The sequence below is a fragment of the Caenorhabditis remanei genome, chromosome II, assembly GCF_010183535.1.
Source record: "Caenorhabditis remanei strain PX506 chromosome II, whole genome shotgun sequence".
Taxonomy (NCBI): Eukaryota; Metazoa; Nematoda; class Chromadorea; order Rhabditida; family Rhabditidae; genus Caenorhabditis; species Caenorhabditis remanei.
In genome coordinates, this window is record NC_071329.1 from 1797480 (window position 1) to 2082156 (window position 284677).

Consider the following 284677-nt stretch of genomic DNA (forward strand, 5'->3'; position numbering starts at 1 on the left):
CCAAGGCATACTATATCTATCTACAATGATGTCGAAGGCACAAGATAGTCTGACTGCGAGTTCTGTAAAATCTAATTGTATTAGTAAACCTGTTGTTTTCACTGATACGGTATGCTTCAAAGATTCTGCTGCTGCGTTGGATACGGTAGCTTAGACGTAATAAACGCTGAGCCACCAATACTGTATACGCTCCTCAGTACTGTAGCTGTCTCGAATACGGTAACTTCCACGGATACTGTAGGAGCGACGGATACTATAGGAGATAGTGTATCTACTACGTGGAGTTTTGCAGCTAATACTGTAGCTTACACGTCTTGTCTTGAAATTCTAGCCACCGATACTGCATGCGCTCCTCAGTACTGTATCTGTCACCGATACTTTGGTTATGAGCCAATGATACAGTAGGACCTCCCCCCATTACAGTATCCCTGACTGCTCCTGAAATTTTTTTTTCGATCTTTTGGTCCAATCATCACCACCACCACCAGCTGACTGATTCCCTTTCTTAGCTCCCCCAAATTTTCCGCACCTCCCCCCCCCCTATTCATTCCATCATCAATTCGGTCACTTTCTATTGGCACAATATTTATCGGAGATTGTTGTGTTGGCTACTTTAGAGGCTCACTGTCCCCCCTTCTCCGCCGCAAAAAAGAAAAACTGTGCGCGCGCGCACAAAAGACACAAAAGCTCATAATCGTCGGTAAACAGGTGATGGCAGGGGGGAGAACTATGATGCTCTCTCTCTCACTGAGTATTACGTCGTTCCGGAAGGCGCCGAAATGCGGAAAAGGGAATAATAGGAGAGACACTTTTTGGAGCAAAAAAAAGTTGGCACGTATTACGTTGAGTGCTCTCCCCCCCCGAGCTGCGAGAGTGACCACGTGCCGGAGAACTGACAGTTCTAGTCTTAAGCACTCTTTTCAATTGCCACCGTTCACTTTTTCGTTATGCCACGTTTTTATTGAGTTTTATTGAATTGAATTGAGCTGGATTTTATGGAATTAGCTGATTAGTCTTAGCAATTATATACTAACCAATGTGATCTAGGGAATTATATTCTAGTTTCAATTGTTCTGGTTGATGGGAGAATGTTTGGGTTTACCTGAAATACTGTTTGTTTTTAAGTTTGCTATCTTCTTATCTGTTTCTGACTTTATGCATGATTTTGAATTCTTGGTTTCTATCGTTATTTTCTGTTAGTATGTCTGTCTGTCTTTCTGCCTGTATGTCAGTATATCCAGATTCTTGAACACTCAGTTCTAAAGGTTCCATCTGTCTGTATATATGTATGTATATCCTGATGTCCACTCTTGTGTTTTGGTTTGACAGGATGTCCAAATTTGCTGAAATACCAGTAAATCCAGAGTGTCGAGACTCAACTTTACAAGCTAGCCTATCGAGTTCTGTCTGTGTTTCAGTTTGTCTAGATGTCTCATTTCATTCTTCCCATTGTGTTAATGAGCTTGCCTTAAAATTATCTCAATTTTTCTAAAATCGGAAACAGTGACGTCTAAGTGTCTAAAAAGGTGTTTTTTCATGATATTTGGTTTTGATTAGTTGAAAAATACCTGTAAATTAGGAATTTCAAAACGGAAAAAATGCTATAAAGAAGCTAATGAGTAGAGAATTCTAAATTCGGCTTTAAATTACAAAACAAATGAAAATAGACCTTGATACATCAACAACTAGCCATCCGGTCCATAGTAGGTCACAGAGATAGAACTCGTCAATATCTACATTTTGGTACTGTAGACCGGCCAAAAAGGTGTCATATTTTGCATTTTTTGGTTTAAAATGCCCAGAGTGTGTCATGGTAAATTAACTGCCCCACAAAATAATTTTTTATGAATGAGAACAGACCAAGAATGGAACTCCATTTTTGTAGTTGACAACTTTTCCGCACGGACACTTCCTAGAGATTTATAGTGGACTGCTCAAAAAATCGCACTATTTTGCACTGAAATGGGTCGATTTGAGGGAGAAATTACTTTGTCGATATGTAACTTGCTAGGCAGTGCTCGTACAAAAAAGTTGTCAACTACAAAAGTGGAGTTTTATTCTTGGCCTGTTCGATTCCATAAAATGTTATTATGTGGGACAGTTAGTTTTATCATCACGTACTCTCATTGTTGGACATTTTCAACTGAAAAAGGCAGAACTTAATACAGTTTGAGCGGTACTGAATGTAATTTAAAGTGCCGATCTTCCACCTACCGTATCTCCCTAGAGACCGCTCTTACAAAAAAGTTGTCAACTACGAAAATGAAGATTTAGAGGTGTTTCACATGGTAAATAGAAAAAATACAATATTGGGCCACATGGGACACCGTAAGAGGCCCGTAAAGTTAGCTAGTTTCCCTCTAGGTAGTTAGCACCGTCTGTTTTCGCATTTTTTGAAAACTATGAAAACCGCAAAACATTTTTAATCTAAGGTTTGATTTTAGTACCCTGAAAACAACAACTTCGTTCCAAGAATCAGGTTCCAGGTTTCTACAGTATCCATACAGTATCCTAGACGCTTCAAAACCCTCAGAATCCAATTTTCTGGGATATTTTTTTATTGAACACCCCTAAACTCACGAGATCTCGACGCGTATTCTGAAAAAGCCTTGTTCAATTGCTCCTCTAGTTGTCGGTACATTGAAGAGCGACGGTCATCTGGAAAAGTTCAATTAAGTTGGACATTTTCAACTGAAAAAGGCGAAATATGATATCAAATTGGCCGATACTGTATATTTTTCAGCTCATACGCGCCGTGCCAGGTTTGAACCCTCAAAAACCGAAAAGCGCTCTGTCTAGAATGTACTAACCAGCCAGCACTTTCCTTCGAATCGCACTTATGAGACCTTTTCCAATTCTGAGGACTCTCCGCTGTCAACTACAATCATCTTAGATCCCCTAGATCCTCATCCCCTCTTTTCAACCACCCGTTACATCAAATCTGCATCTAACTATGCTAACCAACCCTTCCCAACCTAGGCAACCAATTTCCTTCCTGCCACCTCTTACTCCATTTCACTAATCCCCCTCCCCCCTCATTTCAAAACCCACAAATACATAAATGCATGTGTTCATTGTTTATGTCATATATATATATATTCACACCCTTTCCCCTTTTCTTCCTTCTCAGATCCGATTAATCAAATGATACCAGAAAAGACGGGCGGTGCATAGAGAGGGAGACGGACTGCTCCTCATTTTTCCAATTAACCCCAAATCCTTCATTATCCCGCTCACTTCAATCATCACATTTTCCTCTTGAGATGTATTCCTGTTATTCTTTCTCTTTATCCGGGATGGCTGGCGTGTCGTTGGCGCGTTTTTCTGAAGATGGAAAGGATTTTTTCCTAGAACTCATCAAAGCCCCAATTCGTCTTTTAAATTCTGAATACTACGACATGCTGGCGCTCTTTGGACGCGTTTTTCGGCTCTGGGCCTAGATGCTGTTTTGTGATGTGACTGGGGTGTCGTTGACGCGTTTTTCGAAAGGACATTTCTCCTCGAATAGGTTCATTCGATACTTCAAATTCTGAGTATTATATTAGCTGGCGCTCCTTTGACGCGTTTTTTATACAAAGCGTTTTGGTTTCCAATAGATTTATGAAGGAAATTCATGAATAATTGAATTTCGACTACTGGAATATGGAATATGAGCCCTCCTCCCAAAAAAATAACTAATATATATTCGTACACACACATATTGGCCATATAATAATATATTGGTCACTCGGGGACTCGTGTGCTCCATATTTTTCAATTAGTTTTCCTTTTGGTGGTGCATGTATGAAGAGGAGTGAGCAAGTTTTTTGAAAAATTTTTTGGTTTCTGGTTATGCTCTAAATGTGAAACAGTTCAAGGCTAGAGATGTTCAGATTTATTATTTTTCATTGATACCACCTTATTTAAGTTTTAAGCACTGACTTTTTCAGTTCCAGGAGTGTATCTTGGTCAGTTTTGTTCATCCACTATGTTCAAAACCAGATTCAGAATCCTCACAATTTCAGCTTTCCACGCATATTAATTTCCCCATCAGTATTGAAAAAGCCTTCGAAAAAACCCTTTTTTTTTAGAATTTCAAAGTATTTCTCAGTATATTAACAAAGTTTCAAAGGATTCGTTCAAAATAATGCAATGTTCTGCATAACTTCCAAGACCTCTATTTCTAAATGATCAACTACAGAAATGAGTAGCTAAGCCTAATATGTAACATAGCAAAAAATCAGCTTTCTAGTCATATAAATTATGGTAAGAAAATGTAAAAACCAAATCAAAATTAGCTCATTTTCCATATACCGTAAAACTGTATTAGAGCGACATGTCGCTCTATTTATTAACTGTTTCTCAGAAAAATTTTGTGGTTTTAGAAACTCCTTGTTAAACAAACATTTTTTTAAAAAAGTTCTATTTGTTGATCTAGAGGTTACTATTCACGCTGCTTCTAATCAGAACCAAAAAGATACACTGGGAGAATCATATTCATGAATCCTGAGTATAGATGGGTCTCGTTCTATTAAAGGTGTCGCTCTAATACAGTTTTTACGGTATATAGGTGTCCTGGTTTGAATATTATATCATTAGAACGGTAAAAACATGCTCATTTTGAAAATGCCATCTATTTTTTGATATGAATGTTCACATTTTTGTATTTACTTAAATTCTGCTCACCCACTGCTCCTCAACCACAAAACTAGTCAAACCTAGTACCCAAATGCTCAAAACCCGAAAGGGGGGAAATTGGTCGAGAAAGAAGCACTTTCTCCATTCCCCCTTTTCTTCAGTAGCGTTCATTCAATTACACTTCTTCTCTATAACTGTCTGTGTCTCTTTCTGCGCAATCTCTCTCTCACTCTTCATTCATTAAAAGTGCCCCCCTTCTTTACTCCCGGGCGGTCCCTTCAACATCTCCAGAAGTGTCTGCGTGCTCCGCGAGCCCCCGTACTCTCTATGGGGAATAAAAACGGGGGAGGCGAAGGAACATGATGTCCGGGACACCCATTTGTGGGTGGACGACGGACATGAGGGACCTTGGCTGGGACTCATGTCCACGGCGGGCACGTCTTCTTCGTTTTCTTTAGTTTTCCCTTTTACTTTTCTTGCCAAGAATAAGAATTCTGTGATGATACATGATGAGGGGTTTGACCATCGAGAAACTGGTTTCCATTTCTCATCAATTTCGGTTTTTTTTCAAAGTTTCGCAATTTTTTCTTTTGGCTGGTAGTGTCTTGTGATTAGTACATGTTGTTTTCTTTCAATGAGACTTTTTGGACTATTGATGATGATTTGGGAGGACAAATGAACTTTTTTTGCAAGTTTTCACCATGATTTTTGATAGAAACTAACATTTAGGCTTTATAATTGAGAAAGTTATAGGGAATTCAGAAAAATCTGGTTTTATATGAGTTTCATCAATTTTAAATCAATATTTAGTCTAAAACTGCAAAAAATGTTCAAATTTTGACTAAAATTTAAAAATCTCCCAAAAAAATTGGTTTTGAAACTATCATGTAATATTAAGGAACCCACAAAATTGTATTTAAGAAAGAAGGGTTTTTTAGCAGGTCTCGTCTCTATTCTAAATACCCTAAACACTTTTTTTTCAAATATTTATTTCCCATCTTCAAAATTAATTTTTCAAATTTTCGAACCTATTCAGAATCCCTTGAACTTCAGCTTTTTATTTATGTCAATGTTTTTGTCAGTGTCTTAAAGGAGCTTTTAAAAAACTTAATTTTTTATTTTCCCCATGTTTTCCTTGTTATTCCGCTAAAATTTTCAAGAATTCGGTCTAAAAATTAAAAAAAAATTTATTTTTGACAAGAAAATGCAAACTTTCGCACTTAAGCATCGGTCTAAATTTCAAATATATTTTATACCTTTTAGCATTATTGGATAGCTTAAATCAAGATCTTTATTTTGGTAGTTGGAAACTTTTTTGTACAGACCGTCCCTAGGGAGATACGGTGGTTTGAAGTAGAGACACATTTTTGACCACGCGTTGCGGTCGAATCGCGGGCTAGTCTTCTTAGGAGCCATAACTCTTTAGGGATTGCCCGTACAAAAAAGTGGTCAACTACAAAAATAAAGCTCTAGACTTGTTCTATAATATGTAAAAAAAATTGGGCACAATTGTTTATATATAAAGGAGATATGAGCTTTTGAAGTTGAGCAAACCTCACTTTTACCCTGACGCGCGTTGTGTGCTTCCAGGGGTCATATCTCCCTAGGGGCCGTCCATACAAAAAAGTGGTCAATTACAAAAGTAGAGATCTAGACTTGGACTATAACATATCAAAAATTCTAAACAATACGGTTAATCCCCTTTTCTAGACGCTATCTCAAACTTTCTCATTTTCAACCTTAATTTCCATTCCCCGCTCTGTATAACCAAATGTCAACACCCCATTACCCATTTCTTCTCCCTCTCAATTTTTTTGTTCTTCATCCCTTCATCTCATCCATTTTAAAATGGGCTCTTTCTTCTTGCTCCCGTTTGCCGATGACCGCTCTCTCTCTCTCTCTCCCTCTCTTTACACACATACAAATAACCAATTGATATTTAATAGTGCGAGAGCGAAGGGGGCAAATTACACTTTTGTGTGACACAGAAAATACTACGGGAGCTGCAGATTGAATAGGTAGATAACAAAAAGGGGTTGATTTGATATAGAATAATTGGAAATCTGGATGTGAGGATGTACAGATGGACAGAAACTTTGGAATCTAGAAATTTAGAACGGGTGTCCTGTGGCACCTAACGATATCGGTGTTCTAAGTTTTGGGTATGTTATAGTCCAAGTCAAAATCTCTAGTTATGTAGTTGACCACTTTTTTGTAGAGTCCCTATTTTGAATTTTTCAGAAATTTTTTTAAAGTGAAAATTATGTCGCCAAGAATGCGTGCCATTATAAAGTTTTGAAATGTTGAAATTTTGATATATTATAGATTAAACTTTGATCTTTATTTTTGTAGTTGACTACTTTGTTGTATGGACGGCCCCTAGGGAGATATGACCCCTGGAAGCACACAACACGCGTTAGGGTAAAAGAGAGGTTTGCTCAACTTCAAAAGCTCAAATCTCCTTTATCTATAAACCAATGTGTTTGGTTTTATGATATGTGATAGTCCAAGTCTGGATCTCCATTTTTGTAGTTGACCACTTTTTTGTACGGGCGGTCCCTATCGAGTTATGGCTCCTAAAAGGACTCGCCCGCGATTCGACCGCAACGCGAGGCTGCCACTTCAAGCCACCGTATCTCCCTAGGGACGGTCTGTACAAAAAAGTTTTCAACTATAAAAATGGAGATCACGATTTAAGGTATCCTATAGTGTTAAAAGTTATAGAATGTATTTAAAATTTAGACCGATGACTGAGTGCGAAAGTTGGCATTTTTTTTGTATGGCTCCTAGCGCACCTAGCAATCCCTCCGACCTCTTTACGCACAGCTTCCAAATCCTAGCGGAAAAGTTTTTTTAAACGATTTCCGCTTCCTTAACTCTCACCCATTCCTATATAATCCGTTAAAACACGCGGAAACCAAAATGACCATCATGTCTTCCGCCTAACTGAGCACACCTTCACACCTACATAACTGTACAACACAATTGTTATACACATGCATATGTACCGAATAAAAAGAAGTGGTACACATACATACATATTGTGTCTCTCTCTCACTGTCTAAATCTCTCCGCCCCCTCTCCCTCTCTCTCTATTCAGAATCGCTAACTAAATCCCTCGGGGGTAGTAGAACATTCCACTATTTTGTTTACTTTTCATTGGCGGTGGGTTCTTTAGTTATGCAAGTGCGCTTTAATGACTATTTTTAATTTGGCTTAAGCAGTGTTACGTTACGTAAGTTATGTATGTGCGCTCTACTGAGATTACACCTTACTTCATGAAACTTTACAAAAACGTTCGGAATCTTCTAAGAATGTGGCTTCCTCTGGGGTAAACACGGGTTACGGTTGGTTGCCCTAAAACCAAATATTTGTGTTTGTAGGAGGGTGGTCACAAAGTTCAACTTGTTTTTGTTTTAGTCTAGGTATAAAAGGTGGCCTAACTTTCCCTTAGCTTTCTAAACCTAGGCCATGATTTCTAAACTATGAAACTCTAGAGTGCAGTAGTGTCTCATCTCATAACTCATAAAATTTGATTGATGTACTGCTTTCTGTGTCTGTCTATTCTTGTCGAGAGTAATATTGTTCCGAGAGGGAGACTTGTGACATATTGGTTATTATGCTGGTAGGGGAAGAGAAGGGAACTTTTTTGTTGGAATTCGGTTTTGAATTGATTGATTTGGGTCTCTATGTCCGATATTTTCAGTATTAGCAAAAAAAAAAATTTTAATTTACCAATTCTGAAAGGTTGCCACAGTCTCATTTTAGGCCCAACTATTTCAAATTTATATTCATTCTGTAGATCACATTTAAATATCTATTTTTGTAGTTGATAACTTTTTAGTACGAGCTGTCCCTAGTAAGATACGGTCCTGAGAAGATTGTTGACTTTATTCCCAAGTTAAAGCGGGATAATTTCAAAAGCTTGCCACTTGTTCATTTTTCATCCAATATTTTTAACTTCATAGCCATTTTCTAAGTAACACCCAGATTTCCATTTTTGTAGTTGACCACTTTTTTGTACGTACGCTTGCTAGCGAGGTATGGCTCCTATAAGGCTTCACCCGTTATTCGACCGGGTCAATAATGTGCCTCAACTTCAAGCCACCGTATCTCCCTAGGGACCGCCCGTACAAAAAAGTGGTCAACTACAAAAATGGAGACCTTAATTAGGGGTATACAATGATATTAAAAATAGTAAAATGTTTTTAAAATTTAAGGCAATGGCTAAGTGTCAAAAAAAACAAATTTTCAGAAATTTTTGCTTTTGAGCTGCCCCCTAGCATAATAACTCGGCCGTGGATCCTAAAAGGTTATACATTTAATAGTGTCCCATACCAAAATAATAGTCAACTGACACAGGACCTAAATGTTTATCATTTTTAACATAAGTTAGGCATTCCTCCATTTCCAGTAGGTTTCACTTGTCTAACCATAGCTACATTCATAACCAGCACCTGCACATTATTAAATTGAATACACATGTAGGTATAATACAAAAAAGTGACAGAGAGTGCTCTTCAAAAACACTCCAGACATATTGCTCCCCCCCCTTCAAAATGTCATTCACTCCACGTCTCTCGAGTAAATGCAAATTGCTCACCCAACCTATCCATCCCCTCCATCCATCTCCCATCCTCCTTTTTTTCGCACATTTTCTCTTTTCGTCTTGACCAGACCTTCAAATTGAGTGACCCCCCTCCCCCTTTGCTCCAGTAGGCTAGACTGGTTATAAGAAAACAGTGCCCCCCACATAACATATGGGGGCTCTAGTCACTAAACACAACAATAAGAATGATGTGTTATGGTGTTGTGCTCAGTTAGGTGGGTAGGTGGAAGAAATTGCGGCGCTTTTTTTTGGTGATGACAGAGGGGTTTACCGACAATTGTGACTTTTAAAGAGCACGGGGAATGTGAACTTTTTTTAGGAGAAGATAGTGAGAATGGGTTTTTTGAACTTTAAGAGTATTAAGTCGGTATTTTAATAGTTTGTGGTAGTTTTTGGTACTTTAGACAATTTTTCCGCGCTTTTGAACAATCATGACAGGACTCGACATATTATATAACTTTTTTGTAAGGTTAAGGTAATTTTAGTACTTTTGAAATGACCATGTTTCATTAGTTATAACTAGTCATTATGATATTTTTAGTGGGTTTTGATTGTTTTAGAACTGTTTTAGGCAATTTTTCAGCGTTTCTTCTAATTTTGAATATATTTATGACAGTATTAGACTAGTTATAACAAGATTTTGCAAGGTTGCTGTCATTTTTCATTTTTCAAGAATATGCAAAGTAGTGTTCATAGTAATAGGTAAGTTTTAGAAAATTTAAAGATTTTTGAAAATTTTTCTATTTTCAGTAAGATTTTAATAATTATGAGGTTTGAGTGTCTTTTATTCCTGGGCTCTGTAGATTTTCAAAGATTTAGAACCAATTTTTGCGATTTTAAGTTTTTTCTACACTTTTAACGTTTCAAGTCAATTGACCCTGACCTAGCAATAGTTAGGCCATCTTCTATCAATTCTGAACTGCCCGTGTTATTCACGCTTTTGGTTTAATTTTTAACACTTTCCGATCCGAATGTTCTAGAGCTGGCCTGGAAAATACTCGGCCATTGAATTATAAGTGATTCCCCATAACTCTTAGTTCTTATAGTTTTCATCACATTTTCAGATGAAAACGTGCAATTTTACAGATTAGAGGACCCTAAAACCGCATTCTTGTATTTCAGTTGTTTGAGACCTATAAATTTTCACATTTTACCGTTCAAAATGGCCTAGAAAATAGCATAGTACAGCCATTTCAAGTTTGTTACGTGGCCTTGCTTTTCCTCTAGGCCACCCTCTTCTCACTTTTTTCAGTAATTGACCGTGTGGTTCAAGGCTATTCCGTTTTTTTCCCCACACCTTCTCTCAATCATCCCCCCCCCATAAGCACCTTGCGCTTTTCTATTTTACTTTGTTATATTCAAGTACTTTATAAGGTATATGTTACAAGTATATACCACTACTAGTACTACGACTATAAGAATACTGAAAGTGGAAAAGAACAAGTTTTTCGATGAAATGAATGATATGGGAAAGGCGATTGCCTGCTTCCGATGGTCATTTCGTGGATTTCTATGGTGTTTGTTGGGTTTTTTTGGGTGTGTAACTAGATCAGGATATGGAAATTGTAGGAGACATCTTTATTGTACAAAAAACTGAGTAGTGGTAATCACAAGTGAATAAAAATGTTTAAATCTTGAAAACGGGTAGGATCTTGAAGCTCAAAATTGTTCTACTCGTGAGTTTGTAGAAAATTTTCAATTGTTTCTTACTGTAGTTGACCGAATTCATTGTAACGCAGAGTGGCCAATTGTTAACGTTAGTCAGTCAGTGTCTGTGTGTCCGGATGTCCAGATGTCTGTCTGTCCGTCTGTCTGTCCCGATGTCTAGTTTTTCAATAAAATCGCTTTCAAAGTTCCAGAAAAAGAGAGTTTCAGAAAATTTTGTTCTAGATTTCTGTCTGTCTGTCGGTCTAGATGTCCGGATTTTCAAACATCCAAACTACCGACCTTTCCAATATTTCCTCTAGCTTAACTCTCCGTTTTTCCTTTTTCTAATCTTTCTGTGTGTCTGTTTGTCTGTATGTCTATGTGTCTAGACAACCGGATATTCAAAAAGTTTAATATCCAGATTTTTGTCTCCCTCTGTCTGTCCGAATGTCCGGATGTCTCCCTCCCACTTTTCTCGACTCAAAACCTCTCGAAAGATGTTTTTTCTTTTTTCCTTCCATTCCCCAATAAGAAAAATCTATCGGGGGGATAATAAATAAACAGTCCTCCCCAAAATCATCATCAATATTATTCCTCTCTTTCCGTACCGCCCGTCGTCGCCACCACAATCCTCTTCACACATTTTTTGTTGAATCAAGCGATTAACCCATCGAGAGACACCAAGAGTTGTGTTGCATGCATGAATATCGTATTTGAAATATATTTCCTTCTCTTCTCTTCCACCTATTTTTAGCCGTAAATCAAAAAATATTTACAAATTGCAGTTCTATCTGGGTAGGCCTAAGCCATATACATGTCCAATGTACCATCAACAGACGCCCAGATGCCACAGACTACAACGACGACGACGACGACGAAAATGCGATTGCCCAATGTTAAGGAGCTTGCCAAGAGGTTCGTTTTGTTTTGAAAGAAAAAACAATTAAATTGACGAAATTTGAGATAGAAACTTGCAGCTCATTTAGGGAGATTCTTAGACGCTTTAAAAGCGCTCTAATCACAAAAATTTTAAATTGGAATTTGTATGACTGAAAAGCTGATATTATGAGGACTCTGTATCTATTTCCAGATTTCCAAAATCTTCATAATCCACTCATTTCAGTACCCTTGCTGAAAGAACGCTAACTTCAACATGATGCATCTCGGTTCATTTTGAAGATAGTCAAAAACTGAAAACAGATTCAAGATCATCATAATTTGAACTTTTTAGCCATATAAAATTCAACTGTAGTTTAGCCGTAACCCGTCGGTCAAATCTGTTGACCACCAGAAATTTCATTTGGTTTTTTTTATACCAGATTCATTAGGTACATGGAGAGCGCGGTCACTTTAAAATTTCTAGTTTTAAGATTTTTTGATGTTTGATAAACACGAAACTTCTAAAATGTGTTGTGAACGGTATCATAACCTGAAATATAGTTCCCCAATAAAACCAGTTTCAGAAAAAAGGTTTTTTTTCGAAATTTTGTACACTTTTACCCCAGCCATCTGCATAAGTTTTAAGTACATTTAAAATGTTTTAATGCCACTGTATAGCTGGAATCAAGATCTCCATTTTTGCAGTTGACCACTTTTTTGTACGGGCGGTCCTTAGGGAGATACGGCGGCTAGAAATAGAAGCACATTTTCAACGACTCTTATAGAAGCCATATCTCTCTAGGGACCGCATGTACAAAAACGTTGTCAACTACAAAAATGGAGATTTAAACCTGTTTTACAATATACCCAAAAATCAGTAAGCTGGGGTAACGTGGGATCATGTAGTGCAGTTTCAATTTTCACCGAAAACGTTTTCTAAAAAACCTACCGTATCTCCCTGGGGATCTTATGAGATTCAGTTGTGTACTGCAGCATATGAAACCAAAAAATGCTGGGATCTGATTTGACAACGTGGTGCCCTGAAAAAAAGAAAAATGTTTACTTTGGCACTTTTTTCACAGGTTCTTTATTTATTTTAATGAGTCATCAATAGAGCGCACTTCTATCATTCTAATTTCCACAATTAATGTCAATCATAACTTTCCAATAATACCTGACCGTTCAAATCACCTATACCTACTAGTTGTTCTTTTCTTCCTCCTCTTCATACTCTCAATCAAACAAACACCGTCTGTCTTCTAAACGAACAAAACAACAATGGCATCCACCATTACCCTCCGATTGATTGACACAATATGATTCCAATATATTGAAACCGGACAAGAGGAAGAGAGAGAGAAGACGTGGAAAGGGCGTTGTCGCCGACATTCTTCTCCCCTTCAGCTTCTTCTTCCAGAAAGAAAAGAATTTTGTTTATTTTTGGGAGAGAATTCTGCTTTCTTATCAGTATGTATATATGTAAATGACCACCCCTCCCTTTTTATCGAAGTGGGAAAGAGGAAGAAACTGAAACTAAACAATTTTGTATAGTAGGAGGAGATGGGGTAGATTTTTTTCAATTTGGAAAATTTTTTTGACCTTTGTCATTGGTAGAACGCGCTTAGAACGGAAGGATATCTAGCTATGATTTTTTCACCTAAATTATAAAAATAACAGACTTTAAGATCCCGTCACTGTATCGTATAATGCCAAACTTTAATATATGTTGTAGAACAAGTCTAGATCTCCATTTTTGTAGTTGACCACTTTTTTGTACGGGCAGTCCCTTGAGAGATACGGTGGTTTCAAGTAGAAGCATTGACCGCGCGTTGCTATCGAATGGTCTTGTTGGAGCCATATCTCTCTAGGGACCGCCCGTACAAAAAAGTGGTCAACTACAAAAATGAAGATCTAGGCCAGTACTATAACGTACATGTTCTTAAATTGTTTCAAAATGCGTCGCAGATGCGTAGCGGACCATACAACTTTAACTATTGAGTTTTTACCATTTTCTAAAAAAAACGTTTTTGGATATTTTTTTGAAGCCTGGCCACAGGGTTCCTTAATAATCAATTAACACAATTTAAATTTACTATGTATATTAAACCAAGGGCTTCATTTTTGTAGTTAACCACTTTTTTGTACGGGCGGTCCCTAGTGATATATGGCTCTTGGAAGTGGCGCCGCTTGTTTTAATCCGATTCTAGTACAGTTTTGTTAAAACACTGATTAAAACATGGGGAATTCAAAAAAAATTTTGTTCTGTCAATGAATTTTCTGAAAATTTTGATAGTGACCGCCCATACAAAAAGTGGTCCACTACAAAAATGGAGCTTGCTCTATTATTGTCGCAACAAAAAAGTTCCGACATTTTTTCCCCCTCGGTGTTTGCAGACTCAAGCCAAAATTTGATAATTTTGGCTTGAGTCTGCAAACACCGAGGGGGAAAAAATGTCGGAACTTTTTTGTTGCGACAATACATATATCAAAATTTGGCACATTAGGATTACATATGGTACAGTGACGAAATCTTAAAATCTAACATTTTTTAATTTTCATGAAAAATACCTGTTCCCTAAGTTTAGCAAAGCTTTCAGGTACCTAGAATGTTTCAATTTTCCCCTTTTAGACTTTTTCTACCTACCGTAATCCCCCAAAATTTCCTATTCTCCAGATTCGAGACTGGAGCCCGAATCGAGCACAAACCGGTGACCGCAAAACGGATTGGCAAGTTCCGAGTGGTTGAAAACATTCAACAGTAAGTGTCTTCTAATTATTCGATAATTATTTGATAATTGATTGTTGTTTTTCAGGCCGTGTACCTCCTCCTCCTCCTCCCCATCCTGCCGAGTAATTCGTGGCAGCGCTATTCCGCGACGAAAAAGTTCGTTGAAACGACGAACGCGGAGCAATAGCGAGTTGGCAGCAGCAGTGCTCGTCGTCACATCTTCTGACTTTCGGAAGAGCAAATCGACGGACGACTTCTCGCCCTCTGGAGGAGGAGCAACGACTTCTGTTTCTTCACAGGAGGCTCCGCCCAGTGATAACAAGTATACAGAGAGTGCGGAATCATCGCCAAGGCCTGCTCCTAGGTTACGGTAAGTACATACTTCAAAGTAGTAAAGAAAAATGTTGGAAATGCGCTCTAATGCATTAAAAATGGGTGCAAAAGTTTAGCGTCTTGTAAGTCGGGTTCTAAGAGTTGGAGAGGAATAAAATTTTGTCAGAGTACAAAAAAAAAGATCCATTCTAGTTTGTATCAAAAAATCAAACCTTTAGTTCCAAATACCGCTGAGTTATGATGGTTCAAAGTTGTGACCTACGCGATGCGGTCGACGTCGCGGTCAGGTCTCAATCTTGGAATTGTTGTATCTCGGCTTCCAGGAGTCGGAGAGGAACCAAATATTGTCAGATTAAAAAAAAAGCGTCTGTTCTAGGTTGTATCAAAAAATCAGACCTCTAGAACCAAAACCCGCTGAGTTATGACGGCTCAAAGTTTTGACTTACGCAATGTGGTTGCGTCGTGAGCGATAAGGTCATAATCTTGGAACTGGTGTAACTCGGCTCCCAAAAGTCGTAGGGGCACCAAATTTCGTCAGATTACAGAAATGGGTCCATTCTAGGTCGTGACTCAAAATCAGACCTCTAGAATCAATTCCCACAGAGTTAAGACAGCTCAAAGTTTTGATCTACGCGATGCGGTCGACGTCGCGGTCAGATCTTAACCTTGGAACTGTTGTGTCTTGGCTCCCAGGAGTCGTCGTGGTCCCAAATTTTGTCAGATTACGAAAACTGGACCATACTACGCTGTCTCTAAAAAAGCTCTAAAAACCTAGCTAAGCTCTAAAACCAAAACCTGCTGAATTATGAAGGCTCAAAATTTTGAATCGTTGCATTTCGGCTCCCAGGAGTCGTATTGGTCCCAAACTTGGTCAGATTTACAAAAAAGGGTCTATTCTAGGTCGTGTCCAAGAATCAGACCTCTAGAACCGAAACCCGCTGAGTTATGACGGCTCAAAGTTTTGATCTACGCGATGCGGCTGCGGTATCTCGACTCAAAACCTCTCACATGCTCTGAAATTTGTGCAGAACATGTTTTGAGTGGTCTGGTTTCAGAAAATTGCAAAATTCGAGGCGTTTTCAATTGTCAAAACACCAAAAACCATCGTTCTATCTATTCTTAGAAAGTTTTTATGAGTCACACCCTCCAAAAGTCAACACCATGAGACATTTTGTCCTTTTCCACCTTTTCCACATTGAAAACTCCCAATATTTCTATTTTCAGTCTCCAAACAACAAGCATGATTGTTGAATCCACAAAGAAGGACACCATCCCAGTCTACGAGGAGCGTTGTCGGGTCTCCCTAACCATTCCGAGTCAGGAACCGTCCTCCTCCTCAGCGGTATCCCCTCCGCCACCAATACCCAGTGCGCCACCGTCCAGGGAACGTATCAAACGGATACCTTCTTATTTGAAGCCGACACCAGCGCCAAGGTCGAGTACGCTACCGAGACCGCGGCCGCCACCACCGCCGACTGCTCCACCGGTTAACTTCAGGAGCTCCACGCTGAATTCTAATTCTGGAGCCCTGCCTAGAATCCCCAACATCCCGGTGCCAGATGTTCCGTCGTCCGCAACAGCTACAGTAGCTACAGTAACCGACGACGACGACTGCTACGAAGAAATTATGCTGGTCACCTCCCAAGAATGTATCCCTACTCATATCAAGTCCAATTCGGAATACTCTTACGAGTCGACAGACTTCACACGCTCAGATCCGTTTGCTACAGTACCCCGAAGGTCACAGCTACAGTATCCTAGAGTCTCCCAGGACGAAGAAATTTTCGATGAGGCCGAGGAGGAGTTTGAGGTTCCTACTACGGTAGTAAAAGAGAGATTCCAGTCTGCCACAATGCAACGGGCGCCGAAGAGCTCGAAGAGGATGAGCTCGATGGAGTTGGAGAAGTTGTTCAGGTTTAAGAGCGAGTTGCAGTTGAATTTGTCGAAAAAGGTAGGTTTTTGGAATTTCGAAAACATATGCACGTTATAGACCAAGTCTAAATCTCTATTTTTGTAGTTGACCACTTTTTTGTACGGGCGGTCCCTAGGGAGTTACTGTAGGAAGAAATTCGTCATTTTTCAAAAATATCAGTGAAAATTACAACTTTTGAAACTTTGCTACAGTATCCCCTGTTATCCCAGCTTTCTGATTTTTGGGTATGCTATAGAACACATCTAGAGCTTCATTTTTGTAATTGGTAACTTTTTTGTACGAGCGGTCCCTATAGAGATAGGGCTTCTACAACACCTCGCTCGCGTTTCGACCGCAACGCACCGTCACGCCTCCGTATCTTCCTAGGTGCCGCCCGTAAAAAAAGTTGTCAACTACAAAAATGAAGATCTTGATTATTGCTATACAACAATATAACAATTTTGAAATGTTCTTAAAATCTAAGCCTTTCCGAAATGTATGTAAGTCGGAATTAGAAAATCAAAAAACTCCCCATAAGCTTCTGGTCCCTGCAAAAAAGGAACACCCAACCCATTACCCAATTATCCCTAATTAACTTCCGCTAATTGAAGGTTGGCCAATTACGACAAAAAGTCGGCGACAAACAAGCGAAACGACGATCTAAGTGCCACGTTAGTGTCGACTTGCTCGACACGGATTTTAGTGCTACGGTAGGTTCCTTTTTCCTGAGTTTCCCAACAAAAAACTTTAAATTTTTCATTTCCAGATGTCCAAATCGTCTTGCGTTGATAAACCGTTCCAGGATGACGACCATATTTATGGAGATGATTGGAGCAGTGATGATGATGATGTTTATCATGGTAAGTAATGTTCCTTGATCCCGTTGGCAATTTTCTAAACCCTGCCATGGTGTCTCACTTTGCCCAAATGTTTTAAAGTTTATATTCATTGTGTAGATCAAATCTAGATCTCCATTTTTGTAGTTGACCACTTTTTTGTACCGGCGGTCCCTGGGGAGATACGGATCTTAGAAGGTGCGTAATATTTTGGTAGCACTTCTAACTTTGAATTTTGATATCTTGGCTGTAAGTTGGCGTGAAATTGTGAAATTTTTAACAGGAAATGAGTTTAAAACTTAAAAATTTAGGTATTTCATAATAACTTTTAAGCCACTGTTCTGAATTTTGTGAATATCGGGTTATTAGTTTTCTTTTTTTTCATAGTACTACTGCTCTGCTCTCTAGGCCCCCAGACACGTGTTAGCCTATTTTTCATCGAAATTTTGGATATTTTTTAGTTTTTTAAAATTTCCTTTGTTTTTATTAATATTCTGTCAAAGTTTTATACCATTTAGTCTAGAATCAGCAAAGTTACAAACACTCAAAGTTAAGCTATGACCGCTACGCAGCCGCATAAGATTCCAAGAGCCATAACTCTATAGAGACCGCCCGCACAAAAAAGTGGTCAACTACAAAATAGAGATTAGAATCTGTTCTACAACATACCCAAAAACCAGCAAACTGGAGTACCAGGGGATACTGTAGCAATGTTTCAAAAATTAGCATTTTCTCTGAAAATTTGAAACAATCAAAACCTCCTTTAAGCCTACCGTATCTCCCCAGGGACCGCCCGTACAAAAAAGTGGTCAACTACAAAAATAGAGATCTAGATTTGGGCTATACAATGGTATTAAAATTTTTCATGATGTGCTTAAAACCTAAGTCAATGGTTTGGTGTGAAAGTTGACAAAAATTCAATTTTTTTCAAAAATTGGCTTTTTTGGGAACTGTATTTTAGGCTATGGTACTATAGCAACACAGTTTCGTAGCGGATTTTAGGCTTTTGGTTTATTGGTGTACTATAGCATACTGTAGCATATAAAAACCTGGAAACTCTGGGTCCCCATTTGATAGTAAGATGGTGCCTCGTAGTCATGTTCCCAAAAAAATTATTTTTTTTTCAAAAAACAAAAAAAAAGGGTTTACTTTCTATTTTGCACTTTTTTCTATTGTTAGCAACACCTATTCTTTGTTATCATGTTTTACTTTTTATAAGAGTGTCATAACCTTTTGTTAGTTTTATGAAGAAAACATTTTTTCGCAAATTTTTTTTTTCCAAATTTTTTTCCAATTCTCCATACAACATCACAATAAAAACTATAAAGAATAAAACTATGCTAAACCCTTCTTGGGTTTCTTTCTAAGGCCATTGTCACACCGATCCCCCCGTCCTAAGCCTACTGTAGTAGTAGTACACAAAAAAAAGTCAGTGCGGCGGAACACAACTTTTTTAATATCAATTCTTCTCTCTCACCTTTTCCATATTTTTCTTCTTCTTCAAAAAACAATTCGCTTCTTCTTCTTCTTCCTCTTCGGATGACGAATTGCTCGTCCTTTTCTTCTTCTTGTTCTCCACAACTCTCTGTATACATTACGGCGCAGGGGAAGGGGGACAAGGCTTGTACTTTTTCTTTTTATTTTCACACTTTTATTATTACATATTATCAGACTTTTTGAAATTTCTCCATTTTTTGTCATTATAATTGAAATTTTCCAGATGACCGTCGCTCTTCAATGTACCGACAACTAGAGGAACAACTCAACAAAGCTTTTCCCGAATACGCGTCGAGATCTCGTAAGTTTTAGGGGTTTTCAATGAAAAATGACCCAGAAAATTGGATTTTGAGGATTTGGGATACTGTAGGGGTACTGTGACGGTGCTGACTACCTAAGTGGAAACTAGCCGACTTTACGGGCTTCCCATGGTCTCGAATGTGGCCAAATATTGTACTTTTTTTATTTACCATGTAGAACACCTCTAAATCTTCATTTTTATAGTTGACAACTTTTTTGTAAGAGGATCGGCCCCTAGGGAGATACGGTAGGTTAAAAAATTCTTTATTTTTCAAAGTTTTCAGTGAAAATGACAACTTTTGGAACTTTACTACAGTATCCCATGTTACCCCAGCTTACTGATTTTTAAATATGTTATAGAACAGGTTTAGATCTTCATTTTTGTAGTTGACTACTTTTTTGTACGGGTGGTCCCTAGGGAGATACGGTATGTGGAAGCTCGGGAACTTTTAATTTCGCACCTAGCGTGTGCCAACTTCGCTCTACCGTATCTCTCTAGGGACCGCCTGTACAAAAAAGTAGTCAACTACAAAAACGAACAGCATAAATTGAATTTTTTGAACAAAACCTTGTTTTCAGTTATGAGAACTGTAAATCAAAATCTGACTTAAAAAAACTCGAAACTTTTAATTCTCTAATTAGTTTTAAATGAAGGACTATAAAATTAATTGTCTGGACATCCGGACAAACGTACAGACATACAGACAGACATCCGGAGACTATGTAATTTTCACATATCGCTCGAAACCATAGCAGAAACCAACAATTTCCCAAAATCGTGAGTTTCCTCAGTTTTGAGGAAATTGACGGTAACGTAACCAGAATATGTTTAAATATTTTACTATGTGGACATCCGGACAAACAGACAGACATACATACAGACAGCCAGATTTTGAACAAGCAGTTGACGGATATTTGGACAGACGGACAGACAGACAGATAGACATTCGGACAATAGGAAACACAGACAGATTTTCTGGAACGTTTTTCTGGAACTTATTTTAAAGAAAATCTAGACACCTCAAAATTCGGACAGATACCCGTCCAATAAACACAAAAATCAGTTGATTTCTATGTTTTCTGACCTATAAGTATTTTTATTATCAGTATCATTTTCTTCTCCTAATTTTCTAAAAACCGGTTCCCCTCCATTTACCTGATCCCTCTCTATCTCTCTAATATGATTGTTGTCATCAGGTGGAAAAAAAAAAACGTTCGATATCGTCATTAGTTTCGAAATTAACCTATGTCTATTGATTTCCGATCTCTATAGCTAATTACTTTCTAATTGTGTAATCGCGCCAGCGGCACCCCAGCTCTTCAACTAATTACTATCATAAATCAAAATGATGAGAGAGAGAGAGAAACGAGTGGTCATTTTCCCGCCGACTAAACTATTTTTTCGAAAAATTCTTTAGTATAGTTTTGAACCTTTATACATTTTGTGTGGGGGTACTTGTCCTTAGTACGAGCCGCCCTATTAGGTGTCTGGCACCAATTCCATGTGCTCCTCAACAGCTGGGGCTATTTTTATTACTCAGTCTTTATTTTTATTCGTATTTTTTGTGGTGAGCCCGATTGTGAAGGTTTTGAGTAGGAAGATGAAGTTTCCGGGTAGGTGTCCAAAAATCGTTTTTTTCATTACAGAATAGTCTCCGTTGACTCTAGGTTATTGGCGTTTTTATCAATCTGTTGCAGTATCAAACAACTTTTAAACTATCAATTTTTGAAAAAAAGTTAAACCTTTGTCACAGCCTCCTTTTTAGTACCAGCCTCTCAATTTCACCTTTTTTATATAAACCACAACTAGATGTTCATTTTTGTAGTTGACCACTTTTTTGTACGTGCGGTGCCTAGAGAGATACGGTAGGTAGAAGCTCGGCACTTCAGCTCCATGAGCCGTGAGAGTGTGCCAACTTCGCTTTACCGTATCTCCATAGGGACCGCCCGTACAAAAAAGTAGTCAACTACAAAAATGAAGCTCTAAACCTGGTCTATAATATATCAAAAAACAAAAATTATTGAACTAAAACTCATGTAGTGACGCACTTGTGTCAATTTTCACATTTTTGGAGAGATTAACCTACCGTATCTCCCTAGGAACCGTCCTTACAAAAAAGTGTTCAACTACAAAAATAAAGATCTAGACTTGTTCTATAACATGTCTAAAAATCAGTAAACTGGGGTAACAGGGTTTACTGTAGCAAAGTTTCGAAAGTTGCAAATTTTCACTGAAATTTTCGGAAAATATTGAATTTTTTCATTCTGGGACCGCTCGGAACCTTAACTTAACAAATTATAAAAACTAAAGACACTCTGCCTCAAGTTATCGTTCATACCGTTTTAAAACTATGACGTTTTGCAACTACCCAGAAAAAAAGATAAAAGAGCAGATCTTAAGTGGCTCAGCTACAAAAGCTTCCAGTTTCAAAACGTACCAGTTACAAAACAACCCTTATCTTACAAAACCATAAAAAAATCTTCCAGAACTCTCATCCTCTGACTACGAATCCGCCGACATCCTTCTCTCCGACCCCCCATTGATTCCCCAACGTCCCATCTCCTCGACAATCATGCCGGACACTGAAAAGTACGTGGCTCGTCCCGCGGTCGGTCACCTGCCATTAGATGACTCATGGTCCGCCACCTCCACATCTGTCCCCGATGAGCCATCACCCGCAGAAGAGGAATACAAGAGACAGTACACGTGTCGAATGGTTCCCAACGAGCAGCCGTTGTATCAACATTATATGATGGAGGCTGTAGTGGTTGCAAATGAAAATGAAGAGAAAGTTGTGATGGAGGAGATTAAGGAGGAGCCAGTGGAGATGCCTATTATTCCAGAAGTCGTCGCGTTGAAACCAGCGGTAAGTGAGAAAAAACCATACGTGCAAACCGGGCCAAAACGGGCCGGCTCGTAACTCGCTTCAAACTGAGTTCTGTGAGCTGAAAAGTATATCAAAATGTAGATCACAACGAGTTCTATATTCGTGACCTACTACGGGCCGGATAGCGGATTGTTAATGTGCCGCGGGCCGGGCTAAATTGGCTTTTTTGGCCATTTTCGCGTTTTTTGGCATTTTTGCCGGCCCGCGGCACAATTACAATCCGCCATCCGGCCCTTAGTAGGTCACGAATATAGAACTCGTCGAGACATTTTGGTATATTTTTCAGTTCATAATATTGAGTTTGAAGCGAATTACGCGGTGGCCCGGTTTGCAAGTATGGAAAAAACGGTAGAAATTGGAAATTCCGAGCTTACCATGAGATTCCCAAGCGCATTTTACATATATTTTGATAATTTCAACTAGTTTACTTTAAGTCTCGTAAAATCTGATGCATTAGTGGCAATTAGTCTGAAAAGTGTTTGCGTATACATACAATACACCAGATCTTACGACACTTTGAGCCAGCATGCTGAAAATTTCAGAAACTATGTAAACACGCATGGAGAATCTAGTGGAAACGTCAGACATCCCATTTCATCAAAGCGTCGTAAGATCTGATGCATTGTACGCAATTGGTCTGAAAGTGTTTGCGTACAATACACCAGATCATACGACACCTTGAGCGATTAAGCTGAAAATTTAGGAAGCGCCGTAAACGGACGCGAGGCTTCTATAGCTTAAAGTGTCGTAAGATCTGATGCATTGTGCACATGTCCTTTAAACGTGTTTGCGTACAATGCATCAGATCTTACGACACGTTGAAATATCGCGCTGAAATTCGCGGTACCTGTGTAAAGTGTCTTGCGGAATTCAGTGGAAACGTCAAACTCTAGTTTTAGGCGTTTAAAATTCTGGATTTTGACACTTTTCAAGATTTTAAGATGATTGGGACCTGAAAACTGAAAATCAGACAGAAAAAGAGACACTTGGAATCTGGAAATGTATATCAAGTGAACTTTTTTCCAGACCCGCCGCGAGTCGTCCATCTCCTCTGACTCTGGCCGTGGCGCCGACTGCTCTACGACCTCCGCCTCCGCCCTCACATCCAACACATCCATGAGACGTGACCGTCTCGTCGGAACATCGAACTTCGGCTCCCAACGAAGTCTCTGGTGTGAGCTACCGGAAGTCCGTGCCGCCGGACTACTCGAGAAGCTCGACGACGCGTGTAAACTGAGACAGGAGGCCTACTTCGAGGTGATCACGTCGGAAGCGAGTTATTTGAGATCACTGAATGTTCTGATCACTCATTTTATGGCGAGCCCGCAGATGCTGGGGTCGAAGTCAACGTTGTCAGTGTTGTCGGATTCTGATAGGAAGCATCTGTTCAGTAATATATTCGCTGTGAGGGATTGTTCCGAGAGGTGAGTGGAGGGGACATCCGGATAGACAGATAGACAGAGAGACAGACTTTTTAAAAACTTAGCTGGACTGACTGACAAACCGATTTTCAAAAACCGTAAGAATCTGAGTATCGGGACATTTGGAAATCCGGACAGACAGACAGACAAGAGTTTTTCAAATTTAAATGTTCTGTTTTCCAAAGTTTTTTCCCGCAAAACGGATTTCTTACGCGTTCTCAGTTTTTTCGGATATCCGGTTAATCTGAGACACAGACAGACAACCGGACACCAGGACACACAGACAAACAGACAGACCAAAACATCAAAATTCAGGGTTTTACAAGAATTGGTCTTTTCTGAAATTTTTTGAGTTTTCAAACATCCGGACATCTGGAGAGACAGACAGACACCCGGTCCCAAAGACACACTTACAGAAACCCTTAAATTTATCGTTTTTTTTTAAATTGAACTGGACATCCAGACATCCGGACACACAGATAGACAGACAGACCGAACTTTGGAATTGTAGAATCTCAATTTCAAAACCTTCGAGGTTTTTTATTAAGCTTTTGACATCCGGATTTACAGACACACAGATAGATTATGCTGAAATTGGCTTATTTGGCTGAAGAAAATCAGTAAAAACTGCAAAATTGAAAAAGTAGGATCAGCTACAGTAACCCGATCCAGGATCCAAGATAAAAATCAAAAATTTAAGGACTACCGTAACCCGATTCAAACCTTTTTTTCTAAAACTTTACCATGATGCACAGTAATCCACTTAGCTACAGTAATCAAGACTAAACAACACATTGAGAAAAATGGGTTACTGTAGCATACTGTAGCCACAGATCCAGGGTATCGTAACCCAAAATTTCCATTTCCAGACTCCTCTGCGACCTGGAAACCCGTCTCGAGGAGAATCTGATCCTCGACGACATCTGCGACATACTCTCGGAACATTTCGAGAAATACTTCGAGGTCTACATCAAATACTGCTCCAATCAAGTCTACCAAGACCGCACATTGCGTCGCCTGAAATCCGACAACGCCGGTTTCCTGTCAGCAGTGCAGAGACTAGAAGAGAATAAGCAATGCCAGGGACTAGACATGAGAAGTTTTTTGATGCTTCCAATGCAACGAATCACCCGGTACCCCCTCCTACTGTACGCTATCCTGGATAGAATCCCAACTAGTGATGAGAGATATAAAACTGCCACCGACGCTCTAACATCTTCGAATCGGGTGGTACGGGATTGCAACGAGGGCGCCAGAAGGATGGAGAGAACGGAGCAGTTGCTAGATATAGATCGCCGATTAATCTACAAAGACGCGGATCTCAAGAGGATCCCCCTGGTGTCCAATAGCAGGTACCTGGTCAAAAAAGGAGTTCTGACCCAGCTAGTGGAACGGAGATCCTCAAACATCCTGCAAAGTCGGCAGAAAGCACGGACCCTTCATGTCTTCCTGTTCTCCGATATGATCATGATTACGAAAAAGAAGTTAAACGGAACATTTGTGTGTAAGGACTACGCGTCGAGAAGATTCGTTGATATGCAACCGATTGAGCCGGATAACCCGAAAATTCCCATTGGAGCTGTTAGTAACCTGGTCGGACGGCCCCATTTGTTCTTGTGTACCCTTATGAGGAATGCCAGGGAGAAGCAGACAGAGTTGTTGCTATCTGCGGATAGTGAGACGGATCGGGAGCGGTGGTTGAGTGCAGTCAGACCTCCTACAGTAAGTTTTGGGTGTTCAATAGAGCGTAGATGCTTAATAACAAGAAAATTTTGTCGCCGAGATTGTGTATGAGCCTTTCAAGCTGAGATACTGTACTACTCAAATCCACACATTACAAAAGGAGCCTTTAAAATTTGTGAAACTGTGTAACTTCATACATTTTGAGTCAAAATCAATAAAACCTGAACCATTGGATTCAGCGTGACAAAAGCTTTCAGAAAAGTATAGACACGCCCCGGTTTGGATAAGATTAGGTCCCACCACGAAAGCTAACAAATTTTGGGTTACTGTAGTTTTCGCGTCGAGACCCAACATACCCTATACCATGGCTTGTGGGTACTTATCTGAAAGCTCTTGTCACGCTGAATCCAAACGTATAGATTTCATTGATTTTAATATAAAAATAACAAAATTACTCCGTTTTAAACATTTTCAAGCCTCTAAAACAGTCCGATTTGGTTTTTGACAGTTTAGACCTACAATATTGGATTCAGCGTGACGAGAGCTTTCAGAAAAGTATAATCATGACTATAGTTGGAAAAACTCAAAATTCAGGTCTGTGCCTTTAAAACGGGTTACTGTAGTTTTCGTGGCGGGACCCAATTTGCTCCAAACCTAGTCGTGTTTATACTTTTCTAAAAGCTCTCGACACGCTAAATCCATTGGTATAGATTTCGTTGATTTTGACTCAAAACTGACAAAGTTACACAGTTTTAAACATTTTCTCACGTGTTGCGTCGCGGCTCTTTGATCTGACTAACCTTACAACAGAGCGCACTTCTAAAATGATATATTTCAAAATTTGTCGTTTTAGAAAAGTTTACACTGCGTTGCGTGTTGCGTCGCGGTCGCCAGTTACAATAAGAGAGTACAGACAACTAGACGCTCTAGTCGTCTGCGCCTCTTCTACCGATGGTGTTTTGGAGTAAAGCGGTGCGGTCGCGTCGCGGCTTTTCAGCTGTGCATGGCCTAGCTTTTTCTAGTCCCCCTCACTACCTACCATTAACTTTTTGGACCTTGGGACCCCTTCTTCTCCATTTCCTCTTCTCTAATCCAACGATTTCAGTCTACTAACCCGGAAGAGCGAATCTACGCCGAGTGGGATTGTCCACAGGCGGTCGTCATGCATGCCTACCAGCCATCTCAGGCCGATGAACTACTTCTCAATGTTGGCGACTCGTTGAACATTCTAAGGAAGATGCCAGATGGTTTGCATTACTTTTTTGTGATCTACTGGGCCTTTAACCCTTGGAAAATTTGAAAAATTTTGATCTACGGGGACTTAACTTTCGATTGACCTGACCTACTTACCGTAATCCTGGGAAATTTGAACAATTCTGACTTTTTGAGCTACAGTACTTCTACTCCTACCTACAGTAACCCTCATTCCAGGATGGCTGTACGGAGAACGAGCTGGCGACGGGATGGGCGGATGGTTTCCGTCATCGTACGTCCAACCGATCATCAACGATCACACACGAGCGAATAACTATCGACAACGGCTACGTATCATACAGGTTAGTAGGGTGGGAGGCGTCGCGTGTCGCGTCGCGGTCCGTGGGAAAACAAGTTTTGATCTACCGGGTCTTAGGTTGCTTGGAAGATCAATTTTTGACTGTGCGTCGCGTGTTGCGTAAGGTCTTTCGAAATTGATTGGGATCACAAAATCGATGGTAGATCAAAATTTTGAACTTTTTGATCTTCCGGGTTCTAGGTCGCGAGAAATTGGTCTGGTAGATCAAATTTTTGATCCTGTGCGTCGCGTGTTGCGTCGCGGTCTGATCTAACTCCAAATCATTCCAACTCTGATTTTTGACCGTGCGCCGCGTGTTGCGTTGCGGTTAGTTCGAGAAATCTCAAATTTTGATAAAAATTCAAAAAAATGTTTTGATCTACGCGTCGCGGGTTGCGTCGCGGTCAGTGATGACAATTATGCGGATTGATATCCTAGCGTTTCAAAGTATCCGAATTATGGTCAAATTTCAAAAATTGAAATTTTTGACCTCGCGTGCCGCGTCGCGGCTAACCTCCCTTAACTTCAATCGATCATATCTCCCTCCCCAAGCAACCTACGGCTCCCAAACCTGGCCAGTTCGATAGAGCGCGTTTTCATCCTTATGAAAATTTGAAAGTTTCCAAATTTCCTTTGCAGGCAGCGGCGGGTTGGCACGGAAACGCTTCTCCTTCGACAACTCGGAGTGGGGGGATGCCCCTGATGGATCGTCTCCGCCGGATGTCCAATCCGAAGTCATATTTCACTCAGTCTGGCACTGTCGGACTGTAATAATCTTTTTTTTTTTTGCTGTTGTGACGAGTTTTCCCCCATATAGTATTGTGATTATTATACCGTATTCTTCATTTTTCCAAAAAAAAAAGTATTTTCCATCCCAATTTTCTAGAAAAATCCCTGTTCCCCCCTCCAAAAAAGTGGTCTTTCATCCGTAACCATGTCAATTGTACACTAGTGAGTTTTTTTTTTACCATAGAGATTTATTTTACCTCCTTTCCACTTATTTATGCTCAATTTGAAGTCTTAATAAATTTATTTTCAAAAAAAATGTAATGCGTCGCGTGTTGCGTAGCGGTTGAATCTCAAAATCGATAGTAGATCAAAATGTTTGACGTGCGCGTTGCGGTTGCTGTTTGATCTACCTTCGAAATCAAATTTTTAACGCATGCGTTGCGTATTGCGTTGCGGTCGGCGGGAAAAGTTCTGATCTACCGTGTGTTAGGTGGTAAAAACATGGTAGATCAAATTTTCCACACGTGCGTTGCGTACTGCGTCGCGGCTCTTTCTTAGGCTACCTAGAGCTTCCAAACTTGTTTAGTTCGATAGAGCGCGGTTTCCTCTTTCTGAAAAACAAAATAAAAACAAATTTTTTGAAATTTTATGTATAAAAACTCATTTTATGGAAAATAACAAGTTAAAGCTATCATGATGTAGAAAAGAAAGGAAAGACCTGGATTCGGGGAACGACAAAATAAGAAATATATAATTTCAGAGTTTCAGACATGCTACAACTCTGAAATTTTTACAAAACACGAAAAAATATCGATTAATCATTATTCCGATGACTGAAAATCTTTTTCAACAAATCCGTGAGCCTCTCCGGGTCCGCGACAAACATCGAGGCGACCTGATGGGGTCTCGAAGGAATCAGGGGTACTGTATTATTGCTTTTTTCGATTTCAAAAGACAGGCGGCCTTCTGTAGTCTCAGGAGGCGTTGGGGTGGTCGTTAGCTTCACCCAAAGGGAGTCATCCGTGACGGTGGTGGTGATAAGGGGTACGGTAGTTGTCGGGGGTACTGTAGTCATCGTGGTGGTGGTTGGGGGTACGGTAGTCGTGGTAGTAGGTACTGTAGTAGTGGAAGTGGTCGTTGGTACTGTAGTTGTGATTACTGTAGTCGTGGTAGTCAAGGGTTCTGAAGTTGTCGAAGTTTCTTCTGGCGCCTCCTCAGTTGTCGAAGCCATTGTGGTGGTACGGAATAGAGGGATTCGGTCGTCTGGAAATCCGACAAAAAATGATTTTAATTAATTTTGATTAATTTAATTGGATTCAACGTGACGAGAGCTTTCAGAAAAGTATAATCATGACAGGATTTGGAGCAAGTTGGGTCCCGACACGAAAACTTGAAAATTTTGGGTTACTGTAGTTTTCGTGGTGGGACTCAATTTGGTTCAAACCAGGGCGTGTTTATACTTTTCTGAAAGCTCTCGTCACGCTTAATCCAATGGTATAGGTTTAATTGATTTCGACTCAAAACTGACAAAGTTACAGCGTTCTGAACATTTTCATGGGTCAAAAACAGTCCAATTTGGTTTTTGAGAGTTTTGGCATACATATTGGGATTCAGCGAGACGAGAGCTTTTAGAAAAGTATAATCATGGCTAGATTTGCAACAACTTGAAATTTGAGGCTGCGCCTTTAAAACGGGTTACTGTAGTTATCGTGGTGGGACCCAATTTTTTTCAAACCAAGGCTTGTGGGTACTTTTCTGAAAGCTCTCGTCATGCTGAATTCATTGGTATAGGTTTCGTTGATTTTAACTAAAAACTGACAAAGTTACACCGTTCTGAACATTTTCATGGGCCAAAAACAGTCCGCTTTGGTTTTTGAGAGTTTTGACATACATAGTTAGATTCAGCGTGACGAGAGCTTTCAGAAAAGTTTAATCATGACTAGGTTTGCAAAAACTTAAATTTTGAGTCTGCGCCTTTGAAACCAGGTTACTGTAGTTTTCGTGCCGAGACCCAACATGCACGATTTCATGGCTTGTGTGTACTTTTCTGAAAGCTCTCGTCATGCTGAATCCAATGGTATAAGTTTCGTTGATTTTGACTCAAAACTGACGAAGTTACACCGTTCTGAACATTTTCATGGGTCTAAAATTGTAAGATAGTTTTCGTGGTAGGAGCCTATCTGAGGCTATGCTGATCCAATTAAGTTTTCAGTAGATCAAAAAACAACTCACCAACAGAACACGCCAACTGAATCTCCTCGGCATCCAGGTCGCTAGCCTCATAGATACTTCCACGTGGACATTTTGTTCTAAAAATTCCAAAATTTTTTTGTATCAGAGACTACAGTAACCCATGCCTGTACAATCCCGCCAATTCTTTCTTTGCTGTCTCGGAGAGGTTACTGTAGACGTCTTGCTTCAGAAGTCTCAAGGATTCCAGGCGGTCGTGAGCGATTCTTGCTTCTGATGAGAGTTTTTCGACCTGAAAACTCAGATTATCGATTTTTTTAAAATTTGATCTACAAACTTTTTGCTTGAAACTCTTATTCTTCCTTTGCTGGAAAGTGATGAATTGCTCGACTTGATTGATGGCGTCTAAATCCAAATTTTCGGAAGCCCAGTTTCGAAGTAGATCATAACGCATGTCATGGGTTATGGAGCGGTTCGACATTATCTGGAAGATGGTTTTGAAACTGGGGGACGTTTTGAAACCGGGACACTTGGAAACTGAAAAAGTTTGAAGCCGAAAAGCATAGTTGGTTTGGAAACAAATGAGACTGGGACGTTATGAAACCAGAAATTTTAAAACCGGGACGTTTTGCAACTATGAAAATTTAGTTACAAAACGTCCCTGGCTTAGGATCTGTCGGTTTCAGAACAATTGCCACTGGTAATTTTATAACCAGTACCTCTAAAAACGGGACGTTTCAGAATTGTGAAATTTCAAGATCATTTTACCAACAAAATGTAATTGTTGTACGATTTCAAAACTGGGACGTTTTGAAATGCCACATTTTCCGAAAAATCCAGCCATTTTGAAACCGGGACGTTTCGAAACTATGGCATTTCAGAACCTAATGTCGGAGCACTAAAAAGCCTGGTTTCGAAATTTCTCGGTTTCAAAACGTCCGAGTTTTGGAATGTCAAAATGTTTGATTTTAAAGCAACAACCGAAAAATTGAGGAGCTATAAAACCAATCGGGACGTTTTGAAACGATGAAATTTTGAGAACCAAATTTCACAGCTTTTCCCGGTTTCAAAATGTCCCAGTTTCGTCTTTTAACATTGGAAGACGTTTTGAAACCAGCAAGACGTTTTGGAACTATTTTAAATTAACCTCATTTCAAAACGTCCCAATTTCAAAGCGTTGCTCTTCTGTCCCTCTGTCTGTCTGTCTATCCGAATGTCCCACACTCACCCCAGAATAAACTTTTGTCTGCTCCTCCGACAATCCTGCCAGAAAATTGGTCCCTCTTCGTTCGTCAGTCGGACTAACAGTCGGACGGTCCCAATCCAATATTTTCAATTTCATATCCTCGGCGAGCCCGGCGATGAGCTCTTTCGTTTGAGCCAGTTGCCTGGAAACCCGTTAGAAATTTTAATAGTCAAATTTTATTTTCCGAAATTTGTCATCGAAAAACATACCGCTCACACTTTCTAGCTGACGTTGTCGAATGAAATCCGGCCCATATTTTGCGAAGTTCTCGTCTCGAATTCAGTGGTAACAGGTTGGTGAATGGGGGTAGTTGACAGGGCGGGGCACGACCATCTGATACTGTAGACTCGGTGGATAGGGGGATGATGGTGAGGAGAAGGAGGAGGGGGATTCTGTGTTTCATGGTGTCAGGGGGGAGATGAAAAGTCTGAAATAGTTTTAAAAATAAATAAAAGTTGAAATCGTATTATAGATTGAAAATCGAGGTACCATGTCCAACACTAGTCTAGAGACTTTCTGGAATATGGGGGGTTATAGATTACGGTAATTAGAAGAAGCTTGGAAACAGTTATAAAGGTCTGAAAGCTGATGAAAGATTAAAACTGAGTAGTTTTTCACAAAAATTTAAAAATGACAGATTTCAAGATCTTGTACTTTAGTGCGCCAAATTTTTTATTTTTTCAAAGTTTTCAGTGAAAATGATAATTTTTGAAACTGCGCTACAGTATCCCCAGTTATCCCTGTTTGCTGATTTTTGAGTATGTTGTAGAACAGGGTTAAATCTCCATTTTTGTAGTTAACCACTTTTTTGTACGGGCGGTCCGGAGGGAGATACGGTAGAGCAAAGTTAGCACACTCAAGGTGCGAAACTTAAAGTGCCAAGCTTCCACCCACCATATCTCACTGAAAGACCGACCGCACAAAAAAGTGGTCAATTACAAAAATGGAGATCTAGATGTGTTCTACACAAAAACATTAAAACTTTTTGAAAATGGGACAACATGAGACAACGTGACACACTTTCAAATAGTGGCTAGGTTCCGAATGGTGAAAAAATGCATTTATTGTAGTAACTAAAATTAATGCCTAAAAACCATTAAAACTATGTAAACTTTAAGTCGTTCCCAAATGTAAGGTATGATTGGTAACAAATTCCAGATTCCAGTTTACTACAGTATCCCTACAGTACCCTAGCGACTTAAATTGCGTTGTTTTGATATTCTTAAAACTGATGTGGTTAGCAATGTTTGAAAACGACGAACTTTACAGAATGATTGGAATCAGTGGAGCCTAACTTTTAAGAATACAAAAATTGTCTTTTTTAATTTGCTTTAAGGCAGTTAGAAAAACTAATACTTGGACAAAAAAAAAGTTAGGTATCAAAAAATTTTGCACAAGCTTCCTAGGCGAAAAAAAAGAAGCAAAAAAAGTGATAATGCTCTCCAGAGCTCAACAAAAACCCCAAAAATGCTTCTCCCCCCCCCACCGTCCACCAAGTTTCGTGATCCTCATCCCTCCACTTGACACCGACCCTCCAACTTTTTTCCCCTCTCTAACTCTCTGCGTCTCCACCGATCGGAAATCTCTCGTTTTCAATGGTTTGGGGGTTATTAGGTGTTTAGCCAGAAGCTGGGTGGCTTATCGGGGAGAAGAGCGAGAGAGTGTGGAATCTTGAGAGACGCAGTGAAAAAAATAGAATGGTCATGGAAAAAGAAAATAATGGATGATGCATGACCCCTTTATAATAATGGTGATGAAAATAAGACCTCCTCTTGAAAAAAAGGAAGAGGGGACGGTGCGGTCAGTTTAGGTAAACAATACGTTTTTCTCTTTGCACTTTCATCATCCCGCCGACAGATTTACTAGAGACATTTTTATTTATTTCTTTTCCATTTCATTCACGAATTAAAGTTGACACATCACACACACACATCCTTAACAAACAGTTTAATAGGGAACCCAGGTGGGCAGCGGGGAGACGTCGATAGCGTCGATGGAGTCGATGGAGTAGGAGTCGAGTGGTGGATAGAGCCATTGCCACTCGCGAGCACGGTTTGACTCGAGTTCCAGGTAGAGACCGTCGTTGCGCAGGAACCTGGAATTGAAAGGAAATATAGTAGTAGGGGGTTGAGAGTTGAGGGACTGGGCCGACACGGGACGGGGCGTAACCCATTTCAAAACGAATGTTATGAGCTGAAAAATATACCAAAATGTAGATCTCGACGAGTTCTATATCCATGATCTACTACGGGCCGGAAAAATGTACCGCGGGCCAGACTTTTTTGTCCATCTTGACACTTTTTACCTCCCCGAGGCTCATTATTGACAAGCTATCCAACCCGCAACAGGTCAAGATACCTTGAAAACCATAAACCTTCAGGAATTGGGCTTGGGACTCTTAGTAGCCGAGCCATTTCGAAACTGAGGCACCTCTTAACATCATAGTTCAGAAGTCAAGACGTTTTCGAACGTACAAAAGATGGGATGCGCGATTTCATGCAAGATTTTGCGTGGTTTCGTTACGTCTCGGTTTTAGAAAATCCCGTTTCTGAACCGTCTTCAAATTTTGGGTTTTTGAGGTTTTGGGGTTTTTGGACGTTCAAAAAGTTTAAAAAAAACTTTATTTTTGGCGGAATAAAAAAAGAAAGCGGAATGAACATTTTTTGGGCGGAAAGCGGAAGGCGGAAGGCGGAATTGAAAAAATATCGGCGGAAGCGAAAATTTTTTGGCGGAAAGCGGAAGGCGGAAAGCGGAATGGAAAAAATGCCCAAAGGCGGAAGGCGGAACACAATGTCGCTTTCAAAAATACGATTTTGGCCTTATTTTGTAGTAAAAACACTAAAATGGTTAAATTTGTGTTAAATTTTGTTTTTTCGGTAAACACTGATAGCTTTGCTGCAAAAAACCTCAAAAATATCAGAAAATTGGAATAGGTGATCAAATTTTTCAAGCTGAGTAAAAAATCTTTAAACAGCGGAAGGCAGAAGGCGGAAAGCGGAAATAGGAAAATTTTTGGCCGAAAGCGGAAGGCGGAAGGCGGAAGGCGGAATTCCGCTCAACTCTGTTCCAGAAACTTAATTTTCCGAAAAACTGCAAATTCGCGCGAACAAAAATTACCGGAAGCTTAAAAGATAGTTGAAATCCAAAAATATAAGAATTTCAGCCAAGTTTCTCACAAATATCTGTAATTTCTCTATTTCTCATAATCTAGTCTGTCTATCCGTTAGTTCCTAAAACAACTCTACCTGAAATTCTCCCAAATTCATTTTCAAAGTCTCCCAGCTTTTCGTCAAAAACACCAACTTCTTCTCTTTTTACCCCACCTTAATAAGCTTCCAGGAAACTTCCAAAAATAGCTTCTCTCCTCACCTATGTGTGTACCTTTACATCCGGTTTTCCAACTTTTTACCAAAAAAAAGAGAAGCGGGTGGGACCAATATACACCTCTCAAAAACTCAAAAATCTCTGCGTCAAGAAAACATGTTTTTGCTTCCTCCTTACCATGTTTGGTTTTTTCTGCTCGGTGCACTTCGGCCGAAGACGTCAAACGATTCGGAGAATCCGAAGAGCCCGTACGCATCACACCAGAAGTGAGAGTCTCCTGAAATTAAGTGGTAATTATTAATTAGTGGTGGCCTAGAAATTTTTGGGTGGCCGAAGTTTGTTTTTTCTATCAAAGGTGTCCTTAAAGGTGTCCTTAAGGCCTTGAGTCATTGTTTTACCAATTTTCAGTCTGTCTGTGTGTCCGTGTGTTTGGATGGTTATGGTCCTGGGGCCTAGAAATCTGGGGTGGCCTAAATTTTTTCTTCAAAAAGTTTCAGGGTGTGCCTCAATCCTCTTTGTATGCTTAAAGTGGATTCAATTTGCAGTCTGTCTGTGCATCTGTGTATCCGGATGTCTTAGCTCACCTGGGTAAATATGTAAAAGTTGAGACTCTGGGGCGTTTTGTAACCATGGACGTGTGATTTTCCTATTTTTCGAAAAATGTTCCGTTCGGAAACGTCTCGGTCGGTTTTAAACCGTCTCAAGTTTCAAAACGCTCCACCCTTTTCTTAAGCCACGCCCTTTTAAGAAACTCATGTGAACACACGAATGATGTCACTTGAAAAAGTAAAAAAGAAGCTCCGCCCACTTTTCACGGCCACGTCATTTTCTATTTTGGAGCAATGTACTTGAAGCGCATTCCAATTTTATGAATGTAAACATTTTTGGGGCACGGCCCCTGGAAGTGGGCGGAGTCTGAACTTTTTGGGAAGTAGCGTTTTCAGTTTTTAAAAATTTTAGCCTGAAAATCGGTGGAGTCCGATAAAAATTATTTTTCTTCAAATTTGAGCTCTTAGTATATGAAAACCGTCACTAGAAATTCAAAAGTGGGCGTGGCCTAGAAAGTGGGCGGAGTCTGTTCTAGTCTAGATTGCACTCTTATAATGCTGAGTAACGAGGGTTTTAGACTCCAGGACGTTTTGAAACCAAAAAATTTTCAGTTATGAAACGTCCCGGTTTCAAAACGTACCAGTTCCCAAACTGTTGGTTTCAAACTGTCCCAAAGCCTTTTTTTTTCATTTTTCATTTTTTTTATAAAAAAGAAGAACCAAAGATTCCAGATGACGTGACGACAAGAATCTCCGCGCGACGAACTTCAAACTTTAATTTTGGAATTTTTTGTTCAAGTGGGCTCTAGATTTTCTTATTTTTCTTATTTTTCTCCTTCTACGTCTTCTTCTCCCACGACGACGACTACATTTCGGTGAGAAATTACTTCCGTTCAGTAGTGTCTCCCTTACCACTGAAATTTCTTCTTAATGGTCCATTGAGCATTTTATTTTTTTTCTTTTCGGTGGGGGGAGAAGAGAAGATCAAATGTAAATATGTTATTCTGCGCGCCTCTCGTTTTGCAACTTTTTTTTCCTTTCATGACGTGAGAACACCTTTGAAATGGTTAGTTTTTGCATTTTTGAGCAGGGTGGGTCGCAAAAGTTGAAAAGTCAAAATATGAGGTCATTTTTTTGAGAGGGGTTGGTTTTTGGACTAACTAGGGAAGGATCCCGAGTCGAGATGGAGTTACATGTCAAGATATATATCACTAGAATCGAAATTTTGCGCTGATTTCAAATCTGTATTCCAATTTTGCTAAACGATCTGGTGAAAAAAAGTTATTTGCGATTTTGTGGCTTCCCAGTGCAAAAATTACCATTTTCAAGACACCCAAAATTAACGTTTTGCTCATTTTTTTCAATTTTTTTTGTGTTGTACGTGCAGTTCCAATCATGTAAATTGTATTGTTCGTGTTGGAACTTCAGAAAATTTTCAGACAAATTTTTTGTAGATGGGTCATTTTTGAAAATTTAAGAAACGTCACAAAAATTTTTCTGAAAATAAATTCTGAAATCAAACTATGCCAAAACCATCTTTACATCCGTGGTCATACGTACAAAACAAAAAAAATTGAAAAAAATGAGCAAAACGTTAATTTTGGGTGTCTTGAAAATGGTAATTTTTGCACTGGGAAGCCACAAAATCGCAAATAACTTTTTTTCACCAGATCGTTTAGCAAAATTGGAATACAGATTTGAAATCAGCGCAAAATTTCGATTCTAGTGATATATATCTTGACATGTAACTCCATCTTGACTTGGGATCCTTCCCTAGTAAGTTTTGATGTTAGAAAAGAGGGTATTGCATTTTCTGTTGATAATGAGCTACGTTGTCCCTGTACTAGGAATTGCTCGTACAAAAAGTGGTCAACTACAAAAATGAAGATTTAGACTAGCTCTATGACATGAATTAAAATTTTGGCACAGTAAGACTACACATGGTATAGCGACGGGTCTGTCATTTTCCAATTTTCATTACAAAACTGAAATCATCATTGTTACCTGAGTTTCCAAGTTCAAAATCTAGAATTTCTCAATTTTCAGCTTACAAACCTTATTACTGTATCCAGACTTTCTCTAGCTACCGTAATTACATGAAATACCGTAAAAACTGTATTAGAGCGACACCTTTAATAGAACGACACCCATCTATACTCAGGATTCATGAATATGATTATCCCAGTGTATTTTCTTGGTTCTGATTAGAAGCATCGTGAATAGTAACCTCTAGATCAACGAATAGAACTTTCACAAAAGTTTTTTTCCGTTTAACTTTAATGAGCTTCTGAAACCACAAAATTTTTCTGAGAGGCGGTTGAAAAATAGAGCGACATGTCGCTCTAATACAGTTTTTACGGTAGTTATAGTTTGGCAAAGCTTTAAAATTTCGTGAAAAGCTTGAATTGGTGTACAGTTGGTAGTGCTCCAGATTAAAACCGTCCAAATCAAAACCTATTAGAAAATGGCTAGTAAGCGTCATATTGTAAAAAAAAAAACGGCTCTATTCCCGTTTAGATGTCCTTTTAAAACTGGAACGTCCCAAAAAACACTTAAACGTCCCATAAAATGTTTAGACGTTCCATAAAACTCCAAAATATAGTTGTGAATGTTTGAACGTCCCAAAAAATATTTAGACGTCCCTTGAACACTTTCAAATTTTGGGATTTCAAGGGACATCTATATATTTTTGGGACGTTTAAATGTTTTTTGGGACGTTTAAAGGTTTCATTGGACGTCTAAAAATTTTTGAGCATGTTTGAAACCTCAAAGGACGTTTAAGTGTTTTAAGGGACGCCTAAGTGTTTTTTGGGACGTTCAAGTTCTCAAAGGACCTCTAAACTGGAATAGAGCCACAAAAACTATATTAATAGTTTTTCCCCGTCTCTCATCAGTTTTTAGTGCCCCAAAACCAGATTCACGCAAGATCTTCTTTTTCAACCATGATTCACGATCCACCCTCACCTCTACCTATCTCCATCATAAATTCCAGACAAATTTATTATTTCTCCATAACCTATTCGTTAATATATTCGAGTACCTTGTTATTTTTTCCAGTTATCTGTCAGGTAACCTAAAAAAACACTTATTCCAAAAATACTAAAAATTTATGCTATCCTATGTATGTACATACATAACCCCTCCTAGTCATACTTGTTTTCTCAAATTTTTCGAGTTTTAAGTTGCTTTTTTGAGGTCAAAGCTTAAACAAGGTAGAGATCAGAAGGAAATTTTTCTCACGGTTCCCGTAGCTTCCTTGTCTACAGACTAATAAAATATGTATGCATGTGAGAAAAAAGAAATGAGATGTTAGAAAATTTGAAATCGTAAAAGTTTAAAATGTTCTTGTTTCTGAATGTCTAGGACGTTTTAAAACTATGACGCTTGGAAACCAGATCATCTCTAAAGCAGGATATTTTGAAACTAGTTCTGAAACGTCCTGGATTCAAATTTTTTGGTTTCTGGTTATCTGGAACATTTCTTCTCTTTAAAACCGGGACATTTCGAAACCAAGAACTACCGTGTGTAAAACGACTAATGATTTATGCATGGTTTCCATTGGAAACTTTCAAATCGTACCGGTTATGAAACTTTTTGGTTTTAAATTGTCGAGCTAGGACATCCTAAAACCAGGACGTTTGAAAACCGAGAGATTTTGTAGGTTGTGGTTTTGAATCTCGGTTCTAAAACGTCTCGGTTTCAAATCGTCTTGGTTCTAAACTGTTCCAATTTTCAATCTCCTAGTTTCGTGTCACCTGACATCTATGTATCTCAAGCATTTTTTATGTATGTATTCTGACACAAGACAACTTTATTTTTCAAAAATCACAAGATTTCCTCTGCAAGTTTATGTGTGTGTGTGTGTGTGACATTTGCACCGGATTCAGAGTGGCCTAGGTTTCCGGTATTATGCAACCACCCACACCTCCCTTAGAAGAAATAACAAAACAATTTCCTTTCGCAGGTTGGTTTTCATGAAATTTGGGCTTTTTCAAAAAGATTCAATTCTTTATAGTTTTTTTGTTGCATTTTTATCAAAATGTTTATGAATCATCCAATTTTCAAAGCTATTGACCATTGTGTCGCGCCTAAGCACCTTCAAGAAGCCCTAAGATTTGCCTTAAAGAAAAATTTCGCCGGCCTGGTCAGTCCCGATTCAAAAAATATACCGCTCTTTTTCAAAACTTAAAATGTTTCACTTTTCTTTGAAGATATTGGTGTAAGAATTTTTCCGGGCGGTCGTGTAGTCCTCTCGGACAATATTCTTGCTGAATTCCTCGTTTCCTCACGTATTTTGACGAAGAACAAGTGAGGAAACGAGAAATTTAGCAAAAATCTTGTCCGTGAGGACTACACGGCAGCGTGGAAAAACTCTTCCAAAAAAAGCTCATTTTGGGTCAAGAGAACGGTCAATTATAAAAGCTTCTTGGAATTTTCAGAAGTGTCGGAATCTGCAATATGCAATTTTTTCAATGTTTTCTCAATAAAAACGATTTTTTTCAATCAAAGACGCAAAATAGAGAAAGAGTAGAGTCCCCTGCCCTGCTCGTTAACACATCCCTCCTCCCGGATGCTCTTTTTCCTTCCCCTTTCAACATCATTTGTTCTCCGTTTTTCTTTCTAATTAACTTCTTTTCCCTCCCCCCGTTTTCTTCTTTTTTCACACAGCTTTTAATCCTTCTTTTTCTATTTCCTATTAGTTTGTGTGCTACTCGGGTTTACAACACATATACATACATACACCTCCTCATTTTTTTCCATTATTTTTTATTTTCTTTTTGAGCATATATGTGTATCACAAGTACGTTCTACCTAAGAGTATATAATGATGTGTCGGTACTGGTATACTGTAAGATATCATAAGTCCGGTAAGAATACTGTAAGCCTATTGGCATACTGTACTCTTAGTAGCATACAGTAAGCCTTGACAATTGACATACTGTATGCCTGGAAGGGATACAGTAAGCCCTGTCTACGGGCATACTGTATCCCTGCTAAGCATACCGTATGCCTAGCCTGATAGCGCATACTGTACCCCTGGTAACATACAGTAAGCCTTGCCTACTGTACGCCTGCAATTGATACCATGAGCTTAGCCTGTTGGTACACCGTAAGCCTGGTAAGGATACAGTAAGCCTCACCAGTGAAGCATAATGTATGTCTACTAAGACACCCCATGTCTACCCTGGTGGTATACTGTACGCCTGCTAAGCATACTGTAAGTCTGACCCGCTAAGGATACCGTAAGCCTGGTAACATACAGTAGTCCACATCAGCTGGCATACTGTATGCCCCCTGAGGATATCTCAAGTCTAATCTGCTAAGCATACCGTAAGTCTGGTAAAGATACAGTAAGTAAGCCTCACCAGTTAGCCATACCGTAACCTTAGTGAGCTTACCGTAACCCTTACCTTGCATGCTGTATCTTTGGTAACGTACAGTAAGCCTTGCCTACTGTATGCCTTCTAATAAATCTAGCCTATTCTTACACCGTAAAGTCTGAAGTCTACTGTACCCTACTGTCTCCCCGTAAAAGTCCCCGCCCCCAATTCACCTCTATCAATATCGTAAAATTCGAACGACACCTCATCCATCGGTCCCATATATGTATCCTTGAAGTCTGTCTTGATGGATTGACATCGGATACGAACGTTCGCTTCCGCATGGTTGTGGATAGTAATCTGCAAAAAAATGGGTGATGAAAAGTCTGGATGTCCCCTTGGCTCCGCCCATTTTTTATCGTTATTTTGGAAAGAAAAGGGACTGTGGTCGAATACATGATGTCACTTATCAAGTTAAAAAAATTGAAGTCTCTAGGCTCCGCCCACTTGTTCACATGTTCCGCTTGTCCATATGTAGAAAAGTCAAACAAAAGCTTGACGTCTCTGAGAATAAATTCTAGTGTTAAAAGTGGGCGGAGCCTGATTTGGCCGAAAACTCAAAAATTGCAGATGTACATAACCATAGGCTTAAGCTTACGAATTTAGCCTTTTTCAACTTTTTCATCTTAAAGGGGCGGGGCTTAACATAAGCTAACAGTTTTCAAATGTCCCCGGTTTCCAGTCGTCCCTCAGTATCTCCATTGGCTCTCTGCCAGCTTTTTCTGCTTTTATGTTCCCAGAAACGCACTTTTCCTATTTTTTGGTTGAAATTTTCCAATTATCTTCTTCTCTTCATCTTTTCTTTTTCCCCACTAACAACTGTGTCCCCCCGTTTTCCCCTCACACGTTGAAAAAAGCATTTCCAACCAGCACTCCATCCCCTGCCTTCCCCTTGAGCTAATTGGTTCTTAGGCGCCTCCCCACTAACTTAACCACAGGGATGACTATTTTCTATTCCTGACATCATCATCACCGTCAACACCTTCTGGAGGCGACGTGACGGCTCTTCTGAATCAGAAGACTCCTATTAGGAGCCGTAAATTGGTGGTTTTTGGCTTTTGTGTAGTTTGCTTGTTAGTTGGAAGACTGGAAAATGGCTAGGGTCTAGGGTCTAGGGTCTAGGGTCTAGGGTCTAGGGTCTAGGGTCTAGGGTCTAGGGTCTAGGGTCTAGGGTCTAGGGTCTAGGGTCTAGGGCGGGGGTTTATTTTTCGTCGAAAAATCCACTATTTTGCTCCTCCTTCTGCACACAGCATACACCCACTACATTTAAATCAAATTCATGTTTCCCCGTCCCCCATTCTTGACGTCTTCTAAATAAGAAGACGTCGAAGGGCCCACGCCTTCAGAAGAAGAAGAAGAACAAAAAAGAAGTGCATCAAACCTCATTCATCCGCCGATACTTCCGCGAATCGACGATGATGATGGAGAGGAGGAGAAGGAGGAGCGAGTAGATCAGAAGACGTCGCATTTCTGGAAATTTCGAGATTCTTTTTTGTCTTTTTTGTTAGATCAGGTGACACGCAGAGATTCTTTCAAAAAGATAACGGGGTCCCTTGGGATGAGATGAGAAGATGCTAGGTTTTCCATTTAAATTCATTTTTAGATTCTGATTCTAAGCGGGGTACTAGGAATAGAAAACATAAAGGGGAAGAAAAACAGTTAGAATAAGAATCTGAGCGGGTTCTCAGTTATCTAGTCAGCTTGGTTTGCCTGGAATTACTATTTTGTCACGGTGTCTTAGTAGGAGCTATCTTATAAATAGTCCTGAACCACCTTAGAATATACCAGCCATTTCAATTTGTTCAAAGATCCCTACGTTTTTTGCTTGGCACAGTTCCTACAACTGCGCTCCACCGAAATCCCCCAGTAAAATATATCTTTTTCTCCAAGTCTCTCAATTTCGTACAAAATTTTCTTCAGTTTCGGTAGAGCGCGGTTGTAAGAATACTGGCGTGCTAATAAGACACCGTAAGACTAATGGCTTACTGTAATCCTAGTGCCTAGTAGCATACCGTAAGCCTAGCCTGTTAGCATACGGTAAGTTTGGTGAAATGTTGTTAAAGGAAGACTGAAATCAGTCTTATTACAGATTCCGATATTTCAGACAATTTCAAGAAACTTTTATAATTGATGCATATGTTAAGAACAGGTTTTCCGCGCGTGTAGCCCTCTCGGACAAGATTTTCGCTCAATTCCTCCTTTAAGGCTGAAGACATACTGTACGACTAGCCTATTAAAATACCGTAAGCTTAGTTAGGTTCCTTGCGTCCTGACCTACTGTAGGTGTGGTCGGACACCGTAATCCTGGTGAGAATATTGAAAATTCTAACTTGCCAAACTATTGTAAACTTGATAAGTATACAGTAGGTCTGATGGGACACCGTAAGCCTCTTAGAACACGGTTAGCTTGGTTGGCTACTCTACGCCTTCCAGCATACCGTAAGCTTATCCTGGTATCTTACCGATATTTCTAACTCGAGAGAGTTCAATTTGAATCAGTTCTTACTTGACATAGTTCTAAACTAGAAAAACGTTTACCTTACTAATAGGATTTGAATAAAAATGAATCAATCCTAGGTCTTTATTTTTGTAGTTTTACAACTTTTTGTATAATACAACAAGGTCGTTTTCCACTAAAAACATTTTTTGCTATTACGATACGTTCCTATTGTCAAATTCTATAAAACCACCAACTAGAGCTTCAAAACCTAGGACACGTCATTTTCTTACTTGTCACCACCTCCTGCGAGCTATGTTCTTCGATGTCAAAAATCTTAGTTATCTTTTTTACTCATCGAAATTTAAAACCCGCTTACTCAGAAATACTATCAAAAGATGTATCTGTCTAATATTAATCCTTTCATGAAAAAAAATATAATTGAAATTCATCATTTTTCGCTTTGAAACCAGCGAACCAATGTGACAGAGCGTGAGGTTTGCTGGTGGCTTAGCTTCTGATTTCTTTGGTTTTCTAGGCCACTAGGGGACTAGCTTCTTAAATTTTCTAGGCCATCATGACCTAAAATTCCCAATATGAGTGTCCTAGGCCATCCCAGTTATTGTTGTTCAAATCCTATTATTATTATATTTTCTACTCCCTCCCATTATTTCTTTTTGGTTCTGGGTGCGGTTTCTATTCATATAATTCTTCTTCTTCCTCCCCCTATTCATTTAGTTGGAGGACATCTCAAATCTCTTTTTTTTTCCTCTTTTAACTAGTAAACTGACCCTCTAGGGAGACCATCCCATCAGAACACACATAAAAATATGTTTTGTCAGATATGGATATATTTGGAATTCAATTTTTTTTTGCTTCAAAATGTTTTTTTTGGGGAAAGTGTAACTCATTTTAAGCTGGGTTTGTGGGGGGAGGGATGAGTTCCTGGTCGCCGAAAAATTTATAAATTCGTGGCCTAGAAATCCAAGTGTTGTGGAACTAGGCCATGTCCCATCCTTCCACATAGTCATTAAACAAAAACGGTGGCCTAGGAATCCGACTCCATGTCTGTCTGCCTGTCTGCATGTCTGTCCGAATGTCTGTTCATGTCTGTCTGTCTGTCTGTTTGGCCGGATGTCCGTATGTCGAAATATGCCTTCTTAAGTACGGATGTTACCCTGGATGATTGGTAATGTCTGTCCGGATGTCCAAAAGATGCTTAAAAACAAGAAATCTCAGGATAAGAAAAAAAACGTAAAATTCTGAGCCTTCAAAAAAAAGTGTAAACGGACTCCCTCCCTTCCCTCAGTCGATTATGATTTGAATCTTTTGTTTATTTCTTTTCCTCCAAACTTTTCTTTTCGTTTACTCATCCCCTTCTCCCCTTTTTCTTGTGGCTCTGCTTGGCATTTCCCCTTTTTTCTAAATAGAAGAAGTGAGAGGAGACTCGTCGTCTTTTTCAAATTCAATAAACATCATATACACAAACGAGCCTTCTTCCAGAGATCCTGGAGGGAAGGAGGCTGGGTGCAGGATGAGAATTGGAATTGAAACAAAAAAAGAAGTGGGAAAACTTCAAAAATGTGTTGGGTTACAACTAATTTTTTTGGGAAAATTCTAGAGATAAACCGAAACAGGCGCGTAACTTGCTTGACACGTAATATTATGAGCTGAAAAATATACCAAAATGTAGATCTCATCGAGTTCTATGTCTGTGACCTACTACGGGCCGGATGGCTAGTCATTAATGTACAGCGGGCCGGACTAGAACGATTTTTTGCCCATATTTTGCGTTTTTCGGCACTTTATAGTAAGGATGCGAGGTAGTAGTTTCAGGATTCTCACAGCTATCATTTAGACTTTTTGTCTAAATCTTTGAACACCCTAAAGTTAAGGCATAACATATTTAAAACATACTTGAATGGCTTTTTTGGTCATTTTGGCGTTTTTGGCACTTCTTCCCGGCCCGCGGCACATTGACAAATAGCCATCCGGCCCGTATTATATCAGTGACATAGAACTCGTCGAGATCTACATTTTGGTATATTTTTCAGCTCACAATATTGCGTTTGAGGAGAGTTACGCGCCGGCCCATGTCGGCCCGTCTCGGCCCGGTTTACAAGTATGTATTTTAAAGACGCTTTGATGTTGTGTCGGCCAAACTTGTCAAAAATCGGGCCGGGCCGAGATTTTTCTAGAGTTCGGCCCGGCCGGGCCAAAATTTTTCCTGATTTCAAAAAGTGGAAACCCGTTTTTACCAAATTTTATTTGAAATTTTTCGAAAAAATAGAGTAAAAATGCTTAAATTATCATACATATTCACATTTTTCCTAAAATTTCAAAAAATTTCCAAAAAAAATCAAAAACTCAAAATGTTTCAAAAGAGCCGGGCAGGGCCGGGCCGAGATTTTTCCTGAGTTCGGCCCGGCCCGTGACAAGTCTGGTGTCGACCGCTGCCAAGGTGCTCCTTCAAACGAGTAAAATGATTGTCCAAGACGTTTTCTTACCTTCCTCTGGTAAAAAACCAAAAGTACTGAATTTCCTATCCATCCCGAACACATACACACGTATTATCCTCATAACCTCTTCCTCCCCCTTTTCTTATTCATTTTTTTCCTTTTTCGGTTCTGTCACACAATGAAATAAGTAAAGTTATAAATTATATATTAACCACCTCCTCCCTCTCTCCTATTACTTTAAGGAACACGACTACTATTTTTACTTTTTTTGAGTTCCATGTCCCCGGCTGGTCATTTTTCGATATAATTCTCTGAAAATCATAGAGATTCTAGGCCATTGGTTTTCTGGGCCACCAGATCTGCGATTTTGCTGGTGGCCTAACTAACGCCTATGGTGGCCTAGGAACCTATTTTTAGAAGCCCTTTTGTACTTACGTCACATTTTCGGAATTCTCTGTATCCTCATGAGCAATAAAAAAGTTTGTCCCCCCACTCTCTCAACACCACCATCTAATCAAATTACACCAGATATCCTTTTAGGGATTTTTTTGGGTTGCTTTTCACACTTTTGGAATTGTGCTCTCTTTGGACTTTCGGGAAAAAAGCGTCCTGGAGGTTTTTTGAGAGAAAAAAGTTCGGTGGTTGCTTATGTCTTTGTCGGTCTGTGTGTCTGATTGTCCAGATGTCCGGATGTCTGTCTTGCCAGATTCTTTGAAATTTTTTTGAAAAAAATTAGAAATTAGTAGCGTGCCACTTATGTAAGTCCAAATGCCCGTCCAGGTGCTTATATGTTCTCCTTACTTGGTTGCTTATCTCTTTGTCGGTCTGTGTGGCTGATTGTCCAGATTTCCTTATGTCCAGATGTCCGGATGTCTGTCTTGCCGGATTACTTGAAAACTTCTCGACAAAAATCAGAAATTTAGGACTCTCGACTTGAGTCCTTAAGCCCAAATATCTTTCCAAGTGTCCATATGTCCATCTGTGTGTTTTTTTGTCCGGATGTCCGCATGTTTGTCCAAATGCCTGTATGTGTTGTTCAGATGTCTTTCTGAAGCAGCTTTTCTCGAAAAATCGAAAGTTTTGAAAAGAATTTTTGCAAAAAAGTGTAATTTTTCTTGTTCTGTTAGGATGTCTGTCTGTCCGTCAGTATGTCCAGATGTCTGTTTATAAAAACTCGAAAAAAAACAGAAAAACGTTATTTTCTAATTGTCAGCTCTCATGTCTGCCTGTCTCTCTTTCTGTCTATTTTTCCAGATGTCTATTTGAATTTCTTATGGTCCAGACTCCTGTCTTTATGTCCAGATGTCTTTTTTTCCCATTTTTTCTCGATTTTATCTCTTCTTCTATCCGTATCTTTTTTTTCAACTTTCAAACCCCATTCATTTTCCAAAAATTCCGAAATTTCGCAGAGTATGGGTAACAACACAAAAGTGCTGACAGCGTCGTTACTATCCCTGTTGCTTTCCCTCGTGCTCGCACAATTCGAGCCGCCCGTCGGTGGCGGTCCGCCGACCGCCGGCAAACCGTGCTCCTCGTCGTTCCACTGCTGGAGGGCCGAACCGATCAACGTATTTGGAGAGCCTGTTGGGTTGTTGCAAGGTATGTGTTGGGGTGTTGAGGGGACACGGACCGATGCACTTGGTTAGGCTCTTAGATGATGTCAGACGAATAGGGAAAAGGGATGGAAATAGAACTTTCAATTAATTAGTTTTCTTATTTTGTACTGTTTTTGTCTAAGAGGTCAAAGGTTAGTAGGGAAGATGGCTGATACAGATTTGAGTTATGCGTCGCGGTTGCGTAGCGTTTCACTAAGTTTTTGGTATCACTTGAAAGCTGAACTTGTGAAGATTCTGAATCTGGTTTTAAATTTGTTCTGGAATTGCAGAAAACAGAGATGCAGAGCATTCAAAGTTATGGACAAAATTAATTTTGAAAACAGATTTTTTTTTCAAGTTCAGCTCTCAGGGGGTTGTAAAAAGCGGTATGAATGGAAAGTTAAAGTCATGGAGATTCTGAATCAAGTTGAAATTTTTTAATGGAGTTAAAATTGTCTAAGATACGAAGCCTTCAAAGGTTGACGAGTTGAAACCCTAGATGAAATTTTGAAAATAGATTTTGAATCCTTATGATTTCAGTTTTTAGTGAAACAAAAAGCTAAAGTCGGAAGAATTCTGAATCTGGTTTTTTCTTCAAATGTACGCTCTTGTATCTCGGTTTATTTCAGGACTACACAGGCTCAGAATCCTTATAATTTCAGCTTTTCGGGCTCCAAATTTTCTTTTGTGAACAGTATTGTGGAGGTGTAGCAGGTAAAATAGAGCCAGGCACAGTAAAAATTTGTCACCTTCCCTTATTTTTATCATTTGACGGGCTGTAAGACCCCAAAAATGATTTTCAATTACTTTTTGTCACTAAATTCACTGTAAAACTACTGTAATCTGTCAGGTCCGTGACAAGTAGGAATTCACCGAACAATCATAACTTGTAGACATCGGAATGTGCTTTAAGTTTGCTCATGGCTAGAATTCTAGCGTTATGGAGCTACCTACCCCTATTCAAAACTGATCCAAACTTTTAGAAATTAAAACCAAAGGTGAAACAATATTTGCTAATCCGAACGGTTTTAATTCGTAAGCTGCACTATATCGTAACTCCTTTGTTAGTGACAGTATTAAAACGTGACATACTTTTGTCATGTTAAACTGGAAAATTCATAGACACTTTAATTTTCAGCTGGTACTGTACCTGTGAAGTCATTCGGTCCCTTATAACTCTTTCACCCTTCTTCTTTTTCTAATTTCCTCAAAAATTTCAAAAGTTCTCAGAAAGTATCAAACCGGAAGAATCACTGGGGGCAGACATGATTCATCATGTCTCCAAAAAATTCAAATTTAGCAACAGTTGACGCAATCACTCATGAAAAAGTGTCAGCTCAACTGTTCATTTTTTAGAGATTTTTTGTAGTCTATCAAACTTTTTCCAAAAAAGTCATTCTTTAAGACACCTCCCTCATTTTCAGACCCCCAAACCGATTCTCACCAATTTTTTTCAAATTCCCAAAATATGTATGATATCACCCATCCCTTGACGTCTTCTTCTCCAAATTTTTACGCTTCACCAAAACGAAAATCTTGTTCCAGACAGAAAAAAGGTAGTAACGTGTGCAAAAGATGAGATCAAATCGGAAATTCCCTATTTCCAGAATATGAACATAGTAGTTAAAGCGTAGGAGTAGTCTGGCGTGCCATCGGCGCGTTTTTCAAAATTTAAAGAGTGCTGGTATAACTGGCGTACCATCGGCTCGTTTAAAATCGCCAGAAATTCATGTAAAGCTGGCGTGCCTTGGGCGCGTTTTCTGAGAATAAAGACATGCTGATTAACTAGCAATGTTCTAAAACACATAGTCAGCAAATTTTGTTAAATCTGGCGCGCCTGGGGCGCGTTTTTTAAAGCTTGTGAATTTAGATGCATAAACAACGTGAGAAAACTTTCAATTTGGGCTGGCGCACCTTGGGCGCGTTTTCTGAGAACGTAGGCGTTGCAACGTCGTGTCGCAAAACGGTTTTTGTTAAGACTGGCGCGCCTTGAGCGCGACACGTTTCTGGACATCCGGACTTCCATCCACACAGACAGACAAACGCCTAACCTCCAATTCTTGCAGGAAACCGTCGAAAACGTCTAGAAGTGGGCTCATCATTCTCGAAAGGCGGCCGATGTCGATGCATTGAGGGCACATGTGCACAATTCCAGCAACGGTCGCAGTCATTCTTACCGTGCGAAGAGTTTTGATCTACAATAATAATAATTCTGATCTACGTTTTGATCTCGCACCCCCATTTCTCTCATCTCGTCTCGCAAAGAATATGAATTGTGTGTTCCCGTGTTGTTCGGTTTTAATTTTAATGGTTTTTGGTTGGAAGGGTGTCATTAAGGTGGGAAAAAGTATAATTTTTTATGTTCGCTCTGAAAATTATCATCGTCGGAAGTTGTGGACGTCAGTGGAGCAATCAGAAGATACAGAAACTACGATTTTAAATTATATGTTAGAAGTTTGACCTGAGCGGTGCGGTTGCGTAGCTGTGCGACCTTAGAAAAAATAATATGACTAGAAAGCTGAAGTCGTCAGGATTCTAAATCTGCTTTTTAGTTTTTTGTAGGATTATAAAAAGCAGAGATACGGAGCTTTGAAGGTTGGCGAAGAGAAAATTTGAAAACAGATACGCCCCAGTCCGGTCCGTAACTCGCTTAGAACGCCATATTATGAGCTGAAAAATATACCAAAATGTAGATCTCAACAAGATCTACGTCTCTGATATAATACGGGCCGGATGGCTATTTGTTAATGTGCCGCGAGACGTGAAAAAGTGCCAAAAAAAGTAAAAATTGTCAAAAAAACATTCTAGCTTGCCCAGTGACACATTAATAAATAGTCATCCTGTCTGTATTATATCAGAAACATAGAACTCGCTGAGATCTACATTTTGTGACATTTTTCAGCTCATAACTTTTCGTTTTACGCAAATTACACGTCGGCCCGGATTGAAATTATGCTCTCATGTCTTTAGATTTTTTCCAATAAGATGGCAAAATTTCTAAATACAAAATGTACCGTACTGATCCAAAGAGGAGCACACAAATTTCTGTATAAAACAGATAAAGATGTTCAGACTACAATACCTTACTTGTTGTTATGATGGTCGAGTTAGACAAGTTATAGAGTTTGACCAGCGCGGTGCGGCTTGCTTAACTGTTTGAGAGGCTCTGTACTAATATACTGAATACTTATGGGGTTAGGGTTCTTTTTGAAAAAAGTAAAATAAACCGAAATCGGGAAATATGTTTTCCTTAGGCGGAACGACCGAGTAGGGTCTCATGGAGAAGTTGAAGTTATGAGGAAGCGGAAACACAGATTACATGAAGAACATCAAGTAAAAGAGACATGGAAAGATCACAGTGTCGTGTCAATTTACGCTGAGAGATGTTGTAACGTTAACCCACATTGATTTCTTATTCCTAAAGTTGAAATTCTTATATTTGTGACCAAATTTCATTGGAAACCAGTCAGAACCGCATCTCTGCAACCCCAAGGCACATTTCTGATCACTTTTCCTTTGCAAGAAATTATGCAATGTATCAACTACACCCTAGTCGTCACAACTCCCTCCACACCTTTGATCTTTCATTGTGAGGTAAGCAATGTCATTCTGAAGTATAACTCCCTCAACAGGTTGTTCTGACCGACCGGAACTTTTAATCCCAATAGTAATCTGATCAATTGTGCTCCGAGAGATTAGATTACTATCATGATTTGGGACATGTGGAACGAAGCAGAATGAAGAAAAAAAGAATGAGATTGGTTTGTTGAACTGGTGGAAAATGTAAAGTTTAGAGGTCATTCATTGGAAGGATAATTCTGAATTTTTGTTAAAATTTTCAAGAAGTATATATATATATATATACATCAGCTCGGCACAGTTTCTTACAACCGAAACGCCCTTGGAAAACATATTTATTTTCTGAGTCTCTCAAGTCCGCACACAATTTTCTTCGGTTTCGGTAGAGCGCGGTTGTATTTTTTTGAACTCAATTTCTGAACTCAAAATCCGCTCTCTAGAAGGTTTCATTCAATTCTAATTGAAAAAATATAATTTTCATAGACGGATAGTATGTTCGATAGCTGAATTCAATTTCCAGACCTTATTGAGTTCAAGTTTGAGCCAGATGTATGTACAAGTTTCACAGCTGTGTAACTCGGCTCAATTTCATCGTAGAAAATGTTCGATTACAGATTCAGAATCCTTGTAATTTTAGCTTTCCGTTGCTATTATTGCAGAATAGATTTAACATCTTTTATCAAAGTTAACAGTCAGAGTAAGGGAAAAGAGCGATGCTACAATGGTGTTGACCAAAAGCCGTGTAATTTAACTCGATCCCATTCTAGGAAAAATTTGAGTAGTAATTCAGAATCCTCCCGACTTCCGCATTCGAACAATAGCACTATCGCAAAAAAAAAACTCAAACCGTATCCGTATACACATTATAGTTTCAAATAAACTCTCAGAGCTCACTCATCAACATAGTTGAGCGGAATACGGTTTTTGAAACGGCAGAAGGCGGAAGGCGGAAGAAAATGCTTTCTTTTTAAAAAAGATTTTGGCCTTATTTTGTTGTAAAAGGCCCCAAAAAATGATTTAAGTTGTGTTAAATTCCGTGTTTTGGTATAAAAAGATTGCTTTGCTGCCAAAAATCTACTGAGGAAAGCGAAAATGGAATTCCGCTCAACCCTACAGATCAACTACTATAACGATACAATTTTAACCAGTTTGCACATTTGAAGGTACCGGTTTATTTAAGTCAATACAGTATGCTGGTTCTCTCCATTTCCAGAAGTTTTTGGATTTCCTATGGATTACCCATAAAAGATTTAGACACCCCCATTCTTATTCTCCTTTTCAATTTTGATCTACCAAGTCGTTTTTTGAAGACTAATCCAATAATGAATTGGATATTACCTGCTTTTTTGCATTGGTTTTTGATAGATCAAATATGAAAAAAATAATCAACTGACCCCTCTTGAGCCGGTTCTCCTGGAGAAGCTTATCCTCCTAGGTGGTGTGTGTTTTTGGTTTAGGAAAACAGGAACATTTTTTGAACTGGAGACACATCTAAAAAGAACACATTTTTTGGGAAGGACTCTCACAATGTTTAGATATGTTTTTTTGCAAAAACTAGAAAAAAATAAAAAAACCCACTAAGATCCGATTAGGAAGTGTTGTGGTATTCAGTATTTATATCGGAAATCAAATAAATCATTTTTACTACGAAATAGTAAAAAATATAAAAATTTATATCATTTTGCATGTTCCAAGAAAATATCCGGTCTGTGATCTGTGGTCATTAATTGCATTATCTTCTCTGTTGGTTTGTCCATATGTCCAAATGTCAAAAAACTTCAAAGCTTCAATATTGGAGTCCGGCATGCAGATTTTCATGTTTTCAGATAGTCATTTTGCAAAACCGCGTCAAAGGCGCGCCAGATGCAGCAGGAATTGTTGTAAAGCATTATGAACATGCTTGAACAACACCTAACTGTCAAAAACGCGTCAAAGGCGCGCCAGCAGGAATTGTAACTTTTTAGAAGCGTTCAAACAAACGGTGAGGACTCCCTATTTTTCATTATAGATAAATATTTCGAAATCGCGTCAAAGGCGCGCCAGCCTGAAACACTAAAGCAACTAAAACTTTAATACTAGATGTTAGACTTTTAAAATTTATAAATTTATTATAGGCTCCGCCCCCAAAACAGACAAAAACTTGTAGAGAACTGTACAAACTTTTTGAGGTAAAAAACGCGCCACAGGCGCGCCAGAGCCCTCAAATCTTTCTTATGTTCATCTTGCCGTAAAATGTGTTTATTTTGGTCATTCTTTTTAAGAAAATCTTGTGAAAAAACAACAAAAAAAGGAATAATTATTAATTAGAATAGCCAGAGATCAGGATTCATCGACACCAATATGTATAAATAAATATAACTACGGGAGTATGTATCAATAATAAATAATTCTGAAAAAAGATTGGGGTGAGAGGAGAAAGTGAAGGAAAAAATAGAATAGAATAAGAATTGAGCAAAAAACATATATATTTTTATTTCTTTAATTTTGGCCGGCCACACGTCTTCTGAACAAAGAGATTCTAGGAATCCTAGACACGATAACGTCCGAAATTGAGAAGAAGACGTCGGGAGCGAAGATTCGGAAGGCGAGTCACCGGTTCCACCTCTTCTGCGTCACGTCTAGACGGTCCTCGTCGTTTTTCTGTGGTCCGTGAGTCGAAGACTGTCTTGAGCACGTTCACCATCTTCCAGAATGTGTAGTCGGGTCGGAGAGCGACAATGTGCGAAGAGAAACTGGAAAAAAAGTTTTTATTTTTAAAAATGAGGCCTATTATTTGTAAAACAGGGAATTTTTTGTAAGTTCTGAAAATTTCAAGACGCTGGGACCGGTAGCCGCTGAGTTATAAGGGTTCAAAGTTTTGGAGTAGCCGCGACGCGACCGCGACGCGCGGTCGGAACTTTGAACGCGTGTAGCTCGGTGGCTATTGGCTTTAAAGCTTTGAAATTTTTTTGAGAGAGACCTTAAGAGGCATGTGAAATCTTAAAAGATGCAAAAAAATTTTTTTGAAAATTTTGGAAAAAATTTTGTTTTGAAAAAAAAAATTCTGAAAAACTGACTTTTATTAGGAAATTTGTTTAGAGCGATGCGGTTGCGTCGCGGCTCATTAAAATTTGAAAATTTCGAAAAACCTAAAGTTTTTGCACCCAATTTTTGTTTCAGACCGTATTTTGACTAGGCTTCCCTTTAAAATCGTCAGGAACGTTTTTGAGCCACGCGTTGCGGTCGCGTCGCGGACGAATTCCTCAAAACTTAATACGCTTGGAAAGCTGAATTCCTGAGGATTCTGAATCTGTTTTCAGATTTTTACAAAAATCAAAATGAGCTGAGATACAAGGTTTTGATTGGCGTCAGGGCGTCAGGGCCAGCGTCCCAAACTAAAACCTGCGCATCTTTGTCAGTTTTGACGTACCGCAAAATGTAATAACATATTCAGGATCCTCATAACCTCAGCTTTCCAATCAGATACCTTTGGTAAGAATAGAGCCGCAACGCAACCGCGACGCTCAGGTAAAACATTTCAAGCTTAGGGCCCTTCTCAAAAAATTTTCAAAAAAAAGTTTTTTTTTGAGTTTTTTTGCAATTTCCTTTCCAAAACAAAAAAAAGCATTACTCACCCTCCCTGTTGCTCATCTGGAGACGTCGGGTGATCCAGTATAAACACCTCTTCTTGACATTTGACATAGCAGAAGACGACGGTGAGAAGCAGGAGCAGGAATTTCATTTTGTGTTTGTGAAAAAAGGGGGAGAAGAGATCTGAAAACTGGGAGCATTGCTCTGGAGAAGGCGGGTGTCTTTAGGCTCCGCCCATTTGAGCTGGAGCAGGAAAGGAGGGGAATGAGCAAAGATTGAGAGTCGAATGAATTTTAAAAGTTCGGACACAGAGGATTTAGAGGGATTAGAAATGGATCAGAGAAGTATAACTAGGAGTTGGAAATGTAGTTGTATCTATAAGAAAGGTGTGGAGGAGGAGACAAAAATTAGATTGGATTATTAATCAGATATGGGATTTAGAGTATAAATATAAAAGTCTGGATAATCTAGGATGGCTACAATGGTGTCAAAGTTCTAACAAGGGAAGTCTTTGGAGACGCTGTTTTCAAACGACCTATAAATTTGGTTATAAGACCTTTCGACCACGGGGAGTCCATTTCTGCAGTCAAAACCTGATAAATGCCTATGAGAGCCGAGTTATGAACTCTCAAACTTTTCATATGGTTAAGTTTTTTTTACGTGGAATTTCAAATCGACAAGTAGCAAACGCAAGATATTCTCATTTTTGCGACGTATGAGCACAGGTAAACCGAGTGGTGGCGTATATACCGCCGATTTGGAATTCCACGTGAAAAAGCGTATCCACATGAAAAGTTTGAGAGCCGATAACTTGGCTCGCAGAGATATTTAGCAGGTTTTGACTGCAGAAATGGACTCCCCGTAGTCGAAAATACCTATGACCAAATTTATAGGTCGTTTGAAAGCGGCGTCTCCAAAGACTTCCCTTGTAAGGAAGTTGAATTGAACTCGAAAGAGCTCAGCTACAGAAATTTGCCCAGCAAAAACAGTGTAACAACCAAAAAAAGAGTTTGGCAATATTGTCACAAAGTTTCAGTTCTCTCGAGCATCAGGATCTTGGGATACGGTAGTTTGAAGATTTACGTGAAAAAGTGACATAACTAGGATTTTTACGGGTATTATATAATTTTGACAAAATTGTTTAAAAATCTAACTCCCTGCTGTTCGTCCACGTTATAAAACGGGTATTGGGTGAGCGGCGACTCAACTGGCAGTCTGCCAAGCGATGTGCAAACGCGCTTGGTTAAAGTTCCGGTTTCGAGGTGAAATCAATATAAAATCGGTGGTACACAATACGCCGTTATAGAATTCCGCATTTCAGAGTTTACAAAAATTAAAATTCTGAGAATTTTGGCAAATTTTCAGTTCACTGCAAGGTCTATTAAGAAACATAAAAAATTTTACAAATTTTTCAACTCCAAATCAGAACCAAGTCAGAATTGAAACAAACTTTAAGTTTTTCTGATGTGAAATGTACCAGCAACAACAAAATATTCTTAATTTCATAATATTATTCCAAAAATTTTCAACACCACAAAAAATATGAAAAAAATGTTTTCTGCTAAAAAACACAAACAAAATCTTGTGACCTTTTCCCCTCATTTCCAATTCAACAAACCACTAATCAAAGCTCAAGACCACACCTTTTGTAACACACCCCCTCCTCCACTCATCCATTATTTTGGTCCCTACAAACTCGGTGGCCTAATTTTCCATCCGCTTGAGTTCCTAGGCCACAATTTACAGCTCGATCAAGAATTACATATATGTATTTCCTCAAAATCCAATGCGGTCAGTGTAAAAAATGAAATTATATTTAATAAATACCAAATCCGATTTGAGAGATTAGCACGAAGTTGCATAAGAGACATGATTCATGTTAGGAAATGTAAATGTTGGTATGGAATTTCAAAATCTTGACAACACGTCGCGGATTGCGTCGCTGCAAGGTCAACAACCCTAAAGTGAAAATCTAGTAAAAAAACCGTGCTCTATAGAGTTAGACCGCGACGCAACCGCAACGCATGGTCGAAATTTTTTTAAACTTGAAACGCATTTAAGGCTCAAAAATGTGGCCCCTAATACTTTCGAATACGTAGATTCCGAATCTGAACTAAAATGTTGCTAAATCCTTCAGTAAGCCAAGTTATGATTCCTCAAAAGTTGGAAAAAAGGAGGAAAACTTTGAAGGGCCACAAATCGGCTCACAGAAGGATTTAGCAGAATTTTATATCAGATTCGGAATCTAGAGACTCAAAAGTATCCGGGACCAAATTCTTGAGTTGTTTGAAAAAGGATACTTCGAGGAATTCGACGATATTGTGAAACAGCTTTTCTATGGGTAAGGCGCACTTCAATAAGAAAAAAAGTCTAAAAAAGTCGGTAAGGTAAAGGGTGCAAATTCTGAGTCCAAAAATTTGTAAAAAACTTTTTCAGGTCGAATAAGCTAGACAAAAATCGGAATTTTAAAAAATGTTCGAGTTCTCTCTTCTGACTAGACCAAAAAACCAACAGAAATAACCCATTTATCGGGCGGGGGATATCAGTCCGGAACAAGAAATAGGACGTCATCAGAAAAATAAGGAGAGGGGGGACTAGACAGGGAGATGGGGAAAAGTTTATGTCTTATAAACAATATATACCTCACATATGAGAAAGAAATATAAGTTTTTCTGACGAATTTATGGGGATTACCTAAATACGTGACGTACCGGATAAGGGGGTTTACTCAGAATATTTATATTGTTAGGGTTCATTTTATATACATACCAGTCGGTTTACGTCGCCTAACGGCGACTAAACCTCCTTCCCTACACCACCCTTCTCAGTTTCACAGCGCCTGCGGCGCTTCTTATTATGAATTCAATTTTTTCTGTGCATGAGAAGACCGCGCCGCACGCACGCGGCGGCCACGCCCATTTTTTGTGACAGTGTTCAAAAATGGAACGCAGCGTTAAAATGGGAGTGAGCGTGGTCGCCGCGTGTGTGCGGCGCGGTCTTCTCATGCACAGAAAAAATTGAAATCATAATAGCTGAGCAGTCCGTTCCGACAAAGCACAATTGTAAAATCTCTCCTTTTCAGACTCAAATTCTACAAAGTTTCTCGATGACTTTTTCTATTCTGATAGAATATGGAACTTAGAATGGGATGTTTTCGAATTTACGAATTTGAACTTTCTTTCTATGTTTTCCTCATTTCAAAACAATCTCACAGAAGAACGTGAACTTGATAACTCTTATTTCATCCCTCCCCAAAAGGCGAGTGATCATAAATACCGATATGAGTTTTTTTTTGATCGGCGGCGATGCCGCCTCCCTCCTCGGGATATGGCAAACTAAGACCATATGTTTTTACTGAAGTTCAAGAACTTGAAGACTTTTCTATTCACATATTCAAAAAATGGATTCGAAGTATTCTACCTAAAGTTTTTGACTGATCGGCGGCGATGCCGCCTCCCTCCTCGGAATAGACAGACTGAGACGGTGTTTGAACAAACCCTCATCCTAGAATTCATTTTTAGGTAGCCGAGCTACGACAAATTTGCTTATTCACAAACCACCATCACTACTTGAGTAGCATTCTTCCATTTATTCCCTTTTTTGTAGACTTAGGATTATGGTATTCTTTTGGGCTATTGCCAACAGGAATTTCGCGACCTCTTGACCAAATTTACATTTTCTCACAAATGCAAGATCGGGTGCACAGGTACCGGTCTGCGGGTGTCATCACTGTCAATTTGACAACATCTCCGACGATAACAGAACAATTGAGAAATTTTTCATCAAAATCACTGCTAATCCCTCCATTTAAATCAAATAGCTCCTCAATAAATTACTTTCCCATAGCAAAAAAGCAAAAAAGCATATCCGATCAGGAGGGAACGAACTCAGCAGCCCATGCGTAAGAGTCATCTGTGTAGACCACTACACCACACACACGCGGGCGGGGCGCTCTCGAGAGTGCATTCAAGAAACACCGAGTCAGTAGTGTTAGGTTGATATTTTGGGCTTTCTACCACCCTGTCGGGACACATCTTTTCTCCTTCTCTCAAAGCAATTTATCACTAAAAACGTCATCATCTCCAGAAGACGTCAAATTGGGTGTTTTCGAAAAAAAAAAGTTCGGGCATCAACTAAGCCTAATTTCCAATCTATCTATCTAGGTTTCATAGAAATCGGCCCACTACGGAGGGAGTTATGATCGGCGACAAACAAACAGACAAACGGAATCTGTTGAATATTATTAGTCAGTAGGTTTGAGCTTTCTACCACCCTGTCGGGACACACCTTTTCTCAACGCTTTTTACCGTTGAAATCGTCATCGTCTCCAGAAGACGTCAAATGTTATATTTTTGAAAAAAGAAAAGTTTTGGCATCAACTAAGGGAAATTTCCAATCAATCTGTCTAGGTTTCATAGAAATCGGTCCACTACAGAGGGAGTTATGGCTTGCAACACATAAACGGACAGACGGAATCTGTTGAATATTATTAGTAAAGATAAAGATGTATGCAACACATAAACGGACAGACGGAATCTGTTGAATATTATTAGTAAAGATAAAGATGTATAACATATAACAAAATATTATCAGTGTCATAAACTTGTTATTTAGGTAAATACTTAGTATGGGTACATAACAGGTGTTTTCAGAGTGTACCTAGATTAGGCAATAGCTCCAGGATGTTCGGAAACCAGACTTTAGAAACCGAGATATTTCGAGACTATGACATTTCGAAGTCTTATGTTGGAAAACTGGAGGAAAATGAGGAATTTTCCATATTTTTTACGTTTAGTATCGAAATGACACAGTTTCAAAATGTCCTGGTTTCGAAACGTCCCGCGACCGTTTAGACGACTCAAAACCGTTTGATCTTCACATATCTAACATAAGTTTTTATAAGAACCCGAAACCATTCAGATGGCTTAAAGGAGCAAATCTATGGCTTAGAACCTCTTGATCTTAAGAATTCGTAATTTATAAAAAAAGATTTTTAGCCATGCTTCACTGAACACATAAGCAGTACATGACCTAGATGAATGTGGGAAGAACAGAAAAGATGGTGGATACATCATTATTAGGAATTCAGATTTCTGAGGAATTGAAAAATATAAAATAGGGAATAAGGAATGAAGAAGAGTACTTTGAAATAGAGAAAAAAGAGAGAAGAAGAACTTTTTGGAAATATGAAAAGTTAATGATTTGACTGAAAATAGCATTTTGAGGATTCAAGGAGACTAGAATTTCAGGAAAATGACTTTAGGGATGTTTTGAAACCAAGAATTTGGCAGCTCAGACATTTTCATACCAGTTATTTCAAAACTGTGTCATTTTATAACCGAAAAATTAATACATAGCAAAAACGGAGAGCTTGAAAACTCAGACGGTTTAGAACCAAGATCTGAGGACATTTCAAAACCGGACGTTTTAAACTGATACAGTTAGAACGGTTCAGAATTGGGACACTTTGAAACCAAAACATTTCAAAACAGAGGTGTTGAAAAACCTTACATATTTTCCAAGTTAGTGGCCTAGAAACACAAAAAATTGAAAATCTAGGCCACAGAACCAAAAAAACGGTATTTTTTGAGAAATGCTGAAAATTCCGATTTCTTGAAACCGGGAGCTTCGGAGATATCAATCTACATGCCTGTTTGTGTGTCCAGATATCCGGATGTCCATTAAAACATTCGAATATCTGGACATACAGACAGGCCGACAGACCGACCGGTATCAGTTTTTTGAAAATCTGGACATCCGGACATCCGGACATAGAGACACTGAAAAAATGCACCAAATTAAAATTTTCATGGCTTCGATATGACGATTCTTATATACCCAACTCCAACCAGCATGACCAAATCCGTCGTCACACTAATTCCTTATAAATCGAAATTTCACGAAACCCTAAAACACCACCACGACGTCAAAGACACCAGACCACTTCCGAGTTTTTTCTGAAGTTCAAAAAGATGTCTTATTTCTAAAAATGGAGGATGGTGGCTTAGCTGATAAGCGTGACTAAGCTCTGACACTTTTTGATTGCACGTTTCGGAATGGTTTTCATGGCAAAAGTTTTGTCTATATGGTTTTTCTCTGAAAGTTTTCTCTGGAATGACGAGTTTCAAAGGATTGTGAAGGTTTTAAAGATCACAAAGTATCAGAATTGGTGAGGAAGCAAAAAAAGTTGATCTTGGTGGTTTTAGGAGGAAGTTGAACCAAGATACAGGTAGTTTTAGGGTCGACAGGGTGGTTACGTAACGTATTTGGAAAATTTTTGTTAAAATTGAAAACTGATAGGCTTTTTTACATTCCTGTTAAGTTTAAGACTTTCAGAACACGTTTAAGTCGAAATACTGCGATTTTAAGTCGCGGTTTCAAAATATGTTCGAAAATTGTATAGCTTCTGAGCTAACTTACGTTCTAGATGAGTTTAAAAGTTCTAGAACACGTTTAAGTCATAATACAGCGATTTGAAATTTAGACAGTGCAATGCGGTCGCAAAACGGTCGAACCGTACCCTGACCTAATTTCAGACTGCTAGAACACGATCGCGTCACTCTTTTAAAAAAATTTTTAGACATCAACTTAAAGTTGAGCAACTGTTTTATGTTCCAGCCCAGTTTCAGACTGCTAAAACACGTTTAAGCTAAGATACAGCAATTTAAAACATTGGAGCGATGTAACTCCTTCCGAAGTAAGCCAAGAACCTCACTATTTTGAAAAAAGATTTAAAAACACGTCCTATGGTATCGTGTAGGTCTTACTGTCTAGAAAACCATAAACTTTCAGAATTAACCAGATTCTCAGTCCTTATATAGCAGTTGGGTGGGTGCATGTAACCTTTGGTGTCTTCCTGATTTGCAGAAAATGTTAATTTCATGATATCAACACCGGATATGAACTTTTTCTTATTAATTTTTGTTTTCAAAACATGAGGACACCCCCCTTTGTGTCTTCCTGTCTTCCAAGGATTCAGATGATGTCAGGGTTTTTGAAAAATACAAAATCCGAAATTCTAGAATCATTTTCTAGAATTTTCTAAAAACAGATGCGCCGCATCTTCAGATGGCTGAGAAATAATTCATGCTAATTTTCCAATGGGTGCCCCTGGTACCCCTTGGTACCACTGCTGAAATGGAAATAAGCTAGAATAATAGAATAATGACAATGGAGAAAGAGAAAAAAGCACAAAAATGGGATCAAAGAAGAGTGAAAATAAAAATATTGTTGAGGAAGGGAAGGAGAACCTAGATTTGCATGTCTGGGTGGTAGTGATGGTGAGGGTGGACTGGCGTACACATTAAAGGGATTAGCAAAGCGGATGGCAGATGAAGAGTCAGCTATAATTGGATAGGTCAGGAAGTGGGTCGTCGGTGGTGTTCTTGGGAAATTATTTTGTTTAAAAACTGATAATCTAGCTGGGGAACAATGAGACACGTGACCTTTTTTAGGACACTACAGTACTGACTAATAGTAAGAATATACCATGATTACCTTTTTACCGATAAAAACGAAAAATGGGTAGCATAATTTTCTTTGTCGGGTATCTAGACCAACCATAGCATTCCATTTTTGCAGTTGGCTACTTTTTTGCGCCGGCTGTTACTAAAGAACTACAAAAAACTTTTTAAGCAACAGAACATATAAATTGTCCTAGGTTAGTGGATACTGGAAACAGTCTTGAATTAAGTTATTTCACAAATCCTTGCATTGGCTCTGGGACATTTTAGAACCAGTCGTTTGGAAACCGCGAAACTCATACGAGGGAAACTAGATCCGAAAAGCAGTTTTTGTCAAAAAACAGAGAGAAGAACTTTTGGGAAATGTGTAAATTTATTGTTTATGAGGCTAAGAATAGAATTTTAGGGATTCGCGATAATTCTTTGAGCTTAAAGATAGGCTGACGGATCTTTAAAGAATATTCTCAAAACTATGGGCATCCGGTCAAACAGATCCTACGGAATCTGGCTTGTAATACGTCAGGACGCCGTGACTTAATCAACTTTAAAGGTCAGCAAATTCAAAAAACAATTTACAAACTCTCTCCTGCAAAAAGTGTGTAAACGTAAACATCATCTTGCAGAAAACTCATAGTACAGCCAATTTCATTTATTTAAAATCTCAGCTTTTTCTGAAAATAATGACCTGACACCCTCCTCACACCAATCCCTTTCGTACAACTCATTAAAACGCGGGGGAGTAGGAGTACATAAGGGAAAAAGAAAGATGGCTAATAGTAGTAGTACACAGACGTTTTGGTTCCCAAATGGATAAAAATGGAGGATGTAGTAGACATGATGTGTTTAAGTGGGTGGAGGAGGAGAAACACTTTTTGAAGTTTTTTGAGAGAATCTTCAAGTGGGAGTTGTGATAGAACAGTGATGAGTAATTTGGAACCATGTCCTGTTAGAAAAGCAAAAAATAAAGAAAGTTCCAGAACGATAGCTTTACTTGGTGTCTAACCTATGTGCTGCGGTCAGCAACGCGGTTTGGCTTATTGGCAAACTTACTATTAGGTTACATAGAAAGCTGAAGTCATACGGATACCTAAATCTGGTTTTGAATTTCAGAAATGATCAAAATGATATAGGGGTTTCAAATATTCAACATAAAGTAACTGATGTACCTGGATTGGTTTTAATGCTAACTAAAATTTGAAAACATATTCAGAATCCTCACGGCTTTAGCTTTCTGGTCATGTAGGTAGTCTCCTGATAAATTAATCGAATGGCCTAGAAATCTAAACACTAGAAAAATTAGTCCCTCAGCATCTATGGTGGCTAAATTACGTTGGTAACGAGACATTCCTAGACTTATCGTTCTGAAACTGAGACACATCGTAACCAAGGTGTTTCTCAACCAAGAATAGGAAATTCCGCAACCGAGACATCCTCTAACCATATTCCTTTAAGCTAAAACATCTAACATGCTTAGCTAATAATTTTAATGACCAGTGGCCAGCGGTTCCGAAAAATAGGAAAAATGAAGATTCAAGTCTTTGTGAGTACTCGTCCCTCTCTAGGTGCTTGAACTTGAATATCTCAAAAACCGCTTGGGACCATAATCCAAAGCTTAAGTACCTCCAGGACACAGAAAAACTTAAGTGCTGTTTAACAGGGCTCGAGGACCAAAAAATTCCTAGACTTTTCGAAAAATTGAAGGTGCTCGAATAAAAGTGCAAGTTGAAGAGTATTGTTTGGTCTGACTCATACACTTTAAACGAATTGCATAGTAGCACAAGCTCACTAATTGTCATACGTTGATAACAAACGGTAACAGTCTATGAAAAGTCAGGAAAGTTGTCAAATATAAAAATGGAGCTTTAAACTTGAATCTTAAATTTCTTTAGATAAAACAAGACACCGCACCAAGACGCAGTGTTAGAGTTTGCAGATTCTCTCGGAACCATGGAATTTGGCAGGTACCGTATGTTACTGCATTTTAAATGGCACTATGCAAAAGTTGGTACGTGAATCACTAAGAATAAAAAAAGTTATCCCAGACAATTCTTATCGAGCCTTCCATTACCTATTTACAAAAAAATCCTAACCTAGTCAGACCAGACAGCCATATTATTTATACTATACGATTTCCAGCTCATATTTATATATACTGGTATCATCTGAATCCTCGGGAGAGTAATGAACACCGCCTTCCTCCTCCCATTTCTCCAATAGAAAATAATTAGGTCCTCCCTCTCTAAAGACCGCCCGTGTCTATCTGTCACCGGCTTACTCTGAAAAACTTAGTGTCGGGAGGTGTTCCGAATTAAAATAAAGAGAGAGAGAGAGAGAGAGGAAGTGACAATTTAAGGATGTGTTTTTTTATTTAGTGAGCTACCCGGATAGATATGTCAATGAGTCAGACGACGTCATTTGTTTTTATTTTGTATACATTTATGTATGTATACATTTATGTACATATGTATACAAAGAGTGATACATATGAATGACACATATTGGTTACATTTTGAACGAAAGACATGAAGGCGTCATAAAGAGAAAGAAATTGTACCTATTCTTTAGGTTTTTTGAAAATCAAAAAATCAGAATATTGGTTTTGACCTTGTTGGTTTTTTGTGGAAACCCTAACTATTGGTAGCAGAATTTTTCATTTTTGGCGGCCTAGAAAACTCATGTCCTAGGAAAATATTCACCTTATATTTACAAATTAGCAATTTAGGCATTGCGTGAAAAACTGATACATTTGGCAGCCCTTCAAAATTTCAAGGTTGCCAAATGTCTCAGTTTTGAAATACTTTGTTTTGAAACGTCCCGGAAACAAGATTCCTGGTCGAGAGCCGCACAGGGTCCTATTTAGTCCATACGAATTCAAATTATGTTCCCGCGAAGCCAAAAGCCTTTGCACACCACTTGGCAGGCTGCCATTGAGTCGCCACTCAGCCAAATCGATTGTTTATAACAGGGACAAACAATAAGGAGTTAGATTTTACAAATAAAGTATGTTTTCAATCAAATTTTGCAAAAAAATTCATAATAAAACAAAAAAATACAATTGATCAGCTCAGACAATGTTTATCAGATAAACATTTTTGGATTTCGCGCTAATTTCACTGGAGCTGAACGATTAAAACTTTGAACCGAAAACCATGTCTGGCGCGCCTTTGACGCGTAGTATTTGACGAAAAACTCGAAAATTTGAGTCTAAACACTTTGTAACACGCTGGATTCAAAAATCACTGTAGTTTTCAATGGAAATTCTTGGAAATTAACAGAAACATCGCAATTTCCAAGAATTTCCGTTAAAAATCAGTGTGGGCTTTGAATCCAGCGTGTTACAAAGGGTTTAGACTCAAATTTTCGAGTTTTCCGTCAAATTTTACGCGTCAAACGCGCGCCAGACAATTTTCGTCTCTAAGCATCTATACTAGTTCCTAAATTTTCAATAGTCCATTAACAAACAAAACACAAGCCTATTATTCCTTCTGACTTGAAATCCAAGACTCCTATTTGGTTCCTTCCTTCCACTAATTGCTATGTATATTTTGAAAATAAAAATAATAGCTATCAACTTCAATTTTCCAAGTTTTTGTTATTCCAAAATTTTCATTCTGATTTGGAAAATACATTTTTAGGAAATTTTTAGGGAAAAAAATTTCATTCTGACTTATGCAGGGATAAATATTTGTGAGTTACGGGAATTATTATTATTATTGTCTGGTTACTGACACGGGTCCTGGGAGAGTATCTATAAAATAGGGGGAGGGGGATTGATAAACTAGATACAGGACATCCGGACAAACAGTCACATTGAAATATCAGAGGTCTTTAGGTATATATAACCAAAACTTGAAAACTTTACTGAAATTTATGGGTGGAACTGGACATCTGTCCTTACAGGCACACGTTAAGACAGGAACTTGTCAAACCAGGCAAACAGAGTGATGTCTAAGCTAGAAGTTATTCTTACTGAAATTTTTAGGTCAAAAGTTTAAAATGTTTTCACCATGTTCTAAAATAGATATTCCACCAGGGACCACCTACCTTATCAATTTTTCATATGTCGCAGATTGACGTCGGATTTTACTAAATGTATATGTATATTGGTCTCAGTCTCAAAATAAACACCCTCAAAGGAAGAAATCAGTTTTTGATCTCTTCCCACTTTAATATTATGATGATAATAAAGTTTTATATGTTGATCGATTACTTGACATTAAATTGGAAATGGAAAGAGTATTTTCAAAGAATCAAAATGTGAAACTTTAAAGATTGGGAGCCTTGCAAGATTGATGGAGAAACCGAAACATTATAGAACTAGAGAAAAATGAAAACCCTGTGGTTCAAAATTTTGGGACCCCAAAGAATTGGGAAGAGCCGTTCAGTCCCTTCCCCCGATTTTCGTGGGGTTTCAAAATTTTGGCATGACGGCATTGAAAATTTTGTACCTTCGATTTTCTGTAACATAACTTATATTACGGAATGTTGTAGTATCTAGCTGAAATGATAAAAAACGCTTCAAATGTATCAGGTCTGTTGAATGGAATGTCGAGCTTATCTACATCTTGCAACCGTAACTCTTTAGGGAGTTCCAGTAATGAGAAGTTTTCAACTAGAAAAATTAAGCTCTAGGTTTGATTTATGCACATATCGTACAAAGATTGACAACATGGAACAGTCGGTAGATCATGGCATACTTTTGAAGATCTGTGGAATTGAATCCTTATCTTGTTAGAACTACATATAAGGGAAGAGTTTTACAAGAGAAAAAATGCAGTGGCTGGAATTTGAGACCGGGAAATATGTATACCTGTAGTTAGTTACTGATGCGCCTGTTGAGAAACGCTGAGTGTCGCAGTGAAAACCGAGAAATTCAAAAACTGAAAATATTGAATATTGACCAATTTTAAGCCATACCAATACCGGTTAGTCATAGTAAAAAGCATACTTGCAAACCGGGCCGAAACGGGCCGACCCAGGCCGGCTCGTAACTCGCTTCAAACTCAATATTATGAGCTGAAAAATATACCAAAATGTAGATCTCAGCGAGTTCTATATCCATGACCTACTACGGGCCGGATGGCTATCTGTTAACGTGCCGCGGGCCGGGAAAAAGTGCCAAAAAACGCAAAAATGGCCAAAAAAGCCTTTCTAGCCCGGCCCGCGGCACATTAAAGAATAGCCATCGGGCCCGTATTATATCAGTGACCTAGAACTCGTCGAGATCTACATTTTGGTATATATTTCAGCTTATAATATTGCGCTTGAAGCGAGTTTCGAGCCGGCCCGGTTTGCAAGTACGGTAAAAAGTGTAGGTCTCTTCTTATAGCCTAACTTTCCATTAAATCCAAAATGCCTAAAATCTATTGAAAATTATGACCTATGGCCAGTAACACAAGCTCAGAGAATTTTCAAAAAAAGTACTAAAAGTACTTCTCGCATAGACACATACTACTCATGTGTACTTGTCCTTGTGACCAGCGGTCAAAAAGTTCTCCTCCTTCTCAGTCTTCCCCCTTTCTCCTCATATCGGATCCAATTCACAACATCAGGCGTCATCTCAGGTTCTATTCCCCCCCCCCCCTCCCATCTCCAATCTTCTCAAATTTTTCACAAAATTTCTTCTCCTGTGCTCCTGGAGCACAAGAAGAAGACGGATAGGAAATCTTTTTCTTTTCCCTGCAGCTGCCGGTGCCTTACACTAGACATATGTTCAATATCAACACACACACGGCTATAGGGATTCTGATGATTTTTTGGAGAATCTAGAGAAAAAAAATCAGGACTGACCCCGGAGCCGCCGCCCTTTTTTCCCTCGGGCTCCACGCTCCTCACTTCTCACACCACGGGTACCCCGTGTGTGGACACCTCACCCCCCCCTTCTACCTCACCGCCACGGATTCTGAATCCGCGGGATTCTGAATTCAGGATTCTGAAGTAGAAGTCAAGATGACGGTCTCAGTTTTGGTCCTGATCATTGGATTTGTAGTTCAGGTTAGTGTCGGGGGTGCCAGGAGCCGCCAGTGGGTCATTAGAAGAGTTTTATGCTATGGGGACCAAGATATAGGGGATCAGAGATCATAGGATTAGGATCTCCGGGGGAAAAGATGCAAACGCGCTCTAGAGATAACCGACTGTTCTAATGATTCATAGGGCTCTAGCTATATAGAGTTTGACCCATGCGGAGCGGTTGCGTAGCGGACTAACATTATTAGTATGTTATATGACTGGAAAGCTGAGATTATGAGGATTTGGAATCTGGTTTTAGATTTTGAAAAAAAGAAGATTGAGCTGAGTTTCACCGATTTTAAAATCGGTTCCTAAAACTCTTGTGATACCTAGACGTGGCGGTTGCGTAGCGGATTAACCTTGTAAGTATGTTATATGACTGGAAAGCTGAGACTATGAGGATTTTGAATATATTGTCAAATTGATGAAAAACTAAGGTTGGGTGAAGTTACAGCGATTTCAAAATCGACCGGTCACTTTCTATTCATTTTGAGTCAATCGAAAACTTTAAAACAATTTAGAATCCCCATGACTTTCGTTGTCGAAATTTTTACAATTAAAAAGCTAGAATTCTAAGGATTTTGAATATGTAATCAGATTTTTCAAAAAGTCGCCACAAATCGAGATACGACTGTTTAAGTCTGACAAGTTGAAATTTGTGAATCTTGGTTTATTTTGCACCGAATCAAATGTTGCAATTTGTTCCGGAATTCCCAGGATTTCAGTTTTTGAAATTTATATCATTGAAAAGCTAGAGTTCTAAGGATTCTAAAAATGTAAACAGATTTTCCAGAAAGTCACTACAAACCAAGATACAACCTTTTAAGTTTGATAAGTTGAAATCCATCTGTATCTCGGTTCATATTTGGTCTAGCCTAAATTTGAAAACTGATTCAGAATCCTCAGGTCTTCAGCTTTCTAGTCATGTACAAAGATCCAAAAAATCTATAAATTATATGTGGCCTAGAAATTCAAACACTTGGAAAACTAGTCCCCTAAGGCAAATGATACTTTCAAAGCTTTTGTCACGGGTCCTGTATATTTGTCTGTCTATCCATCTGTCCATCCTGATGTCCAGTTTCCCTTTTCTCACTTCTTCCCAGCTTCCTATCAAATAAAAACTAAGACCCATTTCCTCTCTCTCTCAAAAGTTTAAAAAACGGAAGGTCACCTACACTTATTGTTTAAAAAACTCTACTAAAATTCTGACTTTTTCACTTTTTTCTCTCAGTGTAATATGTGACGAGAAGTGAGATTGCAAAAAGTGAGGGAGAGTGAGTAGTTGTGTGCACACGTGTTTTGCTTCCTGTCGGTCAGTGTAGTGGTGGATATCCGGATTGACAGATGTACAGATAGATTTCGCCTATTACAGTTGAAAATGACCAATTTTGAGAGTGTGCCATGGTATCCCTAATTGTCCCACCAAGAAAAGTTTTTATGGGTCGTAAAGATCAAGAATACAACTTAATTTTTTTAGTTGACAACTTTTTTGTACGGACACTCCCTAGAGAGTTATAGTCATTTTAAGGGGACAGCTTGAAATTGGTCGATTTCAGAGAGAAATTACTTTGTCGATATATAACTCTCTAGGGAGTGTCCGTGCAAAAAAGTTGTCAACTACAAAAATGAAGGTCTATCCTTGTTCTGTATGATCCATTAAAAATTTACTTTATGGGACAACCCGAGATACCGTAATACCCTTTCAAAATTGGTCATTTTCAACGGAAAACGGTCATGTTGTATATCTTACTGTAGGGTACTGTATGTACCCATTTTTATCTATCTATGCGTTTGTTAATCCCAAAATGTGTACATAATTGTCAAAAAACCACCACCTAAAAGCCTGAAACTCTTAGAAACACCTGAAGCGCCTTAGTACCGTCTAAAATATGAAAAAAATGAAAATTCTCGTCTAAAACTACTTGAAACGCCTTAAACCAAGTTTTGATAATAATGTGCAGCTGATTTGACACGCCTAACAAACCTTAAAAACCTAAACAAAAAAAACTAGGTCTCAGAATACCTAAATTCTGCTTTAAACATGCCTAGAGCCAGGCTAGTCAGCCTAAAACTGGGCCTAACTCCTTTTTACCTTTTTCAAATCCCTGGAAGCCTTAAAACTCCCCGAAACCTCCCAAACTCCGCCATTTCCAGATCTCCGAATCGCAATACCGTCAACACCAGCCGTCTTATCCCCAAAACTACCATAACCACCACCACAATGCCCACCAACATCACTACCATCAGCAACAACTCGCCCAGCAACAAAAAAACGCGGCAGCGGCGGCCCAGCAGCAGCAACAGTACCCCTATAACAACTATCCGAGTCCAAGTCGGTTTTTTGGTTTTCTAGGCCACCGTTTCACATTTCTAGGCCACCAATTTCCAGATTCCATCAAAGCCTACCAAACCGCCTACCCTACAGTACCCCACGCATCTGTACTCAACCAACCGACCCATCAAATTTGTGATATTCCGCCGGATTTGTGGTAATTTTTTTTGACTTTTTAGGCCTATAAGCCTGAAATGCCTAAAATTTTCAGGTGTGATAGTCCGCAGTCCGCCCAACAATGTGGTGTCCAACGACAGTGTGACTCGCTTCGTCACCGACGAGCACCCATCAAAATCACGTTGATTTACGAGGCATTGTGTCCGTATTGTCAGAAGTGAGTTGAACCTGAAAATGAGCCTGAGAGGCCTGAAATGCCTAAAAATTGACAAATTTTTTTAGAAAATCGGAAAATTTTTGAAAAATAGGTCTGTAATTTTGATAAGCCTGAAATGCCTGAAATATCTCAAAAAAAAGAAGAAATTTTTGAAAAAATAGGTCTGTAATTTTGATGAGCCTGAAACGCCTAAATTACTCTTTGGATGCCTAACAAGCCTAAAACTGCCTGAAAACTCTAAAAATGTTCAAAAATGCCTGAATAGCAAGCCTACATGCCTGAAATACCTAAAGCTGAATCTGATCGGAATGAAATGCCTAAAACTGCCTAAAATTCATTAAAATTATATGCCTGAAAAGCCTGAAACGCCTAAATTTTTGCATGACCAGCCTGAAATGCCTAAAATTTTGCCTGACCAGCCTGAAATGCCTGAAACGCCTGAAAAACCTGAATACGGTCCGAAACGCCTAACGTTACCTACAAGCCTAACTTTAAGCCTGAAAGCCTAAAACGGGCCTACAAGCCTATAACGGGCCTACAAGCCTAACTACATGCCTACAGACCTAAAAACCGTGCCTACAAGCCTAACTACAGGCCTAAATTCCCAGATTCATCGCCAACCAACTCGGCAGCGTTTTCAACCAATTCCAAGGTCAACTAATTCTCGAGTTGGTCCCATGGGGCAACTCTCGGATACTCAGGGTAAGCTCCGCCCCCTTTTCTCAAAAAAAAGCCCCGCCCCTTTTTTTCCAGGACGGCTCATTCTCATGTAATCACGGACAGAAAGAGTGCGACGCGAATCGTCTTCAGTCGTGTGTCATTGATATTTTGAAGGTAGATCAAAAAAAAAATTTTTTTGATCTACTGATTTAATTTTGTAGGTCAAGGGGGCGTTACCGTTCATCGTCTGCTTCGAACGGAATATTCAACATTATGGGGTGGAGAATGCGATGCAAACGTGCTCCGCGTTCATTCGGAGCCAATATCGACAGATCAGGTGAGTGGGGGCGGGGTTTAGCGCAAAAATTTTTTTGATGCGTTGCGGTTGCGTCGCTTGTTCTACCGCAACGCCTCATTGTTTAAATTCCAGACAATGCTACGACGGTCCACGTGGTATCCAACTGCAACGAGAGGCCGCCCATCTCACGATGAGCACCCGACCGAATCCGATTGTCGAGGTACCGTACCTACTGATCAACGACTACACACCATCAGTCGATATGAACAATTTGAATGTGATGTTGTTGCCGCAGTTGTTGAGCAAATGGACTAAATTGACGCATAAACAGTGAATTGGGAATGAATGATTTTGAATTTTTTTGTTTGAATTTCTTCTAAATCTGTGACCTAGAAGTCTGACAAGGGAAGTCTTTGGATACGTCACTTTCAAACGACCTATAAATTTGGCTATCGGTATTTTCGACCACGAGGATTCCATTTCTGCAATCAAAACCTGCTAAATGTTAATGAGAGCCGAGTTATGAGCTCTCAAACTTTTCATGAGATAGAGCTTTTTCACGTGGAATTCTAAATCGTATACGCAAGATATTCTCATTTTTGCGACTTACGAGCCCAGGTGAACCGTTACCGCCGATTCGGAATTCCATGTGAACAGGCTTAACCATATGAAAAGTTTGAGTGCTCATAACTCGGCTCGCAGACACATTTAGCAGGTTTTGACTACAGAAATGGACTCCTCGTGGTCGAAAATACATATAACCAAATTTATAGGTCATTTGAAAGTGGCGTCTCCAAAGACTTCCCTTGTGAAAGTACCTGAAATGCCATCTGAAAAAATAGACAAAATGAAAAATTGGGAAAAGAAAATAAATCAATAAAAAGGGAGTAACAAACTCGCTCCACTGGGCAAAGACGTTTTCCCGCTTGTTTTTGAATCGAGATGGCTCGGTCTGAGGGCCGTGACGCATTTCTCAGCCCACAGGGACATTGGACAATTTTAATTCACATATTCGTTCATGGCATAGTCTCAGCTTTCGAATGATATAGGTCTCATAGCGGAAGCCCGCGTTTGAAGAGTTATTGCGTAAAATTAGCGCAAAATGCAAAAAAAAAATTATCTAAAAATGGTTTTTTGTGTGTTAAAAATTTGTATTTTTCTCTCTTTTGATGAATTCGATATCTTTGTGCGTAGTTTTATCGAAAATAGCGAGAAAAATAGAAGAAAAGTGAGCTTTATTCGAAAAATTTAACTCCCTATCGTTCGTCCACTTTATAAGTCCCGCATTATGCTGAGCGGCGACTCACTTGGCAGCCTGCCAAGTCATGTGCAAACGCGCTTCACTAGACTTCCGGTTTCGCGGGAAAATAATTTGACTTCATATAGACAAAATATGACATTGTGTTATTACCCATCCGCCGGTGGCTGACAACTCACTCAAAGTTCGGCCCGGGGACGCGGAGTGGGTCTCGTTGCGGAATTTCGATTTACGGCGGCTCTTGACCGTACTTTCGCCATAAAAAGTTTTATACTACGGTAGTCGCGTCGAGACCCACTCCGCGTCCACGGGCCGAACTTTGAGCGAGTGGTCAGCCACCGGCGGATGGGTAATATTGACCCATTGTTCCCAGAGCATTCTCGGAAATTCGACGATTTCCCAGAGCACTCCATTGGAAAGAGCCTGTTAGACCGCATCACAAAAAAACGTTTGCTATCGATTCTCTATTCTTCTCGTCCCTGTTTATTGATTTTTGCATCATTTTCAGGCTAAACATGTGCTTCACAAAAATCGGATCCCCTATACCAAGTTATCCATGCACACTCTGCGTAAGTTTACGCTCATTGAGTTATTGATTTTTTCAAATGTTTCAGGAGCTCAAATCTCTATGCATCTCGGTTTCTGAAAGAATCCGATACGTGGAAAAATCACCATTTCCCATTCTGAAACTTCCGAATGTTCCACTGGAATTGGTAACGAAAATGATGAATTCTAATGAGATGTATGCCAGTTTCAATGAGAATAAGCTAATAATTTTTTATAAATTCCAGAATCAAACTCTCCGTTTGCTCCTATCGATTGGAGTTGTTTCTGAGGACTCATAGATACAGAATCAAAGGATTCCATGTCCATTTGAGTGACCGATTGATTCAATTCGATATGAACGAGTCGACAGAAATCAACAGTACCTATTTCGAAAATGGGTTCTTTTTGAGGCGGCCGATCAAGGAGGTTGTCAAGATGGAACAGTTTTGTAAAAGGTAAACGTTTAGTCGGAAATGACAAATGTTGTCACTTCTTGCCCAAAATCCCAATTTTTGAAGATACCAAAGTTAGGGATTTGTATTTGACAACCTTTTGTACGAAACTTCTCTGGACTCACTTCTCCCTATCACTCCAAAATCTACTTTTAATGCGTCAGCGAGACGGGAAAAGCGTCAGAAGCCTACTGTGCGCATAACGCAATAAAAATGTTTTGATAAAGTTATTTTTTCAGTCAAACTACGGAGCATAACAATTATTTCAACATCCAATCATTTTCACCTGAGGCCAGTTTCAAGCTTTACCATCATATTAGTTCACTTTTCGTTAGTCATCCGATAAGCTGTGAGGGGCGTATCAGCTCAGTGCTCTCAACTCCTTGCGTCCATTGGGTATTTTTTAATGATGAACTAAAAATCGAGACTATTAAACGTTATTTGGATACTACGTTGTCTCAGAAATGTTGCAAATTCACATTCCGGAAGGGTCAAATGAGTAAAGAGTTGCTAACAGAAATAATGGATAAAGTCCCTGTGACAATGGCATTGAACATCGATTCGGGTATTCCATTGGATTTCAAACATTCTAATGTAAGTGTTTCCTTTTTTTACTGTAAAGAGGTCGTAACCTTTATCAGATCTATTAGACATTTGAGTAGTGAAAATTATTAAAGATAAGGTGTCAACTTCCAGAATCAAGATCTTAAAGTATAACTGTAGAAAAAGGTCCTCTCCCCGGGGGGTTAAGAGGACTAGTCTCTCTCCTCTTGGTGTCCCGCCCTCCTGCGGCAGCCACGCCTATTTCTTGCGTCAGTGTTAAAAAATTGAACGCAGCGCTGAAGCAGGAATGGGCGTGGTCGGCGTGTGAAAACGGGGCGAGCTTTTTCTTGCATAGAAAAATGTGAACTCATAATAAGAGAGCCTAGAGGAGAGGGCTATTAGTACTACTGCTATTAGTACTGAGTGCTCATAAAAACGTGAACAACTTTTTCCATAGACTGATTCGACAAAACCAAAACACAGATTAGGGATCAGTGCAACATTTGCTATAAATCAACATTTGTCTGCACTCGAAACCCCATTCTATATGTAAACCATTCCCCAATCAAGCCATCACAATACCATATTTTCAGGCTTTCAAATACCCCGTAATTCAGTATACCGAGGCTCGCTGGGCTACACTAGACGACTTGAAATCTGTCAGAAATTCCCGTTACATTGAGTTGAAGACTACTAATTTCGACTACGAAGACCTTAGCCAATTCTTAAAATATTGTGTCAATTGCGATGATGATATGTTAGAGCTGCTGACAGTGGGCATACGAGAAGGTCTGGAATACGACGGAGAGAGACTCACCGATGGACTGGTCACGCTGCAAGTCCATGGCTATTTTGAATATTACACGTAAGTTTGAGTTTAATAGCTTAGAATACGCAACACTAAAAATTGAAATTGAAAAACTGAAGACGCATTTAGAGTGTCCTGGTCTCTCACTTTTATGTAAACTCTCGCATATTTAGCAAGAACGCCCCGCTTTCTCCAGTGTTGATGATCAACTTAGTATTTTTTTTTCTTTTAGATATCTTGATAATCCAGCTGAAGAACTCTTTAGGGAAAAAACAGTCAAACACAAAAATGAAGTGATATTTATGCTCTGTAGTGATAGCAACACACACTTGCAGATGTTTAATAGCATACTTGCGAACCGGGCCGACACGGGCCGGCTCGTAACTCGCGTCAAACTCAAAATTATGAGCTGAGAAATATACCAAAATGTAGATCTCGGCGAGTTCTATGTCCGTGACCTACTACGGGACGGATGTCTATTCGTTAATGTGCCGCGGTCCGGGCTAGAATGGTTTTTTCGGCCATTTTCGCGTTTTTGGCACTTTTTCCCGGTCCGCGGCACATTAACGAACAGCCATCCGGCCCCTAGCGGGTCACGGACATAGAACTCGCTGAGATCTACATTTTGGTATATTTTTCAGCTCATAAATTTCAGTTTGAAGCAAGTTACGCGCCGGCCCGTTTCGGCCCGGTTTGCAAATATGTTTAATAGAATTGCAGAAAAGTGAAAAACACGAAGAATCGACAGTTTGTGATAGCCCGGTTTTTTCTGGATTCGCTTCATAGATTTGTTCTCCATATGACTACTGCCGATAAAAATCCTATCGAGTTTGCACTTCTTGAAATGCTTGAAAAGAAGAAGGGACTGGAAGAGGAATTGATGGAGATACAGGAGGCGGAAGATATCGGTGAAATCGGCGGAGGGCATTTCCAAGAAAGGAACAGAAGAAAAAGAGAAATTGAGATGGAAGTGGAAAAGTTGAGAGAGGAAATAGTTCAGAGAGATACTGTTGGATATGTTTATGGAATGTAATAAGCATACTTGTCAACCGGGCCGAACCGGTGGACGGTTTTTCTTGAATGACTTTAAAAAATGAATTGTACCTGATTGATAGATAGCTCAAAAGATGGGTATTTTGAATTGTCATTCATTAACAATAAAATTTTCAAGCAGGGCCGAAGGCTGTATCTCTCCTGATTCTTTTTTTTGGGAAATGTATTGTATTTTTCATACTTGTCATCCGGGCCGAAACGGGCCGGCGCGTAACTTGCTTCAAAATGAATGTTATGAGCTGAAAAATATACCAAAATGTAGATCTCGACGAGTTCTATCTCCGTGATCTACTCCGGACCGGATGGCTATTCGTTAATAAGTCGCGGGCCGGGCTAGAATGGTTTTATCGGCCATTTTCGGGTTTTTTGGCACTTTTTTCCGACCCACTGCACATTAACGAACAGCCATCCGGCCCCTAGTTGGTCACGGACATAGAACTCGCTGAGATCTACATTTTGGTATATTTTTCAGCTCATAACGTTGCGTTTTAAGCAAGTTACGCGTCGGCCCGTGTCGGCCCGTTTCGGCCCGGATACCTATCTTTGGAACTATTAATCAAAAAGGTACGATTTTTTAAACAGTTATTCAATAAAAGCCGTTGTCCCGACATGTCCCGGTTGACACGCATGGCAATAAGTAACGTGTAGAGGTATACGAGTTTCATCTACATTTTTATGCACTTTTCCTTTTTCAATATCCGACAGTTTCAATCCTGTTTTTTTTGTCTTACATTTTCTGCATTTTTAAAAGCGTTCGTTTGCTATTTTTTTCATGCTAAAGTGCTCTGAATCATAACGGAATAATTGTTTTCATGTTCGTCTTGATGATTTTATCGAAAAAATCACAGAAAAACCTCCCACATTTCACTTTGTCTTCTTTTTTTCCTCTCTACCTCCTATAACACTATCAAAGCAGTACTGAAAGTAAATACGCTCCGGTGAGATCAGCGAAAATTTTAGCTCGAAATTCAAAATAAAATTTTTATTTAAAATTTTTTATTTATTTTATGAATAGTATTGATCTCGAAAAGACGCGCGACGGCTCAAAAAGTGGTCGATTAAGCTGCGTATCAAAGTGCAACAATGAAACAGCGAATTGAAAAAATTGAAAAATTAAAATTTGAATTTGCCGCCAATGTCTAGTGGAGCGCGTTCGATTTCAGTACTCACCCCTAGACCATAGTTGTACGGAATGCCATTTTCCGAAAAACCGGAATCCGGAATCCGGAACCGGAATGGCGAAAAAACACGGAATTTCGGAATTTCTCGGAATCCGGAATCCGGAATGATTCGATAAATTTGCAAGGCCAAGTCACTTTTTCGAGTGTTTCTAATGATAAATAAAGTTTAAAACTACTTTTGAGAATCAAAACCGAAAAATAAGTAATGCAGTTGTCTTTAAAACTCAAAAATTTTTTAAAATTTAAACTTCAGGATTCCGGAAAAAAATTCAAAAAACCGGAATCCGGAACCGGAATGTCAAAAAAACCCGGAATTCCGGAATCCGGATTCCGAACAACTATGCCCTAGACCCTGTGGTGAGAGAGTGGAGAAGGGCTGACAGCGTGACAAAATCGCCTGTTACTGTCGAAAAAATAAAGTTTCGACAAGGATTTTCAAAAAAAAATCGCGCGCTGAAACACGCAAGCGCATAAAATTGTGGGCGGAGCTTAAACTGCAAGCGGCGCGGTTCTTAATTTGGAAAAAACAACTGGAATTAGAACCGCGCCGCTTAATTAAGATTGCAGTTTAAGCTCCGCCCACAAGTTTATGCGCTTGCGTGTTTCAGCGCGCGAATTTTTTTTTTGAAAATCCTTGTCGAAACTTTATTTTTTCGACAGTATTTCGCTGGGCCTCTCATGTTTCGAAAAAAGGGTAATCCTTGAAAAAATCGAAAAAAAAACATTTCAAATTAGTATTTTTCGAAGATGCTCACCTCAAAATTTTTTTAAATATTGCCAAAACGTTCAGAGGAAAGTTCGCTACAATATTTCATGGTAAAATTAGGAATTAATGAATTCAATTTTGATATAATGTTAAAAAAAAAACTAACCATTTTGAATGGTCTCGTGACGGATTCTCGCCCCTTACATTGATAATTTTTATCTGAATTAATAAAATACAAAGACGAAAGTAGTGCTTTTACTTCTCTTTTCCTCGAAAAACGCCTCAAAAAACAAGCCAGTGGATGCCTGAAACGCCTAAAAATCATCTACAATACCTCAAAAAGAAAGAAAATTTCAAAATTAGGCCCGCCATTTTAGGCCGACCAGTGAAGGCCTGAAATACCTGAAAAGGCCTATAAAGTTTCGAATATCTTATGTGAGATCTGTCAGTTAGGCAATTCGAGAAGGGCCTGAAATGCCTTACAGACCATTTATTTAAAAAGCCTCAAATAGTTTGTCGTCTGAGTCCCCGACTCTCTAAGCCATCAAAGAAGTGTCTTCCTTCGATCGAACACTTTGAACTTCTGGACACGTCATCATATGAATCTGAATCTGAAAAGACGCTTTAATTGTTAAGAAAAAAAGAATCCGATATCAGTGTGGTGTTTATATAGGGAACAGCGAAGAGAACGAGAGGGGGATAAAAGTGAGGACAAATAAATTAGGGAATTGAGTGATGGGGTCAAAAAATACACAAAATGAAAAATTGGGAAATGAATTATTGGAGAGAAGTGGTGGCCATCATTCCAGCGAGGCTCTGCACAATATTATCGTTGAGCATCTTGCTCACTTCATCAGCGATATGTCGCTTTGGATCCATTTTTCCGACGTTCTTGATCGCGAGCTCCTGATCCGTCATGTTCTTCTCGTCCTCCAACGCCTTCTTATAGTTCTTCGCCAGTTTCAACATCGCCTTCAGATGCTCCTTGTTCGCCTCGCCACACTTTGTGTAGTTCTCCACACTCACTGCGTCCATCCACGACAATTTGTTGAGATTCAGAAGCATCTTTTGTTCGAGATCGTGTGTTCGGTAGGCGATCGGAATCGAGTAGTAGTGACGATTGAGACCATGAATCAGCGCCTGAAATTAAAGAAAAATTAGAGGGTTTTAAGGGAATTTCAGCTAAAATATTGATTTTCTGGCGGAAAACTTGGAAATTTGATGAAAACTATGGATGTTGAAGGTGTTTTCAAAATTTTAGACAATTGAGCCGTTGCAGGCCGTTTTCAGGCATTTCAGGGTGGTCAGGCATATCATTTAGGTGAATTTTAGGCAGTTTTAGGCATGTCAGACCGCTTTCAGCCATATTTAGGCGTTTCAGTGATTTTTAGACATTTCTGTCAGAAAAGGATAGATTTTGAGACGAAATTAGAAGGTTTGAAGGGAATTTCAGCTAAAATATTGATTTTTGGGCCGAAAATTTATGAATTTATTAGAAATTAGGAATTTTGAAGGCGTTTTCGAGCTTGTCAGTAATTTTTAGACATTTCTAACCAAAAATGATGGATTTTGAGACAAAATTAGAAGGTTTGGAGTGAATTTCAGCTAAAATATTGATTTTCTGACGGAGAACTTGGATATTTGACGGAAACTAATGATTTCGGAGGTCTTCTCAGGTGAAAATGAGTATATTTTCGAGCAGTCAACGCATTTTCAGAAATTTCTAACCAAAAGCGATGGATTTTGAGCGAAATCGAAGCGCGAAATCAATGAAATTACAATCTGGAGCCTAAAAATACTATTTTTTGCCATTTTCAAGCACAGATTCGATAAAATTGAGCACCAGCAGCAGAAAAAAATGCTCAAAAATACAAAAATGTAGTCAAAACTGACAGATTACTCTCTTGAAAAGCTCTAAACACCAATCTTTAGCATCAGAATAGGGGAACCATTATTTCAGACATGAAACTATGAAAGTTATGCGGAAAAACGTCACCAACGCAACAAATAGTCGCCAAATGACTAGTTTTACTTGTTTTAAAGCAAAAATTTGTGAATTTTAGTGTTAGAAATCCAAAATAAGCTCGAAACTGGTCATTTTTTAGCAATCGAACAGTAAAAATAGGTTTCGGCTCAACAATTTGACATTTTAATTGCGACTGAAATACTAAAAAGCTGAAATCTGGGCAAAACTCGATGAATCGACGAAATTGGAGCGAAAAAACTACTTTTAAACGTTAGTTCTAGCATTTCAAAACGGAGAAAGCTAAATTTGAGTCACTATGGTAGAAAATCCTCTAGTAATCTCTAATTTTGGCATCAGAAAACCGGAAAATAGCTACCGCTCTGAATTATTACAAGTTTTAAGTAGTTATGAGGAGTAACAGACTGAAAATTACAAAATCTATGTGAAAATTTGCTACAAAACGGTATTTTTCTAGCGCTTCGAGTGATCTTAGGCGAAAAATAGCTCAAAACTGCTGAAAGTCGGCTTCAGAATAGCAAAATAACTTTCTAACTTGAATCATCTCGATTTCGGACCTTCTTACTGAAATTTTAGTGAAAATCAGATGAAATTTAGGATTTGTCAACGGAAAATGACAAATTGAGCCAGAAAATTGGAGAAAAAACCAAATTTTGGCTGTTAAACAGCAAAAAATAGAGCATTTTTCCAATTTTCGGTATAATCTTCAGCGAATTTCGCGGAAAATCCCGAAATTTGAATTAAAATTCAGGTTTTCGGCGAGAAAATTCTTGAAAAACGCAAATTTTCCGACTTTTTGAACCGAAAATTGACAAATTCAAGCGATTCGAACGAAAATTGTGCTCGAAATACTAGAATTTTGTGTCCGAAAAGCAGAAAATCAATTCCGAATTGAAATTTGCGTGGAAACTATGGTGTTTGAGACAGAAAGTCAGCCTAATATGCTTTAAATTGGATCCCGATTGCGAAATTCGACCGAAAAGACACAACTTTCGATACAAATTGCCAAAATTGATAGATTTGCAGCTCAAAATCTCGATTTCAAGGCTTGAAACCAGCGAATTTTCCAAGTTTTCCAATTTTCCTGCTGAAAAACACGATTATAGTACAAACCTGTATGCTTGGCTTCTGCAAGTGTCCCAAATTACTCGTCGTCTGACGTGGCTCCTGATTGAGTGCCATCGACTGTGGATTGATGGTCCTGAACGCGTCGATGACCACTTTTCCCTTCACCGACTGAATCGGGTCCACAACGACGGCGACTGCACGATCGGAGAGCGCTTCGAACGACTGCTGGGTGTTGATATCGACTCCAGACAGCCAGCAACCGAATCCAGGATGGGAATGGTACCATCCGACGACCATTTCGGGGCGACCCGTCTGCTTGAGCATATCGAGCATCTTCGCTTGGAATACTGGATCGACGGCTTCAACGGACACTCCCTGAAATCAAAAAAATCATTAAAATCACCCATTTTTTCGCGAAAATCTTGAAATTTTTGCTGAAAACTGAAAAACTCACCGTTCCGGACTGTGGCATTGCGAAAACGTCGATGACGTTGACAGTGTAGTCGTCGACGAATTCTCCAAGCATCAGACCCATCACCTCCATCGGTACTCCGGCTCTTCCGTGTTTGAGCATCTTCAGGAGTGCCAGTGACGAGATATATACCGTCTCGGAGGTGTCCACTTGATTCGAATCCTGTGGATTCGCGCCGAATTGTCCGAGTCCGCCGCCGAGACCACCGAGTCGCAAGAATCGTTCCATTCCTCTCTGCAAAATTGGGAAAATTTCATTTTTGAAGTTTTCACTCAAAAAAAAACGATAAAATCACGATTCCAATCACATTACGACATGAAAAAACGATAAAATTACCATTTTTTAGATGAATTTAGTGTTTTTTTCGATGAAAATAGTGGAAAAACTCAAAAAATAGATGAGAAATAGCGGAAAATCGGAGGATGACAATTGGGGGGTACGCAAACACCGCGACGCAAACTCTGCGTACTTTGCATTTTATTTGACGCGCAAAAATTTTCGCTCATTTTCAGATGATGATTTCAGCAGGTTTGATATAGTTTTCGCATATTTTCAGATGAAAAAGTGTTGAAAATAGATTCTAAAATGTTTAAAGTATTGAGGGAACTGTGAAAAATCAATAATTACGGTCGGAAATCAGTGAAACTAGAAATCAAAGAAATAAAATGATTTTACCGCTAAAAACTTGGCTAAACTGATGATAAATGAATAAATCGAATGATTTTTACTAAAATACGCTGAAATACTCTGAGATTTTCAGCAAAAACACCGAATTTACGAAATTCCAGTTTTATTTAATTTTCTCAGCCTGGTGTCACAAAAAATCTTTTTTTTTACTTGTTATATTATAATTTTTACAAGCAAATATATAGTTTCGGGAGGTAGTGCGCCCTAATGATGAAAGTAGAGAGACAGCTTTCTCTGCGTCTCCTGATTTCCAGGGCTCACTCTCATATCATCATTGGGGCGCACTTGACTCCTTATTAAATGAAAAATACAATGCGAGATACAGAGAAAAAGAGAATCAGAATTGTATATCGTGCCACACGAAGAAATCAATCTGGTCAGAATGATGCATGACTGTCCCAATCATTCCATCACTCTTTCTCTCGAAATCTAGACCATTCTTGCAGTCAATTTCTTCAATACTGTAGATATAGTGGTTTCTGAAAATTAATAGGAATGAGGTTTGGGAATTGAAATCTTACTTGAAATTTCTTGGTCTTTTCTTTCTCATCCCAAACTCTATATTCAATCCCTTCCAGAATGTGCTCCCAATTCGGCGTCAAATTGAACCCCATTAGTCTGAGATGCATCAGTTTCGGATTACTCCCAGCCATCCAGTGGTTTATAAACTTTTTGACGTCTTCCTCTGTGAATGAATGATTTTGTAAAAATATCATCTTACATTCCATATTCAGTAGATCATCGAAAGTGACCCATCGAGCATTGATAATACAGAGCCGTGGGAGACTCAGAATCTGTAGGAAAATAGAAAAATACTATTCAAAAGAAGCAGTATAAACTCACGTTTCTCGGACCAAAGTTTTCCTCGACACTACATTTTATTGTAATCCCAATAGTTGGCTTCCAAACTTCCAGTAGTCGTGTCATATCCTCGTTCGATAAAATAAGAGGATCGTCCTCGAGAATTTTTAAAAGTTGGCAACTTTCAAACTGGAGATTCGAAAATAAGACATGAGAAGTTTCAACTAGAGATGGTCGAATCCAGACAGTGACAGTCTTATTATTGAAAAGATCCGATAGATAATTGAAGAGATGCACTAATTGAGAATCAATGTCTTCCTCTGTTGAGTCTCTGTGGAGATAGCAACTCAATTGTTTTTCATCATCCAACCTGAAATCTTGTATCTCTTATCAAAAAGAGCTTAGCTTTCTGAAACTTTTCGAAAAAATCAATAATGAATTTTCAAGAATATTTATATTCTGTAAAGTTATAGTCTCGATTTTTGAAACCATTTGGACCAAATTCTCATATTTTCGTTTTGGCATTTCTCAAAGCGTTTCTTCAGTCATCTAAGATCTAAGAAATCATCCATTTGACAAATCTTTGTCACAATTATAATGGAATAATTTGAAAAGAACTGGAAAAAGTTTTCCGAGAAAAAGTGTTACTTTAAAATGAACTGAAAACTCGATTCTCAAAATGATCTTATTAATATTGCAAACGCTGTAGGTTGTTTTCTCTAAATCGTTCGACCTACCGAAAATCTAAAACTGTGTCTTTCAATCTCAACTGTCTCATCACATCCTTTTCCATTTCCTCCCTTTTCAAATAAATAGTACATTTGGGATTCTCGTCATTCTTCTCAAATACACTTATCGACCGACGCTGGTCCCCTTTAAACAGTTGAATTGGCTGGATTTGACGTCTCGAAAATTTGATGAAACCGAACATTCTTTTCGATGTTTGAGACATTTCCAACCTGAATTTTTCAATTATTTTATTAAAAACCATTCAAAAACTACTACTCAGCACGAATTCGATTACCCCCGTGAGAAGAAAGTTTGCGCCCATGACTGATAACTTACGCCTCAATAATTTCCATTTGTTTTATAATCTTTTGGAATACCAGGAACGGAGTGTCCATCAATTTGAACGGCTCCATTTGGAAGGGAAGAACAATAAATATATCGATTTGACTACTGGTGAGGGGACCCCTCTGCGCGGCTGGTCTGTATGAGGGAATCCTCTGTTGGTTTAAGGTGTGATGTGGCGACACCCTTCGATTCGAATGTAACAATTGCGCTCTACAGAAAGGACGAGGTTTAGCAAATGTAGCATCCACAGCTAAGAATAAAAACATTTTCAAAGCAGCTCCATAATTATGTCAACCTGATGTAAAAAAAGTTATTTATTATTACTTACCAGTCTGGCTGCCGCGCATTCGGAGCTTCATCCGGCTGGCTTCTCCTTATTTTTTTAAGAAATGTGTCCGCGTGGCCGAATGGTCCAAGGCGGCGGTCTCTGCGCAAAGAGCGCAAGTTCGATTTTGGGCCCGGCCGTCTTTCTTTCTCATTTCTCAAAATTTGCGGACATTGGGACAGATGGACAGACTCCCCATGCGTTTTATATATAAGAATGATTTTATTTTATTTTCACAAGCAAATATATTGTTCCGAGAGATAGACGCCAAGTGTGCCCTAATCATGGAAATAGAGAGACAACGACAATTTGAGTGATATTCTCATGTCATCATTGGGGCGCACTTGAATTTTTATTAGAGTACAAAGATATTTTTACATGCGAGATACAGAGAAAAAGAGAATCAGAATTGTATATCGTGCCACACAAAGAAATCAATCCAGTCAGATTGATGCATGACTGTCCCAATCATTCCATCACTCTTTCTCTCGAAATCCAGACCGTTCTTACAGTCGATTTCTTCAATACTGTAGATGTAATGGTCTCTGAAAATAAAAATGAATGAGGTTTAAGAATTGAAGACTTACTTGAAATTCCTCGGTCTCTTCTTATTTTCTTGCTCATCCCATACTCTATATTCAATCCCTTCCAAAATGTGCTCCCAATTTGGCACCAATTTAAAACCCATTAGTCTGAGATGCATCAGTTTTGGATTACTCCCAGCCATCCAATGGTTTATGAACTTTTTGACGTCTTCCTCTGTGAATGAATGATATCTCAAATTTGCCGTTTCACAATCCATATTCAGTAAATCCTCAAAAGTGAGCCACTGAGCATTAGTTATTAAAAGTCGTGGCAGGCTCAAGAGCTGTAAAAAAAACAAAGTTAAAGGTCAGAGGTAAAAACTCACATTTCGCGAACCAAAACCTTTCTCGACAAAGCATTTCAAAGTAATCCCAACTGTCGGATTCAAAGCTTTCAGTAGTTGAGACGTATCTTTATTTGATAAAATGTCCGTCTCTCTACCGAGAATTTTAAAAAATGTACAACTTTCAAACTGAAGATTCGAAAATAGAAAATGAGAAGTTGCAATTCGGAATGGTCGAATCCAGACAGTTATAGTCTTATTATTGAAAAGATCCGATAGATAATTGAAGAGGCGTATCATTTGTAAATCGACATCTTCCTCTTTAGAGTCACAGTTGAGATAGCAACTCAAGGTTTTCTCGTTTTTTTCTCTGAAATTCAAAAAATATATCTATTCATCCTCATTTCCAAGCGGAAGTCACATTCTAGATCATGCTACAGTATCGGTCATAAGTTTATCATTCGTATGAAACATTTTGTGATCCCAAACCCTTTTCGACCTACCCAACATCTAAAACTGTGTTTTTAATTCTCATTCGTCTCATCACATCGTTTCTCTCTTTCTCCGTTTTCAACCAAATAACTAATTTGGGATTTCCGTCCGTCTTCTCATACACACTTATCGTTCGACGGTGTTCTGCTTTGAACAGCTGAATCGGTTGGATTGGGCGTCTTGAAAATTTGATGAAACCGAACATTCTTTTTGATGTTTGAGACATTTCCAACCTGAATTCTTCAATTTATCCTAAGAAAAATCATTCAAAAACTACTACTCAGCACGAATTCGATTACCCCCGTGGGAAGAGAGATTCTCAATGGAATTGATAACTTACACCTCAATAATTTCCATCAGTTTTATAATCTTCTGGAATACCAGGAACGGAGTGTCCATTAATTTGAACGGCTCCATTTGGAAGGGAAGAACAATAAATATATCGATTTGACTACTGGTGAGGGGACCCCTCTGCGAGGTTGGTCTGTGTGAAGGACTCCTCTGTTGGTAGGACCGTAAACCGTAGACCAACAGAGGAGGTCTCTTAAACACACCAACGTCTCAGAGGGCGTCATCTCAGCAGTGGTCAAATCAATACATTTATTCTTCTTCATCTCTTCCAAATGGAGCCGTTCAAATTAATGGACACTCCGTTTCTAGTATTCCAAAAAATTATAAAACTGATGGATATTATAGAGGTGTAAGTTATCAGTCATGGGCACAAAATGATATTTCTTAGGATAAATTGAAAAATTCAGATTCGAAATGTCTCAAACATCAAAGAGAATGTTTGCCAGCATCAAATTTTCGAGACGCCGAATCCAACCAATTCAACTGTTCAAAGGGGACCAGCGTCGGTTGATCAGAGTGTATGAGAAGAATGACGGGGATCAAAGATGTACTATTCGTTTGAAAACGGAGGAAATGGAAGAGGATGTGCTGAGACAGTTGAGATTGAAAGACACAATCTTAGATTATCGGTAGGTTGAACGATTTGGGGACGGAGCAGTCTTAATAACACTGTATTCTGAGGCATCTGTGAAACGAAAGAGTTTCAGGTTGGATGATGAAAAACAATTGAGTTGCTATCTCCACAGAGACTCAACAGAGGAAGATATCGATTCTCAATTAGTGCATCTCTTCAATTATCTATCGGATCTTTTCAATAATAAGACTATCACTGTCAGGCTTCGACCATCTCAGATCGCAACGTCTCCTTTTCTTTTTTCGAATCTCCAGTTTGAAAGTTGTCAATTTTTAAAAATTATTGAGGACGATCCTGTTATTTTATCAAACGAGGACATGACACGAATACTGGAAATTTTGAAACCAACGATTGCGATCACTTTAAAATGCCCTATCGAAGAAAACTTTGGTCCGAAAAATGTGAGTTTATACTTTCACTTTTTCATAGAATTTTTCTTTTTTTCATACAGATTCTGAGTCTCCCACGGCTCTATATTCTCAATGCTCGATGGCTCACTTTCGATGATCTACTAAACATGGAATGTGAGGTTGCATTTTTAAGATACCATTCATTCGCAGTGGAAGACGTCAAACAGTTTATAAATCATTGGATGGCTGGGAGTAATCCAAAACTGATGCATCTCAGACTGCACGGTTTTGAATTGGAACCAAATTGGGGGCACATTCTCGAAGGGATTGAATATGGAGTATGGGATAAGAAAACGAATAAGAGACCGAGAAACTTTCAGTAAGTCTCTGAATCTTAAGCTTAGCTCATATTAATTTTCAGAGACCATTACATCTACAGTATTGAAGAAATCGACTGCAAGAATGGTCTGGATTTCGAGAGAAAGAGTGATGGAATGATTGGGACAGTCATGCATCAATCTGACCAGATTGATTTCCTCGTGTGGCACGATACACAATTCTGATTCTCTTTTTCTCTGTATCTTTGCCTTTTAATAAGAAGTCAAGTGCGCCCCAATGATGACATGAGAATAGCACTCAAATTGTCGTTGTCTCTCTATTTTCATGATTAGGGCACACTTGTCGAAAATATAATATAATGAGTAATAATGAATAATAATAAACTTTTTTTACATCAGGTTGACATAATTATGGAGCTGCTTTGAAAATTTTTTATTCTTAGCTGTGGATGCTACATTTTCTAAACCTCGTCCTTTCTGTAGAGCGCAATTGTTACATTCGAATCGAAGGGTGTCACCACATCACACCTTAAACCAACAGAGGAGTCCCTCATAGAGACCAGCCGCGCAGAGGGGTCCTCTCACCAGTTGTCAAATCAATACATTTATTCTTCTTCATCTCTTCCAAATGGAGCTGTTCAAATTAATGGACACTCCGTTTCTGGTATTTCAAAAGGTTATAAAACTGATGGAAATTATTGAAGTGTAAGTTATCAATTCCGTTGAGAATCTCTCTTCCCACACGGGGAATTAAATTCGTGTTGCCTCGTAGTTTCTAAATGAATTTTCGTAGGATAAATTGAAAAATTTAGGTTGGAAATGTCTCAAACATCAAAAAGAATGTTCGGTTGCATCAAATATTCAAAACGACGAATCCAGCCGATTCAACTGTTCAAAGCAGAAAAACGTCGGACGATAAGTGTGTATGAGAAGACGGACGAAAATGCTAAATTAGTTATTTGGCTGAAAACGGAGAACGAGGGAAATGATGTGATGAGACAGCTGAAAATGAAAGACTCAGTTTTAGATGTTGGGTAGGTTGAAAATAGTTTGTGGTCAGAAGAAGTTTCCTACAAATGATAAACTTATGACAGATACTGTAGTAGGATCTAGAATGTGATTCTCGCTTGGAAATGAGGATGAATCAATATATTTTTCAAAAAAAAATTCCAGAGAAAAAAAATTCCAGAGAAAAAAACGAGAAAAACTTGAGTTGCTATCTCAACTGTGACTCTAAAGAGGAAGATGTCGACTTGCAAATGATACACCTCTTCAACTATCTATCTGACCTTTTCAATAATAGGACTGTCGCTGTCTGGATTCGACCATTTCGAATCGCAACTTCTTATTTCCTATTTTCGAATCTCCAGTTCGAAAGTTGTCTATTTTTAAAAATTGTCGGTAGTGAGTCTGAAATTTTATCGAATAAAGATACGTCACAACTATTGAATATGTTGAAGCCAACGGTTGGAGTCACTTTGAAATGCCGTGTCGAGAAAGGATTTAACCAGAGAAATGTGAGTTCATATCGTTTTCTTGTTCTGATTTTTTTCTTGATGAATTTTTGCAGATTTTCAATCTAAAACGTATCATTGTAACTAATGCTAAATGGGTCTCATTCGATGATCTTCTGAATATGGATTGTGAGAGAGCATTCTTCAAAAAACATTCGTTCACAGAGGAAGACGTCAAAAAGTTTATAAACCACTGGATGACTGGGAGTAATCCAAAACTGATGCATCTCAGGCTGAACTGTTTTAAATTGGAGCCAAATTGGGAGCACATTCTGGAAGGGATAGAATATGGAGTATGGGATGAGCAAGAAAAAAAGAAGAGACCGAGGAATTTCAAGTAAGTCTTCAATTCCTAAACCTCATTCATTTTTATTTTCAGAGACCATTACATCTACAGTATTGAAGAAATCGACTGCAAGAATGGTCTGGATTTCGAGAGAAAGAGTGATGGAATGATTGGGACAGTCATGCATCAATCTGACTGGATTGATTTCTTCGTGTGGCACGATATGCAATTCTGATTCTCTTTTTCTCTGTATCTTTGCCTTTTAATAAGAAGTCAAGTGCGCCCCAATGATGACATGAGAGTGAGCACTGGAAATCAGGAGACGCAGAGAAAGTTGTCTCTCTATTTTCATTATTAGGGCGCACTACTTCCCGAAACGATAAATTTGCTTGTAAAAATTATAATATAATAATTTATTAATAAGTAATAAATGACTTTTGAGGAAAATCTCCGAGAAATGTTGTTATATCACACGAAACTCGCACTTTTCAAGTGAAACTGACGAATTTTCTGCCATGTCGAGAGTTAATGTTCTGACTATGTCTGTTTGTGAAGTTGGTGTGTTCAAGGGACCTCCTCTGTTGGTTTACAGTGTGATGCGGTGTGCTCCGTAGACTTGAATGTAGCAATTGCGCTCTACAGAAAAGGAGAATTTTCGAAAATGTAACTTGCTGGTAACAATTAAGAATTAAAAACAATTTCAAAGTGGCTCCATAATTATGACAACTTGGTGTAAAAAACGTGCTTTATTATTACTTTTTATATTATATTTTCACAAGCCAATATATTGTTCCGAGAGATAGACGACAAGTTTGCTATTCTCATATCATTATTGGGGCGCACTTGACTCCTTATTGAAGGATAAAGATATTTGAATTGAGAGAAAAAGAGAATCCGAGAATCAAAATTGTATATCATGCCACACGACGAAATCAATCTGGTCAGATTGATGAATGACTGTCCCAATCATTCCATCACTCTTTCTCTCGAAATCAAGACCATTCTGACAGTCGATTTCTTCCGTACTGTAGATATAGCGGTTTCTGAAAATCAACATGAATGAGGTTTGGGAATTGAAATCTTACTTGAAATTCCTCGGTCTCTTCTTCTTTTCTTTCTCCTCCCATACTCCATATTCTATCCCTTCCAAAATGTGATCCCAATTCGGCGTTAAATTGAAACCCCTCAGTCTAAGATGCATCAGTTTCGGATTGCTCCCAGCCATCCAATGGTTTATGAACTTTTTGACGTCTTCCTCTGTGAATGAATGGTATCTGAAAAATGCCGTCTCACATTCCATATTCAGTAGATCATCGAAATGGAGCCATCGAGCGTGGAAAATATAGAGCCGTGGGAGATTCAGAATCTGTAGAGAAATAGGGAAACAATATGGAAAAGTAAAAGGTTGAACTCACACTTCTCGGACCGAAGTTTTCCTCCACTCGACATTTTATTGTAATCCCAATCGTTGGCTTCCAAACTTCCAGTAGTCGTGTTATTTCCTCGTTCGATAAAATGAACGAATCATCGCCAACGAGGATTTTTAAAAGTTGGCAACTCTCAAACTGGAGATTCGAGAAGAGCATATGAGAATTTTCAACTAGAGATGGTCGAATCCAGACAGTGACAGTCTTATTATTGAAAAGATCCGATAGATAATTGAAGAGATGCACTAATTGAGAATCGAAATCTTCTTCTTTAGCGTCGCTGTTGAGATAGCAATTAAGGGTTCTCATTTTTTTTCCACTGAAATATTTTTCTTTAAATTTTTTTCTGTTTATGACTGATTAGGAAAGGCCTCCAGGTGACCGTGGAGTTATGGAATGTGTTACATATTTTTCGAAGTCTGAAAACCCGCTGATTCCAAATATATATATATATATATATATATATTCAGTTTTTGCCCTCGAGGCCTGGTATTCGAGAAAAACATTGTCAAAGTTAGTAAAAATGACAACACGCAAAAATTGCCAAAATTTTCAAAAACTTTTTGCGTGTCAGAAAGGCAATAATTTGTCATTTTTACTAACTGTGACCTTGTTTTTCTCGAATACCAGGCCTCGAGGGCAAAAACTGAATATACAGTACTCCACATAATCTTACCTTACCTGATGAAAGTTCAAAAACTGAAATTTTTGAAATTTTCGGGAATGCATTCAAAATGTAAAATATAGCTAATTGGGTCACAAATGCGTGTACAAATGTAAATTTGATAAAAAAATTGAAGAAAATTTTTTAGGTCGAATTTTACGAAAAATGAGTTTTTATTCAGTTCCACAAAATCTTAGCCTCACCCCTCTTATTTTAACTTATTCAAAGAATTTTTTGAACTTTTTTAAAAACTTGATGTTAAAAAAAAACGTTATTATTCATAAAATGGGTAAAGGATAGTTCCGAATGGATACATTTCAAAAATCATCATTACTAATAATATTCAACAGATTCCGTTTGTCTGTTTGTTTGTCGCCGATCATAACTCCCTCCGTAGTGGGCCGATTTCTATGAAACCTAGATAGATAGATTGGAAATTAGGCTTAGTTGATGCCCGAACTTTTCTTTTTTCGAAAACACCCAATTTGACGTCTTCTGGAGATGATGACGTTTTTAGTGATAAATTGCTTAGAGAGAATTAGAAAAGGTGTGTCCCGACAGGGTGGTAGAAATCCCAAAATATCAGCCTAACACTATTGACTCGGTGTTTCTTTACTGCATTCTCGAGAGCGCCCGGCCGCGCATATTTGGTGTAGCGGTCTACGCAAATGACTCTTAAGCATGGGGTTGTGAGTTCGTTCCTCCCCGTGGTAAATGTTTTTTTTTCCTTTTTGGCCATAGGAAAGTAATTTATTGAGGAACTTTTGGATTCAAATGGAATGAATAGAAGTGACTATGATGAAAAATTGGTCAATAATTTTGTTATCGTTGGAGATGTTGCAAAATTAACCTTTATTATAGGGTCGGCGGATATGCCATCGATTTGAAATTGTTTTTCGGAGGAGGACTCGAAAGTTTGATGTGAATTTTGAACCCATCTCACATTCATAATGGGAGAGAGGGAAACCGAGGAAATATGTTTTTTTTTGTTAGCGAAGCCAACTAGGAAACTAAATAAATGGAAGAACACTACTCAGGAAGAGATGGTGATTTGTGAATAAGGAACTTCGTCGTAGCTCGGTTAAACACTAAAAAAGAAATTAATTCTAGGATGCGGGTTTGTTAAAGCATGGTCTAAGTCTGGCATACTGCTTTTTGGGGGAGGGAGGCGGCGGCGCCGCCGATCAGTAAAAAACTTTCTAAAAAAAATTTAAGTGAATTTTTTGTAGATGTGACCTGGAAAGTCTCCAGATTTCTAATCTTCAGTTTTGTGAAACGGTTTCTGATACAAAAGTGAACGATTGAAATGAAAAAAAAACTGAATAACGGTTGTGTTGAACTTTCAAGCCGAGAAATGTATAAACTATGTAGTTCTGAAGTAGCTCAGAGAAGAGAGGCTGCATCGCCGCCGATCTGTAAAAAACTTAAAAATAATACTCTAATCCTATGCGTATAATGAATAAAAGAATGCTACTCACATAGTGATGGTTATTTTTGAATAAGGAACTTTGTCGCATCTCGATTGTCTTCAAAAAAGTAATAAATTCTAGGATTAGGATCTGTTAGAACATCGTCTTAATTTGCCATTCTTATTTACCTTGAAGAGGGAGGGGCATCGCCGCCGATCAGTAGGGAAAAAAGAAAGAGTATAAGGAAAAACAAGAGTTATTATGCTCCAGTTCTTTGGCAAGATTATTTTTAAATAAGGAAAACATAGGAAAGTTCAGATTTGTAAAAAGAAAAACCACTCATTCTAAAAGACATATTCCATCGGAATAGAAAAAATCATTGAGTGAATTCCTATCAAGCGCCGCGCTGTAAAACAGAGAAGGGTGGTGTAGAGAAGGAGGTTGAGCAGCCGTAGGCTGCGTCAACCGACTGGTTTTCAAATATTGCAGTTTTTGAACTTTCATCAGGTGAGCCTAAGATTATACAGTACTGACAATAAAGAATGCGATACTTGCAGTTTTTAGTTAAAAATGGTCAACTTTGTGAGTGTGAGACGGCCTCCCTGATAGTCTCACAATATTGATTGTCTATTGAGTGTATAGATCACAAATAGAGCTCCATTTTTGTAGTTGACAACTTTTTTGTAAGGGCACATCCTAAAAAGTTACAGGCAGTCTATGTATACAGCTCAAAATTGCTCCTTCTAAATAGCACGGCCAAAATTGCGAAAAATTTCTTTGACAATTGATAACTTCCTAAAGTGTGCCCGTACAAAAAAGTTGTCACAATCCACTAACAACAAATATTGTGAGACTATCAGGGAGGCCGTCTCACAGTCACAAAATTGAACATTTTCAACTAAAAACTTCAATTTTTCTTTATGACCAGTACTGTATGGAGCACTGTATAATGCACACCGGTTTTCGATGATTTCCTTTGCAGAAAACAATTAGTGACCTTAAACGTTTCAAATTTTCAACATACCCAATATCTAAAACTGTGTCTTTCACCCTCAATTGTCTCATCATATCCTCCTCTCCCATATTCTCCGTTTTTAGATAAATACCGAATTGAGGTCTCTCTTCTTGTTTCTCAAACACATTAATGAAACGGAGCTTGGGCCCTTTAAAAAAATAAATCGGCTGTATTCGGCGTCTCGAAAATTTGATGCATGCGAACATTCGGTTCGAAGTTTGAGACATTTCGAATCTGAATGAAATTATTATTTTTTATCAAAGAGTCGTTGAAAATCTTCTTTTCGTCGGAATAAACTATCCTAAATTCATTTTTTCTTATGCAAAAAGAGTTTCTAAACAAGACTGATAACTTACACCTCAATAATTTCCATCATTTCAATAATCTTCTGGAATACCAGGAACGGAGTGTCCATTAATTTGAACGGCTCCATTTGGAAGGGAAGAACAATAAATATATCGATTTGACTACGGGTGAGGGGACCCCTCTGCGAGGTTGGTCTGTGTGAAGGACTCCTCTGTTGGTATGAAGCGGAGGCCCCCCATCACACCGTAGACCAACAGAGGAGGTCTCTTGAACACACCAACCTCGCTGAGGGGTCCCCTCACCAGTAGTCAAATCAATACATTTATTCTTCTTCCCTTCCAAATGGAGCCGTTCAAATTAATGGAGACTCCGTTTCTAGTATTCCAAAAGATTATAAAACTGATGAGAATTATTGAGGTGTAAGTTATCAATTCCATTGAGAATCTCTCTTCCCGTGCGGATAATTATATTCGTGCTGATTAGCAGTTTTTGAATGATTTTTTCTAGAATAAATTGAATAATTCAGGTTTGAAATGTCTCAAACATCAAAACGAATGTTCGTTCGTATCAAAAATTCAAGACGCCGAGTCCAACCGATCTTTCTGTTCAAACAAGAAAATGGTCGATCGATTGGTGTGTATGAGAAAAATGATGTGAATTCGGAGTTCACTATTCATCTGACATTGGAGAAGTGGGAAGAGGATGTGCAGAGACAGTTGACAGTGGATGGGACAATCTTTCATGTTTGGTAGGGCAATGGTTTCGGTAGAGCACAGAACTTTGTGTTGTTGACTTTCAGTAGTTGCTTATATTCGTTTTTCATTTGAGACCTATTAACTTCACTCTCGACATGACAGTAAATTCTAGTGTTCCGACAACCGATCAGCAATGCTCGCCGAGAGAGAGAAATCTCGCATTTCTCGCGGTCATTTGTGTCGCATAATTATTTTATTCTCGCGTGAATGCGAGAACATTCTCGTTCTCGCAAATGCTCGCATTTTATCGTTCTCGCATTTCTCGTTCTCGCACGTGATCGCATTTTTTAAGTTCTCGCGTGATGATCGCAAAAAATTGCGAGACTCGCGAGACTCGCAATTGAAAATAGCATTTAATCTCACTAGGGTAGGTCCCGATTGGAGATGGATTAATGGGTCGAGACATATATCATTAGAACGGAAATTTTGCACTGATTTTGAATTTGCATTCCAATTTTGCAAAACGATTTCATGAAACAAGTTATTCAAGGTTTTGTGAGCCCCTAGGTGGAAACTTTGAAGCCCTCGTAAATTGCCCAGAAAACGAAATTAATCAGTATGTTTCAAACGTCAGGGAACCTTTTTAGTAGAGTGACGTGTTGACACGGATTTCGGAAATTTTTGTCCCGGAAATCGGAAAAAAAAATATCAATGCGTGTCACGAAAACCGAAAAAGTTGCAAATTATTTCCGAAAAAACCGGCATGACATGACTTTCATTTCATTTCGAAAACCGAAAAAAAAATTTTTTCGGTTTTCGAAAAAAAATTTTTTCGAAAACCGAAAATTTTTCGGTTTTCGGTTTTTCGAAAATCGTGTCATTCCGACGTTTCGGTTTCCGACACGTTTCGGAAAAAAGTCAACGGTTTTTCCGACACGAGGCCGTGGCCTAGTGGCCGAGAAAACTCCGCGCGTGTACTTCACGAGAAAAAGTTGTTTGTTGTGAATTTTTCATTAATTATTCACAAATTTACATTTTTTTTCTGAAAATTAGTCTTTTTTCAGTAAAAAATTAATTTTCAAAAAGTGTTGTAAATGCAACTTTTAAAACCGCAGAATTCATTAATTGTTGAATTAAACAAAAAACAAAGATGACAAGATGATGTTTGGAAGAACGTGGAAAACAGAAAAGTAACAAGTCAATCGGATCAAAAAACAAAGAGCTTAAAACATAATGATTATAAAATTGTAAATCTTATTTGAAAAATGAAGAATCGTCGTATTCTTAATTGGTGGCATCAATAATTGTGACAGTGCTGCCGGCTTGTCCATTGGAATCAGATGGCGGTGCGGTTTGTCCATTGGAATCATCCGCCGAAGAATCAGACTCCTCTTCTGAATCATCGCCACTCTCACTAACACTAGAATCTTCATCTTCTTTTTTCTCTTGGAGGCTGCAAATCAATATGTTTTTTTAAAAGAAACGTTTCGTTATAGTAACCTCATTTGTCCAAGAGCTGCATTCAGCAGCATATCATTTACAGTAATCGATTTCAAACGATTACGGCGACTCGATGACATAAGTTCTCCACACCGACTGCAAACCGGTTGTTTCTAATTGTAGATATTGATTTTATTACCTAAACAACCTTTCCACTTGCGCCGAAGAAAGAGGAATCGATAGAAAATGAGACGCTAGAATGCTCAACTTGGGGAAACGTGTGGAATGGGTGAGCCAGAAGTTGAGCGGGCAAGATTGGATTGGTGGACGAGCCGATTGAATTAATGACTCATACTCGACAATTTCTTTCTGCAATTGAATTAATAATGATTTCTATTCATGAAAAAGTACCTTAGTTGAACCGGAATTCACTGATTCTGTCTGTGCCTCGACAAATCTAAGGAAATTCGATTCTGCAAGTTTCATTTTTTTTGGTGGTGGAGGTGTAGTAGCTGGCTGGCAAGACGGCGCTCTGAAGCTTTCTGCAATAAGCGTGTAATCATTTCAGGCTTCTTTCATAAGATGTACCACAATACAGCTCGACCATTTCTTCAACAGCTTCCCATTTCAATGTATTCAAAACATTAGTCATATAAGCATATCTCGGATCTGCATACGTGGCGAATAAACATACGTCGTTTTCCAGATATTTTGTGTATCTGAATAGAATATCTTTTGTTAAAATTGCTCACGGATCATACCTTTCCAGAGTTTCAATCGAAAGACAATGGACGAGATGGTTTCGCTGGTCTTGCGCAGAAATGAAATGGTGAAGACTAGCGTATTGAACCAACAAAGATGACGCGAATGAAGAATCACTTTCAGCCTGAAAAAATCGTAATAATACTTTTTGGCTGAATGAAAAGGAGCCTGTGCAATCGATTCAATATATGGATTAGTGTATTCCACAAAGTTCTCAAGAGTTTTTTTTTCCGACGCATCGAGCAAATAACATTGAAAATTCGACAATGAACTGATACTTTGATACTGAAAAAAAACAACTAAATCATCAGAGCACAAGTTCACATGTCACATACATGTGCGAGGTAAGACTTTGCCAACAGACAACATCCACCCCATCGAGTTACACAAAATGGAAGTGGAATGCGACCTTCGAGTTTCAATGCTATGGATCTTCTAAAAAAAAACAATGAACATGCATTTAGAAAATTGCGATTACTCTCTGAAAGTTGTCCTGTCCGATTTTGAACGAGAAAGATGCGAGGCGAGTCGATTAACTTTCGTAAGAACTCTTGCAATTGATGGCATCTCTGAGGCATTCTTCAGAATCAATGCAAGAGAATGTGCGAGACAGTGCACACTGGAAATTAGATGGTTACATACTTTCTAAACGTTTCTTCTTACTGGAATAAATCATTTTTTTCTAAAAAACTCTTGATATTTGAACCGGCATCAGTCAGACCTCCAATAACTTTTGAAATATCAACATCGTATTCTTTCAACATTTCCAGCGTAAGGTCGCCAATATTGTTGGCTGTGCCTTTTTTCTCCAGTTGCCGCAAACCAAGAAGCTAAAACAATTTATTATAAAGACGAAAAAAGTGAATATATACTTACAATCTTTTTCCTTTCAAAATTTGAATCTAAGAAATATAAATAGACGGCATAAATCGAGGTATTTTCGTTTTTGCCGTCCCAACCATCGAGCGAAATGAAACATTTCTGAAAACATTGTAATTTACATAATGTCTCAAGGCAACGCTTACAATCATATCGCGAAGCTCTACTTTGATTTTTCTTTTGTAATCGCCCACATTTTCGATCAGTTTCCTACGAATAGCATCAGGAGAGATTAGCTTATAATTGGGATCCAAAATGCGAACGAATTTCTTGAAGAATTCATTTTTCACAAATCGGAAAGACACATTGGACGTGCAGATAGATCTGAAATGAATTCATCACAAAATGAGAAGAAATTCTTCACTAACAAAATGAAAGCATCATTTGCAGCTGAATACGACGACGCCGGTTTACTTGATGAGCTTTTACGCGAAGCTCGCTGAAATAGTTTCATTGTTTTACTGAAAAATTCAATACACTACATACCGACATTATCTTATCGCTGAGTTCTTTCGAGTGAGCGGAGCGTATATGTGCTATCATTCCGGACGTCGAATTACAAAATTTATAAGATTTGCCGCATTTGGAGCATTCCACGTCTTTTTCTTGATTAATTTTATTGAAAAAAGCCCAGACGATCGAATTGTCGTTTTTCGCTGACATTTTCAATCACGATAGAAGAGCAGAGTTTAGAATTTCTGAAAATCATATAATTCTACCAAAAAATCAACAAAAAAATCAGAAAACAAAGAATAAACTTGCGAAAAATGAGTTTAATTTCAGAAAAAAAACAACTTTTTCTCGTGAAGTACACGCGCGGAGTTTTCTCGGCCACTAGGCCACGGCCTCGTGTCGGAAAAACCGTTGACTTTTTTCCGAAACGTGTCGGAAACCGAAACGTCGGAATGACACGATTTTCGAAAAACCGAAAACCGAAAAATTTTCGGTTTTCGAAAAAATTTTTTTTCGAAAACCGAAAAAATTTTTTTTTCGGTTTTCGAAATGAAATGAAAGTCATGTCATGCCGGTTTTTTCGGAAATAATTTGCAACTTTTTCGGTTTTCGTGATTTTTGTTCGAAATTTTCGGGATCAAAAATTTAGGTTTTCATCGAAAATTTCGGTCAACACCCTTTTCGACACGTCACTCTACTTTTTAGCCGTTTATTGGACTAAAACATTTTTGGACATATTTTGGAGTTTTTGGTAAATTAGGCCAAAATTTTTTTTCGGATTTCTAAAAGTTTACAACAGTTCATTGGTCAGGTTTTTGCTTAAGTGGCCTGAAAACGTAATTTAGAAATTAGATGAATGGAGCATCATATTGTATTCCTCATGATTAGAGACGGCAGCATTTTTTCAAGATCAAGGTTTCATTACAATTTTTATCCTGACCTGTTCTTCAGTTAAATAGATAACGTGTTCATAGAATTCTACGTACTCGTTCACATAAAAAGTTGTCATTCTGTTTTAGCGTTTCGGGTTCTCATGACAGCCGACAAATATTGCAATAACCTTCCCATTACGGCCCAAGAGAAGGAAATGAACAGCTCTGACCACGTTCCCTTTATTTTTATGATTCTCATTATTAAAAACAGAGGAAAACAGTGAAATGTACTGTAGTTCACGTATGACTGCGAGACTCGCGAGTCTCGCAATATTTCTTGCGATCATCACGCGAGCATTAGAATATGCGATCATGTGCGAGAACGAGAAATGAAAGAACGAGAAAATGCGAGCATTTGCGAGAACGAGAATGTTCTCGCATTCACGCAGAACTAAAATATGAAATGCGAGTAATGCGAGTGCGAGAAGGAGCGAGAATTGCGAGAATCGTCTCGCAAATCGGAACACTAGTAAATTCGTCAGTTTCACTTGAAAAGTGCGAGTTTCTCGTGATATAACAGCATTTCTTGAGGCGTCTCTGAGAAAAAGTATTTCAGTGAGGAAAACGAGAAAAGCTTGAGTTGCTATCTCCACAACGAATTGACAGAGGAAGACATTGATTCTCAATTAGTGCATCTCTTCAATTATCTATCGGATCTTTTCAATAATAAGACTGTCGCCGTATGGATTCTACCATCCCAGATCGCAACGTCTCCTTTTCTTATTTCGAATCTCCAGTTTGAAAGTTGCCAACTTTTAAAAATTATTTATGGCGGTTCGTTCATTTTATCAAACGAGGATGTGTCACGACTACTGGAAATTTGGAAGCCAACGATTGCGATCACAATAAAATGTCGAGTTAAGGAAAACTTTGGTCCGAGAAGTGTGAGTTTATTGTACTTTTACTTTTTCATATTGTTTCCCTACTTCCCTTCAGATTCTGAATCTCCCGCAGCTCTATATCTTCGATGCTCGATGGCTCACTTTCGATGATCTACTGAATATGGAATGTGAGACGGCCTTTTTAAGATACCATTCATTCACAGAGGAAGACGTCAAAAAGTTTATAAACCATTGGATGGCTGGGAGTAATCCAAAACTGATGCATCTTAGGCTGAGAGGTTTTAAATTGGAGCCGAATTGGGAGTACATTCTGGAAGGGATAGAATATGGAGTATGGGATGAGAAAGAAAAGAAGAAACGACCGAGGAAGTTCAAGTAAGATTTCAATTCTTAAACCTCACTCATAATCATTTTCAGAGACCATCATATATACGATATTGAAGAAATCGACTGCAAGAATGGTCTGGATTTCGAGAGAAAGAGTGATGGAATGATTGGGACAGTCATGCATCAATCTGACCAGATCGATTTCTTTGTGTGGCACGATATTCAATTCTGATTCTCTTTTTCTCTGTAACTCGCATTTTAAAGACGTATTGTGGTCTGTTGTGATGTTTTCATCTCATAATACATGAGTTTTGCCGAGTTCATTTTCATACTTCAAGAATTTTTCAATTCGGTCCACAACTCGCTGAGAGCGAGCGCCGGAAAGTTTGGTCATTGAAAGGGTCGCAGAAAATTGGGGGCCGTGGCCTAGAAATTCTACTAGAAATAGGTGATTTTTTAATTTTTGACGGTATTTTAGATAGTTTTTGTTGTATTTCTTCAGTAAATTCGACAGAATACGGCAAATATTGATAGGAAAACACTAAAAACTATCGAAAATAACGCCAGAAATAGCAGAATACTGAAAAAACAACTTCACCGAAGTGAAATTTCTGGAACAGTCTCGCTGACCAAACTCTCCGTTGGTTTTTTCAGTATTCTGCTATTTCTGGCGTTATTTCTGTTAGTTTTTAGTGTTTTCCTATCAATATTTGCCGTATTCTGTCGAATTTACTGAAGAAATACAACAAAAACTATCTAAAATACCGTCAAAAATTAAAAAATCAACGATTTCTAGTAAAATTTCTAGGCCACGGCCCCCAATTTTCTGCGACCCTTTCAATGACCAAACTTTCCGGCGCTCGCTCTCAGCGGGTTGTGGACCGAATAAAAAATTCTTGAACTATGAAAATGAACTCACCGAAACTCATGCATTATGAGATGAAAACATCACAACAGACCACAATACGCCTTTAAATGTATTTTTCCTTTAATAAGAAGTCAAGTGCGCCCCAATGATGATAAGAGAGTGAGCACTGGGAATCAGGAGAAGCAGAGAGAGTTTTCTCCACTTTATTTTTATGATTGGGGCGCACTACTTCCCGAAACTATATATTTCCTTGTTAAAAGTTAATATAATAAGTAATAATAAAAAATAAATGATTCGACAGCTGGTTAACAAAATTATGGAGCTCCTTAAAAACAGACTTGCTACGGGCCGGCCGAAATCGAAACTTCTCCGACCCGGTCCGGTCGGCCCGGAATTTCAGTACTGAAAAAATTCAAAAAAAAATTTCGAAAATGTTCCGATTTTTTTTTTCAAAAAATTCTAAAATCGATTTTTTAAAGATTTCAAAGGTTTTTGAGGAACATGCTTGAGAAAATATACAGAAAATTTGTAGAAAATATATTTTTTGCAAAAAAAATTGTGGTGAAAAAGGTTTAAAAATGCAGATCCGGGCGGACCCGGAATCTTGCAAGTCTGCTATAAAATGTTACTATCACATTTACCTACTTTCAAGAGTGAGTTCGTTCCATCGCTCTGAACTCTAGAAAAATAATTAATTTGATCTCTTTGAAAGCTAATTTGGGTAAAATCGTTGAGTATTCCATTTTTCGGTGAAAATCTCAGATATTTTAGAATATTTTAATAAATATCATTCGACTTTACGTGTCTTCTATCGAAGTAATTATACTTTAGCAAGCTTTCCGCGGTTAAATCACTTTATTTTCTCAATCTCCGGTTATACCGACTTTCGGGTGAAACTATAGTATAGATTAACCTTAGATTTTTTCGAGTTCTCCTTATAATTTAAACATTTTTAAACTGATTTCTGGTTTCACTGATTTTTGACCGAAATTATTAATTTTTCAGAGTTCCCCCAATAATTCAAACATTTTAGAATTAATTTTAAGCGTTTTTTCATATGAAAATCTGCAAAAACTACCTCAATCCAGCTGAAATCATCATCTGAAAATGAGCGAAAAGTTTTGCGCGTCAAATAAAATGCAAAGTACGCAGTGATTGCGTCGCGGTGTTTGCGTACCCCCAATTGCCAATTCGAACGCCATCCGCTATTTTTATATATTTTTTGAGTTTTTCCACTATTTTCAGCAGAAAAAACACTAAATTCATCTAAAAAATGGTAATTTTCATTGTTTTTCATGTCGTAATGTGATTGGAATCGTGATTTTATCGTTCTTTTGAGTGAAAACTTCAAAAATGAATTTTTCCCAATTTGCAGAGAGGAATGGAACGATTTTTGCGACTCGGTGGTCTCGGCGGTGGACTCGGACAATTCGGCGCGAATCCACAGGATTCGAATCAAGTGGACACCTCCGAGACGGTATATATCTCGTCACTGGCACTCCTAAGGATGCTCAAACACGGAAGAGCCGGAGTTCCGATGGAGGTGATGGGTCTGATGCTTGGAGAATTCGTCGACGACTACACTGTCAACGTCATCGACGTTTTCGCAATGCCACAGTCCGGAACGGTGAGTTTTTGCGTTAGTTTTCGCTGGAAAATGACAATTTTTAAGTGATTTTAATGAATTTTTTGCTTCCAGGGAGTCTCCGTTGAAGCCGTGGATCCAGTTTTCCAAGCAAAGATGCTCGACATGCTCGAACAGACTGGACGTCCCGAAATGGTCACTCAGTAGGAGCCACGCCAGACGACGAGTAATTTGGGACACTTGCAGAAGCCCAGCATACAGGTTTGTAATCTAATCATGTTTTCAGCTGGGAATACGGAAAAATTTATGGTGGAAGCTGGTTGGCCTTGAAAGCCTTGAAAGAGGAATAGCATTCGGCATATAAAAGTTTCGCAATTTCGAGTCAGGAGCTTTTTTCCCAAATCAGAAATCAGATGTGTTCTTTTTAGGATGCTTTTCTGTCTGAAACACTAGAATTCCGTTTGTGACGGTGGTAGTCGCGTAGTTCTCGAAAAACTGCTCAGATATCGGCAAAATCCCATTTGGAATAGGTTTTCTGCTTCTCGGAAACTAAATTCTCGTTATGTCCAAATAGTTAAGTTTTGCCGATTTTCGTTGCGTTTTTCAAACATTTCTCTGCTAAAAAACGCAATTCTGCATAAAACTAGAGATTATATTAATTTCCATCCGAAAACGACCTAGAAATTCATAATTTATATCAAATTTTTAAGTTTTCCGCCGAAAAATCGATATTTAGCCGAAATTCACTTCAAACTCTCTAATTTTCTCTTCATTTCAGGCGATGAACTACACAAAGTGTGGCGAGGCGAACAAGGAGCATCTGAAGGCGATGCTGAAACTGGCGAAGAACTATAAGAAGGCATTGGAAGACGAGAAGAACATGACGGATCAGGAGCTCGCGATCAAGAACGTCGGAAAAATGGATCCAAAACGGCATATCGCTGATGAAGTGAGCAAGATGCTCAACGATAATATTGTGCAAAGTCTCGCTGGAATGATGGCCACCACTTCCTTCCAATAATTAATTGATTTTTTTTCCCAATTTTTCATTTTGTGTATTTTTGATCCCCGCCCCTCCCGACAAACAAATTTTTTTGAATAATATTTCATTCAACATTCAAAAAATTTCAAAATCCCAAAATTCAGAGTAAACAAGGATAGAAGAAATAGAAGAGAAACTTTCAGAACATAAGTTGATTAAGCCAACTGCCTGGATCAGAAAGAGGAAAAGGTGAGAATTTCGGGAAATTTCGGGTAAAAATGATGAAAATTTTGGAGTGATGAGAGCTGAATGAGGGATTTGACAATAATGCGACGAGGGTGATGAGGAAAGTGACGAGGAAATTGACAAGGAAATGACGAGGGAAGTATGACGACTTGTATTACTCGTTCCGACGCACATGATCAACTGGAACCCATTCGATACCTCCCAGTTCAGATTCGAAATGTCTCAAACATCAAAAAGAATGTTCGGTTGCATCAAATATTCGAGACGTCAAATCCAACCGATTCGGGTGACAAGAAAGGAGAAAAGTCGGATGATCCGCGTGGTTGAGAATCAGGATGTGAACTCGAAATTCAGTGTTTACTTTCACTTTTTCATATAATTTTTCTTTTTTCATACAGATTCTGAGTCTCCCACGGCTCTATATTGTCAATGCTCGATGGCTCACTTTTGATGATCTACTAAACATGGAATGTGAGGTTGCAGTTTTTAGACACCACTCATTCGCAGCGGAAGACGTCAAACAGTTTATAAATCATTGGATGGCTGGGAGTAATCCAAAACTGATGCATCTCAGACTGCACGGTTTTGAATTGGAACCAAATTGGGAGCGCATTCTGGAAGGAATTGAATATGGAGTATGGGATAAGAAAACGAATAAGAGGCCAAGAAATTTTCAGTAAGACTCAGATTCTTCAGCTTAGCTCATATTAATTTTCAGAAACCGCTATATCTACAGTATTGAAGAAATCGACTGCAAGAATGGTCTGGATTTCGAGAGAAAGAGTGATGGAATGATTGGGACAGTCATGCATCAATCTGACTGGATTGATTTCTTTGTGTGGCACGATATTTAATTCTGATTCTCTTTTTCTCTGTATTTCGCATGTTAAATTTCCTTGTCCTTGAGAATATCACTGGAAATCAAGAGACGCAGACAAAGTCGTCGTTGTCTCTCCATTTTCAGGATATATTTGCTTGTAAAAATTAAAAACTAAAAATAATAATAAGTAATAATAAATAATAAATGTTTTTGCGGCTTTTTTTTCAATTTGGCTAAAAATCTCAGCCATTTCAGAATAGTTCTGTAAAAATTATTCGATTTATTCACATTTGCACTGCACCCTATCACTCCAAAATCTACTTTTGAGGCGTCAGCGCGACAGGAAATGCGTCAGAAGTCTACTGTGCGCATAACGCGATAAAAATGTTTTTTTTAATTGAAAATAAGTTTAGGAGAAATTTCGACATTTTATTGCTATAAAAAACCTAAACTTTACTGAATTCGGTAGAAAACGGCTGATTTAGTAATTTTTGTATATTGTAGGAAAACTTTTTTGCTATGCGCCTTTAAAGCTACAGTAAGAATTTGCACTGCTAAAGCGTCAGCAATGCCTTGGGTCATTTGGGTGCGTAAGGACCTGTGATTCGACCTATTTTCTATTGAAATTTCATCATTTCAGCAAGTTATCGATTTGACAACTGGTGAGAAGACCCCTCTGCGCTGCTGGACTTTATGAGGGAATCCTCTGTTGGTTTACAGTGTGATGCGGTGTGCTCCGTAGACTTGAATGTAGCAATTGCGCTCTACAGAAAAGGAGAATTTTCGAAAATGAAACTTGCTGGTAAAAATTTAAAAATGTAAAAAAAGTGTCAAAGTGGCTTCATAATTATGTCAACCTGGTGTCACAAAAGCATTTATTATTCATAATTACTTATTATATTATAAATTTTACAAGCAAATATATAAAGTTTCGGAAAGTAGTGCGCCATAATGATGAAAACAGAAAGAAAGTGCCATTTTCATTTCATCATTGGAGCACACTTGACTTCGTATTAAAGGAAAAATACATTTAAAATGCGAAATACAGAGAAAAAGAGAATCAGAATTGTATATCGTGCCACACGAGGAAATCGATCTGGTCAGATTGATGCATGACTGTCCCAATCATTCCATCACTCTTTCTCTCGAAATCCAGACCGTTCTTACAGTCGATTTCTTCCACTCTGTAGATGTAATGGTCTCTGAAAATGATTATGAGTGGGGGTTTAAGAATTGAAGACTTACTTGAAATTCCTCGGTCTCTTCTTCTTTTCTTTCTCCTCCCATACTCCATATTCAATCCCTTCCAGAATGTGCTCCCAATTCGGCTCCAATTTAAAACAGTTCAGTCTGAGATGCATCAGTTTTGGATTACTCCCAGCCATCCAATGGTTTATGAACTTTTTGACGTCTTCCTCTGTGAATGAATGGTATCTTAAAAATGCCGTCTCACATTTCATATTCAGTAGATCATCAAAAGTGAGCCATCGAGCGTGGAAAATATAGAGCCGTGGGAGACTAAGAATCTGTAGAAAAATAGGAAAACAATATAGAAAAGTAAAAGGTTGAACTCACATTTCTGGGACTAAAATCTTCCTCAATAGGACACTTCAAAGAGATCCCAATCGTAGGTTTAAAAATTTCCTGTATTCGTGACATACTGTCATTTGACAATATATCAGATTTTGCTACAATTTTAATCAATTGACAACTTTCGAATTGGAGATTTGAAAAAAGAAAAGAAGATGTTGCAATATGAGATGGTCGAAGCCAGACAGTGACAGTCTTATTATTAAAAAGATCCGATAGATAATTAAAGAGATCCACTAATTGAGAATCAATGTCTTCCTCTTTCAATTCGTTGTGGAGATAGCACGTCATGCTTTTCTCATTTTTCTCACTGAAATACTTTTTTCTTTTCGAATGTTCTGTCATGTCGATTGTAATTAGTGTTCTCATTATGTTTATTTTGAAGTTAATAGGTCCCAAGTGAAAAAAGAAACTAACTAGGAAAAGATCCAGTCATACTTTGGAGATCTGGTCAAATTATATATCGATGAAAAGCTGAGATCATACTCTTTTCGAATATGCGTTCAAATTTACAGAACGATTTTATTTAAAAAAGTTGTACATGTTTTTGTGGTATTTCAGTACTAAAAACTCAAACTTTGAAGTTACGTAAATCAACCAAAAAGTGATTTATGTTTTCTAATTTGTGAAGTTTTTGGTGGCCAACCCATGGGCGAAAATTCGACCAAAATTTTTTTCGAATTTTTTTCCAAAAATAGTTGTTGTGAAGTTATCGAAAATGGCTTGAAAACGTGATTAGAATTGAAGTGAATTGATCACAGGATTGCACCTTTTACGCTTCTTATTACCGATGAACTGAAAAATTCAGTTGAAATGTCAGATTCTGGATACAGTACCGAACAAAAAGGTATCAATTTTTGTAGTTGACAACTTTTTTGTATTCCTATCTAGTTACATATCGACAAAGTAATTTCTCCCTCAAATCGACCAATTCCAGTGCAAAATAGTGCGATTTTTGAGCTGTCTCCTTAAAATGACCATAACTCTCTAGGGAGTGTTTGTACAAAAAAGTTGTCAACTACAAAAATGAAGCTCTACCCTTGATCTGCATAAATCATTAAAAATCTATTTAATGGGACAATCAGTATTACCATGACAAACTCTCAAAGTTGGACATTTTCAACTGAAAAGGGTTAAAGTTGATACTTTTTTGTCCGGTACTGTACTTTCCACTTGAGTCTATCTTGTTCGAAAATAGAAACTGAATTTTTTGAACGATTGTTGACCTATGTACCATTTTGTAGATTGCAGACGAAAATTTTTCATATAATTTTTCAAAAATAATTTTGCAAACAATTATGTAGTTCGACTTCAACGATTATAAAAACTTCAAAATCATGATGGAACGTGTTTGACGAACCAGAAACCGAGACGTTTTATTCTCTCAAAAGTTAAACAAAAGTGGGACTTTCACGTTACCTATGGTAATGAAATAGAAATCGGTGCTCAATACAAAGTTCTTTGATCTACGCCCCCACTCGTTCAACCTACCAAATGTCTAAAACTGTGTCTTTCACTCTCAACTGTCTCAGCACATCCTTTTCCAAGTACTCCGGTTTCAGAAAAATAGCAAATTCCGAGCTCACATCCTGATTCTCAACCACGCGAATCGTTAGACCCTTTTCCCTTTTGAACAAATATATCGGTTGAATTCGGCGTTTTGAATATTTGATGCAAGCGAATATTCGATTCGAAGTTTGAGACATTTCGAACCTGAATTCTTCAATTTATCCTACGAAAAATCATTCAAAACCTGGTACTCACAAGGGAACCTTTTTCATACACCGGTTGGGAATTGGTTGAAACTTTGCACTTATATACTTTCGCACAGGGGTGCGAGACGTAAGGTCCGCAACGAAAAGTTTTGAATTATCCGGCCGAGACGCGTTGCGTGCGCGTCTCGTTTTTCATTGAAAGGTAACACACGCTAAACTTGAACTTGGCACTCAGTCAAGTCTTTTTTAGCATACTTTTCAAGGGCCGGGTCGGGCTTTTTTTTTCAAAACTTCCAGCCCGGCCCGGCACGGAGCGGGCCCTTATTCCCTTTTTTTGGTGGGATTTTTTTCAAAATTTTTTGACTAAGTTCAACTCTGATTTTTTTCATAGAATAATGTATGTGTGTCAGAGTTCATTTTCATATCGAAAGAAAATTTTCAAATAATTTCTTTTCAAGTTTTATAATATAATTACTTTCGCCATTTATTTATTGTTTTCTTCCACGGCTACAGAAATGTCCAAACTGTTTTGCCGCTCACGAAAACACTTAGATTATTCTGGGAAAAAAAACAGATTTGACTTTAGTCACCTTCAAGTTCTTTATTGCTGGAGGCGTCTCGCTGAAAAATTCAATCAATCTTTCGAAAAATATACTAAATCATCATGAAAAAAGTATAAAAAACGGCTCGTTGGCGAGAAAATTGGGTCTGAAAATTTCTGAAAAATAAGCGGGACGTTCCTTTCAATTTTTGTTGATATATATGTGTTTTTGAAGTATGTTCCACTATTTTTTCTGAGATTTTGAATGATAATCGGTAAAGTTACGAGAGCTCAAAGTTTTTCAGTCGAAAAAATGGAGGTGGCTGTAACTCATTGAAACATGACGAGAAATGCCTGAAAAGTTGTATTAATATTAGTCTAACTCCAAAAAACTCAAATCGAAAATATTGTTAATTTTCGTCACCTAGCCATTTTTTTACCATGGAGGGGGGTACGTTGAAATGCATAACATTTCGTCTATTTTTTAATCATAGCTCGGCTAGCCACCTAAATCTGGGGAAGGTATTTATATTTCCAAATAGCCAACACAAATATGTGGTTTATCATTATAAATTTACTTCGGTCCGCAGTACTTCTACTAGCTGAAAAATCTAAAAAACATGAAAAAATTGACAAATTTTTCGAAAAAGTTAATTCTTCTATATGATGCAGGAGAGCTAGAAATTAGTTGTTATCTTATAAAATGCACAAAATAATGCTGGTAATTCATTACTGAAGAGATTTTGTTCGTATCTTTCGAAAGAAAAATGTTCATTTTCGACTACAATCGATCGCTTCGGTAGGTCAAAGGGGGCGGAGCCTAATGGGGTATAGTATGAAATTCTTAGAATTCCCATGGGGGGGGGGCTAACATATTAAAAATAAACCAAAACGGATCAACTTGGTGCATGTGTAACATGGCCTGGTGGCTATACATTGTCTCTTAATACTACACAGCGATTTCCTGAAGTTTTCAGACCCAGTTTCTTCGCCAACGAGCCGAATTGCGCCGCTTTTGAAAACGCCATGTGATAGAGCAGGGCCGAAAATTTATGTGTGCAAAGTTTCAGCCAATTACCAACCGGTGTATGAAAAATGTTCCCTTGTCAGCCCGAATTTGATTATCCGCACGGGAAGAGACATTCTGAATGGAAAAAAAAATTCTGAAATGGAATAACTTACACGTCAATAATTTCCATTAGTTTTATAATCTTTTGGAATACTAGAAACGGAGTGTCCATTAATTTGAACGGCTCCATTTGGAAGAGATGAAGAATATTTAGATTTGCCTACTGATGAGGGAACCCCTCTGCGAGGTTGGTGTGTTCAACAGACCTCGTCTGTTGGTAGGGGGGCGGGCACTCCATCACACCGTAAACCTTCTTACTAGGGAAAGATCCCGAGTCAAGATGGAGTTACCCGTCGAGATAGATATCACTAGAACCGAAATTTTGCTCTGATTTTAAATCTGCATTCCAATTTTGCTAAACGATCTCGTAAAAAAAGTTATTGCCGTTTTTGTGGCTTCTCAGTGCAAAAATGAGCATTTTCAAGACTCCCAAAATTAACGTTTTTCTTATTTTTTTCAAATTTTTTTGTTTTGTACGTATGACTACGGATGTAAAGATGGTTTTGGCATAGTTTGATTTCGGAATTTATTTTCAGAAAAATTTTTGTTGAGTTTCTTAAATTTTCAAAAATGACGCATCTACAAAAAATTTGTCTGAAAATTTTCTGAAGTTCCAACTCAAACAATACAATTTAAATAATTGGAACTGCACGTACAACACAAAAAAATTTGAAAAAAATCAGAAAATCGTTAATTTTGGGAGTCTTGAAAATGCTCATTTTTGCACTGAGAAGCGACAAAAACACGAATAACTTGTTTCACTAGATCGTTTAGCAAAATTGAAATACAGATTTAAAATCAGCGCAAAATTTCGGTTCTAGTGATATATATCTCGACATGTAAATCCATCTTGACTCGGGATCTTTCCCTAGTTAGAAAAATAAATATATCGATTTGACTACTGGTGAGGGAACCCCTCAGCGAGGTTGGTGTGTTCAAAAGACCTCCTCTGTTGGTTTAGTGTGTGATGGAGTGCCCCGCCCCCCTACCAACAGTGTAGTCCCTCATACATACCAGCCGCGCAGAGAGGTCCCCTCACCAGTAGTCAAATCGATATATTTATTCTTCTTCCCTTCCAAATGGAGCCGTTCAAATTAATGGACATTCCGTTTCTAGTATTCCAAAAGATTATAAAACTGATGAAAATTATTGAGGTGTAAGTTATCAGTCAGAAACTTTCTCCCCACGCGGATAACTAAATTCGTGCTGAGTAGTAGTTTCTGAATGATTTTTCCTAGAATAAATTGCAGAATTCAGATTCGAAATGTCTCAAACATCAAAAAGAATGTTCGGTTGCATCAAATATTCAAGACGTCGAATCCAACCGATTCGGGTGACAAGAAAGGAGAAAAGTCGGATGATCCGCGTGGTTGAGAATCAGGATGTGAACTCGAAATTCAGTGTTTATCTGACGTCGGAGAACGTGGAGGATGTGCTGAGACAGTTGAAAGTGAAAGAGACAATCTTTGATGTTTGGTAGGTCGATGATTTCGGTAGAGCAAAGAACTTGTTAGTGTTATTGACTCACAGTAGTGACTTAGTTTCTTTTTTCGTTTGGGACCTATTAACTTCACAAACAGACTTATTGAGAACATTAATTACACTCTCAACATGGCAGAAAATTCGTCAGTTTCACTTGAAAAGTGCGAGTTTCTCGTGATATAACAACATTTCTCGTCTCTAATAAAATATTTCAGTGAGAAAAACGAGAATAGCTTGAGTTGCTATCTCCACAGAGACTCAACAGAGGAAGATATCGATTCTCAATTAGTGCATCTCTTTAATTATCTATCGGATCTTTTCAATAATAAGATTGTCACCGTCTGGATTCGACCATCTCAGATTGGAACGTCTCCTTTTCTTTTTTCGAATCTCCAGTTTGGAAGTTGTCAATTAATTAAAATTCTCAGTGGCAAATCTGATATACTGTCAAATGAAGGTGTGTCACGAATACTGGAAATTTTGAAGCCCACGATCGGTCTCACTTTGAAGTGTCCTATCGAGGAAAACTTTGGTCCGAGAAGTGTGAGTTCAACCTTTTACTTTTCCATATTGTTTCTGCCACCTTCTCTTCTTAAACCCACTAGGTATGGGGGGTGAATGTTTTGTAATTTGAAAAACGTTACAATTTTTCATTTCTCACTAGCAAAAATGTCACGCTTTGTTGACCGTTAATAACTTTGTCCGTTTTTCACATTTTCACCTAATTTTTATTTGACTATTAGGAATAGGCTGTCCCGTCATTCCTGGAAAATTTGGTGTTGATACCATCATTGGTGACCGAGCTATGGGCCATAGAGTGAAAGTCACTTTTTTTAGCTTGAAAAGTTTGTATTTTTAAGTGTTTTTCAGTGAAAATACATTCGTGACCTTTCAATGACCAAGGCCTAGAACAGTGACAATAACAAATTTATTTCCATTCATTTCAATTAGGAGTAAGTAGGCGGCTATAATTAAAGGCCCGGGAAGAACGTCACCCGCCTAATAAAAAAAAAATAAAGGTGGCAGACAGGGCCGAAGGCCCGGTTTTACTCTGGCTCAGGGCCGCAGGCCCTGGAACTCATGAAGACCCGGGAAGCATAGCGGACCCCGCCGGCAGGCGGGTGACGCTAGTCCCTATTTCTCTACAGATTCTGAATCTCCCACGGCTCTATATTTTCCACGCTCGATGGGTCACTTTCGATGATCTACTGAATATGGAATGTGAGACGGCCTTTTTAAAATATCATTCATTCACAGAGGAAGACGTCAAAAAGTTCATAAACCATTGGATGGCTGGGAGCAATCCGAAACTGATGCATCTCAGACTAATGGGTTTCAAATGGGTGCCGAATTGGGAGAACATTTTGGAAGGGATAGACTATGGAGTATGGGATGAGAAAATGGAGAAGAAGAGACCGAGAAACTTTCAGTAAGTCTCTGAATCTTAAGCTTAGCTTATATTAATTTTCAGAAACCGCTATATCTACAGTACGGAAGAAATCGACTGCAAGAATGGTCTGGATTTCGAGAGAAAGAGTGATGGAATGATTGGGACAGTCATGCATCATTCTGATCAGATTGATTTCTTCGTGTGGCACGATATACAATTCTGATTCTATTTTTCTCTGTATTTCGCATGTTAAATTTCCTTGTCCTTGAGAATAGCACTGGAAATCAAGAGACGCAGACAAAGTCGTCGTTGTCTTTCCATTTTTTCACGATATATTTGCTTGTAAAATTTAAAAATAATAATATAATCAGTAATAATAAATAATAAATGCTTTTGTGGTTTTTTTAAAATTTCGCTGAAAAGTTTCAGAATATTTCAGTGAAAATCATTCGATTCATTCACTTTTTCCTACTTTCTATTGAAATATCATTATTTTAGCCAATTGTTTAGCGGTAAAACCACTTTATCTCCTCAATTTCTGTTTTCGCTGTAACCTGGAATTTCGTAAAACCGTTGTTTTTGCCCAAAATCTCAGAGTATTTCAGCGTATTCAGCATATTTTTATAAAAATCATTCGATTTATTCACTTTTCACCTGTTTTCTATCAAAATATCATCATTTTAGCCAAGTTTTTAGCGGTAAAATCACTTTATTTATTTGATTTCTGGTTTCACTGATTTTTGACCGAAATTATTGATTTTTCAGAGTTCCCCAATAATTCAAACATTTTAGAATTTATTTTCAATACTTTTTCATCTAAAAACTGCAAAAACTACATCAATCCAGCTGAAATCATAATCTGAAAATACGCGAAAAGTTTTGCGCGTAAAATAAAATGCAAAGTACGCAGAGTTTGCGTCGCGGTGTTTGCGTACCCACCAATAGTCAAGTTCTGATTTTCCGCTATTTCTCATTTATTCTCTAAGTTTTTCGTCTATTTTCAGCGAAAAAAACACAAAATTTATCTAAAAAATGGTAATTTTCATTGTTTTTCATGTCGTAGTGTGATTGGAATCGTGATTTTATCGTTTTTTTCAAGGGAAAACTTCAAAAATGAAACTTTCCCAATTTGCAGAGATGCTCAAACACGGAAGAGCCGGAGTTCTGATGGAGGTGATGGGTCTGATGCTTGGAGAATTCGTCGACGACTACACTGTCAACGTCATCGACGTTTTCGCAATGCCACAGTCCGGAACGGTGAGTTTTTCAGTTTTCAGCGAGAAATTTCTAGTTTTTCGCTGAAAAATTTACTAATTTTGGGCGACTTGGGCGACTTTCACAATGTTTTCCTTTCAGGGAGTCTCTGTCGAAGCCGTGGATCATCAATCCACAATCGATGGCACTTAATCAGGAGCCATGCTAGACGACGAGTAATTTGGGACACCAAGCATACAGGTTTGTACTATAATCGTGTTTTTCAGCGGGAAAATTGGAAAATTTCTGGTGGAAGCTGGTTTACACTCCTTGATCGATATTTTGAGCTAGGAATATTTCAATTTCGCCAATTAGTGTCGAAAATAGCGTCCTCTCGAGTGAATTTCGCATTGAGAAGACAAATTGAAGCATTTTGTGCTGATTTTTTGTCTCAAACACTTAAATCCAATTTGTGGCGGTGTGAATTACAAAGATTCCGCGAAAAACTGCTCAGACATTAGCAAAAAGAGATCGATGTCAGCATTTTTTCTATGAAGAGACTAGAAACCGCATTTTTTCGCTTTTGATGATTCAATCGTTGTATTGCAGATTCGAAATGTATCATTTTTACCGAAAAATCGCCATAAATTCACTCAAAATCCATCATATTCTGTCAGAAATGTCTGAAAATCAGTGAAATGTTTTTCTAGCTCAAAATCTGCTCATTTCCACCTGAGAAATCCCCCGAAATCATCAATTTCTGTCCAATTTCTAAGTTTTCCGCCAAAAATCGATATTTTGCTGAAATTCACTCCAAACCTTCAAATCTGCTCATTTCCATCCGAAAACGCCTTTAAAATCCTTAATTTCTATCAAATTTCCAAGTTCTCTGTCAGAAAATCGATATTTTAGCTGAAATTCACTCCAAACCTTCCAATTTTGTCTCAAAATCTATCCTTTTCTGTCAGAAATGTCTAAAAATCACTGAAAAGCTCGAAAACGCCGTCAAAATCCATAGTTTTCATCAAATTTTCAAGTTTTTCACTCAAAAATCAATATTTTAGCTGAAATTCCCTTCAAACCTTCTAATTTCGTCTCAAAATCTATCCTTTTCTGTCAGAAATGTCTGAAAATCACTGAAACGCCTAAATATAGCTGAAAGCGGTCTGAAATGCCTAAAACTGCCTAAAATTCACCTAGTTGATATGCCTGAAACGCCTGAAACGCCTAAAGTTTTTACCTGACCAGCCTGAAATGCCTAAATTTCGAAAACGCCTTCAATATCCATAATTTCTATCAATTTTCCGAGTTTTCCGCTCAAAATCGATATTTTAGCTGAAATTCCCTTCAAACCCTCTAATTTTCTATTCATTTCAGGCGCTGATTCATGGTCTCAATCGTCACTACTACTCGATTCCCATCGCCTACCGAACACACGATCTCGAACAAAAGATGCTTCTGAATCTCAACAAATTGTCATGGATGGACGCAGTGAGTGTGGAGAACTACACAAAGTGTGGCGAGGCAAACAAGGATCATCTGAAGGCGATGCTGAAGCTGGCGAAGAACTATAAGAAGGCGTTAGAGGACGAGAAGAACATGACGGATCAGGAGCTCGCGATCAAGAATGTCGGAAAAATGGATCCAAAACGGCATATCGCTGATGAAGTGAGCAAGATGCTCAACGATAATATTGTGCAAAGTCTCGCTGGAATGATGGCCACCACTTCCCTCCAATAATTCCCTTTTTCATTGATTTTTTTTCCCAATTTTTCATTTTGTGTATTTTTTGACCCCATCACTCAATTCCCTAATTTATTTGTCTCGATTTTATCCCCCTCTCGTTCTCTTCGATGTTCCCTATATAAACACCACACTGATATTTGATTTTTTTTTTCTTAACAATTAAAGCGTCTTTTCAGATTCATATGATGACGTGTCCAGAAGTTCAAAGTGTTCGATCGATGGAAGACACTTTTCTGATGGCTTAGAGAGTCGGAGACTCAGACGACAGGCAGTTCGAGGCTTTTTAAATAAATGGTCTGTAAGGCATTTCAGGCCCTTCTCGAATTGCCTAAATCTTTTTGTTCCCTAAAAATGTCTTTTTGCACAAATTGAATTTCCCTCTATACATCCTTTTCTTGTCAGCCATCTATTTTATTTTTGGTATGGAACAGCGATCGAAAAAGAATAAGTAAAATGACGGAACATGGGGAGTTTGGTTTGGAAAATTGGCGGGAAATTTGTGTTTTTTGAGTTGATAGACAGAGATAATATAGAGAGATAGAGAGTCATGAAGTCAGAAGGAGATCGTTTGGTTCATTCTATAGTCCTTCGACTTCGGAATCTTCGGAATTGTCTTCTTCCTGTTCAAGTCCATTCTCTTCAGTATCTGTTTCATTTTCATCCAACTCAACGTGAACATCTTCATCCAACTCAACGTGAACATTTTCATCCATTCCAACGTGAACATTTTCATCCATTCCAACGTGAACATCTTCATCCATTGCAACATGGTTATTTTCAATACGATCGTTACCGTTTCCGATCTGCACTACACGCTCGAGACGATGAATCATCTCGTCCAAATCAACACCAATCGTCTCGTCCAAATCCCCATCATCCAACAGCTCCCGATCAATCACTTCCATCTCATTCATCTCATTGATCCTGACTACCAAGTCGTTTTCAATCATCACATGCCGGAGATGTTCACGAAGAGCCAGAATTGGGCCTTCTTCACGACGTGTGGCCTGAATGATCTTCAATAGCAATAGGAGTTTTTCATCTCCGGCGAGGTGGGGGACGGTCAGGCGAGCAACAGAGTAGACGTCATCGGCATTCATATCTGAAAGAACAGAAGAATTGAATGAGATGTAGAAAAGAATTAGTGTGGTGCGTGGAAGGGTCGGAACGAATTCGGAGAGGGATTCTGAGACTTCAGAATCCTTCGAGAATCTAGAAAATGTCGAAAATTCAAGAAAATTCCTAACTTTTGCGCCGATAATAGAGAAAAACAAGGGAAGACGGTGAGGAGAGCCTACAGAACATACCCACGGCCCCTCGTCAGATTCTGATGAAGATTCTGATGACGTCACGTCATCAGAAGTATTTGGTGAGTACTGTCAGAAAAAGGCGCCAGAATGTCAAGAAATCTGAGTTTCGAGACGGAACGATTAAGAAGGGTCACAGAAAAAAAGAATCGGGGAATCTGAATTAGGCGAGGATTCAGAATCAGATGACGTGACGTCGTCAAAACTAAAATTTCGGGAAAAAACGCCAGAGAGACACCGAAATTGTCTAATTCGACTGGAAACAAGAGAAATCAGCGCCAAAACAAAAACTGTGGTATTTGCGAAGTGCTCGGGGTTGCTGGAGGGGATTCTGAAGGCCAGACGACGTCAGGAGGGAATTTTTCGGAAAAAATACTAAAAATTTCAGTTTTACGAAAGAAAAGATGGAAAAGAGCGGGAAGATGACCTGGAGCATCTACAGCGGGATCTCGCCGTTTCTCACAGATTCTGACAAAGAATCTGATGAGGATTCTGATGACGTGACGTCATCAGAAGTGAATTTTTTTGGAAAATGGGTGGAATCGTATGAATAGCGGGATTTCAGAAAGGAACAAAAATTAATGAGCTCAAAAAGAGGAGAATCGAAGAATCAGAATCATGAAAGGATTCAGATGATGTAACGTCGTCAAAACTAAAATTTTGGGAAAAAACGCCAGAGAGACACCAAAATCGTCCAATTTGACTAGAACTAGGGGAAATCAGCGCGAAAATTGAAAATTATGGTAACTCCGATGAACTCCAGGCTATTACCTAGAATTCAGAAGACCTAAGACGACGTCAAAGACGGAATTTTTCGGAAAAAGTACAAAAATTTCCAGTTTTGCAAAATAGAGATGGAAAAGAGCGGGAAGACAATTTGGAGGATCTACACCAATCTCTCACAGTCTCTCGACGGATTCTAACGAAGAATCTGATGAGGATTCTGATGACGTGACGTCATCAGAAGATAATTTTTTTGGAAAATGGGTGGAATCGCATGGATAACGGGATTTTAGAAAGGAACAAAGTGCAATGAGCTCAAAATGAGGAGAATCGAAGCATCAAAATCGAGAAAGGATTCTGATGACGTGACGTCGTCAAAACTAAAATTTCGGGAAAAAACGCCAGAGAGACACCAAAATCGTCTAATTCGACTGGAACTAAGAGAAATCAGCGCCAAAACAAAAACTGAGTCAATTTTGAAGAGCTCCGGCCTAATGGAGGGATTCTGAGGTCCAGAAGACGTCAGGTGGGAATTTTTAGGAAAAAATACTAAAATTTTCAGTTTTACGAAAGAAAAGGTGAAAAAAGGATGAGAAGATGACCAGAAGAATCTACACCACGTTCTCGCCGTTTCTCGACAGATTCTAACGAAGAATCTGATGAGGATTCTGATGACGTGACGTCATCAAAATTAGAAATTCGGGAAAAAAGGCAGAGAGTCACGAAAATCGTCTAATTTGACTAGAACTAGGGGGAATCAGCGCGAAAATTAAAAATTATGGTAACTCCGATAAACATGCTGATACCTAGAATTCAGAAGACCTAAGGCGACGTCAAAGACGGAATTTTTCGGAAAAAGTACAAAAATTTCCAGTTTTGCAAGAAAAAGAAAGAAAAAGAGTCGAAAGATGATTTGTAGGATCTACATTACGCTCTCGCAGCCTCTCGACAGATTCAGAAGTGAATTTTGGCAGGGAAAATAGGGGAAATACGGTGGCTAGGGAAACTACGGGACATAATAACCCTTACCTGATACAGTGGACGGAGAAGTGGTAGAAGATGATTGAATTGAGAGCTTCGATTGGGATGATGACGAGTCGAGTGATGAGTCGAGTTTTCGAGACGAGCACAAGATTCCGAGTCGATGTTCGATCAGACGATTCGACGATTCCTGAAATTAAGAGAATATAATAAAAAGAAATTTGAGATAAAAAATGTGTCTCAAAAACGCGCCATAATCTCTAGGAGTCAGAGTTTTAAGAAGGAACGGTTCAGATAAGGCGCAGGAGGAGAAGAATTAGAGGAATCTGAATTTGACGAGGATTCAGATGACCTGACGACGTCAACAGCGGAAAAGTCGGAAAAAAGGACAAAAAGACACGAAATAAGCGGTAGTTAATTCGCGATAGATTCTTGGGGCGATGTTTCATTATGTCAGGATTCTGAAGACTCAGAATCCTTCGAAAACGATGAAAAATTCCAAATTTTGCCAAAAAGAGAAAAAAGAAGGGGGATATGGCCAGGAGAGTTTCCACACCTCCTCGCCGCTTCCCACCTGATTCCGACGCGGATTCAGATGACGTGACGTCATCTGAATCATCTGAATCAGCGGAAAGTTCAAAAATGAGACTAAAACATTGAACGGCTCAGAATTCGGGTGGATCAGAGGGGGATGGGGAAGATTTTTTCAGAATCATAAAAGGATTCAGATGACTTGACGTCGTCAAAATTTGAAATTCGGGAAAAAAGGCGGAGAGTCACGAAAATCGTCTAAATCGACTAGAACTAAGAGAAATCAGCACGGAAACAGAACATTACGCTAACTCCGATTTGCTTCAGGCTACTATCTAGGATTCAGAAGTCAAGGGGAACGTCAAGATTGAAATTTTTTGGAAAAATTAGAGACAAATAGCTTGAAAGCCCAGAGAATCTAGAAAATGACTAAAAACTCGAAAACTCCCAATTTTTATCGTGAAAAAAGAGGAAAATAAGAGGAATTTGGCGGGAATGCAGAAAATGAGAGACGGGGCCTATGTTCCTAGAAAACGGGAACCTGGGTGGGGAATAGGAAGGATTTTCATTAAGGGTTTGAAATACGTTATATAACTCACCTTCTGAACTCAACGACAATCGAACCTTGACTCCCCACCACAGAAGACCTATCGGATTGACGTCTCCGATCGTTTCCGATTGGTAGTCGCTGAAATTAAGAAAAAATAAATACAAAGATTAATAGAATACGGAGAGAGTTATCAGAGAGACAAACGAGAGAAAAAAGAAAGAATTGAGATGAAAATTTTGTCATGCAGATCAATAATAGGTCAATAACGCGCCATAATCTCTAGGAATCAGAATTTTAAGAAGAAACGGTTCGGATAAGACGCATGAGAAGAAGAATAGAGGAATCTGAATTTGACGAGGATTCAGATGACCTGACGACGTCACCAGTAGAAAAGTCGGAATAAAAGAGAGAAAGACACGAAATAGGCGGTTTTGAATAGATCTGAGTGAAATTATTGTCTCCTAGAATTCAGAAGGCCAGGGAAAACATATAGAATGGATTTTTTTGGAAAAGTTGGAGAAAAATAGAATTTTGGTGCAATTAAATGGAGAATCGTTTCAGAGAAAGGGTCAATGCGGTGTTTTGAAAGTTGGAGTAAATTTGAGACGGATGCTGAGACTTCAAGATCCCTGAGAATCTAGAAATTTGCTAAAAACTTCACGAGCCCCAATTTCTGTGGTGGATTCTGAAGCATCAGAATATCTACAAAGTCTAGAAAGCGATTAATAGACCCCAATTTCTGAGCAAAATAATAAAATGAGCGGGGAAAACGGCCAGGAGAGGTTCCACACCATTCCCGTCGTCTATCGACAAATTCAGACAAAGATTCAGATGACGTGACGTCATCTGAACCGTAAAAAAGGAAAACAAGGGAGAAAACTGTGGAAACTTCTATAAATCGGGAGAATAGTTGGGAACGGAGGAGGCGCTCTATTCTGACCCAAGTAATCTGGTTTTTAGGCTTCGGCAAACCACTCAAACGACGTAAAATAAGAAAAATCAATAAATTATGTCAAAAAGTTGCGAAAGGTGCTGAAAACGTTCAAATGTGGCCCAGGTGTGTAAAAAAGGCGGAAATTAGAAGAATCGGAGTTGTTGCAGAGGAAAAAGAGTCATTATTCTATTTTTGAGCGACTAGAGCAAATACTGCAAGAATTTTCAGAATCCACGTGATTCTGAAGCTCCAGAATGTCTCCAGAATCCTGAAAATCAGAGGAATCGCCGAAAATTAAGAAATTTGCAAAAAAAACGAGGAATCAGGGAAAAAGGCGACGAGGAGAGGTTCCCCGCCGCCTCTCGTCCAATTCCATCAAATCGTGGAGGATTCTGAAGCCGTCGTGAAGTGGGGTGACATTTTTTCGGAAAAAAGTTAAAAATAAGCAATTTTCAGTGTTTAGGACAGAAGCGGAAGACAATTCTTTTAGAAAAAGAGCCTATGTGATGGATGAGTGGGCTGTAACAATTCTAACGTAAGAAAATTGGTTAAGACAGGATTCTGAAGCATCTGAATCGCTCCAAAGCCTAAACAACGACAGAGAGCCCTAATTTTCGCAAAAATGAGGGAGAATAGTTGGGAACGGAGGAGGCGCTCTATTCTGACCCAAGTAATCTGGTTTTTAGGCTGCGGCAAACCACTCAAACGACGTAAAATAAGAAAAATCAATAAATTATGTCAAAAAGTTGCGAAAGGTGCTGAAAACGTTCAACTGTGGCCTAGGTGTGTAAAAAAGACGGAAATTAGAAGAATCGGAGTTTTTGTAGAGGAAAAAGAGTAATTATTCTATTTTTGAGCGACTAGAGGAAATTGTGCAAGCATTTTCAGATTCCACGTGATTCTGAAGCTCCAGAATGTCTCCAGAATCCTGAAAACCGGAGGAATCATCAAAAATTGTGAAATTCGCGCAAAAAAACGAGGAATCCGGGAAAAAGGCGACGAGGAGAGGGTTCCCTCCTATCCTAGCCGTCTCTCGTCCAATTCCATCAAATCGTGGAGGATTCTGAAGCTTTCGTGACGTCGAAACTGAGATAAAGCTGCTAAAATCGATAAAAACGCGGAAAAGAACGATTTTTGGCTAAAAAACTCACTTTTTGCTGGAAAACAGGATAAAAACGAGAGAAAACTGGCTGGAAAGTTTGCCCTTAACCTATACCTTACTCATCTACATTCAGAGCTTCAGCCGAGACGTGGCGTCGTCAAGAATGAACAATGGCTTCTAAAATCAAAAAAGTGTCCTAATTTGACAAAGTCTCACTAAAAATACGATCGGAGAGAGTTTATTGACGCTTTCAATAATTCTGATTACGCGCCGATGTAGGGAATCTATCAAAAACTAGGTGCAAATTGAGAATTTTCAAGGAAATTTGATGAAAATCAAATAAAAAATGGAATTTTTTGAAAAATTCTCACTAAAATCAATAAAACTCACGCTTTTCGAGTAGAAAACCAACCTGAAATGAGTGTTTGTTGTTTTAGAAACGAAAAATTCCCGCCACCTCCGCCTACGCGCTTTCGCGCCAAAAGCGCGCCTTCAAATATTCAGAGAGGTCAAATTAAACTTTGTGAAATGTACGCCTAGAAAAAAAATAAAAATGAAAAAAAATGAAAAAGAAAAATAATTATGAGTAGCTGAATAGATTTTTTGAAAGAATTTCTGCTAATTTATTTTTTCAAATTAAAAAAAAATTATTTTAGTGAGAAAAAAGAAAAATTGAAGCATGCGTGATTCTGTAACGACTTTAAAAAATACTATTGGGCAGTTAATAAAGAAAAAATGATGGGAAGTCTGAGAAATGATACAGTCTTGGTCTTTTCAGTTGAAAAACCTGAAGTTTGTGAGTTTGATATAGTATCATTGTGTTTCCACAAAGTGAATTTTTAATGGATCATACAGAACAAAGACAGAACTTCATTTTTGTAGTTGACAACTTTTTTGTACGGGCGGTCCCTAGATAGTTATGGTCATTTGAAGTGAGCATATTGAAAATCCCACTTGGAGTGAGAGATCACTTTGTCGATATGTAACTTTCTAGGGACCGCCCGTACAAAAAAGTTGTCAACTACAAAAATGAAGCTCTACCTTTGTTCTGTATGATACATTAAAAATTTATTTTGTGGGACACTCAGTGATACCATGACAAACTCTTAAAGCTGGACATTTTCAATTGGATTGACCAAGATTATATATTCGCTCAGCTTAGTTTTTATAACTGCGCTCCACCGAAATCTTATTGAAAAATGTCTATTGTTCTCTGCGTCTCTCAATTTCGTACGCAGTTTTCTTTGGTTTCAATAGAGCGCGGTTGTAAGGCGTGTGTCCTGCTATTATGATACTGTAACTGTGAATTGATCAAATTCATAATTGGAATTAAAGTACGGTACAGTACTTTAAAGGGGAAAGTGATTTTGAAAACTACCTCTATTGAGGTGTGCGAGCGGTGGCCTAAAATTCCAAACTGAAAAGTTCGGCCGGGTTATTTTCAGTTGCGATCACAGGGTTTGTGTGAATGTCTTTAAGTTGACGTTTTGAAACCAAGACGTTTCGGAACTGCACCTGAAACCCACGCGACACTGTCCATGTTCCAGATGACCATTCTATCCAGAACTTTCTCATTCCATAACTGTTCTGTTTCTAGAACCGTCCCTTTTGAGAACTGTCTCTTTCTAAAACTGTCCCTCAAGGAACTCTTCCCAGAGGGGTCAGGTGAGGGGCGGGGTGCAAACTCACGTTCCATAGCGAACGATGTAGTGGGAAATGAACAAGAAAATGGATGACACGGGGCAAAAATAAAACTATGCCTGAAACGGTGTTCTGGTTTCTAATTACACGTAAAATAAATTTTTAAAATTGAAAATTTACTACAGTAACCCACACATTTTACAGGATTCGGGAGAGAAATGTACAAATTCAATATATCTTTTGCCACGTATTGGAAAAGTAAAATTATTGTTACAAGAATCCATAGAATAGAAAAAATCCATTTTATTAGAAACCATTTTGTTTTGGGTGTTGTCTTGTCATCCTATAATAACTGTAATAACTGATAAATTTTCTTGTATCAGAGATTCTTGTAACAGAAACTCGAAATTAGGGATTCTAGACCCCAGAATCCCGAGAAGAGGTTTTCCAGGCCTCCACTAAGACACATCTGGTGGCTTCTGGAGACGGTGGCCTAGAATTCGCAAAATTTGGTTTTCTAGGCCATCACCGGTTTTTCTCACTTTTTGAGGGTATTTCAAATGGCATAATATATCAAAACCCTGGAAAGCTAGTCCTTCACCTTTTCTCTCAGTTTTGAACCAATTGTGTCACAAGTCTGAACATTGGCTCACGTACTAGTTCTAACACGCCGATTTCAAAAATTATAATTTCTGACTTGGAAACCAGCATTAAAACTCATCAATCTGACTTTTTGTTATTTTAAGACACGACATTTTTTTCAACTGCCCTTTCTCTTTCGTTTTCTCAGTTACAAATTGTCTCGGTTTTAAATCAACCCAGTTTTAAATCGTCCCGGTTCCAAACACCATATGTACCATGAATCTGTTCTTGTGTTTCCGACTTGAAAGGTTTTCTTGTAAGATCCAAATCAGAATCACCAGGTTTACGTCTTCTAAATAATGCTGAGATTTTCACAGAATGCTTTAAACTTCTCAAAATCTTATTTTTCATTCCATCCTTTGTAACAGGGTTAAAATTAAAAAACTATACATCACATGTTCCTCAGTTACCTCTTCTCTCACAATCTTCACAAAAGTTTCCGGATCCTTTTCCAATTCTCTCTTCTCCCCCTGGATACCTAAAAGTGCATATTGGATTTGGATATCTGTCAGGAGGAAGGACTCGAAACTCAATGAACCGGGCTACCATTTAATTCTGCAAGTACGCTCTACTGCTCTACAGTGTCTGCCAGAACTTTATAAATTTTACCTGTTTTCAGTTGAAAATTACCAACTTTGAAAGAATGTCTCGGTATCCCTGATTGTCCCACAACAAAATTTTTGCATGGACCATACAGAACAAAAATAGAGCTTCATTTTTGTAGTTGACAACTTTTTTGTACGGACACTCCCTAAAGAGTTATGGTCATTTTAAGGGAACATCTCAAAAATCCCTCTATATTGCACTGAAATTGGTAGAAACTTTGTCGATACGCAGCTCTCTAGGGAGTGTCCGTACAAAAAAGTTGTCAACTACAAAAATGGAGCTTTACTTTTGATCTATTTGATCCAATAAAACTTTATTTTACGGGGGTCATCAGTGCTACCGTAACACAGTCTCAAAGTTGGTCATTTATGTATACATATCTTACTGCACGGTACTGTAAGTGTCGATTGCTCATGACATACTTGAATTTGTCACTGCTTCCAGTGGAGCGCAATTGTAGTCACCTGAAATCAATTCTGCACTAACATAAGCTTGATCAATTTCTCATTCCACTTCCCCTAGAGTTTGCCCAATTTTTGTCCATCAAACCTTCCTCTTCCTCAAATAAAACCTGTCACATTTGATTCACAAAATCTTGTGACATGATAATGAACACTGAAAGTCTAGAAACGCAGAGAAAGTTGTCTCTCTATTGACATCATCAGGGCGCACTCCTTCCCGAAAACACACTTGTCAAGGCCCGGTCCGAAGGCCTGGGTTAATTGGCGTCAAAGTTCAAATATCTTTTTTTTTCAATTTTTAAAGAGCCAAATTTTCGACTATCATTCAGAACTAGAAGAAATTTTGAAAAATCATCAAAAATAGTCACATCTTTGAAGAAAAATTGAAAAAAATTCAAAAAAAGGTTTTAAAAAAATTCAAAAAAGACAAGTATGCCCAAAACTATATATTTGCTTGTAAAAAATATAAAATAATAAGTAATAATAAATAATTCTCAGTTCGTTGTCCTGTCGAGAGTGTAACTAATGTTCTCACTATGTCTGTTTGTGAAGTTAATAGGTACCAAATGAAAAAAGAAAGTAAGCCACTACTGTAAGTCAACAATACCAAGTTCATTGCTCTACCGAAACCATTGCCCTACCAAACATGAAAGATTGTCTCTTCCACTCTAAACTGTCTCTGCACATCCTCTTCCCACTTCTCCATTGTCAGATGAATAGCGAATTCCGAGTTCACATCATTTTCCTCAACCACACAAATCGTTCGACCTTTTTCCTGTTTGAACAGAAAGATCGGTTGGATTCGGCATCTTGAATATTTGATGCAACCAAACATTCTCTTTGATGTTTGAGACATTTCGAACCTGAATTCGTCAATTTCTCCTACGAAAAATCTTTCTAAAACTACTACTCAGCACGAATTTGATTACCCCCGTGAGAAGAAAGTTTGTGCCCATGACTGATAACTTACGCCTCAATCATTTCCATCGTACTTATAATCTTTTGAAATACTAGAAATGGAGTCTCCATTAATTTGATGGGCTCCATTTGGAAGGGAAGAACAATAAATATATCGATTTGACTACTGGTGAGCGGACCCCTCTGCGAGGTTGGTCTGTGTGAAGGACTCCTCTGTTGGTAGGGGCGGAGGCACCCCATCACACCGTAAACCAACAGAGGAGGTCTCTTGAACACACCAACGTCTCAGAGGGCGTCCTCTCAGCAGTGGTCAAATCAATACATTTATTCTTCTTCATCTCTTCCAAATAGAGCCCTTCAAATTAATGGACATTCCGTTTCTAGTATTCCAAAAAGTTATAAAACTGATGGATATTATAGAGGTGTAAGTTATCAGTCATGGGCACAAAATGATTTTTCTTAGGATAAATTGACGAATTCAGGTTCGAAATGTCTCAAACATCAAATCGAATGTTCGATTCTCAATTGATGAATCTCTTCAATTATCTTTCTGACCTTTTCAATAATAAGACTGTCACTGTCTGGATTCGACCATCTCTAGTTGAAACTTCTCATGTTCTTTTTTCGAATCTCCATTTTGAAAGTTGTCAACTTTTAAAAATTCTCGATGACGATCCTGTTATTTTATCAAACGAGGACATAACACGACTACTGGAAGTTTGGAAGCCAACTATTGGGATTACAATAAAGTGTCGTGTCGAGGAAGGTTTTGGTCCGAGAAACGTGAGGTTATACTTCTACTTTTTCATGTTGTTTCCCTGTATTTCTACAGATTTTGAGTCTTCCACGGGTCGGTATTGTCAATGCTCGATGGGTTTCCTTTGATGATCTACTGAACATGGACTGTGAGAGAGCATTCTTCAGAAAACATTCGTTCAGAGAGGAAGACGTCAAAAAGTTCATAAACCTTTGGATGGCTGGGAATAATCCAAAACTGATGCATCTTAGACTGAGGGGTTTTAAGATGACACCAAATTGGGAGCACATTCTGGAAGGAATTGAATATGGAGTATGGGATGAGAAAGAAAAAAAGAAAAGACCGAGGAATTTTCAGTAAGACTCTGGTTCTTTAGCTTAGCACATATTAACTTTCAGAGACCATTACATCTGCAGTATTGAAGAAATCGACTGCAAGAATGGTCTGGATTTCGAGAGAAAGAGTGATGGAATGATTGGGACAGTCATTCATCAATCTGACCAGATCGATTTCTTTGTGTGGTACGATATACAATTCTGATTCTCTTTTTCTCTGCATCTCGCATGTTAAAATATCTTTGTTCTTTCATAAGGAGTCAAGTGCGCCCCAATGATGAAATGAGAATAGCACTCAGATTGTCTCTATTTTCATGATTAGGGCACACTTGTCGAAAATATAATGAGTAAAATATAATGAATATAATGAGTAATAATAAATAATAAAAAGCTTTTTTTTACATCAGGTTGGCATAATTATGGATCTGCTTTGAAAATGTTTCTATTCTTCTGTGGATGCTACATTTTTTAAACCTCGTCATTTCTGTAGAGCGCAATTGCTACATTCAAATCGAATATCACACCTTAAACCAACAGAGGATTCCCTCATACAGCCGCGCAGAGGCGTCCTCTCACCAGTTGTCAAATCAATACATTTATTCTTCTTCCTTTCCAAATGGGGCCGTTCAAGTTAATGGAGACTCCGTTTCTGGTATTCCAGAAGATTATAAAACTGATGGATATTATAGAGGTGTAAGTTATCAATTCCATTGAGAATCTCTCTTCCCACACCACACGGGGAATTAAATTCGTGTTGCCTCGTAGTTTTTGAATGATTTTTCGTAGGAGAAATTGAAAAATTTAGGTTCGAAATGTCTCAAACATCAAAGAAAATGTTCGGTTGCATCAAATATTCAAAACGCCGAATCCAGCCGATGCAACTGTTCAAAGCAGAAAAACGTCGGACGATAAGTGTGTATGAGAAGACGGACGAAAATGCTAAATTAGTTATTTGGCTGAAAACGGAGAACGAGGGAAATGATGTGATGAGACAGCTGAAAATGAAAGACTCAGTTTTAGATGTTGGGTAGGTTGAAAATAGTTTGTGGTCAGAAGAAGTTTCCTACAAATGATAAACTTATGAAAGATACTGTAGTAGGATCTAGAATGTGATTCTCGCTTGGAAATGAGGATGAATCGATATATTTTTCAAAAAAAAAATTCCAGAGAAAAAAACGAGAAAACCTTGAGTTTTTATCTCAACAGCGAATCTAAAGAGGAAGATGTCGATTTGCAAATGATACGTCTCTTCAATTATCTATCGGATCTTTTCAATAATAAGACTATAACTGTCTGGATTCGACCATTCCGAATAGCAACTTCTCATTTCCTATTTTCGAATCTCCAGTTCGAAAGTTGTCTATTTTTTAAAATTCTCGGTGATGAGTCTGAAATTTTATCGAATAAAGATGCGTCACAACTATTGGATATGTTGAAGCCAACGGTTGGAGTCACTTTGAAATGCCGTGTCGAGAAAGGATTCAACCAGAGAAATGTGAGTTCATATCGTTTTCTTGTTCTGATTTTTTCTTGCTGAATTTTTGCAGATTTTCAATCTAAAACGTATTATTGTAACTAATGCTGAATGGGTCTCTTTCGATGATCTACTGAACATGGATTGTGAGAGAGCATTCTTCAAAAAACATTCGTTCACAGAAGAAGACATCAAAAAGTTTATAAACCACTGGATGACTGGGAGTAATCCAAAACTGATGCATCTTAGGCTGAACTGTTTTAAATTGGAGCCGAATTGGGAGCACATTCTGGAAGGGATTGCATATAGAGTATGGGATGAGCAAGAAAAAAAGAAGAGACCGAGAAATTTCAAGTAGTCTTCAATTCTTAAACCCCACTCATAATCATTTTCAGAGACCATTACATCTACAGTATTGAAGAAATCGACTGTCAGAATGGTTTGGATTTTGAGAGAAAGAGTGATGGAATGATTGGGACAGTCATTCATCAATCTGACTGGATTGATTTCTTCGTGTGGCACGATATACAATTCTGATTCTCTTTTTCTCTGTATCTCGCATGTTAAATTTCCTTGTCCTTGAGAATAGCACTGGAAATCAAGAGACGCAGACAAAGTCGTCGTTGTCTCTCCATTTTTTCACGATATATTTGCTTGTTAAATTTGAAAATAATGATATAACCAGTAATGATAAATAATAAATGTTTTTGCGGCTTTTTTTTTCAATTTCGCTAAAAAATCTCAGCCATTTCAGAATAGTTCTGTAAAAATTATTCGATTTATTCACATTTGACCTATTTTCTATTGAAATTTCATCATTTTAGCAAGTTATCGACTTGACAACTGGTGAGAGGACCCCTCTGCGCTGCTGGACTTTATGAGGGAATCCTCTTTTGGTTTACAGTGTGATGCGGTGTGCTCCGTAGACTTGAATGTAGCAATTGCGCTCTACAGAAAAGGAGAATTTTCGAAAATGAAACTTGCTGGTAAAAATTTAAAAATGTAAAAAAAGTGTCAAAGTGGCTTCATAATTATGTCAACCTGGTGTCACAACAGCATTTATTATTCATAATTACTTATTATATTATAAATTTTACAAGCAAATATATAGTTTCGGGAAGTAGTGCGCCCTAATGATGAAAACAGAAAGAAAGTGCTATTCTCATATCATTATTTAGGCCCACTTGACTCCTTATTAAAGGACAAAGATATTTAAATTGAGAGATACTGAGAAAAAGAGAAAAAGAGAATCAGAATTGTATATCATGCCACACAAAGAAATCGATCTGGTCAGACTGATGCATGACTGTCCCAATCATTCCATCACTCTTTCTCTCGAAATCAAGACCATTCTGACAGTCGATTTCTTCCACTCTGTAGATGTAATGGTCTCTGAAAATGATTATGAGTGGGGGTTTAGGAATTGAAGACTTACTTGAAATTCCTCGGTCTCTTCTTCTTTTCTTTCTCCTCCCATACTCCATATTCTATCCCTTCCAAAATGTGCTCCCAATTTGGCTCCAATTTAAAACAGTTCAGTCTGAGATGCATCAGTTTTGGATTACTCCCTGCCATCCAATGGTTTATGAACTTTTTGACGTCTTCCTCTGTGAATGAATGATATCTTAAATGTGCCGTTTCACATTTCATATTCAGTAGATCATCAAAAGTGAGCCATCGAGCGTGGAAAATACAGTAGCGAGCATAGGTGAGGGCATATTCATACTTTCATGTGTATCTCTGCTGAATCGTGTCCGTTTTGCATAATCTTTTTTTTGACAGATAGCTGAACGATCCAGTAACAAAAAAATTAGTTTTTTGTAAAAGTTTCTGTTTTGATTTTTTTCAATAATTGATTTTTCTTGTTCGTGATTTGAAAATTCGAAAAAAAACTTTTTATTTTTCTCTTGGAGTTATTGAGTTTTTGATGTCAAAATGATGGAACATGTTCAAATAAACAAAAAATTATGTTGAATTAGTTTCTTAGTTCCTGTGCATCGTGCTATAGCTCCAGAAGTCAAAAGTGGCATCCTCGGGAAAACCTTCATACCTCTTCAAAAAATTATCCAAATTAGCCAAAACATGTACCAAAAGACGTGTTTTGAGTTCTTCTACAAACCAACATTAAAAAATCAAGATTTTAGAGAAAATAATTTTTTAAAATTTTTTTCACTCAAAATTTTTTCATTCCAATTTTTTCCTGAATTTCCGATATTTTCTGGCTATAAAACGAACATATGTTTCAAATACTGCATGCAAAGTGCTTTATCACAAATAATAAAACACATGTTTGTATTTTTTGTTCGTTTTATAGCCACAAAATATCGGAAATCCAGGAAAAAATTGGAATGAAAAATTTTGAGTGAAAAAAATTTGAAAAAATTATTTTTTCTAAAATCTTGATTTTTTAATGTTGGTTTGTAGAAGAACTCAAAACACGTCTTTTGGTACATGTTTTGGCTAATTTGGATAATTTTTTGATGAGTTATGAAGGTTTTCCCGAGGACGCCACTTTTGACTTCTGGAGCTATAGCACGATGCTCTGGAACTAAGAAACTAATTCAACATAATTTTTTGTTTATTTGAACATGTTCCATCATTTTGACATCAAAAACTCAATAACTCCAAGAGAAAAATAAAAAGTTTTTTTTCGAATTTTCAAATCACGAACAAGAAAAATCAATTATTGAAAAAAATCAAAACAGAAACTTTTACAAAAAACTTATTTTTTGTTACTGGATCGTTCAGCTATCTGTCAAAAAAAAGATTATGCAAAACGGACACGATTCAGCAGAGATACATATGAAAGTATGAATCTGCCCTCACCTATGCTCGCTACTGTATAGAGCCGTGGGAGACTAAGAATCTGTAGAAAAATAGGAAAACAATATGGAAAAGTAAAAGGTTGAACTCACATTTCTGGGACTAAAATCTTCCTCAATAGGACACTTCAAAGAGATCCCAATCGTAGGTTTAAAAATTTCCTGTATTCGTGACATACTGTCATTTGACAATATATCAGATTTTGCTACAATTTTAATCAATTGACAACTTTCGAATTTGAGATTTGAAAAAAGAAAAGAAGACGTTGCAATATGAGATGGTCGAAGCCAGACAGTGACAGTCTTATTATTGAAAAGATCCGATAGATAATTGAAGAGATCCACTAATTGAGAATCAATGTCTTCCTCTTTCAATTCGTTGTGGAGATAGCACGTCATGCTTTTCTCATTTTTCTCACTGAAATACTTTTTCTTTTCGAATGTTCTGTCATGTCGATTGTAATTACTAATTAGTGTTCTCAATATGTATGTTTGTGAAGTTAATAGGTCCCAAGTGAAAAAAGAAACTAACTAGGAAATGATCCAGACATACTTTGGAGATCTGGTCAAATTATATATCGATGAAAAGCTGAGATCATGCTCTTTTCGAATATGTGTTCAAATTTACAGAACGATTTTATTTTAAAAAGTTTTACATGTTTTTGTGGTATTTCAGTACTAAAAACTCAAACTTTGAAGTTATGTAAATCAACCAAAAAGTGATTTATGTTTTCTAATTTTTGCAGTTTTTGGTGGCCAACCCATGGGCGAAAATTCGACCAAAATTTTTTTCGAATTTTTTTCCAAAAATAGTTGTTGTGAAGTTGTAAAAGTTTTAAATGTTTACAGTTTACAATGACCCAAAAACCGAGGCGTTTTATTCTCTCAAATATGAAACAAAAACAAAACCCTGGAGAGGAACCGAACCATCATCTTTTGATTACTAGTCCTCCCTGTTAACCACTCGGCTGTATCACCGGCAAAAACTAGGGGAACACGAGGGACAAAAAAGAGAAATGAATTTCCAAGTGGAACTTTCACGTTACCTATGGTAATGAAATAGAAATCAGTGCTCAATACAAAGTTCTTTGATCTACGCCCCCCCACTCGTTCAACCTACCAAATGTCTAAAACTGTGTCTTTCACTCTCAACTCTCTCAGCACATCCTTTTCCAAGTAATCCGGTTTCAGAAAAATAGCGAATTCCGAGCTCACATCATGATTCTCAACCACGCGAATCGTTAGACCCTTTTCCCTTTTGAACAAATATATCGGTTGAATTCGGCGTTTTGAATATTTGATGCAAGCGAATATTCGATTCGAAGTTTGAGACATTTCGAACCTGAATTCTTCAATTTATCCTACGAAAAATCATTCAAAAACTGGTACTCAGCACGAATATAATTATCCGCGTGGGAAGAGAGATTCTTGATGGAGTTGATAACTTACACCTCAATAATTTCCATCAGTTTTATAATTTTTTGAAATACTAGAAACGGAGTGTCCATCAATTTGAACGGCTCCATTTGGAAGGGAAGAACAATAAATATATCGATTTGACTACTGGTGAGCGGACCCCTCTGCGAGGTTGGTCTGTGTGAAGGACTCCTCTGTTGGTAGGGGCGGAGGCACCCCATCACACCGTAAACCAACAGAGGAGGTCTCTTGAACACACCAACGTCTCAGAGGGCGTCCTCTCAGCAGTGGTCAAATCAATACATTTATTCTTCTTCATCTCTTACAAATGGAGCCGTTCAAATTAATGGAGACTCCGTTTCTAGTATTCCAAAAGATTATAAAACTGATGAAAATTATTGAAGTGTAAGTTATCAGTCTTGTTTAGAAACTTTCTTCACACACGGGTAATTATATTCGTGTTGAGTAGTAGTTTTTGAATGGTTTTCAATAAAATAATTGAAAAATTCAGGTTGGAAATGTCTCAAACATCAAAAAGAATGTTTGGTTGCATCAAATTTTCGAGACGCCGAATCCAACCAATTCAACTGTTTAAAGGGGACCAGCGTCGGTCGATAAGTGTATTTGAGAAGAATGACGAGAATTCCAAATGTACTATTTATTTGAAAAGGGAGGAAATGGAAAAGGATGTGATGAGACAGTTGAGATTGAAAGACACAGTCTTAGATTTTCGGTAGGTTGAACGATTTAGAGAAAACAACCTACAGCGTTTGCAATATTAATAAGATCATTTTGAGAATCGAGTTTTCAGTTCATTTTAAAGAAACACTTTTTCTCGGAAAACTTTTTCCAGTTCTTTTCAAATTATTCCATTATAATTGTGACAAAGATTTGTCAAATGGATGATTTCTTAGATCTTAGATGACTGAAGAAACGCTTTGAGAAATGCCAAAACGAAAATAGGAGAATTTGGTCCAAATGGTTTCAAAAATCGAGACTATAACTTTACAGAATATAAATATTCTTGAAAATTCATTATTGATTTTCATGAAGGCCTTGATTTACTTTATCGAAAAGTTTCAGAAAGCTAAGCTCTTTTTGATAAGAGATACAAGATTTCAGATTGGATGATGAAAAAAAATTGAGTTGCTATCTCCACAGAGACTCAACAGAGGAAGATATCGATTCTCAATTGGTGCATCTCTTCAATTATCTATCGGATCTTTTTAATAATAAGACTATCACTGTCTGGCTTCGACCATCTCTAGTTGAAATTTCTCATATGCTTTTTTCGAATCTCCAGTTTGAAAGTTGCCAACTTTTAAAAATTCTCGAGGACGATCCTCTTATTTTATCAAACGAGGACATGACACGAATACTGGAAATTTGGAAGCCAACTATTGGGATTACAATAAAATGTAGCGTCGAGGAAGGTTTTGGTCCGAGAAGTGTGAGTTTATACTGCTTCTTTTGAATAGTATTTTTCTATTTTCCTACAGATTCTGAGTCTCCCACGGCTCTGTATTATCAATGCTCGATGGGTCACTTTCGATGATCTACTGAACATGGAATGTAAGATGATATTTTTACAAAATCATTCATTCACAGAGGAAGACGTCAAACAGTTCATAAACCATTGGATGGCTGGGAGCAATCCGAAACTGATGCATCTCAGATTGAACTGTTTTAAATTGGAGCCGAATTGGGCGCACATTCTCGAAGGGATAGAATATAGAGTATGGGATGAAAAAACGAAGAAAAGACCAAGAAATTTCAAGTAAGATTTCAATTCCCAAACCTCATTCCTATTAATTTTCAGAGACCATTATATATACGATTTTGAAGAAATCGACTGCCAGAATGGTTTGGATTTCGAGAGAAAGAGTGATGGAATGATTGGTACAGTAATGCATCAATCTGACCAGATCGATTTCTTTGTGTGGCACGATATACAATTCTGATTCTCTTTTTCTCTGTATCTATACCCTTTAATAAGAAGTCAAGTGCGCTCTAATGATGATATGAGAGTGAGCACTGAAAATCAGGAGACGCAGAGAAAGTTGTCTCTCTTTTTTCATCATTAGGGCGCACTACCTCCCGAAACTATATATTTGCTTGTATTAGCGGCCCACCCCCTCTTACAACTGCGCCCCACCGCAAACGAAAGAGTATCGGTGAGAGACGCAGAATTTTTTCTCGCACGAACAAATATTTTTACCATTTTTGACCTATTTTCGCTGTTTTTAAGAACAAATTACGAAAACTAGTGAAAATAGGTCAAAAACTGTGAAAATAATTGTTGGCGCGAGAAAAAAATCTGCGTCTCTCGCCGATACTCTCTCGTTTGCGGCGGGGCGCAGTTGTAACGAATTTGCTCGGCTAATAAAAATTAATAATAAATAATTGTTTTTTTTGTTTTATCAGGTTAAAATTAAATAAAACTGGAATTTTGTAAAATCGTTGTTTTTGCCCAAAATCTCAGACATTTTGAAGTATTTCAGCGTATTTTAGTAAAAATCATTCTATTCATTCACTTTTGTTGTATTTTCTATCAAAATATCATCAGTTTTAGTCTGTGCCGTATATATCCGATTCTTTTCGATTAAATCCAGCGGAGCGCGTTTGCATATCTACTTTTCGCGCCACGATTAAATAAAAAATTCTTGCTCACTCTTGTTTACGCTTTCAATTTCACTTGTTTCGATAGATTTTTGGTAAAAAAAACGTTTTTACTAGAAAAATAAACAAATTATTCAAACAAAAAAAACTAGAAATGTGAACCGAATCATAAAAAACGGGGAAAAACAACTTACCGTAAAAACTGTAATAGAAGCACCCCTAAGGGGTGTGCGGACAGGAAAATTTCGGAATTTCGGACACTAAAAAATGTCCGAGTTTCAAAATTTCGGAATTTCGAAATCTCGGAATTGTCCGAATTTCAAATTTTCGGACTTTCGGAATCTCGGACTATTCCGAATTTCGGATTTTCGGAATTTCGGGATTTCGGAATTGTCCGAATTTCGGATTTTCGGACTTTCGGAATGTCGGAATATTCCGAATTTCGGACTTTTTTTCGTTCCGTCGGAATTTTTTTTCAACAGACTGTCCCATTTACCCATATCGAATGCTGAAATCCGTTTTTTTGTTTTAAAAAACACTGCGAAAAGACGAAAATTAAAAAAAACCGTCTGAAAACTGCGGAAAAAAATTTGTTCGAGACCCGTCATGAAAAGTGCGCATGCGCCTTTAATACAGTACTTTCCCGAATTTTTTTCGGAACGTTCCGATCGGAATTTCATTCCGAAATTTTTTTTTCGGAATATTCCGATCGGAATTTCGTTCCGAATTTTATTTTTCGGAATATTCCGATCGGAATTCCGTTCCGAAAATGAGCCGATTTTCGGAATTTTTCGGAATTCCGAATTCCGTTCCGCACACCCCTGCACCCCTTTATTTGAGGCGCCCCTCTAATAGAGGCGCACCTTAAAAAGCGGTTTGAATAATAGTGGCGCACCCTCTAATAGAGGCGCTCCCTTAATACGTTTCGAATATTTTTTCTGGTTTTCAGTCATTCTTTTTCAAAGTTCGTGAAAAAACACAACTAAAACCCAACTTTTTCGTTCAAAGTACTGCAAATTTGGGGATTTTCGTGTAATTTTGTCCGAGAAAGTGTTAGTTTGGTTGAAAAGAATTTCCGGCAGAATTTCTGTTCCAAAGCTTATTCCATGTGGACTGGCAGACCACATCCACTACACTTCTTCCACTCCGTTATTTGAGCCAACTCCTCGATCGGATTCGTGCCTTCGGGAAGCAGAGGATCAGCCTTAATATAAGAAAGCCGGAATTTGGAAATTTTTAATTTGTCACTCACAAATCAAAGTTTTCAAAATTTTCTTGGGGGCACCCAGAAAAATTACGAAATCGCTTTTTCTCAATAATTATGGGAAATTTCGGGAGTTTTATCAGAGATAACACATTTTTGCCTTTCATTTTTGGAAGCCTTTTTCTCCCTGTTTAGTTCACGTGTTTTTATATTTTTCCTTCAATTAATTTTTTTTCACAGAGTTGGCGATATTGCCTATTCTGTGTTTCTGATATTTAAATAAAGTTCACGTATTTATTTTATCAATGGTGTCAAGTTTCAGAAAGCGTAAGCTTAATCTTAGTTAAAACTGGAAACAACGCATAGTTGCTATTTTACTGGAACTCCCCAACAGAACTATCTACATTTGGTCTGATTGCAACTTTTTCTGTCAAAAAACGTTGAATTTTCAGGTATAATGCAATTTTTTGCAAAAAAAGAAGTTTTCCTGTGAGCAATCACAGGAATTTTTAAGTTTTTCGTATTTTGTTAATCAAAATTAAAAATTTCCAAATTCCGGCTTTCTTATATGGTAACAATTTTGTTTGGTTTTTCAAATCTTTAATAATACTTCCAGGCAGATGTCGCAGATTGAGATCTCACGTGGGTGTAGAAGACTGGAGCTGGAACACTCGTGAGACTTTGGTGGAGCTAATGAGCGGTGCTGAAGATCAGAGTGGTAAAATTTGTTTAAGGTGTGATTTGTTTACTTTCAATTTCATGTTTTGATTCATAAAGTAGAGGTTTTCGTGGTTTTAGATAGGTTTATTAGGGTAAGAATAAGGATGGGAAGAAGAAGCCATGAATGATAACAAGAACGGTATTTATACTGGATCTTCGATGGGCGGAGTCAGCGGCTTCAAGGCAGGCAGAGCGACGGGCGCTTCAGGAATGTGCATCATGGGACTGTGGGTGATAGAGCATTTGAGGTTTGGAGTCGGTTATGGAGAATGACGTTGATGGGGCATGAAGGGACGGTTTGGGTCTTGTGGGCAGATGGGTGAGATAGTGTTGGAGATTGGAGACGGTTCCAGAATGTGATGTGGATGGGATATGGAGTGGCGCCTTTGACAGTGTGGGTTGATGGCGAGAGAGTGCTTGAGTTGGTGAGACGTTGACGGGAGATTTGGAAGAATCGTGTTAGGCTTAATAATGGAAATGGGACGTGGGAGCGGGCTCGCCTGTCCTGGACAGAGACCCGGAAGTATCCGGATGGGATGACAATGATGCGTCACCGGGTACAAAGTCCGGTGGGATCTTGGAATACCTAAGGGATTACGATATCCCTTACAATAACTTGTCTTGCAGTGAGCGAATGAGCCTCATTAAATTTTTCAGGTCTTCCGCGGCGTGCTTCGCTTTAATGTGAGTCCGGATATTCGATGGAAGTCCCCTCGCGTCACATTTCGGGCATTGAACCTTTTGTTCCGACAGTCGAATCATCTCCTTCAATTTTTATTCAGATAAAACCAAAAAACTCGCTAGAAAAAAAACGAATGACGATTGGAAATTCCAGTCTGACCGCTTCTCAGTGTAGCACGTTTGCTATCAGTTTCAATAATTTATTTCCGGACTGTGCGAAGAAATTCTACAATATCACCGATTCTAAGAACAAAAAAATTATCACATCGTCATTACTTTCGAAGTAGGAGAGGGGCATCACTGATGAGACCATCCCTTCTCTGAATTGTTCAATTATTAAGTCTCGTCTGATGATAATGGTCGAAACGAGCAGTTTTCCTTCCCTTGCTCCTCGAGAAGCTTCTCTTCTTCCGTTCTCTCTTCTTTTCCCTTCTTTTTCTTTTTTTCTCTTTTTATTTATTTTTCTTCTCCCCACGAATAAATATTTTCATGAAATTCAATTTTTCTTTTTCTGTTACTCGTTTCTTACGAAAAAAATATACTTGTGAAAGTTTAAATTAATTTTTATTATTTAAACGTGGCGCCAAAAGAAGATATGCAAACGCGCTCCGCTGGATTTAATCGAAAATAATCGGATATATACGGCACAGTTTTCGAATGAGTTTAAAACTAGATTTTTGGCTTAAAACTCTCTAAATCCATATTTTCAGATGTTTTTAGCCTAATTTGAACTCAGAATCTGGAAAAATTGCATTTGAAACGTCAAAATTTTGAGATTTTTATTTTTTGATTTAAAAAATTGTGCTTTTTCGGAAAAAAATGCCAATTTTCACCTACGAAATCATAATTTTTGTGATTTTTTCATCCGAAATCATCAATTTCTACCCAGAAAGCTGTCCGAAAAGCTATTTTTCACATGTTTCAGCATTTCTATCGATTTTTGTCTATTAGCTCGGCACAGTTCTTACAACTGCGCTCTACCGAAATCCCCTTGAAAAATGTCTCTTTTTCTCTGATAGTGAGTCTCTCAATTTCGCACACAATTTTCATCGGTTTCAGTTTAGAGCGCGGGTGAAATACGCGTGCCGTGCCAATATCTCCATTTTTCACTTTTCTCTTCAATTTTTCGCCATTTTCCGTCCCGTTTCCCTTCAGATCCCTCCCCAAATTCCCTATTTTCCAGATGACGTCAAAACCAGAAGGCGCGTCCCGAAACAATTTCAACTTTTTTTAAAATCATAATTTTTGAGATTTTTAATCATCAATTTCCACCCAAAAACTGTCTGAAATGCTTTTTTTTCCGGATTTTTTACGATTTTTGTGCTCATTTTTTCTCATTTCCAGGCTAATTTCCTTAAGTTTTCTCAATATTCCGCTCATTTATCTCATTTTTGTTGTGTTTTTAGCTAAAATGTTCATTTTTCGATTAAAAAATCGCTATTTCTTCCCGAAATACCCTAAATTGCTCATTTCCAGCTCATTTTCTCTCAATTTTCCGTCAATCTTCCTCCATTTTTCTCAATTTTCCGTCAAATTTTCCCAATTTTCCAGATGACGTCAAAACCAGAAGACGCGTCTCGAAACGATTTCAACGTGCGTGTCGCCAAGAGCAATGACAATGTCCGTTACTCAGTAATGATGTTCAACTGAATGGACAAAGTGGACACATCGAAATGGACGTTAGAGAGTGCGGTGACGATGGAGAGAGAAGACAATCAGAGAGTGATTCTATCGACTCAGACGGTTCAAGAGTACGGTGAAGGATCGGAATACGGTAAGGCGGCACGTGAGGAGGCGAGACGAAAGAAGTACGGACGGCAGTCGAAAAGCTACAAACTCGACAATCAACCGTGGAAACTCACGTTCACCGAACCAGAAGGACGACAGCGACAGATGCGGGGAATCAGAGAGGGCGGAGCCAATGAGCACGCAGACTACTGGGTTTTTTTGAAACCACCAGGCTCTAGCGAGTTTAAGGTAGGAAATCGACCTAAAATCCTCTTTTTTTCACTGAAAATTGATGAAAATCGGCTCAAAACCATCAATACCAGAAATTGGACCAAAATTGGCTGAAATCGGCTTAAAATCGTTAAAATCCTTGATTTTGGCCGAAAAAACAAGGGAAATCTGCTGAAAATTGGCTGAAATCGGCTCAAAAACTATAAAATTCTTAATTTTTCCCTAAAAATCATAGTTGTCAAGGCCCGGCCCGGGCCGGGCCGGGCCGGGCCTTGTCGGCGAAATCAGGGCCCGGCCCGGGCAAATTGGCGCGAAAGTCAAATTTTCAAATTTTTTCAAATTTTTTCGCGAAAAAGTCAAATTTTCGACTATCAGTCAGAATTAGAAGAAATTCTGAAAAATAGTCAAAAATGGACACATTTCCGATGAAAAATTGAAAAAAATTCGAAAAAAAAATTGGGAAAAAAAGGGTCATTTTTTGAAGCCGGGCCTTCGGGCCTTGCCGGGCCGGGCCGGGCCTTGACAACTATGCTAAAAATCGATTAAAAATCGTTCAAAATTTGTAGAAATCGGCACAAAAACTATAAAATTCTCTATTTTCACTGAAAATCGATGAAAATCGGCTCAAAACCGCCTCAAAACTGGCTCACTGACCTTTTTTTTGAAACCGCCCGGGTCTAGCGTGTTTGAGGTAGGAGATTTGACCAACATTGGCTGAAATCGACTCTGAATTGTGAAAATCCATTAAAAATAATCAATTTTTGACCGAAAAAACGACAAAAATCTGCTGAAAATTGGTTCAAAATCGTCCGAAAGCTATTTTTGGACGTTTTGAAATCGGGTCATTTCGAAACTGGTAGATTTGGGAACTCATTTTGACCGGTTCTAAAATGTCGAGGATTACAAAACATTTCGAAACCAAAATTGGTTGAAATCGAATTAAAATTGGTAAAATTCTCAATTTTGGGCTGAAAAACGACGAAAATCTGCTGAAAATTGGTTGAAAGCTATGGACGTTTTGAAACCGGGTCATTTCGAAACCAGGACATTTTGAAACCTCTGACGCTAGAAACTAAAAATCCGCTTAAAACAAAAGACATTATAATAATAATGTCATTATTTTATTTTTTCTGGATTGTCGGATCCTAGGCCATGAGAGTAGAGATTGCCATATAAGACTGTTTTAAGAAGTGGGCGGAGCTTCCAAAGCTATAAATGTTCGGAAAAAATACGAAATGGTTTGATTATAGGCCATAAACTATTGTTTGCTGAGAAAAAGTGAGAAATGGGGTCTATAAATTTTCATTTTCAACTTTTTTCTCCCGAAAGTCGGCGATTTTTACAGCTTTAGACTCGAAAAGGCTCAAAATTTGGCTAAAAATCTACTTTTTTCAACTGAAAACTCGTTTTTAACCCCCTAAATCTGAAAACGAAGAAAAAAAGCTCAAAATCGGCTCAAGGACATTCTGAAACCGAGTCATTCCGAAACTGGGACGTTTGTGAACTCATTTTGACCGGTTTTGAAATTTCCAGAGTTTCAGGACTTTCTGAAATCGTGACACCTCGAAAACGGACATTTCGAAGTCTTGAAAACGAAGAATCCGCTGAAAACTTTTAAAATTTTTCATTTTTCATAGAAAAAATTGGCTCCAAGACGTTTTAGAATTCTTTTTGGTCTAAATTTATTGTTTTTAACACCGTTAAACCTTTATTTTCGAATTTCTCCCGAAAGCCGACTATTTCTACAGTTTTAACCCTCGAAATGGCTCAAAATTTGACTAAAAATCTACATTTTTCATCTGAAAACTCGTTTTTAACCCCCATACTTCTGAAAACGAAGAAAAAAAGCTCAAAATCAGCTCAAAAGCACCGAAATCAGGTCATTTCGAAATCCTCAACAGGCTAGAAACTGAATTTCTGTTGAAAACTGACGGAAATTCACATTTTTCACGAGAAAAGTAAGAAAAATACCAAAAGTGACCGGTTTTTTTTTTCAATTTTTGACTCCAAAAATTCACTTTTCTCAACTGAAAAAACCCCCTCATCACCCCTTCCCTTCTTATTTTCTAGGAAATTCATGAGGAAATTGAAATTCAGGCGTACAAAGTGGACGAATGGCACAAATTTCTGCCAGCGATCACGCATAAAACGCTAGATATCGATCAGGCGGAAGAGCAATTCTCTCAACGAAACAAAGTGATGAATCAGTTCGCACTGAAAGCGGCGATTCAGAATCAGCTGAATGCGACGGACGATTCGGAAATGACGGAGCAACAGAAACGACTTTTGAAGATTAAAGACGAAGGGAGTTCTGATGATTCAGATGATGGGGACGATGACGGAGAAGGCGGAGATGAGAAGAAGGCGAAGAATAAGAAGAAGAAGAAGAAGAAGAATTTGAAGCCGGCGAAAGAGAAGAGACAGAGAGTCGAGAATAGTGATGAGGTTGCCAGTGAGTGAGACTCTTTTCAGAGCGGGTTTCAGACAAAAATCCGGAGATTTTGACGAATTTTTTGCATTTTTGAGGCGTTTTTTGATAAAAAAACGCGTAAAACCCGTTAGAAACCGAAAATAGGCTCTGAAGCTCCGCCCACTTCTAAGCCACGCTCACTTTCAGCGGTTCTTCGATTAGAAATAGGCAAAAACGCGTTAGAAATCGAAAATAGTCTATGAAGCTCCGCCCACTTCTAGGCCACGCCCAGTTTAGCGTTTTTCGTTTTTCAGCGAGAGTGAAGCGAAAATCTAGGAAATTGGATTAAAATTCAGCCAAATTTTTGATGAATTTGGGCTATATAAGGGTGATTTTGAGCATAAAATATTGATTTTTTGTGATGTTCTGACTAAAAATCACTAACTTTTCCCATTTTCAGTCCCAAAAATGAGTTTTTTGGTTATTTTTCAACCGGAAGTGTCATGTTTTCACAATTTCTGACTGAAATTCTCATTTTTCCCCATTTTCAGCCCCAAAAATGTTGCGCCTTGTGTCTCGACAAGCGTCCGCAATGCTCCGCCCATCCAGCTTCTTGACGGCGGCAGGCGGTGGACTCAGTGACGATGTCCGTCAACGAATCGCCGGAATCGTGAAGAAGGACGACGTCGTCGTGTTCATGAAGGGAACACAACAGGAACCGGCTGCGGAAATGTCAAATTGGTGAGAAATTTGACGAAAAACATGAAAAAAATCCGTTGAAAATTGAAAAAATTGGCTGAAAATGACTGAAAATAGTGGAAATCGGGACATCTGGACACACAGAAAGACACCAGTTGAGATTGTGGACATCCGGACCGACAGACACATCGATAAACTTATTATATCACTTCCAGCCGTTTTTTTTAATTAGTTAATTTATTTGGACATCCGGACACACAGACACACAGACAGCCAAAATTTCGAGAAAAAATGCGAAAAATCGATTAAAAATGATGGAAATGTGGACATCCGGACAGATAGATTTTCAGCATATTGACAGAAAACTGTAGTCTCGGGCATCTGGTGAGACAGATCTACAGACAGAGAGATGAATGGAACACCTGGATTCACACTTTTTCTTCATTTCAGGCGAACAAGGAGCATCTGAAGGCGATGTTGAAACTGGCGAAGAACTATAAGAAGGCGTTGGAAGACGAGAAGAACATGACGGATCAGGAGCTCGCGATCAAGAACGTCGGAAAAATGGATCCAAAGCGACATATCGCTGATGAAGTGAGCAAGATGCTCAACGATAATATTGTGCAAAGTCTCGCTGGAATGATGGCCACCACTTCCCTCCAATAATTCCATTTTTATCGATTTTTTTCCCCAATTTTTCATTTTATGTATTTTTTGACCCAATAATCTAATTTATTTGTCTTTAATCCCCCACTTTCAATAATCTCTCCAACCCTTTATGAATAACTTTCTGAATGTTTTGTGTCTCAAATATCGATCTCATTTCAGATTTCTAAATCTCGACCATCTGCGGCGCTTCAAGAAGTTGCTCAGTCAATTGAAAAGGACTACAAAATGCTTCGGTGACTCAAAGAGTTTATAGCACACTGGTAAGGTAAAAAGAGAATTGCGTCGGGTTTGTATGGTCGAATGAGACTTACATGAAGAAGGGAAAATGGTGAGAGACGGGAAAATGATAGTGATTGGTAGGCGGAGAGGAAATGAATAGTTGAGCGTGGGTCGGACATGGAAGAGTGGATTTCTACGCGTATTCTCCCTCGTCCTCATCACGTCGCTCGATTGTAGCAGATGTCGTCACGTTGTCAGCTTTCGACTTCTCATTTGTCGTCACGTCGCCAGATTTCGACTTCTCATTTGTCGTCACGTCGCCAGATTTCGACTTCTCATTTGTCGTCACGTCGCCAGATTTCGACTTCTCATTAGGCTTGACCGAAACTTTTTGCGATAACACCTCGTAATCTTCTTCTTCTGAGTCAGCATGAATATGGTGACTACTGTCAGAGAAAGGCGCCAGAATGTCTAGAAATTTGGGTTTTGAGAGAAAACGGCTAAGAAGGGGTACAGGAAGATAAGAATGAGGGGAATCTGAATTAGGCGAGGATTCAGAATCAGATGACGTGACGTCGTCAAAACTAAAATTTCGGGAAAAAACGCCAGAGACACACCAAAATCGTCTAATTCGACTGGAACTAAGAGAAATCAGCACGGAAACAGAAACTGAGATAATTCTGACGAGCTACCGGCTACTGGATGGATTCTGAGGGCCAGAAGACGTCACGGAAGAGATTTTTCGGAAAAAACACTAAAAATTTCAGTTTTACGAAAGAAAAGGTGAAAAAGAATGAGGAGATGACTTGGAGCATCTACACCAGGATCTCGCCGTTTTTCGACAGATTCTAACGAAGAATCTGATGAGAATTCTGATGACGTGACGTCGTCAAAATTAGAAATTCGGGAAAAAAGGCGGAGAGTCACGAAAATCGTTTAATTTGACTAGAACTAGGAGAAATCAGCGTGAAAATTGAAAATTATGCTAACTCCAATAAGCTCCATGCTGATACCTAGACTTCAGAAGACCTAAGGCGACGTCACGGAAGAGATTTTTCGGAAAAAATACTAAAATTTCCAGTTTTGCAAAAAAAGAAAGAAAAAGAGTCGGAAGATGATTTGGAGGATCTAGACCAAGCTCTCACAGTCTCTCGACAGATTCTGACAAAGAATCTGATGAGGATTCTGATGTGACGTGACGTCATCAGAAGTGAATTTTTTGGGAGCAAAGTGCTGAACCGCATAGATAGCCGACTTTAGGGAGGGGACAAAAATTAATGAGCTCAAAATGAGGAGAATCGAAGCATCAGAATCGTGAAATATTCTGATGACGTGACGTCGTCAAAACTAAAATTTCGGGAAAAAACGCCAGAGAGACACCAAAATCGTCTAATTCGACTGGAACTAAGAGAAATCAGCGCCAAAACAAAAACTGAGTCAATTTTGAAGAGCTCCGGCCTAATGGAGGGATTCTGAGGTTCAGAAGACGTCAGGTGGGAATTTTTAGGAAAAAACACTAAAATTTCCAGTTTTACAAAAAAAAAGACAGAAAAGAGCGGGAAGATGATCTGGAGCATCTACACCACGTTCTCGCCGTTTCTCGACAGATTCTGACAAAGAATCTGATGAGGATTCTGATGTGACGTGACGTCATCAGAAGTGAATTTTTTGGGAGCAAAGTGCTGAACCGCATAGATAGCCGACTTTAGGGAGGGGACAAAAATTAATGAGCTCAAAATGAGGAGAATCGAAGCATCAGAATCGTGAAATATTCTGATGACGTGACGTCGTCAAAACTAAAATTTCGGGAAAAAACGCCAGAGAGACACCAAAATCGTCTAATTCGACTGGAACTAAGAGAAATCAGCGCCAAAACAAAAACTGAGTCAATTTTGAAGAGCTCCGGCCTAATGGAGGGATTCTGAGGTTCAGAAGACGTCAGGTGGGAATTTTTAGGAAAAAACACTAAAATTTCCAGTTTTACAAAAAAAAAGACAGAAAAGAGCGGGAAGATGATCTGGAGCATCTACACCACGTTCTCGCCGTTTCTCGACAGTTTCTGACGGAGAATCTGATGAGGATTCTGATGACGTGACGTCGTCAAAATTAGAAATTCGGGAAAAAAGGCGGAGAGTCACGAAAATCGTCTAATTTGACTAGAACTAGGGGAAATCAGCGCGAAAATTGAAAATTATGGTAACTCCGATGAACTCCACGCTGATACCTAGAATTCAGAAGACCTAAGGCGACGTCAAAGACGGAATTTTTCGGAAAATGTACAAACGTTTCCAGTTTTGCAAAATCAAATGAACAAGAGTCGAAAGATGATTTGTAGGATCTACACTACGCTCTCGCAGCCTCTCAACAGATTCAGATAAGGATTCTGATAACGTGACGTGACGTCATCAGAAGAAAACAAAATTTTCAGTGTTTACGATGGAAACGGAAAACAATTCTTTCAGAAAAAGAGGCTACGGGATGAATGAAGGGACTGGAGCACATCCAACGGGATAAATTCGATCGTGACACAATTCTCAAACATCAGAATTCCTCAAAAGCCTAAAAAACGACTAACATTCCTAATTTTTGCAAAAAATGAGAGAATGAATGGTGAAACGATCAAGAGAGGTTCCACTTTTATTCGCCGCCTCCCATCTAATTCTGATGCGGATTCAGAGGACGTGACGTCATCTGAATCGGAGAATAAAGCGAAATGTGAGGAAAAAGTATTGAATTAAAATCCTCAAGTTCTCAGATAACGGGGACCTGAGTGGGAAATGAGAAGGATTTCTAGTAAATGAGGGGAGGGGGTTCGAGTACACGATATCACTTACCAATCCAGAACTCTTCACGTAGAATATGAGCTGTTTATCTTCGAGAACGGTCGACGAAGAATGTCAGATGTCGATCTTCGAGAACGGTCGACGAAGAATGTCAGATGTCGATCTTCGAGAACGGTCGACGAAGAATGTCAGATGTCGATCTTCGAGAACGGTCGACGAAGAATGTCAGATGTCGATCTTCGAGAACGGTCGACGAAGAATGTCAGATGTCGATCTTCGAGAACGGTCGACGAAGAATGTCAGATGTCGATCTTCGAGAACGGTCGACGAAGAAGTCCAATAGTCCAATACGCGTTCTTCCGAACTGAAATGGAAAGAATATAAATACAAAGATTAATAGAATGCAAAGAGAGTTATCAGAGAGACATACGAGTAAAAAAAGGAAAAATTGAGATTAAAAGGTTTCATGCAGATCAGTAATATGTCAAAAACGCGCCATAATGTCTGAGAAGCTGAGATTTGAGGTAGAACGACTAAGAACGAGTGCAGGAGGAGAAAAACAGAGGAATCTGAATTTGACGAGGATTCAGATGACCTGACGAAGTCACCAGTGGAAAAGTTGGGAAAAAAAAAGAGAAAGACACGAACTAGGCGGTTTTGAATAGATCTAAGTGAAATTATCGTCTCCCAGAATTCAGAGGGCCAGGGAAAACATATAAAATGGATTTTTTTGGAAAAATTGGGGAAAAATAGCTGTGAGAGGAATTCAGAATCCCTGAGAATCTAGAAAAAGGATGAAATCTTCAAAAACCAAAATTTTTGTCTTGAAAAGAGTTCCTAAATTAGTAAGGCTAACACCATTATAACCCTCCCCGGCAGAGGACGAACGAACGGAAAAGATGAAAATGAAAAAAAAAACGAAAAAAAATCGACAAATCGTGAAAAACTCACGCATTTCGAGTGAAAAACCAACCTGAAATGAGTGTTTGTTGTTTTAGAAACGAAAAATTCCCGCCATCCCGCCTTCGTGGTCCCTTGCAGAAATGATGACTATAAATTTTTTGACCTATAGATCAAATTTTATTTAATTTGGTCCCTGTACTGCGAAAATAGACCACGCGCCCTTCTTTTTTCAATGCCCTTCTTGGATCCTGATTTCGTACCTCCGTGGCGCAGTGGTAGAGGGCGGGGGTGGCAATCGGTGAGGTGGTGGATCGAATCCATCTGTTTTGTTTTCGTTTTTTTCTTTTTTGTTCCAATTTTCTAAAACGTTTTTGAAAGATTCATTGCCAATTTTTTTCAAATTGAAAAAAAAATTAGTAGTAAAAAGGAAAAAGGAAATTGTCCTACAAAGTGGATTTTTAATGGATCATACAGAACAAAGGTAGAGCTTCATTTTTGTAGTTGACAACTTTTTTGTACGGGCGGTCCCTAGACAGTTATAGCCATTTGAAGTGAGCAGCTTGAAAATCCGACTTGAAGGGAGAGATCACTTTGTCGATATGTAACTTGCTAGGGACAGTCCGTACAAAAAAGTTGTCAACTACAAAAATGGAGATCTAGATTTGATCTGTCTGATCCATTAAAAACATATTTTGTGGGACACTCAGTGATACCATGACACACTCTTAAAATAGGACTTTTCAATTGGATTGACCAAGATTATATATTCGCTCAGCGCAGTTTTTATAACTGAGCTTTACCGAAATCTTATTGAAAAATGTCTATTGTTCTCTGAGTCTCTCAATTTCGTACGCAGTTTTCTTTGGTTTCGATAGAGCACGGTTGTAAGACGTCTGTCGGGCTATTATGATACTGTAACTGTGAATTCTAATATTGATCGAATGCATAGTTGGAATTAAAGTACGGTAGTGAAGAGGGCAAAGTGATTTTGAAAACTACCTCTGTTGATGTGTGCGAGCGGTGGCCTAGATTTCCAAATTGAAAAGTTCGGCCGGGTATTTTCAGTTTCGATCACAGGGTTTGTGTGAATGTCTTTAAGTTGACGTTTTGAAACCAAGACGTTTCGGAACTGCACCTGAAACCCACGCGAGACAGTCCATGTCCCAGATGACCATTCTATCCAGAACTTTCTCATTCCAGAGCTGCACTGTTCTAGAACCGTCTCTTTTGAAAACTGTCTCTTTCTAAAACTGTCCCTCAAGGAACTCAGTTTTCCCAGAGGGGTCAGGTGAGGGGCGGGGCGAGATAAAGCTTTTTTTCATTTGATTCGTGTAAACTCACGATCCATAGCGAACGATGTAGTGGGAAATGAACAGGAAAATGGATGACACGGGGCAAAAAAAAACTATGCCTGAAACGATGTTCTGGTTTCTAATTACACGTAAAATTCATTTTTGAAATTGAAATTTACTACAGTAACCCACACATTTTACAGGATTCGGGAGAGAAATGTACAAATTCAATATATCTTTTGCCACGTATTGGAAAAGTAAAATTATTTTTCAGATTTCTGAGCGTGTTACTGTAATAAGAAGTTTCGAGATTAATGTTTGATCATTTTTTATCCATAGAAGGTCCTCGGTCTCCCTTCCTTTTTAAACTTTCGAATCGTCTCCTCTTTATAAATTCCCGGATTCGCAGCGTGAGATGTGTTCGATTGGCGCAGTCGGTAGCCGCCTCTCTTTTGGAAAATTTTCACTCAAGTTCGATTCCCCCTTCCGCTTTTTTCTTTTTTCTTCTTTTTTTTGTTTGTCTTTATCACTTTTTTGTTACAAGAATCCATAGAATAGAATAAATCCAGGTTATTAGAAACCATTTTGTTTTGGGTGTTGTCTTGTCATCCTATAATAACTGTAATAACTGATAAATTTTCTTGTATCAGAGATTCTTGTAACAGAAACTCGAAATTAGGGATTCTAGGCCCCAGAATCCCGAGAAGAGGTTTTCCAGGCCTCCACTAAGACACATCTGGTGGCTTCTGGAGACGGTGGCCTAGAATTCGCAAAATTTGGTTTTCTAGGCCATCACCGGTTTTTCTCACTTTTTGAGGGTATTTCAAATGGCATAATATATCAAAACCCTGGAAAGCTAGTCCTTCACCTTTTCTCTCAGTTTTGAACCAATTGTGTCACAAGTCTGAACATTGGCTCACGTACTAGTTCTAACACGCCGATTTCAAAAATTATAATTTCTGACTTGGAAACCTGCATTAAAACTCATCAATCTGACTTTTTGTTATTTTAAGACACGGCATTTTTTTCAACTGCCATTTCTTTTACGTTTTCTCAGTTACAAATTGTCTCGGTTTTAAATCAACCCAGTTTTAAATCGTCCCGGTTCCAAACACCATATGTACCATGAGACTGTTCTTGTGTTTCCGACTTGAAAGGTTTTCTTTCAAGCCCCGAATCAGAACAACCAGGTTTACGTCATCTAAATAATGCTGAGATTTTCACAGAATGCTTTAAACTTCTCACTTTTATTCCATCTTATGTAACAGGGTCAAAATTTAAAAACTATACATCACATGTTCTTCAGTTACCTCTTCCCTCACAAGCCGCATCATTTTCTCCAAAGTTTCCTGCTCGTTTACGAATTTTCTTTTCTCCCCCTGGAAACCTCAAAGTGCATATTGGAATTGGATATCTGTCAGGAGTAAGGACTCGAAACTCAATGAACGCCCGGTTACCATTTAATTCTGCAAGTACGCTCTACTGCTCTACAGTGTCTGCCAGAACTTTATAAATTTTACCTGTTTTCAGTTGAAAATTACCAACTTTGAGAGGATGTCTCGGTATCCCTGATTGTCCCACAACAAAATTTTTGTATGGACTATACAGAACAAACCTAGAACTTCATTTTTGTAGTTTACAACTTTTTTGTACGGACACTCCCTAGAGAGTTAGGGTCATTTTAAGGGAGCATCTCAAAAATCCTTCTATATTGCAATAAAATCGGTCGATACTTTATCAATATGTAACTCTCTAGGTGGTGTCCGTACAAAAAAGTTGTCAACTACAAAAATAAAGCTCTACTTTTGATCTATTTGATCCATAAAAACTTTATTTTACGGTGGCCATCAGGGCTACCGTAACACAGTCTCAAAGTTGGTCATTTTTGTATATATCTTACTGCACGGTACTGTACGTGTCGATTGCTTGAATTTTCCACTGATTCCAGGGGCGTAATTGCAGTCACCTGAAATTATTTCTGCACTAACATAAGTTCGATAATTTTCTCATTCCCCAAAGTTCCTCCAATTTTTGTCCATCAAACCTTCCTCTTCCTCAAATAAAACCTGTCACATTTGATTCACAAAATCTTGTGATCCTACCAGTTTTCTTAATCCCTGCTAGGCAGGGGTTTCAGAGAGATGCCTTCTGTCGTCCGTCATGTGTGACCGTTCAGAATTTTGGATGGAGAAGAGATCATCCGATAATATGACCCCTTTCTTTTCTTTTTTCGGAAAAGGAGGAGGAGAAGGATGGCAAGTATTAGGAGAATAGTTTTTTTCGTGTGTCGGAGTATCGGGGTGTCCAGATGTCCCCTTTATTTGGTAAAATCGCTCTAAACGCCACTTCTCCTAACCTAGGTGGAAGAGTTTTTCACCTCGACCGTGTAGTCCTCTCGGACAAGATTTTTCTGTTCAATTTCCTGTTTTTCAGTCTTTCTACAAATGTTTGACGGTTTTATTGTAGTGGCGATCCCATTTCGATTTGAAACACTTTCCATCTCTCTTTCATCCATTTTTCCACTTCAATAACGTTCTTTTCATTTCGCTATTTTTAAAAAATCCAGAAAAAAATCCCCCCATGAATGGAATGGCACGGCAGACAATGCGGAAGGCAGAATGATTTCGATTTCTTCCAGAAAGTAAAAATTCTTCTTATGTTGCATAATTGCGTGGGGGTAGAGAGACCGGATAATTACGCGCCAAAAACATTCTCATCATTATTATTACTCCTTTTTTGCTGTGACTTCCTTTCTTAAAAGCTTTTACCTCTAACTATAAGATTTCCCTTTTTTTTTTTCTTTTTGTGGAAAGTTTGAATACGTGATTTTTTGGGTATTGGAAGAATGTGTAGTGGTGTAGCACAAAAAGATTAGATTAGATAAATAATGGAAAGATAAGATAATATACTATAATTGGTATCTAAAAAGTCTTTTTTTTTCAAATTGAAGGAAAAACGCGACTGTATTCTTTCATTTGGAGTTAAATTCCATCAGTTTCAATTTTCCGTTTCTAAACCAAACCTAGACATTTCAAAACCGTAAGTTATGAAAACTTCGCCAGGTTCTAATCCAAATATTTTCAGTGTCGTTCAGAAGTAAGTGTGTATCGGAATTACTTCCTATTTCAAAACGTTTATTTTGCATGGATATAGTTGATGCACCTTAGAGTTTCATCTCTGTAATTGACAACTTTCTTATCCCTGCAAAAATACAGTTTAGCAAAGATTTGAGCTTGTAGCAGCATTGTTTCAGCGCAAATCAGTGAAACTTCAGAGCTGTTCTACATTTTGATCGGGTGTAACTTTCTAGGCACCGCCCGTACAAAAAAGTTGTCAACTACAAAAATATAGCTCCAAATTTGATGTGCACACATGACCAACTAAAAATTTCGCGATTTTTGTTTTCTGTAGTAAAACACTTTTAATAGAAGGCAGGCTCCAAGAGGACTTGGTCTAACGTCTCTAACTAGGGAATATCATGAAGCCAGTGTGGAGTTATAGGACGTAACCTATACCATTGGAAAGCTGAGAAAACGCTGATTCCAAATATATATTCAGTTTTTGCACTCGAGGTCTGGTATTTGAGAAAAACGAGGTTGAAGTTTTGAATTTTTACCTTTCTGACACGCGAAGCATTTTTTGAAATTTTTTTTCTGCAACTTTTGAGTAGTGTTCTCAAGTTTTAGTTCAGAAACGTCCGGCTTAAAAATGTATCAATTTTATAACTTATTTGAAAAAAAAAACCATTTGATCGCTTCAGGACAAAACTTTCCTAAAACTTCCGTTCTTATTGTCAGCTTCATAACTACAACAATTGTACTTGAAACGCTATTCATTTTTGAATTTAAAAAAACTATAAGTCACTCGATTTCCCATTTCACTAAGTACCCCTCTCTGTTCCCCAAATCAATTTTTTGCTGTGAAAAGTGAAAAGTGAACTAGTGTAACAATAGTTCACATCATCATTTGATGATTCACCTTTTATAAAAAAGTCAAAAGTGAACTTCCGTTATACAGATAGCTTTCCCATAATTTCGGATTGAAAAAAAAAAGAAAACTGTTTGTTCTTTCTCCTCCACTAAGTACCAACAATTACACCTTGGTTATTTATAATCATCGCCCTTTTCTCCTCCTCCTCGATCTCAATTCGAAACGCGATTCCCGGCCCCGCCCCCTCGAAATTTCCTCTCCGCCGTCCTCAGTCGCCTCACAGAATTTTCCGGTGAACACGATCCCCGCCAGTCCCCCCTCTCCAAGCCTGTTTCTGTTTCATAAGCATACATTCATCCTCTAAAACTGACCAGTACACCCCTCGGCTAGAGGGGGGGACGTTAATCGTTCGTTTCTTTTTCTGTGTGTTGGCTGGTCATTCTGGTTGGTCACCTTCTTTCTACCTTCCATTACACTTTTTTTGTATTGATGGGGGCGAAATATTGTGTTGCGGTGGTCTACGATTTTTCAATTTGACATAAATTTAAGGTATGGTGGCCTGGAATCCCAAAATTGGAATTCTAGGCCATCACGGATTTCACCTGAATATTGGTTCTCAAGGCAAACACAAATTTTTGCATGTTCTAAGCGTTTTATTGGTGGCTTAGAAGTTTTTGAGAGACATGGCCTAGAAACCCAAAATTTGGGATTCTAGGCTACCCTTGATACTGACAAATTCTGATGATCTAAAAACCAGAAATTTGGTTTTCTAGGCCATCACTGATTTTTCCATGTTCTAAGCGTTTTATTGGTGGCTTCGAAGTTTTTGAGAGACATGACCTGGAAACCCAAAATTTGGAATTCTAGGCCACCCCTGCTATAGAGTTTTGATGGCCTAGGAATCTGAGAATAGGTTTTCTAGGCCCCCACAATTTCAGTGCCTCGGAAGCCTTTTGAGACAATGGCCTAGAATCCACAAAATTTGGTTTTCTAGGCCACCACCGGTTTTTTTTTCACTTTTGAAGGTATTTGAGAGGGCCTAGAATACCGAAACCCTGGAAAACTAGTCCGCCATCCTTTTTCTTCATTTTTGAACAAATTTTGAGGTATCAGAAGTCTGAAAATTGGTACATATACTCATTTAAACACGCTAAATTCAAAAAAAAATGGTTTCAGACAAAAAAATTGACTGTAAAAACTCAAAAATCTGACATTTTAAGACAAAAAAACCTTGTTTTTTGAAGTCAGCATGTTTGAACAGGTTTGCTGTTAATTTTTTCAAAAAAAAACTGAAATTTTGTAAATTTTCGGAAAGAAAAAATGTTGACAGTTTAGAAAATCAAAAATGGGAAAACTCGGTCGTGGGGTTTTTTGCCTAAAAATCCCTGAAAACTCATTTTTTCTGAATTTTTTTTATTTTTTCCAACTGGTGGCCTAGAAAACCAAAACCTACAAGAACTAGTCCCTCATTTCTCGGTTTCAAAACGTCCCTGTTCTAAAATATCCCAAAAACCCCTTTTTTTCAATTTCCATCATGTTATTGTTATGTTGTACTGTACCTTGTGACCGTCCTCAAGTTTTTTTTCTGCAAATTTTCTTATTTTATGACATAATTTGTTTATTTACAGAAGTCAAGTGAAACACAAAGAAATAAGAAACAACACTAACACACACAGATCATGTCTTCAATGACATCATTATTGTTGTTGCTGTTCTCGTTGGCAGGTGGTAAGTTTTTTTCGATGGCCTAACTTTCCCCAAATAGGGATTACTAGTCCCCCAATCAAAAAAAGCCGTCATCTATGTGGTAGTAGCAGCAAGCTTTAGTCGGAGATTAGTTCGCCCCCCGCTAAAAAGTTTTTGGTTTTCAATTTCAATTTACTCGATTTCACTCTTGCCAACAACACTAAACCAGACGGAACAATTTGCGAATAAGAGGGGGGACACATCCTTTTGTATCCGATTGCCCTCTCCGAGAAGACGACTAATTTAGTGGACAGACTTAGGAGGGGGGGGGGGCTAAGCTAGTGAGGAACTTTTACTCTGAGAATGTGAATGAAATTTATAGATTTTTAGTTTAATTAAGAACTTTTAGGTTTAATAAAAGTGGCCCATGATTATGAAACCTAGCATACTTATACTTTAAGACTTTGTTGTCATTTTTGTAGTTGTCAACTTTTTGGTACAGACCGTACCTAGAGAGATACGGTAGCTCAAAGTAGACAGATTTCTTTTTTTTTCTTGTTTCGGGCATTACAAACAGTGCCAGAGTGATGAAAACTGGTAGCAAAACAGATTAAGACCATACTTCAACATTTTTGTAGTTGACAAGGAGATAGCAACGGAATTTTGAGTTTTGACACTGATTTGGTGTCATAGATATAAAAATTGGTACACAACACAACAAGATCTTCATTCTTGTAGTTATCAACTTTTTAGTCGGATCCCAGTCTAGCGAGATTTTGAGTCATTTTCAGCCCTGTGACGCTATTTTTAAATAATTTCCAACAAAAAAGATTTCAAACAAAAAAATTAACTTAACCACACTGTACCTTCTTAAATAGGGACCCTACAAAAAATGTCACCTAAAAATATAAAAATTTAGGCTAGAACTATCCATGTACAAATTTTCGTGACCGTATGACATTTGCTCCGTAACACCACAAGACCCTGAAATTTCAAACAAAACCTTTTTGACTTTGAGCTACCGTATCTTTCAAGTGACCACACGTACAAAAAAGTAGTCATTTACTAAAAACAAGATCCTTATTTAAACTATTATCTGAAAATTCTCGAACCCAAACTTTGAACAAATCAACCTCTCCAGAGTTGTAAGCCTGCACAAAAAAGCTGTCAGCCTAAAAAATAGCCTAGCTTTTCCTAGGCCATCCCTATCCCAATCTTCAAATTCCAGCGCACTCCCTGTCCTGCTACATCTGCGCCGACACTGGTCTCGACGAGTTCGGCGAGTGCAATCCCCAATTCCAATACGACTGCGACAATTATGCCAGGAGGTTTCCGAAAACCGAGAAAATCTTCTGTCGGACTACAAGGACGAAGAATGCGACAACCGGTAAGTTTTTTTGTGATTTTCTGTGTGTAAGTCTGTAAATCCAGATGTCCTGCACTATATAGGTCACAAAGACTCCTATAACGAATCTTTTTCGGTGAAAGTTTCACGAAAGTATATAATATTTTGTATTGGTCGGCGCGGGAGGGACGACAGGCCATACAATTGTTTGCGGACACCGAATTAGCTTGGATCTCTGTCTCCCCGATACTAAATCGGTCTTAGTGAAAGAAAAAAAGGGGGCGGTTTAGAAGCTTCCCGCTGTGGGGGGCTAAAGAATTTGCATATCTACCTTACCTTGGCCTAAAATCGTTTCTCTTTTCTCCTAAAATTGGAATGGATACGGATGCATGATGATAGGTAATACGTATATCATAAGACAAACAATATATTTAACCTAAAGTGCGCATTGGTTATGGATCACTGGTTTTTTTCCGGGTAAAAGGGGGAAAGGGGGGGGGATTGGGATTCATAGGTTTAGGATATGAGTAGTAAAAGGGGGGGGGACATCCGGATGGACAGATAGACAGACGGACAGACAGACAGGCGGATAGACAGATAGGGAAGACGTTTTGGAGTTTTGTGGTTTCAAAACGTCTTTTTTGAAAATGGGAAAGTTTCAAAACGTCGGAAAACTTGATAGCGGTAAAAAATCCGGTGGTTTCAAAGCGTCACAGTTTTGAAACCAAAGTTCTGCAAATTTTAGTTAGAAACTGTCAATGTATCGAGATTTTGAATCTGCGACGTTTTAAAACCAGGACGTTTTAAATTTGGGACATTTCGACACCGAGAATTTTTGAAAACTCACAATTTTCCCAATATAAACACTGAGACGTTTTGAAACTACGCAATTTTGAAACAAAAGCATCTGGGAACCAAAAGTGCCAAAACCAGACATTTTAATGCACGGGACATTTTAAAACTGAGATATTTCGAAACCGATACATTTTGAAACCAGGACGCTTTAAAACTCCCAACTTTCCCAATGTTAAAAACTGGGTCGTTTTGAAACCAAACTATCTTGAAACTAACCAAAAGTACCAAAACCAATATCAATCGTATCACTTTAAAACTAGGCATTTTGAAACTTGTTTTTTTCCAGAAACCTACACAATATCGAAAGAATGCATATCGGAACAAGACCACTACAAAATATATCCCCAAAAGGGGTATAGCATCGATGAAGAGTGTGATCTCGTGGACGTCCACGGCGTCGAGATGGCCTACTGTCTCTGCCGTTCGGATATCTGTAACCGTCTCCCTATCGCCGAGCAATTTATGGACTTTGAGAAGAAGCATCCAGAATTATTCGGGGACATTGAGGAGGCCGCACCACCGGCTCCACCACGAGCCCCGCCCATTTTCAGGACAGGGGAGGTGCCTCTGAAAATCCAACCACTTCCAGCTGGGCTGGTACCACATATCCCACAAGCCGCCAGCTCATTTGCTGCACCGATATTGAATCCACCAGCGATAGTGCCGGTGAATGATTTGAGGGTGAGTATTTGAGAATTTGAGGAAAAATTTGAGATTAACACATAGCTAGAATAAACCTGGAGCTTCGTTTTCGTAGTAGACAACTTTTTCGTGGGGGCCGTCCCTAGGGAGGTATATCCCGTTAAAATGATAGGAATCTTAAATGAGATGTGTCAACCTACCGTAACTCCCGGGGACCGCCCGTACGGAAAAAGTTGTCAACTACAAAACTGTAGCTATGGTTGACCACATGATGGCCTATTAAGTTTGAGCTATCTAGCGTTTTCACCGGTCCCGTGACGCTATGTGAAAGTTGACAGTTTCCCAAGTAGTACCAACCTGAGACGGGACCTAGTTGCTCTAGATTTGAGTTTCCCCATCCTATTACCCTCTATTCCAGACCCAACCGCAATCAAAATCCTCCGAGATCATTGAAATCCGCCGTTCCCAACTCCCATCAAGGGCCTCCGGTATTGAGACGGAAATCAGCAATCAACCGCACCGCCCGATTTCAAATTCCCGTGAAACCGAGATCCCCCTGATGAATCTTCCACCGAACACCATCAGTCAGGGAACCTTTGTTGGCAGTGGGCAGATTGTGCCAAAGCCGCCACAGCTACCGACTAAAGGTAAGCTCAGTAAACTTGTCACAGAATATTCTGGAACCAAAGTGTTTGTAATTTCAGAAGTCTCCTCCTCTACCATGAGATGTATTCAGTGTGGAGATGGGTCTTTAAGAAATGCGAACGAAGAATGCAAGAGACAAGTGCAAGTCGAGTGTGCTTCCGAGAGATCGTTGTGTTTTACAAGACAGATTGAGTTAGGGAATGGTAGGTGTCTGTTTGTGTGTTTGGGTGTCCAGATGTCCAGATATCTTAAAATCCAGCAGTTAGAGCATCCAAATAACTTGTTGCGTACCTTGGGGGATAGAATGCGAGAATGTCTGTCTGTGTGTCTAGGTGTCCAAATTTCCAAATTCTTAAAAACCTGGCAGCTAGACACCCTGCCATCGGAATGTTTGCTTTTTTGGGCTTCACAATTTAAATTATTGTATTAATCAAGATTTTAGTTGCAAAATCTGCAAAAATCCCAAATTTTCAACCAAGAACGGCTTTTTTGGAAAGAAAATCACCAAGACACAAATTTTGAAAAAAGGGGTGTCTGTCTGTAAATTTGAATGCCCGAATGTCCAGATGTCCGACTCAAATAAATCACATTTCTCAAATCTCAAATTCCCACAATTCCTCTATTCCAGGAATGTACGGTATGGAAAAAATGTGTGTGCTACCCGAACAACTTGTCAACGAGTTCGGCGAGTCCGCTCGGAATGAGGGATGTGGAAGTTCGAATGCCGGAAGAGTCCAGTATTGTGCATGCTCATCGCCAGTCTGTAATCAGCTGCCGTTGGCTCAGCAGGTAAGATTTTCTAGACCCTAGACCCTAGACCCTAGACCCTAGACCCTAGACCCTAGACCCTAGACCCTAGACCCTAGACCCTAGACCCTAGACCCTAGACCCTAGACCCTAGACCCTAGACCCTAGACCCTAGACCCTAGACCCTAGACCCTAGACCCTTCCAAAAAACCAATTCCCCGCTAATCAGCTTCATTATTTTCCCATCAATTCTAATTTGAAACCATTCACCAACTACTAAATCTCCCGTAGTCAACTTGTAAATGTTCTTGACTTTGCAATTCGGGTCAAGTGTGATTTGTCATGTCGCCACTTCATCGGAAATAAGAGCGGGGAAATGCATAACTAGAAGGAGGGAATGTCGTATTATATCGAACTAATTGTCACTTTTTACACACCTTGTTTTGTGTTCGGTGTTCGAGAAACGACGGAAGGAAGCCATTAGATCGGGGGAGAAGAATATTATAATACTTTTTGAAACAATGACTGTGAAATAAATGATAGAAGTAGGTCAGGGAAATGGCGTTAGGTGATTTTAATCAGGGACCGTTTTGAGATTTTGTGACAGTAGCACTGGAAATCTTATAATTTTTGTAGTTAATCACTTTTTTGAACGGGCGGCCTTTAAAAAGCCGTTGCCCTTTGAAAATTATTTCAAGCTTACCTCCGTCTACAGGCCGTAACTCTCTGGGGACCGCCCTTAGAAAAAAGTAGTCAACTACAAAAATAAAGCCTTGGAGCTTATCTACATGAGAAATATAAATTTGAGCTGATAAAACGGTGTCTAAGCAGTTCGAGATGTTTAGGAACTAAAATCTATTAGGTTGATGCATAAGTTTCTTTCTTTTTTTGGGTAATTTTTGGTATGAAATTTCTAGAAGACTAATAGTTCACATAATAAGAAACATTGTTGGTTAGTACCTATAACTCATTGTGATTATACCTGTGACTTGACGTCCACCATCCGCCTAATCTCAGCCGGAGCCACGTCAAAACACTTGAGGAACCCTTTTTTGGTACCATTTTTCGTCTCTATTTTTTTCCTAGAAAATGTTGACAAGAATGTGTGAGCTATTCAGAGTTAAAACAAGCAAGAAAAGCTATTTATAAAAAGCAAATAAAAGCATTCCAACTAAGCAACGATAGTTCAGTGCGGGTCCCTGATGAAAGGGTAGGATCAGCAATTTAGGAGTGCGCGAGTATTTTCGATATTTCTTTAACTGTAGATAGGGAAATTGGTGGAAATGTTGGTAATTGAGTAAAGTAGACATTGATGTTTCTAAATTTACTTTGTTTCCAATATTCACATCTTTTGTCCTTTTTCGCAGAAAGCCCGAAGTCAACATCATCAAAATCACTCGATTTTTGAGTTTGATGAGGCCTACTGCTCCTACCTCTAAAGCAATCTACTAGATATTTTGCACATTTTTAGATCAATGTGTGTACTATTGATTACTTACAATAAAATCGTTCAGACTTATTTGTGAGCGTTCAGAAGAGACCTAGACTCCACTCAGGTCTAGTACACAAAATTTCTCGAAAGCGCAAAAATCATAAGAAATTTATCAGCCAAGTTTTATCACTCAATTTGATGGCTTTGTCATAAACTTTTTCAAGACATAATTTTCTCATGTTATCCTCTAACTTTTACAAATAGTTTGGTACAAATGTGCTCTCAAATATTTCTGTAATTTGTTTGAACCCAGCTGAACCATGGTTTCTCGTTGCTGTCGATCGTCTTATCACAACTTTTTTGTTTTCTACATTCCGACTGAAAACTAAAATGAGATAACAAGATCAAATCTTTTTCTATAAATTGCGTTCAATTTCTTATGAAGATCTTATCATTTCGATACCAATGCGACAAAAATCAAAAAACTTTCCAAAACAGGCATTTGGTTGGCGATCAAAAAAGCCATCGTTTTCACGAGCGGACTGTTTAGGCACCAACTTGAAACATTATATGTTAGCCACTAAAGAGGTCATTAGAATGCAAAAAAGTTTGGGTTGAAAAACAACCTCATCGCTTAGAGACCGGGAGCCAAAGTCACACCTTCAAAAAAGAAAGAAACTTATGCATCAACCTAATAAGTAAAAAGTGTGGAAATCTGACCTGTGATCGGTGTTTAGAAGCTGAAATAAAATTGGTTAATAAATAGTCATAAAAATTTCTGGCGTCATAAACCGTACCCCTGTCTAGGCTCTGACTTTACAAAACCTTCAATTCCCGATTTTTACAGCTGCAAAAACCCTAAAATTAAATGAGAACCAAACTTAAATTAATAACCCAAAGAAAGCTAAAGACATGAGGATTCTGAATCTGTTTTTAGATTTTTTCTAACATCAAAATGAGGCGAGATACAGAGAATCTACTGTATCTAGGCTCTGACTTTGCAAAATCTTCAATTCCCGATTTTTACAGCTGCAAAAACCAAAAATTAATTGAAAACCGAACTTAAATTAATTAACCAAAGAAAGCTAAAGACATGAGGATTCTGAATCTGTTTTTAGATTTTTTCTAACATCAAAATGAGGCGAGCTACAAGGAATCTTCCGTATCTCTGCTCAAACTGACTTTCCTCAGAATCTGAAAACTGATTCAGAATTCTTGTGTCTTCAGCTATCTCGTAATTTTAAATTCGTCATATTCCCTATTTCCAGCGCCAACTGCTCACCGCCATCGCCCCATCCCGCTCCAAGACCGTCCCGGACCTCGCCACTCCAGAACTTCCAATCCCACAGCCTCCAAGATTCGTGGAACCTCCTCCACCACCACCACCAACCAACCCACCAACCACCACTGCTCCTCCACCACCTCCACCGACAACTACTCGTACCGCCCGTCCCATCATTCCATCAGTCGTCCATCGTCCCCAAATGCCCTCCTTGATCTGTATCACGTGTGGAGAAGCTAACATGTCGGATCCGACAGCTGACTGTACGTCGGCTAGCGAGGAGGCTTGTGATGTGAACGCTAAATACTGTGTGACTAAACAAACACAGATTTCGACGAGTAAGAGTGAAAATTGAATAGAAAATTTGAGAAAAATGAAAGTTTGCAGGTTCATTTGCCATGGAAAAGAGATGTTTGTCTGAGAATGACGCGGCGGTTTTCTTACCAGGGGAAAAGGTGAGTGGTTTGAAGTAGAAGACGTGGGGATTCTGAATCAGTGTGCGAAATTTGAAGAGAGTCACTTTGAACCGAGTTATGACACATTTAGATTGTAGGCTCCAATCCTGCCAGCAAGATTCGGAACATCAGCTTAAAAGCCTCGTGTCCCAGCTCAAATTAATTTTTTCTTAGAATTTCAAACTGATTCAGAATCCCAAGAATCTCAGCTTTCTAATCGTGTAAATTTAAATTTTATACATATTTCAGCTAACCGAAGGATGTGCGACAAGCGAGGGAGGACTGGTGAACTACTGCATTTGTCGTGGAAACACCTGTAATAGACCGTCATTGTTGCAACAGGCGCAGTCATCGGGGTAAGTTAGTGGGGCTAAGGCTTAGAAAGTTAAGGCATGAAGAGTTTAGGCTTACGGGATTTCAGGTTTTAAAGTTTAGGCTTAGCAAAGTGAGGCTTAACAAGTTTAGGCTTAAAATGTTGATACTTATTCACATAGGGCTTAGGGCGAGTCTGAAAGGCTTACATGATCTGTCTCATTGGGAAGCTGGGAAAACGCTGATTCCGAATATATATATTCAGTTTTTGCTCTCGATGCCTGGTATTCAGGAAAAACGAGGTCAAAGTTTGGTCCCCTGGCACGTTACTACACGTCAGGAAGGTAATGACTTACCAGGGGTCCAAACTTTGTCTCATTTTTCTCGAATACCAGGCCTCGAGGGCAAAAACTGAATATATATTTAGGATCTGCGTGATTTCAGCTTTCCAACGTTATAGGTCACGACTCATATCTCCAGACCGAGTCGGTGGCCTTCCCTAGTAAGTTTTTAGGCATAGGCTTGACAATTCTTAGCTACTCAACTGTGTCGGACGCTTTGAAACTATGACATACAATTCAAAACCGTGACATTTGGTGGCCTAGATTTCTCTCTTCCACAATTCTCTGAAACCTTGAGTTGACCTTCCTAACAACTTTGTCTCTTCCAGCGTCCGCGACTCCCTCGAAGAACAACGTCTAATCGAGGAAGAAATCCAAAAATCTCAACGACTCGCCAACGCCATTCAAACCAACCGAGTCCCCAACCAAGCCAACGTCGGAGTCCTCCCACCACACAGTCATGAGGACCATCAGAAGCCAAAGCTCCCTCCGGTGTTCTTAGATGAAGACGAGTCGATGGAAGTGGCAAAGGACGTGAGAACAGAAGATGATATAATTAAGGATCGACAGAAAGAATGGGCCAAGGCTGCGGAGACGACACGTGGCGCATCGGATAATCGAATCGGCGCTCTTATTATGTCTATTTTTGCAGTCTTATTGCTTCGTTGGCTGTAATTTCTTGTTCCAAATATTTGTTCTTTACTGTAGATCCTCCTCCTCTCTTTCCTTACCAAATTTGGCTCACACTATGGGTTTTCTTTAATTAAGTATTTACTTTAAAACTTTTTCTGTGATGATTTCAGTTTTTTTTGTTCCAATGATTATATGATGACGCTGTTATATGTATATTAAAGAAATCAATAAATACAAATTGTTAGAGTTTTTAAATCGGTGGTTTGCAGAGCTGACCTTGATTCCAGCTCGCCAAATTAATAGTAGCTGTGCAAATCAAATACTTAAATTTTTGTAGTTGACCCTTTTTTGTATGGGCAGTCCGTAGAGTGTTACGATCTGTAGACGGAGGTAGATATAGAAGGATTAACACATCACGATAAATTTGGTGACGTCATCAAGGTCAACAGCCTGTGGGAAGGTAGTTCTCCGTCTCATTGATTCTTATGAAGGGTCACGCAAACCACTGTTGCTTCCCCACCAATAAGAAAAATTGATTTCTGCTGTTATATTATTGAGAGCTGGATTGCGCACAAAATATGGTGAGTTGTTCTGAAAGTTACCACTCCTTACCGAACTTGCCTAGAAAATACAATTAAGATAACTGAGAAATTCGATGTTCCGACCTGACGTTGCTTGATCATTATTTCTATAAACTATTTGGTTCCTGACCTTTTTTTTCATTTTTGGAAACATTTTATCACTACTCTTGGGTTTGATCTCATCATTTCAATGTGAACTTCTCGAAAACTTTGTACGTTCAGTCATTAAAAAATAATTGTTCGCAAAAAAGAGACTAATAATTTTTACGCAATTATTTATTTTACACCATAAAATAGAAAACCCGTTTACCCACGAATAAACCCACGAGTAGAAATTCTCTTTTTCAAAATGTTTTATTTCCAGTATATCAAGATTTTCAAGGATCAATCTTTGGTTTTTTGGCTGGAGGTTCCGGCGACTCCGTTTTCTGGAATTAACAAAAAACTTGCTCGCAGGTTATTATACAGTGCGTCCAATAATCTTAAGACACCCCCCTAAAAGGAAGATTCCGAGAGAATAGGATATTATCTGAAAAAACTGTGAATGCAGTTCGATTCAGAATCTTCGAAAACCCCAACAAACAAATTTTCAGGAAAAAATACCTATTTCTGAGCACGTGACCTCAAAAAAACACTTTTTTGGCCGTCCAAAAATGATAAGACACCCTCGATTTTTTCGATTTTTCACGCATTTGACTAGTATGAAAGAGCTTTAAAACATTAATTATTATTCAAAAACACAAAAAAACAAAGCGCAAATCAATAACTTGTGTTCCCTTCATTGTTCTGAACAACTTCAGGCATCCTATTTTTCATGCTTCCAACGACACTTGCAGTTTTTAGTTGAAAATGGTCAACTTTGTGACTGTGGCACGGCCTACCTGATAGTCTCACAATATTGATTCTTAGTGGACTATACAGATCACAAATAGAGCTTCATTTTTGTAGTTGACAACTTTTTTGTACGGGCACATCCTAAGAAGTTACAGCCAGTTTATGTGAACAGCTCAAAAGTTTTCTTTTTAGCACTGAAAAAGGGCAACAATTGCGAGCAATTACTTTGACAGTTAATAACTTCTTAGGATGTGCCCGTACAAAAAAGTTGTCAACTACAAAAATGAAGCTCTATTTGTGATCTGTATAGTCCACTAAGAATCAATATTGTGAGACTATCAGGTAGACCGTGCCACAGTCACAAAGTTGACCATTTTCAACTAAAAACTGCAAGTGTCGTTGGAAGCATGAAAAATAGGAAGACTGAAGTTGTTCAGAACAATGGAGGGAACACAAGTTATTGATTTGCGCTTTGTTTTTTTGTGTTTTTGAATAATAATTAATGTTTTAAAGCTCTTTCATACTAGTCAAATGCGTGAAAAATCTAAAAAATCGAGGGTGTCTTATCATTTTTGGACGGCCAAAAAAGTGTTTTTTTGAGGTCACGTGCTCAGAAATAGGTATTTTTTCCTGAAAATTTGTTTGTTGGGGTTTTCGAAGATTCTGAATCGAACTGCATTCACAGTTTTTTCAGATCATATCCTATTCTCTCGGAATCTTCCTTTTAGGGGGGTGTCTTAAGATTATTGGACGCACTGTATTACCAATTTGTCATATGTACAACTGAGAATTCCAAAACTTACGCCACATTTTTCGATAGTTCCCGCCAATACAGCTTCAATGGGAATGATTTTTATATCCGGGACGAAGTTTGCAATAAGGTTAAAATCAATGGTTGATATTATTTTCCCGAAGGTAAAGTCCTTCATAGCAACACACATCCCAATGATTTTCCCTTGATTGTCAAATAATGGGGATCCTGAGTCGCCTTTCTCTGCCAGACTATCGCCAATAAGATGACCTACTGAAGTGATTTTTCTGCATTCGTCAATCTTACTGATTGATTTTATTCTAATAAACTGTCACGGGTACTCGAATTTTTTAAAGTTGTGATTTGTCACTAATTCGCCTTTTCGACAAGAAGCCTTTGTAAACTTACTCATCTCTTTTTTTATCATCCCCCGTTTGAAAACCACTTCTCTGCTTTGATCCAAAGTGATCTGGGTATAGTGTTGACCCCTGTATCCGTCGGTAATTGCAGGCGGGTAGTTCTCAAACTTTCCTCGTGTTATTTTAAAAATGACAAAATCAAATTGTTGGGAAATGGAAACTACCTCCACCTGAAATTTTCTGGATGGGTTTTTATACTTTTTTGAGCTTTTTTTTGTTTCGAAAATATTGTGAATTGTTATTATTCACGTGCTCAACTTTACTGAATTCAAAATTTTCTATCAAACGGTGTTGTCATTTCTACCATTGTTTCACTGATAGCATAAAACAGACAGAACTTTCCGATTTTTTTAAATTGCGAGAATGAAATTTTTTCTCAACTGTTCCAAGAAAAATAACCTGTTTCACGATATTAGGGCTGATCAGGTTAAAAATTAAGATTTGTTGGCCAATTGAGAATTGCCCGTGAGGCCCGTGTTGGAACGAAGCCGCATGTGATTCATTGAACGAAAAACAGCACATGTGAAACTGATCGTTCGGCTTGGTTGTTGTCCAAATAGATTTTTCCAAATGACCACACATGTTTTTATTCATCTGCAATTGAAAAAATTGTCAAGTAGTGGGAATACTGCTTTGAAGAGCTCCATAAACTAAACCATAGAAACTTTTTAGTGCAGATATAGGGTTTTAGGATGAGAAGTTGTCAATTTGCACTTAAAAATAGCTATAGTGTTTTTCATGAAGCTCTTGAAGACCGTGTCTTCTAAAAAACTTTCATTTTAGCTGCAATAAATTATTTGATTTTGTGAAGGACTATTGTAAGTCAGAAATGAAAATAAGCTGAGTAATTTGAGAATCTTGATTTTCGGAGACACCACATAACGTGACATAACATTTCGAACACGTTGAGTCTAGGCATGAGTCAATTTTTGATAATCCGTAGATCAAACTTCAGTAGCGAGCATAGGTGAGGGCAGATTCATACTTTCATGTATATCTCTGCTGAATCGTGTTCGTTTTGCATAATATTTTTTTAAACAGATAGCTGAAACATTCAGTAGTTGCCCGCGTACGAATACGGGGTGATAGGGTCCAGATAAAATAAGACGACAAATACACAGTTTCTTACAATAAATTTACTTTATTGCAAGAAAATAAAATAAGAGAGCATAAACTTACAAAACAAAGGTTAAACAACCAACGCTAAAACTAGAACTAACTCTGAAAGCCAACCGACTCCAGAAACTACTTGTTTCCACGTGGAGTACACGTGTCCACGTGAACTGACGCGCTGAGGTTACGGTAGGCGCGTGAGCCTTTGGCGGAGTGTCGTTGCGTATTTATTGTGAGGACTCGGAGAACTACAGGGTTATGAGGGTACCTTGCCACCGGCAACTCAGTAATAAGAAAATAAGTTTTTTGAAAAAGTTAACATTTTAAATTTTATCGATAATCTATTTTTCCTGCCCGTGATTTGAAAATTCGAAAAAAAACTTTTTATTTTTCTCTTGGAGTTATTGAGTTTTTAATTTCAAAATGATGGAACATGTACAAATAAACAAAAAATCATGTTGAATAAGTTTCTTAGTTCCTGAGCATCATGTTAGAGATCCAGAAGTCAAAAGTGGCGTCCTCGGGAAAACCTTCATAACTCATCAAGAAATTATCCAAATTAGCCAAAACATGTACCATAAAACGTGTTTTGAGTTCTTCTACAAACCAACATCAAAAAATCAAGATTTTAGAAAAAAATAATTTTTCAAATTTTTTCACTCAAAAATGTTTCATTCCAATTTTTCCTGGATTTCCGATATTTTCTGGCTATAAAACGAACATACGTTTCAAATACTGCATGCAAAGTGCTTTATCACCAATAATAAAACACATGTTTGTGTTTTTTGTTTGTTTTATAGCCAGAAAATATCGGAAATCCATTAAAAAATTGGAATGAAAAAATTTTGAATGAAAAAAAATTTGAAAATTTTTTTTTCTAAAATTTTGATTTTTTAATGTTGGTTTGTAGAAGAACTCAAACACGTTTTATGGTACATGTTTTGGCTAATTTGGATAATTTCTTGATGAGTTATGAAGGTTTTCCCGAGGACGCCACTTTTGACTTCTGGAGCTCTAGCACGATGCTTAGGGTTTCAGAAACCAATTCAAAATAATTTTTTGTTTATTTGAACATGTTCCATCATTTTGACATTAAAAACTCAATAACTCCAAGAGAAAAATAAAAAGTTTTTTTTCGAATTTTCAAATCACGGGCAGGAAAAATCGATTATCGATAAAATTTAAAATGTTAACTTTTTCAAAAAACTTATTTTCTTATTACTGAATGTTTCAGCTATCTGTTTAAAAAAATATTATGCAAAACGAACACGATTCAGCAGAGATATACATGAAAGTATGAATCTGCCCTCACCTATGCTCGCTACTGTATATGTATTTCTGAAAATTCGATCATTTTCAGACCGTGAAAAACCATTTTGGCTTCCTCATTTTTTTTATTCAAGTTTTCAATTTACAAAGAGTGCCGTGTTTATGTGTTAAAAATATTCAGACCAAGTGAAGTGGCTGCTACCATTTATAATTGATTCGTTTCGAGGAATTGGAAAATGTGTTTTGCTACCGTAAACTTTTATACTTGTAGAGCAGAGAACGCGTTCAAAGTGAACTTTTAAAAATTTTAAAACTTCATTATTGAAATCATTTTTGTTTCAATCTGTTGTTCATCAAATATACAAGATGGATTCAAGAAGTGATGAAAGGCTTGATGACAAGGTATGAGCACGAAAATTACATTTGCAAAATATAGCTACAGTTGCGAGCATAAGTGTGGACAGATTCATACTTTCAAGTGTAACTCAGATGAATCGTGTTCGTTTTGCATAATCTTTTTTTGACAAATAGCTGAAATGTTCAGCAATTAGAAAATAAGTTTTTTTTAAAGTTAACATTTTTAATTTTATCGATAATCGATTTTTACTGACCGTGATTTGAAAATCCGAAAAAAAACTGTTTATTTTTGTCTTGGAGTTAATGCGTTTTTGATGTCAGAATGATGTAAAATGCTTAAATAAACAAAATATTATGTTGAATCGTCTTCTCAACCTCTGAGCATCGTGCTAGAGCTCCAGAAGTCAAAAGTGACGCCCTCGGGAAAACCTTCATAACTCAAAATGCTTTATCACACTTAATAAAACGCAAGTTTGTGTTTTTTATTTGTTTTATAGCCAGAAAACATCGGAAATCTAGGAAAAAATTGTAATTGAAAATTTTTGAGTGAAAAAAATTTGAAAAATTATTTTTTCTTAAATTACAATTTTTGATGAAGTTTTGTAGAAAAACTCAAAAAACGTCTTTTGGTACAAGTTTCCTGTTAATTTGGATAATTTTTTGATGAGTTATGATGGTTTTCCCGAGGACGGTACTTCTGACTACTGGAGCTCTAGCACGATGCTCAGGAACTAAGAAACTAATTCAATATAATTTTTTGTATATTTAAGCATTTTTCATCATTCTGACATCAAAAACTCAATAACTTCAAGAGAAAAATAAAAAGTTTTTTTTGGATTTTCAAATCACGGACAGTAAAAATCGATTAACAAGAAAATTTAAAATGTTAACTTTTTCAAAAAACTGTCAAAAAAAAGATTATGCAAAACGGACACGATTCATCTGAGTTACACATAGAAGTATGAATCTGTCCTCACTTATGCTCGCAACTGTAATTATTCTCCAAGTATGCAATCAAAATTTGGATTTTTGCTTCCGTTTTTGTTTTTTAAATTCATCCATTTCATCTCCAAAGCCACGGCTCCGGGATGTTTCGAAACGAGAAATTTTAATAGTTGTACACAAGGAACTTTTCCGAGTTTCCCGTTTACTTAAAAAGTGCCGACAGTATTAAACTCAAATCCAGGTCGAAGAAATACAGTACCGCTCAGTTTGTAACTTTTCCTTTTTTTCAGTCGAAAATAATGAAATTTCAGAGTGTGTGACCTGGTTATTAATTTCTTCGTAAGATAAGTTTTAGATGAATCGTAGATTCATTTTCGTAGTTGACAATTTATTGTCGTCCCCAGAGAGTTACTGCAAAAATGTGGGAATTCTTTAGCGAGCTTCGGTTGCGGGATGATTAGTTTCGAAGTGAATCGGAGCCAATTTTTGTTTTCTTACAATTTACAAAGTCTTGTTAAAATTTCAAATAGTTAAAAAAATTGCCGGGCACACAAAATCAGACGTGGACTTCTAGTTTAATGTATAAAAATAAAGCCTCGCAGAGGTCAGAAAAACAAAAATAATTAATTTCAAGTTTTTCAATAATATAAATAATATAAACAACACTTTTTTGATCTTAAATTCAGAATTTTTTTTTCAGGAGAAAGAAGAAAACCTAGTTAAAGAGCAAATGAAGAAGTATTTATATGAAACTATTGGGAAAGATGGGGAATCGACTGGCATTGCAATAGTTGTGTATGATTCTTTCATCGCTGCAAACTGTAACCTAGGTCACTCAGACCTAAAAAAAGACGCAAAAGTTCATATCAAACATGTCGAGCATACTAACTCAACGACCGTTGTAAGTGTTTTTGCAGTTATACATTTCTACAGATTTCACATATGTTAGCCAAATCACAAAATAATTTTTAGGCCAAAGTTCTCGAAACCCAAGAATACCAAAACGTTATGATGATGAAGCTTCTGGACGGCGAAAAGTTTCCGGAATTCCCTCGCGAAAGTTACGGTGAAAAGGTTGGAAGGAAGATCATAAGCATGGGTTGGGACCAGGAAACTAGAACTGTGCAGTTCAGTGAGGGAATTGTCGAGAGATACAGAAGTGAGTAATTCTCTGAGAGTTTTCTGATAACTAAAAGAGCATTAGAACGTACTTGTTTTTTCAAAACAACTCTATAACTCAGACGGTTACTGCTATGCCCAACTAGAAAAGGGATCCGTCGGAAATGGGATTTTCAGTGTGGACGGTGAGTTCTTCGGGTTGGTTTCTCGAATCGATGACGGAGAATGCAAGATCGCGTCAAAAAATGTGGTGTTGGGTTTGACAGGAGGTCCAGAAGGGGTGAGAAACTGTTTGTCTTTAAAATTTTTGTTATATTATTTTAATTTCAGTACACTCATACCTAACACTTCTTGATTTCTCGTCCTGTTTTGACAAGGTCTACGGGTTTTAAACAAATAATCAACTTGGCTTCGTTTAATACATATTCTTTTCTTTTATTGTCTATTCGAATAAAACTAAATTTGCAATCTTAAAATGTAAAAACTATAAATTCAGTTCCAAGCTAGTTTTTTTCTGAAGTTTGCTCAATATCTAAAATTCAAAAAAAACACAAAAAAATTGTACGGGATCATCATACACAGTGAGATTAAGTTAACATCATTTGCAGAGAAAATATTCAATAGAAATTCTACAAAATGCATGTTCCCTATTTCAGCTTTCATATAACATCCACAAACAGAACCACAAAATTAATAAACTTTTTTTTCGTGATATTTCCAATTCTTCCATCGGTTAAGACCTGGGAACTAGTCCCCCGGACTAGTATTTTCATAGAAACCTCCAGAAAATTATTCTTCCCAGAGTTGTCATCACTGCTATGCAAAGAAAGCGAATACTGTGTGTGTTGAGCGAGCTAACGTGCATAATATTGATTTTTATACATTTTTTCTCCTTTTACATTCTCTTCAAATCCCTTTACGATTCCCCTATTTTAGCCTGTCCCTCCATGAAGCCAGACGTGCTGAAACAACTCAAAAAGTATGTGTACACCACAAAACCGTTCAACTCAGAAGATGAGGGATTCGCTATTGTGGTCAAGAAAAATTTCATAGCTGCAAATAGAAATATGGCTCATCAAGTACTGAATAAGGGATCAAAAGTTCATTTGAGAAGTGTGGCGTGTCCAAGAGCTGTTACTGATGTAAGTGCGCTCTGTTGATGGGGAAGGAGTTTCCAATTTCTCGTACATATTTCAGGTAACCGTAAAAGCCGCCCAGGAAATCCAGAACATCATTATGATGAAGCCTAACGACGAGGAACAGTTCCCTTACTACCCGCGTGAGAGTTATGGAGATTACGAAGGAAGAAAAGTGATCAGCGTCGGGTTGTCTGAAAACAAAGAGATTCAATTTGAAGAAGGTGTTATTGAAGAATATGAGAGTGAGTTGATGTCAGAGATTGGAAACGCGCTCTAATGACAAAACATTCAGATGGCTACTGGTACGCCAAATTGGAATACGGTAGTATTGGAAATGGCGTGTTTGACGAGAATGGAGGTTTCTCAGGGATCGCTGTAAATTTCAATGAATCTTCAAAGGTGGCCGAAATCGCTTCTAAAAACGTGGTGCTCTGTTTGACGGGAGGGCCACCGGGGGTGAGTTGAAGTATACTTAATTACATTTTAAGCAAATGCTTAGAATGTTATTTCGATAGTTGACAGCTTATTTTTATTCCTAGAGAATTTCATAAATTGGCTAATTCCGTTTTCAACTTTTCTTCAGTGAGCAACTGAAAACAGCCAAATCAAGATTAGGCAATATTTTCTTTAATATTTTTCTTATTTCAGTACAGCCCAACGTGATCGTATCAACTTTGCCTTCAATTCGACTACATTGATTTTCAATACTGTTTTTGCAATAAATTTTCTTGAATAAATGTTTTGTTTGAAAAAAACTTATATTTTAAGACTTCAAATACTCAAATTACAAATAAACTTAAAATGCATCGAGAATGAAAACATGAAGTATAATCATAATAGGAGAAGAATAGATCAAAAGGTGGCTTGTATGATTTCAGATTTGAGGTACTGCAAAAGAAACGCTTGACAGGATATTCTAAAAAAAATTGGCACATATTGAAACATATTATACATTTCCAAAAAAATTATTCACTATTAGATAAATGTTCACGTTCCGCATAATAAAAATCTTACCGTCCTTTTAAAAAAAATTTGTGGGTTTGATTGATTTGTGGGAAAAACTGTGATTTTTGGGAAAACAGCTGAAATTCAATGAGCTTCTGGAATAGAATAACCCCCATTGTTGGAAAAAAATCTTTAAGAGTCTATCTCCCCAGATATCCAAACACTCTTTTATTCATTAAATTAGGAGCAAACGTTCAAGAATTCGCCTGAAAGTACCAGTCTCATAGTTAAGAATTCCAAGACGCGGAAGAATAGAGAAAAATGCAACTTATTTATACAAACATAATTTAGATGGACAATAAAATTTACCGTTGGAAAAACATTTTTTCTAGAACAGTAACAACCTACCCTATAAACCACCATTGCTAAACAACCGATTCAAGTCTAACTTAAAGAAATACAGATATTTCAAAACAATAATGCTATTTTAGATATTTCAGAACGATTTTGTCGAAAAAAGACAGAATATTTCGTGGTAAATGTTCTTCCCTGCTTCAAAAATTTTTTCGTCAATGTGAAAAAAAGTTGCGGTAATCATCTTTCATCCATATTCCCTAATTTGTAAATAAGTGAATTTTCAGGTCCACTTCTTTAACATCTGAAATAGTTTTAGTTTGATCCTTTGGTGACCTACAAAATTTCACTCCGTTTTTATTGTTTTTCACTGAAACAATCTTCAAAAATCTACAGTTTTTAGCAGTTTCGATTTATTTTCTATTTTTCCTCATTTTTCAACTCAACATACCCACTCTTGTTGTCTTTTTAAATATCTCCACTTTTTCGCGATATTTTCAAACTTTACTTATCTATTTTCAATCAAAAAACCTTTCCGGTAAAGTGACTTGGCACAAGTTGCTTCAATTTTATTTTTCTGATTAATTTATCAAAGTCCAAGTTATGTAATTTTTAGAAGATATGTGTACTAGTCTCTGAGAAACTGCCAAAAATTGGAATTATAAACCGGAAATTTAAAAACTATATTTGATGAAGTACAAGCATAACCGTCAATCAGTTTTTAGTCTTTATTTTTAGCCGAATAGGGAACACGAATATCGTTGTTTCTTCCCAAGCTGATTTCCAGCTCTTTCGAAATCTAGAGATTTACGTTTTGGTGTCGGAATGTTCCGGTTGTAAAATAGCTGGTTTTGAAATACTACAGTTTCAAAACGTCACGGTTAATAAGAAACTCTCAGAAAATTCCAAAAAATTGATGGTGAAATAATTCCAGTTTTGGAGTCTTCTGTTTTTTTTCAGAAATAACCAAACGATGCTATTAAATGCTTGAATCAAAATTAGCCATGAAAGTAGATGACTAAAAATTAAACTTTCCGAAATTCCAAAATAAATTTTGCTGTATCTTATATTTCGTTTCAAAATCAAAGCCTCCCCGTACATTATTCTTTATTTATTTTTTTATTTAAAGGAAAGATGACCATGGAATGGCTCGACGAAGTGCTCATTAATCTATTTTCGGACGACGAGATCACGTCTACTCAAATCTGGAGTCATTCCGCGTGAGTTTTGGAACCTGTTAGGCTCGTATTTCTTACTAGGAAATATAAAAAATTTCACACTGTTCCTGAATCTATATTCAGTTTTTGCAATGATAATACTCACTTTTGTACTCATTGTAAAAACAGAATGAATATTTGAAAGCAGCAAAAAAATTGCTTTCTTACAACAAAAATCTTTAATCGAAATGCCAAAAATGGTAATTTTACATGAATATCTGAGTTTTTACGCGGTTTCAAAACGTCACGGTTCTGTTTAGTCGTGAGTCGCCTTGTTTCTACAACGTCTGATTTTGAAACGGTTTTGTTTTGAAAAAAAAAAACTGCTGGTTTCGACAAATTTTCTAGACCATGTTTTTTCTATGCCACGTGTTCGATAGCTCCATAATTTTGAATACTTTCTAGGCAATGTATGCTTATTTCTCACAAGGGAATTGACTTTCCGTATGCGTTCAGATTTCTCTATAAATTTGCACCCTGATAGTTTCGAATCTACTATTTTGAATGGAGATAGTCAAAAAGTGAAAAGCTCCCGAATAGTTGGATTTTTTTTGCTCCGAAAGTTTGCTCATTTTTCATCATAGAAAACACGAGTGTCATTTCGTTAGGAGTATCGGGTTTGTAAGGGCCACTAGCTGCCCTCTCGGCCACTAGCTGGATGGCCACGTGACAGTGTGGGTTACTGGTAGGAGGAAGGTCTGGGGATCGTCTCCTACCCCTTGTTGTTTTTTGTTTGTTTTAAAAATCGGCTATAAACTGTTAATCACATCTTTTTCGAACTATCCTATAAAGTTTTATTCCGTTTTGGACGGTTTTCTTCATTATCTGAACATTTGGAGAGAAAAAAAATTGAGAAAATTTTATGGTGAACTCGCCTCTATGGTTATTCTCTAATTAATTTTGATTTTGCGTAGGAATGCCTAATTATCTTACTGTACAGGGCCTCTTTCATTTTAAAGAAATCTCTGATTCGAGAATAAATGAGAAAAATTGGTTGACAAGCTTTCCAAAATGATTGGGTAAAATATGAGGAGATGAATGACAAGGATAGTAAATTCCGGGCCGAGCCGGGCCGGCTCCTGTAGAAATTAGAAATTAGACTATTTTTTAATAAAAATTTCAAAAAATTTGTGAAAAAATTGTGCACATTTTTTGTCAGCCCGGCCCGAGCCGGGCTGACCAGGAATTTCCCAATGAGACCATGAAAAAATACTAACATTTTATTGACGGTTTTCAAAAAGCAAAAAATATAAAAGGGGAGTGGGTCGATCCCCAGACCTTCCTCCTACCAGTCCCCCACACTGTCACGTGGCCATCCAGCGGTGGCCGAGAGGGCAGCTAGTTGCCCTTACAAACCCGATACTCCTAACGAATTGGCACTCGTGTTTTCTATGATGAAAAATGAGAAAACCGGCAGAGCAAAAAATGGTAGATTCGAAACCGTCAGTGTGCAAGTTTAAAGAGAAATCTTAACGCATACGGAAAGGCAATTCCCTTATAAGGAATTTTTCTACACCAAGTTCTATTTTTTACAAATTTTTAATTACGTTTCTTTTCTAAACCTTCAATATCAAAAGCTACTAATATTTCATTGTTTCAAAATTTCAGGACGATCAACAAACGTTTTGGAGTGGGAATGAGTCGTGAAACCTACATCGCAATCTATTCTGGAATCTCGAACTTCATCGAAAATCACCTCAACAAAATACACAAATGTGCAGAAGTTTACAAAGGGAACGAACTTCTCGAAATGTATGTACAATATTGGAGTCGTTATAGTGAAGCATCCGACGCTCTTTCCGCAATTTTCGTTAAAATCGATAACTGGACTCGTGGTGAGATTGATAAGGGTCGCAAGGAGAGATATATGGTTTATATGCTGAGTATGGTGCTCTGGAAGCGTGATATATTCGATACACTCGAGCACAAGATTATTCCGGCGATGTTGGAGCTGGTTCGGCTGGAGCGTACCGGTCACACAATCAATAAGCGGTTCATCTCGGCGGTCGTGGAGAATCTGGTGGAGCTTGGGCTCGATGATACGGTATCGGCGATGGAGAGGGAGGCGAAGAAACTGGATATCTACAAAAACTCGTTTGAGAAGAAGTTCATCGAGGCGACACGCGATTTCTATACCAATGAGGTTAGCGTGTTCCATATGGAGAATGGGTCTTGCACGGATTACCTGATCAAGGTGGAGACGAGAATCCAACAGGAGGATAATCGAGTGACACTCTGCCTCCACTCGTCGACGGGGACACCACTATCCGGGTGTTGCAACGATGTGATGATCACGAAGCAGCTGGAATTTATTCAAGCGCATTTCGGAAGACTTCTTATGGATAAGATGGACGATCATCTCGCGAGAATGTACAGAATGTGTCTTCGTGTCGAGAATGGGTTGCCAGCTCTACGTAAAGCGCTCAAAGAGCACGTCCAGAAGGAGGGATTGGATGCGTTGGAACGTGTGGCTGCGGAGGCGTTCAACGACCCGAAGCTCTATATGAGCACCCTGTGGGAAGTGCACGAGAGATATCAAGGACTGGTGGATCGATCGTTCAGCAAAGAACCCGGATTCATGAAGTCGTTGGATAGTGCGGCGATCGAGTTTGTCAATAAGAACGCGGTGACGTTGCGAGCGCCACCACAGTTGCAGCCGTTGAAGTCGTCGGAGCTGTTGTCCAGATATTGTGATCAGTTGTTCAGGAAGAGTGCGAAGATGCCGGATGAGAATGAGATGGACGATAGCCAGAAGAAAGTGGTGGGTTTTTGAGATTTGGGGACAGAGTGGGAAAATCTATTGAGAACATGAGCGGGAGAATCCGTGCTCTAGTAAGAACCAAAACCTTGTGAGGATGCATCTGCGCTCTACTGAACTTCTAGCAGCCGTTGTTTTGATTTTGAGGTTAACCGAAAATGGTACTGCGCTCCACTGAGATATTGAGTTTCGAGAAGATGGAAGTGCGTTCTACTGATGAAACCATATTGAATTGACGCTTTGCCCGACTCCTGTAGAAATTCGAAGTTTTTTGAAAAAGTTTTGAATTTTAAAAAAAGTTTTTTTTCAAGAAAGAATGCAAGTGCGCTTTACTGAAAATTTAACTTTGGCGATACTGCAAATGCACTCTATCAAAAATTAACGCTTCACTGAGAACGTTGGAAAGGCGTTCTATTAAGAATCTAAATTTTACGAGACTGCAAACGCGCTCTACTGACTAGTGAGAATCTAATAAGGGCGCTCCCCTGAAAGAGAATTGAGAATTCAGATTTCTCTATAAATTTGCACCCTGATAGTTTCGAATCTACTATTTTGAATGGAGATAGTCAAAAAGTGAAAAGCTCCCGAATAGTTGGATTTTTTTTGCTCCGAAAGTTTGCTCATTTTTCATCATTGAAAACACGAGTGTCATTTCGTTAGGAGTATCGGGTTTGTAAAGGCCACAAGCTGCCCTCTCGTCCACCAGCTGGATGGCCACGTGACAGTGTGGGGGACTGGTAGTAGGAAGGTCTGGGGATCGTCTCCTATCCCTTTTTTAATGTTAATTACAGCTTTTTTGAACTATTCTATGAAGTTTTCTTCCTTTTTGAACGGTTTTCTACATTATCTGAGCATTTGGAAAAAAAAATTTTCAGAAAATTTTATGTTCTCATAATCTCATTTTAAAGAAATCTCTGGTTCGAGAATAAATCAGAAAATTTGGTTGACAAGCTTTCAAAAATGAGTGGGTAAACTATGAGGAGATGAATGAGACTATGAGAACATAAAATTTTCTCAAAAACATTTTTCTCTCCAAATGTTCAGATAAGGTAGAACACCGTCCAAAACGAAATAAAACTTTATAGAATAGTTCGAAAAAGCTGTAATTAACAGTTTATAGCCGATTTTCAAAAAGCAAACAAAAAACAACAAGGGGTAGGAGACGATCCCCAGACCTTCCTCCTACCAGTCCCCCACACTGTCACGTGGCCACACAGGTGGTTCGCGATGGATGCTATATGGGGCATATTCAAAATGGAAGCATATAACCTCCCATGTGCTCGCATAAAACGATGTGCTTCGCACGCGGAAGTGATATGCTTCGAGGCGTGGTGCTTGCGGCACGGATCCTGCGTGCTTCCATATAGCTCGCATATAGGATCCATGTTTTCACCGTAAACCTGAAACTTGCAACGACACTCCGCCATTACACCTTGGCGTGTTGTTTATCGTAATTGAAACTGCATTTTTTTTTCAATGACATTTTCATAATTTTCTCCGTTTTCGAAGATTTGCATGCACTTTTTGTCAAATTTTTCTGAAAACAAATTACGACTAAATAAAAATTAATTTTTAATTAATGTCCGAAAAGTATAATTTTAATTTTCAAGCTGAATCTCGATTTTTTAGGAAAAGCTCAATGAAATGAAACGATAAAGTTATCTTATTCCATGAAAGTAAGAGCGTCTTTTTTTTTTCTTACTTCGGATTGGCTATAATAATTATTTTTAGATGGAAAAAGGTAAGACGGTAAGTTTTTGTCAAGACGAAGTAAGAAAAGTAAGAAGCTCGTCACTGTGCCGAGAGGCTTTCAAAAAACATTCATTTCATTGATTAGCTGATTTAAACTTTTTTGATTCATTGATTCATTTCTGTTTTTTTGGTAAGAAATGGAATGAAAGAAAAAGGAAATAAGTTATAGCTTTCTGTGCTTTCTCTAAAACTATTCGTATTTTTGTTTCTGAAAGTATAGTCGTAATTTGTTTTCAATGAAAACTGAAAACGGAGAAAATTAATGTGTCATAAAGAATAGAGCTGAACAGACTCGGAATGGAATAGCAAAGTAGCAACACATTATAATGGCTGAATTAGTGGGCGAGGGCATCGTACGAGCTGTCGGTAGACATGATGAACTGCAAGAAAACACGGATCGCGCGTGGGTCATATATGCTTCCATGCTTCCATATACCAGGCATATAACTAGCACATAAGTTTCCTATGACTCCCATATTCGACACCGCAAAAACCAACAACGCACAATGCTTCCATCGCGAACCACCTGTGCATCCAGCTGGTGGCCGAGAGGGCAGCTAGTGGCCCTTACAAACCCGATACTCCTAACGAAATGACACTCGTGTTTTCTATGATGAAAAATGAGCAAACTTTCGGAGCAAAAAAAATCCAACTATTCGGGAGCTTTGCACTTTTTGACTATCTCCTTTCAAAATAGTATATTCGAAACTATCAGAGTGCAAATTTATAAAGAAATCTGAACGCATACGGAAAGTCAATTCCCTTGTGAGATCTTAAATTTCACAAAACTCTACTGAAAATCTTTACTGAGAATTTGAGTTGTGGGGGAATGCAAGTGTGTTTTACAAAAAATCGTCGCCCAATCGAAAATCTTTACAAACCAGAAATTTGACAAAATGCTAATGCGCTCAACTGAGAACCTGAATTCGCGCTCTACTGAAATTTTGAGCTTTACTGAGAATGCTTGCTCCATTGAGAGTCGGCGCTCTTAAAATGTGTGTAAATCGCACATTAGACCTAATTCTTAACCCTCCCCATTTCTTCCAGATGACCATCTTCAAATATCTCGAGGACAAGGACGTCTTCCTCAAATTCTACACACAAATGCTGAGCAGAAGATTGATCACCGAGCACTCTGCATCCGTCGAAGCCGAGTCGGCGTTTATCCAAAAACTTACCGACACATGCGGATACGAGTTCACGACACGCCTCACCAAAATGTTCCAAGACATTCAAGTCTCGAAGGATTTGACGTCGGAATTCAAGGAGAAGTCGGTGGACGACGACGGAAAAAAGTTTGTCGAGTTCAACGCAAAGGTGCTCACACCCAGGTTCTGGCCCTGTCATTCGGAAAGCACCATACGTATTCCAAAAAATCTTTCCACAAAATTAGACGACTTTGAGGCATACTATGTCGCAAAACATCAAAGACGACGTCTTACATGGCTCTACTCGCAGTGTCGTGGCGAGGTGACGACGACTGCTTTCAAGGGAAAGAAGTACGTGTTCGGAGTGACAACACCACAAATGTGTACGCTTTTGTTGTTCAATGAGCAGGCGACGTTCACTGCTGAACACATTATGGAGGCGATTGGTATGGATGGAAAGTCGACGAAGGCCGTCGTCGGATCGCTCGTCAAGAATCAGGTGCTCAAGTCGGATAAGGCGTTGGAAGGAGACGAGGTGCCACTCAATGCGACGATCACTCTGAATGATGGCTATACGAATAAGAAGGTGCGCGTCGACTTGTCGAAAATGACGATGAAGGCGGAGCCGGTGAAGGAAACGGATAATGTTCAGAAGGATCTGGATGAGGATAGAAAGAATATGATTGCGGTGAGTTTTGTAACAAGGTTTTTGAATTTCCAGAAAGCTGAAAATGTGAAAATCCTAAATCCATTAAAAATATTTTTCGTAAAACTTAACCGAGATACGCGAGCTCCTTCTAATGCAAGGAAAACATTGAAATCAGATTCAGAATTCTCATGTCTTCAGTTTTTCTGCCTTAGCAAATAAATTTAAATTTGATATTTCTCAAATGCTGAACATATGAGAACTCTGATCCCGTTTGAATTTTTCAATAAAGTGGGAAAATAACCGAGTTACAAGATCTTTTGTAACTCGGGTAATATTGACGTTATAAAAGTTTTGTAAACAGATTCAGAATCTTCACGTCTTCAGCCGTTTTAATATTAATTACATTCGAATTTGATAAAGTACAAAGGACGTGAAAATTCTGAATCCATTTCTAAAAATTTTGGAAACATTAATGTGAGCCGAGATACCAGGCATTGTGAAACTCGCGTCATTTATTCTAGAACAATTTTGAACACGGTAGCAATAATAGCAAAACTTTCAAATCCGGTGTTTCTCAAAAGCTGAAAATGTGAAGCTTCTAAATTTGATTCAAAATTTTTCTAGCGTCAAACTGAACCAAGATATAAGATGCTTCATATTTCAAAAGTTTCGATTTTACTACTTGAAAGTGTGAAATTAAGAAATATCTGTTTTTTTAAGCAGTGATACTTTTAAATTTTCAAAATAGGTTTAAATTATGGTTCTGGAATTGAAAAATTTAGAAAATCTACTTGATTCGTAAAAAAATCATTAATTACTGCTGCAATTTCCAAATTAGAGCAGATTTATGCCAACTTTTCAAGAATCATGATAATAAATGGACTCAGACTATAAAAAGATGGAGCAGATTTATTAAAACATAAAAAATGGACAGAAAAAATACATATGGACGGGGCCGATTTTCCAAGTTACAAATTCTGGACCAATATTGAAGATCTGAAAAAAGAAAAAGTTTCACGTGAATTTTATTTTGGAGCAGATTTTTGAATTTGAAAAATTTGGACAGAAAAAATAAATTTTGTTTTGTTAAATTTTGTTAGTTTTCCCTTGAGTTCCAACTCATCCGTTGTTCGTGGTTTTAGGGCAGAAATTGAAAAGTGAAAATTCTGGAACGGCGGTATGTTGAGAAGGTAAAAAATGAGAATTCTGAAATTTAAAATATCTCATCCAACACCAAGCTACAGATATTATTAATTTTTCGATAAAGGAGGAAAAATAAAAATCTGAATACGCTGAAACTAATTTAAACACTACCAACAAAATTTTCCGAAAATTACCAATTAGAGCGCTTCAATTTTTAATTTCGAACTTGTATAGCCGGTGCAAAGTGAGAAAATTCTGGTTGTTTCGATGTTCAATAAAAAAAATCTACGTCGACAATCAAAAGTTCGCGTGTCAAAACAACATTTTCGCACACGTGGAACTTCGAAATTTCGTAAGTTTTTCTTTTTGGTTTCAAATTTGCTCACTTCGCATCGGCTGTGTTGATGATTTGAAACCGAACAATACTTAAACGTAACAAATGTAGAAAACTTCTGTTATATTTATTTGCCCATCTGTCCCAATGTCCGCAAATTTTGAGAAATGAGAACAAAAAAAACGACAGCCAGGCTGGTATTTTAATAAATCTGCTCCATCTTTTTCACTTACATGGGAGTGACCCGGAGTGTCCCCCCTGAAATCTTTCCATATTTGGACATAAGTAGTGTCTGACGTAACTAAGAAAAATCCGAAAATATAGCTGCGCTCTCGGAGGTTTGGTAGAGTTACACAACTTTTTTGAAAATTTTCAAAAATTTCGATGTCTCCACTTTGAGAACTCGTAACTTTTTGAGTTTTTGAGCTACCGTGATGATTTTAGGCTCATTCGATAGGTAATAACACCGATTTCAAAAAATTATCTTTGAGCACTTACTAAAAAACATAGCCTGCTGAGCTGCAGTTGAAAGTGTGAAAAAATCGTCTGTGTGAGATAACGATAAATGCCGAATTTCGACAATCGGGGAACTAGAACTGTTTAGAACTAAAATAACTCCCGTTACTCAAAGGCTCGACCTATATTTGGACACGTATTCAGACATAACTTGGAGTAAGGAGTATGCAGGTGGTAGTCCCCAGTTCCCCGAATGTCGAAATTCGGCATTTATCGTTATCTCACACAGACGATTTTTTCACACTTCCAACTGCAGCTCAGCAGGCTATGTTTTTAGTAAGTGCTCAAAAATAATTTTTTAAAGTCGGTGTTATTACCTATCGAATGAGCCTAAAATCATCACGGTAGCTCAAAAACTCAAAAAGTTACGAGTTCTCAAAGTGGAGACATCGAAATTTTTGAAAATTTTCAAAAAAGTTGTGTAACTCTACCAAACCTCCGAGAGCGCAGCTATAATTTCGGATTTTTCTTAGTAACGTCAGACACTACTTATGTACAAAATATGGGAAGATTTCAGGGGGGACACTCCGGGTCATTCCCATGTTAAATATGTGGTCTGTTAAGATAAAAAGGAAACTGTTGGATTTTGAATAAATCTGCTTTATATTCTGTTTTCTAGCGGCATAAACTCGGGAAAGAAAAAAAACAGTATTAATGAAGTGATCCAAAAATGTTTGAATTATTTTCTTCAATTATCTGCACTTTTGAAATTTCAACCGTCTTATTTGCAGCTTTGAGTTTGATGGCTTTTCAAAAAGTTTTAACGAAAACTCCCAAAAATTTGAAGCTGTGTAACCCAGCTTTTTCTCGACTTTCGCAAAATTTTGAAACAGATTTAGAATCCTCGTGGGTTCAGCGTTCCAACCAAATTACTTTCAATATTTCAAAATTGCATTTCCTTCTTTTCAGGCCTGCATCGTGCGCATCATGAAAGTTCGCAAACAGATGTCTCACTCGGAACTGATCCACGAGGCGATAACTCAACTTTCTGGGCGCTTTAAACCGACTGCTGCATTAATCAAAGTATCAATCCTGGATTTGATCAACAATGAGTACCTGACACGGGAGAACAAATTATTGAAGTATGTGGATTAAGAAGGAGGAAATTACTCAATGTTTTTGTTGTATTGTACTATGACGTTTTATCAAAATAATAAAATTCTTTGAAAAAATCAGCTAGTTTTACGCTTTACTGATAATTTGAAAATTTAAAGTTGAAATTAGAAAAGTTTTTTTTTTCAAAACTTACCTAAAATGATTTTTCAGTGCATTGTAGACTAATAACGAGAAAACAATTGTATTCAAATCACTAATTTATTAAAGATCTCAAAATTATACGGAAAGAGTAAAAAGGGATAACAAGCGGGAAAACGGGGTATAGACCCCGTAAGAACTGCCTAGAATCATAGAAACGTAGGCTTATATAGGACGAAATGGGGCAGGAGTGTCGTTGTGGCAGCGGTGGCGGCGAGTGAGTGTTGTCGTAAAGAGACAACAGATGAATCTGAAAATAATGACTTTCTATGGGTTAAATATTCCTCATAAACGAGAGAAAAAACTGAGAGTCGGGATCGACTTAGGGTTTCGTCAGAATACCTTAAAATATCATAGTCACTTCAAATTTTTCCATACTACAAAATCAATAGACCCGAAGAGATGCACCAGAGTCCCAACCGTTCCGTCGTCTCTAATGAAATCAAGTCCGTTCCGACAATACACTTCTTCTATCAGATGTGTATAGCTTATCCTGAAAACTAATAAGTGGGAGGAGTCTAATTTATTTCTGTTGTCTTACTCGTAACTTTCTGGTCGTCTCCTTCCATCCCACTTTTCGTATTCTACCCCCTCCAAAATGTTCTCCCAATCTGGCAGTGACTCGAAGTTTCCGAGTCTGAGTCGAATCAGTTTTGGATTATTTCCAGCCAACCAATGGTTTATAAACTTCTTGACGTCTTCCTCTGTAAATAGATGATTCTCAAATTCAGCCACTTCGCATTCCATATTCAATAAATCGTAATACGTGATCCGTTCTGCATGCCAAATCATAACTCTTGGTAGGTTGAGAATCTGAAAAATGACTCTTTGTGGATTGAAAAAATGATGAAAAAATGATGAAAAACAAAAAAAACTTACGGTTTCCTCCGAAAACCTTTTATCTAAAGCACATTCGATAGAAATCTGGAATGACGGTTTGAGTGATTCCAATAGGTTTGACATGTCACCATTCGTAAGAGGTGCCTCGTGTCCTTTCACTCTAATATACCTGCACTCTTCGAAGTTAAGGTTTGAAAATAGCCATCTGGATTCATTAATCAGATCTCTGTTGATCCAAATTGCTATTGTTTTATTATTGAAAAGATCCGACAAGTAATTGAAGCAATGGGTCAAATAATAATCAATATCTTCTCGCTTTGAATAATTACAGTGGAAACTTTTTTCTTCCACTTGTTTTTCACAAACACCTAAACAAAACTTGTCCCATTTCCAAAATCGTATTGGATTTGCTTGCCATTCCTCCAAATGAATTGTGAGACCAGTTCGTTCGCCTTTTCTCTCAACGACACATATGGTGTTTTCAAATCTTTCTTTGGTGATCCTAATCGGCTCAATTTTTCTCTTCGTGTATTTAATACAAGCAAACATTCGCTTTGATGTCTGTGACAACTCGAATCTGCAATTTTTGAATACTTATTCTCTGCTAACTCAATTTCAGAACTTTCAACTTACATCTCTAAAATCTCCATTAACTTGATAACTTTTTGAAATACAGTAAGTGGGGTGTAGAGCAGTTTGAAGGGGGTCATATTGTTTGAAGAATCAATACTACTGGGGGAGGTAATGTGCAGGCAGCGTAGTCCAGAATGTTCTCAAGTGTTTACCGTCTAAATCAATATATTCATAGGGGTATGCAACGACGCTCTGTTGCAAACTTGAATCATACATAGGAGTGTTAATTGCGTCAAACGCCGCTTTTTTGAAGAGAAAATATACCGAAAATGAATGAAAATGATAAAAAACCGGCGTCAGAAGCAATTTTGAAAATTGTGCTTGCCGCAAACGCCGGTTTCATTTTGGTGGCAATTGCCGAAGATGAAACCGGCGATTGCCGTCGAAAAACGCCCATTTATTACTGTGATTCATAACTTTTACCCATAACTTTGTGTTTGTCCGGAAGGTTATACTGAATTTTAGTGATGCTAAAAAAATTGTATTACAAACAAGTTTATAAAAACTGATTTTGAGTACAGAGATATTCAGATAATTGTCATAATCTTATCCAAAATCTTTGCCTTCGCCTTGTCAGACAATTCTTCATAGCCATCGGAAGCTTTCAGTTGTTTCGCCTTCTGAATAGAATCCAATTCCTTGATCATCTTCTCCAAAAGCTCCTCCATTCCATATCTATCGGCCATCCACAACAACTTCTCATTTTCAATTTTGGTGTTATTCAGAAGATGATATTCCACGTGGTAGATTGCAGATGGGACCAGGAATCGATCGGCTAGCTCCAGTATCTTTGGAACGGTTTTGTCTGGAAATAAGGGTAACTTAAGATTGGAAAAATAATATAGCCAATAAAAGTACCGTTAGGGAAAGTAGGTTTTGGGTTAATCGTGCTGAGAAGTAGCCCGATTTCATCGTAAGACACATCTTTGATAGGAATTTCGTTCATATTTCCTTCTTTAAAGTTTGATGAAAACAGAGCACAGAAGAAGTCAGAGTGGTAGGAGAGGAACTGGAAAAAATGCGATTTTGAAACAGACGCGTTTTAAAGTGAACAGAGTTCTTTAGTATAACACTTACTGCTTTATTAACAGACAACTTTAACCCATCCACTTCCAGTATTGCGTCATTCTTCGCGGAAGGTAAAAACATCTGATCGTATATTTCAGTTGACAGAATTGGTAAAAGTGAGTACTCAAACTGAAGGTTTACAGGAGTTGGAATTTCCAAAAACTTGTGAACTATCTCTTTTTTATTCTTGAACAAATTTACTGGAATAACTATCTCTGATGGTTTCTTCACAATAATTTCTCCAGTGAATCCGATGACTCTATCAGCAATCAGTTGGTTCCAATCAAAGGTCCAACAAACAAAAGTTTCTTGTGGAGTTGTTTTGGTTTTAGCCACGCTGTAAGAAAAGTTCTGAAACTGGAAATCATAATCAAACCAAGGTCTTACCATGACAATCCATTAGTTTCACTAGTGTCCAGAGCAGAATAATCAGTAGTAGTACTTATGATTTTGTCCGCAGATTTGAATCGAATGGCTTCATACGACATTGCAGCAGCAAAGTATAAAGAAAGAATGATTTAAAAAGTGTTTTTAGAAGAACTTTTAAAAATCAAACATTCCTATCGATGAGATAGTTTTTCTGGTTTATGATGAAGGCGAGTGAGAGTTCTTCTGAAAGGTAAACAGTGTTGCACACAGTTTGGGAGGAATACGTGTCGAGGAATTATAGAATGAAAAAAAACAAATCGATATAAAACTAAAAAATACAATTTTAAAACATGTCACTGAAAATCCACATTGATAAATAGCCCTGCATGTCTAAAAATTTCAAAATGTCTCAGTTTTTTACCTTTCCCGGGTCAGTTACTCATTCTAGCACAAACAGCAAAAACTTCCAGTGATAACAATATTTGATATTTGCATCATAATATCAAGCAATAAAAAGTTTCTTTTTATTTATTATTGCTCACTCTCAAATATTCAACCCCATAAATTCTCATATTTCAAATTTTTTAAAAAATCTATTTAAACTTTTTCTGAAACAATGTCTATTGTAGTTTTCAAGCACAACTCTTCGAACAAAATCATAATGTGTAGTGATAATTATGTAATTCATGAAATTAGCAAAAGTAATGGGTTGGAGTGGTAAGACGCTATTTTACTTACATAATTACGCAATAATTTTACTTTCAGTGAGGTTAAAACAAGAACTACACCACAAGAAGTTTGTGTTTCATGGATTTTCAATTGGAACCAACTGAATGTCAGAATGGTTATTGGATTCACTGGAGAAATTATTGTGAAGAGGTCAAAAGAGATAGTTATTTCGGTCAATTTGTCAATGAATCAAAATCTAATTGTTCAACGATTCCCGAACACTTCAGTTCCAGAACTCCTTCAATTTGAATATTCTCTTTTGCCAATTGTTGTAAAACAGTTTTATTGTAATAATGAACTGTTTCTACCATCTGAAACGAATGACGCGGTACTGGAAGTAAATGGGTTGATGAAGTTTTATGTGAATAAAGGAGTGAGTGTTCTTTTCTTTAAAGAAAGTAAGAACGGTTGAGAGACAAAGTCGGTTGCGGTATCTGACCTTCCCCAAAGTTAACATATAGCGATGTCAACCTACCCTGGTTTTAACACATTCCTTGATGATAAACATTTTAAAGTCATTAAAAAAAAGAATGCTTCCTAAACTTCCTGATCATTCTACTGTTTCTTCAATGACATTTTTCAGTTTCTGTCGTATCACTCCGACTTCTTCTGTGCGCTGTTTTCATCAAACTTTAAAGAAGGAAACATGAACGAAATCCCTATTAAAGATGTGTCTTACGATGAAATCGGGCTACTTCTCAGCACGATCCATCCAAAACCTATTTTCCCAAATGGTATTTTTATTGGTTATATTATTTTCCCAACCTTAAGATAACCTTATTTCCAGACAAAACCGTTCCAAAGATACTGGAGCTTGCCGATCGATTCCTGGTCCCATCTGCCATCTACCACGTGGAATATCATCTTCTGAATAACACTAAAATAGAAAATGAAAAATTGTTGTGGATGGCTGATAAGTATGGAATGGAGGAGCTGTTGGAGAAGATGATCAAGGAATTGGATACTATTCAAAAGACGAAACAACTGAAAGCTTCCGACGGCTATAATGAGTTGTCTGACAAGGCGAAGGCAAAGATTTTGGATAAGATTGTGACAATTATCTGAATATCTCTGTACTCACCATCAGTTTTTATAAACTTTTTTGTAATACAATTTTTTTAACATCACTAAAATTCAGTATAACCTTCCGGACAAACACAAAGTTATGGGTAAAAGTTATGACACAGTAACAAACAGGCGTTTTTCGGCGGCAATCGCCGGTTTCATCTTCTTATAAGATTATGACAATTATCTGATTCTGTATTCTAACTTTTTATTGCATTTTAAACTCACTTTTTTATTCTTGAAACTGGACATCGAAAGAGACAGACAGACAGACATATGTCTCTTTCCAAATGTCACATTGACATGACATACATATCTCTTTTGCTACTATGTAGTTGTCATCTCAAATTTGTCAAATTTTCGAAATAAACGACTCGAAAATACGTCATATTTACATTTCAGTTCGGGTGGCCTAGAAATCTCATATTGGGAAAAGTTAGGCCACCACGACGAGGCGCACTTTCCTATACGCACTCGCCGACCTAGTTCTTCGCACTCCGTTGTGGTCTAGTGGTTAGGATTTATGGCTCTCACCCATAAGGCCGGGGTTCGATTCCCCGCAACGGAAGATTTCTTTGTTTTCTTTTTTGTTTCATTTTTACAAGATTTTCAATGGATTTTAGTGGAGTTCGTCTATTTTTTTCATGTTTTAGAAAGTTTAGGATGACTCCTCCTTTCCGCGCTCCAGAATAAATGGGTGTACATTAGCATATGATGAAAAAAGCTTGAATAATTTAAAAGAGTCAGCCTCTCCTCTCCCCAACATGTATGTATCCATTTTTTTATTAAGCAACACGAAGGCAGGAGAAAAAAAAAGCAACAAAAAAATAGGGAGAACTTATGTGTCATTTCTATTCTGTTTCTTCCAGAAAAAGGCGGCGTCATTCATTTCTCAAACCACTATGTATCCTTATGACTTCCTTATTCCATTGAACCAACGCGCGCGACTTTCAGACTTTCAGCATAATTGGTTGTGCCTCAATTATCTCGATTTTTTTTATTTGGCTGAAAAAATCTGAAATTTTTTTGTTTAATTTAAAGATATTTATGCAAACAAAGTATGCTTCATAAGCGGAGGACGTTTTCACATTATTAATTATATTCTTTCTTCATTTTTTTTGGGGTTTATTAAAAACGATTTGTTTACCCCGCTGTTGGGAAAGTGCTACTACTAGAAAGTTTACCACTACGTCATCTACTTCCTTCTTCTCACTCTTACTATTGGTCTCCATGTTTCGAACAGACAGACCAAAAAAAAAAATGGCCTAGAAACCCAAATCCTGAAGACTAGGTCACCACCCCACTCTCGCGGGAGACCACCTTTCCCACCTCTCTCTTCTGCCGCCGCCTCCTTCCCCCACTTTCCTATACGCCCTTGCCGACCCAGTTCTCCACGCTCCGTTGTGCACAGGTAAAGCGCGATGGATCCATTGTGGGTCCATATGCGTCCATATCGAATATGGATCCACATAGGATCCCTAATGGGTCCACATTTAAAACGCGGATCGCGCGCGGATGGAATATGGATGGGGAGGATGGCGGTCGCCCTCGAGTTTCCGTGGATGGATCCATATGGATCCATAATGGATCCATCTGACATACCCACAGCATCCGCGCGATCCGCGTTTCATCCATAATGGATCCATCGCGCTTTACCTGTGTGGTCTAGTGGTTAGGATTTATGGCTCTCACCCATAAGGCCGGGGTTCGATTCCCCGCAACGGAAGATTCTCTTTTTAATTTTTTGTTTTGTGTTTTTGTTGGTCTAACCACGTTTGCTAATCCTTTTTCTTTTTTTTTGCTATTTTCTTGTTACTCTCCTTCTTTTGAATGGAGCCCCTTATATTTCTAAAGAAGAGGGGGGATACATTTGTGTGTGTTCGGTACTCTCTATCTTTTCAAGCGTTGTAAATAAAAAAACTTTCCACTTTTTGTTCTTTTATTGTTTGGATGTGTTGTGTGATCGTCCAGTGTTCGTTTTTTTAAGAAGACAAAGATTGAAACAAAATATTTGGAAAGAACACATTAAAATTTTTTTTGGGAAACGCGACCGCGACGCGCGGTCGAAACTTTGAAGCTATGCATCTCGGTGTACAGATGTCCTAAAGGAGTCAAATTTGTACGATAATGATTTTAACTTTCCCACACCTTTAGAAAAACAAAAATTTCAAAATTTCCAAAAAAAAATTTTTAACTTTTCCAACAGTTTTCAAAAGTTTGAAGCTTTGTATTGTTTTTCATGTGAATTTTCTCCCTCTTACGCATCTGTACGCAACGATACAGGACGGCTCGACCGCTACGCGCCCGCCTCGCGCGGTCGAAACTTCCAACTCTCATATCTCCCCACCACGACCACCTAGAACCCCAAATTTTGCACAGTGACTAAACACAACATTTTCGATTTTTTGAACCCAAAACTAAGCCCCCCTGGTTCCACCACTTTGTACATACAACACAATGATTTACCTACTCCTCCCTCCTAAACTATCCTTTTCCTCTTTCTCCGGGCGGAAAAGGGAAGAAAGAGAAAAAAGTTTCCAATCCATCATTCCGGTCATGAAATATCACTAGTTTCCTTTTCTCATTTTGGAGAAGTGGTGGGGGGGGGGGCCCTGCAGAAAAAGTAAAAGAGGAAAAAAGTTCAGAGCCTATAATAAATTTTGTGTGTGTTGCAGTGGGCATCTCTCCTTTTTTTGACTTTTTTAAGGGCGGATTGTTTTTTTTTCGCAAAAAAAGTAGAATATGACGTTGTTCACCGGGAGACCTTAAAAGTATACTCCCATTGTGTTTCAAAGTGGTGGCCTAGTTTTTACGCTTTAGGGATTTTAGGCCAACAGTGTTACGGTATACAAGGAAAGAATATAATTGTTCTTCATTTTTGAATTTTAGGATAAATTCGTCATATTGAAAGTTCTCTAAGTTACGTTTGCATTTGTTGGCCGAGAAATCCAAAATTTGGAAGTTAGGCCCCCAACTCCCTAATCGGCCACCGAAAAAACTACACCAGCTCCCTCCATATGTTCTGAAAAGAAGTGATCAAGTAATCAACCCAAAAACAGAGAAAACTAAAAACTTAATCAAGAAAAAAAAATAAAATTCCATATTTTTCTCTCCGTCAGGAACTACTCCACCTAATCCAATCTCCCCTTTCCAACCAACTCGGAGAGTAATAATAATAATAATCTCAGTTTCCTCAAAAAAAGGTATTCTGACGGATTCAGATGCATTTTTCTCTTTTTGCAAAATGATTCTCACTTCAAATCGGCTGAAAACTATTAAAAAAGGAAACAAAAAAGAAAAAAAAGAATCTTCCGTTGCGGGGAATCGAACCCCGGCCTTATGGGTGAGAGCCATAAATCCTAACCACTAGACCACAACGGAGCGTGGAGAACTAGGTCGGCAAGGGCGTATAGGAAAGTGGCGGCGGGAGAGAGGTAGTCTCCCATGGGAGTGGGGAGTGGTGGCCTAGAATTTTCAGGTTAAGAGATTTCTAGGCCAGGAAAGTTAGACCATCTGTTTTTCAATGGATTTTTATATTTCCATTGTTTTTCCACTGTTTTCACAGAATGTCCCAGGTTTTCTTCCTCAGGAAGACCCTTTTGATGTCAAGTACACCGTTTTCCAAGAGAGGAAACCTATAATTTTGCACTTAAAATTCAAAAATTCATCTTATAAAAAGAAACCTCATATCTTGTCTACGACCACCCCCATTCACTTTTCAACTATAAAAAAACGGAAATAAATCACAATTTTTCTTCTTTTTTTTCTATTTTAGGACATGTTGCGTGTGTCTGAGATTGTAGAGAAAAAAACTACTGAAATAGTCCAAAACAAATGGCCTAACTTTCCTGGCCTAGAAATTGCCTTACCTGAAAAATCTAGGCCACCACTGCCCACTCCCATGGGAGGCTACTCTCCACTCGCCACCTGTCTCCTCACTTTCCTATACGCCCTCGCCGACCTAGTTCTTCACGCTCCGTTGTGGTCTAGTGGTTAGGATTTATGGCTCTCACCCATAAGGCCGGGGTTCGATTCCCCGCAACGGAAGATTTCTTTTTTACCATTTTTGGTTTCTTTTTAATATGATTTTAAATGGATTTTAAAGGAAAAGGAACATATTTTCGTCTTTTTTTCTGGGAAAAATTCTCCAGTCCCTTTCACTCGGTTCTTCAATCGTTGTCTTTTATATTTTTAATAAGACACTTCCCCCCGGTCCCCTTTTTTCTTTAAGACGGAAGACGCATCCCTCCTTCCTCCATTTTGTTTTCTTTTCATTTCTACATTTTACCCAGAATATTTGAGAAAATTCCCATTAGACTAATGACCCGGTGGGCGGTTTGACCTACCCCGGTTATTTTTAGAAACTTTTTTAATAATAATTTTTTGATATGGAAAGAATATTTAGGTAGAGTATAAGAATTTGTAAAAGTTTCAAAGTTCTTAAGGTGATAGGTGCGGAGTTACGCAGGCAAGAATTTTAGACGGTGCGGCGCGTGTCGCGTCGCGGCTGTATCTCTGCTAAAAACAGTCGAGTACTACTGAACTTTTTTGAAATCTACGTAGTTTTTCACGCGCCTTCAAACGATACAAAAATTTGAAAAAAGGGAATTTTCTTGCGTTTTTTTCCTAGGACCTTCCAGCCATGGCATATATTGTGTTCTAGACTTATAGACTCTCATACATACACAAATTTCCCCTTCTCCCTATAACTAATATATTCATATCCCCCTCGTGTCCCCCAATATCTCATTTGGGTTCGTCTCGTCTTTTCCTCCTATTCAGAATAATAAAATTGAAATAAATTGGCGTCATGTATAGGGTGGATCTTCATTCGTTTTTTGCATTTTCAGTCTCTTTTAGGCATGGCTGGGGCGCCGGCGGCGCGCTCCTTCCACGCTTTAACGTTTCACGGTGATAGCTGTTGCCCCGGTCTAAATTTTGTTGCAAAGTTTTGCAAAAAAAAAATTTCTGGTTTAGCCCTGTCCTGCTAAAAAAATATAAAAAATATAATCATTCTTGTGGTAACACGAGACCTCATAACAAATTGGCTTCCGACACAAGGAATCTGAAAATAATTAGAAAAAAAAACTTGTTTGCCATATATACATACCTTAGATTGGCTTTTTTTTGCATATTTGGGAAGTAGATTTTTGATGTAATCTGAGACGTTTTACGCATATTATATCGTGTACTAAATCTGTCCTTACATTGGTGGGGACAGGGTGCAAATAGTGATGATGAGGGGTATGAGTGAATAATTTATTGTTATAAGGTCTTGTGGTAAGAATTAGTCATAAAAAATTACATGGCCTAGGTTTTGAAGTCGGTGGCCTTGAAAAACGTTTTTCAGGTTGCTACACCATTTTTTGAGTTTATCACTTAAAATTGAAAAATGTTGTCCAATATTATTATATTTGTACGGTAATTTTTTTTAAAGACTTTCACCTAAAAAGGCCATTTTAAGCTTATAACGGTTTTTTTGAATTGTCGATGCACCAATTTTGGGGTCGATGCACCATTGTCCGGGCTTTTGCATTAACTTACTGTCACGACATGATTTTTTCCGATTTTCTCATGAATAGTAACGATTTTTCGCTTAGAACTCGTTTTTTGCAGTTTTTACCATGTTTTCTGCTCAAAAATCGGGTTTTTTTGTAATGGCAATGCACCAATACCAGCCTTCTCATCATCTTCGGTCCGATCTGGTGTAAGCACTACCTTACTTGTGACCTAAAACAACCAATGAGACCAAAAAATGTACTTCATGGCCTAACTTCCCAACTCGGTGGCCTAGAAATCTCCACAGGAGGCTACCTGAACTCCCCACTTTCCTATACGCCCTTGCCGACCTGGTTCTCCACGCTCCGTTGTGCACAGGTAAAGCGCGATGGATCCATTGTGGGTCCATATGCGTCCATATCGAATATGGATCCACATAGGATCCCTAATGGGTCCACATTTAAAACGCGGATCGCGCGCGGATGGAATATGGATGGGGAGGATGTCGGTCGCCCTCGAGTTTCCGTGGATCGCGCGTGCATCCATATAGGATCCATATTCCATCCACGCCTGATCTGACTTTCCAACGATAATCCGATATTCCGCTGTGCGTGTTGTTTATAATAAATCGAGGCGAATTATTTTTTAGGAGTTTGCCGAAATTTTCTCCGTTTTCCCGAGTTTTCACCAATTTTTTGACAGTTTTTATTGAAAATAAATTATGGTTCACTGAATAAAAAATAATTAAGCTATTGCCGAAACGAATTTCTGTTATTTTTCACCAAAACTAGGTAATGTCATTGAGAATTTTTTTTAGAAATTTGTGGTTATTTTCATGAGAAAAATTAAAGGTTTTCACTATTTTTCTTTTCGGAACGACATGATAAAATGCATTTGCAGGTGGAATGAAAGGTAATTTGGTAAGTCTCAGTCGTTCCGAAAAGAAAAAAAAGGGACTTTTACTCTGTAGAAGTGTTCTTCTTTCCGGGTATTACTTGAACTCATTTTGTGTAAACTTGATTTAAAAAACCTACGGACTATTTTGGAAATTGAAAAACAAAAATAGAATAGTATACTGAAATTACATAAAAGTGAAACCATAATTTGTTTTTGATGAAAAGTGAGTGGAAACGGAGAAAAGCTTGTAGACGAACAGAGTTGGACGAGAACGGAAAAGGGAACTTGAAAAAAACAATAGATAGAACACAATACACACCTTAAGAAACTTATAGTAGCAAAAGAATAAATCTCTAGTATCTGAAACAGCCACAATATGTGGTGGTATGAACCCAATCGAATCAAAGAAACCACGGATCGCGCGTGGGTGCTAAATGAATGGCGGCCGCGCGTGGATCCATATGGATCCATAATGGATCCATCTGACATACCCACAGAATCCGCGCGCGCTCCGCGTTTCATCCACAATGGATCCATCGCGCTTTACCTGTGTGGTCTAGTGGTTAGGATTTATGGCTCTCACCCATAAGGCCGGGGTTCGATTCCCCGCAACGGAAGATTCTTTTTTTTTTCATTTTTCTTTTTTTGCAATGTTATTTTTTGAAGTTTTAATTCACCTCTCTGGGTTCTAGAATGGAAAAGAACGAATTTTTTGGCTTTTTTAAGGAATAGTATGGGGTCTAGAGTCTAGACTACGTTCCGGATACTCAGTTCATTACTTTTTATTATTACTCTTACTATTATTATGATTACTGGAATGAACGAGTAGACTTCGAATGTTTTTTTGCAAAGGAAATTGCATTTTCGTTTGGCGTATGCTGTGTGAGTGAGAACTTTTGTGCATTTCGTTGATTTTCCTGGAAACTCGTGATTCCTTCATATGAGAAAAATCAGAGTTTTGCAGGAATGAAAAATCGAGTTATTTTTTGAATTATTTTGTTGAATTTTCATTTTTTGGAAAGGTAATCACTGCTGATATCAAAATATCAAATTCCTTTTCTATAGAAATCTCCAGAAATCAGGGTATGCGCATTTCAAGGCACCTCACTTCCACTTTCAAGCCAATATATCTAATTTCCCAAAGTTTTTCACTAAAAACCGTTATGATTTTCAGAATCAGCATGTTCAAATCTATCTATACCCTTATTTTCAGAAAATTCCGGAACATTTTTATTTTCAGTCTTTTTTTCTGACTAATCCTATGTTCCTCTAATAAATAATATTGTTATCTGCTTATTTCTTATTACTTTATAAGAATGTGTGTTCGTAATCAAATTCCCGTATAAATACGGATCAAGAATTATCATTTTTTATATTGGTTTCTTTGTCTTAATATATGACATGGTTTCTGATGGCTTAATATTGGAGATGTGCTACAGTAACCAGTGGCATTCCACAGTTTTGAAATCTGTTGTGTAGATAGTTTTAACGTCGATCTCCATTTTTGTAGTTGACAACTTTTTTGTAAAAGCCGTCCCTGAAGTGATACGGCAGGTCAAAAGTACAGTACTCCTTTATTGCGTTGTGGTCTCGCCTGATTGTCTTGAGTCATATCTTTCTACGGACCGCCCGTACAAAAAAGTTGTCAGCTACAAAAATGGAGATCTGAATCTGGTCTATCAGGCTTTATAAAGTTTTATCTTTAAAAGTGTTTTCTATCCGCCTGGCACATCTAAAAGAAAATAAGGTGTGAAGTTTTTTGGAATAGTTGTGCTTACCAAGCCTACTCAAAAAAAGTATGTTCAGTGATTTTTGAAATACTTATATTATTAAAAACAGACTGACCATAGTTAAATGAAATATTATCAAATGTTTAGAAAAAATAATTTTTTTTAATTGAAAAAAAATTGTAAAAATCTTTTGATTGCTGAAAACCTTGTAAATCTGTTTTTTCTGAAAATTCGTGTCCCGACGTACCTGAATACGTAGATTTTAAAAATTATAGTCATTCTCTATAAAAAAAGCAACAAAAATGAGATTTGAGCCAGTGCAGTGACCTACACGTACTATTTGCGCGCAAGGTTTACCTATTGATTTTCTAGCATTTCAGTCGTTTGCCCAGTCTTTGGAAATTTTCAGTATTTGGAAATGTCCTGCCGATTTCCATGTTCCTCCTTTTCCAAAAAAACATTTTCCACATATTTTCTCCCTGCAACCATTTATCTTACTAACAAAACAAAGAAGCCGCAAAAGATCGCGATTTAAACAAAAAAACTCACATTCCCTCCCCCCCATCCTTCCTCTCCCCTCATTCTATTTCATCTCACACCTAACACTTAAAAGTGCCAAGCGGTTTGTGTGCGGTGGTGTCATAATAGTCATCAATCACGGGCGGTGGTGCCCTCCGATTTTTTTTGGATGCCCCGGAAAATGTTTTATTTTTAGACAAATGGCCGGGTGCTATTCTAATGTACCTTATGGTAGTCCCAAAAAATTGTTGGTTCTCAAAATTTTTTTCCTTTTTTACAAAAAGTTTTTATGTTTTCCACGGTTGCTCAGTAACTCGGAGCATAAAAACTTTATTTTTCCTTTCTTAGACTTTTTCTCAAAAACTATTCGTCATATCGTGAGAAATGACGCTTTGAGCATCCACCAGCTCTAGCCGACGACGGGCGGGGAGGAATTTCTTAGTAGATGGCTTTTTGGACTTTTTACTAATAAGATAAATGGCTAATTTCTCCTTTTTCTTCTTTTTCCAAAAAATGCGCTGATGGCGCGCCTTGGGAGCGTTTTTTGAAGCTTCGAAGGTTTGAGCATTTTTGAATCGAAATTCATATCTGGCGCGCCTTAGACGTGTTTTTCAAAAAAGAAAAAGATTATGTTTGAAAAACGATGGTTTAGACGTAAAACTCAAAAGTCTGGAAAAAACGAGTCTGGCGTGCCTGCGACGCGTTTTTCATAAAAAGTGAGTTGAAAACGAATTCTGTTAAACGTTTTTGACGTAATTGTGCATTCTGAAGAAAAAGTCTGGCGCGCCTTTGACGCGTTTTTCGTCAAAACATGTCACAAACGAATTCTGTTAAAAACTCAATGTTTTTGTCGTAATTGCGCTCTCTAAAGAAAAAGTCAGGGGCGCCTTTGACGCGTTTTCAAACGGAAATCCCAAAGTCTGGCGCGCCCTTGACGCGTTTTTTGTGTGGTTTTTTGACATACAACTAGAAAAAGTCACATGGCTGGGGCACCTTCAGCGCGTTTTATATAGTTAATCTCGATTACTGCTGTCTGGCGCGCCTGAGACGCGGTTTTTGTAAATTTCGAAATTCATTAAAAACGAAATTTCTGATTACATCACATTTTCAAAAAAAAATATCTAGACTGGGGCGCGTTCGGCGCGTTTCGTAAAATGTCGTCTTTGATACACAGACAGACAGACATCCGGACTGACTTTTAATTGTAGCCGATGACCTAGAAAACCAATTTTCTCGAAATCTAGTCCCCTCCCGATGGTAACTATTGTATGCCCTAGATTCGGTGGCTGAGCATCCTATGCCTCACCAAGAATCCCGAGGCCACGCCCCCTTCTTCCACTATAGCTCCGCCCATTCCCCATTCAGACTCATTTCGACCCCTGAGTACACACACCCAACGGACTCTCGATGACATCAATTTTTCCATATATGCAAATCAAAAATCTCCGAGAGTCGAGTATATATTCAGAAGACGTCAAAAACCCCTTTCTCGCCATCTCTATTTCCTTGTCCCCCGCCGTCCATTGAGATGACCCTCACCCGTCCCTTAAAGTGGTCTATTGTTGTTGAAATTTTTTGTGCCAAAACTTTTAGAGCGGGAGGTCTAGACCCCCCCCCCCTCTTGTTGCACTTTGAGGTTTACACAAAAAATTGAGAGTGAGGAGGAGGGGCGACATGTGTTAGAATAGGTAATGTTTTTGTTGTGTAGCTGGTTTATGGGTGAGAAAAATATGAATCGTTTTCCTGTTTTTGTGTTCCTGTCAATGGGAAAAAAGTGTAGGTAATCAGGGTTATCAGATATGTAGGTGTGACGTGATGGACATGATGAAGGACGCTAAGCATGGCCTTAAACCTACAGAGGTTTGCCCTACGACCGGCCAAAACGGTTAGGATCCGCGAGAGATCTTGAAATAGTCTAAGAGCTGTTCTAGGACCCGACAGATAACGTAGGATAAGAACTTCTCGAAGTTGTTAGCGCACTCTTGGAACTTGGAACGTCATTCTAAGGATGTCATCGAAAAGAACACAAGGCATGGCACAGAATCTGTCAAAACGGTTAGCAGATCCGTCGAAATACGTACCATAGCGTAGGAGTTGGGGGCGGATGACCGGAAACTATCATCCTAGGATGATCTAGGATCCGACTGGAAGCTCATCAAGACTTTTAGAGACAGGTTATCTGAGAATACGGTATTAGCTTCATTGCTATCTGTTTGAGGATGAGGTGACTGGACTCGACCAGAGGAATTAAGCATTCCCCCTTCCGCCATTTCCACCCGGACACCCGGACACAGAGAAATACTTCTGGTCACATATGTTTTTGTCCAGAGAACATGAGCAATTACCTAGGATCATACTTGCAAAATTTCGGCCCGGCCCGTTGCAATTCTACCTAGGATATCAAAGTTGTCCGGAATCCGAATTCCGGATTCCGAAATTCAGGAATTCCGAGTTTTTTCGGCGTTCCGGAAAATGAAAATTTTGATTCCGATTCCGGATTCCGTATTCCGGTAAATGTAAAATCTCATTCCGGTTCCGGATTCCGGAAATCGAAAAATGTCATTTTGTACAACTTTGCCTAGGATACCCCACACTTGACCAAAGAAAGTTAAGACAGAATCCGGGTTTTTTGGGCCTGGACCGACCCCGTCGTATTCGAGGATATCATAAATCCATAAGACCCGGTCTCAGATATTACTTCCAACATAAATAGCCAAAACTTCCGGGAATTTAGTAATATGTTTAATCTAAATGTGTAAAATAATATGGTAATACTCAAAATCTCTGAAAAACTCCCCCAGCCGCGAATTTTCCACCTGAAAATGGTCGAAATTCCAAAGCGGGCACGAACTTCTCGTTTTTTGCATTCCTAGGCCAAGGAAAGATCTTTCCCATTCGTTTCGGAGCCCTAATACCTCAAAATCCCCTTTTAAGGATCCCACAGACAGCGTTCGTCATTTTGATCTAAATTTCCCAAGCACCGCCCCCACGGCCATAGCTTCACAAAATTTCCTAATTTCCAATTTTCCTATTCTTAAAAACAAAAAACAAAACCATTCTCTTCCCATATACATATATTCTTTTTATGACCTACTCCTTCTCTCATCCCGTCATTTTTTTTGTCGGGTTGTGTCCTCCTCTTCCAAACACCAGATGTCTGATCCACATAAATAATTCAACTATTTTTGTGTCGTTAAATTGGAAAACTGGGGAAGAAGTGGGGAATTGGAGAGGGCACTAAATTTCTTGGGGTTTGTTCATTCAATTATTTTGTTCTTTTAGGCCATCAGTCGGATCCTAGGCCACAACGGCATCCTTGAAACAAAAAATAAATATTCTAACTAATGCCGGAAAGACAAATCCAAGGGCATGGCTGAGTCAGTGCCTAGTTTTTATGTTATTGTCGGATACTAGGCCACCGTTTTTTAACCGATTTTCTCACAAACGTATCTAAGGTATCCTGAGTACTTTAAAGCATGCTAAGCTCGCTGTCTGATTTTAGGCGACTTTAAATTGTTGTCGGATCCTAGGCCATGCCTTTCATGTTGTCGGATTTGAGGTTTGACAAGCTCTTTGCCGGATCATACACCTTCTCAAGCCGCTGGTCAGATCCCAGAGACATTGTTTTGCATTTTGCGCGGATCCTAGGCCATATCTTCCATCTTTTTGAACCTTACACTACCCATAAGCTAATTGTCGGAGCCCGGGCCAACTCTAAGCTCGCTATCATTTTCTGTCGGATCCTAGGCCATCCCTTCCCTGATGTGAGTCCCAAACCTTCTTAAGCGGCCCCGTCGGATCCTAGGCCATATTAGGTTTCCTGTCGGATCCTAGGCCATGGTAAGCAGTCCTAGCTCTCGGACTCTACACCCGCCTCCTTTTCCCCCGAATGCCCGTGTCAGAGTACCAAGCTCTCAAAAAACACAAAAAACACAAAAAACACACCTGCTCCTCCCCCCTCCCCCCTCTTATCATCTGCCCCCTTCTTATTAATTTCTTAGATTTTCTTTCTTATTTGACGTCTCCATCTTAACCTTTTCTGAAATAAGACTATGTGAGCCGCCCGTGTGTCTGCCACGTCACCGCCCTCTCCCCTTTCCTTCCGTGTCCCTCCCCCTATTCATATCTTCTGATTCAATTCCTCTCCTCTCCTTTGCAAGGCTACCCAGCTAGGCTAGCCTAGCCACCAACCCCAACTCATCCAAGCCACGCCCACTTGGCTCACGGAGCCCCCGTATGATTTTTGTTTGTTACGTAAAAACGTTAATTGGTATGAACCACCTTCCTCGAAAAAATAAAAATGTGTCTAGCAAAACATTATTCAATTTTTTCCTTGTGTCGTTGTTCCTTCCACACCCTATAATTTCCGGTCTACATATAAATCTCAACCATGTTTTTTTTTGTTGACTGAAAATAAGAAAAAAATGAATTGGTTTTGTTACTTCCTTAAGAACGAGACCACGCCCCTTTAACAGGAATAACAACTTGAATTATAAAAATATGAAGAGAAGAATTTAGTCAGGTTTCAAAACGTCCCAACCGCCTCATGACTCATTTTTTGAAAAAAAGGGGAAGGGGGGAGGATTCTGAATCTTTGACGCCTTCTGAAGAGGGTCACGCTAACTGCCACTTTAGGTCTTGCAACATTTTTTTTGAGTTTTTTTCGCCAAGGAGGTCCATTTTTTTGTTCTTTTTTAACCGAAATTTTAGACGTTTTTTGCTTTCCTTCCAATTTATATATTTTGGACATCCGGACATCCGGACAAACAGACAGACAGACACCTTTCTGTGCATTTAAACTATTTCAGGGTCATCAGAATTAACTAATTTAAGTTTTTTTTTTTTGGACATCCGGACACACAGACCGACACACAGACATCCAAATCCCTTCAAAGTTTTCTTTTTGACGATATTCCAAAAATCTTGAATTTTCCAAGATACGGACATCCGGACATTGGGACACACAGACAGACAACGAGGCATCAAAATTCTTGTTTAGCAAAATTTACTGTTTTTTAACCTTTTACTTTTTTGCACCGCCTATATTTTTTCAGACAAATTTTTTTTCTCTAATTATTTTTTATTTCTGCTCCCCCTCTCCAAAGAATATGAAGTGATGTTTGATGTATGTTTGTACCCCCATACCACTCCAAAGTATCTCTCTATATCTCTCCTATCCTTTGACCTTCCCCGGCTCTTTTTATTCCCCCTCCCTTTTTTATTGATTTCCATTTTTTGGTGCCATTTTTTCTTATTTTTTCGATTTCCTCTATAATTTTTCACCCTGAACATCAAAATTCCAGATTTGTTCCAGAGCCATGAACTACACAGACGCGTCGTCATCTGTGGAAGTGATAAATGAGGCGTGCGCTGTGGAGAGTCTCGACAGGAGGTGGTATCTGGTGGCAGTTTGTGGAACATCACTATCAGTACTGTCGATTGTGTCGAATATGCTTATATCGAAGGTATATAGAAGGCACAACTAGATCTCCATTTTTGTAGTTGACCACTTTTTTGTACGGGCCGTCCCTATAGGCGGTTTAAGTCAAGTAGGACCTAAAAAGTCAAAAAAAGGTTTTTAAAGTGACAAATAACTAAAAACCCATATTTCCAACCTAAAAACGATAAAAATGAGTTTTTGAGCATTTTTGAAAAAAAGTGACCAGGTGGCGCAGTGGGAATTATTGGAGAGTGTGTCCGCCGCAGAGGTACTCGGGTTCGAGTCCCCCCCGGGGTAAAAACTTTTTTGTTTTTTTAGCAATCATAGAAAATGGATCTCAAAGTATTTTTCCGAATAAAAACTGAAGAAAATTCGAAAAAATCCCAAAAAAAGTTTATTCTAGAGATACGGCGCAGTGTAGTTGCGAACTTTGCAACCCTTGTAACTCTCTAAGGACCGCCCGTACAAAAAAGTGGCCAACTACAAAAATGCAGAGCTAGTTTTGATTTATCGAAATATTTTAAGTTTTTGCAAAATACCTAGTGCTAAACTTTTAACAGTGTCTCAAAGTGACATACCTGCCGTAGTCAAGCATTTTGTGTGACTTCAAGGTTTACAGTGATGTCTCGTAGCTATAGTATAATAAATATTAATAAAAGTTATACATTTTAATAGCCCGTTTTACGATCTCCATTTTTGTAATTGACAACTTTTTTCTATAACCCTTCCCTACAGAGATAGATCGCAGTGAAGTTGGGAGGGCTCTGAACTTTGCAACTCTCTAAAAACCGCCCGTTAAAAAAAGTGGTCGACTACAAAATTTAAAAAAAAACTGAAATCATGATTGTTACCTATGTTCAAAACCTAGAATTTTCAATATTCCGCTTTCAATTCTAGCTACCGTATTCCAGGTGCTCCTCTCCTCTAAACACAACCACTTCTACTTCCTCGCCCTTCTCGCCCTCTCCGACTGCTTCCTCTCCCTCAACTACGGTCCCGTGATAGCAATGGATATAATCAAAGATCGTCTAAAACTCCGCTGGCTCTCGAATCTCTACATTCAATACGTGGGACCCCTGCTGGCACTTTCCCAGACTTCCATGACGTTCTCATGCTACCTTATTATCCTGGCGACCATCGAGCGGTACCTGATAACACTACGCGCCAAATGCTTGGGAACATTCCGAAAATGCAGGGGACTCGCAGCGTTTTCCATGTTTCTTCTGTCTCTGATGCTCCGGGCGCCGATTATTTTCGAAATGCAAATCGAACAGAATCCTGATTGCATCGGCGAGATCTCCGAGTACTATTTGAACCTCTCCCCAATTGTCAACACGTTTTGGTATGGTACGGTGTATCGGTTTTATATCAGGTATGTATCTAGAAAACTTGCTGAAAACACAAAACAAAAATGGTAAAAAAGAAATCTTCCGTTGCGGGGAATCGAACCCCGGCCTTATGGGTGAGAGCCATAAATCCTAACCACTAGACCACAACGGAGCGTGAAGAACTAGGTCGGTGAGGGCGTATAGGAGAGTGGGTGTGGACGCCGTTCACAGTGGTGGTGTCCTGAGTTTCGCAATTGGAGGTTTCTAGGCCACCGATTTGGCAAGTTAGGCCAATAGGATTTTTAAGGATTTTATGATGAAAAATCGGTGAAAAATGGTGCATCGACTTAAAAACCGGGTTTCTCGACGAAAATTGATGCAAAAAACAGAAAAAAACCCAAAAAAAGTGGTTTTTAGCAAAAAAAAAAATATCGAAAAATGGAGTTTTGATAGTCTAATGGCGCATCGACCCGGGGAAACCACTTTTTTAGCTGAAAAAAGATTAAAACCCTATTTTCACCACTATGAGCCTAAAACTCTCGTACTTTCCAGAAACATAATGACAGTCCTCGTCCCGTTCGTACTTCTGGCCATTCTCAACTACAAAATCGTGAAAATCCTTCGAATGCAACAACGGTCCGCCCAAATGTTCCGTTTTCTATCGTCCGACCATAAAACCAAAATCCGTTCGGCCACTATTCTGATGGTATGCATCGTCTTCTCATATTTGCTAGCGAATATTCTGAATGTCGGTGTCACCCTATGGGAGTACGTGGCATTTCAATCGACACAGACCGGTGATGCATATGCGGTAAGTTCAGACACCCGAATGGACAAAAAAACTTTTTCAAAAAATAAAAAATTTTCAGTTCTACGAAACATGCACCGACGTCACATCTGTCCTCTATATTTTGGTCTGTGCCACACGGCTATTCGTCTACTATTTGTTCAATCAGGTAATGCGCTGGCCGAGATTTTTCCAGGCCATGGTCCCAAAATTTTGCAGGAAATCCGAGAAGCCATCAAGCCGCTGGTCTGCCATAGTGCAAGTGCACCCCGCAAACAGGACTATGTTACAGTAACCCGTAGCTTGTAAGTCCCTTTCAAAATTTATGAAGATTAAAATCCTAGGCCACCCCATCTCGGAAAACTAGTCCCCGATCTAATTCTTAATTCCCGCCGGTTTCAGACAATCCATGCCGTTGACGGTAGTGGGCGCCATATCGCTGCTCAGTCCAAATCAGACTGACGTCGTAAGAGCTCAGCAAAAGTAGGGGCAAACTCTTGGTGGCCTAGAAACCCAAACCTAGGCCACCGAATGCATGATTTTCTACTCTTTCACTCGAAATAACGCTTCACCATTTTCTTTCATTTCCTCCAAGTCTCACACTAATGTCTCTTCCATGTGTTTGGTATCTACTTTGATGGGATGTGGGAGGTGGTTTGTGTTGAGCTGGATAGATTGAAATTATATTTTTTCGATAGATTAAATATCGGGCTACATTTTTGTAGTTGAGAAATGTTTTGTACGGACAACACCTGGAGAGATATAGCGCTGCAAAGTAAATGGACTTTGCGGCGCCGTATCTCGTCGGGGACCGCCCGTACAAAAAAGTGGTCAACTACAAAAATGGAGATCTAAACAAGGGCTGTCTAAAAGTATAAGTTTTAATAATAAAAAACAATTTTTTTGACACCGTGATGGGTTAGCAAATTTGGTGAGAAGTCTGGTTTAGAAAGGTTCAATTTGTACCTCTAGCTTTACTAAGCTCAAATTTCTTGCTGCACTCAAAATTTAAATTCTAATTTATTGAAACCTAATAGCTGACGTCATGGAGACTCTGAATCTGTTTTTGAAATTTTTCTAGCATCAAAACTGGCAGCGAAACGTAACTTTCAAATTTTCCTATTTTTCTCTGAAATAAGAAAAAGTCACTTCGACTGATAGTGGTTTAACTTGGTTCATTTTAACCGTATCTAAATTTTAAAACCAGATTCAAAATACTCATGTTTTCAGCTTTTCAGACATATAACATTCATACCTAAAAACTGAAAACTGAGCAATGTGTGAAGCCATTCATCTAAAATTTGCTGTATCTCGGCTCATTTTGGTCGTAGATAAATTCTGAAACCTGATTCTAAATCCTTATATTATTAGCTTTGAAATGCATATAATCTAAAAGTCAAAAACCTGAGGACTCTGAATCTGTATTCAATTTTTTTCTACGATCAAAACTGATCAAGATACGCGACTTTGAAATTTTTCGATTTTTTGTTCGATTTTTTCAAAAATTTGAATGCGACATATCTCGGCTCGTTTTGATCGTACAAAAAATTTGAAAACAGATTCAGAATCCTCACGTCTCCAGCTTCTACCCAAACCACCTCCCAAGTCCCCATCCTCTATTATTATCCTCTCCCACACTCTACTTCTAACATAGAGCCCAACCCTCCCAATCAACCCTAACCCGCTCCACATCTTTCAGCGACTCCTCCCGTCAAATCGGCACCGAAATCGACGCCGTCGCCATCGCCATCGCTCGTCGGTTGCTTTCCAGTGAGCTGGTCTTCGGCGGAGCCGGTGGCACCAAAGACACCAACGACTCCTTCGTCATCTCCAATCATCACACCGGAGACGATGACGACGATGATAATGACGACACGGATGACGACGATGACGAGATTCCGCATATGGTCTAACTAAGATTCTGAGAAAACCTAAGATTCTAAATTTCCGGTTCTATTGTATATTCATTTCCTTGTATTTCACTACATATTTGAAAAGTATCACGCGGGGTGCGATTTCCTTTCTAGAAAAACGGAAACGTTTTCTATTTTCTAGAAAAGGAGAGAGTAATAATAAAAAGTAATAATAATTGGGGTGTATGTTTGTAATAAATCTTCCTTCTTTGCACACCACGTTTTATTATACAAATATTGTGAGAGAGACATCTCATTATTGGCCGGATGCTCTTCTTATTACTCGTCCAACACTTCTCGTGACATCTTTCGGCCACCACTGGCAGCTGCCTGAAACGGAATAATATTGGGAATGAGGGGTTTTTGAAATTGGGACGCTTTAAAACCGGGACGCTTTGAAACCGCGACGTTTTAAAACCAGGTAGTCTGGAAACTTGGTAGCGGGATATTCTATATAGCAAACGAAATCAGTCGACGCTGTTTTCACTGCCGTCGATTCTGGAAATTCTTGGTTTCAAAACGTCCCAGTTTCGAAATGTCTTAGTTTCAAAATAAACGATTGTGAAAGGTTTTTGTTCGAAAAGTCTAAAACCGCCAAAGAGCTCTAGCAGACATTTCCACTGCACTTTCAGCTCAATTTCTCCATATAACCGGGAAAAATTATATACATTTAAACGTTCTAGGCCTGTCAATTTTGAAACACATGCATGACAAAAATATACTCATTTGAACCGTCTTATTTTGCTAATTCCAAAAATATAGCATTCATAAAAGTTGAAGCAAAACTGACCGAGTTACAGTAATATTTATAGGTTCGGAAAATTTCAAAGCCTATGACTAGAGTCTACTACTGTATCAGCTGCATTTGTTGAAAACTTTAACAAATTTATAATCATCTGAACCGTCTAAACAACCTGTTGATTTCAAAAATATAAATTTCTTTAAATTTGAAGCAAAAATGACCAAGTTACAGCAAATTTTGTGAGATCTGTAATTTTCGAATAACCCAATAATTCGTTACTGCCTCTGCCAATGTTTCAACCCAATTTTTGGCGTTGCCACGACAAATTTATATTCATCTGGCCCGTCTAGACCTGTTGATTTGAAAAATGCAGGATTCTTTACAATTGGAAAAAAATTGGCCAAGTTACAGTGAGTTTTGTGAGAGATGTGATGTTTGGAAAATATCAAACGTTTGTCACAGTCGTTGCTAGTGTTTCAAGCCAATTTTCGACATAGTTATGACAGATTGATCCGTCTTGACCGTCGAATTCCAAAAATAAATGTTTTATAGAAATTAAAACAAAATTGACAAAGTTATGAGCAGGTCTGTGAGATGGGAAAACTTCAAAAATCTATGACTGGCTTTTATAGTCTGGCGCACTTTCAGCTCGTTTTTGGTGATCAAAAACCAACTCATTTGGTACACAAATTAGTTTATGCAAATCACGTCTAAATAAAAGGAACACCGCTAGCATCATCAACACCATATATTTTTTCGATTCACTATATTTTCAGACCTTCCAGAAGTTACTCCCGTCTCCAGTGTCTGAAGCCGAGCCACTGCGGCGGACACTGGAGACGGACGTAACATATATAGGTCTGAAGAAATTGAGAAGGTAGGGGAGAACATTTTTTTCTGTTTTTGTCGGAAAAATGCGTCCAAGATGCCCCAGATATCCCGAAAATCTTAAAACTTTACAGCGGACTTTCTTAGGCACCCGATTCAGGAAAACTGTGTGCCCCGGTGTCCCGAATGCCTCCAACTGCATGACCTTGGGACGTTTCGAAACTCACCACCAACTTAATCTTGATATGCGGAATCTTGGTGCCCGCCGCCTCTGCCGCCTTGAACGCAGCCTTCGGGTCCTGCGCATCCTTCTCGATATCAATGAATTGAACGATCGCTTTGTCGGTCTGAATCGGTCCAGGCATTCGATTGATTGTCAACTGGCGACACTTGTTCGGTTCGATGATCATATGCGTCGGCTCGACACGGAAGAGCGCGTTTCCACAACGGATTTTGAGAGCCATTCGTTTGGCGGTGAAGTTGACGACCATGTGCTCCGATTTCCCGCCGGCATTCGAGAATTTCGCTTCCTGGAATAGTACAGATTTTAGGCCACCTAATTCTAGGCCACTAGTAAGCTCCTACCTCCGGATCAATCGTGATCGGCACCTTCGACGACTCCGAGTTAGCGTCATCGCCATCATTCTTCGCCGACTTTTGCTCCTTGTCATTCTTCGAATTGCTCTCTTTTTGATTCTCCTTCTGATTGTCTTCTTTTGTCATTTTTTTCTTATCAAGCGGGTGGTTTGGGGAATTCGTTGCGGTGGGAATGAGGAGAGAAATTGGGGATTTTTGATGGTGGGAAAAGGTGTTTGTCGACGTGGAAAGACAAGGTTTCGGGGGTATTGGGGGGTCACGTGGGAAAATTAAATTTCAAAATAAGAAAAATAGCTTTTCCGATGACGGCACTTGAGAAACTGTTCACTGGAACCCTGGGACGTTTTGAAACCGGACATTTCAAAAGGGAGAAGTTTCGATACCAAGGGACTTTGGAAAGTCGTGGTGTTGAGCCGTGTCGGTTTCCGAATGTCCCGGTTTCGAAACGTCTCAGGATTCCAGCTAACAGTTTTTTGAGTTGGTGCTGTCCCGAGTTAGAACCGCCTGGATTAGAGCTGATCTAAAGGCTTAAATCTAACCATATTTTACTCTGTTCTGATTCGTACCAGTTCTAATCCGGACAGTTCTAATCCGGGGGCAACACCAACTCAAAAGAAACTGCTTGCTGGGGACCCTGGGACGTTTTGAAACCGGGACATTCCAAAACCGAGAGGCGGTTTTAAAACGTCTACGTCTAACAGAGTATTCAGTGGCCTAGGTTTCCCACCATTTGGTTTTCTATGCCACTCGATGTTTTTCTTGGTTTCTTAACGTCCCATGGCTTATCAACTCCGTTGCCTAGCTTTCCCACTTGCTGGATTTCTAGGCCACCAAAAAAACTGGTGGCCTAGAAAACCAAAAGGCTGGATAACAAGGTCACCGTCAAAATTCTGGAAGTCTAGAGCCTCTGGGGCGCCTTAGGCGCGTTTTTACAGTTCTATTTGAAGGGCTCAAATAGAACCAATTATCACTATTTCTCGATGAACAAAATGCGCTGAAGGTGCGCCAGATGTGATTATCAATTGACTTTTATTATTTATACCCAAAAATGTCATCATTAACTGCTAAATTTCATTTGATTTCTTTTTTCCACCTATCCGCCTATTCATCCCGACACTCCTTCCTATCGAACCAGCTATAAACAATTGCCTCCAGCCCGAACTGCTGATTCTCCACTGTCGACACTTCCAACTCATCCAAATGGAATGTCTGGAACCCTATATATGTGTCTGTGCGTCCGGATGTCCCCCACCTCTAACGGATTCTTCCCACTAGTGATAAACGACGATGGGATGTACGCCTTGATAGAGTTGCCACACACGAACGACTCTTTTCGGATGGCTGGCTCACAGTAGTTCACGAAATACGCGTAGATCATAGGTTTGGTGGCCAGCTGGAGGATAAGAAAACAGAAAATTTAATCGATAATGTAGATCAAAACATTTTTTTACCGCTTCATAATACGACCCATTCAACGCAAAGTAGCCATAAGCGTCAGTGGTCGTGGAGTCGAGAAGTTTGTCGAAGAAGCCTTGAAAAAAAGGGGCGGAGCCTCGAATAATTTGATCTACATGCATACCCCAAGCTTTCGCCCAGATCTCCACTTTCTCCCCGGCAAACGGTTGCTTATGACATAGAAGGCGTCCTTGGACGAGGGCGGAGCCGATGCCACCGTGGCAGACGGGGAGGAGCCAGCAGAGAAGGGGAACGAGGAGCAGATACTGAAGGACGTTTTGAAACCGGGGACGTTTTGCAACTGGTTGGTTGCGAAACGTCCCCTTACCTGTCTCATGTTCCCGTTTTTTGATTTTGGCGTGTGTGGACAGGAATGAACAAAATTTTCAGAAAAAAACTTTTTTTGGAACAGAGTTTTTCAGAAGACGTGGCAATTAAAAAAATACGGTATTTGCAGATTTTGAGGAGAAGGTCACGCGCGGGAAATTCTAAAAATTTGAATTTTGAAAAAAAAGAAAAAAATTTAGAAAATTTTCTGTACCAGTGGTGCGTGTTAGCTTGCCAGAAAGAAAAAAATAATGTCTGGCGCGCCGTTGGCGCGAAAAGTGGGCGGAGCTTAAAAATACGAAAATAGGCTCCACCCACTTCTAGGCCACGCCCACTTTCAAAATTTTTTTACAATAAAATTTTTCATATTTTCAAGATTTTCATAAGAAACGCATGTCTATAAATGGGCGGAGCTTCAAATTAAAAAAAAAACATAACAAGCTCCGCCCATTTTTAGGCCACGCCCATATCACTAGGAAATTCGGAAAATGCTTTTTACCAGAAAAACGTAAAACTAGCAATTTCAGTTATATCTTTGATTAAAACGCTAAAACGCGCCAACGACACGCCAGCACAATTTTTTTCAAAAGGAATTCAAATTTCCCGCGTGACCTTTTTTCGCAAAATCTCAATTTTCTTTTTGCCACGTGTCCTTCTGAATTTTTTTTTGCTAAATTTTTTCAAAAATTTTCGATTTATAAATTTTCAAATCCATATTTTCATTTCTCGACGAAACAGCATGAGACAGGTAATATCCGTTTCTCGGTTTCGAAACGTCCCCGGTTCCAAAACGTCATTCAGATCACTCAGCTCCTCCCCCTTCTCTGTTGGCTCCTCCCCTTCTGCCACGGCGGCTACGTTCGCTCCGCCCACGTCCAGGGACGTCTTCTATGTCACGGACAACCGTATGGCGGGGAGAAAATTGAGATTTGGGCAAATGTTTTTGGTAGGTTACGACTTTAGGCTCCGCCCACTTTTTCTTACAGGTCCATTCGATACCCTTTTGGACTCCACAATCACCAATCCTGATGGTTTTTTCAATTTGAATGGGTCGTATGCGGAAGCGGTGAATTTTTTTGTTGATCTACAATAATCAATCAATATTTTATCTTTTCAGTTTAATACCCGCCCCACTATCTACGTGTATTTTGTGAACTACTGTGAGCCAGCCATCGAAAAAGAGTCATTCGTGTGTGGCAACACTATCAAAGCGTTCATCCCGTCGGCGTTTATTACTATTGGAGAGAATCCGCTGGAGGTGGGGGACATCCGGATGCACAGACACACAGAAAGACATATAGGGTTTCAGACGTTCTTCTTGGATGAGCTGGAAGTGACGAGGGTGATAAATTCGCAGTTTGGGATCGAGAAGATGTTATATAGGTGGTTCGATCATAAGGAGTGTCGGGATGGGTACACTTCGTGATGGACGGAACCCCCTTTTTTTGGAGAATAGATAAATATACATCACAGCGATAAAGTTTATGATTATTAGTGAACATTTTTTGTTTTGAATTGTGGAATTGACGGAAGGCGGAATTGGCGGAATCCCGCTCACCCCTGATTTGAATAGTGATGTCGGGAAAACAGAATATGAGAACAAATGGACAGTCCCGGTTTTCCGATCCTTATTAGCAATTCCAATAATGGCAGTCAGGTTGACTTGCAGACATCCGGATCGTCAGAATGACAGACAGACAGGTGTATAGAATATCATTGCAGTAGGAATAGTATGAATAGGGTCACCATTTGTCGAAGTTAAGTATCTCATACATAGTAGTATACTTGTAGTGCGCACAATGAGAATATTTGACCATTAAATTAGTTGATATTGAATGGTAATGAAGGAAGAGAAGTGCATTTTGATATTTTGGTATTTGGGACATCGATAATCATGTCTCATACCAACTACCATACCTTTGATCGGTTACTGTAATCCTACTGTAGCTGGTGAAAGGATAATGCTATTGAAAAAGCGCGATCTACTGCTTCATTATCATTCTGGTTACTGTAGGAAGTTGTAAGTTAAGTAAAGCCGACCGCATCGCCTCATGTCTTTCTGTCTGTCCAAGAATCCAGGTGTCCGCAAAGAAGCGAAAACCAGCAAGAGACTCGTGCCATCTGACCAACAAGCTACAGTACCCCCAAAAAATATTTTGAAATGTTTCACGTTTGTGCATCTCTGTAACCGTGTAACAGATGCTATCTCTAGTCTAGATCTATTAGAAACCACCAGTTATCGATTGATCCCTGGGAAACTTGGTAGGTATACTGTGAGAAAGGGGCGTCGTAAAAACCAATTGGGTCATTTGCAAAGTCAGTCATCCTCCCTATACTCACTTCTCAGTCACTCGTTATTCTATCTTCTTACTGTCTATCTCAAAATGGACTTTTCTACTTCTACTGGTATCTCTTCCAATACTTCTGGCTCCTTCGGAGAATCCGAAAACTCCGGTCTCCACCCCGTCGACCTTCTGAAGCTAGCCGAGCAACGTCACAAAGAAATGTTCTTCGAGGATGAAATTCGTCACCGTGAGGAGATTCTTCACGCAATGCTCGTCTGTAATATCCGGAGTAAGCTGAAAGTGTCGCCACGGCTTTTGGTGAAACGAAGCTTCTCCGACGACGACGCTCCAGATGTGGCTCCAGAATCCAAAAAGAAAAAGGACAATCTGATGGGACCCTTCTCGTCGGAAGACTTTTTGAGTAGGGCATATGCGAAGCCGTTGATTGGTAAGTTTTTGTAAGGGCCCCAGCCATAGATACCCTAAGAAAGCCTAAGCACAAGTTTTAGATAGCCTTAGATACCCTAAGATGGTCTTAGAAAAAAATCGATAATTAATTTCTTTTTCAGATTTCACGGCGCTCCACAAAAAGCAACTGATTCAGAAGCCCCAACCAGTTGACGAAATGCCAGATCTCTTCCAACGCATCAAAGCTCGTGTACGCGCTAAGAGAGCTGCTAATCAAGTAATTATCAAATAATTAATTAATTGTTGTATCACCAATTACCTAATTAATTAATAAACTTACAAACTTTATCATTATTAACACATTTTTTTCTTATTACCATTCAATCAATCAATAATTAGCACCATTCTCGTTCATCAGCATCTCGAACTCCTCGGCGGTCGGAATCATGATTTCCGGATCGGTGAATGTTGTGGTGGTGCTGGTGGCCGACTGGAAATTTGGAAGGTTAGGTGTGGATTTACGGGGGGCGGGAGAAATTTGTAAGCGCGCTCTACTGGACTACAGTAAAGCTAGGTCTAACAACACTCTGCGAAAAAAAACGAGGATGACTAGGTGTCGATTTACGGAGAAGCCTTTGAAATTTTTATGGATTAAAAATTTTCCTTTTTTTAAAGAGTTTTTGAGAAAAGTCCCTCAGACTAATGGATTCGTATCTCCGCTAGTTTTCATCGTTGAAAAGTTACTCGACGTTCAAAACTTACGACTTTTTGCCAAAATTGAGAGCAAAATTGAGAACAATATATCTCAGCTAGTTTCCATGGTAGAAAAAAGTTGAATACGGATTCAAATTTCTGACGTCGTAAGAATCCTAAATTTGTATTCAAAACTTTTCTAGCGTCAAAATCCACCGAGACACAATAGTTTGAAAATTTTCCTATTTTCGCGTTTTTTGAAAATAGTCACTCTGACTAAAATTGTTATATCTCAGCAAGTTTTTGTCGTAGAAAAATTTTGAATACAGATTCAGAATCCTCACAACGGCAGCTTTTCAATAATACGCGATAATTTTACAATTTTAATGTTGAATACGTAAGAATTCTGAATCTGTCTTCAACATTCAAAATCTTTACGTCTTCAGCGTTAAAATGGTATAATTTTCAAATATTTTTTGAAAAGCTGCCGTCGTGAAGATTCTGATTCTGTAATCGAAATTTTTCTACGACAAAAACTTAGTGAGATATAAAAATTTTAGTCTGAGTGACTTTTTTCAAAAACGCAAAAAAAAAGAAATTTTCGAACCGTTGTATCTCTGCCGGTTTTGAAGCTAGAACCATGTCGACTACATATTTAGAATACTCACGTCTTCAGTTTTTTTTCCTTTATACTTGATACTTATTATCATAAAGCTGACGTCAAGAGGATTCTGAATCTGTATTCAAAACTTTTCTACAGCGGAAACTTGCTGAGGTACAATGGTTTGAAAGTTTTCATTTTTTTACCCGTTTTCGAAAATATTCGCTCAGACTAAAAATGTTATATCTCACCAAGTGTCCGTCGTAGAAAAATGTTGAATTCAGATTCAGAATCCTCGCAACGGCAACTTTTAAATAGTGCTCATTAATTATACCACTTTAAAGCTAAAGACGTGAGGATTCGGAATCTATACTCAAAATTTTTCTACGATAAAAACTGACAGAGATACGAAGCATTTAGTCTGATTGTGAGTGACTTTTCTCAAAAACGCAAAAGATTCAGAATCCTCACGTCTTTAGTTTTTATACATATTTAATACTTATCACGATGTTGACGTCATGAGGATTCTGAATCTGTATTCAAAACTTTTCTATCGTCAAAACCCACTGAGATACAATTGTTTAAAAATGTCCTGTTTTTTTTTAAAGTTTTTGAAAAAAGTCACTTTGACAGATTGCTATATATCTCAGCAAGTTTCCGTCGTAGAAAAATTTTGTCTATAGATTCAGAATCCTCACGTCTTCAGCTTTCCTACCATATCAATTTCGTGGCTCACCTCATCCTCCTTGCTCTTAATAAACACCTTCGTACGGTCATGATACTGCATGTGCTGATTGTAGCTCGAGTGATTCGAGAATCCACGGAAGCACTTCTCACAGTAGAAATTGTACTCCGGACACTTTTGATGCTCGATATTATAGTGATTGACACAATCCGATTTGGTCATAAACTGGAATTGACACTTCGGACAGTTGTACGGCTCCAGTGGGATCGGTTTGGCCACTTCGATAAGATCGGTCCAGCTGATAAGTGTCTGATTGTGATAGATGCTACTTTCGAGGCGATGTAGTTTGTAGTCGAGATCCACTTGGGGGATCAGGGAGCCGTTTTCGATTCTTTGGATCCAATCGGATAGCTCACCGATGCCCGTGTTCCTGGAATATATTGTTTTTGAGTTTTTGGTGGTTTGGAAACTTGAAAAGCCAAAAAATTTTGCTCCGCGATGTTTCAAAACCAGAAATTTCAGAACAGTGATATTTGACAACGTTGACATTTCGATATTTTCAGAATTCTCATTTAGGAGACGACATATGCATCGTGTGTGACTGGAAAGCTGACGTCGTGAGGATTCTGAATCTATATTCAAAATTTTTCTAGGGCGGAAACTTGCTGAGATACACAGAATTTTGTCAAAGAGACTTTTTTGAAAACTCCCAAAAAAAAGAGGAAATTTTCAAACCTTTGTATCTCAGCCGGTTTTGAAGCTAGAAAAGTTGTGAATACAGGTTCAGAATCCTCACGACGTCAGCTTTACTTTGAAATCAAAAAGTTGGCTCCAGGGACGTTTTGAAACCAGAGATTTTGGAACTGAGACATTTCGAAACCAGACGATTCGAAGCAAAGACATTTTTCAGGATTACTGTGGTTTCAAAACGTCCAATTTCGAAATTATGTCCAAGGGCATACTGTAGCATTAGCTAGCTCTCACTGAAGTCCATTAGAGCGCGGTTGCAACCGATCGTCCTGGGGTTCCGTTGGCGCGAAATTTTCTGGTTTGTGAGCTTCTATTACGACGGCGCAGCGAATTAATTCGCTAGTCTTTAAACTTCCCACGCCAAGTCTAATGAAGCGCATTTGCTACTTGGCATTTATTAGAGCGAGTTTGCATACCAGTGGTTGTAGATTTACGCAGCTTCTCCGTAAATCGACACCCAGCCTTTCTCTCTTTCACAGACTGTTGTTAACCTCGTGTTTGACCGCAGTCCAGTAGAGCGCGCTTACAAAATTATCCTGCCCCCCGTAAATCCACACCTAAGCATCTGGTTTCAAAACGTCCCGCCAAGCCAAAAAAACTCACGATTTTTTCGGCAAAAAAATCTTGGGCAAATAGTTGGTCCCGTCATCCGACACGTCGATAAGCGGCAGACGATTCACAATCTTCTGAGATCTTCTCCTGTTGGCGTCCGGTGTCTTGTCAATTTTGGCGAATGGCTTCCACGCCGCTTCCAGCTCCTCTTTCGATGTGACATGCGTACGGAGGTGCTTTTTGAGATTCCCTTTTAGTCTGGAAATTGAAAATTAATTTGAAAAATTTGAAAAATTGAAAATTTTCGACATTTTTTGAGCTCCGGGACGTTTCGAAAGCATGAAATTTTGTCACTAAACGTGTTGTCTGCCTGTGTGTCCGAGTGTCCGGATGTCCGAAAAAAAAAAAAAAAATTGGAAGTGCGCTCTACTGATAAACGTCGCCATTAAGAATACGGTAGGGAGTTGTCAGGGACGCACGCGACGCAACCGCAGCGCCTCATGTCTGTCCGTCTGTCCAAGAATCCAGATGTCCGCAAAGAAATGAAAACTAGCAAGACTAGCGGATTTTCTGTCTGTGTATTCGAGTGTCCGGATGTACAAAAACAAATTTTTTTTAAAAATTTGGGAAAAGAAATGTTTGAGAAGAAATTTTTGAAAAAAAATCGTTTTTTTTTCCAATTTTTGATCGGTTTGTCTGTCTGTGTGTCCGAGTGTCCGTCTGTCCGGATATCCACAATCATGTCTTCCTGGCGCGCCGCCGGCGCGCTTTGTTCATCACTATCTAATTTCCCGCTTTTTACTCCGGGTTTCTGATTCGCTTTCTGACACCTGACGCCATGGTTTCGGACATCCGGACACTCGGACACACAGACAGACTAGTCACGCTAGTTTTCACTTCTTTGCGGACATCTGGATTCTTGGACAAACAGACAGACATCGTCAGCGTCACTGACAACTCCCTACAGTAACCCGAATAATGGCGATTAATCAGATTTTATCAGTAGAGCGCACTTTCTCAATAGCATATTACCGTACACCCCGGGACGTGACATTTCCGATTTTTTTTGCCAGTTTTATTCATTTTCTTCAAAAAACCACAATTTTCCAAATTTTCTCTCGGAAAATCGGTAAGACTTCGCTCGCCCAGCAAACGCGCTCCACCGAATCCTAGCTCCGCCCCTCCCCTCCCGGGGTCACTACTCACCTACAAGCCTTTCCACAGTACGGACACGCGTAGGGTGTCGCTCCATTGTGTACCGACATGTGCTCAAATAGATTCGACTTGAATCGGAACTTCTGGGAACACACGTCACATTGGAATGGCTTCTCGCCGGTGTGAATTACGGCGTGTTGGGTTAGACCTGTGTAGAAAAATCGATAATTTGATACGGAGCTCGCTGAGTAGCGACTCTCTTACCTTTCAACGTGGTGAACGTCTTGAAGCAAATGTGGCATTGGTAATCGTATTGATGGGCGACGGCGGACATCAGGGGGCGCTGAAAATCGAGAAAAATCGATAATTGCGGACTGGGATGAGTGAAAAAAGAGAAAATGAGGAGGAAATGATGACAATAGAAAAAAATTGTTACAAGAGAAAAAAAGAGCGGGTAGATCACGGAGGTAGAAGGAAGTGGGTCTAGGATGATTTTTTTTTAAATCAGTTAGAGAAGGGAAGGTCGGAGAGACGCAGAGACTCTAGGGAGGGGACGGGTACCGTATGACTGGTGGACTACGGTATGGGGTGTACTGAGGGTTATTGTATTCTGCTAGACGGTATTCGCGGGGGGGGGGGGGGAGGTTCTTCTGTCAATACTGTATCTTATCCATCTCCCCCTGCCGTGTGTTATTTTCTTCTCGGAGCGTCTCCACGTCATTGTCCGACCCTCCCATCTGTTCTTTTTTACCGCAATACACGACTGGGGAGTACGGTGGCCTAGTCACATTCATTATTTTTCTTCCCAGAACCATCCAGCCGCTCCGCGCGTTGTTTTCTCGTCTTCGAAGGATGAGGTCAGTCTGCTATTACGGTTTTCGTCAGCCCAGAGACCTTATATATTATCTGCACAGTCTGGCCTTCCCGGCGGGTCCCTCGGAGGGTACGGACCTTCTATCGATTCTTCTCTGCTATGCTGACCATCCTCCACTATTCAGACGCCCAGAGACCCCCCCCCGTGACGTCATTTTTTCCCGGAGCCTTTCTAAGGTCTCCACGTCATCCTCCCTTCTACTACCTTTCTATTTGTCATCGTCTCAATCGGACAAGGCCTACAAGGCACGCCTCTTATCGGTTTTTCTATGCCGGGCAAAGTCTACACAGTCATTCTTATTTGATTGGTACTTGCCAACCCGGCCTGCATGTAACTCCCTTCAAACTAAGTTTTATGGGCTGAAAATTATACCAAAATGTAGGTCTCGGCGAGTTCTATGTCTGTAACTTACTACGGGCCGAATGACTATTCGTTGATGAACCGCGAGAAGGGCTAGAATCGCGATACATTACCGACTAGCCATCCGACTCGTAATAGGTCATGAATATAAAACTCGCTGAGATCTACATAATGGTATATTTTTCAGCTCATAATATTGCGTTTGAAGCGAGTTCCGCTCTTTTTTTTACTACGAACTCATCCACGCTGCCATTGAAGCTAGTACATACCGTTTTTTTTTCTCTGAGTCGTCTCGCCCGCATTCAGTCGTTATCTGGTCCCCAAGTAGTCCTCCTATTCCCCCTACGGCTTCTTCTCTACCTCACATACCATACCCAGAAAGACCCCAATGAAGTCTCAAAAGCCTTCTCGCATAGCCCTCCCCGCGCATTTCCCGATTGCCTTGCTTATTTCCTCGCTCAACTCTCTCCGTCACTTTGTTCCCGGACGCCTGAGGTCCCCTGGTTCTACGGTCCATCACTATTTCCTCTGAGCCTGCGCAGAAACCCAGTCTCTTCGTTTTCTTCCCAGAAACCTTCCTCTCCAAATACGGACAGCACTCCTCCCGATTCTTCCCAGAGCCTTCCGTGCATTTAGACGTCGTCAGGTCACCTCCATAGGCTATCTCATTCAAACAGTCTTATACATACTAATACGTTTTCTCGTACTCCCTTCGCGCGTTTGACCCTCTCCACGTCATCAGTAACCGTCCGTTATTAGGTGGAGTCGACAGACCCCCATTCCTCCTCAAATAAAGGCCGTGAGCCTTCGTATTTTTTCCCAGGAGCCAAGAACCTTCCGCGCGTTTTAACGTTATCTACGTTCTAGCGCTCCCATCTGTCCGCCTCTACTGTATTACGGCTACATTCGTTCTCATTCACCCCTCACATCGCATCCCTAGTCACGCCGTTTTTCTTCCCGGAGCCTTCCGCTCATTTTGACGTCCCCTGGTCCTTTGCCGTGTCATCAACAGTCCAGCCCTCTTATTGATTCTTATTCGAACGTTTTCGGCCATTACGGTTTCCCTCGATCACCCGTATCATTCCACGCATTTTGACGTCGTCTTGTCCCAACTTACCTCCAGATTTCCCATCTCTATCTAGCCCTCTCGCTTCCATCCCTCACCTAACCATTCCCTTTTTCTAGACTCCATGTTCAACCTTCAAAAGCGTATCAACGGCAACGACGCGGATCGTCACTATATGGAGACGCGGATCGCAGTGAGAGATCGACTTTTGGCTCAAGGTACCGAACTTTCGAATACAGATCCAGAACCCTAATTCTGTCTATTCCAGAAATGCGAGATCTCGAAGTCGCTATGCGCGGTCAAAAGATGTGGAAACTCTCAGTCCCTGAAGCCAACATCATCCACGAGCTGTCACTCACCGTCACCCCACAGGAAGGCATCTACAAGGGCGGCCTATTCCGCTTCCACATCACCGTCCCACCAGAGTACAACAACTCGCCACCACTCGTCAAGTGTCTCACACGTGTCTGGCATCCGAACATCACCGAGGACGGCGCTATTTGTTTGTCGATCCTCCGTCAGAACTCACTGGATCAGTATGGGTGGAGACCGACGAGAAATCTTCGAGAGGTCGTTCACGGACTCGTCTCGTTGTTCACTGATCTCATCGATTTCGATGATCCGTTGAACGTGCAAGCCGCCGAGATGTGGGCGAAGAATAAGGATGGGTTCGAGTACAAGGCGAGGGACTACATCAACAAGTACTGCAAGGTTAAATAAGATCCGTGTGCGATGGGGCGAAGTCCCAACTTTTTTTCCATGTTCCTTTAATCTTATTCGAATAAAGTCTTTGATGGATCCCCGTTTACCAATTAGCACCTACTATCTAATCTGACTAATATACTAATTGCAATAGAAAAAAGATGTTTCGTATGACAGGTGATGAAGATAGATAGGGGAGATGTGGATCGGTTAGGGAGTGCTGGTGTTTGCTAAGGCTACAGTATATAGGGCGCTAACATTGTAAAAAAGTATCGTTTCGAAACCAAGACATTTCATAACTAAAATTTTTTTTTGATGGGCTGAACAACATTGCTTTCTGACACTTGAGTGAAAAATGAGAAACTTTGAACACGTGCCACGCTTTTCCTAATTGTCTCATAAGCTCAACTGTTAATTAGAGTTGTAGATCACATCTATGGCTTTATTTTTGTAGTTGACAACTTTTTTGTACGGGCGGTCCCTTAGGAGATACGGTAGTTTGAAGTAGAGGCGTATTTTTAACCATGCGTTGCGGTCGAATCGCTAGCGAGGTCTTGGAGGAGCCATAGCTCACTAAGGACCTCCCGTACAAAAAAATGGTTAACTACAAAAATGAAGCCCACAATTTGGTCTACAAGCCTGACTAGCAATTAAAATAATCTGATAATCTGATACAACATGGTACTTGATCGAAATTGCTCATTTCAACGGAAAATAGAAAAAAGTGCGGGAAGTGCAAATTTTGGGAAGAAGTGAGAGTTTCACGTTTATTGTTAAAATTTTATGGTTATGAAACCCCCCGGAGCCCGAATCATCGACCGGTATATTTTGAAACTACAGTGAAATCCGAGGCTAGATGTGAAAGGAACGAAAAATCGATTAATAGAAAAACATTATTCGAATTATTTACAAAAATTTACTTAGTGGAAACATTAAGCAACTTACGGCACCCATAACACAGCAACTACTCACAGTTATCAGATTCTAATCACTAAATCGAAATCCTCATAGTCAAAATATTGAGTATTTTCTCGCATCTATAGCAAAAAATGATTCAATTGTGAGTCACAGCCTGATGATATGACCGACAATAGTATAAGTGACCTCCCCATTCGAAAAGGTTGATGTCATATGTATGTACATATCACCACTACGTCTAGCTAGCATTTGAAAAAAGTACAATGACATTTGAATAGTAACTAATAGACGACTCAAAGGTGAACAACCTTGCTGTCGCTCCTCCACCAGAGACGGGGAGAGGCCGTGTTCACTACTTTCATAACATTTTATGTTTTTCGAAAATAATGTTACATAAGTTATGATGTGTTTAATTTGAAGTTATTGATTGATAATTATTCTATTAAAAAATTTAGTTTTCAAGTTCAAAAGGATATTTTAAATCGAATCGACATAAATACTAAGGTAACCAGAGTACAAAGAAATCAAGATGATGACAAAAAGGGGGAAGGGATAGCGGAGTGTCGTTTGAAAACTTTCTGCGGCGGATTTTTGCAGAGAATTTGATTTTACTGCGTAGCGACTCACTTTGTGGATACGGAGGATATAATCACTATTGGCACAAATGGGCTACGGTAGTCCCAAAAAGAGCCTTGGCAAAAGTTTTCAGGCCCAATTTGTTCGAAATTTTTCATGAATGAGAATCGAAAATTTGAATTTTAGTGAAGAAAAGAAATTCATAAAAAAATTTGAATTCAATTTTTTGGCGCCAACATCCGAGCCTTGACAACTATGAATAGGAGGTGACAGATTTCGCTGCGTAGCAACTCAGCGGGTGCTTTGGGGGATACGAAGGATATTATCGCAAATAGGCTACAGTGGTCCTTTAATTTCGCTGCGTAGCGACTCAATTGGTGCTATGGGGATACGGAAGTGAAAAATGGACAATTCAAGTTATATACAAACAATTTCAGGATAACAACTTATTTATCGGGTAATTGAAAGTAATTAAATATTATAATTATTTATTGTTGTATGTATCTAATAATTTATTTCAAATACACAGTTTTCATCACAAAATTCCAAAAATCTTCCCGACTTGCACGTTGTACTTCTTCTAGTGTGATTTCCAATTCAATTAGTTTGTCGACAGGGAGAGTGATAGCATATCCAGACCTGAAACAATTTATAAATTAAAAAAATGTATACATATATACAGTACCGCTCAAAAGTATATTAAGTTTTGGTTTTTTCAGTTGAAAACGTACGACTTTGAGAGTGTGTCATGGTAATACTTATTGTCCCATCAAGTAGATTTTTAATGGATAATACAGATCAAAAATAGAACTCCATTTTTGTAGTTGACAACTTTTTTGTACGGACACTCCCTACAGAGTTATGGTCATTTTAAGACGGCCGCTTAAAAATCTCACTATTTTCACTGTAAAGAGTCGATTTGAGAGTGAAATTACTTCGACGATATGTAACTCTCTAGGGAGTGTCTGTACAAAAAAGTTGTCAACTACAAAAATAAAGATCTACCTTTGATCTGTACGACCCATTAAAAATCTACTTGATGGGACAATAAGTGTTACCATGACACAATATCAAAGTTTGACATTTTCAACTATAAAAGGCACAACTTAATATATTTTTGAGCGGTACTGTAAATCACTTACTCGTCAAATCTAGCACCCTGATAATTATTTAACTCTTCGAAAAATTTTAATGCAATTCTTTGGTCGTCAATTCGCATCGTTAGGCTCCCAACAACTCTCCTTGACTCCACATAACTCTTTACCACATCCATTTATGAATTTGCAGAACCACTTCCATTATGCCAGTGGATTTCTTTTTCAGATGCCTCAAGTCCCCCCAAGACTTGAACCATTGTTGACTCTCTTACAGCTCCCACAATTTTCAGAACTTTCGCGTTTCTTACTGTAGGGTGCTGGAAGTCATGCAGGTTGACTTCTTGGCTAAGCTCAATGCATGGTATCGGGAGAGTTAGAATGGGCTCCAAGGCATTCAAGTTGGAGGTGACGTTGAATTCCAAAGATAGCTCGGTGACAATGAGTTTCAGATTTTCAGGGACTCGTAGGATTAACTCCTTTTTCAGCGAGTGGATTCTCTTCACATAGATTTCTCCTTGTCTTCCTCCAAATATCTTGGTCATCAGGTACTTGAGGGCTTCAGGGAGTTTCTTGGAAGACGGATCCACTCGTTCTATTTTCCTGGCGGTTACGGTATCATGTACAGTAAGCTGTATAAACATCTTGTATGGTGACAAGGCGTTGTCCTCCGCTAGACGGTAGGGGAGAATCGATTCTTGAAGAAAGTTGATATTTTTAATCACATTTTTCTTCTGATGCTCATCCATCTCAGTTCCCAATGCTTCCAAGTTGTGTCTCAACCCATTTTCATACATAAATATGAGATGGGCCCGGTCCACGTCACGCCCCTCACTCCTTGGCTCGATTTGAATGTCGCCTGGTAGCAAGGTGGTCTCAATTGACCAATCTGGTAGGCCATACTGATTCAGGTCATAACCAATACCTCCGCTCCGGTTGTCCTCCTTGTAGAGCTCCCAGAGCTCACCAGTGGCGCAGGTACGGAGTACACCGAGCTTGTATTCAATTTTATTGATTTTCAGGGACCTTTGTTGGAAGGAGAGGTCTTTGATTCGAATTGGAGCAACATTTTCGGCGGTACGAATGGATGGGGAGTGAACGGCAAGGAGGATTCTGGAATTGGTTTTTAAAAATTTAGTGGATTTGTATTTTTGGAATTTACCTTGTGTTGGGGGCGGGTGGTCATGCTGAAAAAAATACTGAATAAGAAAAATTTTGGGCTTGCTAATTGGAGGTGGACCAAGGCTGTTGTACGGCCGGCCAGGGCCGGCCCAAAAAAGTTTTGGCACCAGTGGGGATCGAACCCAGGTGGTCAGACTGATACCAAAAAGTCAAAAGTATATCAAGTCAGGTTTTCAGTTGAAACTCTAGAAAGGCGCGGCCCTTCACGGCCGGCCGCGATTTCTGACAGCCTCGAGGTGGACACACTGGGGCGGGTCTTAGACCGGCCTGTAGAGTGTGTATACAAATATGTGGGAAGGGAGCCTTCAAATTAGAAAATTTTCACAAAAGTGAACATTCCTTATCCGGAAGTCGGAATTTCATATCGGAACTATCTGAATATCAACGTGACCTAACTTTTGCACGGCCCTGCCAGAGTTGTTGGGAATTCCGGTTTCCGCTTTCCGACTTCCGGATAAGGAACTTTTTACGCGATTCCGGTTTTGGAGGCGGAATTTTAAATTCAATCTCAGAGTGTCCCGAAGACACACCATGACTACTCATACATCAAACACTACGCAAAAACTGACAAGTGCTAATAGGAGTTAGATAAGGAGACAGGTGGAAACGGACTGTGTATAATAGCTAATTGGGATAGAGGAGAACATCTCGGATAGCTATAAGACGTCGTAGTTTAATTCGGTTTCATATTTTTGTGGTTCCAGAACTAACTGAACTTTATGGTGGCCTAACGTTTGCACGGCACATTTTCGATTTCCAGGTAATAAATTTCCTTCTAGCCTAGGTTACGGTACTGGATCATGACTTGTCCTCCATTCAATAGGTCTCAATGGGTATAGTGGCCTAACTTTTGCATGGCCCAACCAGACTACTTCCGGGTAACAACTCTTATTTGCGATTTCCTAAATCTGTCAATTTTCCCTAAAAATGGGTATGTTCCTTCCACCTGCTCAGCCAGTCTCCGCGATACCGTACGCCGTACTCCTCCATCGTCACCACACAAACGTCAAGACCATATTCTCCAAATTTCCCAGAATCCATGTACCCTCCGCTATGCCTATGAAGGTGGGACTACACAAATATCAAGATGGCCCAGTTTCCTATCTCCTACTCTCATCTCTCTTTGTGTGACGGTGACGGTGTCACGTCACAAAAGGTTCATTCTATAGACAACAACATATCGATCTCCGTCACAGTATAAGAGAGGCGGCCCTCACATTACCCGTTTTCCCGCGCTCTCTCTCTATTTGATCTGCTGGCTAGCTATAGGTCCTTATTTATTTATTTATTTATTTATTTATTTATTTATTTATTTTACTGTGAAATGGGGCCATGCCACTTATCGCTGTTGGCCTTAGTACGATAACTATATCACTACCGTAACCCTCCTGCAGCATTTCCCCGCACGCAATTGCAGCTACCGTACTCCTGAGGCATTTCACTATCAGTGTTGTTTCCCTTTCTGTGATAATCACTACTATCAGATCCTTTCGCTCCATATCCCCACCAGTCCGTACCTCTTGGGAGTCGCTACTCAGCGAATTGGCGCTCTCACCTTGATTCACCACAGGAATCATTACCTCCTTCCCCTTTCCTATGGCTCCGTATCCCCGCGCCACTTTGTTAATTACCTCTTGCAAGTCGCTACTCAGCGAATTGGCGCTCTCTCATCATAGCGATCCACACTTCCCCTTTGATTCCAAACCGCCCATTTCCTAGTGGCCTAACTTTTTTCTCGGTCGCGACCTCTCCTAGGGTGTTATACAGACAAGATAACATCTGCTCACACTGCCTCAGGTGTCCTTCTACGCTATAGACCTATTTCCTAAGTACCCGGTTTCAAAACGTCTCAGTTTCGAAATGACCCTGTCTCCTTTCTGTACCAGATCCCTCCAACTATTGGCTTCCAGACTCCGGTGATACGGTAGCTCACACCGTCCTACCACCTGCCTGCTCAGGTAACTTGCAAATAAGTTCTCGGGTAACAAATTCCAAATTTTCGAAAATCTAGACTGGATTAGTTCATTCCTGTGTTTCCGGAATACATGAATTCAGAAAAATGTGATTTTGGAAAATCGAAAACCCCGCTCATTTCCACAATACACAATTCGAAACTAGAATTTCTGACAAAAATTGAAGGGTTTTCACTTCCGGGTTCTTAAAAACTGAAAAACCGGAATTCCGGAACCCGTTTTTTGTGGTGGCCGAAGTTTTCCACGCCCTTAGACGCACATTCCCAGTCCCCATTTTTTTGACCTACCGCCCAAAATGCATCCGATTTTTTGATCTACCATCCCCCCATTGTTTTCCTGGTTTTTCACTCTCTCTCACCTCATTTCCCACTTTTTTCTCGCAAGTTTCTCAATTTTTCAAAAAAAAAAGGGCTTTTTTCAGATACTAATCACAACTAACCACTGAAAATGGAACGGACAGCAGTTGACGGGAAACGAGTTCCCAAACCGATGAAACGCTGGAGTCCGAGCCCAACACAGAAAAAAAAGAAGATCAGTAAGGTGAGTTTTAGTAAGGCGTGCAAACGCGCTTCACTGAAATACTGGATTACGGTGGAGCGCGATTGTAAAAATTTCAACTTTTCTAACTCTAATTCCAGCGAGCTGCCACCAGAAGTGTATCGGGACGTCGTGGTGAGAGGAGCCGCAGTGGAAGGGGAAGAGCGGATGAGCAACAAGTGCAGGTCGTCACTCCGGTAAGTGTCATTGGGTCGCGATTGCATAGATATTATTTTTTGGAATTCCAAGGTTTCCACAACTTCTAGACCCCAAATCTTTCCTAACTTTTTGAATTCTTTGAATCTTGAATTGGGTAGCATAATCTTATTCAATTTATTACAGGTACGTACCCCAGTCCAGCCACGAGGTCGTAACGCTGAGAGGAGCAACGTCAACCATAAAAGAGTGTTGCCTTCGATAGCATGCAGTGCTAGAGGTGCGAATCGCGTAAGTTACAGTAACCCAGATGGCTACCATGTATACGGTACCCGATCTCTATCCGGATGTCAAATTGTTTGTTGCAGAAACGTGCCGGAAGCCCACCGTCAGGAGCCGCCAAGAGAGCTCCAGCCCGACGTCAAAGTCCGCCAGTAGAAGAGGAATCCGAGGAGAGTGACAGGGATTCTGAGGAGGAGATGGAGGAGGAGGAGGAGGTGGAGCAGGTGGAGCCTCAACCAAAGGTCCCGAGTCTTATGGTAAGTACAGTAGTTTCGTTTTAGAAAATGAAGAAACCGCGCTCTACTGAAACATGGGTAAAGAGTGTTGATGAGATTACGGTGGAGCGCGGTTGCAATTTTTTGAATTTTTCGGAATATTTCTGGTTTTGAAGTGTCCGTGTTTCGAATGTCTTGTTTTGATTTCGAAACAGTCCGGAGTCATTTCGAAATTTTGAAAAACTGGGAAAATTACTTTATTCTCAAATGTCTTGGTTCCAAGATGACCTGGTTGCGAAATGACCTGGTTTTTAAATGTTTTGGTTACCAAATTTTTCGCTTTTCAAATGTCGTGATTCCGAAACGGTCCGGAGCAGAGTTGCATGGAATTCCGACTTCCGACTTCTGACTTCCGGGCATTTTTTCCATTCCGACTTCCGACTTCCGACTTCCGACTTCCGGATAAGGAATGTTTCTTCCGACTTCCGGATAAGGAAAATCACTTCCGGCTTCCGACTTCCGGATAAGAAATTTTCACTTCCATGCAACTCTGGTCCGGAGCCGTTTCAAAATGTTGAAAAACTGGAAAATTTTCACCGATTTCAAATGTCTCGGTTTCGAACTGTCTTGGTTACCAAATTTCTCGGTTCCAAAACGTCCTGGTTGCGAAACGTTTCGGTTTCGGAATGTCTTAGTTTTGAATTGGCTCTGTTTTAACATGTCTTGTTTCAAAATGCCCGGTTTCTCACGACTTTATGTCAGATACATGCAATTCAATGTCAAATTAAGAGCGTGGCCCAATTTTCATTGACAATTTTTGAGCCGAAGAAAAATTATACTAAAAAATTGTTAAATGCAATTTATAGACCACATTTTCAGCTTTATTTTGGTATAAATTTCATAAAAATTGGTTCAGAAATCACTGAGATGCTCACGATGAAAAATTATTGCTTTAAAATCGAAAAAAATAGTAAATTCTGATCGGAAATTTGCAAAATGACTATCAAAATATAGGCTAAAAAAGCGAAAAAAAAAATTAGAAATTAAGCGGGTGTCAAAATTAAGCCACGCCCACTGAATGACTTAACGTTCGTAATTTCAGCCACGCGCCGAGAGCCCAAAGGAGAATCCAGAAGCTCCGTCATCAGGTGAAACATCTGAAGCCGAGTCTGAGGAGGGGGACGACGACAAGGATCAGACGGATTCTCAGATGAAGGAGAATGAGGAGGATGAGGAGTGTGACACATCATCTGGAGCGGAAACGGAAGAATCTTCTTCTAAAAAAGTGTCACCGGACCGCCCGTGCACTTCAAGTCAAAATGCTCCAGGAGCCGACGAGTCAAGATCACCGAGTGCTGAATCGGAGCAGACGACGACGACACCAGAATTGAATTCGTCGAATTCCACGACGTCAAGTCGTCAGAGTGAGAATCCAGATGCAATGGAGCAGAAGGAAGAAGTTGATGTGGTAAGTGGCGGCTAGCTAATACGCTCTATTGATAAACCCTGACTAATCAGGTTACTGTAGGTACCTAAAGCTTTTGGTGTACTGTAGGCATACTGTAGCACCTGTGGCAAATGCGGTCTTAGCGACCATTAGGGTTACTGTAGGATCATGCCGATTTTCAAGTTATTAGGGGGCCGCGACGCGACCACAGCGTTTCACGTGACTATTTGGGTTACTGTAGTTACTGTAGCGTTTGGCGCCTACTGTAGTTTTCAAGATCACAACAGTACACCTCATTTTCCTAATTTCTCATTCCAGCCACCATCCACTCCCCGCCAACCCAGACGCCTCGACAAATTGACACAATTGAATCCTGCCACATCATCATCATCATCTAGAGCGGTGTCGGAGGAGCTTGAAGTAGAATCGACGAATGCTCCGAGAGCTGAGGAGAACAAGGAGAACGTTGTTGCTGCTGAAAATTCAGAAGCAATGGAGCAGGAGGAAGAAGTTGATATGGTAAGTGTGAGTTGATAGGGTTACTGTAGGAGAGCAGACCGCAGCGCCTCTGAGTGATTGCTTGTGATACGATCCTGGACTATGGGTACTGTGACCCTCATGCTGAGAATTTTCCAGCCACCAGCTCACCGCCCATCTATCCGCCTCGAAGATGTTTCGTCGACATCAACTCAAAATGCTCAGAGAGCCGAGAACACATCTGGAGTCGAAAACGAGGAGCCGAGTGTGACGACTCCTTCTACACCAATCCGTTGTCATGAGAGCTCAGAAGCAATGGAGCAGGAGGAAGAAGTTGCTATAGTAAGTGATGGTTGGCAAATGTGCTCTATTGATAAACGCGGACGACTAATCGGGGGTTACTGTAGATAGCTTGACATCGTTTAGTCATTGTGCGCTCTACTGAAAAACACCATTGGGTTACTGTATTCTCATTTTGTTTCAGCCACCTCCCGTCATCTCTTCCCCACCGCCAACTCGCCGCCTAACTAGACTCCTTGCCAAATCGAATCCAGTTGAGCCTGTCCCAAGAGCTGTATCGAAGGAACCACTGTCTTCTTCTAAGAAACAAACCAGAGACGTTCCATCTACGTCAAGCCAGTTGGATTCGGACCGTCCGTCTACATCGTCAAGCAAAAATGCTCTAAGAGCACAACAGCAAGTGGAGAAGGAGAACGTGCCGACCACCACGTCAAGTGAAGTCACCGCAAATGTAAGTGGTACAATTTTTTTTTGAAAATCTTAAATTGTAGTTTGTGTCCTTGCCCACATTTTGATATTAATTTTGAAAATTTTGGTTCAGAATTCACTGAGAAATTGATGTCGGAAATACTCAACTTGAAAATTGTGACCGATTTTTCTGACATTGATTTCTCGGTGAATTTTGAACTAATTTTTATAAAATTAATACCAAAATACAGCTAAAAAAGCGGTCCAATAATTGTATACAACAATTTTCGGTAAAAATTGCTCTTGCACGAGCACTGACTCAAAAAATGCCACGCCCCTAAATTGTAAGAAGCGCGCCTTGCCTGGAATTCTATTTGAAATGATTTTTCTTGATGTAGCAGAAAATTTTTTATAAAATTTTAGTACACAAACTGTATTTTATGTCCTTGTCAACATTTTGATAGTAATTTCGCAAATTTTGGTTCAGAATTCACTGAGAAATTGATATCCAAAATTTTCAACTTGAAAATTGTGAGTGTTTTTTTTTTCATTGATTTCTCTGTGAATTTTGAACCAAATTTTTTGAATCTAATACCAAAATGAAGCTGAAAAAGCGGTCTATAAATTGTATACAACAATTTTTGGTAAAAATAGCTCTTGCGTGAGTACTGACTCAAAAAATGTCAGTGAAAATAAGGCCACGCCCCAAATTACATGTAGCGCGTCTTGCCTGAAATTCTATTTGGCATGATTTTTCTTGATGCAGCGGGAAACTTAAAAATTTTATTAATACACAAGTTGTAGTTTATGTCCTTACCTACATTTTGATAGTAATTTAGCAAATTTTGGTTCAGAATTCACTGAGAAATTGATATCCAAAAATTTCAGCTTGAAAATTTTTGAGTGATTTTTTGACATTAATTTCTCGGTGAATTTTGAACCATATTTTTTGAAATTTATACCAAAATGAAGCTGAAAAAGCTGTCTATTAATAGTATACAACAATTTTCGGTTAAAATGGTTCTTGCGCCAGCACTGACTCAAAAAATGTCAATGAAAATTAGGCCACGCCCCCAAATTACATGTAGCGTGCCTTGTCTGGAACGATTTTTTTTTGATGAAGCAGACAATTTTTATAAAATTTTAGTACACAATCTGGAGTTTGTGTTCTTACCTACATTTTAATAATAATTTCGCAAATTTTGGTTCAGAATTCACTGAGAAATTGATTTCGAAAAATTTGAATTTGAAAATTGTGAGTGACTTTTTTTTAAACATTATTTTCTCGGTCAATTTTGAACCAAATTTTTTGAAATTAATACCAAAATAACGCTGAAAAACCGGTTTTTTAATTGTATACAACAATTTTTGGTGAAAATGGCTCTTGCGCGAGCACTGACTCAAAATATGTCAGTGAAAATTAGGCCACGCCCCCAAATCAGAATAAGGGCGACTCGTCTGGATGAAGGGCGGAGGATCTCGGTGATTTCTGAACCAATTTTTTTGAATTAATCATAATAATGGAGCCAAAGACAAAAACTTTAACTTTTCTGCAAAAAAAGTTTTTGTAAAAACGTGCTGAAACTTAAGCCGCGCCTCCAAAATATGGTAGAGGTGACCATAGTGAATTGTGAACCAAATTTTTTGGAAATATTTTTAGAAGTGTTTGTAAAACTGCTGTCTGAAAGCGCAGAGTCTGTAGAAATGTGCTGGAAACTAGGCCACGCCTCCAAGATATGGTAGTTAGCTAAATGTATCGGTTTCAAAGTGTCTTCGCTTCGAAACGTCCCAAACAAAATTTAAAGTAACCGCGCTCTATCGAACACCACCCATTTTCTATTTTCAGCTTTCAAAACTCGCGTGCTGCCCCACCGACGACGCCACCACTCTCCCATACCACGCCGGTAATCTCCGCTGCGTGAACAACCCAGACTGCCGAATCCCTCCAGACGCAGAATTCTGGGAGCTCGAGGACAGTGTCACAGAGACGTTCTACTGTCTGAAGTGTTTCGATGAGAAAAAACCGAAAGGAAAGTTCGAAAAGAAGAAGAACGACAACGACGAAGTGGAGCCGATTCTGGAGTGCCAGAAGTGTCGTGGGAGCTTCCATCAGTGTTGCTCATTCTATTATGAAGAGGACCTGTCGAAGTTCATCTGTGAGGTGTGTACCGGAGTCCGTGTCAAGAAAACGATTGATGGGGTGGAGAAGTCTCCACTGGCAGCGTACATGACCAAGAAGATGTTGAATTTCTTGGCGAGTCGACTCGGCGGCGTTGTGGAGCACCCGATTCGAATTTGTGGATACTCCGAGGCAAAGAGCGCAAAGAGCTCGACCGTCGTCCCGCCCATCTTGAGACAGCAATTTGTGAAGAAGCACTCGAAGACGATGAACTACGTGTCGAGAGCTCTCCACGTCTACCAGAGAATCGACGACGTGGATGTCATCACTTTTGCCATTTATACGGCAGAATATGAGTTTCGCGGAGGAGAGGAGAAATGGAGTTTGATCGACTACATCGACTCGCTACCGTATTTCAAGAAATTCGACGGAGTTCAAAAAAAGGAAATCCACCACATGCTAATCCACACCTACTACGAATACATGGGCGGTCTTGGATTCAGGAGTGCCCATCTATGGTCGAACCCACCACAGAAGGGAGATGATTATGTATTCAATATCCACCCATTCGACCAACCATTCTTGAATCCCACTGGATTGATTGGTTGGTATCAATCGCTTCTCAGAGCCGGACAGGAAAAGAAGATACTCGCCGGGTTCTCCGATTTCCAAGGAGCCAGAAGCCGATTCGCGAAGCCTATCGATATTCCAGTTTTTGTCGGATCCATATGGTCTACTGTGTTCCAGGAGGCCAAGAAGACAACGTCAATGAAAGTTTTCGAGAGCGAATTGGAGGAGAAGAAGGCGAAACATGGCGACGACAACTTCTTCATTGAGATCGCCGCCCCGACCACTCGCCAACCACAAGAGACCGCCCATCACACACATGAGATTCTTGGGGACCGAGTGAAGTTGCTGGAGATGTGTGTGGAGAAGAACTGGCAATTTGAGAACTTGAGACGTGCCAAGTATTCATCGGTGGCGCTGATTCGGATGATGGAGGAGCAGGAATAGGAGGATTGAGATGTGAAATAGTTTGTTTGTTTATTTATTGTTATTTGCTGTGAAATATATGTTTTGAAATCTGAGAAATGAAATTTATTTTCAAAAAAATTGTGTTGCTTTGTTATTTGGATGCGTAGCGGCTTAGACATCGCAAGTCTAAACTTCCTGGCCTGAGGAAATTTGGCTTCACAGCGACTCAGAGTGATACGGAGCTTGACCAACAGCTCCTTGATTTCGGACCGATTTGGCTGCGTAGCGACTCATGTAGATACGAAATCTGATAAGTATTGGTTCTTCTGACTCGATCCCAAACTTCAAGGATAAGAACATTTGACTGCGTAGCGACTCAACTTGAAGATTGAAAATTGATAGATACGGAGACAGAAGCTGCGTAGCGACTCGGTTGGATACGGAGCTTGAATAAAGGAAAATTTAGAAGGTTTTGCTTTGACTGCGTAGCAACTCAAGATGATACGCAGTTTGTATTTAAGTGCACGCACCGAAATTCTGGTAAAAGTAAATTTGACTGCGTAACGACTCACGAGGGATTTGGGGATACGGAGCGTCATATTATGAATTTCCAGCGTCCCGATCAGGGATGTGCGGGACGGAAATCGGAAATTCCGGAATTTCGGAAATCTTTGAGTTTTTTTGGAACTTTCGGAGAATCCCGATTTTCGAGAATTTTTTTTTAAACTTTGATTCCGAAATTCCCCAAATTTCAAATACTAAAAAAAAATATAAATATAAACACTATTTTTTAGTTTTTACTGCATATTTATTGATTTTAGACTATGAAAATTTTGAAAAAACGAGCTTCCGAATTTTTCAGTTCCGCACATCCCTGGTCCCGATATCCGTCTAATTCCAAAACGCGCCTCACAACGCCCCAGCCTCTTCAGTAGTACAACTACATTGTACCTGATCCCTTCTACTCATTTATTTATTTACTCTTCTCATTTTTCACCACACCGACACAAACTCCTTTGTGACCTAGAGTCTATGACCAATTCTCTGACTGTCTGTCTCTCTCTCCATCCCCCTCTCTCCATCATCTTTTTTTTCTAGCGAGTAAACATTGTCTTTATCAATTTCTGACCAATTTTCTGCCACAATTGTTTCTTTTTTTCTTACTAGAAGGAGGTTCGAGTGGGCGGAGTCTATTTATGGGGGTATATAAGGAGAAGGGGAGCAGAACCTCTTTTTTAAGGGTTTTTGTGTCAAATTTCATGTTTTTTAAAATTATTTTTGGAGAAAAAAATCTTTAGTCTTGAAGTCTTATCTAACTACTCCCATCTCCCGCGCCACCACCTCCGTTTTTTCTATTACTTTGTAGTAAACACTCTACATACTTGGCCTATATTATATTTAGAAGATTAAAATCTAATTATACAAGAAAAAAATTTGCTTAGATTGTTATTTAGTATTCGGATTTCTCACCTACGACATCCGCCCGCTTTAGCTTTCTTCTGAGAAATGGTTAACTTTAAAGGCTCGTCATGGGATTTAATATCATCTGACAATTTCAATTTTTATACTATCATGTAGATCAAACCTTGATCTTCATTTTTGTAGTTGACAACTTTTTTGTGCGACCGGTCCGTAGGGAGATACAGTACTCCGAAGGTGCTGGTTCTCTTCGCAGACACCTCTGGTGATTCGGGGCGCTGTATCTTCCTAGTGACCGCCCGTACCAAAAAGTGGTCAACTACAAAAATGGAGATCTAGCTTTGGTCTACACAATAAATATAATTTTGAAACAATATAATAATTTTTGATAGCGTGACACTGTAGGTTAAAAATCAACAATTTTTGTGCTTTTTTCAAAAATTTTGGTAAAAATTGTCATTTTTAGAAAAGTACTAGAGACTCAGATGTTCTCACAAATTAAAGCAATTTATATGTAAAAAATTAATCTAAATCTCTATTTTTGTAGTTGACAACTGTTTTGTACGAGCCGTTCCTAGAGAGAGTACAACTTCAATCGACCATATCTCTCCATGGACCGCCCGTACAAAAAAGTGGTCAATTACAAAAATGGAGATCTAGGCTTGTTCTATAAAAATTTATAAAGAGTTCGAACATTTAATTTATTTCTGATATTGTTACATACGGTAAAAGTTAGAAATTTGGTTTTCAAGAGGTTATTGTAAGCAGAAGTCCTGATTCGACCAGTGTGGTGATGGAAGCTTTAATCAAAATTTGGTGGATACTAAAATAATTGATTAATCAAAAATGCTCATACATTTTATTGTAGGTTGTGTATAATTAATTCGATTTAAAAAATTTAACTTTGAAAAAAAAATTCAATTCATTTTTTTTTCGCATATTACAATAATATACCTTATTACAATACCAAAAAATTATTGACCACTTTTTTGTACGGACGGTCTCTAAGGAGATACAGTACTCCGAACCATTTGACATCCAGAAGCGCCAATACCCTAAGAACCGCCCGTACAAAAAAGTGGTCAACTACAAAAATATAGCGCATAATGTTTGCTACAGTACCATCTCACCGTAACCTTACATCTCTTTCCATTTCCATATTTCCAGCTAAAATGGAAAAAGAGGGATTCGCTCGTCTCTTCCACAATTTTGAAAATGTGATCGAGCCAAAGCTCTGCTCAAAATCTGGCACAGTGCCAGCTTACCTAAAAGGGACAATGGTTCGGAATGGGCCAGGGATGTTCAAAATCGGGGATAACGAGTATAAACATTGGTTCGACGGGCTCGGCTACATTCAACGCTACCATTTTGAGGATGGGAAGGTAAGTCTGTCTGTGTGTCCGACTATCCATGTGTCCATTTCCAGATGTACTACTCGGCTCGTTATCTAGAATCCGAGGCCTATCAGAAGAACATGGAGGCGCAGCGAATTGTCGCAGGAAGTTTTGGGACGGCAGCCTTCCCTGATCCATGCAAAACGATTTTCTCGAGATTCTTCTCGAATTTCGTGGCGAGTGATGAGAAGCATGATAACGCGAACGTGGCATTCACACCGGTTGGAGATGGGCTGTATGCGTGTACGGAGACACCACATATGTATCGTGTGGATTTGGACACGTTGAAGACGATGGAACCGGTGAGTGGAGGGCAGAGCTGCGCGGAATTCCGACTAACGACTTCCGACTTCCAACTTCCGAGCTGTTTTTCACTTCCGACTTCCGTTTTGAAAATTTTACTTCCGAATTCCGACTTCCGTTTCGGATGTTTACTTCCGACTTCCGTCATTCCATAATTGTAGAATTTCCGAAAAGTATATTTTGCAGAAATACAAGGAAAAATGGTCTAAAAGGACAGAAAATTGGCTTTTCTTCAGCCAAAAACTAATTTTTCACTAATTTTCGCGAATTTTATGAACTTTTTCTAGGAGTTTTTGAATCTTTGCGAAAAAATCTACTTCCGACTTCCGACTTCCAACTTCCGACTTCCGGGCGTTTTTTCACTTCCGCCTTCCGGCTTCCGGCTTCCGTTTTCAAAATTTTACTTCCGACTTCCGGCTTCCGTTTTAGAAAAAATCACTTCCGCGCAACTCTGGTGGAGGGCTTAAAACACCGAAAATGTTCAAGTCCTATTAGCACGGCACGCTTCTTACAACCGCGCTCTACCGAAACACGTAGAAAATAGTGTGCGAAATTGAAAGACTCAGAAAAAAAGAGACAAGAGCATTTCGGTGGAGCGCAGTTGTAAGAACTGTGCGGGGCTGATAGACCAGAGTTGCATGGAAGGGGAAATTCCTTATCTAGAAGTCAACTATGTCCTTCCTAGACGTTTGGAAACCGGAAGAACTTCTCGAGACCATGAAATTGGGACGTTTTGAAACCACAACGTCCTTTGGTTCCAAACTGTCCGGTTTCAAAATGTCTCATTGCTTAGAAATCGTTTCAAAACCGAATAACCAGATTTTTCATATTCCGAGACGTTTTGAAACCGGTTTTTTTAGTTTTCTAATTTATTGGCTCTAAAGTTTCGGAGTTCCGAAATGGCTCCGTTTTCTATCGACTAGTTTTGAAACGTCCGAATCGAAAAGTCGCACAACATGTAATATCAAAAAAATAGGTGATTTTGAAACCGGGAATTCCTCAATTTCGGAGTTTTTATGGTTTCAAAACGTCCTAGTTTGGAAACGTCTCAAAACCGACAATATTGAAGTCAAGACATTTCGAAAAAAATTAATTTCTTAGGTTCTAAAATGTCTTGGTTCCCGTTTTGGTTGGTTTTGAAGTGTCCCGATTCTGAAATGTTTTGGTTTTTGAATATATGAAGACTAGGGAATTTTAAAACCAGAAAATGTTCAATTCTGGAATTTTCGGTTTCAAAACCGGAAATTATTCTAAAAAGTTCCATATTTTTAAAAGTGAATAGTGTCCAAATGCGTTAAAACTAGAAACTAGAAAACTCTTCGGTTTCAAAAAGTTACGGTTCTGAAACGTCTTGATTTCGAAATGTCCCCCGTTTTAGAACTTTAAAACTGGACACTTCAAAACCGATTCTCTTCCAGGCAGACTTCTCCAAATACGTCTCCCTGCACACCTGCACCGCCCATCAACTCTACGACTCTAACGGCGACATCTACAACATCGGCTCCCGCTTCGGTCCAGACTCCGCCCACGTCTTTACAGTAACCCGTAACCCGAAAACCGCTGAAAAATCAATAAGTGATCACTCATGGGAGCACACATCAATGATCGGTGAGATCAAGTGCTCCGAGGCGTTCTACCCGACATATATGCATTCGTTTGGGATGTCTGAAAATTATTTGATAATGTTCGAGTCGCCGATTCGGATAGACATTAAGAAGTTTGTGATGAGACACTTCATCACAACGACATATCGGGATTGTATGAAGTGGCATGAGGATAAAGACGTCCGGGTGTTCATTATGGATAAGAAAACGGGCGGTCAGTTGAAGATGAAACTGAAAATGGCACCGTTCTTCACTTTCCATCATGCGAACACTTTCGAGAAGGACGGATGTCTGGTTGTGGATTACTGTAGGATGGAGAGGACCGGCAACTTTGATGCGTTGTTAATTGAGAATATGAAGACGGGAGAGTTTCAGAATGTGAGTGAAAATCTGTAGGAAACTAGAGGAAAAAATTTGAAAATCAAATGTCAACTTGTCCACGAGGAGTACACGACAATCATTATGTTATTTGCAATTTTAGGCAGTTAGCAATGGAGCGCAAGTGCAAAACTTTTGAAAATTTCAGTTTTACTGTAGTCACAAATTCTCCGTGTACTCCACGTGGACAAGAACAAAACCAGCCGAAATTTTTTTAACCCGATTTTATGCGATTTTACATAATTTTTACCAGTTTTTTGTGGAAAATACTACAAACTTGTCAGATTTGTTACATTTTCCAATTCAAAGCCTTTAAAAACTCAAAAAATTGGCGAAAATTGGAATAAAATAGAGGAAAATTTGAAAATCAAAATTCAACTTGTCCACGAGGAGTACACGAGGAGTACACGACTTTTTTCAAACTTTTCGAGTTTTTAGCAGATTATCAATAGAGCGCATTTGCGGCAAGGTCAAAATGTGAAGATTTTGATTACTATAGTCACTAATTTTCCGTGTACTCCACGTGGACAAGACCAAAATCTGTGAAAATAGTTTGAAGACGATTTTGACAATTTTTTTGAAAAAGATCGGTTTTTAACAAATTTTTACATTTTCCCACTTAAAAATAAACAAAACACACAAAAATCGATGAAAATTGAGTAGAACAGCAAGAAGTTAAACTTGTCCACGTGGAGTACAAAAGTGTCTTTCTCTGCGTCTCTCAATTTTCAGTGCTGTCTTGCCGGTTTATGATTAAAATTACAGTAATCTAACTTTTGGACATCCGGACATCTGAACAGACAGACAGACAGACACGCGGACATCCGGACTTATAGAAAACTTAAGGGTAGTAGGTTGGGGCAACACGCTAGTTGACAACTTGAGTTTGAGCACTAAAATTTACCCAAACTTTGGAGCCGAATTTCTCAAAACTGGAAAGGCCACTGCAAAAACTGAATATAGATTCGGAATCAGGGAAACGTCAGCTTTCCGGTGATATATATCATGTTGTGTATCTCCAACCATTGTGTGAGCCATTCCCTAGTTAGAAAACTTAAGTGTCGAAAGACTTTCTGGCGATAGCCTATGAGTTAGATATTCCGACATCCGGACAAACAGACATCCGGACATCCGGACATCCGGACACCCGGACACACCGACAGACACTTTACCTTATCTTTGATCTTTCCAGGACCCCAACTTCCTGCCCTACCTCACCCGTCTCATCATCCCATTGTCGATCCCAGAAGGTGCTCAGCCAGGGGATAACCTTCTGAAATCGTTGGATTGGACTAGTGGATGCTCTGCAATTTTACAGGAGAACGGGGAAATACGGTTGAAAGAAAAGAGGGCCTGTGATATTTGTGAGTTAATTAAGGAAAATTTTTTTTTGAAATTTTTTTTTCAATCTTTTTGTTTTTAGCCATGGAATTCCCGCGCTATCACTGGGAGAAGATCAATATGCAAGAGTACAAATATGTCTACGGCTCGAGTGTATTGGGCACCCAAAAATCTGAAGACCTTCCCGGTATCGTGAAGGCGGATCTGGCGAACGGCCGGCATAAGGTGTGGCGACGTGAGAATGTTCAACAAGTGTGTGGGGAGCCGATTTTTGTACCCGATCCGGATGGTGTGGAGGAAGATGATGGTAAGCAGCAAAAAATAAGTAAAAATTCCAGAAAAAACAAAAAAATTTGGTGAAATTCGGTTGAAATTGACAAAAATAAAGGAAAACATTTGAAAATCAAATTTCAACTTGTCCACGAGGAGTACACGAGGAGTACACGACTTTTATCAAACTTTTCAAGTTTTTAGCAGATTATCAATAGAGCGCAATTGCAGCAACGTCCAAATTTAGAAACTTTGATTACTTTAGTTCCTAATTGTTAGTGTACTCCAAGTGGACAAGACCAAAAACTGTTAAAAATTGTTTTAAGCCGATTTTATGCAATTTTGGATAATTTTCAACGTTTTTTTTTAAAAAATACATTACATTTATCTGACTTGTTACAATTTTCAGTATACAATCTTTTCTAAAAACTCAAAAAAATGCCAAATTAGACGAAAATGAAAGAAAAACATTAAAAATAAATTTCAACTTGTCCACGAGGAGTACACGACTTTTATCATACATTTTTGATTTTTTCCCAAATTGTCAATAGAGCGCACCTGCAACAAAGTAAAAAAAACAACGTTTTTGATTGGAACTGATATTCCGTGTACTCCATGCGGAAAAGACAAAAACCGGTCGAAAATTGTTTTAATCCAATTTTGTCCGATTTTCGACTGAAAAATATCAATTTTTACTAAATTTTTACACTTTTCCACCTAAAAAATGCAAAAAAAAACACAAAAAATAAGTAAAACAGCAAAATACCATCAAGGTCGAACTTGTCCACGTGGAGTACACCAGTCTTTCTCTGCGTCTCTCAATTTTCAGTGCTCTCTTGCCTGTCTACAGTAATCTAACGTTTTTGGCATTCGGACACCCGGCAGACATCCGGACAGACAGACAGACACACTGCAAGCGCGCTCTAATGAAGAGACACAGATTTTCAAAAGAGTTCAATGGAGCGCAATTGCGAAAACCTAGGCACTACAGTAACCCATATATTTTTCAGGAATCCTCATCGTACCCGTCATGACAATTTCCGATGGTCAACGCCCATTCGTGCTCATCCTAGACGCTCGAAATATCACAGAAATCGCCAGATTCACTATTCCAGAAGCCAGAATTCCGTTGGGATTCCATGCGTTTTATCAAGGACGACCGGGAATTTAAGTTTCGTTTTGTTTTGAATTTTAATTTTTGACACCTAACATTTTTTTCGACATTCCAATTTTTTTTGTAAATTACCGTAAAAACTATATTAGAGCGACATGTCGCTCTATTTTTCAATCGCCTCTCAGAAAAATTTTGTGGTTTCAGAAACTCATAAAAGTTAAACTGAAAAAACTGTTTTGAAAGTTCTATTTGTTGATCTAGAGGATACTATTAACGCTGCTTCTAATCAGAAGCAAGAAAATACACTGGGATAATCATATTCATGAATCCTGAGTTTAGGTGGGTGTCGTTCTATTAGAGGTGTCGTTCTATTAAAGGTGTCGCTCTAATACAGTTTTTACGGTAAACATTTTTCCAATCTTTTTGTTTCGCCTGTATTAAAACTTTGAGACCTTTCAAAACCAGACATTTGGAAACCGTAAATGCTAAATGCCTCAATTTTGAAACGTCCCAGAACAACAAATACAAAAGTACCGTTCTGTTGTGTTCTTTATTACTCGTTTCCTTCTTTTATTTTCTATTAGGGTGACTTGTAGTCTCACTTCTCAATTATCATACGGAGAAATAAAATAGATTTTTGTGGAGCCAAGTTTTTATGAGTTTTGCTTTTTATTATGGAGGTAATTGGCCGGGTTTTATGGGCGGGGCCATATTAGTATGTCTATTTTTATACAAGCTTGTTATACAGTACCGCTCAAAAGTATAATAAGTTTTGCCTTTTTTAGTTGAAAACGCCAAACTTTGAGATTGTGTCAAGGTAAAACCAGACTTGCAAAATTCCGGGCCGGGCCGAGAAAGCTCCGGCCCGGCCCGGCCCGGTTGGCCCGGATTTGAATTTTTGAACTTTTTTCACTACAATTTTTTGTCCAAACATTTATTTTCTGAAAATTTTTCATATTTTTCCTCAAGTATTGTCGAAATAAAAAAAGTGATACCCGGTGTTTGCGGACTTAATGCAAAATTATTAAAATTAGCATTAAGTCCGCAAACACCGGGTATCACTTTTTTTATTTCGACAATATACTTTTCAAAAACCTTCGAAACCTACAAAAATTTGTTTTTAAGAAATATTTTTCAAAAAAAATCGGGAAATTTTCGAAAAAAATATTTGAATTTTTTTCAGTACTGAACTTCCGGGCCGGGCCGGGCCGGGCCCTAGAAATTTTCATTCTGGCCCGGCCCGTTGCAAGTTTGGGTAATACTTGTTGTCCCATCAAGTAGATTTTTGATGGATCGTACAAATCAAAAGTAGAGCTCCATTTTTGTAGTTGACAACTTTTTTGTATGGACACTCCCTAGCAAGTCACATATCGACAAAGTAATTTCTACCTTAAATCGACCAATTTCAGTGCAAAATAGTGCGAATTTTGAGCTGTCGTCTTAAAATGACCATAACTTTCTAAGGAGAGTCCGTACAAAAAAGTTGTCAACTACAAAAATGAAGTTCTACTTTTGATTTGTATGAGCCATTAAAAATCTACTTGATGGGACAATCAGTATTACCATGACACACTCTCAAAGTTTGGCGTTTTCAACAGAAAAAGGCAAAACTTAATATACTTTTGAGCGGTACTGTATATTGATTTCTAAATATTTCTTTGTCTTCACTTTCTCACGGGGAAGAATATGGGAGACCTTATTAAGTTAGCTAGGGAAGGTCATGGACTCGGTCTGGAGTTATGGACCTATATAATTTGAAAGCTGAGAAAAAAATGCTGATTCCAAATGTATATTCAGTTTTTGCCCTCGAGACCTGGTATTCAAAAAAAACAATGTCAAAGTTCGGAAAAATGACAAATTATTGCCTTTCTGACACGCGAAAAATGTTTTTAAATTTTTTGCGATTTTTGCGCGTTAAAAAGGCAATAATTTGTCATTTTTCCAAACATTGACCTTGTTTTTTCTCGAATACCAGGCCTCGAGGGCAAAAACTGAATATATATTTGGAATCAGCGTTTTCTCAGCTTTCAAATAATATAGGTCACGACCCATAACTCCAGACCGAGTACATGACCTTCCCTAATTAGTGTTCTAAAACTCCTACTGTAAGTCTTGATCTTAAAACTCTTGTGCATCCTGAAAATACCAAGTTAGAAGCATCTTTTAGAGTTATCATCTTTACGGTTGGCACTGTGTGCTCTTCTCAACAAGTATTTAAAGTTGTTTGAGTTTCTAGACTCACCTCTGTGTGTCACTCTGTTGCTGCGTTGACCTACCTGGGTACGCGCACATTTCTCACCGCTGATTTGTCAATCTATTTCATTTTTTATATTTAACCTCATCTTAGATTTTCCGACCCATTTTTATTTTTTTCTTGGGTTTGTAGTGCATTTCTGCCGTGTGGCGTTCGAATAAAAGACTTTTCCTCACAATCTGAGTTTAGGTTCTAATTTGTGTCGAAAGAGGATTTGGCATAATTTATAGTGGCTTTTTAAAAATTGTATTGTTGATCTTGCTGTGATTGTGCATTTCTCGTTGTTTTTAGCTAGGACTGTCTGCGAGTTCCCTCTGACCTTTTAGAGTTTGTTACTGTATTCTAAGCATTCTTAAGGAGCCTTCGGACATTTTGAGAACCTAGAGCGTCCAGAGTATCCCAAAACATCTTGAGCAACCTACGCATAATGAGAATCTTTAAAATCCTTCTGATTCTCTTTCTGGCCATTCTCAGATTTCTGAGATCCTTGAGCATTCTAAACCTCATTCTAATCATTCTGAACATCGTAGACAAAACTCCAAATTCTGACAAACTGACGTCTTCTGCTTCTCCTGCTCCTTCTAAAACAGATTTTTGTAGTGGTCCCGCCCGGAATCAGAATCCAATCATCATCATCATCCAAGTTATAGTGCACCTCGTCATTTTGTCCTTCTCTCTCAAATCTATATTTAATTCGTTTTCCCCCCTTCTCTGCTTTTCAAAAAGAACAGAGACGTCACCTTTTCTTCGAAATTTAGGATTTCAGAATAGAGACACACCGCCGCACCCATTCACCTACTTAGAATATGAATTAGGGGGGGGGGGAGGGCTATGAGATTAAGAATTTCGTTAATGTGCTACTGGTTCAAGAAATAGAGGCAGGCGGACAAGAACATGGGTAGTTTTCAAATGGCAATCCAAAATTTAGAATCATGAAGAGTGATAGATAAAAAGGATCTCAGTCCGCCCCCTTTTTTTGCAAGTTTGCCGCATGGTTAGGTTTTAAAAAGGTTTTAAAGTCAGAATATAAGAATGTTCAAAAGTTTTACTCCACATTTCTAGATACCGTAAAAACTGTATTTTCGTTGTTTTTTCATTAATTTTTCATGTTTTTTCTTCTGATTTCACTTTTATTCGCATAAATCGAACCTGACTGACTTTTAGAACTTCATTCGAAAAATAAAACGACAGCCTCTAGTAGAACGACAACAAAAACCTGTATATCTATATATCTCTAAAATGCTGAAGACGTGAGGATTCTGAATTTGAATTCAGAATTTGGTTGGACAGAGATACAAAGATTTCAGTAAAGGAGTCTAAGTGTATTTTACTCCTAGACAATATATGGAAATGTATCCAGAATTCTCATGACGTCAGCTCTCCAGACATATTACCTTTTTGAGTCGGTACTCAGCGGAATCTGGTGACATTGCTAGGATCCTGAATCCGTTTTTCTCAAGTTCCACTGAATCGGAGCAAGTGGTAATTAATATCAATAAAAAGCTGAAGTCGTGAGGATTCTGAATCTGTTTTCAAATTTTTATGAAGATGGAAAACAACTGAGATACAGCCGCTTTTAGATCCCCCGATCTGAAATTTTCCAACACTTTTCGTTCAAAGTGATGTAATCTTTTCATATTTTTTCTGAAAGGAGTATGGAGGATTACTGATAAACAATATATATATATATATATATATAGAAAAAGAATAGATTGTGGGCTGAGAATGCTGAGAAGCAAGACGAGAAAGGAGGGATAAGCCATGGGAAAATTACTCGCCAGCTTTTCTTTTCTTCTTTTTTTCCAGAGTTTTATTGGGATTTTTTGACATGATTTTGAACTTTTTTATCATATTGATTTGTGGTCACATGGCACTTTTTGTGTTGGACGAAATTCTGCAAAATTTCAGATCGGGGATCTGAGAACAGCTATTTTCCATCTTTATAAGAATTTGAAAACAAATTCAGAATCCTCATGACGTCAGATTTCCACTCATATCAGTTATCACTGGCTCCGATTCTGCTGAATTTGAGGAAAACGGATTCAGGATCTTCCTGATGACGTCAACTAGCAATTTCACCCAATTCCGCTGAGTAGCGACTCAAAATTGCTATATGTTTGGAAAGCTGACGTCATGAGGATTCTGAATCTGTTTTCTAATATTGTCTAGGAGCAAAATAAAGCGAGATACACGAGTTCTAGGACTCCTCGGCTGAAATTGAATTCTGAATACAGATTCAGAATCCCCAGCTTTCTAGACATATAAATTTTCGATTTTTATGTTGAACAAATTCCAACTAATTATATGTTCAGCACAGCATATGATTATCTAGAAAATGTTGAATAAAACTTTTGAGCATTCTTTTGAATCGAAATTTGAAATCTTTTTAAAACCTAACCATGCGGCAAACTTGCAAAAAAGTGGGCGGAGCTTAGCTATACCTAACTTCTCTGAAAACATCATGAAATACTATTTGCATATACAGGTAACTAATTAATGTCTAAAACTCCAAATTCAAAATATTCCTGGCTACAAGTGTTTGCACTTTTTCCCCTTAAAATTGGAGCCAAATCGAAATTCGAAAATTCAAAAAATCAGAACTTTTATAGTTCTAATCTCTTATTTATTTCACCAAAATGTGATTTAAAAGTGCATTTTATCATGCCACGCCCCCTTTTTTGGAACATTCGCGATTCTTTTACATAGTTCTTGATTTCATTCATTTTTCAGCAATTTTAACCGGCAAAATTGCAAAAAAGTGGGCGTGGCTTGCGGTACTAAGATCTTTTTTATCTCAGACATCTGCAATCAGTCAGGTGAAAAAAGAATACATTCCATCCCCCTACTACACTACTGATCCGGTCTAGTGAGCAGATCAGAACATTATTTGATGCTGAATTTTTGGTTTTTTAGAAATGGAAATTTTGGAAGTTACTATTATGACTAGAAAGCTGAAGACGTGAGGATTCTGAATCTGGTTTCAAATTTTGTCTAAGAGAAAAATGAAGCGAGATATACAAGTCTGTAGTGTTTAGGCTCCAAACCCGTGTATCTCTGTCCATTTTTATCCCAGCCGAATTCTGAATACAGATTTAGAATCCCCCACGTCTTCAGCTTTCTAGACATATATATCCGACCAACGTCGAATTTCTAGGCCAATTTTCTTCGGTTATTTCACTGACCCAACTTTCCGGCGCTCACGTTCAGCGGGTTATGAACCGAATTAAAAAATTCTTGAAGTATTAAAATAAACTCGCCGAAACGCATACACTATGTGTCACCACTGTGTTGCCGCGTTGACCTACAGGTACGCGCGCGCGTTTTTCTCGGTTTCCCTTCCCCGATTCATTTGTGTGGTTCGATCATTTTCATCGCGTTTTGCGCACAGTTGACTTCTGACGCTTTTTCCGTCGAGCTGATGCATTAAATGTAGATTTTTGGAGTTTAATGATTCTTCTACAAAAGTGATGCTTTAGTGAGTATTAGAGTTGTACGGAAGTAAACTCGGAAGTTAGACGGAAGTGAGTTTTATTTCGACAATATGGAACGATCTTCAAAAATATGAAGTTAATATGTAGTATTGATGGTATTACTACCCTTCGAGCATTAAAAATTCCAAAAGTTTTCTTATCCCTTACCAGTGGACCTGAAAAAGTCTTCATTTCCGACTTCCGACTTCCGGGTTTCAAATTCGGCTGCTTTTTCGGGTCTACTGGTAGAGGATAAGAAAAATTTCGGATTTTTTAATGCTCGAAGGGTAGTAATACCGTCAATACAACATAATAACTTCATATTTTTGAAGTTCGTTTCATATTGTCGAAATAAAACTCACTTCCGTCTAACTTCCGAGTTTACTTCCGCACAACTCTGGTGAGTACCCTTTTAAAAATATGGGCATTTTGATAGAATTTCTGAACTCCAACATTCTCTAATCCTCCCAGACATTTTTTCGAAATCCTTTCAATTTCTACTAATAAGTCTATCATATAAAAAGAGCCATTCACATTTTCATATCATAAAAAAGTGAACTAATCCCCCTCCTATATCCGATTGATATATGTAAACAAATTGATAAAGGGATCACCACCACTCCATTCTTCTCAATAATCTCTCCTCACTTTTTTTGGTGACTTCCAGACATCATTCTTTCGTAGTTTGGAAAAGAAACGAAAAATCTGAAATTTTTTCATGAAACCTATAATTAGTATGTATAGCCACTCTGAAACCAGTAATTTCCAAAAAATGTTTATCATTTTCTGCGGAATTTTTGTTGGAAATCAAGAAATTTTTGGTTTTTTGAAAATTTTCTATTTGGAAGACATCTGGATACACAGACACATAGGCCTTACTCAAGTCAGTTAGCTTGTCTGTCTGTCTGTCTGTCCGAATGTCCGGATGTCTGCAACATTGCATTTTGCAAAAAATAGTGTTTCTAAGCCAAGGGATTCCTTAAGAACTTTGAAATCGTCGGTTTCTTTAAAACATTTTTTCTCGAATATTTTTTTCCAGAATTGAATTGTGGTGGCCGAGTTTTTTGGGGAAATTGGGAATCTACTGGACATTCTATGCCCTATTAAATTTTGAAATCCCGCTAAAACAACTTTTCCAAAAAACATTTTTCATTCTTAGTGCTGCTCCAAAATGCCTCGGTTTCGAAGTGTCCCGGTTGCCAAAAGTTTTGAGTCCTTGTATATTCCAGTCCCTGATTCTAAGTCTGGACATCCGGACACACCGACACACAGACAGACAGAACATTCAGCAAATCCAATGTACGGCTTCCTCTGAAATGTTGTAGCTAAAGAGTTCTCAGATAAGGATTCCCCCTTTTTTAGTGAATTTTCTTTTCCTCCCGGTCAGAATTGCATCATTATATGTAAACATGTATGTATGTGTAGACATGACGCCACAATTTGTTCGTCTGAATTTCTGGAAATTTGGTTTTAAGGTAAATTGTCAATAGAGCGACCACGTTCTAGCAATGTCATTTTCTGAAGCAACCGCGCTCCATAGGCATTTTCCAATTGTCAACAGAGCGCATTTAGTCACCTTCACTTTATGTTATTCAACCGTGCTCTACTGAAACAACTAGATTGTCAATAGAGTGCACTTAACCGTCTGGAGGCCATGTTTTAACAAAGTAAGGTTCTAAAGCAACCACGCTCAATAGGCCTTTTCCAATTGTCAACAGAGCGCACTTAATCGCTTTAAAACCGTATTTCAACACAAAATAAGCTCCTTTGAAATGAGGTCATCTGAATAAGAGCCCACCATCCTTTTCACATCTTCCTTCCCCGTCTTACCCGTGTAGAAAATCGAGAAAAAGGAGAAGAGAGAGTGAGGAGAAACGACTCAAACTAATGAGCCATTCGATTCGAATCGAGAGAATATCCCCCCTTCTCCGTTTTCTACTTTTTCTTTTTTCCGTCTTGAGAAAATGTCGGCGATCTGAATTTGCCTGAAGCTGAAGACGTGAGAATTCTGAATCCGCTGCTTTCAAAATTTTAATTAGGATCATTAGAACTGAGTTACATGACTTTTACTCAGGTATTTTTGGACATGGGTTGGGCAACGAGACTTTCGATTGGGCCATATGGCCCGTGAATAGGGCACAGTGCCCGCAAAAAGGTCCACATGGCCCAGTGGGCACTAGTTGGGCACAGATTGGGCCACAGGTTGAGAGATAGGAAATACTTGGCGGATGTGGTCTAGAAATTCGACGTTGGCCGGATATATATGACTAGAACGCTGAAGACGTGAGGATTCTGGATCCGCTTTCAAATTTTGCTTTGGATTCCAAAGGCGCGAGATACATAGTCTAAAAGTGTTGAGATTTTCCTGTGTATCTCAGTCAATTTTGATTCTAACCAAGATTTGAAACCGGATTCAGAATTCTCGCGTCTTCAGCTTTCCAGTGACACCACTTTAACTGAAATCGCTTGATTTGAGAGGCAAATACTGCCAATTCAGTAAAATTGACCTGTAATTTAGGCTCAGGGGCACTTTAAAACTAGACTGTTAAGAACTGGGACATTTCAAAACCTGACCAAACAATAAAATTTAAATTAATTGTCAAAAAATGCCGAGTTTTGGCCGGATTCCAGTGTGTCTGGTTACAAATTGTCCCCGTTTCAATGTGTCCCGGTTTTGAAGTGTCTTAGTTCTAGTTTCAAAACGTCTCAAGATCAAAAATTTCGAAATGTCCGGTTTCAGTACGTCCCGGAGTAGTTTTTCATGTCATTTTTTTTTGACATCGGTGCTGGGAATGCCGTTTTACAACTATTTTGTGTGAAAATGTCCGGTTTTAGAACGTCCTGGAGGTTAGAACATAACCCTGCCATTCTCATATAGCTACGTGATTTTTAGGTAAAAATTATCATTTTTGGAAGATTTTCAGCCAAGAAACCAACAACTTTGACTCAAAATTGTACTGTTTTTGGCTAAAAAACCCCAAAAAAGTTCCGGACGTTTTGAAACCAAGACATTTCGCAACCGAGCCGTTCTCCGATAACGAGAACATTTCTTTTCAGAAGACGTTGAGGTCTTCAGATGAAAAGAAACAAAAAAAGGAGCATCTGTCATTCAAAAAAGTGCTCTCCTCGAAAAACGGGCGGTCGTTTCGATTTTCATTCTCGTTTCATCTCGTGGCTCTCTCTTCGCGGATATCTCTCTCTTCTAGTTTCCCCCTCTCACGTCTTCTGAATACTCTCGTCTTTTTTTCTTCTTTCTCTTTTTTTTTTTCGTTTTTCTCCCCATTCGAGACAGAAGAGACTTAGAAAGGAAAACTAAGTTTTCTTTTATTTATTTTTGAATAAGTTTTCTATTTTTCTAGAATTGAGCATACACATACATCACTGTCTAGTTTGGACATGAACTTTGGGAAAATTATTTCGAAATTTTATATCTTTGATATATAAAATGAATTCGGAGATAATCTTAAATCAGAGCTTAGTTTGGATTCATCAGATTCAGATTACCTGGAAAGTAGTCTCTTTTTTTCGATTTTGAAAGCGTTGTGCCTCATTTTATGAAACTAGTCTGGGGCACCTTAGACGCGTTTTCAGTTTGAAACGTTCGGCATTTGCTTTTCGTATTAAACCCAAAGTATCTGGCGTGTCATTGACCTCATTTTGAAATTCTTTTTCTCATACTTGCAACGGGCCGGGCCGGGCCGGGCCGTGACGAGAATTTCCAAGGCCCGGCCCGGCCCGAGGCCCGGCCTGGCCCGAAGGCCCGGCTGAAGAATTTGAACTGAAATTTTGAACGAAAATTTGAATTTTTTGAATTTTTTCCCAAAAATGTCGAGTTTCTGACTATACTTCAGAATTCAATCAAAAGATAGTTATGCGTCAAAAAATTGAAATTTTTAATGTAAAATTTCAAAAAATTTCAAAAAATTTGGTAAAAAATAGGTACCTTTTTTTGAAGCCGGGCCTTCGGGCCGGGCCGGGTCTTCGGGCCTTGCCGGGCCGGGCCGTAAATTTGCAAGTAAGCTTTTTCTGAGTTTCTGAGCGTCTCAATGTTCGCGTGTTTTGATATTGGGACGTTTTGAAACTAAGACACTTAGAAACCAGGACATTTTCCAACCAGGCACGTTTGAAACCGGTCAAAACTCGTCAATTATTTGTCATGTTTTAAAATGTCTCGGTTTTAAACTGTCTCAGTTTCAAAACCGTCTTGATTTTGACTCTGTTTGTCCGGATTTTTCGAATCTTTCCGCTTTTCATTATGAAAATAAATTATTTATCAAAAATTGCACCTGTCTCCCCTATTTTTTTCTCACAACATGTTCTTTCTTATTTTATTTATAATCGAAAAAATGAAATTGGATTTCTCTTTCATTTCTTTCCTTTTTTTTTGAAAATAATTCCAATGATTTATAGAAATAGGCGCTAAAAAAGAGGAGCCCAAACTGGATTCTTCACCGTCGACATCAGCGAAAAATGGCACGATGGAATGCGAAAAAAAGGGGAAGAAAGAAAGGAGGACGAGGTGGGTTACTAGGATTCTGGAGAGATTCTGGAGGATTCAGAAGATTCTTGCATTGCAGTATTTGGAATCAGGAGATGCTGAAGAAGACGAGGAAGATGGGAAGGGAAACCAAGTAGTAAGTTTTTTAAATTTTAAAATTCCTGGACATCCGGACACATACATAGAAGCATATTTACATGATGTATGTTGAGATTGATGGGAATACATAGTTGCCTCAAAAACAGTTTCTAGTGGCTTCGAAATTTCCAGGTTTCTAGATGTTTGGTTTGCACGAAACAGTTCTAAAACGGCATACCCAGTCAACAACGACGTTACAAGCTACTCCGGGACGGTTCGAAACCGACGTTTCGGAATTTTGATGATTTTGAAGATCTCAGCTTCAAAATGTCTCAGATACATACAGTACCGCTCAAAAGTATATTAAGTTTTGCCTTTTTTAGTTGAAAATGCCCAACTTTAAGAGTGTGCCATAGTGAAACTAACTGTCCCACAAAATAACTTATTTTGGGATCAAACAGATCAACAATAAAACTAAATTTTTGTAGTTGACAACGAAGTAATTTCTCCCTCAAATCGACTCTTTTCAGTGCAAAACTGTGCGATTTTTGAGCTGTCGTCTTAAAATGACCATAACTCTCTAGGGAGTGTCCGTACAAAAAAATGGTCAACTACAAAAATAAAGCTCTACTTTTGATCTGTACAATCCATTAAAATCTACTTGATGGGACAATAAGTATAACCCTGACACAATCTCAAAGTCGGACCTTTTCAACGGAAAAAAGCCAAAACTTAATATACTTTTGAGTGCTACTGCATATGTACAGTGTACAGAAACATTTTGTTGAATTTTCAAAGGTATTATTCATGATGCTCCTATCAGTCAGATTTTGAACGTTTTTCAAAACAGGGGTACCGTAAAAACTGTATTAGAGCGACGGCTTTATAACGTCTAACCATCATTTAGTCACAGGATGGCTAGTCGTTAATGTACCGCGGGCAGGGACCAAGTGCCGAAAAACGCAAAAATGCTCAAAAAAATCATTCTAGCTCGGCCATTAACGACTAGCTATCCGGCCCGTGGTATATCACAGACATGGAATTATATTAGAGGGATAGAACTCGACAAGATCTACATTTTGGTATATTCTTCAGCTCACTATACTGAGTTTCAAAAAAGTTACGCGCCGGCCCCTTTCGGACAGGTTGACAAATGTACTATCAACTCATTTCAGCACCGGTATCGCCGCAATGTTGGCACCACTCAACTGTCCGATTCCATCGAGTTCAGATGAGGAAGAGGAGGACGATGCGAAAAAGGAAGAAGAAGAAGATGAGCTACACAAGAAATCAAAGAAAGAAGAAGATGTTCCAGAGAAAAAGGTTAAAGAAGAGGAAAAGGAAGAACCAAAGGAGGACAAGGAGAAGGAAAACGCCTCAGAACCACCTGAAAAGTGAGTTTTTGGAGGATTTTTCGAACTTTTCAGCAATTTTTTTTGATCCCTGAACTCCTCTTGCCTCTAACATTCATAATCTAACTTCTCTCATCTTCCCCCTTTAAAAAGAAACATCAAACTTGTCACATTTCTATTTTTTTCTCTTCTCTTTTGATGTTTTCCCACCGAGATTAGCTTGTTCCTCGTTATTTTTTCTTGCAGAGTTTTCAAGGACTTTTTAGTTAGTTCAACTAGTTTTTTTTTCTTTTTTTGCTTGAATTGAAATTAGTTCAATTTAAAATAGATGGAATTTGATCAGTAAAACATTAGAAGAACATAATCATTTTTTGATAGTTGTTGCCATCTGCTTAGCGGCGTATCTCACGTGAAACTGAGTTTTATGAGCTGAAAAATATACCAAATTGTAGATCTCGACGAGTTCTATGTCACTGATATAATACGGGCCAGATGGCTATTCGTTAATGTGCCGCGGGCCGGGCTAGAATGGCTTTTTTCGCCTTTTTTCGCGTTTTTTGGCACTTTTTCCCGTCCCGCTGCACATTAACGAATAGCCATCCGGCCCGTGGTGGATGTCTATGTCACTTACCTTCTAGGAGCCTGATGGCCAATTGTTAATGTACCGCAAGCCGGGCTCACAATTTTTGCCTTTTTTTGCTCTTTATCCCAGCCCGCGGTACATTAATGATTAGCCTAAGCGGCGGATGGGGCAAGTCGTTAATGGCTGGGCTAGAATACATTTTTGACTATTTATTCGGGTTTTTGAGTGTTATCATTTTGAAATACATTCTCAATTTCCCAGAATTCCCAGTTTAATCTGGATTATGAGAATTCCTTCCAGTTTTCAGAGAACACAGATTTTAAAAGTCGAATGATGTAAATTCTGAAACATTATAACATGATGAACTTTGACGCCAGCGAACTTGAAGAATTTTATAGCTCGGTGTTAATGAGCATTGAATTTCAGAAAAATGAGTCATCTGACATTTTTTGGATATAATTTATAAGCTAAAAGCGAATTTCCAAAATGGGTCAGAGACAGAAAAATTGACTAGTAGTTTAAGAAATCCCACCCGATTTCCATTTTAACTATCTATAATTCGGCCTGTAACTCTATCTCGACTCGGGATTTTTGCCTAATTAGCCCACTTCGGGGTCTGACTATCAACTGAAAGCCCCGTGAAAAAGCAGACTACGGGCCGAAACGGGCCGACACGGGCCGACACGGGCCGACACGGGCCGGCGCGTATCTTGCTTCAAACTGAGTTTTATGAGCTGAAAAATATACAAAAATGTAGATCTCGACGAGTTCTATCTCCGTGATCCACCACGGGCCAGATGGTTATTCGTTCATGTGCCGCGGGCCGGGCTAGAATGGCTTTTTTGGCCTTTTTCGCGTTTTTTGACACTTTTTCCCGGCCCGCTGCACATTAACGAATAGCCATCCGGCCCGTGGTGGGTCACCAAGATAGAACTCGTCGAGATCTACATTTTGGTATATTTTTCAGCTCACAAAATTCAGTTTGAAGCGAGTTACGCGGCGGCCCGTGTTGGCCCGGTTTGCAAGTATGCTAAAGCCTGTCAAATTGAATAACTTACTTAGGATATACAGTACTAGTGTCAAAACGTTGTTAACTACAGGGAGTGATGACCACAATTTTTGTATATAGGAAGGAGGGAGTCACCAGTAGTAGTGCTTCACAGCTTTTGAGACTTCCTTCGAAAGTTACAGTACATCAATAGTAAAAATGGCTAGACCTAGTCCTATATGGCCAAAACCACCCTATTCCTAACACCACTGAATTAAGTTCCAAATTTTTCTATTTTCCTTGAGTCCTCAAATTTTTCAAGTGGTCTCTCTCTCTCTCTCTCCTGCCATCCTCCTCCTCATTTTATTTCCTCCCCCCATACGCATCACACTTCTTTTTTATCGCGATTGTCTTCTTCATTCCTCCCAAAAAAATCCGTCTGCGTCTCTCAATTCACTGCACTCTCTCACCATGTTCCACTCTGATCTTTGACAGCGATTCGCGGAGAGAAAAAGAGGCACTGCGCAAGAGAATAAACAACCGGTTTCGACGAGAAACTGCCAACCATTTTTCCCTATTTTTTCTTCTTTTTTTGCTCGTTCTTGTTGTGAAACGCGTCGAACGCGCGCCAGACTTTTTCATATAGCGCGCCAACGTCACGCCAGACCCTCAGATTCTAGTTCAGAGGGTAATCAACATACCGAACAAAGCCTTATGCAAATTGGACTGTCAGAAAAACGCGCCAACGGCGCCCCAGATGTTTTAAATGTAAGGTATTCATGAACACAGATTCTTTCTTAGATTATAAACTTTATTTTTTAACGCGTCCAAGGCGCCCCAGCCTAGATTTCAAAGTATATTTGTATACTTTATTGCCATCCATTCAATTTGATGGCATATTGAGAGAAAAGTGGGAGAGAGAGAAAACTGATAAGAAAATAGAGAAGAGAGGGAAAAAAAGACATCCGGACACACACGGACACACAGACAGACTGACCATTGTTCTGTGGAGATAGATGGGGAGGAAATACTAGGCACACGAAGAATTGGAATTGGAAAACGCGTCCAAGGCACGCCAGACAGTTTTTAAAAGCCAAATTTGCACACTTTCAAAAATATTGTGTCAAAAATGGTCTCTAAAACAAACTAAAATTAGAAATTCTGCATCTCAAAAACGCGCCCAAGGCACGCCAGCCAGTCTCAAAAATTTGAAGCCAATCGATCTAGAAAACGCGTCAAAGGCACACCAGACAGTCTCAAAATTTTTGGAGAAGTTTAGAAACCTATCGATCTGAAAAACGCGTCAATGGTGCACCAGGTTTTCATCAATTTCGAAAGTTTGAAAAGCTCTGAAAACGCGCCAAAGACGCGCCAGCCACAGTTTTCCGAATTGTAAAAATAGGAACTCGACAAAGCTTTGACACTTTCCAACTATTTTTGTAGGAAAAAAGCGCCCAAGGAACGCCAGCCAATCTCATAAGTTTTGGGGGAAGTTTCGAAACCTATTCATCAGAAAAACGCGTCAAAGGCACGCCAGACAGTTTCGAGACAACGTAAAAAGCTAAATACTCTACAACAACGACGAGGTTTTGACACTTTCCAACTACTTTTGTAGGAATAAAAACGCGTCGACGACACGCCAGCTAGTCTCGAAATTTTTGGAGAAGTTTTGGAAACCTATCCGATCTGGAAAACACGTCGAAGGTGCACCAGGGTTTCATCAGTTTCGAAATTTTGAAAGCCTCTGAAAACGCGCCAAATACGCGCCAGACAGTTTTAAGACAACCTAAAAACTAAGCACCCTACAGCGACGGGGTCCTCTCCAACTACTTTGGTAGGAATAAAAACGCGTCGACGACACGCCAGCCTCCGTTCCTCCCATCTCCCGCGGTTTTTTGACCCCATCTGAAGACGTCCTCCTCCTCCCGATGCGGTAATTGATTTCAAAAGGAGAGGAGGACAACATACAAAAAGTTTTTGGTATTCTCCCGAAGACGTCTTCTTCTTCTTCTTTTTCCTTTTTTTCTTGTGAAGTAGTCAATGCGGTTCAAGGTCTCTCAGCCTCTGGTCTTGCGAACCGTCCATTTCGAAATTCTATTTTTTTGACTCTGACGTCTTCTGAATTCTCCAGAATTCTCTCTCCATCGCGGAGAGACGCAGAGATTCTAAATTTCGAATTTCCATGAGATGACGACACCTCCCCCCCAGCTGGTCATTTTTCAAATCGTCACATGTGTCATCTTTTCTTTTTTTCTGTTTTTTCTCTGCGTCTCTCCCCCTCACTCTCTCCTTGTAAAAGAGAACATAATGATAGTATCAAATTATTATCAGTTTGTTTGTTTGTAGACTAATAACTAGGAATACACGTTTTCGTTGTGCGCCAAGTGGCCTAGAATCCGAAAATCGAGTTTTCTAGGTCCAAAAACTTAAATTTTCGGCGGCCTAGAAACCCAGGAATCGGGTTCCTAGGCCACCAATTCAGCAGCTTTTATTTTAGTACATATGGATGGCCTGAAAACCTCAAAACCAGTTTCCTAGGCCACGAATACAAAAACTCAGAATTTCTAGACGAGGTGGCCTAGAAAACCAAGAAACCAAGTTATGAGGATTCTAGGCCATCAGAGCTTAAGGCTTTGGTTTCGTGGCCTAGAAAATTTGATTCTGGGGGTTTCTAGGCCACCGTATTTTCAACTGAAACTAGTGATCTATGTTCCATGTTTTTCGCGTGGCCTAGGAACCCCCGATTCTAAGGTTTTTAGGCCACTGAGATTATTTTTGAATTTCGAAATTTCTAGGCCGTTAGTATAGTTTCATTTTGATTCTTGGGATTTTTAGGCCACAATAACTTTTGATGTCTAGAAAATTTTATTTTTGAGCACTCTTAACATCCTTAAACCGCTGAAAATGCAGATTTTGAGTTTTCAGACATTAAAATTGAATTTTAGGCTGTTTTCTGAGTTAATGGCCTGGAAATCCAAGCCAACGAATTCTAGGCCACCCCTGTTTTCAAAAGTTCGTTTTGAACAGCCAGCCCTGTGTTTCCTAGGCCATGCGTTCTTACTAATGACCTAGAAAACCAAATCTTGGGAAACTAGTCCCCCAATTAATTTCATATCAATTTTTCAGTTTTCTTCACTAAACAAACTACAAAAGGTGTTGTTTTTTAAATGTTTTAAAAATGTTTCTTATTAGTCAGTGTTTTCAGCTGTTTTCAGTTGAAAATGACCAACTTTGAGAGTGTGTTATAGTAATACTTATTGTCCCACAAAAAAATTTTTTAATGGATCAAACAGACCAAGAATAGAACTCCATTTTTGTAGTTGACAACTTTTTTGTACGGACACTCCCTAGAGAGTTACATATCGACAAAGTATTGACCAATTTCAGTGCAAATAGTGCGATTTTTAAGCTGTCCCCTTAAAATGACCATAACTCTCTAGGAAGTGCTCGTACAAAAAAGTGGTCAACTTCAAAAATAGAGCTCTACGTTCAATTTGTATGATTCTTTAAAAATTTTCATGGTGTGACATTCAGAATTACTATGGCACACCCTTAAAGTTGGTCATTTTCCACTGAAAACAGCCAAAGTTGATACCTTTTTGTCCGGTACTGTATTTGCTTAGCTGCCGCTCAAAGCTCCAAAAATCTTTATTTTTAAATTTTTTAAAACCAAATTCCAACATTTCATAACTAGAAAAAACGGTGACTTCTTGAACTAACACATTCCCACATGTACAAATACAAATCATCGTCGTCATCGATGCGGAAAGTTCTAGTTTTTTTTGTCGAAAGTTTTTTGTCAAACATTATGAAACTTATAGAAGTGGGTGGTCTAAGAACCCAAATTCTGGAAAACTAGTCCCCCATTCCCTTTCATTTCCAGAAAGGTTGTTGTTGTTTCTGTCTTCTTCAGCGGCACCGGGAAATTGAATTTAATTAAACACATCTCTCACTGTCTGCGTCTCTCTTTTTCGCAATCTCTCGTTCTTTTTTTCATTTAACGATGGAAATTGAAGAGGAAGAAGAAGACTACTAGAGGCTATATTTGGATATACAGCTGAAATATTGGAAATGAGAAATTTTGTCTTTCTGCCCTGCGGCTTTCATATATTGCTATATTTTTCCGGTTTTGCAAATTTATCTTTGTGCTTAAACTCTGAAACTGGAATCTGCATATATAACAGATGACAGTGGCAGGGTTTAGCAGAATTCCGCGTTTCGCCTTTCCTTGCTCCGGGACGTTTCAAAACCCCGACATTCCAAAACCAGACATTTCGAAACTATGAGATTTCAATCGTGTAGAAATGTTTCTGATTTTGAAATAGTTGGCGCGCCGTCGACGCGTTTTTCCCCAATCTCCACAGAACAATTATTTGGATGTCTGTTTTCGAAATGGTTTCATCAGGGCTTCTGGATACCGGAATTCGAAAAAAAAACTATGCTATAAAAATAGGAAATTTCTCATACATGTGTCTATTTTATTACATTTCACTTCGATTTTTACATGTGTTTGTTGATTCTTCCTCTTCCGAAAAGATGGACGAAGAGAATGACCTTCGAAGGGACAACATGAGGAAAAAAAACACGGACAGATGACATCCGATTCGTTTTTTGTTGTCATTGTTGTAGGATTTCTGATTTAAAAACGGAATTTTCAAAACCTTTTTGACTTCCAAATGTGTCCGGATGTCCGGATGTCTTTCATGTTTCTGACAAGTGAAACCTAGACTTTGAGCATCAAGAAAAAGAAGAAAAGGGGAAAGAGAAGAAGAGAAGAAATCTCAAATTTCTTCTTTTTTTTGCAACCTTGTTGTCTCTTTTCTTTAGTTTTTGTTTTATTTACTTGCTAGGAGAGTATGTTTTAAGGTTCTCTGTATGGGGGAAAAGTCCGGAAACAAGGGTTTTTGTGGGTTTTTGGGCTGTTTCAGTGAGTCAGAACATCCTGACAATTTCTAGAAAATCAAGTTTTTACTAAACAAAGAAAAATTCGGGTTTTTTGGTCGATGCACCATGTTTCCGGGACCGATGCATCATTTTGTGGATTTTTTTCAAAAATTGTTGGATTCGAGTGAAAATTTCCAAAATAAATTCAATGACTTTCTGAGCGATTTAAAAAATTGTCCTTTAAAAGATTCATTTTTTATAAACTTAACATTGCAGCTGAAACAGCGAACTTTGAGAGCAAGTCACTCTCTCCCTAATTACCGCAATTGTTCCCAATTAAGTTAATTGCATAGACAAAGTCTAGATCTTTATTTTTGCATTTGATAACTTTTTTGTACAAACACACCTCAGAGAGTAATGACCTTTTGAAAAATGCAGCTAAGTTTCATTTTTGAAGTTTTAGTGAAAATTGGTTGAGTTTGAGATCCCGTCTTGGGTTTACAGGCAATCTAAAATTCAAAACAATTATATTGGTTATGAAGAACAAATCTGAATCTTCATTTTTGTAGTTGACAACTTTTTTGCACGGGCGGTCCCTAGGGAGTTACATCACGTCAAATCTCGTGAAGACTCCGGTGCAGGTGCGACGGTTCAGCGTGCTATAACTCTCTAGGGACCGCCCGTACAAAAAAGTGATCAACTACAAAAATAGAGATCTAGGTTTGGTCTATATAACAAATATAAGTTTGAAGCAAAATAATAATTTTTGAGAACGTGGCATTGTAGGGTAAAAATCAATTTTTGTTATTTTTGCTGTCGTCTTTAAAAAAGCTGCCGTCTCTAAAAAAGTGTCAAAAACTCATTTTAGACCAATTTTTTATGCTTGCAAAAGAAAACAAAAAGTTTTTACTCAGGGTGGACTCGAACCCGGGTACCTCTGCGGGGGACACACTCCCCGAAATCCCCACTGCGCCACCTGGCCACTTTTTCTCAAAAATCCTTAAAAACTCATTTTTGTTGTTTTCAAGTTGGAAATATAGGTTTTTGGACGTTTAAACCTCTTTTTTTACCTTTTTTGTTCATAATTGGTATTTCACTCAAACCGTGTATATCTCCCCAGGGACCGCCCGTACAAAAAAAGTTGTCAACTACAAAAATTAGGCTCCAGGCACAATAAATGACTTCCTTATTGCTATACCATATTTCTGTCTTCTCAGCACATCACACATCATTTTCTTTTCCCCCTCCAGTTTCCTAGTAATCTCTCGCTCCCATTCTTTATCAGTACCAAAAATGAATCACAGAATGATTTGTATAACCAATTCGCGAAATTTTCTTCTTCTTTTTGGTACTTCTTACCTTTTTATGGAATCGGTTTTTGTTTTTCTTGTTTAACAAAAAAATTCCTTACTAGCGGTCATTACGAAACTCAATATATAACAAAATGTTGCTATTTTTCCCCCTAACAATTTCACTGATAAAAACTGATAATTCCTCGTTGTAATTGATAAAAGAAAAGAGCGAAAAATGTAATCGTCTTATTAATACTATTGTCCAAATTTGTCTTTTTTTTTTCTTGGTTATTACTATTCTTTTTTATTTTGTGGACATCTGGACGGTCGGATTGACAGACCGACTGGGCGTCGGGGTGTTCAGCAGAGTTGCATGGAATTCCGACTTCCGTCTTCCGACTTCCGAATAAGGAATTTTCACTTCCATGCAATTCTGGTGTCCAGACACACATAGAGACAGACAGACATCTAGAATTTTGATATTGTTTTCGTAGTCTCTGTCTGTGCGTCTGTTTGTCCGGATGTCCACAGGTCCATGGATCTGGATAAACAGACAGACACTACAAAAAGAATATAAAAATTCTAGACATCTATCTGTCTGTATGTGTGTCCGGATGTCCCTTGCCAAACTTTGATCCCAAATCACCGAGAAAAAAAACGTTCATCATGTTTCCTGATTTGATATCAAGAAGTGTAAGTATGAATTGACCAAATGAACTAGTTTATCTTCTATCCGTTTTCTCTTTTTTTCCTATTTAAACGGAGAGAAATCAGGTGACATTCATTAGTTTTCTGTACTTGACAACACCCGGGTTGGTATAAAAAGGGGACGGGGTTTTTGAACCGGAAAATGGGAATTTTCAGCTTTTTTTGAATGATGGCCTAGCGTTCTAGGTTTTGGGTTTCTAGGCCAGCATACCACTTTTTGTTTCTTCAATATTTTCAATCGACAGCCGAAATTCATCCGTTTTGGGTTCCTAGGCCACCAAAGTGCTTCAACCTAACATTGTCAAAAATATGAGTTGGCTGGACATCGGGATATCCAGACACACAGACAGACTTCCATCTATTTCTCTCATTTCACCTTTCTGTCCCAATCTCCTTTACCTACTTCCCGATTCATTCATTCCACATTTTCCTCGTTTTCTCATATACTACTTTTCTCTTTCCAAACCAATCTAGCAGGACCCTCATGTCACTTTTCCCACCAGAAGGTTCTATTAATAAATATACTACGTTTTTGGCATTGGCCTAGAAAATCCGGATTCTGGGAAGCTAGGCCATTACGTCGGGCCACTAATGTATTCGTACTAAGAGGGATTTATTTATGTGCAAAAAGAAGAGATTTGAATAAAAAAGTGTTCTGATCAAGAAGTATGTATTAGTGGGATTAATTTTTGATATACAAAGGAATTGAGTGAAATGAAAAATGTCGGTGTGTGTGGAAACTCCAGAATAAAAATCGCTGTAACTCGAATCGTTTCAAACTTTACAAAATTTTGAAGTACTATTCAGAATCCTCACTTCTTACGCTCTATATGCATACTGAGTACTTCTGATGGAATCTGTAGTGCCCATCTGTTTATCCGGATATTCTCACTTTTCATTTTTTCGTTTTTGGAGGAGTGTAGTCATTTTCTACCGTTTTTTTTGTAAATTTTTCCAACAATTTGTATTTCCAATGGCCCAGAATACTAAGAAATAGATATTTCAAAACTATTACGTTTTGGGGCTGGGACGATTTGATACTTTTAAAAATGTTGAGCCCCAACAACTTTAAAGACTCTAAAAACCTGAATTTCCTGATTTATATCAAATAATTACTATTTTCAAATCAGCATATCTCAAACTCCTTTTTATGCATATTTATAAGTCGGAATTTTAATTTTCAAACGTCTGTCTGTCTATCCGTTTGGATTTGTTGAAATGGATGCAACTCTGGTACACATATCGATACAGTACCGGACAAAAAGCTATCAACTTTGGTTGTTTTCAGTGGAAAATGACCAACTTTGAGAGTGTGCCGTAGTAATTCTGAATGTCCCATCATGAAAATTTTCAATGGACCATATAGATCGAACGTAGAGCTTCATTTTTGTAGTTGACAACTTTTTTGTACGAGCACTTCCTAGAGAGTTATGGTCATTTTAAGGGGACAGCTTAAAAATCGCACTATTTGCACTGAAATTGGTCAATACTTTGTCAATATGTAACTCTCTAGGGAGTACTCGTACAAAAAAGTTGTCAACTACAAAAATGGAGTTCTACTCTTGGTCTGTTTGATCCATTAAAAATTTTCTTTGTGGGACAATAAGTATTACTATGGTACACTCTCAAAGTTGATCAAACCTCCCGGCTGAAAAATATCTTACTGTGGGCCTGTTGACCCACAAGGTCCCTTTCTTCCTTTTTGTTTTTTCTTTTGTTTTCCCTCTCCATCTCTCTTCTCCCTATTGTTCCCATCCATCCATCAGGTCAGTCAGTCAGAAGAGAGGCCCTCTCAGGCCACCAATTCAATTCGATTCTCTCACGCCTAATTTATTCGCTTCGTTCTCTTCTTCGTTTTTTTCTTCTTCGATTCTTCTCCACTTGTCCTTTTGAAGCACTCTTTTTTTTGGAGGGACGCTTAAAGGGTCCCACGGGTGTCTGGGGTCTTAAAATTTGTTATGGGTGTATAGGTACCGTCGAGCTGACCATTTTTGGGTCCTACAGGTGTCAGGGGCGGTCCGGATCTAAAAAATGTGTTTACTATTTAGGACCACTCTATTAGGATAAAATTAATACTCCAAAAATGTTTGTCTTCCGTTCCCTTCAAACTTTTTGCAAAAAGACGAAAAAAAACGACAGAAGGTGCTGTAGGTTGTAGTAAACTCTCCCTCTCTTTTTATGACACCTATCTCACATGTGTTTGGTAGAAAGTGGATAGGAAGTGGAAGTGTGCTGATGGATTGAAAAAAAGAGATAAACGTACTGGTGAGAGAAACAGAGAGAGTGTTCTGGAGTAGACCTAAGATTGATTTTAATCGGTTTTAGAGTGAAAATATTGCGCTGAAATCCGTTTAAAACATCAAAGTGTTCTAGAATAGATCTAGAAGCGATTCTGAGCTGTTTAAATGTGGAATACACCTAGGGACCGTTTTGAGTAATTTCAAATTGAAGAATCCGACTGAAACAAATTGCAAATGTTCTGGAGCAGCAGTATCCGCAATTTTGAACTATTTTGGGCGGTGAGTTGGAAAAACTGTTTTGACATCTGGAGATTCATAAAAACCGTAAAACCCAGATTTTTGAACATTTTTCAGATTTTTTACCTCGAAATATTGCTTAAATTCATGTTTATTTTCCCCCGATTCTCACTATCAGCTCTATACCGTGCACTGTTCAGAACGGTCATGGACGTCCGGATAACTGGAAATCTTGATAACTGAGCATAGACACCCATCTAGACGAGGATCCCTATGTCAATCTCAACCGATTTCAAACCTTTTCCCATTCCCGATATCCTCCACTACCATTTGCTAATTAATTTCCATCCTAAATCCACTTGTCATCATCCACTCTTCCTCTCTCTCCAAAATAACTAACAAGATGATGGCGGTAAAAGTTGAAAGGAGGCACAAAAAAGAGAGATGAGTAAATGAAATTGGGGGTGACGAAAAGAGAGGATTAAGTGTCCAGATGGTCTATTAATAGACAAATCTCTCTTTTCCCCCCTTTTTTCGGGAGAGTTAGGGACCGGAAATTAGAAATAGAATAGGATGGAGTTCTCATTTTGATTCTAAAAATCCAGATTGTCTGGGATCCATGAGAATTTGATGAGCTCTCATACAGTACTGGCCAAAGTTGAAAATGGTCAACTTTATGACTGTGACACGGGCTTCCTGATAGTCCCACAATATTGATTTTTATGGAGTGTATAGATCACAAATAAAGCTCCATTTTTGTAGTTGACAACTTTTTTATACGGGCGCATCCTAAGAAGTTATCAATAGTCAATGTAAATTGTGCAAAAATAGCAAGGAAATACTTTGCGGATTGATAACTTCTTAGGATGTGCCCGTACAAAAAAGTTGTCAACAACAAAAATGAAGCTCTATTTGTGATCTATACATTCCATAACAAATCAATATTGTGAGACTATCAGGGAGGCCGTGTCACAGTCACAAAGTTAACCATTTCAACTAAAAACTGCAAGTGTCGCAATCTTTATGGCCAGTACGCACATGTATTTGGCGGATACACAGTGAATCAAGAATATTGAAATTAGTACTGTTTTGCCAATGTGTTCACGTTGCCGGTTACCATAATTTCTGCTCATTGGATTCTCAGTTACCCTCAATAACCAACTTCTTCCGTAATTAGCTCATATCCCGACTCCTAGACTCTTGAGTCTCCAATTAACACCTCTGGACTCTCAAATTCCGTAGATCCCTGAACGTCGAATTCCCAAGTCACTCCCTAAATCCCACAATCTGTTTGTCCAGATGTCCGCCTAGTCTTTGGCCATGTCTTCTTCTTCTTCTTCAGAATCCTTCTCACATCTGTTTCGAGTAAATGTTCTCCTATTACTCTTCGATCATTGTGTTCTTCTTCTTCTTCTTCTTCTTTTATCTCATTTCTTCTTCTTCTTCTCGCCTATCCCATCCCCCCTTTCCATCTCATCAGGAAAAAGAAGAAACAGCAGTTGTAAAATTGTAACAAAACTCTTTTCTTCTTCTCCTTCTTCTCGGATTTCTTTTCTCACTTTTTTCTCCCCTTCAAGCAACTTTTTTTTCTTATTTAGATGCTCTACACCGCCCGTTCTATTTACTCAAAAATATGTGTACTTGAAATGGAATGGAGAGACCGTAATCCAATCTCCTAGATGACATATGGTATTGTTTACCACGTCTCAATTTATAATGAGTCAATTGTGGATTACATTTTTGATGGATCAGGAGTTTTCTAGGCCACCCCGGCTTGTTCCTAGGCTGAGGTGATGGCCCAGAATTTTTCTAGGCCATCCTCAGACTGTGGGATCTTTGAATTATAATATTAAATGGCCTAAAAAATAACTAAGCCATACTCTAAACCCTATCTACCACCAAGAGTCTACCGTAGCCATGATTCTAGATCGGCGTTAAATAAACTGATTTGGCGACCTCCAAGAATCAGATTCTCCTAACCAGTTCTATATGATTAGAAAGCTGAAGACGTGAGGATTCTGAATCTGTTTTCAAAATTTGCCTAAACTCAAAAGGAACAGAGATACAAGATCTGATCGCGGACATTGACAAAATCGTTCGTATCTTGTTTCTTTTCAGCTTTTTTCAAAATTTGAAAACAGATTCAGAATCCTTGTGTTTTCGGCTTTCCAGTAGTATATAAATTGGTATTTGAACCTTTTCCCCAAATCAGATTCCTCCTCAACACAAGTGACCCCCCTCGGAAATCATCTGCCCCATCTATATATGTATATATTGGAGTAGTAGTGAAGATAGATTAGTATCTTTTTCTTTTATTTTTGGAATGTCAGTGTGTTTGTATATAAGTGTCTTCTCTTCTTCTTTTTTCTTTTTTCCTGACGAGACATTTGTCTTTTTTTGTTGGGTTTGTTGTTATTTTTACTGAAAAATAGTATGAAGACAACAAATTGTTTTGTTTTGTTGTGGTGTAGGTTTTAGACTTGTAGTATTGGAGAGTTACTTGGTTCTGAAATTAGAAACTCAGATTCTGAACGACTCTGACTATCCAATTCAGAATTCTGGAGTCTAGAATCTGATTTTGATATTATGACTCTGAATTTGAGACTTTGGCTTTTAAATTCTGACTTTCAAAGTTTTGAATTCAGAATCAAAGAGCCGATTCTAAGTTTAAAGGCTATAATTTTAAATTAGAACTACTCAGATTTTGCAGTCTAGAATCAGAATCTCAATGTTTTGAATTTTCGACTCTGAATTCAAGGTGCTATATGTCATTTCTTGAAGATAGCATTTATGAGCGTTCTGTTATTCTGAAACTGAAATTTCAATTTTTTTTTGTATTTTTTAGGGAATTTCAAGCTCCGCCCCCTCAAAGCACGTACATGAAACTGTTAAAGCAGTTTGAAGGCTTTTGCGCCCCTAAAGTTTTAGAATGATAAATTCGAAACACCAGAATTACAGCTATGGTCATAATTCTAACAATTTTAATCGTTTTCAGTTCAAAATATCCAACTTTGAAAGGGTGTTACGGTATCTCTGATTGACCCACAAAGTAAATTATGTATAAACCATACAGAGCAAAGGTAGAACATTTTTTAGACAATGCCATAGACTGTAACCAAAGCTCGATTATTAGTTAGGCTTACAGTACCGCTCAAAAGTAGATTAATTTTTGGTTTTTTCAGTTGAAAACGCCTAACTTTGAGATTGTGTCATGGTTATACTTACTGTCCCATCAAGTACATTTTTAATGAATCATACAGATCAAAAATAGAGCTTCATTTTTGTAGTTGACAACTTTTTTGTACGAGCGGTCCCTAGCAAGTTACGTTCGGCCAAATAATATCTCACTGAACTCTACCAAAGCGATTTTTGACCTGTCATCTTTAAAGGATCATAACTCTCTAGGGACCGCCCGTACAAAAAAGTTGTCAACTGCAAAAATAGAGTTCTAGGTTTGATTTGTACGATCCAGTAAAAATTTTATCTGGTGGGACAATCAGTGATACCGTAACACCTTCTCAAAATTGGTCTTTTTCAACTGAAAATGGTCAAAGGTGGTAAAATTATGGTGATTACTGTAAACGGAAATGTGAAAGCAGTTTCAAGACTCTAGCGCGAATTTTTTTCTGTTTTTCGGGGCGGAGCCTAAAATTCTCACATTTTCATATCTTGACAATGTTCTTCAGAATTTCAGGTTCCTAAATTCTGAACTACTTGAACTATTTTTCGGAAAAAATAAATTTTTCAAAAAAAAGTGTGTGTACTTGAACATACATCAATACACGAACACATTCACCAAAAAAGAAAAAAATTTGGCATTTTCGAATTCCATTGTTCCGAGTGTCTGCGTTCTTCTCTCTCTTACTCAATGACTCCCTTCTCATATTCTGCGTCTCTCAATCTCTCGTTCAATTCTTTTTTCTTTTTCTGACTAGTGCTGCTATATGTTGCGTAAATATACAAACAATATAAACCATATTTACATAGAGTGAGAGAGAGAGTGAGAGACGCAGAGATACGAGAGAGAGTGACCTTTTTTGTTTTTTGTTTTTCCCACGTTACATGTGAATTTGGACTCTTTTTGGACGATTTTGAATTTAATTTTTGAAATTTTTGAGATTTTAGGGCATCTGAGATTTTTATACTGTAAAATTAGATTCCGGGACATCCGGACACTCAGATGCAAAGACAGATTTTGAAAATTAGTGTAAAAAGTCTAAATTTTATCTTTTAAAAGGTTTTTGTGCATCCGGAAACACAGACAGACACATTTTTCTTAAAAAAACCGAAAAAAACTCAATTTTTACATTTTCCAGTTTTTTGGACCGGAAATTTGAACATTTTGAACTGAAAAATTTAGATTTTTGGTAAATCACCCAAAAAAACGATAGTTGCGGAGATCCGGATAGACAGACAAATTTCTGCTTAAAAATTGTGAAAATTTCAAGCTCCCAGCAGATGGCCTAACTTGCCAGGAGTTGGATTTCTAGGCCACCTAAGAATACATGTCAAACGATGTGATTTTCTAGTTTTGAGCTGATGGCCTAGTTTTTCAAGTTTTGGGATTCTAGGCCACCGAAGTATTGACATCGCAGAAACCTATTTTTCGACTATTTTTCGCCTCTTTTGACTGATGGCCTAACTTTGTGATTCTAGGCCACAAGATTACTTTCTTATGTTTCATAAGTCCGTCAGTCCGAACATCCGGACACACCGACACACAGACCGACATCTTTCTATAAAAACCAACCGTTCTGAAACCGTTTTAGAACAGTTCTAAAACGGTTTGTACCATTTTCGTTCCGAAAATTGATGACGTCACTCGCCCCGTGGGGTCTCTCAACTCTCACGGGGAGGGTTTCACTATTTGAACAGGTGCTTTTTCTTCCTCTTTCTCTCTTTCTTTTTTCGCCGAATTTCACACACACACACACTCATACTCTCATCGAATTTTTTACGCAACATTTCGTTCCACTTTTCAAAAAAAAAATTTTGGAACTTTTTCGAACATGTATAAAATAAATTTTCGTTGTGTCACGTGATTCCCCACACACTCTCTCTCGTTTTCTCTCTAATCGGGGTGGTGAAACAGTTGTGTTGAAAAGAGTGGCCGGTTTTTGATCTTTAACTGTTGCTAGAAATGGTGAGAGTAGTGGCGTGCGGTGGAGCGCACTTGCTGAGACGAGTTCAGGCGCTGGAAATTAGTTTTTTCTAGAAATTTCTGAGTTGTTTTTTCAAATCAAATTTTAGGCCTTGATTTTCCTTATTTTTGAGTTTCTGGACATCTGGACATGTGGACATCCGGGACATAAAAATGATTTTTTTCCTATTTTTGCATTTTGACTTTTTCGATGTTTCGTAAATCTGGACATTTTGAACCCACCGTAATCTACATCACCGACTTTTCAGTGAGACATCCGGGCACACAGATTTTTGGATATCCGGACATCTATGTATTAGTTCAACATAGTTCTTACAATTGCGCCCCACCGAGTCTCTCAATTTCGCACAAAATTTCCTTCGGCTCCGGTAGAGCGCAGTTGTAAGAACTGTGTCATCGTAAACTTTCTCATCTAGAATCATGATATCATCGCGTACTCTAAGTACAGTAGTTCTCTACGACTAGTCGCTTTAGAAGCTTCTCGACTATTTCAAGTGACTTTACAGCGTCTAGGTCAATTTCCAACCGATTTTTTCAAAATTTAGGCTATTTTTCGCATTTAAAAACCTATAAATTATCCAATTTGTCCAATTCACTTGGTTCAGAGCAATCTCAGTGTTTGAAAGTGACTCGAGATGGATTCTCACAAAATTTAAGCTAATTTTCCGCCGAAAAAACTCTATTACTCCTAGAAAAATGAGAAATGGGCTGTTTTAGGGCAATGACACCTTATCGAAACCGTTTTGAACCATACTTGCCTACTGTGCCGAATCGGGCCGACACGGCCGGAAACTCTCTTCAAACTCAATATTATGAGCTGAAAAATATACCAAAATGTAGATCTCGACGAGTTCTATCTCCGTGACCTACTACGGACCGGATAGCTATTCGTTAATGTGCCGCGGGCCGGGCTAGAATGGCTTTTTTGGCTATTTTCGCGTTTTTTGGCTCTTTTTCCCGGCCCACGGCACATTAACGAACTGCCATCCGGCCCGTGGTAGGTCACAGACATAGAACTCGCCGAGATCTACATTTTGGTATATTTTTCAGCTCATAATTTTGCGCTTAACGCAAGTTACGCGTCGGCCCGATTCGGCCCAGTTAGCAAGTATGTTTTGAACAACCGTTCATTTTGGGCTCTCCCTGGACATCCGGACATCCGGAGAATGCTCTTTTGCTCCCCGCCTCATTTAAGAATAATTCATTCTCTCATTTTCATTTTCCTCAATCCAATTTCCTCTCAACCCTTTCATCATTTTCTTCCGGGAAATAAAGGAGAGAGCTCTCTCTCTCTCTCTCTGCTCACCACCTGTCCCCTCTTCTCTCTTGGGAGGTCCCCACCCTATTTCCATCCATCCAACCAACCAACACACAATGAGGATTTCATCGAGAGGGTGGGGATAATCCATACATTATTAATGACCCTCTTTTATTCTCATGACCCCAGCCGGGAGTTCTTTGGGGGCTTTTAAAGTTTTTAGACGTGAAAAATAGCCAAAAATTTGAAAAAATCGGTTGAAAATTGGTCTAGAAGCTCTAAACCCCGCTTAAAATAGTCTTGAATTTCAAATCGTACTCTATTCTTGTAGAAACGTATTATATGACTAGAAAACTGACGTCGTGAGGATTCGGAATCTGTATTCAGCACTTTCCTAGATGTCAAATGACCGGAGATACACTAGTATAGATTTGCAGATTGAATAACTTTGTCAATTTTAACTTTTTGAGAAATTTAAAAACAGATTCTGAATCCCTATGAATTCTGCTTTCTAGTCGTATAGTTTTTGTCGAGTTTCACGGTCTGGATGGCTCTGAAAATCAGGCGATTTTTTTAAACTTCATTTTTTATTGAATTTTGAGCACAAATTCAGAATCCTTTAGGTTTCAGCTACCCAACCATGTCAAATTCTGGTTGAAAATGTCATCTAGAACTGTAAATCCGTCAATTCCTACTTTTTACGAAATCTGAAAACAAAATAAGAATCATGGCACTAGCTTTCTATTCAGACCTATTTTTGAAATCCTTCGAAATTGGTTATCTTTGTTCGTTTTACCATTTTTCAAATTCTGAAACCAGATTCAGAATCCTCACGACTACAGCTTCTCCACCATATTAATTTCTGCCACATTTGCAACTTTAAAATTGTTGAAAACTCGTGTTTTTGTCACCAATATTCAAATACACGGGCAGGCTCGTAACTCGCGTCAAAATGAATATTATGAGCTGAAAAATATACGAAAATGTAGATCTCGGGGTGTTCTATGTCCGTGACCTACTCCGGGCCGGATGGCTATTCGTTAATGTGCCGCGGGCCGGGCTAGAATGGTTTTTTTAAAACCATTTTCGCGTTTTTGGCAATTTTTCCCGGCCCGTATTAGGTCAGTGACATAGAACTCGCGGAGATCTACATTTTGGTATATTTTTCAGCTAATAATTTTGAGTTTGAAGCGAGTTACGCGCCGGCCCGTAAGTACGGTTTTTTCTACTTCAAAACCCCATTCAAAAACTATTTTACCAACAAAAATTCAAAATTTTCCCGATTTTGTTCTATAGAGCGCATTTACACCCTTTGCTTACCGCTTGTAACTCAGCAATTCAAATAATCTGTCAAATCTGTATTAGAGCGCATTTTAAACATTTCCAACAAATTTCGGGAATTTCAAAAATCCGTACAGACAGTCATCTTCTTATTATATTCTCATTTATTTATTTATTTTTAGTCTCTCTTTTCATATTTCTCTCATTTTCTTCTCTCCCGGGACCCCCCTACTCTCTCTCTCATAAATAAAATGGATGCAATTTTGATGAGAGAGAGAGGGAAAAAAGAGCCGTTTCTCTCTCTCTTCTTCTCCACTCAACTATTCCCTTCTCCCAGAAGAGAGTCCCTTCAACATCGTCTTCTTCTTCTTTTCCCTTTCCACTTTTTGTGTCCCATTCAATTCACATTCTACTCTCGTCTTCTTCTGAAGAGGACGACGTCTTCTGAAGTGGCGTCTTAGGGAAAACAACGGAATTTTTCATTGAATTTGAGGCGTTTTTTTTCCGTACAGATTTTTTTTAGTATACTTGTCAAACGTTGAAACTCGCTTGATACGCAATTGTATGGTCTAAAAAGTATACCAAAATGTAGATCTCGACGAGTTCTATGTCACTGATATAATACGGGCCGGATGGCTATTCGTTAATGTGCCGCGGGCCGGGCTAGAACGGCTTTTTTGGCCATTTGCCTGTAGTAGGTCACGAACATAGAACTCGTCGAGATCTACATTTTGGTATATTTTTCAGCTCATAGTATTCATTTTGACGCGAGTTACGCGCCGGCCCGGTATGCAAGTATGAAATTTACTGAAAAGTCAGTTTTTTGAGCAATTTCAAAAATCCGAACTGATTCATTGAAAATGAAAAAAAATGTTTATTTTAGTGTTATTTCTATTCGAAAAGCCTATTGAGACTGTAAAATTGAGAAATGCTTGGAAAAACTCCAAAACATGCAAAATTTGGGGGTTTCGCCTCCGTAAACAGATCTATAACACTCTTTTTTGATTTTTGGAATATTCATAAATTTTTGGCAAATACTCATTTACTACCTACTCATTTACTACCAATTGCTCATTTACTACCTTACACAATTACTACTTCAACTCATTTACTACCATTTACTCATTTACTACCGTACTGCTCATTTACTACTTCTTTTTTCACCTCTCTCTTAGGCTTAGGTTTCTTAGAAATTCGGAAAACAATTGACAAATACGATGAATAACCGTTTTCGTCAATTTTTTCCGAATTTCTAAGAAACCTAAGCCTAAGAGAATGGCGAAAAGTGAATCCCAGAATATCGCTCTAAAGTAGTAAATGAGTAAAAAGTAGTAAATGAGTAATAGTAGTAAATGAGCAAACGGTAGTAAATGAGCAGGTAGTAAATGAGTATTTGCCGCTTTTTTGGCCATTTTCGCGTTTTTTGGCACTTTTTCCCGACCCGCGGCACATTAACAGATAGCCATCCGGCCCGTATTTTATCAGTGACATAGAACTCGTCGAGATCTACATTTTGGTATATTTTTCAGCTCATAAAATTCATTTTGACGCGAGTTACGCGCCGGCCCGGTATGCAAGTATGAAATTTACTGAAAAGTCAGTTTTTTGAGCAATTTCAAAAAGCCACTGAAAATGAAAAAAATGTTTATTTTAGTGTTATTTCTATTCGAAAAGCCTATTGAGACTGTAAAATTGAGAAATGCTTGGAAAAACTCCAAAACATGCAAAATTTGGGGGTTTCGCCTCCGTAAACAGATCTATAACACTCTTTTTTTGATTTTTGGAATATTCATAAATTTTTAGGCCTGCAATTTGAACAAAATAGGCAAAAAAATTTGCGAGAGAAATGCGTCAGGACTATCGCTTGCGTATTGTGCATTTAGGCTGCCGTGTGCCGGCTGGAATGATTTTAAAAAGTAATTTTCGCGTTTTTTGGCACTTTTTCCCTTCTCTCGGTATTATACATTTAAGAAAATAATAATTTGAGAATTTTAAATATCGATTTTTCAAAAAGGATTTTTTCTAATCTATTAGCTCTGCACAGTTCTTACAACTGCGCTCCACCGAAATGCCTTTGAGAAATTTCTCGTTTTCTCTGAGTCTCTCAATTTTGCACACTGTTTTTTCGGTTTCGGCAGAGCGCGGTTGCAAGAAGCGCGCCCTGGTAATAAAGGTTTTTCGTAGAAATCGATCGATCAAAATTCAACTTTTTCAAAAGTTTTCAAAGTCCAGACATATTTTTGTTCGGAATTTTCCCCTCTTCTGACGACAATCGGAACCAATTCTATTTTTATGTCTGTCTAAATGACATCTGTTTTTATTTGTTTCTCTTCAGTCCTCCCCGGCAAGAAGAGATAAAGAGACAAATGACATTCGATCATCAAATCATATGGCTTTCGGCAAAATCGAAACGAGAAGAACATTCTTTTTCTCGAAAATTCGAAATTTGAACGATTTTCAGTGTTTCCAGTAGAGCGCGATTGCTTTTTTTCGCAATTCTGCAAGCACAGTACCCTGCACGAGGAACGAGCTCGCAAAAAACGCGAAACGCGCACAGCTTTCAAAATTTCACCTACTATCTGCGTATCTCTAATTCGCCTACTCTCTCGCATAGTGATTAGATAAATCAGCATAGTTTTGAAATATTTTGACATGTATAGCATCAGGAAGTCATAAAAATCGAAAAACAATGTCTCTTGAGAATCGCCGATCAGCAAAAATAAAATTTTTTGAATTTTCGAAAATTTGACAAATTTGCAAAATCAGAGGTTTTACACTATTTTTCGTCATTTTATAGTTTATTTCTGTTCAGAATCAATTTTCTGACATCGAAAATAGAAAATCCAGCTGAAATAACACCGAAAACCTCACTTTCTTCGGTGCCGTTGGAAGACTGATTTTGCATAAAACTGGGAATGGCACCACGAATACACAATATTAGAGTGTGAAAATTGACGAAATTATACAAAAAGTCTTCCTCTACACGAAATGGATATGCATTCTAAGAGCAAATTTCGGGAAATCGAGATATTCAAGATTTTATGCGCCCGACTCAGTAAAATTTTGCCTTTTCTGTTGAGTATTACTGTAGACAATGCGAACGTGCCCTACGGCTAATTTTCGTTTTTTTGATTGCGCGTTCCCCGTGCAGGGTGCTGTGCGCAAGTCTTATAGCTATTTCACGTTATCGCTAGAGTGAATTTTCGATTCGCGCCGATTTTGGAAATTTTTATTTAAAAAATTTGGAAAAATTTTATTTAAAAACATTGTGAAAAATTTTTGGCGCCAAAATTTTTTCTGTCAACAAGTTGTGTTTTTCGATTAAAAAAATCGTTTTTTTTCGGTAAAAACGATATTTTTTATTTTCTTTCCGATAGATGGGTCCGTCTGTCTGTCTGTCTGTCTATCGGAATGTCCGGATGTCCAGAATTTTCGATTTTTGAATTTTTAGTATTTTAAGTCAAGAAATGACTTAAACTTTTGATTTTTCAAGCCGAATAATTCAAAAATTTGAATTTTGTCCGTTGGAGCCCATTTGCATTCTTAAAACTGTCGAAAAATCGTGATTTTGTCACCAAAATTCAAATTTTCACGATTTTGTGCGTTGGAGCGCATTTCCGACCATTACAGATTTTTTTTAATCTTCAAATATGCAGTAGAGCGCATTTACACTTATCGCTGTTAATTCAAATAATCCGTCGAATCAAAAATTTGAACTAGAGCGCGTTTTCATCATTAAAAATTATAATTTTTAATTGCGAAATTTTCCAAACACTCATCTGAAATTCAAAAATCCGTCAAAAGCGGTAGAGCGCGTTTTCTCATTAGAGCGCATTTACACCCCTCGCAATTTTCAAAAGCTTGGGAACAATTGTTCTTTGTTCTCTCTTTTTCCCTTCTTCTTCCCACAAACAATTCAGAATACATCGTTGTCGTCGACGTCTTCTCAGCTCATTGTGCTCCTCTTTTCTCTGCGTCTCTCATTTTCACACACTCTCTCGTCTCTCTCTCTCTCCTCAGAAAGCTCTTTCTCCCTCCCAAATAGGCCTCAATTTTGCTATTTTTCTTCGCTTTTTTTTCCGTCTTTTTTCTACTTCTACTTCCCCCCCCCCCCCCCCAACAACTTTTTAGTCCCTTTTTTTTCAAAAAAAACTTTTTTTTTTCGCAAAAAAAAAAAATTTTCTCCAGAATCGCCGTCGTAGAATCCACGTCATCGACGACGACGTCAGAAGTAGTAGCTGAAAATTCAGAAGAGAAGAATCCGTCACCGGTTTCGGAAGTCACGACGACGCACGTAAGAATTTCACTTTTTTTTTTCGAAAAAAAGTTTTTTCAAATTTTTTTTTCAAAAATTTAAAATCGATTTTTTTTTAAATGTCTGTCTGTGTGTCCGGATTTCCGATTTAAAAGGCGGAAATATACTGAAAATCTAGTCTCCGACGGCAGAAATCGATTTTTTTTCGGTTTTTTGACCTCTGTCGGTGTTTCCGCACGTCCGGATGTCCGAAATAATAGACACGTCTGTCTATGTGTCCGGATATCCGGATGACCAGGTTTGAGCCCCAAAAACTGAAAAAATAGCCGAAATTCTGGTAGAAAACATCAAGAAACGTTTTCTCCGTTTTTGAACGGTGAAATTTTTTCCATCTGTGTTTCCGCACATCCGGATGTCCAAAACTATCAATTTTCAGCTAGAAATAAAGTTGAAGCGTCTGTCTGTGTGTCCGCTTGGTCCGGATGTCTGATTTTAGACGGAAAAATACTGAAAATTCGGTTTCCGACGCGGAAATCGATCTTTTTTTCGGTTTTTTGACGTCTGTCGGTGTTTCCGCACGTCCGGATGTCCGAAATAACAGACACGTCTGTCTGTGTGTCCGGATGTCCGGATGTCCAGATTTGAGCCGAAAAATGCGTAAAAAAAGTCGAAATTCTGGTCGGAACCAACTGAAAACTGATTTTTCCAATTTTTGGCCGCTGGAAATTTTTTAAATTTTCCATCTATGTTTCCGCATTGTCCGGATGTCCAAAGCAATCAATTTTCAGCTAGAAATAAAGCTGAAGCGTCTGTCTGTGTTTCCGCATGTCCGGATGTCTGATTTTGAATCGAAAAATTGCTGAAAATCTGGTTTCCGCCGGCTGAAATCCAACTTTTTTTTCGGTTTTTTGACCTCTGTCGGTGTTTCCGCACGTCCGGATGTCCGAAATAACAGACACGTCTGTCTGTGTGTCCGGATGTCCGTCATGACCAGTTTTAAGCCGCAAAAACTGAAAAAATAGCCGAAATTCCGGTCGGAACCGACTGAAAACTGATTTTTCCAATTTTTGGCCGCTGGAAATTTTTTAAATTTTCCATCTATGTTTCCGCATTGTCCGGATGTCCAAAACTATCAATTTTCAGCTAGAAATAAAGTTGAAGCGTCTGTCTGTGTGTCCGCTTGGTCCGGATGTCTTATTTTAGGCGGAAAAATACTGAAAATTCGGTTTCCGACGCGGAAATCGATCTTTTTTTCGGTTTTTTGACCTCTGTCGGTGTTTCCGCACGTCCGGATGTCCGAAATAACAGACACGTCTGTCTGTGTGTCCGGATTGTGCGGATGTCCAGATTTGAGCCGAAAAATGCGTAAAAAAAGTCGAAATTCTGGTCGGAACCGACTGAAAACTGATTTTTCCAATTTTTGGCCGCTGGAAATTTTTTAAATTTTCCATCTATGTTTCCGCATGTCCGGATGTCCAAAACTATCAATTTTCAGCTAGAAATAAAGTTGAAGCGTCTGTCTGTGTGTCCGCTTGGTCCGGATGTCTGATTTTAGGCGGAAAATGACTGAAAATCCGACCAAAAACCTTTAAAATCTGAAATTTCGTGATATTTTTATTTTTCAACATTCATCAAAAACCAGTTTTCAGCAGTTTCGGATCAGAATTCGAGTACTTTTTTAGCAAAAAATTCGGACATCCGGGCGTGTGGAAACACATATGGACAGCTCTCAGCCTTTCAAAAACCGAAAAAGGCCGATTTCTGCCGGATTTTCAGTACTTTTCCGCCTCAAAAGCAGACATCCGGACATACAAACACACAGACAGATTGGCGAAGCCGGATTTTTCGTTGAAATAAAGGCGATTTTGCCTTAAAAACCCTAATTAAACGAGCTTTTTGGTTATTTTTGTGATTTTTACCACCCAAAATTTATAATTTACGCGATTTTCGGCCTAAAAATGCTTATTTTTCGTCATTTTCAATCGAAAACAACTAATATTTCGTCCGGTTTTTCACATTTTTAATCGGAAGATAAGAATATCTTGTTTCTATTCGCTATAAATGACTAAAAACAAAAAATTCGGAGTGAAATGAGTAATTTTTTGATAAAACCAATTTTCAGTAATTTTCAGTCAAAAATATCGTGTTTTTATTAATATTTATGAAATTCGACTCTGAAATCAGTTGAAAATTGCAAAAATCATGCCGCGTGGAAACGGTCCGATTTTCATCGGAAACCAATTTTCGCTGATTTTTAATCATTTTCAGTTAGTTTTAGCCAGAAATGACTCATTTTTATGAATTCAGTGTTGTGTTTTCAATGGAAACATAATAGAAATCGTTAATTGCAGTCAATTTAGCACTAAAAATTACTGAAAATAGTTTAGCTTCGATTTTTTCAATTGGAAATTAATTGCATTAAATCTATTATTTCCTACTTTTACTAAATCATTTTCAGCATACTTGCCGGGCCGTGCCGTGACGGGAATTTCCACGGCCCGAAGGCCCGGCTGAAAAATTTGAACTGAAATTTTGAACGAAAATTTGGATTTTTTCCCAAAAATGTCGAATTTTTGACTATACTTCAGAATTCAATCAAAAGATTGTTATGCGTCAAAAAATTGCAATTTTTAATGTAAAATTTCAAAAAATTCCAAAAATTTTGGTAAAAGACAGGTACCTTTTTTGAAGCCGGGCCTTCGGGCCGGGCCGTAAATTTGCAAGTATGATTTTCAGTCATTTTTAAAAACATTTTTTTGCAGGTAAATGCGCCAATAGAGTCGATGGAGGGGCACTCCTCCCTCGCCTCATATTCTCATCATTCCCATCATCCGGGATTACATCATCATCATCATTCACATCAACAGTCTCAATTGGCGGCACCTCAACAACATCACTATCAGCAACAACATGGACAACAGCAGAATCAGCAAGAGTTTCAGTGAGTTTTTTGACGATTTTTAGGCTAAAAAAGTGAAAATTTCGATGGGAAAATGAGGTTTTTTAAATGACTAAAAATCGCAAAAATTCGAGTGAAAATAGTTTTTCATCCATTTTTTTTGCATTTTCAAACGAAACAAGAATTTCTCATTTCAAGCAATGCGTGAGCATTTAATTCCAATTTTAAATATTTTTATTCAAAAAACGACCAAATTCATAGTTTTAAAATGTTTTTTTCATTTTCTGTCGAAAATTTTTTTTTTAAATGTTGGACTATTTTCCGCATCAAATGATTGATTTTTTCTCGAACAACGCTGAAAACTTATTATTGTTAAAATAAACCTCAGAAACCCTACTTTCGATGAGAAAATAGTTCACCAAACCTAAACCATTTTTAGTGGTTTTTAGCGCTAAATTGGCCGAAATTGAGGATTTCGATAATGTTCATATTGAAAACACAAGTGAATTCATAAAAAATAGCCTTTTTTTACAAAAAAATGCCTGAGAATGATTAAAAATCAGCGAAATTTGATTTCAGCCGAAAAATCTGGCCTTTTCCATTCGGTTTTTATAGATTTTCAGCTGGTTTCACAGTCGATTTGTAAGAATATTAATAAAAACGAGATATTTCTGACTGAAAATAGTTTCAGCTAAAAATGGCTCATTTCGGTTCGAAATTTTTCCTTTTTAGTCAATTATAGTTTATCAAAATAATAAATTTTTTTTTCGATTAAAATGTGAGAAACTGGATGAAAAATTAGCTATTTGTGCCAGAAAATGACGACAAATAGCAATTTTACGACGAGTTTTCGCGATTTTTAGCCTATTCCTGTCTCAAAAAGTAAAACATTCATATTATAAATTCACGACACTGCGCCGCATGGCTTTAAAGGCGCATCTAATTTGTTCGAAATGGTCCCGAAGCGAAAAACATTATTTTCATTTACCGTAAAAACTGTATTAGAGCGACACCTTTAATAGAACGACACCTCTAATAGAACGACACCCATCTATACTCAGAATTCATGAATATGATTAACCCAGTGTATTTTCTTGTTTTTGATTAGAAGCAGCGTGAATAGTAACCTCTAGATCAACAAACAGAACTTTCAAAAAAGTTTTTCCGTTTAACTTTAGTGAGTTTCAGAAACCACAACATTTTTCTGAGAGTCGGTTGAAAAATAGAGCGACATGTCGCTCTACCACAGTTTTTACGGTATTTTTAGACCTGAAAAACTCGAAAACACGGTATTTGATCTTTTACAACTACGAGACCATTCCGCGAAATTTCTAATAAATTAGATGCGCCTTTAAAGCCCTGCGGCGCAGTGTTGTGAATTTATAATAGAATGCTCTAAAATCCCAATTTAAGTCTAAATATTTCCATTCTGACCGATTTTTTAATGCTTTTTGGTCACAAAAATCCTAAATTACTAAATTTTCAGAGGCCCACCACCACCACCACCACAACAACAGTATTTCCACCCTCAACCACCACCACTACAATACGGTCAACCAAGTGGAAGTGGCAGTAATAATGGTGTCGTGGTGCAGAATCAGATGAATCCGACGACGCCTACATCCTCCTATGAAAATAATTCTCATTTCGAGATTCCCTCCACGTCATCTGGAGCGCCTCATCATCAGAATCCGAATCCTTCTCAACAGTATCCTCACCCGCCACTTCATCACTACAACTCGGCGCCAGGGCCGTCTGGCTCCGCCCCTAACCCTCCGCCGCCGCCGCCACAGTACCAACAGTACCAGGCTCCGCCCCCTCCGCACGCGCACTACGAGTTGGCGCCACTGCATACTGTACGATACGAACACTTGCCGCCGCCGCAGCCGCAGCCGCCACAATCGGCGCCACCGTATCCGCGGAGCCACGTGCCACAGTATCCGGTGAAGGTGTTGGATCCGCAACAGGTGTACGCACAGGTGCAGAATAGTCGGAATTTGAGGTGAGAAATCGAGATTTTAGGCTTAAAAACTGGATTTTTAGACGGATTTTTTGCTTAAAATCGATCAAAAATGACTCAAAATAGTCCAAAAATTGCATTTTCAACCATTTTTTTTTCAAAATTTTCGCTCAAAAATGGTGCATCGCTCAAAATCAATCAATTTTTGACATATTTTTAAAGTTTTCAGGTAGGAGAGAGTAAGAAAGCGCGCTCTAATGAACTAACCATGCTAAATTTAAATTTTTAGTGAAAAAAACGAGGTTTTCGGCATGAAAATGGTGCATTTCTGCTCAAAATTGATCGCAAATCACATTTTCAAGTTATTTATGCGAAATTTTTGCTCCAAATTAGCCTTTTTCGATTTTTTGGCTCATAAATTGTGCATTGGAGCGAATTTACGCATTTTAGACGGATTTTGCGCTTAAAATTGACTGAAAAATACGCATTTTCAATCAATTTTTGGAATTTTTCGGTTAGAAATGGTGCATCTGCACTTTTTAAGCGGGAGTTCAGCTCAAAATCGATGAAAAACCACTTAAAACGGCATAAAATCATATTTTAAGCTTATTTTTCAGGTTTTTGCTTATTTTGATGCATTTCAGCGCTTGAAAATGGGGTTTTTACCTGAAAAAAGGTTTTTAAGTGTAAAATAGAGAAATTCTGACTTGAAATTGTAAAGTCTGAAGCTCCGATCGTAGAGCTTTAGAATTTGAAAGGTCAGATTCTGACCATCGAATTTTGAAGCTTGGATCCAGGAGCTCAGATTCTGAATTTCCGGTTTTCGGAATAGGGAATTCTGGTGGTCAGATTCTGGGGCTCTGACTCAGTTTTTTTAAAATTCTGACCAACAGATTTTGTAACTGAGATTCTGAATCTCAGATTCTGAAGCCCATGATTCTCAGAATAGAATTCTGGAGCTCAAATTCTGGATGCTCAGAATCAGAATTTTCGAATTTTATGGTTTTGAAATGTCTCTTGGTTTCAAACCGTCCCCCGGGGATCTCACTAATGTACAAATACATTTCCCCCCTCTTACCAGCCACTTACTATTGCTCATCACACTTTAGTGTGTACAGTAATACAGTACACACCCACCACACACACATTACTCGTGAGAAAATCAAAAGATTTTCCATCCAGTCATGTTGTTTGCCTCCCCCCGAGATTCATGAATTCCTTAATCAGAATCAGAATCTCCTATCGTTCATTGTGTGCAAACGCGCTCTGCTAGACACTCCCATAGAGACGTCATAATCTTTGATCTCTGCCGTGACGGCGGGTAAGCGGAGTGTCGTTGTTTCCCGCCAATCGGAATACGAATCGTACCGATTTCGGGTTTTCCGTATTTTTTTTAATTTTGGTGGGCAGATTCGGATTCTAGGCCAGCTAGATCGGATCCTAGGCCAGCTAAACCAGATTTGAGCCTAGATTCGTCTGAATCAGAATCTCAGCTCTCCAGGCCGATCGGATCAGGTCCTAGGCTTAGATTATCCGGATAATGGCCTAGAAAATCGTCTAGTCGGAAAGCTAGGCCACCCGGGTCGGATTCTAGGCCACCTAGAGCAATTTTAGCCAGATCTAAGAATCCTAGGCCACCACCTACCGTAACCCACTAACGATTATCCACCTCTCAATCATTATGATCTACACATCTATTGTCCATTGCCTATAATTAGATTTGCGATTACCATCCGTTGTTATCGCTGAAGGTGTTCTGGTGGCACCCTTCTTCCACCCTCCCGTCCCGTCCGCTATGCAAACACGCTCCACTGAGACACACACACAGACGCAGTCGATTCAAATCGCTTGGGCAGCCGCGGGAAATTTGTTTTTTGAATGCGATTTTTGGCGGGTTTTTGGGCGTACTGTAGCAGGATGGCATTTTTGGATCCTGGATCCATTTTCAGCAGATTTTCTGTCATTTTCCCCCGGGGATTCCCATCCACCCCACCAGGTGTGTCACACGGGGGAATTTGCTAATCTCTCGATCACGTTCATACACAATATTCTATTGTCTCGGATTCCCAGACAATATTAGGTGTCTTAGCACCCTCTCCCCCCATTTACTGTCGGTTTTTATGAGGTTTTTATTGGTTTTTTATTGCTTTTAGTAGGTTTTAGGGCCCTTTATGGAGGGTTTATGACCTCTCCCGCCCCCAGACATGGTGCATCGGAGCGAGTTTGCATTCGTTAACTCGAAATCAATCTCCGACAACTTTTTCACCCGATTTTAACCCTAAAATCAATCGGAAATTGCTGAAAAATCGATTTTTCGATGTCAGACAACTTTTCTGACCCATTTTCAAGTTTCCCGCCCCCGAAAATGGTGTGCACTGGAGCGAATTTGCACCTCACCTACCGTTTTTCAGAAATTAGCAAAAAATGCGATTTTAAGCGATTTTAAAGTGCAAATTCGATACGATCCAGCATTTCGATCAATTTTAAGCGCAAAATCCGTCTAAAATGCGTAAATTTGCTCCGATGTACTATTTATGAGCCAAAAATTAGAAAACGGCTAATTTTTAGCAAACATTTTGCATAAATAACTTGAAAATGAGATTTGCTATCAATTTTGACCGGAAAGCACCATTTTCATGCCGAAAACCGTATTTTTTCCTTAAAAATTTGAATTTAGCATGGTTAGTTCATTAGAGCGCGCTTTCTCACTCTCTCCTACTTGAAAACTTTAAAAATATGTCAAAAATCTGATTTTTGGACTATTTTGCACCATTTTTGAGCGAAAATTTTGAAAAAGTTGGTTGGAAATGTAATTTTTGGACTATTTTGAGTCATTTTTGATCGATTTTAAGCAAAAAACCGTCCAAAATGCGTAAATTCGCTCCGATGTACTATTTATAAGCCAAAAATTAGAAAATGGCTCATTTGGAGCAAAACTTTTGCATAAATAATGGAAATTTTGAAAAAATTGGTTGAAATTGTGATTTTTAGTCAATTTTAAGAAAAGATCCGTCTAAATAATGCAAATTCGCTCCAATTTTCCAGCAATAACGCTTCGAAACCATCGACCACTGCCAACACGACGACACTACAAACTACACCGCCATCCGCACCGCCCGTCATGACGCCGCGGCGAACACCGAATGGAACGCCGATTGGAAATGGAGCGCCGATATTCCAGAAGAGACATTCAGACGTTGCTCAGGAGAGGGATCGTGTAGATATCGAGGTGGCGAGAAATTTGTCGCAAATTATGTCGAAAAGTGGAATGAAACCACCGACGAATCAGCAGGAGATGAGACAGGAGAGCACGACGCAGACGCAGAGGTAAAAATGAGAGAAAAATTGAGATTTTCGACAATTTTTCGGCCTAAAAACCGAAAAATTGACGAAAATCGGCTCAGGGACGTTTTGGAACCAAGAAACCGAGAATCTTTTGAAACCGGGACGTTCTAGAACGGACATTTTCAAAAATGAGATGGTTTTTTCAACATTTTTTGGTTCTAAAAACCGAAAAAATTGACGAAAATCGGCTCAGGGACGTTTTGGAACCAAAGAAACAGAGACTTTTTGAAACTGGGACGTTTCGAAACCATCTCTTGAATTGTTTAGGACCTGATTGGTAGAAAATTGAGATTTTCCACATTTTTTGGGTCTAAAAACCGAAAAATTGACGAAAATCGGTTCAGGGACATTTCGCAACCACGACGTTTCGAAACCGTCCCCTGGTTTCGAAATGACCCAACTGATGGAAGACATTTGGAAACCGTTTACTATCCCCCAGAGGAAACGGTTTTGAAATGTCCCATTTGGGTTTGAAAGCGCTAACCGAGACGTTTCGAAACCAAGAACTTCCAAAATCTTGGGACATTTCGAAACCATCCGGGACACTTGGCAACCAACGAAATGTTATGGTTGCCAAATGTCCCGGTTTCGAAACGTCCCTGAGACAAAATTCCGTTTTAAAACTGAATTATGAGAAACCGGGACGTTTCGAAACCAAGGTTTTTGAATAACTTGGTTGCGAAACGTCCTGACTTCGAAATGTCTCGGTTTCTTTGGTTCTAGAATGTCCCGGTTGCGAAATGTCCCGGTTTCGAAACGTCCCGGAGCCAATTTTTTCGGTTTTTAGGCCCAAAAAATGTTGAAAATCCCAAATTTTACACAGATTTTGCCCAATTTTTTCTAATTTTTAACAAAAATTTCCAGACAACTCCCACCACTGGCCCCCCTGGCGCCTCTCCCCACCACCAAAACCGCCTTCCAATGTCCAAACTGTAACCGATGCCTATCGAACGGACGGAATCTTCAACGTCACCGTCAATCGTGCGGTCAGCAATCGGCCATTACATCG

General features: G+C 38.7%; 44 protein-coding genes across 44 annotated transcripts; 28 read left to right on the forward strand and 16 right to left on the reverse strand.

Moving 5' to 3' along the window:
• Positions 1-11687: 11687 nt before the first annotated feature.
• Positions 11688-27673, forward strand: GCK72_003964 (uncharacterized protein; the record flags this gene model as incomplete). The annotated part of the gene is made up of 13 exons (XM_053724368.1): positions 11688-11788; positions 14427-14510; positions 14566-14850; positions 16038-16764; positions 17337-17435; positions 17492-17585; positions 19282-19359; positions 21846-22225; positions 23273-23670; positions 24537-25389; positions 26456-26597; positions 26782-26906; positions 27542-27673. 13 exons carry the CDS (start codon positions 11688-11690, stop codon positions 27671-27673), a joined length of 3498 nt encoding a protein of 1165 aa, XP_053588562.1.
• Positions 27674-28445: 772 nt separating this feature from the next.
• GCK72_003965 (uncharacterized protein) lies at positions 28446-31470 on the reverse strand (the record flags this gene model as incomplete). Its single annotated transcript, XM_053724369.1, has 6 exons — positions 28446-28894; positions 29864-29940; positions 29983-30113; positions 30159-30305; positions 31050-31209; positions 31277-31470. 6 exons carry the CDS (start codon positions 31468-31470, stop codon positions 28446-28448), a joined length of 1158 nt encoding a protein of 385 aa, XP_053588563.1.
• Positions 31471-32986: 1516 nt separating this feature from the next.
• Positions 32987-41788, reverse strand: GCK72_003966 (uncharacterized protein; the record flags this gene model as incomplete). The annotated part of the gene is made up of 4 exons (XM_053724370.1): positions 32987-33162; positions 34569-34668; positions 40525-40620; positions 41702-41788. The coding sequence occupies 4 exons, from the start codon at positions 41786-41788 to the stop codon at positions 32987-32989; spliced, it is 459 nt and encodes a 152-aa protein (XP_053588564.1).
• Positions 41789-46628: 4840 nt separating this feature from the next.
• Positions 46629-49005, forward strand: GCK72_003967 (uncharacterized protein; the record flags this gene model as incomplete). The annotated part of the gene is made up of 2 exons (XM_003101514.2): positions 46629-46815; positions 48878-49005. The coding sequence occupies 2 exons, from the start codon at positions 46629-46631 to the stop codon at positions 49003-49005; spliced, it is 315 nt and encodes a 104-aa protein (XP_003101562.2).
• Positions 49006-52917: 3912 nt separating this feature from the next.
• Positions 52918-54111, reverse strand: GCK72_003968 (uncharacterized protein; the record flags this gene model as incomplete). Its single annotated transcript, XM_003101541.2, has 2 exons — positions 52918-53122; positions 54005-54111. 2 exons carry the CDS (start codon positions 54109-54111, stop codon positions 52918-52920), a joined length of 312 nt encoding a protein of 103 aa, XP_003101589.2.
• A 13261-nt stretch (positions 54112-67372) lies between these two features.
• On the forward strand, positions 67373-71390 carry GCK72_003969 (uncharacterized protein; the record flags this gene model as incomplete). The annotated part of the gene is made up of 8 exons (XM_003101524.2): positions 67373-67417; positions 69587-69764; positions 69822-69921; positions 69976-70098; positions 70707-70800; positions 70852-70932; positions 70980-71095; positions 71189-71390. The coding sequence occupies 8 exons, from the start codon at positions 67373-67375 to the stop codon at positions 71388-71390; spliced, it is 939 nt and encodes a 312-aa protein (XP_003101572.1).
• A 1439-nt stretch (positions 71391-72829) lies between these two features.
• Positions 72830-75696, forward strand: GCK72_003970 (uncharacterized protein; the record flags this gene model as incomplete). The annotated part of the gene is made up of 6 exons (XM_003101488.2): positions 72830-72883; positions 72929-73056; positions 73106-73315; positions 73552-73906; positions 74449-74720; positions 75384-75696. 6 exons carry the CDS (start codon positions 72830-72832, stop codon positions 75694-75696), a joined length of 1332 nt encoding a protein of 443 aa, XP_003101536.2.
• Positions 75697-78380: 2684 nt separating this feature from the next.
• Positions 78381-83757, reverse strand: GCK72_003971 (uncharacterized protein; the record flags this gene model as incomplete). Its single annotated transcript, XM_053724371.1, has 7 exons — positions 78381-78743; positions 80701-81030; positions 81110-81361; positions 82336-82608; positions 82658-82985; positions 83353-83574; positions 83681-83757. 7 exons carry the CDS (start codon positions 83755-83757, stop codon positions 78381-78383), a joined length of 1845 nt encoding a protein of 614 aa, XP_053588565.1.
• A 660-nt stretch (positions 83758-84417) lies between these two features.
• GCK72_003972 (uncharacterized protein) lies at positions 84418-85791 on the reverse strand (the record flags this gene model as incomplete). Its single annotated transcript, XM_003101518.2, has 5 exons — positions 84418-84559; positions 84602-84882; positions 84925-85252; positions 85386-85607; positions 85715-85791. The coding sequence occupies 5 exons, from the start codon at positions 85789-85791 to the stop codon at positions 84418-84420; spliced, it is 1050 nt and encodes a 349-aa protein (XP_003101566.2).
• Positions 85792-85997: 206 nt separating this feature from the next.
• Positions 85998-87272, forward strand: GCK72_003973 (uncharacterized protein; the record flags this gene model as incomplete). The annotated part of the gene is made up of 5 exons (XM_053724372.1): positions 85998-86074; positions 86133-86354; positions 86433-86760; positions 86811-87088; positions 87131-87272. The coding sequence occupies 5 exons, from the start codon at positions 85998-86000 to the stop codon at positions 87270-87272; spliced, it is 1047 nt and encodes a 348-aa protein (XP_053588566.1).
• Positions 87273-88498: 1226 nt separating this feature from the next.
• GCK72_003974 (uncharacterized protein) lies at positions 88499-89082 on the forward strand (the record flags this gene model as incomplete). The annotated part of the gene is made up of 3 exons (XM_053724373.1): positions 88499-88564; positions 88618-88898; positions 88941-89082. 3 exons carry the CDS (start codon positions 88499-88501, stop codon positions 89080-89082), a joined length of 489 nt encoding a protein of 162 aa, XP_053588567.1.
• Positions 89083-89748: 666 nt separating this feature from the next.
• Positions 89749-93589, reverse strand: GCK72_003975 (uncharacterized protein; the record flags this gene model as incomplete). Its single annotated transcript, XM_053724374.1, has 4 exons — positions 89749-89890; positions 89933-90213; positions 90263-90593; positions 93372-93589. The coding sequence occupies 4 exons, from the start codon at positions 93587-93589 to the stop codon at positions 89749-89751; spliced, it is 972 nt and encodes a 323-aa protein (XP_053588568.1).
• A 421-nt stretch (positions 93590-94010) lies between these two features.
• GCK72_003976 (uncharacterized protein) lies at positions 94011-94420 on the forward strand (the record flags this gene model as incomplete). The annotated part of the gene is made up of 2 exons (XM_053724375.1): positions 94011-94087; positions 94195-94420. The coding sequence occupies 2 exons, from the start codon at positions 94011-94013 to the stop codon at positions 94418-94420; spliced, it is 303 nt and encodes a 100-aa protein (XP_053588569.1).
• Positions 94421-95647: 1227 nt separating this feature from the next.
• On the reverse strand, positions 95648-97987 carry GCK72_003977 (uncharacterized protein; the record flags this gene model as incomplete). The annotated part of the gene is made up of 13 exons (XM_053724376.1): positions 95648-95816; positions 95864-95959; positions 96003-96172; positions 96215-96345; positions 96392-96522; positions 96565-96689; positions 96901-97000; positions 97044-97184; positions 97229-97395; positions 97442-97546; positions 97591-97768; positions 97813-97883; positions 97931-97987. The coding sequence occupies 13 exons, from the start codon at positions 97985-97987 to the stop codon at positions 95648-95650; spliced, it is 1641 nt and encodes a 546-aa protein (XP_053588570.1).
• Positions 97988-99232: 1245 nt separating this feature from the next.
• GCK72_003978 (uncharacterized protein) lies at positions 99233-100230 on the forward strand (the record flags this gene model as incomplete). Its single annotated transcript, XM_053724377.1, has 4 exons — positions 99233-99306; positions 99386-99713; positions 99766-100046; positions 100089-100230. 4 exons carry the CDS (start codon positions 99233-99235, stop codon positions 100228-100230), a joined length of 825 nt encoding a protein of 274 aa, XP_053588571.1.
• Positions 100231-102247: 2017 nt separating this feature from the next.
• On the forward strand, positions 102248-102658 carry GCK72_003979 (uncharacterized protein; the record flags this gene model as incomplete). Its single annotated transcript, XM_053724378.1, has 2 exons — positions 102248-102493; positions 102566-102658. The coding sequence occupies 2 exons, from the start codon at positions 102248-102250 to the stop codon at positions 102656-102658; spliced, it is 339 nt and encodes a 112-aa protein (XP_053588572.1).
• A 574-nt stretch (positions 102659-103232) lies between these two features.
• GCK72_003980 (uncharacterized protein) lies at positions 103233-103472 on the forward strand (the record flags this gene model as incomplete). Its single annotated transcript, XM_053724379.1, has 1 exon — positions 103233-103472. The coding sequence occupies one exon, from the start codon at positions 103233-103235 to the stop codon at positions 103470-103472; it is 240 nt and encodes a 79-aa protein (XP_053588573.1).
• Positions 103473-103896: 424 nt separating this feature from the next.
• Positions 103897-104533, forward strand: GCK72_003981 (uncharacterized protein; the record flags this gene model as incomplete). The annotated part of the gene is made up of 3 exons (XM_053724380.1): positions 103897-104001; positions 104078-104355; positions 104398-104533. 3 exons carry the CDS (start codon positions 103897-103899, stop codon positions 104531-104533), a joined length of 519 nt encoding a protein of 172 aa, XP_053588574.1.
• A 1026-nt stretch (positions 104534-105559) lies between these two features.
• GCK72_003982 (uncharacterized protein) lies at positions 105560-107795 on the reverse strand (the record flags this gene model as incomplete). The annotated part of the gene is made up of 3 exons (XM_053724381.1): positions 105560-105701; positions 105745-106025; positions 107676-107795. The coding sequence occupies 3 exons, from the start codon at positions 107793-107795 to the stop codon at positions 105560-105562; spliced, it is 543 nt and encodes a 180-aa protein (XP_053588575.1).
• Positions 107796-110759: 2964 nt separating this feature from the next.
• On the forward strand, positions 110760-112569 carry GCK72_003983 (uncharacterized protein; the record flags this gene model as incomplete). The annotated part of the gene is made up of 4 exons (XM_053724382.1): positions 110760-110950; positions 111172-111413; positions 112214-112385; positions 112428-112569. The coding sequence occupies 4 exons, from the start codon at positions 110760-110762 to the stop codon at positions 112567-112569; spliced, it is 747 nt and encodes a 248-aa protein (XP_053588576.1).
• A 914-nt stretch (positions 112570-113483) lies between these two features.
• GCK72_003984 (uncharacterized protein) lies at positions 113484-115280 on the forward strand (the record flags this gene model as incomplete). Its single annotated transcript, XM_053724383.1, has 2 exons — positions 113484-113603; positions 114918-115280. The coding sequence occupies 2 exons, from the start codon at positions 113484-113486 to the stop codon at positions 115278-115280; spliced, it is 483 nt and encodes a 160-aa protein (XP_053588577.1).
• A 584-nt stretch (positions 115281-115864) lies between these two features.
• On the reverse strand, positions 115865-125620 carry GCK72_003985 (uncharacterized protein; the record flags this gene model as incomplete). The annotated part of the gene is made up of 4 exons (XM_053724384.1): positions 115865-116498; positions 118346-118487; positions 119428-119516; positions 125406-125620. 4 exons carry the CDS (start codon positions 125618-125620, stop codon positions 115865-115867), a joined length of 1080 nt encoding a protein of 359 aa, XP_053588578.1.
• A 551-nt stretch (positions 125621-126171) lies between these two features.
• Positions 126172-126979, forward strand: GCK72_003986 (uncharacterized protein; the record flags this gene model as incomplete). The annotated part of the gene is made up of 3 exons (XM_053724385.1): positions 126172-126465; positions 126515-126795; positions 126838-126979. The coding sequence occupies 3 exons, from the start codon at positions 126172-126174 to the stop codon at positions 126977-126979; spliced, it is 717 nt and encodes a 238-aa protein (XP_053588579.1).
• A 607-nt stretch (positions 126980-127586) lies between these two features.
• On the forward strand, positions 127587-128785 carry GCK72_003987 (uncharacterized protein; the record flags this gene model as incomplete). Its single annotated transcript, XM_053724386.1, has 4 exons — positions 127587-127801; positions 127942-128269; positions 128322-128446; positions 128644-128785. 4 exons carry the CDS (start codon positions 127587-127589, stop codon positions 128783-128785), a joined length of 810 nt encoding a protein of 269 aa, XP_053588580.1.
• Positions 128786-129498: 713 nt separating this feature from the next.
• GCK72_003988 (uncharacterized protein) lies at positions 129499-129823 on the reverse strand (the record flags this gene model as incomplete). The annotated part of the gene is made up of 2 exons (XM_053724387.1): positions 129499-129640; positions 129684-129823. The coding sequence occupies 2 exons, from the start codon at positions 129821-129823 to the stop codon at positions 129499-129501; spliced, it is 282 nt and encodes a 93-aa protein (XP_053588581.1).
• A 2991-nt stretch (positions 129824-132814) lies between these two features.
• GCK72_003989 (uncharacterized protein) lies at positions 132815-134447 on the forward strand (the record flags this gene model as incomplete). Its single annotated transcript, XM_053724388.1, has 5 exons — positions 132815-132891; positions 132998-133219; positions 133609-133936; positions 133986-134263; positions 134306-134447. The coding sequence occupies 5 exons, from the start codon at positions 132815-132817 to the stop codon at positions 134445-134447; spliced, it is 1047 nt and encodes a 348-aa protein (XP_053588582.1).
• A 4913-nt stretch (positions 134448-139360) lies between these two features.
• Positions 139361-143444, forward strand: GCK72_003990 (uncharacterized protein; the record flags this gene model as incomplete). Its single annotated transcript, XM_053724389.1, has 4 exons — positions 139361-139687; positions 141740-142121; positions 142631-142820; positions 143129-143444. The coding sequence occupies 4 exons, from the start codon at positions 139361-139363 to the stop codon at positions 143442-143444; spliced, it is 1215 nt and encodes a 404-aa protein (XP_053588583.1).
• A 26504-nt stretch (positions 143445-169948) lies between these two features.
• Positions 169949-170682, forward strand: GCK72_003991 (uncharacterized protein; the record flags this gene model as incomplete). Its single annotated transcript, XM_053724390.1, has 4 exons — positions 169949-170119; positions 170191-170377; positions 170460-170617; positions 170668-170682. The coding sequence occupies 4 exons, from the start codon at positions 169949-169951 to the stop codon at positions 170680-170682; spliced, it is 531 nt and encodes a 176-aa protein (XP_053588584.1).
• Positions 170683-171284: 602 nt separating this feature from the next.
• GCK72_003992 (uncharacterized protein) lies at positions 171285-171941 on the forward strand (the record flags this gene model as incomplete). The annotated part of the gene is made up of 3 exons (XM_053724391.1): positions 171285-171479; positions 171535-171718; positions 171769-171941. 3 exons carry the CDS (start codon positions 171285-171287, stop codon positions 171939-171941), a joined length of 552 nt encoding a protein of 183 aa, XP_053588585.1.
• A 1968-nt stretch (positions 171942-173909) lies between these two features.
• GCK72_003993 (uncharacterized protein) lies at positions 173910-183387 on the forward strand (the record flags this gene model as incomplete). Its single annotated transcript, XM_053724392.1, has 4 exons — positions 173910-173995; positions 175601-176753; positions 179550-180338; positions 183202-183387. 4 exons carry the CDS (start codon positions 173910-173912, stop codon positions 183385-183387), a joined length of 2214 nt encoding a protein of 737 aa, XP_053588586.1.
• A 696-nt stretch (positions 183388-184083) lies between these two features.
• Positions 184084-185096, reverse strand: GCK72_003994 (uncharacterized protein; the record flags this gene model as incomplete). Its single annotated transcript, XM_053724393.1, has 3 exons — positions 184084-184359; positions 184426-184555; positions 185020-185096. 3 exons carry the CDS (start codon positions 185094-185096, stop codon positions 184084-184086), a joined length of 483 nt encoding a protein of 160 aa, XP_053588587.1.
• Positions 185097-185546: 450 nt separating this feature from the next.
• Positions 185547-186575, reverse strand: GCK72_003995 (uncharacterized protein; the record flags this gene model as incomplete). The annotated part of the gene is made up of 4 exons (XM_003101537.2): positions 185547-185824; positions 185878-186028; positions 186097-186424; positions 186475-186575. The coding sequence occupies 4 exons, from the start codon at positions 186573-186575 to the stop codon at positions 185547-185549; spliced, it is 858 nt and encodes a 285-aa protein (XP_003101585.2).
• A 497-nt stretch (positions 186576-187072) lies between these two features.
• On the forward strand, positions 187073-188250 carry GCK72_003996 (uncharacterized protein; the record flags this gene model as incomplete). The annotated part of the gene is made up of 4 exons (XM_053724394.1): positions 187073-187173; positions 187222-187558; positions 187769-187919; positions 187973-188250. The coding sequence occupies 4 exons, from the start codon at positions 187073-187075 to the stop codon at positions 188248-188250; spliced, it is 867 nt and encodes a 288-aa protein (XP_053588588.1).
• A 13963-nt stretch (positions 188251-202213) lies between these two features.
• GCK72_003997 (uncharacterized protein) lies at positions 202214-206363 on the forward strand (the record flags this gene model as incomplete). Its single annotated transcript, XM_053724395.1, has 7 exons — positions 202214-202360; positions 203247-203707; positions 204216-204474; positions 204533-204619; positions 204670-204755; positions 204853-204933; positions 206150-206363. 7 exons carry the CDS (start codon positions 202214-202216, stop codon positions 206361-206363), a joined length of 1335 nt encoding a protein of 444 aa, XP_053588589.1.
• Positions 206364-208076: 1713 nt separating this feature from the next.
• Positions 208077-208656, reverse strand: GCK72_003998 (uncharacterized protein; the record flags this gene model as incomplete). Its single annotated transcript, XM_003101567.2, has 2 exons — positions 208077-208463; positions 208519-208656. 2 exons carry the CDS (start codon positions 208654-208656, stop codon positions 208077-208079), a joined length of 525 nt encoding a protein of 174 aa, XP_003101615.2.
• A 975-nt stretch (positions 208657-209631) lies between these two features.
• Positions 209632-210322, reverse strand: GCK72_003999 (uncharacterized protein; the record flags this gene model as incomplete). The annotated part of the gene is made up of 4 exons (XM_053724396.1): positions 209632-209739; positions 209783-209923; positions 209982-210251; positions 210314-210322. 4 exons carry the CDS (start codon positions 210320-210322, stop codon positions 209632-209634), a joined length of 528 nt encoding a protein of 175 aa, XP_053588590.1.
• A 927-nt stretch (positions 210323-211249) lies between these two features.
• On the forward strand, positions 211250-211738 carry GCK72_004000 (uncharacterized protein; the record flags this gene model as incomplete). The annotated part of the gene is made up of 3 exons (XM_053724397.1): positions 211250-211378; positions 211430-211570; positions 211622-211738. 3 exons carry the CDS (start codon positions 211250-211252, stop codon positions 211736-211738), a joined length of 387 nt encoding a protein of 128 aa, XP_053588591.1.
• A 625-nt stretch (positions 211739-212363) lies between these two features.
• On the forward strand, positions 212364-213297 carry GCK72_004001 (uncharacterized protein; the record flags this gene model as incomplete). The annotated part of the gene is made up of 2 exons (XM_003101558.2): positions 212364-213045; positions 213167-213297. 2 exons carry the CDS (start codon positions 212364-212366, stop codon positions 213295-213297), a joined length of 813 nt encoding a protein of 270 aa, XP_003101606.2.
• Positions 213298-214993: 1696 nt separating this feature from the next.
• GCK72_004002 (uncharacterized protein) lies at positions 214994-217775 on the reverse strand (the record flags this gene model as incomplete). Its single annotated transcript, XM_053724398.1, has 4 exons — positions 214994-215414; positions 216338-216544; positions 217493-217649; positions 217706-217775. The coding sequence occupies 4 exons, from the start codon at positions 217773-217775 to the stop codon at positions 214994-214996; spliced, it is 855 nt and encodes a 284-aa protein (XP_053588592.1).
• A 2090-nt stretch (positions 217776-219865) lies between these two features.
• On the forward strand, positions 219866-220461 carry GCK72_004003 (uncharacterized protein; the record flags this gene model as incomplete). The annotated part of the gene is made up of 2 exons (XM_003101503.2): positions 219866-219959; positions 220010-220461. The coding sequence occupies 2 exons, from the start codon at positions 219866-219868 to the stop codon at positions 220459-220461; spliced, it is 546 nt and encodes a 181-aa protein (XP_003101551.1).
• A 2749-nt stretch (positions 220462-223210) lies between these two features.
• GCK72_004004 (uncharacterized protein) lies at positions 223211-225254 on the reverse strand (the record flags this gene model as incomplete). Its single annotated transcript, XM_053724399.1, has 2 exons — positions 223211-224144; positions 225184-225254. The coding sequence occupies 2 exons, from the start codon at positions 225252-225254 to the stop codon at positions 223211-223213; spliced, it is 1005 nt and encodes a 334-aa protein (XP_053588593.1).
• Positions 225255-226633: 1379 nt separating this feature from the next.
• On the forward strand, positions 226634-233141 carry GCK72_004005 (uncharacterized protein; the record flags this gene model as incomplete). The annotated part of the gene is made up of 9 exons (XM_053724400.1): positions 226634-226726; positions 226825-226920; positions 227066-227170; positions 227248-227418; positions 228479-228844; positions 229142-229342; positions 229460-229642; positions 229785-230051; positions 231855-233141. The coding sequence occupies 9 exons, from the start codon at positions 226634-226636 to the stop codon at positions 233139-233141; spliced, it is 2769 nt and encodes a 922-aa protein (XP_053588594.1).
• Positions 233142-235693: 2552 nt separating this feature from the next.
• Positions 235694-240982, forward strand: GCK72_004006 (uncharacterized protein; the record flags this gene model as incomplete). The annotated part of the gene is made up of 6 exons (XM_053724401.1): positions 235694-235903; positions 235948-236217; positions 237637-238200; positions 239393-239564; positions 239624-239848; positions 240822-240982. The coding sequence occupies 6 exons, from the start codon at positions 235694-235696 to the stop codon at positions 240980-240982; spliced, it is 1602 nt and encodes a 533-aa protein (XP_053588595.1).
• A 10137-nt stretch (positions 240983-251119) lies between these two features.
• Positions 251120-252623, forward strand: GCK72_004007 (uncharacterized protein; the record flags this gene model as incomplete). Its single annotated transcript, XM_053724402.1, has 2 exons — positions 251120-251283; positions 252401-252623. The coding sequence occupies 2 exons, from the start codon at positions 251120-251122 to the stop codon at positions 252621-252623; spliced, it is 387 nt and encodes a 128-aa protein (XP_053588596.1).
• Between the last annotated feature and the right edge of the window lie 32054 nt (positions 252624-284677).